Source organism: Muntiacus reevesi, chromosome 5 (assembly GCF_963930625.1).
Source record: "Muntiacus reevesi chromosome 5, mMunRee1.1, whole genome shotgun sequence".
Classification (NCBI taxonomy): domain Eukaryota; kingdom Metazoa; phylum Chordata; class Mammalia; order Artiodactyla; family Cervidae; genus Muntiacus; species Muntiacus reevesi.
This window is the reverse complement of record NC_089253.1, coordinates 21195457-21483814: the sequence shown is the minus strand read 5'-3', so window position 1 is coordinate 21483814 and position 288358 is coordinate 21195457. Positions and strand designations below refer to the sequence as shown.

At 37.9% G+C, this 288358-nt stretch overlaps 3 protein-coding genes and 1 pseudogene across 6 annotated transcripts; 2 read left to right on the top strand and 2 right to left on the bottom strand.

Annotated features, from left to right (window-relative positions):
- Positions 1-56572: 56572 nt before the first annotated feature.
- On the bottom strand, positions 56573-58154 carry FANCF (FA complementation group F). Its single transcript, XM_065937223.1, has one exon. The coding sequence runs from the start codon at positions 58024-58026 to the stop codon at positions 56947-56949; it is 1080 nt and encodes a 359-aa protein (XP_065793295.1). The 5' UTR covers positions 58027-58154; the 3' UTR covers positions 56573-56946.
- A 105-nt stretch (positions 58155-58259) lies between these two features.
- GAS2 (growth arrest specific 2) lies at positions 58260-227800 on the top strand. 4 transcript variants are annotated; one of them, XM_065937228.1, is made up of 9 exons: positions 58260-58381; positions 95835-95999; positions 106861-106982; positions 130623-130764; positions 143130-143193; positions 156831-156972; positions 164001-164108; positions 181948-182001; positions 225493-227800. In XM_065937228.1, the coding sequence occupies exons 2-9, from the start codon at positions 95855-95857 to the stop codon at positions 225709-225711; spliced, it is 996 nt and encodes a 331-aa protein (XP_065793300.1). In that variant the 5' UTR covers positions 58260-58381; positions 95835-95854; the 3' UTR covers positions 225712-227800. The 4 variants fall into 4 exon arrangements, with proteins under 4 accessions (XP_065793300.1, XP_065793297.1, XP_065793299.1 ...); XM_065937225.1 differs by lacking the exon at positions 181948-182001 and having other exon boundaries at positions 225493-227799; XM_065937227.1 differs by lacking the exons at positions 181948-182001; positions 225493-227800 and adding an exon at positions 179468-179591.
- On the top strand, positions 154600-155384 carry LOC136169539 (protein lifeguard 4 pseudogene; annotated as a pseudogene).
- Positions 227801-232034: 4234 nt separating the features above from the next.
- SVIP (small VCP interacting protein) lies at positions 232035-238189 on the bottom strand. The gene is made up of 4 exons (XM_065936420.1): positions 238047-238189; positions 236059-236109; positions 235278-235391; positions 232035-232159 (listed from the first exon to the last, which is right to left on the bottom strand). The coding sequence occupies exons 1-4, from the start codon at positions 238098-238100 to the stop codon at positions 232145-232147; spliced, it is 234 nt and encodes a 77-aa protein (XP_065792492.1). The 5' UTR covers positions 238101-238189; the 3' UTR covers positions 232035-232144.
- Positions 238190-288358: the final 50169 nt, after the last annotated feature.

The window sequence follows — 288358 nt, the reverse complement described above, 5'->3', positions numbered from 1 at the left end:
CAACTATTAAATAATGATTGATACTTTTGTCCCATGCCAGGGTATTCACATTTGCTATTGCCTTTGTCTGGTAAACTTTTCTCTCAATAACTACACAGCCACTTCCTTTATCTCCTTTAGTTTTCACTAAAATACTACTTCTTCAGAGGTCTCCCCTGTGATAGGCATTTTATCTAAATCATCACCACACAGCACTTGTCATCACTCTGCGTGTGGTTATTATTATAGGATATAGGCCCTCCTCCAGAAAGGTTCTGGCAGTGGACTGTCGATCCTTTGAAGCTGTATACAACATCGCAAAAATGGCACAAATATTTATCTTTCTTTGGGAAATTTCATAGCTTTCAAACACTTTTTAACAGCATCAGTGATGTATTTAGACAATATTTAGTCAGTATTCTGTGACTAAACATCTATAAAATGATTTGACAATTTATTACACAAAATGAGCAGTTATTAATGTTCATTTCACGACTATTACAAGTTGGGTTACTTTCAATAAGTTTCTTAGCCTCTCTTAGTTTGGTACAGGAACGGCTATACTAGTAACTAGCATCTACCTCTCAGAATTGAACAAATTGTGTGTCCATTTCCATGATCCAGAGCTTTTGCTATTAACTGCACTCATGCCAGTGTGTAACCACAGCATGTAAAGTAAAGAAGGAGTTTTAATGATTTATGAGTGTTATTATTCAACTTCTTTCACAACCTCTTTGATGCCAGGAGTGCCATGAATTGCATAACACTTTTTGGTTTTGGAGACACCATTAAACACTACTTGCTTTATGTCACTGAACACCGACAACTTTATGAAGCAGATGGAACCTCATTTTGTAAAAGGGAAAACTGAAACTCAGAGAAGCTATGTCAGAATATGAAAAAGCACCTGTTGCAAATACAAGCCCAAACTAGATGGTTCCTTCTCCTCTGTAGCAAGCAGTTTCCTCAGTAAGTTCCACTACCCCAACATAGCAACCATTTTTATACCTCTGTGCTCTTTTGTAATATGCATATTTTTCTTATAGTTGGCACAAGCTGCTTCAGATGGTAAAGAATTCATTTACCTGCAATGCAGGAGATCTAGATTTGATCCCTGGGTCAGGAAGATCCCTTGGAGAAGGGAATGGCTACCCACTCCAGTATTCTTGTCTGGAGAATCAAATGGAGAGAGGAACCTGATGGACTACAGTTCATGACTAGCACTTTCACTTTTCACTTTCCGATCTTAATATCGTCTCTAATTTCTTTGTAATAATGGGTAATACCAAAAAAAAAGCATGTTTGTGCATTTAATATTTTAGTGTCTTTGAAAAAATTCATTGGAAAAATGATCAAACACAAGACGTCAGCTAAATTACATGAAACGCTTGATGGCTGCATCTGTCTAGTGAGATAGACATTAAAGGTAGTAATAAATATCGATGAATTATTTTTTTAATGTGTTTTATCAGTATACTGTGTGCCTAATGATGAGTATACACATATTGCCACAATTTTATAGCATTAAATATTTCTACTTTTTTAAAATATTTTTACTTTTAATTGTTAAGTTAATGGATGTAAAGAACATTGCTCTGTTTTTAAATGTTCACTTCTTTAATTATTTATTAGATTGTTTGTACATTTTAGTTTAATATTTCCACCTTTGTAACTTACGTATCTGTGCTTTTTATCCATATACCCATTATAATCTTGATCTTTCTTTATTGATTTGCATTTTTCCAATAAAATATTTTTCTGATTTGAATCTGTGTAAACAATGCTTTAAACTATTGTTTCTATTTTTCAAATTGCAAAATCTAAAAGATTTATAGATTAAATTGTTTCTACAGGAGTTAGAAGTAACTGAAATTATTTTTAGGGGACAATATTTGTCCACTAGATCAAAGTTGTACCTTTTTATAGGGCATTTAACACTAAACGAACATCACTAAATTCTCTTGTACCATATTTTTCAAGCTTACTTGTTTATTAAATTCATAAATAAAATTAAATTCAGTGGTACCTAACCATTTTGTGTAAATATTGCTTAAAACAAAATAAAATTATTTATAAGTCTATGGATATTTTTAAAGAACTATTCACTTTTTGGATTGAATAAACAGTACCAAATCATACATTTAACAGTTGGATATCATTTTTCTAGAAGGAGAACACTATTCTATAAGTTATTATTCACAAAGTTTTATTAAAAGATCTGTGGTTTTTCATTTTGCTTCAACCTAAACCCATCTCCCATGAATCTCTTTATAGATACTATATGACAGCTTCAAAGGTGTCATGGCAGCAATTAACTACCTCATAACTTATAGTAATACCAACCCTTTCCTAAAACCTTGGATTTGAATGTTAATTAAGCAATTAGAGGCACAGGGGACAATTGCCAGATGATGCCTCCTGGTAGAGTTTAGTCAGCAGACAAAAATGATTAATTCTATTAAGACTGTGTTCAAATTAAAAAAAAGAAAAAAAAAAAAAAAACTCTCAAGAAAGCTAAAATAAAGACCAAAACAGTAATCACAAAAGCAACCTGAAAAACAAGAGATTGTTATGCTGCAAAGGGGCTTTTTCATTTTTATGGGAGTGTTGGCAAATGCCATTAATAAAACATAAACAAGAACTCTTTATGCAAGCTTTTCCTTTGTGAATCATTTTCGAACTGCTGAATTGAGCAAATCCTTCAAAATGGAACACCATATTAAAACCAAATCCATGAGGCACAGATGGAAAGGCAAGCTTTTAGCATATGTTTGGATTTTATGGATGAATGGTTCATTCTGATGTGCTCTACCTTTTAATGAATTTCCCCTTCTTCATACAATCCAGACCAAGTCACCAAACTCAAAATTTTATTTTTCTGCAATTGATCACTTACTCCTTTATCGACTCATCTCTCAAAACCCACCCTCCAAGCCTTACCTGAGGAAAGGCTCTGGCACAATGACATCACCATACAAGGTTCCAGATGGTTCATTTACCAAATTTACAGATAAAATCTTTGGTTGGAAGAGAGAAGGCAGTAAGAGAGCTACCTATATAAAACTTTAGTACAAACTCATACTAACACGCAAATTTATGATTTCAGAGATGTAGTGTCTTCAACACCCTGGATAATTTTGATACCATCTCCCAGTGATTGAGAATTTTTAAATAGAACTCATTGTGGTTCTTCCATTAATCTCAATGAATTTTAACCTCTTTGGGGGGGAGTTTGATGGAGTTCAAGTAACAGCTGGTTAAGCCAAATGCTTCCACAATGCTAGATTATTTTGGGGATGGTCTAAATCTCCATTGTAACATGACTTCTATTGAACTTCTTGTACTCCACCTCATCAGAAAAGTTAACATCTTTCTGAACCAAAAGATTGTTGTTGTTGTTGTTTAATTTTTATTAGAGTTTAGTTGATTTACAATGTTGTGTTAATTTCAGTTGTTCAGCAAAGTGAATCAGTTATTCGTATACATATATCCACTCTTTTTAGATTCTTTTCTGAAACAAGCCACCACAGAGTATCGAGTATTGTCCCCTGGGAAATACAATAGGTCCTTATTAGTCATCTATTATATAATATATATGTATACTATATATATATATTAGTATTAGTATGCATATATCAATTCCAATCTCCCAATTTATCTCTTCCCTCATTTCCCCCTTGGTAATCATTAGGTTTTTTTTCTTTTCCTCAACATCTGTGACTCTATTTTCTCTTTTGTAGGTAAGTTTATTTGTACCCTATTATTTTTTCTGATTCCACATATAAGCGTTTGGACACAGATCAAGCTTTCCATTTCCAAAAATGAGAACCATGACACTCAATATAAGCAAACCAACATGCCAGCAGTTGGGGAGGGTACTTAATAATTGCCTATTATAGTTATAAAGTCAGCCCCACTAGACTAGAACAGGACATAACAGAAATAAATAGGGTAAAATAAACACATCACAGTGCATCTCATGTAGTCAGAGGTAAGCACCGTATCGAGATTTTTTTCATTTATTTAAGTAAACCCAAGATCCTGCCAAACTGGAGTCCCAAGTGGTGCATTTTTCTGTATCACACATACAGATGTACAACTGTTCAGTTCAACAAACATTTATAAAATGTCATATCCCAGACACTCTGCTAAACAGTGGGCCCATAGAGATAAGACATGGCTTTGCTTGTGGAATGGGTTAATCAATGGTAGGGCACATTAAAGCCCAGGTTATTAACTTTTGATGCTTCTAAAGTGAGGATAAGGAGAGAGATAAACAGCAACATAAATAATATTAACAGATCACATTCATAGACTACTTACTTGGATCTAGACTTTGTCCTAAGAACTTTGCATGTTCCTCCAAAAAATCCTCTGAGGTTGAAATCCTCCCACTTTAAAGAAAAGTGAGGTGTGAATAGGTAAAATAACATGCTTAATGTCACACAGCTAACAAGGGGAAGAGCAGAGATTGGAACCCAGCAGCTTAGCTCAAGTTTACTCTTAAATCATCACGTTATTCCACTTCTCACCACAAGGGACAGAAGAGAATGGACAAGCAGTTTTCCACTTTTCTTTCCTCTCCCAATTCCCCAAAGGTCAGGCAGAAATCTCTCCACTTACCTCTAGAGGAACAGTGAACTTGTGAATTCAGTTGCTTGATCACGGACACTCTCCACCCTCACAGGGTCTTAGTATCAGCTTCATTTTATGAATAATGAGTGAGGAAGAGTTGGAAGCAAGTCCTGAAAGTTTCCCTTATTCCCTGATTTCCCCCCAGGGAAGACGCTAACAATCCCATTTTTCACAGCTACTTTTTGTTGCACTTGGCTCATATATCATCTGATTTCTGCATCCTTTGCTTGTCACCGTGTTTTTAAATTTGGCAATCTATCTGGAAACTCTCAAAGAAAAAAATAGAAACAATCAGCCACTGTCCATTTTGTGTTTTCTCTCCCTTCCCTGGAAGCTTGCCTTCAAAACTCTAATGTTTGGAAAAAGTATTTGGAGAATATAAAGAACAATGAAAATTCTGAATACATGAACCAAGATAATGAAGTGTGATTTGGGGAGAATTGAGTGTTATGGCCTAGGAGCGTTCCACTGGGATGGGGCCTGGGCTTCCAAATCTATGGACCAATCATTCCTTCTTCTTTACTCTTTTTCCTATGCAGTTTTCCCTGAATATTTGGCTTATAAATCAAACAACTGCAACATTTGTTATTTTAGACCTCTAGTGTGAGTTGTTAAAAATACCTCCCCCCAAGGACTACTGCAACACTCTAAGCCTCTCTGATTAGTCTTGGGCATATGAGTAGACCAATGACAATTTCTTGTGTTCAACAACTGGATGGAAATTAGAAAGTCAATACTCAGCCCCTACCCACTCAGGCTAAAAAAAAACTCTTTGACTTGGCAAACCTAGATTTCTCAGTCTCTACTGACACTGCAGTGTCTGCTGGCCCTTCACTACTCCCTTTCCAGGAGCAATCCCTTAATTTCTGAGTCAGTACTGAAGAGATTCAGAGGAAGGTGGGGAGAATGACTAACAGTGATCAAAACTGAGCATCTATACTGTGTCAAATAGTGCGTTAGGCATTGTTCATAAGGTAAATATCATTAGCTCTCTTTTTACAGATGAGAAAAATTAAGCAGGAAACAGTTAAACAGTGTCAAAAGAGACTGGACTGAGAATTAAGCCATCACTAGAATGCTCATACATCCTAGTTTACCCAGGCTATATTACTGACTTGATGCTATTCTAAAAGAATCTCCTACATACACGTTACTCTCAAAGGTTAGTTATGTGGTCATGATAACCATCATCCTTGTTTGAAATGAATTTCTGTGGCCCTAGCAATTCTCTTGGGTTCTCATGCCCTTGTACCTTTTATTTACCTCCCACTTTGAATTTTAAGTGCTTCCAGGCAAACAGGAAATTTATGTAGAAAAATTATGTAGAACTTAGATGCTCCTATGGACATTACATTGTGTTTTCTCCTAATACTGGTTTGAGTCAATTTTTTTTTTCATTTATTTTTATTAGTTGGAGGCTAATTACTTTACAATATTGTAGTGGTTTTTGCCATACATTGACATGAATCAGCCATGGATTGACATGCGCTCCCCTTCCTGATCCCCTCTCCCGCCTCCCTCTCCATCCCATCCCTCTGGGTCTTCCCAGTGCACCAGCCCTGAGCACTTGTCTCCTGCATCCCACCTGGGCTGGTGATCTGTTTCACCCTTGATAGTATACTTGTTTCAATGCTGTTCTCTCAGAACATCCCACCCTTGCCTTCTCCCACAGAGTCCCAAAGTCTGTTCTGTACATCTGTGTCTCTTTTTCTGTTTTGCATATAGGGTTATTGTTACTATCTTTTTAAATTCCATATATATGTATTAGTATACTGTATTGGTGTTTATCTTTCTGGCTTACTTCACTCTGTATAATGGGCTCCAGTTTCATCCATCTCATTAGAACTGATTCAAATGTATTCTTTTTAATGGCTGAGTAATATTCCATTGTGTATATGTACGACAGCTTCCTTATCCATTCATCTGTTGATGGGCATCTAGGTTGCTTCCATGTCCTGGCTATTATAAACAGTGCTGCGATGAACATTGGGGTGCACGTGTCTCTTTCAGATCTGGTTTCCTCAGTGTGTATGCCCAGGAGTGGGATTGCTGGGTCATATGGCAGTTCTATTTCCAGTTTTTTAAGGCATCTCCACACTGTTCTCCATAGCAGCTGTACTAGTTTGCATTCCCAGCAACAGTGTAAGAGGGTTCCCTTTTCTCCACACCCTCTCCAGTGTTTATTGCTTGTAGACTTTTGGATAGCAGCCATCCTGACTGGCATGTAATGGTACCTCACTGTGGTTTTGATTTGCATTTCTCTGATAATGAGTGATGTTGAGCATCTTTTCATGTGTTTGTTAGCCATCTGTATGTCTTCTTTGGAGAAATGTCTGTTTAGTTCTTTGGCCCATTTTTTGATTGGGTCATTTATTTTTCTGGAATTGAGCTGCAGGAGTTGCTTGTATATTTTTGAGATTAATCCTTTGTCTGTTTCCTCATTTGCTATTATTTTGTCCCATTCTGAGGGCTGTCTTTTCACCTTGCTTATAGTTTCCTTTGTTGTGCGAAAGCTTTTAAGTTTCATTAGGTCCCATTTGTTTATTTTTGCTTTTATTTCCAATATTCTGGGAGGTGGGTCATAGAGGATCCTGCTGTGATTTATGTCAGAGACTGTTTTGCCTATGTTCTCCTCTAGGAGTTTTATAGTTTCTGGTCTTACATTTAGATCTTTAATCCATTTTGAGTTTATTTTTGTGTATGGTGTTAGAAGGTGTTCTAGTTTCATTCTTTTACAAGTGGTTGACCAGTTTTCCCAGCACCACTTGTTAAAGAGGTTGTCTTTTTTCCATTGTATATTCTTGCCTCCTTTGTCGAAGATAAGGTGTCCGTAGGTACGTGGATTTATCTCTGGGCTTTCAATTCTGTTCCATTGATCTATATTTCTGTCTTTGTGCCAGTACCATACTGTCTTGATGACTGTGGCTTTGTAGTAGAGCCTGAAATCAGGCAAGTTGATTTCTCCAGTTCCATTCTTCTTTCTCAAGATTGCTTTGAGCCAATTTTTAAAACTAAGTTTTAATAAGGTTGTCCTTCCACAGCTTCTGAGAGTCAGCCTACATAGTGTGCAAACATTCTATAGAACCCAGTACCTGCCTTTCAGTAGTTAGAATTCTAGTAGTTCTAATTAGAACCCTGACCAAACCCTGTGTGTGGGAGGAGATAGTGGTGAGTAAAATTAGCTTCCTTTTGCTCTCGGAGAACATTGCTCATATGCAGAAGACAAGACCTTTGGTGCTTTTGGTTTCAGTCTCACTTGGTTCCTTTGCTTGGATTTAGAAAACAGGGAGAGGTGTAAAGGTGAAAATATAATAGCTCCACTGGAGGAAACCAACTTTTCTATGTGTCATCCGAATGATGCAGGATGTGGCGGCTGCCACAGCGCTCAGGCAATCATCTCTGTGTATGTGCTCAGTCGTGTCAGACTCTTTGTGACCTCAATGAACTGTAGCCCACCAGGCTCCTCTCTCCATGAGGAATTCCCAGGCAAGAGCAGTGGGGTGCCATTTCCTCCTCCAGGGGATCTTCTTGACCCAGGGATCGCACTCGAGTCTCCTGCATTGCAGGCAGATTCTTTACCACTGAGCCATCAAGAAAGCCAAATGAGATCATGGGTTACATTTTAAATAATCCTAATATTTAGAGAGGTGGCAGACCCATTCCATGCTCTGCTAGCCTAAACCTCCCTGGGAAATTCTTCTTTTAAAAAGAAGGTTGTTCACACCTCATGACATTTGAGGAATTCTTTCATTCTTTCATTCATTCAGTAACTCCTTATTGAAGGAACCATGGCAGTGGTGAGAATCCAGACTGCTCTGGCCTGTGGAACAGAGTCTGCTGGGAAACACAGACATTTATCATGTGGTTAGATATAAAATCACTGACTGTAAGGAGAGCAAGGAAGGACAGTATAGAGTGATTTTAATAGAGTATCCCTGGGATGCTATGGACACCATGAGACTCTTCTCTGAGGAGGTGGCAGTTGGGCTGAGCTCTGAAGGGTGAGTTAACAGTTGCCTGGGTGAAAGAAGGGGAAACATTCCAGAAGGGTCAAAGAGCATGCACTAAGCTCTACAATCAGGGAAGAGGAGCCCATTAAGAGACTGGAAAAAATCTGAGCCAAGGAAGTTGCATGTTTTGTCTAATGGAGCAGACTGCAGTGGTAGAATAGGAGTTGGTGGGGGGGAGTTGGGTAGGGTGAGAGCTTTCCAGGTAGCCTGTCCTGGAAGGGGGACTAAATTGTTACAGTTCCACCAGGTGAAAGCTGTAGAGAAATGGTTTAATTTAAAATAAAGGAGAAATTTCCTGAGTCAATACTGCAAAGACAGCAAACTTCTGCCTCCTAACCTGTTTAAGTCTAAGCTAGACCACAACTTGGTTAGAACTTCTTAAAGATGATAAAAGGGTGTCAGGCTTGTTGAATATTTAAGTCCATCTCAGTAAGGTTTAGTGAATCACTTTCTTTCCATTAAAAATGTGCAAACAAACAACAGCAAAAAGCAAGATAGTTCACTGAGGCAAACATCTGGTGCAAGAATGCCATTAAAAATTCCCCAAGGACAAGGTAAAGTCTTGGAGATTCCTTTCTGATCAATTAAAAGACTTTCAGAAATCTCAGTTCTGGCTAGAGTTGTACAGTCCAGGGAATACAACATTTACATTTTAAGAAAGCTGTTTTCTTCTTGGCTTCCTCCCTCCCGAAGGATATGAAAATATGGAAAACCACTGATTCACTCTTCACGATTGCATGCGACAAGAGTCAGTAGCCTGCTTACACCTGAAGTGTGATAAGAAAACAAGAGAACAACCAGATAGCATAAATTTTTCCCCATAAAGTTGCAAGCTTTCATTCAACTGTTGAATAAAAAAATACAGACGGACAAAAAGTTGTTGTAGTGCAGCTCTGTTTTGATAAGTCCATTCCTTCCTTATAATTATTTTTTATTTTATATTTTTGAATTATCTGGAATTTCTAGAATTTTATTTGATTGTGCATTGTATTGTGTATATAGTTACTTTTGCTAGACTGTTTACTCAGCCATTTTTTTATAGAAGAATTCTTTCTCTTGCAAAAACAACAAGGAAGATAAAGAAGTTATCTTCTTTATTATAAGGCACAAGAATGGGTTTTTATAATCATAAGCTAAAGTTGATATGAAGTATCTTAATCAGTGTTTATTGAGAATTGTAAAGTGCCTTCCCTTTTTGTGCATATATGCTTTAATCCCATGCAAAAACCTTGTGTGCCTTTTATAGAATCCCAGAAGAATTCCTTCAAGTCAGATGTTAGGTTTTATAGAAACATAGTGTTTTCTAATTGCCTCCTAGCCACAAATATCTGAAGTACACAAATATATACACACACATACACACACAGACTAGCCTGAAGACATAGGACATACTTAGTTTATACTGTTCTTCTTCACTGTTGACCTGATCACCTCAAAATGAGTAGCGGATTTTTTCCTCTAACATCATAGAAGACATAAGTTCAAATTATTTTTGGAAACAAGGAAAAGTGGTATAGTCCTTTAACATGCCAATTTTTTTCACATAGATATATCTATATACATAAAGTGTCTCTTTTACTGAGAAGATTCCTTTTAAGGTCTCAAATATCTTGAAAATCTCTGGCTCTTCCCAGCAAACACGCCATAGAATTAAAAGTCCTTGAGATGGTCTTCCGGTGACTTGCATTTTTCCTCCAAGTTGACATCTGCCTCCATCCCTCCTTGAAAGGCAAACTTTATTTTAATTAAACAGATCTTTTAAAAACCTGTCTACTATATTTCTAGCCCTGACGTAGGTACTGAAGATACAATGATAAATGCAATTTTGTTGTTTTCAGGTAGCTTACAGTAAGAAGAACCTGGTAAGAACACAATAACTAAATGATTCCCAATGACAAATAATAGTAGCTAGAACAACGTGTGTGCCAGAGGTTCTCAATCCTTTTTGAGTCACGGACCACTTTGAGAACATGATGGTGTATATTGTTGCTATAAACAAATATTTGCCTGAATGCTTAGCAGTTTAACATGACAAACATTAATTATCTCACATAATTTCAGGTCAAGAATCTGAAAGTGGCTTAGCTGGATGGTTCTAGATTTGAAACTCAGATTAGGTTGCAGATAAGCTATCCATTGGGGGCTGCTGTCAACTGAAAGCTTGATTGGGGCTGGAGGATATGTTTCCAACGTAGCTTACAAGACTATTGCAAGACAGCCTCAGGGAGTTCACTATAGGCTGCAGCAGAAAAACTCAGTTCCCAGCCACATTAGCCTCCTCATAAGATTGATCATGACAAGGTGGTTGGTTGTCCTCAGAATAATGGATCCTTAAAAAAGACAGAGGAGAAAGCCTTGATGCTATTTATGACCCAGCAGCCACAAGTGATACACCATTACTTACCCAGTATTCTGCTGGTCACACAGATCAATCTTGATAAAATGTAGAAGATTACACAAGAACATGAACACCAGGAAGCAGGGGCCTTTGGGTGCCATGTTTAGAGTTGACTACCCCAGTCCCCATGAAATGAACCATAATCACAGGCAGAAGGAACCTTGCACTGATAAAAGGCCAAATCCATAACCAGGTCTGAAGAAGCCAGAAAGTTTTTACAAAAAAAGTTTAATCACAGCTTTGCAGAAAGAGTGATAATTTTATCAGTGAGTAGGGTAGACAGGCAAGCAGACACTCTAGGTAGATTAAACAGAAAAAGCACACACACCTGAAAAAATGTCACCTTTATTTGCAAAACCACAAGAGGCTCAATGGGGCTAAAACATAAGAAGAATGAGAGGTGTTGTCTGTGTCAGGTCATGGACGACTTTAAACCCTTTCTGAAGAGGCTGGGTTTTATAGATCACTTTGGAGAACCTGTGGAGCCATAGAAAAATGAACTGATCTACACAGCCCAATTTATATTTTAGGAAGATTTTTTCAGCCAAATTGTGTAGATGAAAAGCAGAGCGATCAGTTGGGAAGCTATGACTCTCATATAGAGACCAGACACCATGATGACATGAGGAGAAGTACAGACAGTGGAAATGGAAAGACAGATAGTTTCCAAGGGCTTGTCAGGAGGTAAAAATGTATCGGAATTGTCAGTCATTAATTTGGGAAATGAGAGAAAATAAGACATGAACAAAGCCATGGAGTTTTGGACAGCTGAGGAAGTGAGAGATAGAAGAGGCTATAATAGGGGAGAACAAAGCATCAATATGAATTGAGATGTCTGATAAATGTTTTCCAATGCATGTTCACTGGGAAACTCTTCATGTGAACCCATCAAAAAGTGAGTTTCCGTGGAAATACCAGTTTAGAAAATACTGTGCCACTGGAGATTTATAATGCACATAGATATGTTACAGATCAAAATTCTTTTACCGTTTTTTTTTCTCAGTAAAGAGATACATATATTTTCAAGATAATTTTCCCAAAAACATTTGATGATGGACTCTTCCTTTTGCTCAACCTCTCTTAACATACTATAAGTCTAGCATTCTGATTAGTGATGAACTCATCATGTGAATTTATAGTTCACCTAATTCAACAGTAAATGTCCACTGAAAAATTGCCAAAAATGACATTGCAAGAAGGTAGCTAGCCCCTTTTTTAGCTTCACATTAATCAATAGTCAAGTCTTCAGAAACTAATCCTTATTTGAACTTACAGAAAGAATCAAACTGGTGTTTATTCTTTTAGCTATTTCAATAATTGCAGTTCCCACTTTTGAAACCAATACTTGAAGGTTTTTTAAGGCATACAAAAACAAAGTGTATACCTTGGAGGAAAATATATATCTAGTTGAAAAATGTACCCAGCATTGTGTCTCGTACAACAGTTATCCTTTGCTATATAACAAATGTTAGTCCCCAGAGCACTGTCTCACTGAGGTTTTGAAATGGAAAAGACATCATGGCCCTGATGACAAGTGTTGTTTCAGCCCAGTGTTTTTCAGGTGAGCGTTGCTTGAGATCCTGACAACAGGCTGGCTCGCAGGTCTTCCCTGGGTTCTGAATCTCCATCTGTAAACTGAGGAAAATTTTTAATGACGCCAACTGCAAATCTAGAAATTCACAATGGTTCCGGAAGCTAAGCAGAAGGTGCTTCTTCCCTCATGAGTGAATGCTGTTGTGTCTGACTCTTTGCGACCCTGTGGACTACAGCCCGCCAGGCTCCCCTGGAATTTTCCAAGCAAGAATACTGAAGTGGATTGCCATTTCCTCTTCCAGGGGATCTTTCTGACCCAGGGATCCAACTCACGTCTCCTGTATTGGCAGTCAGATTCTTTACCAATGCGCCAAGTGACCCAAGGAAAATTGTTTGCTTCTGATCCGTAGTGGTTTTAAGCTTCAAACTTCAGGTGATAATGCTAAAGAGCCCATCAGGTAACCTGGAGAAGCAAGAAAGAGTACAGTGGCTGAGAGGTATGGCTCAGGAGGAAGGCTTGAACTGGGTGAATTCTCATTCTGTTCTTTACTGCTGTGGAACTGAGCAAGCTTCATAAACTTGTCTCGCTTGTTTTCTAACCTATAAAATGGAGGGAATAATGTCTAGTTCTAGGGTTTGGGGAAAATGAAAGGAATAACTCATGGAAGACTTCAATTAATATGAGCTATTGTTATCAGCAAAATGGAAGCGTCCACATATAATCTGGATCACTTTAATACAAAAAATTACATAGATATCACAGTGTTAATAAAATAATGACAACAGCTTACTTAAATAGGGTTTCAGTGTGTGTGACTGCTTCCACATCTCAAAGTCCATTTGATGAGAAAGCACACTTCTCAATAGAGCCATGTTAGCGAAGCTGGGTCCAGCCACTGATGAGAAAAGAAAATGCATAGTGAGCCAGGCGAACTTAGGACCGACAGCCATTAGTGAGAAATAACAGATGGTGTCTCATTTTTTGCTATAGGCAAAGAGCCAAATGACATGACTAAATAGAAAGACAGCCCCATAGGATTGCATTTGGGCTCCTACTGAGCACGAAGCCTGAAAGCCAGGGACATTTTTAATAACCTTTCTTTGACAAGCTTAAAGTCATTTAATGTCTAAACCTGTCATACAGATCCAGCCAAGAGAACAGGTCTCCTGAGAAAACCCCATAGCACACGGTCTCACCTCCCTGTGAAAAATAAAAATCTCATGCACACATTAAAAAAAAAAACACATTATACAACAAGGTCACCAAATTAGAACTTTCCATTTAAATTTTAAAAAGTCACTGCCCATCTCAATGGCAGCCTTCCAGACCTGCTCACCATTCTGTATTGCATAAAAAGTTGAGTTACTGTCCAGTCATTATTTAAACAAAACAGTAGAGCACTTATGCGTACTTTAGCTGAAATTTTAGTTCAGTTTAATTAGAAGGAAGTGCATTATAAATTACTATATGCTGAGCACAAAAAAGAAAAGAAACTCACAATGTTTTAGATATTGGGTTTTACTTTTTCATCAATACAAATGAAACAGCAAGTAATCACTTCTTTTTAAATAGCTTTTGAAATTAATGAAAAAAAATCAGTAATTAACATGATTAAAAATCTTTATTATTCTGTCTATGCTTGTAATATTGATCAGAAGTACACCAGTGATTCTGTAAAAAAGAAAAAAGAAAAGCATTCATTGAAGCAAATTTATCTAATAAATTGTATTTGTTTTCCAACGAGTCAGCTAGTAAGAACATTAGCATGGACATGAATTTGATTTTCCCTGGAGTCTGTGGCCCCATCTTGCCTCAGCTGTTTCATTTTCTTCTCATCACCAAATCATTTTATTACAATAACTCTCTCTGCCTTACTTTTTGATAGTATTTATTTAAATGCGAGCACATCAGAGATACCTCCACGTTCAGCAGTGGGTTTAAGATGTACATTTAAATCACACCTTAGATACGTTTGTCAGGAAGAGAGAGGCTGACAGAAAAAAATAATTTTAAAACTATCATTTTGCCATTACTTAACTATACTATGTGAAAACTAATATGAAAGGAAAATAAAAATGGAGTTGGTGTTGCTAGGAAAGCTCTCTGGAATGGGAAGCTGAGAGGCCACTGAGGAAGTAGGACTTATACATTTCTCAGTCTGGATGGAATCTGAACTTCAATGATTCTTGTCTTAACATAGGCTCCAAAATATCTTCCAAATATTCTAGAAACTCGAGATACTTATCAGATCCTTATTTAGAACAACTCCTGACAGTCATCCCTTAAGGACAAATGTTTCCTCCCTTGTGTCAGAGTACAGCCTCATGATTTCTGCCTTTCTAAGCCCTTGACACTGTTTCTCACCAAGAACACTCTTTCAGTATTACCTGAATCTGTGTCTCCCGAGTTACAATTCCTACGATCCCAATAGAGCTTTGGGTTCTTTGCAAGCCTGACGCTGATTGCTGTTCAACATTAATCTACAAAGCTTGCAAAGGGAATGAAATATCACCATAGTAAAAATAGTCACAGCAATGTCTTCAAATTCTACAGATTAATGGGATTAAACTTAAATAAAATAGTTACACTCATTGCTATTTTCAGAGAGACCCAGAAATACACATATTTTTCCTTTTAAATCTCTGATGTCAAAAACCTTTCAAACTTGAAATAGATGGCTATTTGTCAGTTTAACAACACTGTGAATTCCACGGTAGAGGCATTTTTCCTTATTTCCCACTGCCTTTCCATCAGTCATGTATGGATGTGAGAGTTGGACCATAAAGAAAGCTGAGCACTGAAGAAATGATGCTTTTGAACTGTGGTGTTGGAGAAGACTCTTGAGAGTCCCTTGGACAAAAAAGTGATCAAACCAATCAATTGTAAAGGAAATCAGTCCTGAATATTCATTGGAAGGACTGATGCTAAAACTCCAACACTTCAGTCATCTGATGTGAAGAGCTGACTCATTGAAAAGACCCTGATGCTGGGAAAGATTGAAGGCAGAAGGAAAAGGAGACGACAGAGGATGAGGTGGTTGGATGACATCACCGACTCAATGGACATGGGTTTGGATGGACTCCGGCAGTTGGTGATGGACAGGGAGGCCTGGTGTGCTGAGGTTCATGGGGTTGCAAAGAGTCAGACATGACTGAGCAACTGAGCTGACTGTTTTTTCATGGCACTCAAGAATGGTACATGTTCAATGACTATTTGTTGAATATGTAATACATATTTAGCAGCTAAAGTTGGGTAATAGTATATAAGCACAGTGAAACAACTAAAGCAAGATGGAAAATACTTTATCTGGCCATACCAGAATAAGTTCTCAGTTAAAAAATGTGGGTCCCAATGATGGAAAGGGAAAAAATAAGCTCATTTTCTTATCAGTAAAATTACTAAAAAGCCTGGCCTTTGCTCTTTTTCCTCTTCTTCCCTTTTAGATGATACATAGACCTAGAGTGTCTGTCCCACACTGCTGCATAATTCAGGACAGCCACAATTATCCTGATACCCTGTCTCATGAATGTCCTTCCTCCTTAATTTAATAAACCATGTACTTATCCAGCTGATACCACTCCTTTCCACTGTAAGTTCTCATGGTAGTTTTGTTTTACATTGCATCTTTCGGTAGAAACCACCTCCTCAATCTTCAGAAAATGAGTAATGATTGAATGCAAGTACTGCTTTTGTAGTCAGAAATATAAATAGTATTTTTAAAAATTCACCCTGTGAAGCTTGAAAAAGCAATTGTTTAGGAATTTGCAACCAAATTTTATATATATATATATATATATATATATATATATATATATATATATATATATATATATACCAGGCTAATTTTTCTGTACATAAAAATAAATATTGCAACATTCACTTAAAACATGCTGTTCCAGTTAGGTACAATGACACATCCCATTTCAAGGGTTTGGAGACATATATGTGTGTGTACTAAGTTGTGTCTGACCCTTTGTGAACCCCTGGACTGTAGCCCACCAGGCTTCTCTGTTCATGGGATTTTCCAGGCAAGAATACTAGAGCGGGTTGCCATTTCCTACTCCAGGGGATCTTCTCCACTCAGGGATCGAACCCATGTCTCTTGTGCCCACTGCTTTGGCAGGAGGATTCCTTACCATTGAGCTACCTGGGAAGCCCCTGGGAGAGAGAGATAAATAACCTCTCAATGCTGAAAACCTGGAAAGTCATCTCCAAATTAAGCTTCTGTGTCAGTTGCTCAGCACTGAGTAAGGATTACTCTGTTTTAAAAAGATAATAAACAATAAGCATAAGAAAATAAATGCTTCTTCCTTGTCTCTTTCTGATGCTCAAAATCCTAGCTATTCTCTAGGCTACTTTCAATCCTTTATGTCAAAATGTGCTTCCTCTGATGGACCCCATGGGCTTCCTGGTGGCTCAGCAGCAAAGAATCCGCCTGCCAATGCAGGAGATGTGGGTTTGATCCCTGGTCAGGAAGATCTCCTGGAGAAGGACATGGCAAAGGAAATGGAGAAGGAAAAGGAAATGTGCTTGGTTTAACACAATGCTGGCTCCCAGAACTTAACAGGTGGTTTTACTGAGAGTCAAACAAGAGCTAGATTCTGTTGTTTTGACTAGACTATGGAGGCATTCTAGGACTTAAATATGTACAGCAAGCTCCTCCAGTAATTGCTTAAATATATCAGGCCTCTAGATCAATTTTTCATACTTGCCATTTCTGTACTGGATATAATACACTGCTATGACTGGTAAAACACAATTGGCTTGTACATGAAATCATCAAGTGTACACTTTAAATAGCTTCCAATTTGATTTGTCAAGTATACCACAATAAAGCTATAAAATTGATTTTAAATAAAATAATGCCAGTTTTAGAAAGAAAAAAAAAGTGATTTTATTCATGAAAGATTATATTTTCTGACTTTTGCCTAATGTTCCTCTAGAGAAAAGTCCAAATCCATTTTATAAGCTTAAATTAAAGCTGAAATGATATCTGCATATGATAATGTAAAAAATTAATGATAATAAAACCTCATGCATATGTGTGTTGTTTTATAATAACAAAACAACTTATGCCTATTCTTTAGTATAACACTTCAAACTCATTTTATTTAATTAAATAAATATTTGAGGCCTCACTGTGGTCTGTATTCATGCTGGGGGTTCCAGCAGGAAGCAGGGAGAGAAATATCTGCCCTCACAGAGTATATGACTCAGTTGGAGAAAGACAGGGAATGTGGATTAACTAACAAATATTCATAAAAGAGCAAATAAAATGCTGTAATTTTGGAATTACACAATGCTAACGGAGAAAATTTTAAAGTCTTCAATTTAAAAAAACAAGAATATATTCATTTCTGATGAAAGAGTTCTTATGGAGAATGGCTATTTGCTATTACTATTTAGGTTAACTAAGCTCAGCTTTAAGTTCTTCTGATATTATAGGCACCTCCCCTTATGTCCTTCAAGATCTTAGGTTATAAAGTGGAGAATCCAAACATATTAATGACAAAATAAAATGTGTATGAAAGACTTAGCAAAGTTCCTGGAGTAGAGTAAATGTTGATCTTATTGGATGTCTATGTGCCAAGCCTTCTCCTAGATGCATTAATAATGGCATTTTATTTCTTATAGCTACCCGATTAGGTGGATATTATCATTATCATTCCCACTATAAAAAGTAGAACGCTAAGGTCCAAAGAATTCAAGTAACTGGTCAAAAATCACCAAGAAAATAGTAGTAGTGCAACCCAGATCTGAGCCTTGGTTAGCCTGAATTCAGAGTATATGCGTACTTTTCCTATTACACACTCTCCTAAACATCTAATACAACCCAGATATTCCTAGATATTCTCTTTTTCCTCTCTGGATGTTTTAAGGGGCTGTGGATCTGATCATCATACTTACCACGTTTTCCTCCACAATGTATCTCCCTTCATGATATCCTCTGCCTTAGATGTACTCTCTCTAACTCTGTTACATTTCTTTCAATGTCCCAGTACACCTCAGTCTCTCTTTTTATTGCTTGCAATTCTCCCTTTTTTGATAGTAACTATGTTATCCCTTTCCTGCCACTAATGTTAGGACACAAAATTTGGTGATCAGAATACAATAGGATCTTAAAAGAATAGCATAGAAGTTAATAGGAACAATTTTTGGATTCAGATCAATATAAGTTCAAATCTCAGCTCCAGTGCCTTGCACACCTTCCTTAAATTTTCTTGCTTCAACCTCTTAACCTACAAAATGAAGATGGCATTGTAAGATTTAAATTAGGCAAGACCTCTGTCTGTTTGGTGTATGGCTTGCATATTGTTAAGAGCTCCATAAAGGATACTGCTGGTAAATATTAGGACTTCTTTGTAATTCAAATGGTAAATAATCTGCCTGCCATGCAGGAGACCAGAGTTTGATCCCTGGGTTGGGGAGTTCCTTTGGAGAAGGGAATGGCAATCCACTCCAGTATTCTTGCCTGGAGAATTCCATGGACAGAGAAGCCTGGCGGGCTACAGTCCATGGGATTGCAACTGAGCGACTAACATACACATACTGGTAAATATTGTTCACATATTTTTAATGAAATAACATAATAACTTTCTTAATAATAAAAATATTGAAGAAAAATGATATAGCATGTGGATAAAATAATGATAAGATTTGCTAAATATTTAAGGCAGACATATGCAACCAATTACAGATCTTTTACACTGTGTTTTTATAATTCTGAACTTGGCTTAGATCCACAAACTCTTCTCACATTGGTAGTCAGCAATAGTTCACACAGCACTTTTCAAGGTTGTGGGGAAGAGATTGGAAAACAGGATAGCTAGCCTCCTACGGCCTCCAACTGTCCTCACTTCCTCATATTCACATCCTTCCATATTTCTCTTTCATAAAGAAGCAAGGTGGTTATATGTGGTTAGTAGAATATTATAGATGTGGTGAGCGACTTGCAAGGTTAGGTCATAAAAATGACAGCTCCCACCTAGGTCTCTTGGAATTCTTGCTCTGTTGCCATGCAATGAAGGCAATCAAGCATGTGAACATGACTGCAAAGATCAAAACTGAGGCTTCCTGCAAACTGCTAGCATTGACTTGCCAGACAATAAGTCCATCTTGAAATAATCCACCTGAAGTGAATCCTCCAACTGTTAAACCTTCAAGTTCTGTAGCCCTAGCTGACATCTGACTATAATCTCATAACAGACCCTTAGCAGAACTGACTGAGGTGCTCCTGAACCTTCCAGGTAAATACATGATTATCATTGCTTTAAGATACTCTAAGTAGAGTGATGTGCTATTGATAACCAATATAGAAGAGGGGAATTGATCTGAGCCGGAGTCTTTGTGTTCCTTAACACTTTCTGCTGGAAGAACCTCCATTTCCTGAAAGATCTTTGACCACTTAGTCAACAGTACTAAAGTATCTTAAAATATTTCCAATTAGTGTGATCATCAGGTTTCTGCAGAATCTTGCTGCTAATACTTCTAAGTTACTTTGATCCTCAGTTCCGTTTTTCTTAGTTTTTATACTGATAGGTGGGTTAAGCTTTCAGCATCATATTCTATCTATAACCTTTTCACTATCCAGCCTTTCTTGAGCCATATATGCATGAAACATGTATCTCGTCAGCCATGATTTTAATCAGAGTGTCTTTTATGAGGACATTAAGTAAGTGAAGGTGAGGAATATATTACTCCAGGACTTTCACATGTTTGATTTTATGGTTATTTTTCCATTCCTTAAGGTTATGATTTCCCCAGCATGGGTCAGACAGAGCTCTATTCTTACTTATTGGTCTCAATTATTTCTTGTTTATTAGTTTTAGGTCATATCAATATTTCTCTTAGAATGACTGTACAGCAATTTCCCACATACTCTTTGAACGGCTAGGATGTTCGAAGGCTGAAAGTTCCTGGAAAGACTAATTAAGATGCACTAAGATTTCTTTAAATCACTACATTTTATTTGATTGATCATAAGTTATCAGTATGGTACAGATAAAAGCCACAGGAGACAAATTATCAGAGTCCTGTGTGTCTCTGTACAAGTTGATTAACCTCTCCCCGCTTTCTCATCAAAACAATACCTGCCCTTGTAGGTTTGTGATGAGGACAAGATTTAAATTCAGTCTAGGATACTCCATAAATGAATGGCAGTGGTTATTAAAGGGAATCTTCCCATGACTCAAAGCGGTGCACATTTCCCCTCAATTGCCCCTCCACATGCAAACTTCTTAGTTTTTATTCTTTTTAGAGTGATTATGGTCTTTTAGAAAATATGAAGGCGGTTGTTTCAGTTAAGCAGCTGGAAATCCCAGGTAAGGCACTAAGTCTCTTTAGTCATGTCTTTTGCGACCATACAGACTATAGCCCAGCAGGTTCCTCTCTCCGAGGGATTCTCCAGGCAAGAACACTGGAGTGGTTGTCAAGCCCTTCTCCAGGGGATCTTCCCAGCCCAGGGATCAAACCGACATCTCTTATGTCTCCTACATTGGCAGGCAGGTTCTTCACCACTAGCGCCACCTGGGAGGCCCAAGGAAACTGCAGTGGTCCTATTTTAAGGTCTCTATACATCAATTAAGAGGCTTATTTGTAAGTTATCAGTCTCCTCAAAGAGTCCATCAAGCTACGTACTATATCCTTCAGCTACACTGAACATTTATTAAAATCTGTATAGCTTTCTGGTTAAAAGCACGTGCATGTTATGCAGTTTGACTTTGTAGGGTCAAATTCCAGGTTAGCCACTTACAAGCTTCATGGTAAGTTTCTTTACTTTTCTGAAACTCATTGTGTGTGAAATGAAGATAATAATAGTACCTTCTTCAAGGGTTTTAAGAGGACTAAATGTGATGATACATATTAATTATTCAGCATATTTCCCAGCACAAAGGAAAACTCAATAAATCTTAACTATTGAAGTCGAAGAGTTTTAATACTGTGAGACCAATGAACTCTTACATCAGCTTACCAATTTATTTGGCTCGCTTTTCTACAAGTAAAAAAAGCCTAAGCTATCCTTTTTCTTTTCTCATTAGATGAATACCTTCCCAATAGATCTCCATATAGCATAGGGTACTGAAATGTTTTATGGTGCAATTTAAGAAACAATGTTGAGTCCACTTAGAGCCCATATTGACGTATACCTCAAACCAAAGAAATATCTATCAATGCATCAAACTATTCTTTTGGAAGAAGCTAAAACTAGATAGCTAATTGGATATGGCTCAAGTTTCTTCCCTAACTGAAAATCAGTTCTTGTCCTATGTCTTCAAATGATAATATGTCTTCACTTTTAATGATATTGTGCACAGGATGTTTGTTCCAGATGGTCTCTGAAGTTGATTTGTTACAATTTATAGACTAGCAAGCATATTTCAAAGCATTTCTATCCATAGCTCCTGTGTTAAACAAGTGAGAACTGGGTCAAGTTTCTGGGTGTTTTCCTGAGCCAACCACCAACCCTAAGCCAGATTCCACCAGAGAAACCCTGGTGTCCTCAATCAGCGCTCACCAAGCTTCCAAGGGCGAATATGTATCTCGTGTGGAATGCAGTTTATAATGTGAGCAACCCTCTACTATGCAAAACTGTGACTAAACTGGTATCTGCAAACCCATGGCACTTAACAACTGGCTATAGCTCTCATGAACAAACACATGGTTATACAATTAGCATTGTTTATCTCCGGTTTCATAAACAGAATTCTGTTAAACAAATGAAAGAGTGGAGATCAGTTCAGTTCAGTTCAGTTGCTCAGTCGTGTCTGACTCTTTGCGACCCCATGAATCGCAGCACGCCAGGCCTCCCTGTCCATCACCAGCTCCCAAAGTTTACTCAAACTCATGCCCATCAAGTCGGTGATGCCATCCAACCATCTCACCCTGTGTCATCCCCTTCTCTTCCTGCCCCCAATCCCTCCCAGCATCAGGGTCTTTTCCAATGAGTCAACTCTTCGCATGAGGTGGCCTAAGTGTTGGAGTTTCAGCTTCAGCATCAGTCCTTCCAATGAACACCCCCAGGACTGATCTCCTTTAGGATGGACTGGTTGGATCTCCTTGCAGTCCAAGGGACTCTCAAGAGTCTTCTCCAACATCACAGTTCAAAAGCATCAATTTTTCAGTGCTCAGCTTTCTTCACAGTCCAACTCTCACATCCATACATGACCACTGGAAAAATCATAGCCTTGACCAGATGGACCTTTGTTGGCAAAGCAATGTTTCTGCTTTTTAATAGTTATCTAGGTTGGTCATAACTTTCCTTCCAAGGAGTAAGTGTCTTTTAATTTCATGGCTGCAGTCACCATCCGCAGTGATTTTGGAGACCAAAAAAATAAAGTCTGACACTGTTTCCACTGTCTCCCCATCTATTTCCCATGAAGTGATGGGACCAGATGCCCTGATCCTAGTTTTCTGAATGTTAAGCTTTAAGCCAACTTTTTCACTCTCCTCTTTCACTTTCATCAAGATGTTTTTCAGTTCCTCTTCACTCTCTGCCATAACGGTGGTGTCATCTGCATATCTGAGGTTATTGATATTTCTCCCGGCAATCTTGATTCCAGCTTGTGCTTCTTCCAGCCCAGCGTTTCTCATGATGTACTCTGCATATAGGTTAAATAAGCAAGGTGACAATATACAGCCTTGACATACTTCTTTTCCCATTTGGAACCACTCTGTTGTTCCATGTCCAGTTCTAACTGTTGCTTCTTGAGCTGCATACAGGTTTCTCAAGAAGCAGGTCAGGTGGTCTGGTATTCCCATCTCTTTCAGAATTTTCCACAGTTTATTGTGATCCACATAGTCGAAGGCTTTGGCATAGTCAATGAAGCAGAAATAGATGTTTTTCTGGAACTCTCTTGCTTTTTCAATGATCCAGCGGATATTGACAATTTGATCTCTGGTTCCTCTGCCTTTTCTAAAACCAGCATGAACATCTGAGTGTTCTCGGTTCACATATTGCTGAAGCCTGGCTTGGAGAATTTTGAGCATTACTTTACTAGCATGTGAGATGAGTGCAATTGTGCGGTAATTTGAGCATTCTTTGGGATTGTCTTTCTTAGGGATTGGAATGAAAACTGACCTTTTCCAGTCCTGTGGCCACTGCTGAGTTTTCCAGATTTGCTGGTATATTGAGTTCAGCACTTTCACAGCATCATCTTTCAGGATTTGAAATAGCTCAACTGGAATTCCATCACATCCACTAGCTTTGTTCATAGTGATGCTTCCTAAGGCCCACTTGACTTCACATTCCAGGATGTCTGGCTCTAGGTGAGTGATCACACCATTGTGATTATCTGGCTCGTGAAGATCTTTTTTGTACAGTTCTTCTGTGTATTATTGCCACCTCTTCTTAATATCTTCTGCTTCTGTAGGTTCATACAATTTCTGTCCTTTATTGTGCCCATCTTTGCCTGAAATGTTCCCTTGGTATCTCTAATTTTCTTGAAGAGATCTCTAGTCTTTCCCATTCTGTTGTTTTCCTCTATTTCTTTGCATTGATCACTGAGTAAGGTTTTCTTATCTCTCCTGGCTATTCTTTGGAACTCTGCATTCAAATGGGAATATCTTTCCTTTCCTCCTTTGCTTTTCGCTTCTCTTCTTTTCACAGCTATTTGTAAGGCCTCCTCAGACAACCATTTTGCCTTTTTGCTTTTTTGGGATGGTCTTGATCCCTGTCTCCTGTATAATGCCACGAACCTCCGTCCATAGTTCATCAGGCTCTCTGTCTCTCAGATCTAGTCCCTTAAATCTATTTCTCACTTCCACTGTATCGTCATAAGGGATGTGATTTAGGTCATACCTGAATGGTCTTACATGTGTGTGTATATATATATTCTAAGAGCATATATTATTATGCTGCTAAGTGCATAAATTTTATTTTATAAACCTAGGTTCAAAATTCAAATGCCTACAGAAGTTTGGTAGGTAACACAAGTGAGTGACTTGGGACAGGTATAAGATAAAACAAATTTGTAGGGAGAAGTAGTTGACTGTTCACTCATTAGTACCAATCGATAAATCTTAAACTGCTAAGGTTAGCTCAAGTTTCATATATTTAGTCCTTCATCCAAAGAGCTTATAATGCATCATAATGATTTTGATGATTCACTTTTACAAAGGAGAGTAGTTTAGGAGCAACTTTTTCTGGAGACAAGGAATTATAAAGCCAACCATCATAATAGTTGAGATAAGAGATAGTTTATTCTGTTTGTTACTGTGCTAGTGGTATCTCATTTGATCCTGACAGCACCTTTTGAAGTGGGTATTACAGTTTTTCTTATTTTATAAATTAGGAAACTCAGGGTTAAAGAACTTGTCCAAAATCTGGTTATCAGGCACCAGGATTTGAAGCCAGGTTAACTCAACTACAAATTCTAAACTCTTTAAAAATAGATACAAGATCTGCACTCTCAAGACCTAACAAATATATCTCACTTTCCTACTCTGAGCCTGCACAGGTAATATGCAGTTTTTAGACACAGTACTCAGATGAACACTTTTGATTCTCATAAGTCCCACAATATGATGGGAAAAATAGTCTATTTTATAAATGAATTTTAAAGATATTTATGAATTATTTAAAATGTTTTAATAATGAAAATGTCTGAATAATTTCTTCAAAATTGACTACAGGTCTTTAAAATAAGTAAGTTTTGTAAAAGTTGTCAATACTTTAGACTACAAAATGAACATATTTTAATTATCAGATTTCCTCCTACTGTCTGTTTTTTCCAAGAAATTAGCTCTTCCACATGGCATTTGCCTTTTTTCTGGTATAATTTTAAAATTCCTTTCATGGACCTCTAAAAATCCTTTTCTTCTATATCTAAAATGGGAGCCAATGTCCTGATTGATCACGTTCAGAACTATAAAATCACCACTATCAAGTATTCAATGATCTCCTCACTCTTATTAAGGCAATCGTCCATCAAAAACACAATTCACCCATTGAAAACATCTCAATTTGGAAAGTGTAACTATTATACTAGAAATTTAATAAAAGGATGAGTAATAATAAGATAAAATCTGGAGATGGATATGCAAAGAAAGGAATGGACACCCAAACTCAACAATGAAGAATCAATGCTGGGTAAGACGGAATGTTCATTTTTGGGGCCAGAAACACTGTGCAGGAAAAATAATTCCTGTTATGGGAAAAGCAAAACCCAGGGAGAGAATTTTCCAAGTACTTAAGCCAAGGTTTGTAAGGTTACTATAATTTTTTATATAAGTATATGTTCTGTAAAATAGGTCTAGTGTGACTTGATATGAAGACCCAATTTATTAGCAATATCCAATAAACAACAGATGTGACACAAACCCTCTCAGAGCATCCAATCATGAGGCACATTTTACTTGGTAACATTGGCATTCACCAGAATTGTCAAATTATTAGTTTTGAAATTTTATCAACTGGTTTCAGTAGATGTAATAGAGCCAGGGGATATAAGTTGGTATTGGAACACCCTTATGGAATTTTCAATTGAAGCTCAACTTGAAGATAATCTGGGAAGCTTCATATTAATTCATGTGTATAGGGATGTATATGTAAAACTTCCACAGAGAAAGTGAGGGCACCTGGCTAAGAATCCATTTACTCATTCTTTCAGGGAATATTTATTGAGTGAACATTTATTGAATGACTACTGTATACCAGTCTTTGTTCTAGGGCCCAGAGAGATAAACAAGGAAGCAGTGACTCAAGGCATCTGTGCTTATAGTGATAATACTCTACTGGAAGGCGGTATACAATTAAACAATAAATGAATAAGATAATTCTGACAGTGGGGGAATGCATGAAAAAATAAAACACAGTGATGCAATAGAATGTAAGTGAACTCAACATATAGGTAGCTTGTTTCCAGAAGAGTCAATTGAAGTGAAGGCTTTGGAGAGATCTGTCAAAAGAGTCTGAGATGCAAGATGCACATATTGTGCTTACTTCCTTTTGATCCACCTCTTGTTTCATTTGGCCTTTTACCAGTTTTCTTCCAGTGATCTTGTATGACTATCTATGATAGTTCTGAATATTAAAACTTCACATGTATAGATCTGCTCATCCTTTATAATTCTCCTTCTTAATATATGCATCCCTATAGCAAAGCTCCACATCAAACAAGCCACCTTGAAGAATAAAGGTCTCCTAGAATCTTCCAGGCAGTATAAGTCTTAGAGTGTGTCTCTTACTGTGTGGGTTGATAAGGTCTTAATTATATCCTTTTGGGAGTATATTTGGGATATTTTTGCCTTAGCATGATACTAAACTTATGATGAATATGAAGTTGTAGAAAATATTGTGCAGTTTCACTAAAAGGTTGAGGAATGACAGATTAACTTGTATAAATTAGAAGAGCACTTCAATTTTTCAAATAGTGGAACATTGATACCATTTTATCCAAGGGGATTATAAATCCATTGGTTTACTTCCTTAAATTTTCTGCATAGGGAACAAAGAATTCTTAATCAAAGGCAAAGTAAAAGACTTGGGAAAAAATCAGGGCATGAATAATTTTATTAATGAATTCAAATGAGATATTTACATCTACCCTATATATTTCAGAGTTGTGGACTAGGGTTGTTAGCCAAACAGACTAATACTGTGTCTTCTAATGTGAAAAAACATTCACGGCTCAGATTTGCATCTTAAAATATTATCCAGGTTTATCCAGCATTGTCAGTAATTAACATAGTTGAAATTCCTGCCCAAATAGTTATTAGAGAAATCATTAAGCCATGAAAAATTAAAAGATGTTCCCAAATGCCCAGACTCATCCTAGAACATGCAGTGAATAGAAGACATTTTCATTAGTCATTCAAATGCTTTTCTATAATGACTAAGGAAGCAGTCTACTTAGAAATTGAAACATGTTTCCTGTTCCTGGTTTCTATAATTTTGTCATTGACATTTTCTCTTACTTAAACTTACCAAGCTATGTATTTTTGTCAGGTATCTGAACTTTAACTTAACAATTTGACATTTTAACCTCCTTTATAGAAAATGAAAGAAGAAAATAGTTGTATAAATATCACTTTTTTAATCATTAAAACAGTTTTGGTTTTGTAGCAAGGTTCTCTGAGACTGGACCATATCCTATTCTCATGACTGACTCACTTGACATCTTTCCCAGTCTTCTTTTATGGTGCTTTCCTGTGCGCAGAGTCTGGAAAGGTGAAAATGGGATTTCTCAAACTCCTTTGAAGATACCTTAGGGTTCCAGACCTGATATTGATTCTAAGGGGGTGAACTGTAAGGAATCAAGGTCTCAGGCATTTATTTTACTGGTTCAAATCAGCAGGTAAAGCATGGATCGGAAGTCAACCTTTCCTGTACTTCCTTCCTGACTTCTGTATCACTGCTAAGCAATGCTTTTCTGGAGGGAGTGATGTGGTAGAAGCAATAGCTTCCTGATTGGATTGTAAATGAGGTAATATGGTAGGAGAGCCAGTAGTTTGTGTAATGATTTCTTGATTCTCCAGCTTCCTGATCATGGAAGAGATAGTAGTTCCCATAATAAGCAATTTTTGCAACAATTTATTCTAGGAGTCTTTTCAGGGGAGCCAAAGCTAGAACTTGCTCCTCTAGCCCTTCTAGTGATTTTATAAGAACCTAAGTTTGAGTAAACTCTGGGAGCTGGTGATGGACAGGGAGGCCTGGCATGCTGCGATGCATGGGGTCACAAAGAGTCATACATGACTGAGAGACTGAACTGAAATGAATATATTGTTTTAAATCTGTTTCTGCTCACAGACCCAGAGAGGTGAAAGTTTTTAATTTGGGCCAAGAGGAGAGATGAAGGCTTCTATTTATATCTGCTAACTTAAACTCACTATTCCTGAATTTTTAAAGAATTAAAACAAAGATTAATTTCTAAAACTAGTATATGTTTATGACTTTAAAGTTAGAAAAAAACAATTTTCTTTTTACTTAACTTCTTTTTCTTTTTTTTTAATTGCAAGAGGGATCACTTTATAAACTGTATGGTTAAGATCCTACTCAATATCTTTGAGTCAGACCCTGATTTTGGTGGACTTAATCAATTAATTGAAAGTACTTTAGACTGAGATGTCAAAAATTCTACTTGAACAGGCTGTCATAATCCTGAGAGGGAGTTCTCAGTTATCCTCCAATGCCAGGAAAAACTCCTGCATTTTCCAAATGAGAATATATATATGCATGTATTTACATATATAGGCCTCCCAGGTTGTTCAGTGGTAAAGAATCTGTCCGTGCAGAAGACACAGGATATGCGGGTTCAATCCCTGGGTTGGGAAGGTCCTCTAGAGGAAGAAATGGCATCCCACTCCAGGATTCTTACCTAAAAAATCCCACGGACAGAGGAGCCTGGCAGGCTACAGCTCATGGGGTTACAAAAAGTTAGACACAACTTTGTGAGCGAGCACACACGTACATGTACGAATATATATTATTAATAGAATGTGTGGATTACAGATACTGATGGAACCCTACTGACTAGCTAGTGGCAAAGTGAAGTTCAGTTCAGTTCAGCCACTCAGTCATGTCCGACTCTGTTACCCCATGAACCGCAGCACGCCAGGCCTCCCTATCCATCACCAACTGCCTGAGTCTACCCAAACACATGTCCATTGAGTCAGTGATGCCATCCAACCATCTCATCCTCTGTCATCCCCTTTTCCTCCCACCTTCAATCTTTCCCAGCATCAGGGTCTTTTCAAATGAATCAGCTCTTCACATCAGGTGGCCAAAAGTATTGGAGTTTCAGCTTCAACATCAGTTCTTCCAATGAACACCCAGGACTGATCTCCTTTTGGATGGACTGGTTGGATCTCCTTGTAGTCCAAGGGACTCTAGAATCTTCTCCAACACCACAGTTCAAAAGCATCAATTCTTTGGCAAGTCCAGCTCTCACATCCATACATGACTACTGGAAAAACCATAGCCTTGACTAGACAGACTTTGTTGACAAAGTAATGCCTCTGCTTTTTAATATGCTGTGTAGGTTGGTCATAACTCTCCTTCCAAGGAGTAAGTGTTTTTTAATTTCATGGCAAAGTTAATGTGACCAAATGCATGATCTGCTGCTGAATAAGTAAACTTAGTCTTATTTTTTCAGAGCAGATACATGTCATTCTTTGATTCTCATTTCTTCTCTGCATGCTGTATATAGTACTGCATTTCTTTTCACTCAGAGATCAGCTAGAGGTAAATTTTCAACTAGGCTAAAACAAAAGTTGAAGACTCTGTTTAGATCACAAACCTGATTTTCCATTTGAGCTTTATCGAAATGCTGCATTAAGTAATATCAAGTACTTCACATGTCAGTAAAAAAGCAACACCTATTCTGCTATCTTTTGAATGTAGAGCTTAGTAACTTCTTGGGTAATGGACAAGAAAATAGTAATTCTTGAGTTCTCAGTGATCATATTATCAATAATTTCACCTTGAATTCTAGATTGAGGAATGGGGAGGAGAGGTTTTGTGGGTTTTTTTTTCATGACTCTTTTGGTAATCCAATAATTTTATGGACATCTGGTAACTCAACCCTTCAAACTATAAAACGGAGAGAAATATTCTAGCAGTGCCCAAGGTAAATATTCACACTTAGCAAGATAATATTTGCATAAATCCTTGACCTACTTGTGTAAGATTGTTTTAGAGCTGTCAGGAATTGTGCTTAAACCACAAGGGAGTTTAGTAAAAGCAAGTACAGAAATGACTAGGATTCCATTTTTTTTTTCTTAAAATAATCGAGTTCTCGTTATTTTTAATGCTATTCTCTCTTTAAAATAGATATCAAGTTTCCATTTTAAGCAGCTGTATCATGGTAAGAGCAAGACCTACTACTGTGTAAGTATGGTTCATACCTGATCAGTCAAGTACCTTTATCAACTGTAAATAAGTGATGAAATGCTAGTCCTTTAGAACATAAATAATTCTGACCTGAGGTTCAAGGTAAGGTATCCTATTCACTGGCTGTTTTAAAATATTTTATAAAAGGATAGATAGATGACTAATAGATTGTGTATGTGTGTGTGTGTGTGTTAGTCACTCAGCTGGGTCTGACCCTCTGCAACTCCATGGACTATAGTCCATCAGGCTCCTCTGTCCATGGGATTTTCCAGGAAAGAATACTGAAGAGGATTGCCATTTCCTTCTCCAGAGGATCTTCCCAACTCAGGGATTGAACCCAAGTCACCTGTATTGCAGGCAGATTCTTTACCGACTGAGCCACAGGGAAGCCCTAATAGGCTGATAAGAGATAGATAATAGATAGGAGTTTCCCTGGTAGTTCAGTCAGTAAAGAATCTGCCTGCAATGAGGGAGACCCGGGTTTCATCCCGAGGTCGGGAAGATCCCCTGGAGAAAGAAATGGCAGCCCACTCCAGTATTATTGCCTGGAGAATTCCATGGACAGAGGAGCCTGTCAGCCTACAGTCCAGGGGATCACAAAGAGTGACACGACTAAGTGACTTTCACACAAGCGATAGGTAGATAGATAGATAGACAGACAGACAGATATACATAGAGGCCAAGTGAGGCTAAAACCCAAGCCTCATCTTGCCCAGTTAGAGTCCTTCTACCCTCTGCAGTGGTTGAAAGCAAACACAGGAGATCCCTAATGTGAGGAAGATCTGAGTAAGAAAGTGAGATGAACGAAAATCAGGTTTAAACTTCTCTTCATGGTAGATTTCTCCACTTCCTGTGTGACTGATTCCATACTTCACAGTGACAATCTGGCTGAGAATCTCGAAAATTTTCATTAGTTAACTCATTTGATCCCAACTCAGTTCTTAAAGGGGTGGATCAATTTTAGCACTTCTCTCAGGTACAAAGCTTGCCTACAGTCAAATTTCAAGGAACGTTTGTGAAATGAATGACATAGCTATCAGTCTGATTTCCATCTAGGTTGATGACATCAAGAGTTCTGGCCAAGTGCTTCTCAAACAAATGTGAATATGATTACCTGAGGATTTTGTTAAAATTCAGATTCTTATTGAGGAGGTCTTGGTGGGGCGCAGGGTTCTGCAGTTCTAATAACCTCCCAAGTGGTTTAGATGCTGCTGTTCCTTGGACTATACTTTTAGAATCAAGGGTCTAAGTCACTCCTAAGGGGTTTATTTATGTGAGGTGATGCTGCATGGTGAATAAAACCATGAATTGGACTCAGAAAGACATGAGCTCAAATTCTTCTTCTGTATTTACTAATGGAGTAAATACAGGAAAATTATTAATCTCTCTGTGCCTATATATAAATTATATATTAATTATATTAATCTCTCTGTGAATATATAAAAATTCAGTAGCAGTATCAACATTTTATAGGGTATCATTTATAAATAACATTACATACACAAGAATTTAGCAGAATGCCTGATACACGGCAAGTATGTTCAGGAAACTCTTGGTAGGCTGACTGAAGTTAAACCTCAAGCCTAATCTTGCCAAATCTGCTTCTTCCAACCCCCCATAGAAATTGCTAGCAAATGCAGGAAGCCCAGGGTTGTGAGGTAGGTCTCAGTGAGAAGGCATGATGAGTGAGAAACAAAGGCAGAGACACCGGATAGGGATGTGTGTGCGTATCTGTGTGTGTGCGCGCGTGTGTGTGTGCACGTGCTCAGTCATGTCTGACTCTTTGTAATCTCATGCCTGTCCATAGGATTTTCCAGAGAAGAATACTGGAGTGGGTTACCATTTCCTTCTCCATCAGATATCAGTAATTACTGAAAAAAAAGCAGAGTTTTAGAGAGAGAGAGAGAGGAAAGAAGGGGTAAAGAAGACCACATAGAAAGCCAATCTGTTTAATGGGGAAATGAGAGCAAAATGTTAAAACTGCATTCAAAATGCTTCTGTTTGTCATGTCTTAGGTCAGGTTGCCCACAAGAGAGATCTTCAGTCATGGATTCATGGGTAAGGGGCTTAGTAAGGAGATGTCTTCAGGAAGACATGTGAGAGGGTGGGAACTGATTGGGGAAAAAGAGAAAGCCATACAGAGCGGGGCTGGCTCTCAGGCAGTCTCACCAAAGGAAACTTCAGGGAATTCCTGCAGTGTAAATTTGTCGCAGAGATATACTGATTTGAGGAGAGAGAGCTGGAGTCTTATTCATTGGTCTCAGGCTTCCCCAGAGAAGTGGGAGAGACATAAATTTAAATCCCCACACACTTCTAATTCTCCACAAGCGCTGGCAAAGCAGGCCCCAGTGCCTGAAAGCAATCTTCCAATAAAGAGCCACAGGTCTGAGAGGCTCGAAGCCAAACCAGACAGAAGGAAGGGAGGGGACACAAAAATGATAGATGCCAGACTCTGAAATATTAAATTACAAGGGAAACTTTATTGTTTAGACCTTCCCAGGACAACTGCTAACAATGAAAGTATTCATCTCTGTGAGTCTTCCAGTGCTTATGGCTTCTTACTGTGAGAAGTTAGACAGAAATGCCAATGGTTCCTGAAATTTAGGATGATTTTTAGCAAGAGTTTTTGCATTGTTTTATTTTTTGTTTCATTTTTTTAAAAAAAATACTCTTTAATAGAGAAGCAGTGAATGTAAGGAAGATAAGGCAAATGTCAGTAAGCACCCAAATATATAGAAATCAGGATGAATTACATATATATCTCACATATAGAAATTGGGATGAATGGTAACAATAGCCAAGTTGCTTAAAGCCTAGTATTTTATATTAGAATGATGAATGTCCGAAACAACATGCCTTCAAAAATTGTTTGCCTCTTTTGTTTGCAGCCCCACTTTCTGAAATTCATGAATGATCATGGAAAACATAGAATTCAATTAGTGATCTAATGAATAATGTCTAAAATTGCTATGTGAATTTAAATTTCATAGCTTGGCTGGCAGAATCTTAGAGGCTGAACATAGAAAAAGTAGTGATGGTTTAGTCACTAAGTCAAGTCCGACTCTTGCAACCCCAAGGACTGTAGCAGGCTCCTCTGTCCATAGGATTCTCCAGGCAAGAATACTAGAGGAGGTTGTCATCTCCTTCTTCAGGGGATCTTCCTGACCCAGGGATGGAACCTGGGTTTCCTGCATTGCAGGCAGATTCTTTACTGACTGAGCCACCAAGAAAGCCCCTAGAAAGAAGTGTCTTAGGGTAAAAATAAACTGAAATGTTCTGTTAATTCAAGCACTCAACTCTAGCCCCATATTTCACATTGCACATAAACTGAATCTGAAGTGAGAAACTAAAAATAGTTGAATATGATTTTTGTACTTGTTACCAAAAATACTAAGATTGGAAGCAAAGGGGAGATTGGCTTTTCCCAAAGACAGGAAATATAGAATATTTTCCCCTGAAATTTTGAGACTTCAGTTAGGTAAGACACTCTGTAGAAAGTGAAAAGTAAGTTAAAGTGTTCGTCTTTCAGTCGTGTCTGACTCTTTGAGACCCCATGGACTGTAGCCCACCAGGGTCCTCTATCCCTGGGATTCTCCAGGCAAGAATACTGAAGTGGGTAGTCATTCTCTTCTACAGGGGATCTTCCTGACCCAGAGAACAAACCTGGGTCTCCCACACTGCAGGCAGATTCTTTACTCTTTGAGCCAGGGAAGTATAGCAATCTTTAACCCTCAAATAGCTGAAGATTAAGAAACCAAGAAACGAAGTATGTCTGTATATGTGTGTGTGTGTGCATGTGTATAACATATATACTTGAGGTATATATATATGTAAGATCATATTTCTCAAATGAAAGAAGTAGAAAATGTGACAGAATAGCTAAGAAAATCTTGATTAAAATAATACAAGCATCTTCCAAGATATCAGCTCACACTATAAAGACATATCAATTAAAACAGAGCACTTTTAGTAAAAACAAATATATCTGTCAAACAGAATAGAGAATCTAAAAGCATTTGCATGAAGATTTTAAGATATAAAAAGTTAGTACTATAAATCCATGAAGAAAATATAGTCTACTTATTGAATAGTGGCTGGATAATGGGAGCTCCATCTATACCTAAGGAAAAAATAAATTACAGATGGAATAAAGGTCAAACTTTAAATGTTAGTAAGTTAAATATAAACAAAAATATACATAAGAAATATAAAAACCAAAAACTATAAAATTTTAAAAGATGATAGAGAAAGATATTTTTGATAATGTTAATGTAGAGGAAGCTTTCATAAATAAGCCAGAGACTGTAAAGAAAAAGCAGAATTGGCTTTTAAATATTTAAAACATTATTTGATTAAAAATGCTACAAAAACAGCTAAAATATAAGTCAATCTGGAGAGAAAGTGTTCAGAACATTTTTAACACATAAAATACTAGCATTTCAAATATAAAAGAAGGTTAAAACTCTGTGAAATAAAAATAGGGTATAAAGGATAAGATATTTCACTAAAGAAGAAATACCTTTGGGTAATTACCATATATGAGGTGCTCAATGTCACTGATAATCAGGGAAATACACTTTAAAGTGAGAGATTATCATGTAATATAAGAATACATTCATATAAAATTTGATGAGTTAGTTTTTATGTGTTTTATTTAATTTTTGAATGGATAATATATTCATATGGGTCAAAATACTATATAATAAACCTTCTCACCTAGTTTCCTGCCAAAAGTTTATCTTTTACAGACAATCGATTTGACAAATCCTCTATGAATTTTTACAGGAATATTTTATACATTTACAAGTAAATATATAATGCTCTGCACTTTAATTTTTACCCAAACACAGACAGCTTTCTCGTTGTTTTGTATGGCTTCATAGTATTCCATTGTTTAGACATGGGATAGCTGATGGCTGAGTATAATGGCACAATAAAAGCAGTATACATAAGTTGCATCACACAGATGTGACTATATTTGCAGCATAATTTCCTAGGAATACAGTTGTTGGATCAAATGATATCTGTACCTTTGTAAATGAGTATAGCCTTTTGAGAAGGAAATTTGAAGATAGCTTTAAAGTTTAAAATAGTTATGCCTTGGGACCCAGACGCTATCCTGCAGATTGAACATTATAAAATAATGTCTGCAAAGGAATGTATACCTCAGTACTTTGATAACAATAAACTGGAAATCTAAATGTTCTTACTACAGGAATGGTTTTATATATTTATAAAATATATATAATGATCTATTCACATTACAGAATACTATGTAGTGATTAGAAGTAATGAATTAGGTCCATATGAACAAAGATGAAAATATCTACAAAATATATACAAGATATATAAATATATATATGTAATTAAGTGAAAAAAGCAAGTGACTGGACAATATGTATCACATGATTTATATATTTAAAGAAAATACACACCAAATTTTTAAAAAGTGCTAACTGAAAAATGAAGAGAAACTGGGTATAGGTGACAGAGCAATGTGAAGCTGAATTTTATTATTTTTGCTGTTTTTATGGATTTAAATTGTTTTTGAAGTAAAAATGAAAATATTAAGAACACTACTGAGATGTGAGAGGCAGGAACCTGGGTGAGCTCACTTGAAAAGTCAGCCTCTGAAATTCCATGCATAGCTACAGTCTGAGACCCTAAGGCAGAGACTGCTTATTGCACTCTGCTGATGAAAAGGTACATCAACAGATATGACAGTCAGCCAAGGCCAGCAAGAGCAGGAACGCAGCCTACCTTGACTGGGCCATATGGTATCCCCATCGTGAAAGTGCCTTTTCAGCTAAAAGTAATAAATTTCATTTTAAACTAAAAAACAAAGCATAGCCACAACCTTTGTAAATTTTAAATGATAGAATACAATAACGTGGGCAAAATATACAAAAATACATTTTATAGAAAAAGGAAAATGTGGAACTAATATAAATAAATCATGTTTTATAAGTTATTTGCAATTGACTGCTTTTTATGGATCTACCATATGAGCCTATCCTTACACCTTATAAATGTGAAAAATAACTAAATCGGCAGGAGGGATTTCTTTGCCTCAATAAAAGAACCATATGCCAGGTAAAAAGAAAAATAATCACATTCACCAATATTGTTTCTGAACCATTGTCCCTGCTCGGTCACAGAACTCTAGCCCTACCAAACCATCCGCTTTACGTAAAGATATGAGTGATCTTTACTTATGATGTGACTCGGTGGAACTAAGTTGAGACTTTCGGGCACTGAATCATCACAGAAATACCAGTGAAAATTTATGCAGACTTCCTAGGCAGCGCTAGTGGTAAAGAACCCGCCTGCCAAAGCAGGAGATGTAGGACACTCAGTTTCCATCCCTGGGTCGGGAAGGTGCCCTGGAGGAGGGCATGGCAACCCACTCCAGTATTCTTGTCTGGAGAATCCCATGGACAAAGGAGCCTGGCGGGTTACAGTCCATGGCGTCCTAAACAGTCAGACACGACTGAAGCGACTTAACACACATGCAGTGTTAAATACTGGTGCACATGCTCCGGAGGAGCCAATTAGCAAACTGGGAGCCCCCAGGTAGTTTCAAAATCCTTAGCTCAGCTTTTCAAGCAGCAGTTATTACCAATTAAGGAGAATTATCATCAATCCAGGTTAAAGTCGAAAAATTCATTTTCCATTTTTCAGTTTTTCCATCATAATACTTCTTGTAGATCAAGATATTTGGTTTTGCTGTTTATTTTGAGAGCTTAATAGTTTCGTTACTCTTGATAGTTTATGAGAGTAATGAGAAAATCACATTCATATAATAAAGAATGTTTTCATTGCATACCTCACATGGTTTTTTGTTCTTACACTTACCGAAAGGGAAAGTCGCTCAGTCGTGTCCGACTCATGGAGTTCTCCAGGACAGACTACTGACCAGGGAAAGGTAGCCTTTCCCTTCTCCAGGCGATCTTCCCAACCCAGGAATCCAACCTGGGTCTCCTGCATTGTGGGCAGATTCTTTACCATCTGAGTCACAAGGGAAGCCCAAGAAGAGTAGAGTGGGTAGCCTTTCCCTTCTCCAGCCGATCTTCCTGACCCAGGAATCCAACTGGGGTCTCCTGCATTGCAGGCAGATTCTTTACCAACTGAACTATCAGGGAAGTCCTCCTACTTACTGAACTATGAGTTAAATGGAATGTAAAGAATCTAATGATTCACCCAGTATTGTATAGTATTCTACGTTAAAGAAAAAAAAAAAAAACTGATCTTAATTTTAAGTTAGTTTTTTTTATACTCTCAAAATCAGAGAGATCAGTCTTTTTCTCATATTGAAACTAGACATTAGTAAGTACTTACCATGTAAGATTTTTTTTTTCAAGGCTTTTGTCGGGGAAGCACCATTTGCAAACGTTTCAGTACAAAAGGAAAAGTTTAGTATGACACTCCATCTTCTTCTAGCTTTTATCATTTTTAAAGCCGGCTTTTAAGTTATTTTCTTTTTCTTTTTTTGGTTTGCTTTTCTTTTATTTCCAGTACTTACAGATAGGAACAAACAAGTAGATTAAGATTTTCTTGCATTCCATTTATTATTTATGTGATTATAAATATTTTAATAAATAGAATTTTAAGAAAAGAAATCAAATAAGTAAAAGCTTACCTGACATAAAACTAAACACTTAGCAAAGGTATAGCTTAGGGTCCTGGTTAAACTTCCATTGTCAAAACAAATTATTTATTAATTGCTATTAACCTGCTTAAAGTCTCATAGTCATGAGTGGATGAAATTGCTTTCTATAACTTTTCATGACAAGAAAGTCTAAATTTCATAATTTTGTATTCCACTGTTGGAATTTAGTGTAACTTAAGTGTTAACTTAGTTTTATAAGTAAATGCCTCCGCTATACAATAAACACACTTATGCATTTGCTAATTTCTTGTTCAAGGCCTTACACAGTAGGAGTTATGGTAAGGTATTGACGGACTGAATGAAGAATTAAATGCATGAATAACAAAATGAATAAGGAAGACTGGGTTCGTTTGTCAATAGATGTTATGTATTGATAGAGTCATTTAATTTAAAAGATGATTAAGTGCAAAATATTATGCACTGATTTATAAAATTTGTTGCGTGTACTTGTTGGACATGTTTACAATGGACTCAGACTCTGTTTTCATTGTTACCAACACAGTTGATCAACAGTTTAAAGATTCTTAACTGTTTGGAGAAATATATACTATAATAAATTTAGTTATAAATATATTTTAGGAAGTGCTAACTGTATTTTCTTGGTTTAAAGTCATGTGCGTGCTATGTCTAATGTGGTAGTGAACTTTTCAATAACTGGCTTCATGTCGTTCAGGAAGCAGAGTAGTTGTAGAACCTGTCTCCAACTTAAACAGTCCTCACAAACTGTTCTCTAGCCAGCTCTTTATTCTAGAAACTTGTAGCCAGAATTATGTGTAAACAGCACTCGCCCTCAGCATTGAATCATAGTGATGAATGATTTGCATGGCTTCACCAAAAAGCTGTTTCGGCTGTTAAAATATGAAGAGATTTGACAAGTGGCATAGAACACTGGAAATTTGGAGCCAAAAATTTTTCTTAAATTCTACACTCTGTATTACTCACATGTACTCAGTAGAACTATGTCATCTCTCACATAATCACTGGTTTTCCCTAGAAAAATAGATGCATGTACCAGAAAAATGACTCAAAAGCAAAATATGTGTAGAATAGAAAAATAAGTTTTTTTAGTTACATCTTTAAAAATTAGAAAGTAGTTCAAATAATCTATTATGTTGTGTATATTTTAATATGCACTCAGGTTTCATTTTAAATTTTACTATTTGTATTGCTAAATGGGTTGGTAAGCTTTTCCAGACTGATAGGCACATTAGAAGCACAATTAAATCAATGCTGTAGAAATTCACTGCCATTAATTTAAGTAAAAATATTATCAAAAGTAAAGTTTAAAAGATAATATATCAAGTTACAAAAATGTGCTTCATATATAATCTAGGATATGTCACGTAAGGATCTTATCACATAAGATAAACAAAACTGTTAATTAATAAATATATATGTTTATTAATGAACTGAAGAATCTGTCATTACTTCTCTTGAAAATGGCCTAGAGAAATGTGACTTGATTCAATTATTATTTAGTTAATATATTTATTATAATACATATAGTCTGCATAATAAAATATATAATATATATTCAAAAATTTAACAAAATTACATAAAATATTACATTATACTTATTGTTGGAATTTCTTCATGACTTCAGTAAAGTGCAGTTTTATTACAGAAACCAAAATTTTATTATAGAAACCAAAAAGCAAAAAATCTCATGTTTCAAAGTTCTCAAGTTCTTTACCACAATTGTTTCGTGTGAACACAAATATATCAGAGCAATCAGAACGCAGAAATGATTGCCCATTTAAAAAGGAATTGTGTTTAAGAAGATATTACTTATCAATTACAAAAGGCAAGTATGTTGAATTACATGAAGAAAAAAATGACCCGATTAGGAAATTTGTTATCAAAATCTACCCTTGTATCCCTAATAATACTGGTGCTTTGAGATTCTCTAAGCAAAAATGGTTGTATAGTCTTATTTGGGGGAAATTTCACATTTTCTTTTTGCGTATATTTTCCTTCCACGTAAGTTTGCCCATATAGTGTGTTTGTGTGTTATTTCACATTTGTCTTCCCCATTTGTCTATAAAATTCACGATGATGGCGTTCATGCTTATTACATTCGACCTAACTGATAAAGATTCTCTCTTTGACTAAATTTAATCAGGCTCCTCTGAACTCTCTTCTCAACTTGGACCTGACCTTTAGGCCTTTTTGTTTATTTTTGCATAGTTCAATTTTAGCAAGGATCTTGCTAAGTCACTTTGACCAGATTACCATAATCTTGATAGCTAATCACCCAACAATAACTGGTTTGGCTCCTCATCTTCCTACCATTCCTCAGGTGATACATGATCGCCCTGGCCTGCATTCAGAAGCCTACTCACTGGTTAGCCAGAAGCCCCCTGACCCCTGATGTTTACTCCTAGTGATTTTTCATCTACCAACCCCATCCCCAATCCTGCTTCTTGACTATAAAGTTCTCCCTTTTCCTTGTGGTATTCAGAGCTGGGCCAACCTCTGTCTTCTACTATAAAAAGTCCATTGCAGTGTTCTCTATACCCATCATGTGCTCAGTCATTCAGTTGTGTCTGCCTCTTTGTGGTCCCATGGACTGTAGCCTGCCAGGCTCCTCTGCTCAAAGAATTTCCAGGCAAGAGTACTGGAGTGAGGTGCCATTTCCTACTTCAGGGGATCTTCCCCACCCAGGGACTGAACTACATCTCTTGCATCTCCTGTAATGGCAGTCAGATTCTTTACCACTGTGCCACCTGGGAAACCCTTATATATACCATATATTGTATATAATCTCTATGTAATATTTTGCATTCTATTATTCACATCTGCATGCGCCTTTTATATATTTTTCTGTTATTGTTATGCCCCAAACAACAGTAGTTAATATACATATTTGTGCTGCTTAAAATATAAATTCTAGGAGCAAATTTCTTAATGATAAAGCAAAATATAATTTCAACATTTCATCAAAATCTATTCAGTGGATATGTCAATCAAATTAGTAAATCCTTCAAAGGTAAGAGTCAATCATTTCCCTGAAAAATCAGTAGTGTATATTAAGCAAAACAATTTAAAAATATTCTCTTGTAACTTTGAAAAGTTTCCCACTTTCATGAAAAACACTATAGATATAGAAAATATATATCTTTTCATAGTGATAAGCTACTTATTTATTCATTGTGAAATCTTATAAGAATTTGTATCTTTGATTTTTTTCTTTTTTGTGTAACTCTAAGAAATTGGAAGTTAATGGAGTAATTAAATAGTCCTTGTAAGAACCTCAGAAGATATAAATTCTTATTTTCCATATTTTATAATTCTAGCATAATAACTCATATAATACCCACATGGTCAGGAGCAAATCTTTCTGTCCACCACATAAAATTTTATCAGGATGTCCCAGATTGAATTAATCTCTCTTCATCTATACTCTGATGTAGGTCCTTTACAATTCTACCTTAAAATTACTTATGCTAGCTCCCTTATTTGATTGCGTATTGCTGAAAGCAGAGAAACCATTGCTAGGTATATGAAACAGGAGAGAAATATCTGAATAATGGGCCCAGATCCCTGATATTTTATACTGAAGTTATTTCTTAAACATTGATACATACTGTATAATTCACAAAAAAATATAGTATACATGTGTTATATTTATCTTTTGTGATTATAATGGTTTTGATCATAGTTGTCTTCGTTAATTTAGAATTTAGAGACTTATTTTCTTTTTAGCTTAAACTGAAAATACATGGCAGCACTAGCACATGTGACAAAAATTAGTACTCCTTTTGCAAACAACTGAGACTATAATCAAATCCTAGCTATTTTAGCTGTTCTTGATTATTATCCATACCATCCATTTGGATTGTTCTTGGATACTGTATGATCCAATACTGTACCATACACATATGATTTTAGAATAATATTAGATGATAAGGTATATATGATTTAGAACTGTGCTCTCCAAGACAGTAACTACTTAATCACATAGGACTATTTAAATTTAACTTAATTATAATTAAGTTTAACAAAATGAAAAATTAAATTCCTCAAGTACACTAGTATATATCAAGTGCTCCCTTAGCACATGTGACTACAACACTGTAGTGACCACAACATTGAGTGGCACAGATTATTTGTGTTATCTTTGTCGTTATAAGACATTTCATCATCACAGAGGTTCTATTGCTCAGCTCTGGGCTAAAGACTTGAGATAAAATCAAGTCTAAGAACTCAAAGATATTTTTCCTAAAGTTATGATGTTGAATATAAATAATTCAAGTTCTTCCTTTTAATCTCCTTGATATTTCAATGACAGAGGCAGCCATTAGGTAATAAATAATATTTCCAGCACCTTTCTGACAGATGTGACATGGATGTGATTATTTTTCTTTTTCTTCAGGGCACAACATGCTGTGAGATCACTGTGGTACTGTGCCACTAATTCCCAAGATTCCATCACTCTTTTAAATGCAGACAGCTTACTGTAACTGAAAATCTAATTTTTCAACTTGCTTGATGTGAAGTGATTATTTTTCACCATTACTTGCTGCCAAAGAGCAAGGAACCTGGATTACACAAGGCTTACAGATATTGAGTGGTTTTATCATGAGAAAAAAGATGTATATTTGCATATTCAGTGCTCTTTTCCCTATAATTTAATATGAACCTGTCCCACCAAAGCCTGAAAAATCCTTCTGGTTTTAAGAATTCTCTTTACAGATGTCCCCTCATTATGGTTATTTCAAGCTTTCTTTCTTCTTAAGGTCCTACTTCCTTCCCATCATCCTCACTTAGTGTGGGTGACTATGTAGCAATAATATTTTTCTTTACTGAGATCAAAGCCATTTCTCCACCTGTGTGTTCTCATGTAAGTTCTCTAAAACATTTTGCTTCAACAGTCTTGTCTTCTGTTCTGTCTTGTCTCCCGTCATTCTCATGCTTGTGTTCTCCCCTCTCTGATGTTCTACTCTTAGATGAAAAGGAGCTTGTTTTCTGCTCCCAAATATCCTTTCCATCCACTGCCTTGAATTCTCTCCTCTCTTATTCTTTCCCTAATGTCTTAAATTTCTAATTCCTTCCTGGTTCCTCTTCATATCAGATAGGTTTATGTGGTCACAAACAACAGAGATTGTCCCTTATCAGCCAAGGAAAAGATATCATATCGAAAACATATGAGTCTCTGGAAGACTTATGGAAATAGTTGAAAGAAAAACAAGAAAGGGCTAGAAACTAGGGAAGCTCTAAATATCCGAAGGATGAGCTCAAGTCCATCAGCACACTATGATTAAAGTGAATTGACTCCAATCTTTTTTTTTTTCAGATGTTGGCCTAGACGACAGCAGAGTACCTTAACCAGAGCCCTGCTGAGCTTTGTACAAAGTGAAAGTGTAGTTTTCCTAAAGCAAAAATGGGGTGCTGTTACTTGAAGAGACACTGCATTCTAGAAGGCACAAACTACAAATCTCCATTACGCTCTCCTTCCATATATGCACAAAACAATGCTAAATATGCATATTAACAAAAATACATACCCTAACACACTATCGCTTGCCTCCTACAACTTTGGTTCCATGATAACATTTATCACTCATTGAGTGCTTTTCATGTGTAAACAGTAGTAAACATTTCACATACACTATACTATTTATCCTTACAAGGATTCTTTTGGTAGGTACTATTATAAACCTCAATTTTTTCAGATGAAGAAATCATATCTGTTCCTCAGTAGGGTTCCGAATACAGGGTTCTTAGCAAACAGTTTGTAATATTTCTGTTCTTAGTTAAGTCAGTCAGTGATCTGTGATCTGCTTCCTACCTTTTTGTTGCACTGGCAAGTTCTCTTTAGTCTTCTGAAAACTGTCTTCTCTGAATCCCTGAGGAATTACTGCTTCTCAGTTTACCAAAACCCTTCTTTTAGTCACATCCAAGGCAACTTTCATTCCTTTCAACCTTCTATTTTCAGATGACACCTTGGACCATCCTCTTCTTAAAATATTCTTTCCAGTTTTCAAGACATCATGTCCCTTTGTCCCCTCATTTTTCTGCATGTTAGCTCCTAAGATCTTTCTTCTTTCTTTTAACTTAACTCTAGCAGACTTTCTCAGCATATAAAATGTAAGTGCTGAAGACCAGAAGCCAAGGCTAAAGACAGAACTTTTATGCCAACTTTCTTAGAGAGCTAATCCAGTCTTACGCCCATCATTTCTCAGTGCTAATTATGTCAAATGCTATATACCTATTTCTAACTCTTTAAATTCTAATTTCATATTTTCAGCTGTCTACAGAACCTTAACCTCTCAACTTGTATATAAAATATATCTTAACTGACTACCTTTTGGAACATATCTATTTTTATATTAGCATCATTAGACCACTAAATCATCACAACTGGTTAAATTATTTCATGAATTTTATCTAAATCATTGAAATTGCCTTTTAAATAATGCAATGCTGATTGTTTAATTAACATCAGTCCTAGATTTTCCCTAGTCACTTTGATTTTCAGGACTGAATATGTCTAAACAGTATAGTTCCCTCAGCTTGCTTCCCCAGAAAATCTTTACCATCTAGTGGAGCTTATAAGGGAATTTAAGAATTGTAAGTCCAACATCTGGTATGCCTTTTTGGGTTTTGAACATCCACTCTTATACCCATAAGAACGCATCATTTTTAATCCCCTCAAAGGAAGGTGACACCATACTGTAATCATAGATATATACACTTGACTAAGTTATTTACCTTTGTATTCCTCAGTTTTTATCCATAAAATGAGGAAGATAATGGCACCTACTTCATATAGTCCTGTGAAAAAATAATTAAGTGGATAATCAAATAAATGAGTAAGTAATCTCAAATAGTGATAAGTACTATTATTAAAGTAAAAAAGACATATAGCAGAATAAGTCTAGTATGCAGAGGGTAAGTTGTGGAAGGAGATTTACTTCATAAAATCAATAGATTTAAAAAAAAATCAATAGATTCAACCAACAATCAACTAACTCACATTCTTTCATCTGGCACACAAAAATTGTACGATATAATTTGTCAAGTCTCTTGCCCCAATCATAACTTTTGTTCATGGCATTGCCCAGAGTATTAGCCTAGAAAGTGAAAAGAAAATGTTAGTCACTCAGTTGTGTCTGACTCTTTGCTAACCCATGACTGGGGTCTGCCAGGCTCCTCTGTCCATGGAATTCACCAGGCAAGAAAACTGGAGTGGGTAGCCATTCCCTTCTCCAGGGGATCTTCCCAATCCAGTGATCGAACCCAGGTTCCCTTCAATGCAGGCAGACTATTTGCTGTCTGAGCTACCAGAGAAGTCCATTAGCATAGCAGACCTCACATAAATCAAGTAACCTTTTTCATGACTTGTCCTTAGTAAATCTTTGTTGGCAGCCACTGTGTTGGAGAAGACTCCTGAGAGCCCCTTGGACTGCAAGGAGATCCAACCAGTCCATCCTAAAGGAAATCAGTCCTGGGTGTTCGTTAGAAGGACTGATGTTGAAGCTGAAACTCCAATATTTTGGTCACCTGATGCGAAGAGCTAACTCATTTGAAAAGACCCTGATGCTGGGAAAGATTGAGGGCAGGAGGAGAAGGGGACAACAGGGAATGAGATGGTTGGATGGCATCACCGACTCAATGGACATGAGTTTGGGTGGACTCCGGGAGTTGGTGATGGACAGGGAGGCCTGGCGTGCTGTGGTTCATGGGGTCGCAAAGAGTCGGACACGACTGAGCGACTGAACTGAACTGGTTATTCTGTCCTTTTGCAAGTGTTCACTAAATGATCTGTTCAGTGATTAGCTATATAGACTTAAAACATACAACCTGAAAGTGAGAAGTGTGTTTTATCTGGTGGGAATTTCTAGGACTTCTGTAAAGTATCCCCCTACAATGCAGGAGATCTGGGTTTGATTTCTGGGTCAGGAAGATCCCCTGGAGAAGGAAATGGCAATCCATTCCAGTATTCTTGCTTGGAAAATCCCATGGACAGAGGAGCCTGGTGGGCTACAGTCCATGGGATCGCAAGAACTGGACACGACTTAGTGATTAAACCACCAACGTTTAGAACTTTGACCCCAGGAGGCAGCATCTCTCACCCTGAGATATCAGATATGCCAACTGAGCTAACAGGGAAACCCTTTATATATTATATATTATTATTTATATATATATTACTATATTGTATTTTATATATTATTTATGTATATATATCCCTGGAGAAGGAAATGGCAGCTCACTCCAATATTCTTGCCTGGAGAATCCAGGAGAAGCCTGGACAGGCTAGAGTCCTTGGGGTCACAGAGAGTTGAACATGACTGAGTGACTAAGCACATTTATATATATTATTAAATTACATATATATATTTTATAATATATATAAAGTCATGATTTCCTCCTTCATTCCTGAAAAATAATTTAGCCAAATATAGAGTTTGGGGCTGACATATCTTTTCTTTCAGTATTTGAAAATGTACCATTTCTTAGTCAGAAAAGAAATCATTTAACAAGGTTTTTTATTTATTTCCCCTTTTGTCTCCGCATATACACTTTAGTTCTTCCATCATAAAAAAGCATTGTTTTTTAAAATTTCTTTAACTGTTAAATGAAATTAAAAATATCCTTTAATTGCCATGTTGTAACAGTAAGTGTAATATTCCTTTCACAGAACTAGATTAGAAATGGGTAAAATACCTTTAACAAATTGCAGAAACTGACGTTCTTCAAATCTGCTGCCTTAGCTAACGTCTATAATGACAAACAGTGAAAACATTTGAATCTACTGGGACCAATTTACTGGTGCAGTGCACAGGTCCAGTGCTTCTAGCTATAATTAGAAAACGGCGCCTGCTCTCCATTAGTTATGGTTACTATAGTAATTCCATATGCCTGCTGACTAGTGAACTAGATCGTGTATCTTCTGTAAATTGCTCTTGTTAGTCACTTGTAATTTATTTTATGTTTCCAACAACAATTTCAAACCAGTGGTGTCAGGAACACATGTTTTTGCAATTATTGGAAAAACAAACCAGAGAACGTGTACCTTCAACCTTATCCCTCTCTTGGCTATTAATGTTTACATAAACTACTGAATATTTTTGGAGATCATCAAAGACTGTCAGTATGATTTTTTTTTAATGCAGGAAAAGAAAACATACTCTCTTTCTGCCAAGAATGTTTCTTACAAAATTTTGAGATCTATCTCTAGAAAAGACCATCAAAGAATGTATAATCTGCATTGTTTTTCATATCTTCATTTGAGTAGTCAATTTATTAGTGATAGATTATTTGAAATCTGATCTTAACATCTATTGTGGATTCAAATTCAGTTAACATTTTTAAAGCTACCTAATGTGTCTGAGATTAACAAAGAACATTTATTCATTCTTGTCCATGACTACTTCTGTATTCAGTGAAAGCTAACAATATGCTGTATTCTTATTCCACTATGGCACATTGTCAATGCTCATAAATACATGTATAGCTTCAAACAGAATATCTTACCAAATAAGTATTGATAATGTGTCAGATGCTTGGTATAATAATGATTATTTCAACAGCTGCCCTCAGAGTTTTGAACAGTTAAGGAGGATAAAATATCCATTATTGATCTATGCATATATCTATACCCTCACATTGTTTTCCAGATGTATTTTTTAAGAAATAAAAAATTTGGTTTATAACATAAAAACATATATTAAAATGGTTTATATCACTTTAGTGCATTAAATCATAGATATAAGTAGATTATTGAATAAATAAGTACATTTTGCAACACAAATATCAAATTGAAAGGATATATATATAAGAGGTGAGAAGCATTTTCATAGTGATAAAGAAATTTAACTTTAGAAAAAATTTATTTTGAATATTGACATACAAAACTCAAATATCAAGTATATGCCTAACATTGAGATTATCATACACTTCATTAAAAACATGATAATATTGTTTGTATTATATGTATAAACATAAAATATAAACTGATTATTCACATTTTATATCCCTATGGTTATACTTCTGAATTACTACATCTAAAAAATGTCTACGATTTAATCCTGGTCCTTCATGACATAAAAGAATAAAAGCACAATGAGACTTTAAAACACTGAAAGCTCTTTTGAACTCAAACCTTTACCCCAATATTGAGAGTAATGAAGCTTCAAGAGACAGTTGTATGCACATTAATTATTGTAATTATTCAAGCTACTTTCCCTTAGAGCTACCGTATTTCTAAGCCAAAAGGGTATTCTAGGTCCACTATGACAATTAGCATCTGATAAATGATGCTACTGCCACACTGCTAACACAGGGATTGATCATTTCCAATTAATTCCTGAGAGAAATCAATGGTTTCTTCCTAGAGCATATGCATTAACTAATTTATGTTAATCTGAATACCTTATATCCACAATTTGCTAGGGAAGATGGGACATTCTATTTATAAACTGGTTACTATTTTAGAGCTTTGATATACTATTTCAGAACTCAAAAATATATAAAAAAGGCATAACTGGGCAGTTTAACCACAGCAACTAAATCTTGACATTGATGAACGTTGGTCCAACTCAAATGAAGCAAAGAAGCTTTTGGAGATTTTTCAGTTTGACTGGTTCTAGTTTAGAAATATTACCATATATTGGGGACCCGATTCTTGGGTTGTTTGGGTTTATACTTCTCGTAGCCAGCGCTAAAATGGTTTATGCTTCTTAAAGATATGACCTAAAGGATGATGCTATAATCAAACGTTTGCTCCATTCCTGTGTATTCCTAAATAGGTATCAAATACATGTAGGTAGGTCAGCTGGTAAAGAATCCACCTGCAATGCAGGAGACCCCGGTTCAATTACTGGGTTGGGAAGATCCCTTGGAGAAAGTATAGGCTACCCTCTCCAGTATTCTTGGTCTTCACTTGTGGCTCATTTGGTAAAGAATCCGCCTGCAATGCTGGAGACCTGGGTTCGATCCCTGGGTTGGGAAGATCCCCTGGAGAAGGGAAAGGCTACCCACTCCAGTACTCTGGCCTGGAGAATTCCATGGACTACATAGTCTGTGGGGTCAAAAAGAGTCGGACATGACTGAGCAACTTTCACTTCCACATAATATATGCCAATATCGCGTGAAGGCCTTGAACATTCAAGAACAACAGCTTTGTCCTTACTAAACTTACACTCTAGTAGAAAAGACAGACACACATGAACAACACAACAATAGGAAAATGGGTGGCCTGAAGGAAAATAACAGGGTGAAACATGTCTAGATAGACGCATCATGGTGAGAGAATGAAATTAAGCTGCTAAATGAAGACTAGGTGAGAACATTCTTGGCTGAAGTAACAATATAAGAAAAATTTCTAAGACAGGAAAAATCTCAATTTCTCCACTCCAAGAACGGAAAGATTTCCCATAAGGCTGGAGTGTGTAGAAATTGGCTTAATATAGAATAGCTTATTACTGTAAACAGAAGGTGATATACGTGTGTAGAGATGCTAGTATAGATAGACGTAGTAATAAAAGTCTGTGTAAGTTTCCTCCCATTGACTTTAAATTTCTCAGCGAACATGACTGAGAATTGACCACTTAAGCTTTTCGGTGGAGAATGAACTGTAAAATATGCTAAAAAACAAATAGAGAAGCCAGCTCATTGTGGTGATCTGGCAGAGATGTGATAGATGGGTGAGCATATGTTATCAGCCAAACCAGGGCATTTTAGAGAATGAAAAAGCATACTGTACTTGTTATCAATTATCCCAGGACAACAGGCATAACCCCCATCTGTCCTGGGAAAATAAGAATCTCTGGTTACCCTGTCCTATCCTAGAGAAACGAGTAGAAATTTAGATAAGGTGAAATATGTTAATGATTGTCTATGAGGGCTAAGTGAGTGAAAGGATTCAAGAATAATTCCCAGGTTTCTGGCTATTTACTGAGCAATGCATAGGGACAAGCAGCCTTCTGTGGGGATATGAAGAATTCTGTCTTGCATATATTTGGCTTGAGAGGCTTGTGAGACATTGAAGTGAGGACATTCATCCTGAAGTTCTGATGAGAGCTCTGGGTTGCAGATGTAAGTTAGGTGGTTGAAAGAATATGGGTAGTATTTAAAGCCTTGGAAAAGGGATGAGATCACCCAGGATGAGAGCATGTACAAGAGAGGAAGCAGACTATTAAACTCTGAGCAATCCTGTGGAAGATTGAGTCAGGGAGAAGGAGCCAAAAAAAAAATCAGAATGAGAAAAATATAGCTAGAAATGTAAGAGGAAACCAGGATAGAGGAATGTCACACTAGTTTTGAGAACAGAATTTGAAGCCTAGTTTCCAAATAGAAAGTGGTCAAAACATCTAATGCTACTAAGTCAAATTACTTGAAATCAGAAAAATGTCCTTTGAATTTGGGATGATAATGATGATGAGTGACCTTGACTTCTTTAAGAGGAGCATTGAGGGCAAAATTCAGGGTGGCAGGGGTTAAAGGTTAAAGTGAAAATAAGGCCTTCTGCTTTGGGCAAAACTATGACTGTATGTTCAGTAGGACTCAACTGCTGTAAACATTTAGATTCTCAATAATATATGATTCGAATGCTTTGTTGAAACTTTAAGAAATAAAGGAAATTTCCAGACTATCTTTCTCCATCAAATACATATATCTCTAAAAACAGAGGTGTGAATAGTGTGCAAATCAGATTCATAAATTATACTTTGAGCAAGCCATGAGGTAGGGAAATTGAAGTCAAATTTCCTTGCTTTAAGCCAGAAGCCTTGCCAAAGTGCCCCTAGGTTACATGTGTTGACTACTGACAGAAACTATTGAAAATGCCCTCATGGGGAAAGAATACCCTATTTAGACACCTTGGTTTCCACAGATTAAATCAAGCAAATGTGAACTCACAATATATGTAAAGAAACAAATTACCATGAGTAAGAATCATAGAAACAACAAACAGGATGAGATCCCCAGGGACTTCAGGTTTTGAAATTATTACTACAGAATATAAAATAACAATGTAAAAAAAATGGAATCACACACACAAAAAAGAAAAAATGTAACATGAGATTATACAAAATGATCAGACAGATTTGAGGAGGTAAAAAGTCAAAGGAAACTTACAGGAAACAAATTTTTGTTGAAATTTAAAACATAATGGATTACTTGAACTTCAGATAGATAAGAGTGGATTAATAAGAGTATACCAATATATTTACTGAGGATATAGGCAAAGTTGATGTGACAACTACACCTCAAATCAGTGATTTGGATAAGAGAAGGATAAAAAGAAATATATTTCTCTCTCTAATAACAAGACAAATGGGACAAGTGGGCACTGTTGAGACATCCTGAACACTGGCCTTATGTTGCTCAGCAGTTGTTCCCATCTTTCTCAGCCTTGTGATTCAAGGTAGCTCCCCAGTACATGACCCTCTAGCCAGTTTGAAGTGACAGAGCATTAAAGGCAAATAATTTCATATTTCTGGAGTGTGAACCCTCAGTTGTCCATATCAATTCTGCTTATACACAAATGGTCAAAATGTAGTGTTATGGCCACACGTAACTAACTGCAAGACAGACTGGGGAATTCACTCTCTAGCTGGGTGGCCACTTCTAGTGGAAACTTGGAGCTGAGCCATGCCACGCTCAGCTGCTCAGCCGTGTCCAACTCTTTGTGACTCTTTGTAACCCACCAGCCTCCTCTGTTCATGGGATTTTCCAGGCAAGAATACTGGAGTGGGTTGCCATTTTTCTCCTCCAGGTGACCTTCCTGACCCAGGGATCGAACCCACATTTCCTGTGTCTCCGGCATCGCAGGTGGATTCTTTACCGCTGAGCCATCAGGGGCTGAGATATGATTACTAAAATGAAGATAGGGAAATGTATCTTAGGAGGTAACAGCAGTTTCCACATAAGCAGAGAGTGGTAAGGAGATAAAATCTATGAAAGAGAGATTGTAGGAATAAGGGTAGTGTAAGAAGATCTAATATAGGCCTAATCAGAATCACAAGAGACATTAGAAAAAGGGCAGGAAAGGAAACACTAGGGGTAAAAGAAACAAGATTTTACAGCAGAAGGTGTCACTGCAAAGTAAAAGCTCGGTGTAAGGAATCCGCCTGCCAATGCAGGAGACAGGGGTTTGATCCCTGGTCAGGGAAGACCCCACATGCTGCTCATGAGCCACAACTATTGAGCCTGTGCTCTAAAACCCAGAAACCACAACTCCTGAGGCCACGGGCTGCAACTACTGAAGCCCGAGCAGCCTAGAGCCCAGGCCTGCTTCACGGCAAGAGAGGCCGCTGCCATAAGCAGCCTGAGAACCGCCCCTGGAGAGGAGCCCTCTCTCGCCACAACCAGAGAAAAGCCTGTGCAGCCACGAAGACCCAGCGCAGCCAAAAGCAAATAAATAAACGAAGACCTACTGTAGAGCACATGGCGCTCTGCTCAATGTTATGCGGCAGCCTGGATGGGAGGGGAGTTTGGGGAGAGTGGATACAGGTATGTGTGGCTAAGTCCCTTCTCTGCTCACATGAAACTGTCACAACATTGTTAATTGTCTATACCCCCATACAAAATTAAAAGTTTAAAATTTAAGAAAATAAAAAACAAAATGTTATTTAAAATTTTTATAAATAAAAGTTTGTTTATTATAACAATTCTGTCTTTGCATGTCATAAACTCACTCAAAATATAATAAAATAAAATATAATAACTGATAAAATTTCTTGAACCAAGATCATATCAGGGGATTTTTTTTAATTGGACTATAGTTGATTTAGTATAGTATAGCTGGAGAAGGAAATGGCAACCCACTCCAGTATTCTGGCCTGGGAAATTCCATGGATGGGGAGCCTGGCAGGCTACAGTCCATGGGGTCGCAAATAGTCAGACACGACTTACCAACTAAACCACCACCACCATGGGTAGTTTGGGAACTTCCCAGGTGGCTCTGTGGTAAAGAATCTGCCTGCCCTGCCAATGCAGGAGACGCGGGAGATGTAGGTTCGATCCCTGGGTCAGGAAGATCCCTTAGAGTAGGAAATGGCGACCCACTCCAGTATTCTTGCCTGGAAAATTCCATGGGCAAAGGATCCTGGTGGGTTACAGTCTGTGGGGTCACAAAGAATCAGTCATGACTGAGCATACACACACATAGTTGATTAATAATATAGTTATTAGTTTCTGGTATGCAGCAAAGTGATTAAGATATACACATATTTTTCATATTCTTTTCTGTTATGACTTATTACAGGGTATTGAATATACTTCCTTGTGCTATATGATAGGATCTTGTTGTTTATCCATTCTAGTACAAACATCCCAATCCAACCCTCCCTTGCCATTCCCCCAGACAACCACAAGCTAGAATTTTTCCATTTTATAGACAAGGAGACTCTGACTCTGAAAGTGAATAAACCAGGTAAAAGTTATAACAGTAGATAATAACCTGAATTTAAATAATATTTGATAAATATATTTTCTCCTATGTGCCAGTCCTGTATTGATTTTCACATCACCAATCTACCTCCCCAAAAATGATTTGTGGAGTGAATCTAAATTAGAGGAGATTCAGATCCTTGTTGACGTTACCACTTAAGAGTCATTATTTGTTGTTGCTGTTCATTCGCTAAGCTGTGTCTGACTCTTTGCAACCCCATGGGTTGCAGCATGCCAGGCTCCTCTATCATCCTCTATCTCCCAAAGTTTGCTCAAATTCATGACAAATTGAACTGTACTCTCAACTCTTTGATTAATAAAATTTGAAGTTCACAGCACATTACCCTAACAATTAAGAGGTTCTGCTAAGATTATTTAATTGTAGAACATTGTATACTATATGACAGCATACAAATGCAAAGCCTTATTTACTCAAATATTACACATTTTACACTTAAAGTCAAATAATACACATTTTCCATTAGAATCAGAACCTAAGTAAGTAGCCAGCTCTTAGACAATAGCATTTAGATTTAAAACATTTTAATATACTTAATAAATATACAGCCAGCCTGAGGGAAGTTCTAACAGAGCGTTGATATTTGTCCTCCATAATATTAACAAAAGACAACATACATATGCAGTCATTTTATCTGCTGTCTCATAAGCATCCTGAATTCATTTAATCAATTTCCCACTCCTTCCTTTCACTTTCTTCCTAGATATAGATTTCACAGTGATAATAAAATTCCTATATCAGTATCATCTTTTTAAGTCCTTAACTTTAAGTTCAACTTTGTTTGTTCAACATTCAGAAAACTAAGACCATGGCATCCAGTCCCATCACTTCAAGGCAAATAGATGGGGAAATAATGGAAACAGTGACAGACTATTTTTTCACACTCCCAAATCACTGCAGATGGTGACTGCAGCCAGGAAATTAAAAGACGCTTGCTCCTTGGAAGAAAAGCTAGCTATGACCAACCTAGACAGCATACTAAAAAGCAGAGACATTACTTTCCTGACAAAGGTTCATCTAGTCAAAGCTATGGTTTTTCCAGTAGTCATGTATGGATGTGAGAGTTGAGCACCAAAGAATTGATGTTTTTGAATTATGGTGTTGGAGAAAACTCTCGAGAGTCCCTTGGACTGCAAGAAGATCCAACCAATCAATCCTAAAGGAGATCAGTCCTGAATATTCATTGGAAGCACTGATGCTGAAGCTGAAATTTCAATACTTTGGTCACCTGATGCAAAGACCTGACTCCTTGGGAAAGACCCTGATGCTGGGAAAGATTGAAGGCAGGAGGAGAAGGGGACGACAGAGGATGAGATGGCTGAATGACATCACTGATGCTATGGACGTAAGTTTGAGCAAGCTCCTGGAGTTGGTGATCGACAGGGAAGCCTGGCATGCTGCAGTCCATGGGGTCCCAAAGAGTTGGACACGACTGAGTGATTGAACTGAACTTTGTTTAAAATAAGATAAAGAATAGAAATTAAAGGGAATTCCCTGGATGTGCAGTAATGACTTGGGGCTTTCACTGCCCTGCCGAAGTTTGATCCCTGGCCTGGGAACTAATATCCCTCAAACCATGCCAGGCACTGTTCTGGGCTCTGGGTTGGGGGGGAATAACAGATTAGCTTCTACTCCCATGTTGCTTATTTTCTGTGTGCTCTTGGGCATTGCAGTTAATTTTCTTTAGCCTATATTTAGATTTATAACACTACAATCTTGATGTGAAGACTAAATATGGTTACATATGTAATGAACATAGCATGGAGCCTAAAATATGGTAAGCATAAAAATAGATTGAAAATTTTTCTTTACTGAAGTCTATAACAATTTTTATCTTAAATAAGAGTGCAATGTAGCAGCAGAAATAGGGAAGTTTACAAACTCTCACTCTTTAAAACTAAATTTTATGGTTATGGGTCAATATTACAAGTTGTGTGAATAGAACTCTTCACTGAGTTATGTTTCCTGAAAAAAGACCTTCAGGTAATGAACAGAAGGAATTGTCTTTATTCTTGTATTCATGGCAAATTAAATCTAATATATGGCCTACATGGATTAGAGCTAGAAAAGGGAATCAAATCACAGGAAATACAAACTTGTTAGTGTTAACACAGGATCATCTATCTGGGAAAGTGTACTTGCTAGTGGGACAGTACTTTATTCCAGATTTCACTACAGAATAAAAAATTTGACATTATACAAATTTTTTTGCTCAAATCAACTTTCTAATTTTTACATTTCCTGAAGAATCTTGCAACCAACTAACCTGGATATGGAAGAAAACATATTGAACAGGAAGTAGTATTTCCCCTAAGAAAAATGAATCCATTATTCTTAAGTTTGGTGATTGGGAATCACTCTGCCAGGTGTGGAGCATCTGGGTAAACTCACAAAAGTAGGTTCCTACACATACTAAACAAATATTCCAAACTGCCCCCATAGGGCAATCACCAAGGCAAAAGTGGGAGAACTTTATTATTATACTCAACACTTGATTTAACACAAGTCAACTCTAACACCAAGGTTGTGATGTATTAACCTTAATGGCAGAAGCAGCACTAATTTAGAAGTTTGTTTTGAGTCTTTTGCCATCAAATGCTAAATTAATATCCAGAGGCATAGATTTGTATTTACTATGCTTTAAAAACTTTTTTCCTTGTCTTTAAGGCAATGCTTTAAATTATTGGTCTTTCAATTTGCAGAAATGAAAAACAAAATTTCTGAATAACGCATGTTCCAACTGCCAATACAGGAAATGTAGGTTTGATCCCTGGGTCAGGAAGATCCCCTCTGGTAGGAATTGGTAACCTCCTCCAGTATTCTTCCCTGGAAAATTCCATGGGCAGAGAAGCCTGCAAGTCTACAGTCCATGGGGTCCCAAAGAGTCAGAGGCAACTAAGCACGTAGGCACACAAGGCTGGTTAACTTATTAGAGTGTCCAGGTTAACAAGGCCAAAATCCAGGGTATAAAGCCCAACTAGGCCAGTTGGCTTTCCAAACCATTTCTGACAACACATGTAGTTAAAGAAATCTCTTCACTTCTGAAGACTTAAAAAAAAACAACTATAAAAGTAAGGCATTAAAAAGGTAAAAATGGTGTCTTGTTGGTCACTGGAAAACTACTTTTTCTATGACAAGTACATATATTTTCGGGATTATTAGAAATGCACCTTCCAAAACACAACTATGTTAATTCTACGGCTTTAGGTAGGATACTTTCAATGTTACCTCCTCTATCCAGAAAACCCATGGCACTACACGGCAGTTACTTTACATATTGTAATTAAGTTACAATTACTTTATTATATATTAGGGCCTAAAACAACATTCTGGACACGTGAAAGTACAGGAGATGTGGTGAGAACACAGGCATTTTAATTTTGTAAACCATACATTCGAGTAATCAATAACACAATGCTGCCCACAGAGAACTGGAGCCTGGGCTGAAAACTCTTCTCTTCCCCAGGGCGATATCATACACGGCTCCCAAGAGCTAACAACAGGTCTGTCCAGATGCTAAGACCAGGGACTTCGAAATCTCCATCTTGAGCCTTATAGGATTTCAGGGCAGTTAGAACTTCATCTTTCAGAGGCGGAGGGGCCTGACAGAGGCTTTGAAACCTGCTCAACAACTCCTCCCAGGGCACATCCTGGGGCTCAGTTCCAATCCAAAGGCCTTTCGGAAGGTCATAGTGCAGTTGGCGACCCCAGTTTGTGAGCAGACCTAGATAGACAGGGGACAGCTCTGGATGGCGCCCTGCCACGGAAGTTAAAACCTCGGCTGGGAGGTTGCGGCAAAAGGCAACCACGACATCTGATTTCCCCAGAAGCCAACGAATCAGCTCTTGACCCCCGTCTCCCGGTGTTCTGGGGCTGCCTACTCCCAATTCCTCTTCTTGAAGCCGGAGGGACGCCGGCGGCAGCAACAGCGCGGCCGCCATCACCTTCAGGAAGTTGTTCTGAGGCAGGCGCTCCCACAGGCGGCTTAGAAGCCTGCCAGAACTCTCCGCTTCGGATTCCCCCACCTCCTGCAGACGCCTCAGCAGCAGCTCCGCCTGCGTCTTCATCAGTGAGTCCTTCTGAAGGACCGGGTTCTCTCTGTAGGCGTGGAAGTGCAGCATGTGGGCAGCGGTCCGGCAGCGGGCGAAGCGGGCCAGGCTGCCCTGGAGCGCCTCCTCCTCGGCGTCCGGAACGCCGGGGCCGGGAAAGAGCTGCTGCAGCAGGCAGTGAAAGGCGGCATCCCCGAGGGCCGGGTTCGCCAGCAGTCGCAGAGACAGCAGCTGGTCACACTGCCCCAAGGCCTGGAAGTTCGCCAAGCCCGGGGCTAGAACGGGCCCAGATTCACCCTCCTGCTTCCACTGGTTTTGCAGTCGCCGCTCCAGAGCTTTGCGAATATGGGTATGGCGGCCAAAGCGCCTGTGGATGTGGCGCAGGTAGCCAGCCCACTGTAAAGCCCTGCGAACGGTTGCGGGGTCCCAAGTGCGGACGTGGGTTGTGCGGGAGACAGCCAGAACCTCAGAGAAACGCTCCAGGTGCTCCAGAAGCGAGTCCATGGGGCGCCGCAAGGCCTTACTTCCGCCTTCACCCTGGCGACGGAGACTCTTTGAGTGCTGATTGGTGCGTCGGCCAAATGATACGCCTCTCTGCAATGCTATTGGGTAAAGTGCCTGTCAATCTCACAGAGGCCTTAATCCGGGTACCTGGACTCCGGGAAATTTAAGTCTGAGCGAAGGCCTGTATTTCATCATGGATGTTGAGGGGGCTTTTAAGCAAGGACGATTTAATGAAGGGCTAGGACTGGAGAATTACCGGATCCACGTGGGAGATGCTGCTGCTGCTATTTACGGAGGTCTCCGTGCTTCCTTTCGCTTTAGAAACAATCTCTAGTAGAAATTTCCTGAGTTTTGCGTGAGTAAATCTCTGTTAAAGTTTATCATAATTGGGGAAAGCCAGAGACGTGCTGTTACATATAAGAAAATGTTATTAAATGAAAATTTTAGTTCATTTCAGTTTAGTAAAAAGGTACTGACCCAAGTAATTAATGCCAGACACTACACTAAAGCCTGGGCCTCGATCTTATCCTTTCATTATTAGAACTTGAATTCTAGGTTAAGTGAAACTTCAGGATTAACACTTTCTTAAAATGTTAAAGGAATTTAAATTTTTATTTCAAAGTTTCAATGTTGTTTTTCGTTTTTGTAATTTCCAAGGCAGAATAGCACTCTTATTTCACCCAGCTAATTGAACTAAGTGGCATTGAACTAACAGACTGTGGGAGTTAAGCATTTGTAAACAAGCATCAGAAAAAGAGGCTTTCACAAAAAGCCTACCTCATATGATCCTGGTGAGGATTAAATAAAATGATAAATGTGAAATGCCATCTTTAGTATTTTGGCTGTCTTTTAGTGTCCATTCTATCATTAGCCTTAGTCTTTTTGCATAATAAAGATGCAGTTTTGAGGACTGATTGCAGCTCACAGTGGACGGGTAGGCCGCTTTGAGCTACTTGTGTTAATCCAACCCACTCTTAATTTAGTAATTAATTCAGGAAACCCAGTCTTAAATGGACCAATGTGAAGCATTTCCTAAGGACAGAAATTTGTTCAGAAATGGCCAGGTGAATCAATTCCAATCAGTGAGGCCTATATGATTACTTTTCTTACTCTTCAGAGTTGGTGGATCATGAACATTGACCAATATGAAGAGAGAGTTGTATTGGATAATGCAGCTGTATGCAAGCTGGGTATCAAGCATGCTTAAGAAATTGTTTCTTCCTCTTGATGCTGTTGAATATTTAATGAAGCCCAAAGCTACCAGATCCATCTCTTTCCCTGAACCAATAGAATTTCAGAATCATAAGGAATACATTGGAGTAAGACAACTCTCAGATTAACCTGTTTAAGATTATAGCACTATATATTCCCATTTCTTTTGCCAGTTTTATTTTCTGTTGCTTTCAACTAAATATACCGAAGTAATACCAGCTCTTCAGAACACCGGTGTATGGGGCATATAAACACTCTCTGAACAGTACTATTATTGTTAATGTTATATAAGCCTCCGAAGTGAATATCTTCTCATGTCTTCTCCAAATTCTGTTCCTCCCTATTATAAAAGAGCAACCACCAACACTGTGGTCAAAGGTGGAGAAAATTTTAGCAAAGAAACACACAGCTTGATGTTGCCATATTTACTGTTGGTCCTGAGATGTCTGATGCATTCTTTTCCTATGGACTAAGACTTGAAAAATCAAGTTGTGCCATACTCTAGGTTAGGTTTCATATTTTTAGTTATTTTAAGATATGCATTACATCAGAAATTATACAACACTATGGAACTATGGAACTGGGAGACCAATGAAAACATAGTATTCCAATGCCCCTTTGTATTACTCTGAACAATATTATATTCACATACTGACACTTATTTCAGTCCTCTGCTTGTGGAAATAATATTTTTTTATAGGAACAGGCAGACCTGGACTCTACATCTTCAGGCAGGGCAGACTTAGAGGGTTTTTTTCTCATTCTAGAATCAGTTTCATGGAAGGAAAGTGCTTTGGCATTTTGCAATCACTCTGAGGGCAAATACTATGGGCAATGGTTACACCTGATCCTAACTCAGTTACTTGATTCAAGACTGAGTTTTGAGTAGGTCTCTCTATAGCCTCTAGTAGCAACAATAAATAACAAGCTGATACAACTTTTGAAGACAGATTTCTTACAGAAACTTTACAAACATACTTGCCTCTTTTTGTGACAATGCAAACTCTTTCTCAGAGGTGATTATATGTCTCAATGGGAGTTATTTATATAAAATCAAAAATTTCTTTGTTTTACTTGCTTCCCTTACAAAGAGGGAAAGTCATCAAATGAATTTTAGTGGACCGAGGACATTAGATGTATACAGGGTAATTTGACAACGAAGTCCAGGAACCAGTGGCTTTATCTTGCATCCTATACCTAGTCTCTGGTCAGAATGTAGAACATTGTACAAATCTCAAAAATATTACATTTATATATCTTATACAGAAAAAAAAAATGTTGATCTTTTTACTCTTTGGAACTGTTTTCAGAAAGGTAACTGACTATAACTAAGCAAATGTTTTTCTGGATCTTAAACTTTTCAATCAGTGTACGGTGGGAAAGTTTACAATTGTATGTCAGAAACATTGATTTCCTTTGGCCTTGGGGAGTCTGAGTGGAGTCTGGGAGATCATGAGAGATCTGATAATCCATTCTTCAGTTCTTTGGACATGGTCTGCCACTTGGGCATCTACTCAATGACTAGAGAGAGTACACATTGCAAGAAGTTAACGGAGGAGTTTTAAATGTCCAGAGAGACAGGGCAAACACTTGTGAGTTCATAGGAAGATGTTGGAGGAAGGATTAGAGGGTGAGATCTGTGGGCATGGATCTAGATGGTGGCCCTAAATCTCTGTTTTCACAAATTGGAGACACTTGCAGTGGATGTGACTTTAAGTGGCCTCAAAGCTAGCAGCATAGGGCCTGCCCTGACAATGCATGTTTATTCCAAAATTTAGAACTTGATTAAAACTTTGGGACACCTGACTTGAACTTTTTTTTGGACTTGAAATTCATTTCCATCATTATAGTAATGTTTAACATTATATTCACATTATATTGCCTTTATAAGGAAAGGAAAAAAGATCTTTTCTTTAAATACAACCACATCCCATATAAATTTTAAAAGGCTATAAAAATGGTTTTGCCTATTTTATCAACAACATTTCTAGCCAGGTGTCTTAAGAATAAGAAGAGAACTTTGTTAAGGTCTTGCTCAGGAATTGTGACTGACCCTTTCAAGCATCAAAACTAAGACTAAAAAAATATGAAAGAAAGCATGATTAATTTTCCTATGTGAAAATTTTTGTTTTAAATATTGTTAGGAAGTTTCATATAAATGTAATATGTAGAATCATCTTTATTTAAAATATCATATAAAGAGAATGCAAAAAGAATTTTTTTTCACCAAGCCTTTTGTATGTAGATCTTTCTCAACTTATGATGGGATTGTCCTATTAAACCAGTCATAAGCTTAAAAATATCTTAAGGCCATCCCCAAGAAAAAGAAATGCAAAAAGGCAAAATGGTTGTTTGAGGAGGCCATACAAATAACTGAGAAAAAAGAGAAGCGAAAGGCAAAGGAGAAAAGGAAAGATATACCCATCTGAATGCAGATTTCCAAAGAATAGCAAGGAGAGATAAGAAAGCCTTCGTCAGTGATCAATGCAAAGAAATAGAGGAAAACAACAGAATGCGAAAGACTAGAGATCTCTTCAAGAAAATTAGAGATACTAAGGGAACATTTCAGGCAAAGATGGGCACAATAAAGGACAGAAATGGCATGCACCTAACAGAAGCAGAAGATATTAAGAAGAGGTGGCAAGAATACACAGAAGAGCTATACAAAAAAGATCTTAATGACCCAGATAACCATGATGGTGTGATCACTCACCTAGAGCCAGACATCCTGGAGTGTGAAGTCAAGTGGGCCTTAGGAAGCGTCACTACAAACAAAGCTAGTGGAGGTGATGGAATTCCAGCTGAGCTATTTCCAATCCTAAAAGATGATGCTGTGAAAGTGCTGCACTCAATATGCCAGCAAATTTGGAAAAATGCATTTAATACTCCTAACCTGCCAAACAGTATACCTTAGCCTCACCTACCTTAAATGTGCTCAGAACACTTACAGTAGCCTACAGTTGAACAAAGTCATGTAACACAAAGCCTGTTTTATAATAAAATGTCAGGTATCTCATGGCATTTATTGAGCACTATATTAAAAAAGAAATGTTTTTATGGATACAGAGTGATTGTCAGAGTATTGATGGTTGACCCTCATGATCGCATGGGAGCTGTCACTCACCACAACTGCCCAGCGTCAGGAGAAGGAATCAGACCACATAGCTGTAGCCCATAAAAAGATCAAAACTCAAAGTTTGAGTCTACTGAATGCATGTCACTTTTGCACCATTGTAAAGTTGAAAACTCATAAGTGAAACCCTTGTGAATTGAGGACTGTTTGTATGCATACGAAATTCTCTTTGGTTGACTGATATGTGCCATAACACACAAAGATAGGATAGCATTGCTCCAACCGAAGTATTTTAACACAGTTAGCTAAGGAAACGGGGCAAAATAAAGACCACTGCAATTCAGATTAGCTTGCCTTAAATTTTCTACAAATAGGCCAAGAAGAAAATTAGTTGATTAGATATTCTCCTTTTGCTTTTCCCATATTTCCCTAGCCATTTTCTCTTTTCTTTTCCCTGTTGTGTGCAGAGAACTGGCCTGATGCTTACTGACACTGTCAGTCTTGTCCCCCTGGCCCTCTGGGTTCCTGCTGATTTGACCAATGAGAGGCACTGGCCATCAGAAAGAGGTGAGGGATGTAGCTTTTTTCTTTCTTTGCTCTCTGCTAGGGGCTCAGGATTCTGGTTCTTTCATTTACAAATTCCTTGAGGCCTCCCTGAGCTTCTGATACCATCTAGTATTCCCTGCAGCCTCAGGGACTTCCTGCTGTTGCTAATCCCTGGATGCTCTAACAGACCTTGTTGATTTCCTTAACCCTGACCTTGCTTCTACTCTGTTAAATTACCTTCAGAATCCCTGCTGACTCTGCTGGTTTCCTGCCAAGGTCTTGACTGACACGGTCATCTGCATTTTCAACCATTCTCGTAATTAATATAAGTCTGTGAGTCATAATATTATCAATCAGTGTGTGTTTAGAGAATGATGACTAGTCTAGTGCAGTGATTCCCAAATAGCTGTCATTGCCAGACACTCCTGCCAATCTGTGACAAAGTCATCATTATTATAGTGATATATGAAAAATAGATGACAGAACAAGGTGAAATGTTTTCATAAGTATGGTAAATTTAAGTGAAGGGAAAAAAGTATTTCTTAATAAAGGTGATGTTTAAAGGCAATTTTGTGCTTTCTTTACTTGAAAAAAATGTAAAGTTTGCAGTTATTTTCTTAGACATCTACTTTAGAAAATTTCTATGTGTTTATAGGTATACATTTGTAGATATGTGCATATATCTATGGGCTTCCCTGGTGGCTCAATAGTAAAGAAATTGCCTACAGTGCAGAAGCTGCAGGAGATGCGGGTTTGATCCTTGGGTCATGAAGATCTGGAGGGTTGTATGGCAGCTCACTCTGGTATTCTTGCCTGGAGAATCCCAGGGACAGAGGAGCCTGGCGGTCTACAGTCCATTGGGTTTCAAAGAGTCAGATACGATCGAGGTAATTTAGCATGCACACATATATCTATTGCTAAATAAAAGATAGATAGGTGATAAGCCCGTGAAATCTATAATTCTAATCTATAATTATAATCTAAAGTCTCTTGTCTCATGTGTGGAAAATGAAGGGTTTGCAGATGGACCCAGATTGTGAAGACCTTGGAATACTACAATAAGGAATAGGGTCTGTGTTCAATTGGCATTCCGATGCTGTTGACAAGTTTTAGAGCACAAGAATGACATAATCATATCTGTTATAAAGCAACATGGAGAATTGCTTGTAGCCAGCTGAGACAAATGGCTATAAATGGAGGTCCACTAGAGAAATATTGTAGTAGTTCAGGTGTACCCAATGACAGTTTCACTAAGGAAGTAGCAGAGGAAACATTTAAAAAGGGGTGGGGAGTGAGTGGTGCTCAGACTTGAAAAACTCCCTCTGAAGAAGAATCATTAGATCTTAAGGGAGGGAAGAATCAAAATTACTCTGCACATTCAAGTGATTGAGTGAAATCCCTTTACCTTTGGAATGGAATGTGAATTGGTATTGATTTCAACTAAAGTCTATAAGTGAAGAAGAAGGGGAAAAAAGAGCCAATCATGGCTCAGTGGAAACTCTTGTGATTTTGTTTTTTAATCTCAGATTACTGTCTTTCCTCACACCTTCAGGAACCCCTGGGTTAGCAAATTAGGTAATAGAGTATTTTATTAGTGATTAGTGAATACTATGGTAACTCCAGAAGAAATCTTGGTTGCATAAGAGTAATGAGAAATATCGATTGAATTATTCAAAAGGCAGAATTTAAACAAGAATTTCTCCCCTTCCTTAAATAATCTCTCATCCCATTCCTAGAATCTTAGCATTTAGCTTAATATTTCTTGGATTGCTAATATTCAGAAAGAAAGTAAATAATTAATCCCACTGGAAGAAACTCATCTGACTTATCATTATTATATTTTTTCCACTACTTGAACACCTATTGGAAAATATCGGTATCTAAGGGCCAATGGTGAAATTCATATTAACGTATATTGATTCTATATAGTTTTAACACTATATAGCAATACACAGATTGTGCACCCCCCTCTGTTTGTGTGTTTATGTGTGTATTTGCATAGAGGTAAATAAGATGTAATTCCTAAGAAGATATTTGAACTAAATTTATTTTTAAGATTTTATTTTTCTTTTACAACTGGTAATTTTTTTTGCTAATGTCTAAACCAGAAAGATAAAATATGAATCAGATTCTCTCTTTACCTTTGAGTTAGAATTTTGATTTCGTGGAGGAGAACTGTAATAATGTCTAGGTGCCTTTATTTTTATCCCACAGTTATCAGTGTATTGCTATATAAGTACCTGCCAGGAAGGCATTTTTTTTTCCCCTGGTTCAATAACTTTTTGTGTCTGTTGTTCCCATTTTCAAGTCTCCAAAACTTTTATGTGAATTCTTTCAGCACATTTTTTTCATTATTTCCCAACCTTCTTTTTTTTCTGGATGGCTGAAGTTTCCAGACATATAACCAGAAATGTCCTAAGAGAATTAATATATAAAAAAGGAAAGCTAAGAAAAATAGGCATTTTAATACATGCAAATGCACAACTCATACCTTCTTTAAAAAGGTGGTAAATGAATTGATTTTAATAATTAATATTCTCTCACTGGGTAGCAAATATAGTGGAAAAGTAATCAAGAAACTTTTTAATAACTTCCAGACTTAATCTAAGTTCTTAGATTGAGCTAGTCTGCTAATATCATTAATGTCATGGAGTATTTTCCCCACAGATTTCTAGCAGTTCAAAACAAAACTGGCTGAAATAAGACAAATAAGTGATTAAAACAAAATTCACAATGTTACAGAGACATTTTATGGGTATGTAAAAATTCTTTCTGGTAATGCTTTTATCATTTAGTTACCAGATTTTAAGCATAAAGAAAGACTTTAAAGGGAATATTCCACCAGATTTGATGAAGCACTCCACTTAAGGGGCAAGAAGAATGTCTAAAGCAAATGTGCCATAGTTAATATTTCTTTTCCCTTTTTTCTTTTGAGTGGATTAATGAATGATGTTTTCTCACAGTTTGCCTATCCCTATTTAAACAGATCCATTGGGTAAAACTCCCTATTTTTGGTTATCTTAGAATATTGTGTATCTTCATTTCCCCCCTACTTTTAGTAACTCTTGTATTCATATGTTTTATTGATGCTGGGTGTAGAGGAGGGAATGTATACAACCGAACATCATCTCTGTTACCAGGATGTTGGTAAAAGCCGGATCCTTTTGAAGATGTTTCAGTATTCCATGGCTAATTCAGCATGTTAGAACATGCCAGAAGTTCAGAACAAGGCAAAATTTACAGAGGATTCTAAGAAAGCGGAAGGTAGTAATAATAATAAAGAGGAGATTAAAAAAATTATATATATACATACACACATAAATATATATATGTAGTAGATTAAACTTGACTGTGTAATAGGAAATATTGATAAAATTTTCAGAGATACACTTTGCTAAATAATAATTAAAATATAAAGTTAGGGATGGCAAGCAACAATATAAGCAAATAAAGAATGCCAAACCTTATAGTAAAAAAAATATGTTAGTAAATATTATAATTTTTAAAGCATAACATTCTTAGGAGTAAAACAGTTTGATGTTCTTATCCTCCAGGCAACCAGAGTATCAGTTCTGCAATTCTGTGTAACAAGAAATGATTAAAGTGAACATTATGTTCTTCTCCAGCTCTCTGATGTGATGATTTTACTTAGTTTGTTTACAGATTTTAATGAAAAGGGAGGGGGAGCTTAATTTAACAGGATGACTGAAAACCTTTAACAGTGTACTTTAAGATCCATTTACCTTTATTGCCCGTAATGGCTGCCAAATTTCCCCTTTTTCTTCTCTACTTTTTAGAGTCCAAAGGACACTAAATCTAGCACTAAACTTCTAGCTGTCCAAGTATTTTCAGCTTTAAATCTATGCATTCCTGCCTTTTATAATCTCATTAGGTATATGGTTGAGGAATATAAACTATGAATACTAATCTGATACCCAGATGATAAAACATTGGAAGAACTACCAGCACAGCATTAAAAGAAATAGGCAATTGAACTGCCAAGAGAAAATTCTATTTTGAGAAAAGCAGAGTATTTGGAAACAGAGTCATAAGACATTTGACTATGCTAAATTGTTTTTCTATGGCATCTCTTTTAGACAATAATCCCCAAATCAAAAAGCCTACTTTATGCTCTACCCACGGTAGTGGCTTAGTTAAGTAGTATTTGTACACTGCCAAGTTTGCTTTCTAATGTTAAAATTTCCTTCCTTCTTATTGTCTTCTTTCTTTCTGACTTCTTTTTTTTTCCATTTCTGCTCTCTCATTTGTTTCCATAGACGGTTAGAATAAGACTCACCAGCTTTGTTTAATACAAAGCACTCAGTGAAAGGAAGCTAATATTTTGTGTAGTATAGGAGCTCAAAAGGTTTTCCTGAGTGGTGTGCTGTGGTAAAGAATCTGCCTGACAGTGCAGGAGACGCAAGAGACGGGTTAGATCCCTGAGTTGGGAAGATCCCATTGAGTAGGAAACTGGCAGCCCACTCCAGTATTCTCGCCTGGAAAATTCCATGGACAGAGGCTCCTGGTGGGTCGCTCCATGGGGTTCGCAAAGAGTCAGACATGACTGACAGCATAGCACAGCACATGCGCTCAAAAATAGTCAGAAACATATGCAGGCTTTATTTTACAATGTTTCCTTTAAAAATACACCTTGCCTCTAATTTTACTAAACTAGCCTGTTTCTGTGCGTGTGTGCTAGGTCGTGTCAGTCGTGTCCGACTCTGTGTGACCCTGTGGACTGTGGCCTGCCAGGCTTCTCTGCCCATGGGGATGCTCCAGGCAAGAATACTGGAGTGGGTTGCCATGCCCTCCTCCAGGGGATCTTCCCCACCCGGGGATTGAACCCATGGCTCTTATGTCTCCTGCATTGGCAGGTGGGTTCTTTACCACTAGCGCCACCTGGGAAACCCCAGCCTTATTTCTAGTCCAGCACAGTCTTGTTCTTTCCTTTCTCAACTACTGTGGCTAATGTTTCTTGCACCTGGAATCATTGTCTTCTCTTCTGCTTCACATGAAACACTTCCTTTTATGCTCCAAAACCCAAACCAAATCCTCCCTCTTTTATGAGCCTTTCCAGGTAGTTCCAGCTGAAAGTAATCTGTTTCACTTCAAGATTCTTTTAACATTTGTGGTTGGATTGTTAATTTGTCATTTACCATTTACTGTCTTTCAGCAGAAGTTAGGTTTGTTTTATGATCCAAATGCTTAATGACATGAACCAACTGGATCCATCTCCATGCTGGTCGTATTGCTACCACCCAGATTGAATTCAGTAGTCATTCACTGTGCAGGTCCCTCTTCTACAAAAAGGGCAAGAATGCATAGGCCAATTACATTTTCAAGTGGATTTGTGCATCTGTGCTCCAGCTTAAATTATATGTATAAGTGTCTTTACTGGTATTTTTAATGTCCACAGTACTTTTTGTAGTACCTTACAGGACAGAGGAATGCAAGGTGATGGGGTGGGGAAAATACGTACTTTCTATGATGGTTAGACGTCTTTTCATTAGACTTTGAGCTCCTTATAAAGTAGGGGTTCCTTTGGTTCCTAACATAACCACTGATACATGGTTAGTGTTCAGTAAGTGTTAAGTTCATCAAAGTTGGAATCAGGGATTAACACCTGGGATTAATACTTTTTTGCTTTTACATTTACCTCAGGCAAATTACTTAAACTTTTGAGTCCATTCATTCACAAACAGGAGATCATAATATTTGTCATGAAGTTGTTATGACTCAATACAATCATGTTTGCAGGGCACTAGAACAGCTACTAAATACAATTGACTAGAGAGTTCTCTTTCTCATTGAAATACTATGTCTTTGTGACCCCATGGACTGTAGCCCACCAGGCTCCTCTCTCCATGGGATTCTCCAGGTAAGAATGCTGGAATGGGTTGCCATTCCCTTCTCCAGGGGAATCTTCCCAACCCAGAGATCGAACCCAGGTCTCCTGAATTGCAAGCAGATTCTTTACCATCTGAGCCACCAGGAAAGCCCCGTATATATTCACATATATATGAATTGGTAGACAGGAATGAAAAGGATATTCCACCCATTAGGACTGGCAGGACCAAAAAAAAAAAAAAAAAAAAATGTGGCAAGCAAAATCCTTTTGGGAAATAGTTTATTCATTTTTTCAACTAATATTTTTTTGAACCTGTGCTATGTGCCAAATTATGCCCTAGGGTTAAAATAATGAATAAAATAGAATCTGTTAATGATGTGACCAACAAGGGATGATGTGACCAAAATTTACAAACAGCTCAAGAGACTTAGTATAATCAAAACAAACAACACAGTCAAAATAGAATCTTGCATCAGCAAGACCTAGTCTAAGAGAGAAGAAGATTTCAAATAACCAATATGGCAACCCACTCCAGTATTCTTGCCTGGAGAATTCCATGGACAGAGGAGCCTTGGCAGGCTACAGTCCACGGGGTCTCAAAGTGTCTGACAAGATGGAGTGACTGTCACTCACTGAGTTAGGATTAAGATACTAGGTGTGGCAGTTTTAAACATGGCCTGAAAATATTTGATGGTCTTCCATCCAAATATTTAAAGGGTAAACTCCAGTTGGCCAATTTGACTAATAATGCATGGCAGAAGGGATGCCATATGACTCCTGAGGCTAGATCCTGAAAGGCCTTGCATCTTCCACCTGGTTCTCTTTGACTGCCTGCTCTCAGGACATTCCTCTAACAACACTCCCTCTTGGAATCTGACCATCATGCTGTATAGAAGGCCAGTTTGCAAGGAGAATCCTTCATTCATCCAGGCACCAGATAGGAAAGTGCCAAAGCCTACAGATTGTTCCAATCCTTAACTGTTTGAGTTTTCCTACTGTTGCATTGTTAGTCGCTCAGTCATGTCTGACTCTTTGTGACCCCGTGGACTGTAACCTGGCTCTGTCCATGGAATTCTCCAGCCTACAGTACTGGAGTGGGTGGCCATTTCCTTCTTCAGCTGTTGCCAGGAGAAAGCCAATTCTGACTCCATGTTGGAAACTGTTTGTTTGACATGCTTTTCTTTTTAACTAATGGCTTGCCTGGAGGACCCTGCTCCTCTGCTTGACTGTAAACTAAAGTGCTTTTGTCCAGCTCCTAGAGAGATAGTTTGTCTCTGCCCACCTGTGAATAGAGGAGCTGAACACACCCCTTCCAAAGGCTGGTCATTCCTTTGGAGATGTTTTGCAAAGCTGAAGACCCTTTCACTTTTCTTTCCCCCTGCCTCTCCCTCTCTGTTCTGCCTTTTGACGTTAGTTCCTCATTGCTTCTTTCTCTCTGATCTCTGTGGGACAGAGATGAGCCATCCAGGCAGAGCTCTGTCTAATATTTTCCATAGAATTCATTAGCAAAGTTACATGGTGGTTATTCTACATCACTAAATGTGGGGTGGTTATAGAACAGTTGCAACTGGAGCCTTAGATGATACCCAGGTGAAGGTGCTTAAGTCAAAACCTGGTTGAACACTATATGAGGTCTGTGGTGACCCAAGGAGGAAAGAGCAGATAAAACCAAGGAGGGTCTTGGAATGCAGGAACAGAAAAATCAGACCCTTATCATCCTTCTCTCTCCCATGTAGTAACTATTAATGGAATAGTATAACCTGTCTCCCCTCCTACCTCTGACCTAGGGAGAAGGTATTTACCCTACTCTTCCTCCACCCAGCATACGTGCCTCATCCAGTCAGCAAATGACCTGCAAGACGCTTATCGCGATCCTTGTACCCTGGGTATAAAAGTGGACTAAAGACCTCTGTTCAAAGTCAGTTCTCCCTTGTGCTGGCCCGCTGTTCTAACAGCCTCTCCTATTCTAATAAACTTTATTTCCCTCTCATTCTGTGTCATGTCTGGAAATTCTTTTCCAACCCGTGCCTGGACCATGACAAGGTCGTTATTACTTAATGGTCCAATAATATTTTAAACCCCTCTACTTGAAATTATTTAAGTGTTTTTTCTTTCTAAGTAAGCGTAAAATAACCTGTAAGAATGTGTAGGTTAAAATGATAAGAAGTAATTCATATAATTTTTATTTATTTTTTTTTTTTATTTTTTATATTTTTTTTATAATTCATATAATTTTTACTTATTTTTTTTTCCTGCTAAAGCAGATTCTTTCTCAATGTGAAGTGCATTCGTCAGTCTCTATATTATGAAACCAAAGAACAGACCATAAAGAGTTATCGTCAATGGAGAGTTTTATAACTCTTTCTAGTGGTTAGAAAATGGAAATTTTCATCAGAGGAAAAAAATGTAGTTGTATGATGTTTACCCCTGAATTAATAACCAAATCTGTTAGAAAATTAATTGAATTAAAACTTGAGTACTGCTATTAAGAGTTTAAACTTAGTATAATATTCAAGGCCATCTAAAATCTGGGACTTCCTTGGTGGTCCAGTGGTTAAGACTATACCTTTCAATGCAGAGGGTGTGGCTTTGATCCCTGGTTGGGGAGCTAAGATGGCACATGCCTTGTTCCCACCCCCTCATCCCCACCACCAAAAAAAACACTTAAAACAGAAACAATATTGTAACCAAGTCAATACAAAACCTTTAAAAATGGTCCACATTAAAAAAAAAAATCTCTATCAGAGCCTCATCCTCATTACTACCCTCTGTCATCTGAACCCCCAGCCTCCCCAGACTGCCTCCTATTCCCTGAAGACTGTATACGTTCACACCTCCATGCCTGGATTCAGTTCCTCTGCCTTATCCTCTAGGGTACCCTCATCACAACTACACCTCCCCTGGTTCCAGAGACAATGCTGATCTTGCTTCTGTTTGCTCTTCTCTGGAATCTGCCTTAACCTAATTCTTCATTTGTCTGTTTCCTTCACCCGAGGAAAATTCTTCAAGGGAAATTGTTTGCCTGATTCATCTTTGTCGTCCCATAGTACCCAACTTAGGTACTTAATAAAGATTTTCCTAATAGTTAAAAAAGTATATAGGAAACCTTCTGAGGTAAGTTTATGATATGGCAAGAAGCATCCCAAAAACATTACTAGAGTCTCCACCCATTCTTTAATTCCAGAATTGAAAGCAAGAATAAATACAAAAATTACTGTATTTTGTTGAAATCATAAACTCCCCAAATTGTGGAAATTGGCATTTGTTTTAGAAAAAAATGAGTGTCTCTATTTATGGAGACATCTGTATAATTCTCATATTTAATTTGGTTCTACTTATAAACTCCGCTTCATTGAAAAAAATAATGTATGTTCTGGCAGGTCTCATAAATGCCTTCTCTGCTGGCTCAGCAAAGAAACCAAACCATAAGATGTAAATCATATACTTTGTTGGTACAGAGCCTAGCTGTATTGCCTTACCTTCCATGTCTCTTTAAGACGAACTACTGAAATTAGCAAAATTAGTGCAATACTTAAGACTGAGTATGTGAGATTTTATAAAATATTTAATAATTCTGAAGAAGAGTATTATGTAAACATCATGTCTCTAGTACACCTTTGTACTTTCTCTGCTCCTTGGATCATACTTTCTTCTCGTTTCATAGAAATATTTTTATTTACTAGACAGTAAAAATATCTTTACGAGGTGTTGATCTAGGGTGGCCTCGGCCTGCAGTGGCTTGGAGCGGGCTTGGGTTCCCAGCGGAGATTGGGCTGGGTCGTGGTGGTGAAAGCACTGGATGGTAGCCAGTAGACCAGTGGTCAGTGACAAGGGCGCTGGCCTTTCAGCTTTGCAAGAAAGAATTCCCACAAAGAGGGAAAGTAGTGAAGCAAGTGAAGTATTTATTAAGGGGAAAAAGGTACAACACGTGGATTGACATGGGTGGACTCAGGGAGAGAGAGAAGGTCATTGAGCTGCATCCTCCTAGTGTTTTGAATTGCTTTTCTGGGGCATTTTCTTCTGGATTTCCTTTGGCCAGTCATTTTGATTTTCCTGTTTCACAGTCCATCTTTGGCACACCTCAGGATCCTCCCACATGTGTGTGTGCATCTCTTTAGCCAAGATGGATTTTACCCAAAAGACATGTGGGCAGAGAACACCCTTTGACATCACTCCCCTTTGGCCTCCGAGGAGCCTTGCTGTGTGTGTGTAGTCTAGGCAGTCTCCTGACTTTGACAACAAGAAATCTGTGGTCTAGGCAGGGCCCAGCCTTCTCCTTTAATTGTCCTGCCCGTCTCGTCATGGAGTTTCGATCCACAGGGAATGAGTCTCCAGTTGCTTTACTCTGACGTGGGTGGGGATGGTGGGGGTAGGTGGGTGGTGCTGTGGAGCTGCTCATCTACCTTCTGTCTCAGTGTCCTGTTATCTGAATAAAACTGTGGATCAAATTTGTTCATGAACAAGAAACAAAAAATGTTTGAAAACAAATTAGAATTTTTTTTCTTTTTTCTTTTTCCATTTATTTTTATTAGTTGGAGGCTAATTATAATACTGTAGTGATTTTTGCCATACATTGACATGAATCAGCCATGGATTTACATGTATTCCCCATCCCTATCCCCCCTCCCAGAAATTTTTTATTTCAATCGCCATCTATACTTTCTACAAACTGTAAAACCATAGTATACACTAGTTGCTGATGTCTCTTCTGATTCTGGGTTTAGATTTTTGGGGTCTTAAACTTGGCTGTCAGAGAAGGCGATGGCACCCCACTCCAGGACTCTTGCTTGGAAAATCCCATGGACGGAGGAGCCTGGTAGGCTGCAGTCCATGAGGTAGCTAAGAGTGGGACACGACTGAGTGACTTCACTTTCATTTTTCGCTTTCACGCATTGGAGAAGAAAATGGCAACCACTCCAGTGTTCTTGCCTGGAGAATCCCAGGGACGGGGGAGCCTGGTGGGCTGCCGTCTATGGGGTCGCACAGAGTCGGACACGACTGAAGTGACTTGGCAGCAGCAAACTTGGCTGTATTTTCTGAAACTTCAAGTTTTCCATCATCTTGTGAGTTGCAGCAACACATGTCATTAATGAAGAGAGTTGCGTAACCACCTTGCTATTGTTCTTAATTCAGTACATGACAGACACTAACACCAATCAAGATCTGCCTTAGGCATAGAACATTGAAAATATTCTCTGATGGTGCAAATAGGATTGATGTGGGAAAAAAAGGAAGAAAAAATAAAACAGAACTGTGTAAAGGAGAAATTGAGAGTAAAAAGGGTATTCATATAATTGGAGGAAAAAAAGAAATGTGTAATCCAGGTAAACTATAAAGAATTACTGGAATTAACAAAAAAAAACTTAAAAAGCATCTAGAAGTAAATTTTATACTTTGACAAATCCACAAAAGAAGGTAAAGCAGTATGAACAAATGAAAACCATCTCCATGCTTTATTCATAAACCATAAGATGTTATGAGCTAGAGAATATTGCTGTTGGTGGAAATAGTCCAAGGTAGTTTAAATTACAATGGATGTCATGCAAAATTATTGCTCATTACTCTCCCACTAATGATGTCTGTCACTATTGTATATGTGTGTATGTGTGTGTGTGTGTTATAGCACTTCCAAGCTTTAATGCCCGACATCTCATTTTTATTTTTAGCCTATTAAGGTTTTAATAATCTTTACTCATGTCTTTTTTTTTTTTTTTTTAGTTTTAACATTTACAATGTATTTTGAAATAAATTGCAGAAATTCATGAGCACAGGGGCTTATGATTGTTGTATTTCTATAGTGAGGAAATAGAGTAGGAGATAGTGAGAAGGAAGGAACATTTTAAGAGAAAGGACAAGGAAGTAGAAGAAATCTAGAAATTATTTAAGAGGAGAGGAATTCTACGAGTGTAGATGTGAAGAAAGGGAAGTAGTGAAGATAAAAACAGTTCTCCATCCCTTTTTTCTTGTTTTTATAAAATGTGAGGATTCTTTTCATAGCAGGACACATCAAAACACCTTGACCCTTGGATAGATGAAAGTCAGAATCCTCTGTTGCAGCTCCAAGCGAGAGAAGGCTGCCAGGCCGAGCCACAGAAGCAGTTTTATCCTGGCACAGGGTACCAGCAAGCTGGAGCTGTAGGGGGCAGCCTCTGTATGGCAAACTGCTGGGCTGAGTTAGTTTTTGCTCCCTGTGAACTGGCTCATTTGAAATCTTTTGTGGACCCCCAGGGTATTGGCGAGGGAATCTCCCAGGTTCTGATTCCTGGCCTCATGAAGATTAGGGCAAGTCCACTGTGGTTCAGAGTATGCGAGCCCAATAAGGGAAGTGGTCAGGGTGCAGATGTAGTTGGCTGCTCGGAGGGGAACTGAGTGGACTCTCAACCCAGAGCCTGGAAACTAGGTCAAGACAGCCTAAAAACAGGCAATTGCCAATATAGTATATATTCTTGGGCCAGAAAGGGAAATGAACATATCCATGTGTGTATGTGTACTCAGTCGCTCAGTCATGTCCGACTCTTTGCGACCCCATGGACTGTAGCCCGCCAGGCTCCTCTGTCACACACACACACACACACACATGCACACACAAAGAGAGCAGACAAACTCTAAATATAAAGAAGGGAAAGAAGAACAGAGAAAGCTGTAGGGAAGGAAAAAGCAGGTTATCTCCTGAACCACAGATTCTTTATGAGCTTATTTTCTTTCTTAACCTTTAGGTCATGACTGCTGTTTCTTCACACTCTTTCTTCCCCAAGGCATTGGTTGTCAAATGCAGCAGCCAATTATGTGAGCATTATACCTTGGTCCATAATCATCCATTATTCCTAAAACATTGTATGAAGATTTAAAATCACAATTTAGGAAAGAGCTAGGTCTCCCCAAGAGTTCTAAAACAATTGGTAACTAAACAATTAGAAATGAGAATATTTCTACTTTTGTTCAGCAATTCCCCAGTATTGTAGGTGAGAGCCTTTATATAATCTGATGTATTTGTGAGGAGGAGGAATAGAAACTGAATACTAGTATGTACACATAACATTTACCTTTAAAAGACTGTTGTTTTTGATTCACACTGTTACTGGTCTCCACTGACCACACAAGAGCTTCCTTTGAATATCAAATAGCAATACCAAATTTATGCAAAACTAGAAACCTAATTTCCACCCCACTCAAAACAAGATAAGGCAAAACAAAACAAGGCGACTTCTTCCAAAGTCTTTTCCATTTCAGTAAACTGCAGCATTCCTTACAGAAAAAAATTTTGGGGTCCTCGTTGTCTGTTGAGCACACTGCCTCGTCATCCATCACTGATAAAATTTAAATCATAATTTAAAATAAAATTCATAGTGGAATAAGTCATGCGTGTATTATAGACTAGGATTTGATACTCACATAATTCATCTTTTTCATTACAGAATGTTTAAACTGGGATAAAAGAGTATGAAACAAACAGAAAAGAATAACCATTCAAAAACTATCCAGGATTTGATTCCTTACTGTAAGTCCACTGCTAAACTACTCATCCAAGTCACCATTACCTCTCACCTGGATTATTACAATAGGTATTAAACCATCTTCCCTAAACTTAATCAATGTCTTCCTGCAGTCTGTTCTCCACCCAGGAGTCAGAGTGACAGCTCTAAACTGTAAATCTGATCACGTCACTCCTCGGCTCAAACTCGGAGACAAAGGCAAGTGCTTTAGAAGGCCCTGTGGGTTCTGGATCACTGCCCTCCCCCAATCTCTCTGACTTTTTCTTCTTCTCACCCCTTACTCATCTCTGCCATAGGAGCCTTTTTGATTTTCTGGAACGTTTGATTTGCAGCATTCCCCTGGCTCGGTGACTGTGCACTAGCCGTTCCTCTGTCTGCAGTGGTCCTTAGGGATTCTGCATAGTGCACTTACTTCCTTTGGGTTTCTGCTCGGCTGTCACTGTATCAGTGAGGCCTTCCATGACCACCTATAACATCTGCCGTCTCTCAGCAGTTTCCATCACCTTTACCCCCTACTTTATTTTTCTGCAGAGCCCATCTAGTGTCACTTGATATGTCGTATATTAATTTTATTGGATTATTTGTTTAATTTCTGTCTCACTTTGGTAAAATATAAGTTCTATGCAGTTAGGGACTTTGCCTCAGAAAAAAACAAGGCATGCCTTATTAATTTGTTGCTAGCAGAATAAATGGTACTTTAAAGGGAAAGATGTTTCAGAAAAAAGATTCTTCTTGATTTTTTATTCAACATATGTAAAGAGATACAAGATATAATATTGATTTTCTATTCAGTGTATGTAAAGAGATAAAAGTCCTAGTTAATATATGTAAATAAACAGTGGCTACATTTGGTATGTTGGAGAAGGAAATGGCAACCTATTCCAAGATACTTGCCTAGAAAATTCCATGGACAGAGGAGTTTGGGGGGTTACAGTTCATGGAGTTTTAAAGAGTTGGACACTGCTGAGCACATCCGCATGCAAGCACATTTGTTATATTGCAAGATTAGTTGAACATTTACATTTATTTTGTATTCATTAGCATCTTCTGATGCTTGAACATATACTGAAAGTATATGTCAGAACTCAGTCATTATACTTCATTTCAATTAGAATACAGTGAAATACTGGCTTCCCTCATAGCTCAGTCAGTAAAGAATCTGCCTGCAATGCAAGAGACCTGAGTTCAATTCCTGAGTCAGGAAGATCCCCTGGAGAAGGAAATGGCAACCCACTCCAGTATTCTGGCCTAGAGAATCCAGGGGCAGAGGAGCCGGCAAGCTATAATCGATGGGGTCACAAGAGTTGGACACGACTTAGCGACTAAACCACCACAGTAAAATACTGCTTTCACTTTTTTCTTTTTATTTTCAAGCTAATACATGATTATTTTTATCCTAGCATCTTAATTTGCATGGAACAGGATGAAGTTTAGATTGCTGAGAATCAAGGATTAGAATATTTAAATCAGCACCAATGCTTCTTTCCATCTATTTCCCCCGCGATGGTTAATTTTGTGTGTCATTCTGACTGGGTCACAGGGTGCCCAGATATTTTGTCAGACATTCTGGTGGCTCTTGGAATGAGATTAACATTTCAACTGGTAGCCTGAGTAAAGCAGATTGACCTCCCTAACGTGGATGGGCTTTATCCAGTCAGTTGAAGGCATGAATAGAATCAAAAAGCCTGAATCTCCTCAGAGTACTTGAGAATTTCTCTTACCTGACTGGACTTTGAACTGGAACATTACCCTTTTCCTGCCTTCAGATTCAAATTGAGACCTTGCTCCTTCTGGCTCTTGAAGAAACTGCTGGTCTTCAGAAGGAAACGACATCATTAGCTTTCCTGGGATTCCAGGTTTGCCAGCTCACCCTGCAGATCTTGGGATGTCAGCATCCATAATTGGATGAACCAGTTCTGTTTAATAAGTCTCTTTCAGTCTCGGGGCTATTTAGTCTGTTTAGGGTGCGGGAGCCAAATAAATAGCTGCCTGCCCAGACTCCCATCTGTCCTCTCCTACAGCTGAATCCAAAAGAAGAGAGATGATTTTATGCAGAGTTTGAAAGCTTCTCGTGAATTTTCCTGCTCAGAAGCTGTTTCTCAGTGTCTCCTGCTGTGTTCTTTGTGTGAGTTCTTTCTCATACTGCTATAAGGGATTTTACTTAATTCTATGTGATGTGGAACCTTTAGCGGAGTTAAGATACCTGACAGAAACAATGTGTGTTAGTTGCTCAGTCGTGTCTGACTCTTTGCAATCCCTTGATCGCAGGAGATTATGGGAGAGCCCATCAGGTTCCTCTGTCCATGGAATTCTCCAGGCAAGAATACTGGAGTGGGTAGCAATTTCCTTCACCAGGGATCTTCCTGACCCTGGGATCGAACCCGGGTCTCCTGCAGTGCAGGCAAATTCTTTACCAACTGAGCCACAGGGGAGGCCCAACAGAAACAGTATTCTCTTTTAAAAAATGATTCGGCTTTTTTTTTTTTCCAGAGTATTTTATTATTACTTTCAAACATTTGAACATAAATTCATTTAATGTGTAGACTCTTCTCTCTCCTTAAGAAGAAAGAAAAAAGAAAGCAAGGATGGAAGGAAGAAAGAAAGAAATGAAAAGAGGAAGGGAGGAAGGAGGGAAATGAACCCAGACCTTCAAACCAGTCAAACTCAGACATGAATCTGACTCCTACCTGTGTGGTTTAATGGCTCATTTTTCCTATTAACCTATAATATGATCCTGCAACTTCATCTATATAGAAAAACTACACAGAGGAGATGGAAGAATGAATGAACAAAATGTGGATATCTAAAGGGTGTATAATGGAATGTCATATTCAGAGAAAAGATACATAAAATTCTCTGATCTTCTCTATTTTTAATGATGAGAACTTCCTTATCCCAGAGGATACTTTATAATGAGTCAATAAGACGATTTAGTTCCTTGGTTAATAGTAAAATACCTAACCTTTTTTTCTGAGCTTCTCAGGTGACTCAGTGGTAAAGAATCCACCTGCCAATGCAGGAGATTCAGGAGACACAGGTTCAATTCCTGGGTCAGGAAGATCCCCTGAAGGAGAAAATGGCAACCTACTCCAATACTCTTGCCTGAAGAATTCCACAGACAGAGAAACCTGGACCTGACAGGCTACAGTCTATAGGGTCACAAAGAGTAGGACATGACTGAGGACACAACCTTAATTTCACACTTTCAATATGTCAGACAGCAAACTAAATATTTTTGGCTTCCCTGGTGGCTCAGTCAGTAAAGAATCCAGCTGCAATGCAAGAGACCCAGGTTCGAGGTCTCCTGGAGGAGGAAATGACAACCTACCCCAATATTCTTGCCTGGGAAATCCCATGAACCGAGGAGCTGCAGTCCATGGGGTCACAAGAGTCAGACATGACTTAGCGACTAAACCACCACCACCAAACTATTTTACATGTATTATTATTATTATTTCATATAATGTTCAACCAATGCCTATGACAGGGGTTATTTGTTAACTCTACTTCACAGATGTAGAACTTTATAGAAAGGTTATGTAATATTCCTATAGTTTTCAGCAAGTAAGTGAAGAAGTTAGAACCTGACCTGGTTTTCAGTTCAGTTCAGTTCAGTTCAGTTGCTCAGTCGTGTCCAACTCTTTGCGACCCTATGAACTGCAGCACGCCAGGCCTCCCTGTCCATCACCAACTCTCAGAATTTACCCAAACCCATGTCCATTGAGTCGGTGATGCTATCCAACCATCTCATCCTCTGTCATCCCCTTCTCCTGCTCTCAATCTTTCCCAGCATCAGGGTCTTTTCCAATGAGTCAGCACTTCGCATCAGGTGGCCAAAGTATTGGAGTTTCAGCTTCATCGTCAGTCCTTCCAATGAACACCCAGGACTGATCTCCTTTAGGATGGACTGGTTGGATCTCCTTGCAGTCCAAGGGACTCTCAAGAGTCTTCTCCAACACCACAGTTCAAAAGCATCAATTCTTCTGTGCTTTGACTATCTCCAAATCTGGACTCAGTTATTGTTCTAACTGCAGTGACTATTATTAGCACAATTAGTACGTGTGGTCCTCAGCAGCTTCAGTGGGAATAACGGTCACTGAACTCTTTGCAGGAGGCTCTCGAGTCCATGTGGTATGGTGGCAACAGTGGGAGGGCACCAGTTCCTGATGCCAGGAGAAGAGCCTCTCCTGCACAGGTCTTTCGCTTCAATTTAGGTGTACTGCCTTTCTTGGCTTGTTGCTCGCTCTACTGCTTGGTACTAGGAAAGCCCTTTGATAAGTTTATGACTCATTTCTCTAAATGTTTCATATAAATCAGCAGTAGCAAAGATTCCATGTTTGTGTAAGTTACAGTTTCAGTAATGGAAGTTTCAGCAAATTTTCTCATCTTTCAACAAAATACAGATGGTCCTCAGCTTTGGATGGTTCAACTTAAGATTTTTTGATTTTAAGATGGTGCCAAAGCAAAATGCATTCAGTAGAAAGCAGGCTTTAAATTTTGAATTTTTATCTTTTCCCAGGCTGGTGATACTCTGTTACTCTCTCATGATGCCGGGCAGCCACAGCTCTTCGTCAGTCATGTGACCGTCTGTGTAAACAAATGATACACTCACAACCATCCTGTACCCATGCAACCATTCTCTTTTTCACTTTTCGCACAGTCGTCAATAAATTTCATGAGATATTCAATACTGTATTATAAAATAGGCTTTGTGTTAGATGATTTTGTCCAACTGTAAACTAACGTAAGTGTTCTGAGCATGTATAATATAGGTTAGGCTAAGCTATGACATTTGGTAGGTTAGGTATATTAAATGTGTTTTTAACTTACAATATTTTCAACTTAAATGACACAAGTAACCCCATTATAAGTGGAGGAAAACCTGTCATCCTAAATTTATGATTATCAGGGTTAAAGACAAATGGATAACTGTACCAATGTCTACTTGCAGTAGAGTCCCAAGAAATGTGACAGTAAAATTTCACTTATAATGTAAATGTGTCTATCCGCCATGATGCAAAATTAATAGCTGTTGCCATCTTTACAGAGGGATTTCCATTTAGTTCCCATTTGATGGGCACATTTCCCCCTTCCTGTATCTGTCTCACCAACCTGCTTGAACCTCATCAAACCTAGGGAGTTCCTGCTCTCTAGGGACTTACAATTTAGTACAGGAGATAGATGCATAAGAAAACAATCACGATACTACATTCTCAATGAAGTATAAAAGAAATAGAAAATATCCCAGAGCACTGGACCCAGAGGCACAGCAATGTTCTGCCAGGGAGATCAAGAGAACCACAAAAAGGGTGATGATTAAGCTGATCCTCATGGAAGAAGAAATCTGATTTCTTCAAAGGGAGAAAGTAAAAGGTAAAGATCATTCGAGTCAGCATGAGCAAAGGCATGGAGGTGTGAGGTGTACAGTGCTGGGGATATTGTGACGGACATTACATCATGTCGTCTACTGCTGAGAATATATGTATGCACATCTGTTTTGTTCTTTATAATGAAACCATCTGTTCATTGATGTCCTACCTCAATTTTGATTGATTTTTCTCCTCAGCTTAGTTTTTAAGTCATTTTTTTTTTTTTCAAATTGTGGGTTGTGAAATACATTTAGTAGTTCCACAACAGCATTTCTTTTCAACTGAATGGCATAGAAAAGATTAAAACCAAACAGAAAAATATCAGAGTGCAGTAATTGGGGAAGATAAGTACTGTTTTGTGAAACATGTTTTGGTTGTGTTGTGAGTGTGGTTTCATATGTCTGTTCCATAATGTATTTCTTATTGTAGATCATGGTAAAAAAAAGTTTGAAAGCCCCTGAAGTAGTAATAATTTCTATTACTTTTCACTCACTCATAGTATTGGTTATGATTAAACCTTGAGTCCAGATCAACCTTGGTTTTTAATGAAGTGACAAGTGACACAGACTGACCTCATTTATAAGCCTGGCACAGAGGCATGCATCTGTTTTACTGAAATCTATTTGCATTTAACCAGATGAAATGATTCGAACTTGGAAATGAAAGCATCATTTATAATGTTATTTTAAAATTATTTTTTTCTATTCCAGTTCCAAACTACTAAATACAAAAACAATATATAAAAATCTAACCAATTAGGTAGTAAGCCTCCTAACAGATTGGCTTTTTCTGTAATGGTCATCTGTCCATTCAACAATTATTTATTGAGCACCTACTCTAAGGCTTAATGGTATTTAAGATACTGGAGATGAGAGCAGTGTAAATATATAAAATTTATAAAAATATTTCATTTAGACATTAAATTCAAACTTATTTCAATTAGGATAGTATGATATTTTAATAAAAGATTTAGAAACAAACCACACAAATATTTGGAAAAATAAAAAACACAACTCTGAGCTATACAAGAAAAATCACATAACTATATATATTGCATAGGATATTTTTAAACTATACAAGACAAATGATATATTTCATGAAATGATTTCAATCTATCCCCTGTGTAAAAATTAGAAGACATGTGCTCATATATAACACACATTTTGCAAAAATATGGGTTTTGCCCAGTAGGGAACGGATATCTGTGCTACTGTTGTGTTATACTTATAAAGTTTAAAGTTCTCCATTGAGGGTAAGTTGCATATCACACTGAGAGTAAATCTTAAACTTTTCCTGAGAAATTTCTCCAATTTATCCTTTGTAGTTTTATGTATGAACAATGATGAAAAGTAATAGCATTGACTTTTTATCCCTAACAGTATTTGTAATTTGCTTTTTTTTTTTTTTGTAATTTTCATACTAGGACTTATACAATCCACTTTGTTTGTCTTATGACATTTGAAAAATTTTATTTCAATGTAAAGCAATTGAAAGCCTATATCATAGGCCAAGACACTAGCTAGGTTGGAAAATATATTTTACATCCCTAATAAATTATTTCAGTAAAACATAAATAAATGTTTTCACTTATTACATTGCTTTAAGTTAGTGAATTCATCCACTTATTACATTTCTTCAGTACTATTGCATGTCTTTATGGTGCTTTCTGTATCATTTTTCTTACATCTCAAGCTACCACTTGTCATCTTTAAGTGCCCTTTTGAAGCTATTCAGGGATGTAAGAATGTCTTGGTCACCTTTGGAAATTTATTTTACTTTAATCCAGTGTCTCTTCCCACATTATTTAACTTATTTCAAAATTCTCAGTAATCTCCATCATGTATTGAAGGTTTGTCCCACTTTTTAGAATAAGTGAGTGTAATTATTTCCATGAGTGGGGAGTCGGGGTTGAGGAGTGAGGGGAAGTTAGCCTATAAATAAGGAAAAAAAAATTGTATTGCTCACTTTAAACATATATGTATATATACACTCATATGTATATATACTTACTTTTTTTTTCATTTATTTTTATTAGTTGGAGGCTAATTACTTCACAACATTGTAGTGGTTTTTGTCATACATTGACATGAATCAGCCATGGAGTTACATGTAATCCCCATCCCGATCCCCCCTCCCACCTCCCTCTCTACCCGATCCCTCTGGGTCTTCCCAGTGCACCAGGCCCGAGCACCTGTCTCATGCATCCAACCTGGGCTGGTGATCTGTTTCACTATAGATAATATACATGTTTCGATGCTGTTCTCTCGAAACATCTTATCCTTACATTTAGAGAAAAGGCATGGTTCCTGTTCAAGACAACATTGAAATTTCAGATATCTGATACACATAGTAACCCAGGAATTCTCAATATTAGAGTCTTCAAAGCTATGATAACTTTAAAAGGAAAACAAAAGTTTGTTTTCTTTCAATTTGGTTTGACTTTTTTTTTATTATTAACTAGATTGTCTTTATTGTCTAGACAATAATTTACACTCACTGAACACTTTTTTTTAATTTGTGGAGAATTGCCTTACAATTTTTTGTTGGTTTCTGCTATAAGCTAGTCAGCCATAGTTATATATATATATATATATGTAATTATGTGTGTGTGTGTATGTATGTATAGATATGTATATGTATAGCTATATATATATATAATGTGTGTGTATATATATATATGTATATGTGTGTGTGTATATATATATATATCTTCCCTCCTGAGCCTCCCTTCCCTCCCCTCATCCCACCTCTCTAGGTCATCACAGAGTACCAGGTGTCCCCTGTGTTATTTAGCAGCTTCCTACTAACAATCTATTTTAAACATGATAATGTATATATGTCAGTGCTACTTTCTCAGTTCATCCCACCCTGCCCTCCCCTCACTGTGTCCAAAGTCCATTCTCTACTAGGTTCATCAGTAACATTTTTCTGGATTCCATAGATGGATGTTCATATATGATACTTGTTTTTCTGACTTACTTCACTCTGTATAAGAGGCTCTAGGTTCATCCACCTTCATTACAACTGACTCAGATTTGTTCCTTTTTATGCCTGAGTAGTATTCCATTGTATAAATGTACCACAACTTCTTTATCCACTCATCTGTCTGTGGACATCTAGGATGCTTCCATGTGCTAGCTGTTATAAATATTGCTGTGATGAAGACTGGGGTACACGTGTCTTTTAGAATTATGGTTTTCTCAGTGTGTATGCCCAGTAACGGGATTGCAGGTTCATATGGTAGATGTATTCCTAGTTTTTTAAAGAAAACTCCATACTGTTTTCCATAATGGTTGTATCAGTTTACATCCCCACTTATGCCATTTTGCTTCAAGAATGTATTTAGACACTTTTCACTCAGGTGAGACATTTGCTTCCTTGACCTTGACATGAGGGAAGTTATCATCGAATCACTAGGATTTCCTAAGATAAATGTGTTTAGGTTGAGAACAAGGCAAGAGAATTCTTGGACAAAAAGGTTTTCTGACAAATTTTTATAAGTGACTGGTTGGAATATATAAGTAGAAATTTGATTTTCAAAAACACAAAGATCAAGTGGAAAAAATCAAATGAAAATGGAACTTTGCTGCCTCTTCAGAAATCTTTTGTGTTACTTCACTTTTGTCACCAGAAGAATATTCAATATTCAGTGTCAACTCTTAGATACTAGGAGAGGAAATACATATTTCTCCTAGTATTTTTCTTTTGGCTTTTGCTCAAATGACAGAGGGTCTGATATAATGCAGAATTTAAAATGTAAAATACCTGGAAAAAAGAGGCATAGAAGGGGGTAATTTGAATGATGATCCTCTCCCAGTGCTCCTGACTGTCCCAAGTTGGATTTAACAAATTCCCTTAATCAACAAAATTATTGTCTTTGCACTTTACTTTTTAAAATATCAATATTGAATGATGTGACAGGAAAATTGATATACATAGTAGAAGAGAATCTGAGCTTTTGAAAATTTAGGTGTTAAACTTTTTAAACTCTTATATGCCTTGGAGATACTGAATTTATTGGCTTGTGATATTTTGATCATGAAAAATTGTCAAGGATGTTTGATTTTACTTAAATTTTATAGGTTTAGAAACAGTTCCTTGTTGGGGCTCTAGGAACACCCATATCTATCTGGTTAAATTTTGAAAAAATGTTATTTTGACAGTGATTACTCAAATTCATCAGTAATCCATTCTGTATGTTTTGTTGTTCTTGTTGAGGCATATGTAAGCAGTAAGGTAGGCCTTTTTATGATGCTGTTTCTCCTTAAAATGAGGAATGGCTTCCCTGCCCCGCTTTTATGGGGAAGCCCAAGGAGAAATCTGGAGCTAACTGCAATACCCAATTGAACTCAAATAAAAAGCCTGGAGTTCAGTTTCACCAAACTTTTCCATCTGTTTTCTCCCCTTCTTCATGATTTGCCCTGCTACTACAACCAAAGAACTGATGAAGTTTCTAGATGTTTTAGAGCAAATAACCATTTCCAGATGAAAGCAACAATATGTGCAAAATGCATTTTTCCAATTATATCTAAAATTATCCACATCACTTGGCTATTGTCCATGCACAGGTAGTTTCTATTTTGTGTATGTGAGGTGTGGGGGAGGTTGGGGTGGGGTGGTGGTGCATTGTGCTCTGTTGTGTTGGACTCTTTGCAGAGCCATGGACTGTGGAATCCATGGGGTTCTCCAGGCAAGAACACTGTAGTGGGTTGCCATGCCCTCCTCCAGGAGATCTTCCCAATCCAGGCATGGAACCCAGGTTTCCTGCATTGCAGGTGGATTCTTTACCCTCTGGGCCACCAGGGAAACCCAAGAACACTGGAGTGAATAACCTATCCCTTCTCCAGGAGATCTTCTCCACCCAGGAATCAAACAGGAGTCTCCTGCATTTGCAGGCGGATTCCTTACCAGCTGAGCTTCACCTTTTTAAGCATGGTATCCAAGACAAGATTAGAATACTTGTGCCATATCATCCTTGGATGGAGATGCTTGTGAAACTGATGAACATATGAACAACAACAACAAAAAGTGTGATCCTTTTCAGCAACATTACACGGAAAGGAGTAACTGGAGGGAATTAGAACCCTGAGTTCAAGAGGTCACATGCCTACTAGAGATGAAGGAGACGGACACTTGGACATCTGTCTGCTTCATAGGAAGACTTTTCATCTCAGAATAGTGCCCTAATAAACCATAGTTGGAGAAAATTGTCTGTGACATTCAACGTAATCCTGAGCCCAGGCTGAGAAAAGGAAGGGTGGAATTGTATTTCCTTGTGCGAAGCGAAAACAGCCGCCGTGAATAACAGCCTCTTATACAATCTGATATTTAAAGGGAATTGTAAGAAATCAAACTGTTCAATTTGGAACAAAGAGTGGCCGAAGTTACTGGAAAGCTCATGCCTCCGAGTCTGCAAAAATCACTGGCCAGGAAAGCAAAACTTTTCCAACACCCAATTTTAATATTGTGCTAAAGCCATTGACTGTGAAAAACCCCGAGTTAAATATGATCTCCACCCCCACCCTCCACCCCCGCCTCTCCCGCCCCCTTCTCTCTTAGGTTAGTGTTTGGGGGACCTGGAGGGGGCTGGAGCTTGGCCCCAACCTCGGAATTGCTGCCAAGGGCTTGTAATACAATCTCTCCCCGTTTGAAGGGTAAATCAGTGTCAACTGCGTTTGCTGTCCACCAGAAAAAGTAAGCATTTGACTTCCGCTCGGTCTGCGTGGACTGATGAAATGTAGGAAATCTGTTTCTGGCAGCGGGGCGGGGGTAAAAATCGTTTTCCCAAACAGCACCGAGAGGAGCCATCAGAGAAGTATGAAGAGGGGCCGTGCGGCTGGAGCTGCCGCCGCCGCCGCCGCCGCCGGGCTGCCTGGGTGCGGAGAGCCGCTGCTGCAGCACGCGCGCAGGGAGGGGGCCGGCCCCGAGACGCCGCGCCAGCCCAGCCCGCAGCCCCGGCGCCGCTGAGCGCCGCCAGCAGCCCAGCTCCGGACGCGGGGTGAGCAGGCGGGCGGGCCCCGCTCGCAGACGCCGCCGCCGCCGCCCCCTTGCAGCCGCGGTGCGCGCACTCTGCAGCCGAGCTCGGGGGACGGCGGGGGCGGTGGGGGCGTCCTGGCAAATAACCTCGGGGACGCGAATGGGAAGGGTGGCGAGCTGCGGACTGCGGGACGGGCTCTGGCGCTGGGTGGGTGATCACTGCGGTGGGGGACCCTCGGATTCCCCGGAAGCAACCATGTGGTCCTCAGCTCTATTGTGGAGGAGTCCCAGCGACCGCCGCCTAGAGAAACCCACGCTGGGGGCGGCTCAGCCAACCAGCGACAGAAGTAGGGACTTCTAATTAGCACGATCGTAAATGCACTCAGGCAGTCTCGCAGAAGGGTCTCTGTTTGCCTGCTCAGCGTTGAATCTCATGGAGGAGAGGAGGGCGGACGGGGGATGGTCTTAGTGGATTGATCCTGAGTGTTTTACTTGAGTCCAGGAGGATGGGATGGGAGGAAAGAGTGTGACACGCGCGATTTGGGTGATGCTGTGGCCCATTGATGAGTTTGACAGAGTTGAGCTTTTATTACGTGGGTAAACAAACGCTAGGTTAGTCTATGAATCAAGCCCCTTTGGGGAGATTTTTGCATCCAAAGAGCAAGGTTTTGGAATCTGGAGTTGTGTGGGGGAGCCAAGGAGCCAGCTTGGCTTTGGAAGCATTAACTATCCTATCAAGATTAAATTCTATAAGACGAATAAACTGCCATTAGCCTATACGGGGACTTGCCTGGGGGCTCAGATGGTAAGTCATCCGTCTGCAATGCGGGAGACCTGGGTTCGATCCCTGGGTTGGGAAGATCCCCTGCAGGAGGGTATGGCAACCCACTCCAGTATTCTTGCTTGGAGAATCCTCATAGACAGAGGAGCCTGGAGGGCTACAGTCCATGGGGTCGCCAAGAGTCAGTCGCGACTGAGCGACTAAACACACACAGACACACACACACACACACACACACACACACACACACACAGACACACAGACACACACACACACACACACACACACAACCTAGTCCAGACATTTCTACTGTCTTGAATATAGAGGAAACAAAAGCAGAGGTTAGCAGATTCTGTTTTCTACCTTATGGTATAATGCGGTTAGGAAGGGGGAGTGGTTGTCCATTTTTCTCCCATTAAACTTTTTGGAAATCAAAGCCTTTCCTCCCAACCACTCTTTTCATCTTCACCCTCTCAGCCCCTGCATCTTCAACCTCTTCCAGTCAAGCGTTTGCAAAGTTTTACCATCTCTCTTGTCATCTCCCTCTCCCCAAGATCCCACTCCAGCAAAGCCAGATCAACTCTGGGAGATCTTTGCCCAGGAAATAAGATCTGCATGTGCCAGAAACACCCATTAGGCCTCCTAGTGTTAAAGGCTCAGACAGGTCGGAGGTGCCAGCCAGGCAGAGGAAGTCCACCTTCCTTCCCCACCTATCCCCTGAGATTCACAGAGGCCAGGCTGAGAACCATCCCATCTGCTCACTGCCTTTCTCTCCCAGCCTCTTAGCAGTGTGGACACTGATTAACTCCAGCTGGAATCTGGTTTGCCCAGCCTGTCTTTGAAATTGATCAATGAGTTCCTTCTCAAGGAATGCTCCCCCCTAACTGTGGAGGAGGAGGAGGTGGTGACTGTGGTGGTCTTCTCCAACATGGGCATCCTGGTTCTCACTGCCTAAGACAAGGTAAGGGACAGAGATCTGAGGCATGGGACTGGCAGCCTTGGCAATGCGCACTGCAGCCTTTGCATAGACTCCCTGAGTGGACTCTGAAACCTTGCATTTCAGCTTCTGTGCTGCTAAACTTGGGGTCTCGTTCTTCATTTTAGCACTAACCACCATACTTTTGTGATGTGGACTGTGCTTTCCTGGGAAATCAATTCACAAGACACAATTTCATCTGGTGCAAAAGGTTGTGTGATTGCCACTGAGTTTCCTAGTACCTTGGTAGGAAATCTTAGTTAAACTTGCAGTTATGGCAAAATGTCAGGTCTTATATTTAAGTATGTTATGCATAATTTTAGAAAGTTGCTTCAAGCCCATAAGCCTGCTGTGTATTTATAGACTTTTGGAGCCTTTGGAAGGCCAAAGTTACCTTGGTTGAAACTAAACAATGAGACTCTAACAAATTTGTTTGCAGGGGGAGTTAAAACTGGAGCCATGGTAAGGTTATTTTGGTATCTTTGTGGTTTTGATATGGTGGTACAGAGATCCTGCTGTTACCTTTAATTTCTGCTAGACAGCCATCAAGATTTTCCACTCAGTGTTTTCTGACTAGAGAAAAGAACTGGAGAAAGGTAGAAAATATCTCTTGGCAAAAAGAGTAAGATGCCTGTGTAATGTTTCTGTCCTAAAGCTTTTCAGTCAAGTCAGTTGAGTTTTTACTTACGTTCTCCCCTTACATGAGAGTACATATATATTCAACAGAATGTAGAACTCTGCTAACTCTCAACTACGTTATAGTTATGGAAGACAAATCTTTTTTATTGCAAACAACACACAGACACACACACACAACAACATCTTTTTATGAATTAAAGTTCAACTTAGATGGATTTGGATGTAAGTCCTTAAATATCCTAATTGATTAATGACTTTCAGATGGCTTTCTATTCAAATAAAGTCTGAAATTTATCTGGTAGGAGTCCAAAAACTGGAGCTAAACTGTTTGAAAGAATGGTTTAGTAGAATTAAAAAAAAAAAACAGCAAAACTTTAAATATCTTTTATGCCAAGAAAATATAAGAAATTAATTCCCACTCAGTCTTAATTTTTTGGTCATGATTTGAGAAAGAATTATTATTGCAGGTGTACCATCATTTGGTTCAAGGCAAATCATCATGGGGCTGAACAGTAAGAAAGACACTCCTGAAAGAGAGTTAGCATTCTTTGAGTGTTAGCATATCCTAGCAGGAGGGCTTGGATAGGATACATTTAATGACTGTGACTAAATAGACTTGTTCCTTTGGCCAAAAGGTCTTAAGCCTACAGTCCCTTTTTAATTACCAGGAATTTGGCTGGTAAATCTAAGATCCATTTGAGTTTAAAGATTTCATTACATAATTAGAAAAAGTAGTAACAAGTGTCATTTTGCCTTAATGCTTGACAAGTTTTTCAATGCTTTTCAATTTCAGACAAGTTGCTCACTCCCCTTAGCCAGAAGTGAAGTTCCATTTACAAGATCTAAAATTACATTTCTGATTAAATTTTGGACTTTTCTCTATAAAATTTTGCATTCCTGACGTTGGTTGAGAATATATAGCTTTGTAGAGCTATTATTGGTCAGCCAAAATGAATCCCATAGATGTAAAGGACTCAGAATGATGAAAGAGCCATCTAGAGCCATCCTTGGTTGTTAATTCTTTGAGTTTAACTTGAAAGATAGCATTTTCTACGTTGGGAATTTTGAAGGGTGTTTGGTTTAAGGTGTTTTTATTTTATTTTATTTTTTCATTTTAAAAGAGTGTTATTGGCCTATCAACTTTGTTTTCATCATGCTTTACTCCTATAACACACAAAACTGACTAGATAGAAGTGAGGTCAATTCTCTAAATTAGAACAAAGGTGGCCTTTAGTGATAGGACCCCTGACTGTGGGTTCATTAGCACTCTGTTTTAAATGGCCACAGTTAGGCATCTCTGTGTGTGTGTGTTGGGGGGGGGTGACATCATGTCACATTTAATCTAAGAGATATGGCACTCCTCTATCTTAATGGCTTATAAGTCTTTGATGCTAAAATGAAGTGTAATATGTTACACTTCAAATTTGCTGTCAAAAATACATTTAAATTACCCATCTTGGAGCTCAACATTTCATTCATCATCTTGGGGTCTTCATACCTCTCAATATGAAGAAAAGTTGGGATTTTCAGTTATTTATGGTTTTATTTCACCAATACTTTATCTTCTTCTTTTTTTTTTTTTGCTGTACCATTCCTCTTGCAAAATCTTAGTTCTCTGACTAGGGATTGAAGCCTCACCCTCAGTACTGAAAGTGCAGAGTGGTAACCACTGGGACTGCCAGGAATTCTTCATCAATACTTTATCAGTTTTCATTTCTCCCCCCTTTGCTTTGTCTCTTCTTAGTGATTTAGAGTTCTGCAAAGTATCCCTATTTTGTTACAAAATTTCTTTCTTTTTAAAATAAGTCAATGGAAGCTTTATTTCGGCATCCTTCCTATGGTGATGATTTCAATTTAGCAAGTATCTGTTGAATATAAAATATACGCCAAATACTGACACAAATATTTCATTTTCACAAGTATATGTAGGGTGTTAGCCTCCATTATACATACTGGAAAACTCAAGTACAAAGAGAAAAAGTCACAGGGCTAGAAGAGAATTGAACAAATACTAAACAGCGAGGTGGTACAGCTAGTATTTGACCTCAGGACTTCTGATTCCAGCTCTAATATTCTATTAGTAAGGCTTCTTAACAGAGTTAAATATCAGACAGTAGGGGTATACTTATCACTTTGTTCTTATTTTTCTTTCTTTCCAATTTATTTTCCATGCAATATTATGATTTTTTTTTTATATAACATCAACAAAGACTAGAGAGATCAGAAACCATTTTGATTATAATCAAAGAACACCTCTAGGTGGCAAAAAAGTCTAGGTGACTTTTCTTCAGAGTCAAAACTGATGTCTTCAACTGGGATTCTGAAACAACAGACTAAACTGAGTCTTTAAACATGTGATATTTTACTTATGGAGTCATTAATTTTTTCTTCTTCCCCCTGGGCTAGTTCAAGTCTCATCATATTCATAATGATTATTCCAGAATCACTTCTATGGAAAGAAAGGAAAAAAAACACACACACACACACACATTCTTTGAAGAATTTTGTATTAAATTTCTGCATGTTTTTCCCTTTAAGTTTTATTTTTCTGAATTCCAAATCCTGAGGGTTGATTTATCCATTTTTCAATAGACCCATAAAGTTTGGAGAAGACATAGAAGAAGCTTTTGAATCCTTACTCCTTTTTTTCAAAGCATAGATTTTGCTTTGTATTACCAAAGTTACTTATCAAGTTTTAAAATATTTAGATTATAGAAATTTTAATAGTAACATCTTCCAGTATTTAGATATGTTCTGGAAAAAACTTTTTTCTTTCCTATCTTTGGAAGCTACCCCTTTGCATCTCTAGTGGTTTTCACATACTTTTGAATGTATTCAAAAGATCAGAGATGACCTTTTCCTTGTAATCTGTTCTTTGTGAGCTAATTCTACTCATTCAGATGGATTAAACATTTGTTGGAAATTATAAAACATTTATAATCCTGTAGTGATCTTTTTATCTGGATAATTTAAATTTATTTGACCTTTGCTTACCCCAATTTAATCCTTTCATTTGGAAACTGCTTCACCATGGGTAATTCTTTCACAGTCCAAATTTTGGTCCTGCTAGTTGGGTCCATGCCCATCTTTCCTATTCATATCTCAGCCTTATTTAAATCCAAGACCACCATGTAGTGACTCTCAGCTAAACCATAGAGTCAAGCCAAGTTTGATGGTGTTTGAAAATGTGAAAAAAGGATCAGAAGAATTTGGATGAAAATCCTAAGTTTTTTTCAAAAGGGACTTAAAAAAGAAGAGTTCCTTAAACAAGAGTCCCCATCTATGAGTGACTTTAGATGTCTACATATTTGGCATATGTTTAATCATTTAACTTCTATCAAATGCCAATTACCCACTAAACCTTCTTTCTCCACCTTTATCATCTGGGAAAATATAATTCTTTTTTTAAAAAATTTTTTATATAATTTTGATTATACACAAAGCAGCATTAACAAGCATTGCTGAATTATTGTTTTGACTTAATAATCATCTGTAAATATTAGAAGATAGTTTGAATTACATTTCTGGCAAAATACAGGGCAGACTACATGAGAAATAAATGTGCCACTGTCAAGGAAAATAAAAACTTCACTGTTTAGAAGTATTGAGGGGACAGATTTGTCCCTCTGGCTCATTGAAACTGTTACACGCCGTTAGGCTTACTGTAAACTATCCCTTGATGAATTCTCTGCTGGACAATGAGCTTAAGAATTTGAGGTGTCTTCTTGCTTTTACAAAGCAGAATAGGACTCTGATGCTTCAATGGAAGTTGCAGAGCCCATGATAGGATGTAGGTAAAGTTACTGAACTCCCACTTCTCACTTTCAGGAAAGTAGTGGGAGAGATTGTGTCTTGAGAAGAAAGGCATTTTAGAGGTAACCCTTTTAAGATTTCAATTAGTTATTTAAATGTATGAATCATGTGCTTAAATGTATTATTAAAATGTTTATTTCTGAGGCTAGCTTAGCTTGTAGGAATCCTAAACATGTACTGGGAGGTGTTTTGTTTTCCTGGGATTGGACCTATTTTTTAAAGAACAAGAGCAAAAATATTTTAGGTTTCTGGTTTAATCACAGGTTTTGGAGAAAACTTCTAGGACTTTATATGAATAATGTCATGATAAACTGCAAAAGAAAATAGACAATTGCAATATCCTGGCACCTATAATGACAAATGACAATTTAATAGAATAGGGCAAGATGTGTTAAAATATTGCACATTTTCACTAGTTACCACTTTAGAGATTTATAGAAGATATTTTCAAAGAAAATTTACAGTAATTCTTTTTTTTGCAAAAAAAAAAGATTATTCAGAGCATAATTTGTTTGGAAATGAAATTGTGCTTTTAAATTACATGTTGATGACACTTTTTAGGTATTTACTCGTGCTCCCAGCAGCCTCTTCTAGGGCTACAGCAAAACGTTTGGAAGACCATCACATTTTACATTTTTGTGAATACCAATGTCTTATTTTTTTTTTAAGCTGTCTTTAAAAGACAAAAATTAACCTAGGCTGAGAAGTGTTTGAGATTAATTGGAAAAGAATGCTATGTAAAGTTTCAAATTTTAAAACCAACATGGATATATACAACTTATACCAGTAAACTTAAAGTACCACTAGTAATAAATACAGTTGAAAACCCCATTATAGCATATAAAATTTACTTCTTGCCAGTTGCAAACATTTTCATTTTATTCAGTCATAATACATTTGGTTATTTTATAGGCACTATTTGCATGTAGAATGGAGTTCAACACATAGTTAAACTTATGAGTTTATTACTTTACTACCCCATTATTATATCTATAGTCTTAGCTTGTATAAATAATGCAAAAAATGAATGTAGTGTTACATTCAAGGCCAAGTATATATTCATACATTTTTTTCCCCTGCAACCCACTTTGAGGACTGTGTTACTCATAGGTGAGTGAATTTATTTCTTGTTGTGTAGATATATGTAATTACTTTTACACTAAAGATGATTACAAATAAACCTGGTATGCAACACTTATGAAGTGGGAAGGTACAAAGTAAGACAAAAGAAAACCTGTGATGGTGTTTATTAGAATTAAGGTGCAATTCCTGAATTATAATATGGGTACTTGATGACACTATTATCAAATGTGTCATTCAGAAAACAGTAATGGTCTTAGAGTATGAAGACCCAAGTTCAAACCTGACTCTTCCATGATCCAACCATATGATTTTGGTTGTCACCATTCTTCTTTGGGTTTTGTTTCCATTAACTATATATGCATACTTATGGCAGATTCATGTTTTTGCAGCAGAAACTAACACACCATTGTAAAGCAATTATTCTTCAATTAAAAATTTTTAAAAAAATCGCAAGCTCCCCTGTGTCCAACCCAACTCTTTTAAAGTGTAAATACATGATTGCTTGGCCATCTGTGAAGAACCGAGTACTATGCTTAATCTCATAGGTAATAGTTTGAAGAGCAGTGATCATATGTTGATAAGAAATTTTCTAAATACTGTCATTGCTAGTATTCAGTCCTAAAATTCTGTGGAAATTTATGGCTTCAAAAATTAACCCAAACAATGGAGGTTTACAATTTGGATACCAAAATTTTAATGGAATTTCTTGCTTTCAAAACTGACTTTTTTCCAGACATAAGGTTTTACACAAGCATAGAGCTTACTGTTTGATTTTTCTATTTGACCTTTGATTGCTGGTGTTTCTGATCAAGTAGTTGGTCAAAACCGACAAGGGCTAGTACTGATAGAGCAAACAGTGTTTCTTGGGGGGTTAACAAGTAATAACCTGACTTGTCATCCAAGCGTCTGCAGATCCTGTTCCTTACTGTGCCATTTTTAGCAAGATTTTAACAAGAGAAGTCTGTATAAAAAGCAATTGCTCTTTTGTTTCCAAAACAGGTATTACAAGTGGATAAATAATGTGCACTGCTCTGAGCCCAAAGGTACGCAGTGGACCTGGCCTTTCTGATATGCATCAGTATAGCCAGTGGCTGGCTAGCAGACATGAAGCTAATTTGCTGCCGATGAAAGAAGATCTGGCCTTGTGGTTAACCAACCTGTTAGGTAAGGTTATGAGACCTCGTTTTGTCAGCAAAGATAACACGTTTATTCCCCTACTCCTGTAATATCCTTCTCCTAAGCATGTGACAGCACCTTAGAAAGAAAAACTCATCAGTTTCATATTGCCTCTGGGATACCTGAAGCATATGGAAAATTTAAATGAATTTCCCAATGTCTCTTACATTAACTGTGCCTAGTTATTCCAATATAATGCACTGAAATGTGGAACTGTGTGATCAAATTGCTTATTTTATCTACACGCTTGCTGATCTGATTTATTTTTACTTTTCTTTCATGCAACTAGGCAGTTTGGCCTATTCTTTTGACACTGCACATGAGCCACAGTCTGTGAAATCTGGTTTCTAAAACTTGACTTCTTTGCTCTCGTTTTATAATACATCTGTTGTTTAGTCGATAAGTCATGTCCAACTCTCTAAAACTGCTGAAAACCCAGACTCTGGAACAATGACTTCTCTCCTTTGTCCAAATGAGCTGACTGGAGTCATCCAACCTTGAACTAGAATTTTTCTTTTCATTGCACTTTTATTTTTAAATACTTTTCCAAAAGGACTGTCTTTGAGAAAAATACTGCCTCATGCTAAGGCTGCATCTTTTTTTCTGTTTTGTTTGTACTGTGCTGGCATAGTCATAGAATACAGTTTCAACCATGTGCAAAGTAGAATCATACCGTTAAAGGGTCATCATATAAAACATACTATTTCACTAGTAATTTTTCACAGAGGACAAAATTGATGTAAGCCCTGAGAGAAGTATCCTTATAGAGTTCATAAGATATGAGGTTTGAATATTGAATATACATAGGATTTGCATGGTGCTTTATCATTTACAGAAAGGATTTCACCAACATGACCTTATTATTGAAAGGATTCCTTCAAGGTAAGTGTTGTTATTCTCACTTTCTAGCCCCTGAAATGAAAGAGTTTAAGAGAAGAGCACGCTGTGGATCTGAAATTTTAACAAGGTTTGGTGAGGTTTGAGCTCACTTTAGCAAGATTTTTGTTTTTGCTCACCATGGCTCTGGATTTTTATGCTGCTTTTCATTTTTTAAGCCTTTATTCTAGACTTGGATATTTCCTTTTTCCTCACGCTTTTGACAGTTTTATGTCATCTAACCAGAGCTACCACATATAGAAATGCAGGTGGTATCTTTTGTGAGGACGCCTAATTAAGGGGTGAGAGGAGAAATGTAGAAGGCGTCCTTAACATCCATCATGCCCCAGAAATACCCTTCACTGTGCTATGGAACTGTATCCACCAGAATGAAGGGCCATCTTTCATTTATTCAAGGGAAAAGCATTTATCTCCATTATACAGAGGAACTCAATTTAACTTAAACAGATGGGTTTCCTTCCTCTTTTGTGTGTTCACTGATTATTGTTATATTAGCATTTTATTGACTTCAAGCTGTTTTCAGATATGGGCTCTCACAAGCATGGCAGTATATAAAGTAAGGCACAGACTTGGAATAAACTGCCTGTGTTTGAACCCCAGATCTGCCAATTACTAGCAGTACAACCTTGGGCAAGTTATTTAATCACTGTGCTTCAGTTTCCTCATTTATGAAGTGGTAATGAGAGTAGGTTGCAGTGAGATTAAATAATTATATGTGCACTACTGAGAATAGTGCCTGACATAAACTCTATGTGTGGTGGTGTTATGCCATTTATTCAGTCTGGTGATACAATTAATTTGATCTGGTGAGTAAGTTCATTCATTTATTCAACAAATATTTGAGTATGTAGCAGCATAATGTATAATTTGAATAAAATGGACTCTGGAATCAGAATGCTTGAATTCAAATCTCATTTCCATCACTTACTAGCTTTGTGATACCAGACAAGTATCTGAATGCACTGTGCTTGGGTTTTGTCATCTGTTAAGTAAGTGTAATAGTAGTACCAACCTCAGGAGGACTGTTGTAGAGTCAGCTGAGATCATCGGTTTTAGAGCAAGGTCTGGCGTATAGTAATCAGCTAACTATGGCAAATACTAGCTATTGTGTTCATTCTATTGCAGCACAGTCTTCTGAGTACTGGAGGGTGGAGTGGTGATTAGGAATAGGCAGAGTGCCTGTTCTTATAGAGCTTGGAGTAGATTGAATATGAAATTAATATTAAATAAGTGACAATGAATAATTAACTGGATTTGCTATAAACTGTGTAAGATATAGGTTGTAATAAGAATGTAAAAGCAAGGAGGTGGGAGTGAGGCAAATAAACAAATAAGGGCTTGGGGAAATCCTTTTTAAGGGGCTTCCCTGTTGGCTCAGACAGTAAAGAATCTGCCCGCAATGCCAGAGACCTGAGTTCAATCCCTGGGTTGGGAAGATCGCCTGGAGAAGGGAATGGATACCCACTCCAGTATTCTTGCCTGGAGAATCCCCATGGACAGAGGAGCCTGGAAGACTACAGTCCAGGGAGTTGTAAAGAGTCAGACACGACTGAGTGGCTTTTACTTCACATATTGGAAACTGAGATCTAAAGAATAATTAATAGCTAAGCAGACAAATCATGGGAAAGAGCCTGGTCAGAGAGAATGGGATGTGTGGGATAGGAAGGAGTTTGGTGCATTGGAAGGACAGAATGAAAGCTTGTGTCAATGGCATGGATTCAAGGAGAGGGGCAGGGAGATATATGAGATTTGTTGGAGCTAGAGCATATACTGCTTTGAAGACCAAGTTGAGGAGCTTATAATTTATTGCGTGATCAGTGAGGAGTCCCTGAAATGTTCTAGGCAGAGAGAAATCATGATTAATTATAGCCTGATTACACAGGTATGCTTCAAAGTCCCATGATTTTTCATCAGAAGCATTTTATTTGGTGAATGTGATCATTTACAAAGTAGCTTGATCAGTGTGAGAAGCCCAAGACAGCCTCAAAGAATAGAGAGTCAGTGTATGTGTAATGGAAATATCCTTGGACTAAAAGTCAGGAGACCTGGCTTCTAACTGGGAGTCAGGAGACCTGGCTTCTGGTTCTGGCTCTGGCACTTGGTAGGAAACTTGCCCAAAGTCACTCAGCTATCTTTTCTGGGCTCGGTGTCCCCAACCATAAAATGAAGGGATTGGAGTAGACGATCTCTAATGTCCATTCCAGTTCCAAAAGTCTAAGTTTCCAAGAAATCCATCTCTTAAGACCCAGTTTAAAATCACCAATAGGCATAAACAAGGAGAAACAAATTTACATAAATGAATAATCATTCTTTTAAAGCATAAGAAGGCTAATATTTTCAATACTAGTTGTTGGTAACACAAAAGCAACCAATAGCTTGTGAAATTTTCTCAGAAAAAAAAAATCTTAAAAGAATCTCAAAGTACTACCTTCTGTTAACTTGAATTTATAAAAGTAGAAAATAATAGATTTTAAGTAAATATCCTCATGGTAACTTGGAAAGTAGACCAAGAGCTTGAGATTATTTAAAACGAAAAAGCATTCAGAGGTAATAAAATACATTATGTTCTAGAATGGTGATAATAAGGAAGGGAGAAAAATATATGGCTATGATACAAGATATTTTTATTACACATAATAGATACAATTAACATTCATATATTTTAGAATTATTTTTAGGATTATTTTTCCTAGTCATTTTGTCACCTCAGAAATATTTGCAAATTTTATTATACAACCTTCTTTCAATTTTTAATTTTTATCTTCTTAAAGGTTAGGGATTGTTGGTTGAAGCCTAGAGACAGAAGGTTGAAAGTAGTTTCAGAATTCATCTGATATCCCAATAAAGCACTGAATTTTTTGGTGAGGTAGAAATTCACATACTAAATTAAAGATTTTAACAAGATTTTATGATAGCAGTTTGGACCTTACTTGTGGAAAGATTTCTTATTTCTTTTTAGTAATACTTGACTAAACTGTAACTTTTTTTCTTCCTTGTATTTCAATAAATATTGATGATATTCTGAATTCAAATTTTTTGTTCCTACATATCAAGTGTCCATTAAAAGATGGAGTTTCTTAAAGAACACTCATTTTGCATTCAGGTTTTTGGGTGGATAAAAATTATTTGATAGAGAAGAAAGTTGTTTCACTGACTCATAGGCCAAATTTAAAATTTATGCCATAAAGTAACAATAGCAAATTTGCAATAGCTAATTTTTAGACTAAAATTAGACTAAAATTAGGTGGTGCAGTGGTAAAAGAATCTGCCTGTCAATGCAGGAGACACAGGTTTGATCCCTGGGTTGGAAAGATCCCCTGGAGCAGGAAATGGCAACCCACTCTAGTATTCTTGCCTGGAAAATTCCATGAACAGAGGAACCTAATGGGCTACAGTCCATGGGGTAACAAAAAGTCAGACACAACTAAGCATGCACATATAATGGCAGACTAAAAATTTTATATTATGATATAAACCTGTCTTATGATACTGAAGATGAATAAATTATCATAATAGTTAAGATTTGTTTATGGGGTAGCATACCAGTCTCATTCATGAGAAAATTACCAGGTGATATTTACTGACTATTCCTAAATCTTTGTAATCCAAGTATGGCTTCTAATACCTTGCATTGTGGAGTTTTATGACCAATATTTATAAAAGACAGCAAAAGAAACCTGAAGCAAAAGAATCATCTGGCCATTATCCCTTGCTATATATTAAATATACACATTTGATTTTTATTTTAGGCTTTCTGTTTTTGTTATTTTTGTTCATGATTTGTTAATTAACTATGTCCTTCAGACATATTTGAACATTAAATGATTATACAAAAAAACCTTGGGGAAAGACTTGTCACTTTGAGTAAGCAGTATGTTATTAAATTAATAGCCCCAGATTATAGTAGCTACTTATCATTTAAATAAATGAGACACGTTCTATGTATTTCATAATTTTGGGGCTTAGGCTTCCCTGGTGACTCAGTGGTAAAGAATCTGCCTGCAATGGAGGAGACACAGGAGGCACGGGTTTGATCCCTGGGTGGGGAAGGAAGATACCCTTGAGGAGGGCATGGCAACCCACTCCAGTATTCTTGCCAGAAAATCCCATGGGCAGAGGAGCCTGGCGGGCTGTGAGTAGGACACAGCTGAAGCTACTGAGCATGCATGCACGCATCATTGTTGATGGTCTACTGAAGACACACTAACATAAATGTTCTCAAATTATTCATTTAATTTGTATTTCTTTGATCATTTGAAAATGATGGTCTACCTTTATCCTCAATTATTTGTTTAATAACACCACATGAATCACATGTGAGTATACTTTTGAGAAAAGATTATAGGTGTTAAACATCACAGAAATTGATATTGTTCTTAAGGATTTTAAATTGTTAGAATATAGGCATATATGTTTGGATATACGCACGATTTTGAGTAAATCAAAAGATATATTACAAGTCAAGTTAAGCTAAATTGATTTTACTTATAATTAGAAATGCATTATGACAGTTGATGTTATAGTGATTTCCCTTTTCTTAGACTTTCCTACATGCACATAAAAGAAAATTCAGTTGTTATATGCATACTGTGATCAATATATTGGGTTGGCCAACAAGTTTGTTTGTGTTTTTCTGTACCATCTAATGAATGATGGTACAAAAACCTGAATGAACTTTTTGGCCAACCTATTTTAATAGTTTTATTTTTTTCCAGTTATTTCTAAAAATCCCATTTTTAGCATTAAAAAGCTAAGCACCTATTTAGTGGAGTTGCTGCTGTCTAACAAGGTAGGAAGAGCTCCCTTTTCTTTTTTCATAAAGCCATTTTACTAAGTATTTATCCTGCAGAGAGCTCATATTCTTGATGTAGTCAATAAAAATTCCTTAGGAAAGGTGGTGTCTTATGCTAGTGCAGAAGTATAAAGAATCAAGTTTATGTTAACAAGTTGGCACCTTTCAGAGCAGTCACTCCCTAATTCTTTTCACCCAACTTTTCCAATGGAAGTGACTCTGTCTTTTCTTGATACAAATGAGGGGTAGACTTTGAATCTATGTGGAGCGGGTGCGGATCTAGGGTTTCTGGGTATAATCAATCATTTCCTATCTTAGAACCTTTACATTTCAGTCTCAAAATACTAATTTGCGTTAAGATAGCAGACGAGTTGCTTTGAGTTCTCTTAATTGGAGAAGTAGACCATGATTGAGAGGTGCCGTGGAGATTGGAGTAGAATTTGATCATATCTGGGTCATCCTTAAGATAAAATATACCGGTTTTCTTATGCAGTGAATCAGGCTACATATCAGAGCATGCATGTGTTTATGTTAAGTTGCTGCGGTCATGTCTGACTCTTTGTGACCCTGTGAACTGTAGCCTATCAGGCTTTTCTGTCCATAGGATTCTCTAGTCCAGAGTACTGGAGGGTTGCTATTTCCTACTCCCAGGGGATCTATCCAACCCGAGATGGAACCTGGGTCTCTCATGTCCCCCTGCAGTGGCAGGTGGGTTCTTTACCACTAGCGTCGCATAAAAAGCCCGTCCATATCAGAGCATGCCTAAATGGTATTCTCCGTCATTCACCAGTCTGAAAGGTGGATTGCTGTTCATTTCTCCGCACCTCTATCTTCAGCCCCACTCTGTTTTTTTCTGAGGGAGTTTCTAGAGAGAAAGATTCTGTGAAGTTTTCTACAAAGAAAAAGACAGCTGCATTAGAGAGAATGCACTATTATAGGAAGTAATCATTTGTATCTTTAGCAAATATTTAACTAACCAAGCACGGTGGTTAAGAACATAGACTCTATAACTAGACTACTTGGGTTAAAGAGCCAGATTCACTGTGTGAGCTTAAGCAAGTTATTTAATCTAAATACATCAATTGCATCATCTGTAAAATAGACACTGTATAAACACTCTACAGTTTTGTGAGATTAAAAACATGAATGCATGTAAAGTGTTTGACATATAGTGAGAACTCAAATGTTAAATATCATTATTAGATGCTGTCATATTTTAGGGAACTGCTAACTTACCAGGAGGAAAACATTCTTTCCTAGCAAAATAAAAGGTAAAAGTGATAATCTTTATGGAAATGATGGCTAGCACACATTTCTGGGAGAAATACACTTGTATGTGCAAGTATGTGTGCTATTTTAGTTACCTGACAAAATATTTCAGGTAGATGATTATTTCATATCACTGTGCCCTCATATTTTAAGAGGAAGTGACTGATCACAATATTTAACCAACCTCTCTGATCTCTGCCTGCTGGCACGCTGTCGGTCATGACTGAACTGATGGTGTGAAGATCAAAATCCAGAATTGTGAACCCAGAAAGTAAAGACATTTCTTCTAGACTTGGCTATTTTGGGTTAAACTTCAAGTCAATAATATAGAGGACCCAGTGTGGGCTGGTACTCCACCATGATTTAATTGTATCTATTCATTACCCCTTCTTTCACTAATTATACAAAAAAAAAAAAAAAAAAAAAAACCACAAAAACCAAAGCAACATGGAAAGATAGGGTTGGGGGAGAAATAAGTCTATGATACTAGAATCCTACTGTTTCTAGTATGCATTGTGTAATGTCTCAAGCCAGCTACACAATTTATATTAAAGATCTGGTTCTGCCTAACAGATTTAACTTTGTATAATTTTCACTTGAGAAATTGTTATTAGTAATTCATAGTCTATTCTGTTGGATTTGTTGTGATTAAATTTAGCCAACTTTATATTCTGTTTTTAAAATATTTTTGGTAATATTAATGTAAAAAGTATGATAATATATCATCCCATATAAGGATTATAATTGATTTCTTAAAATTATACACTATATTTAAAATATATATTTTATGATTCTTAATTGTTGGATGGAAAATATGTTATATGTGAAGGTTAAAAAAAATCCTCTGCTTGCATTTTTCCTTCATTTGAGTCATACATTTCAACTATAAAGTATGTAATAGTGTCTGCTTTAGCCAAAAAAAAAAGTCCCACCTTTTGGAGCTATAAAATATACAGAATTGAAAGCTGGCACCTAATATATTTTTCATTAGGTACAGATGTTCAATGTAAAATTCCTCGAATATTCTTAAAAAGCAGGATAACAAAAATTTTTTCAGGTATAATTCAGAAAAATTAAACATCATACCTTTTGGTAAATTGCTAATGACTTTTTAATGAATGTCATTTTTCTTTTTATGACTTAGAAGTTCTTTTAAATTTACTGTACCCTTGTCACTTAACATTATAATAGAATCTTTAAGTTTAGGTAAAGTTTACCTTCTTTACCTTGACATACTAAAAAAAATATTTCTAGTATTTATTTTTTATGCTTGCTTGTAAAATAACTTTCTTATTATTGTTAGAAAATGCAATCCAATATGGTGAATATATAATAAAAATTCTGTATTGCTGGTTTTTTGTATCTTGAGACTGCTACTTTAATTCCTTAATTGAGTTGAACTGCATACAATTTTGAAATAGTAATAGTTCTGTATAGACTATCTCTGTGGTGAGTATTTAGAGCTACTGATGTTTTGCCACCTGCAGAAATCATTATCCTAACTGAGGGCTAAAATGTGAACTATCCAGTAGGGAAAAAAGAGCATAAAAAAAGTAATTCTTTTTCCTCTTTCACCTGCCCTTCCCCCCCAAACTATAAAAAAAAATCATTTAAAACAGATGTTTCTTAAAGACCAAATAAATTAGATATTGTGAGTTTAACTTTAAGCCCGTAGTTTATCTCTTGTTCCAGTTGGTTTATATTTATCTTAAGTGTTCGCAGAATTGAGCTACATACATTTTTCTCAAGATAAAATGTAATCCTATGACTCTCAGTGTAAACCTTTAAAATACCTCCTTTTTATTTTTTTGCTTTAACTTAGCTAATTTTCACAAAAATAATACCCAACACTTTCTCAGAGTTTTGCAAGAGCTTGTTTCTTCACTTGTTAATTCACATGCCCACTGAACAAATTTACTAGGTGCATTCTATGTAAGTACCATTCTGCTTACCTCTTTAGGAACACACATACAAAAAGATAACATACCTCAAAAGGTTTTTAATGTGCTGCTGATGACAGTAACTTTATGCAAAACATTTCAGTCATAAAGGAAGTTTGATGAGTGTCAGACTGAGTGATGCTCATGAGTATGAACATATAGAAAGGTGATCAATTGTATGCTCGGAGAATCTCTCTGGATTTCTGATTAAAAGTAGAATTTGGCTAGGCAGATAAAAGATAAGGGGGTGTTGCAGGCAGGGGCCATGCCTGGAACAAAGGCATCAGAGTGGATATGGCAAGGTCTGCTAATGGACCTGGGAAGCAGGGTGCAGACCAGGAGCAGGGTGTAAGGAAGTTCAAATAGAAAGGTGGACTAGCAACATATGAGAAGACTTGGTATACTGGATTAAAGTGTATATGTTTTATCTTTTAGGTAGAAGAGAAGATTAGGGACTATGCCACAAAGATGAAGGTTGACTCAGTGAGGGTTGTGTTTAGCAGTATTAACTTTGGTGGTGATTATATGTTCTGGAGGCAGAAGTTGAGGATATGAAGACTAGTCATTGCTCTTGTTGATAGAGTTTAGGTATCACATTATGAATTTTTTAAATTAATATTATGGTTCTAGAAACAGAAGGAAACATGTATTCTGCGAATTACAAAACTGGGAAAAGGAAAGCACTTTGGGAAGGGAGTTTTGAGGAACATTTAAGAAAGAAATTAATGGTTTTATAGAGATGAGGGGATGAAGCAATCAGGAGAGATAAAGAATACAGTTTCTTTGGGGGGGGTGACAAAAATGTACTAACATTGACTGTGATGGTAATTGTACAGTTCTATGAATATATTAAAATTCATTGAATTATGTACTTTAAATGTGTGAGTTGTAAGATATGTGAATCATGTCCCAGTAAAGCTGTTACAAAGTGAAAGAAAAACAGAAGAAAGAAAATATACTTTGGGAGCATTTAAGAAAGAAGGGAAATAACTTTTACCCAGTGAAATGACAGGGATGGATAACTGTGAGTCATGTTCATAAGAGTGGTAATTGAAGCTATGGATGTTTGTGAAGAGGCAAAAAGCAGAGATATGAACCTAATAATTCCATACTTCAAGCACTGGGTCAGTCAGGAAGGGAAGGAATGGTTAGAGGAATAGTGTTTTCTTATAGAGAGTTTACTACTTGCATTAACTTTACCTGTATTATTGTGTTGGCTTAACAAATGGACAAAGTGAGAGTTGTGAGTTAAGTTTTCTTTGGGGCAAAATGAGAACTGGGGCTGAGAAGACAGCACCCCAGATAGCTCTGAGAGACTGCGCCAAAGAAGCAGGGAGGAAAGGTCAGTACATATGTGATTTTGGTGAAAGGGAAATACATGCAATCGAGTACATATTTTTCCAGAAGGTTTCTGCTAGTCTCATGAAACTTTTTGATAGTTATGAGAAGCAGTGGCCACTGTGAAGGATTTTAGTGTTTTTCTAGATATGAGGGGGTTTCTCTGGTGGCTCAGAGGGTAAACAATCTGCCTGTAATGCGGGAGACATGGGTTCGTTCCCTGGGTTGGGAAGATCCCCCGGAGAAGGCAATGGCAACCCACTCCAGTATTCTCGCCTGGAGAATCCCATGGACGGAGGAGCCTGGTAGGCTACAGTTCACGGGGTCGCAAAGAGTCGGACACAATTGAGCAACTTCACTTTCCTTTCCTAGATATGAGGAGATAAAAGAATTGGGCTCATAAAGAGATCAAATTGAGACCAAAGGAAAACATAAAATCCCGAAGAAGCCATTTTTTTTTTTTTTTTTTTTCAGTGATCTCCTATCCCAGATATGTAACTCAGCTGGAAATGGAATTTTGGTGATTAAAACTGCATCAAATATGTTGGCATGAATGTCACATTTGGGTTGGGGAATGGTTGCGCTTTTATAAGACTTCTTTTTGTTATTGCAGGGAAGGAGATTACGGCAGAGACTTTTATGGAGAAGTTGGATAATGGGGCCTTGCTCTGTCAACTTGCAGAAACTGTGCAGGAGAAATTTAAAGAGAGCATGGATGCTGCCAGGCCCACCAAGGTAAAAGATCCCAAGGCAGAATCACTCACTGTCAGATGGCGGATTGCATTTGTAATAGCTTGCAAATTGAGCTTAATTGGAGGACTTTGTTGTGAATGGATGCATTAATTCCTCTGTTAACAACAAAACATGGAGGGTGGTTTCTAATTAGGTAACCTGTTATTTGCACTCTAATTACAGATGATCCTTTTGGTTAAGTTTAATTGAATAGAAGGTTATGGAAATTGATGGCATTAATAGGAAACAAACACTGTATATAAACTGGTTGAATCTGATGTATTGATTTAAAATATAGCAGAGGAATAATATGTTATCAGGCAATGAACAAAATCTGGGTAAGAAAGACATATTGAACAGGTCTTTGTTTCCAAATAGAATTATTATGGCTATACATTGGAACAAAATCTCTGGAATATTTAATTTTTTGCTCTTTTTAAGTAAGCAGTGGATTGAACTAAGTAACTGTGGACAAATTATTTTCTTTCTGGCTGTTCAGATTTCTTTTCTGCACATTGTTCTGATACTTTCCCTAGCTATTATAAACACATAATAAAAATGTGGTGTTAGATTTTTTGAAGGGAACAATGGAGATGAAACTATTCTTAATTTTACACAGAGAAGGAAAAGAGGTAAGAAAAAATGAGGTTAAAATAATATTAAGACAGCTTAAAAGAAAAAGAAAAAAACTTTCTGCAACTCTGGCAAAAGAAAAAGAAGAGCTGATTATGTAAAGTTTCTTTATGATTACTGAACTAAAAATCTAACCAAAAGATCAAGCTCCCTGAATTAATATATTTCTTTTTATCGCACTGTAGTTAGTTTGGGGATAAATTTTTCTTTAGTTTTTTATATCACTCTGTAAAGTATTACATAATATACAAATCCCCTCCAGGTTTTTTTTTTTTTCATCTTAAAAATAGCTCTGTGAAAGTGTTACTTAGTTCAGTGGCTCCCAAACCTTGCTGGGCCAAGGAATCACCTGAAGATCTTTAAAAACTGTGGGGCCTGGCTTCTTTACCTGAACATTCTGATTTAATCCATATGGAGAGGGATCTGAGGGGTGGGGTATCTAAACAACTCTGCAAGTGATTCTGATGTGCAGCAAAGTTTGGGAACCACTGAGTTCATTTTTCTACATTTAGATGCAGATTAGATGATTTGTGAAAGATCACCCAGCTAGTAAATGATGGAGCAAGGACTTGGCATAGAGGTCCTCTTTCCAAGTCAAGTGCTCTTTCATTTTGGTTCTCCTTGCATAGCTTAGACATGAAGAAATTGCTTATGAAAATACAAATTTAATGTTAGAACTGTTAGGACACCTATTTTTCTCTGTGGCTTCCATTGTAATGTAACTGGCCTCTACTTCTCTTCACTAATGAGAAAACATGATGCCTAGTAGGACAGTGTGCATAGAAAATTCACTCTAAAGTAATTAACAGAGGAAAAAAAGTGGTGTGCCCAGACTTGTTTGAAAGCATAAACTTAGTATTGTCTAGATCCTGCAACCTCTATTTGTATTATGTATTGTTGAGAAAAGAAAGCTCATTGTCTCCTTATTAAGATCTTGAACTCTTCCAATTAGCAAGGAGTAAACGAGGTACAGTTTTCTGGTTTTATTTTGTAAACTTCTGCTTTTTAAAACAGAGACAAAGATCCCTGAATAGGATTATAAGACTGTCAAGTGTAAGATAGCCCCCCAAAGCATTACTCTATTGCACAAAGGCTTTGATATTGAACAGATTTTGCTTGGGTTCTAGTTTTATTATTTATTGAGTGGGTATGTCTGAGCCTTGGCTTCATTATCTGTAAAATAGGATTAAAAAGCCTGTATCTGTGCCTCCCAGAGAGTATGAAACAGAAAATCTCATGATAAATGTTACCTCTCTTCCCCATTTGAGAGAGTTAAAAGATCCTGGTGAGAATTTCAGATTAACTAGAGGAAATCAGAAGAAAAAGTGTTTTGTGAAAGTTTAGTGCTAGCATGTAGCTGTTATATCCAAATATATGTATATTTGCCCCAAATCTCCATAAAAATATGTAATATTAAGGATAGCTAGAGGTCAAGAGTTTGCTAGCTATTTCCTTTGAAACATTTATTTCAAATTATATTATTTTTATAATAAAGCTATAAAACATAAAAAGAAACAAAGAAAATTTTCCTTTCAAAGTAAGTACAACTGCAACAAACTTTTATTAAACAACTTGAGGGACTTTCTTTACCCTAAGTCATTTGTTTAAGTGAATAAAAAACTCAAGTGTATTTTGATTATAATAAACATATTTTAGCATAAAAGCTCAACTGTCATAATTAAACAACTGTAGGTTTTTAAAAACCATTATGACCTAACTTTCAGTGCTTAGAAAGTCAAATTTACTCTGAGTTAGAAGTTAACACAATTGCTTTTGACTGAATTGCCTTCTGTGCCCTTGGCAAAATTCATATATTTCACAACTTACTTCCAAAGCAGCTTAAATCAAAATAGCATGTGCTTTATTTTATGAAAAATGCAAAGACAGCTAGTTTTTCTTTTTTTGAGTTTTATGAGAAATTTTCCAAAAGATGAAAAGCCAAATGGCTAATATCTTCATAGCTATTATTGTTCATAAATATAATTTTGTCACAATTCATGGTTTTTCAATCCATCTTTGTCTATAAACAGAAATAGTTGTTATATGAGATTCTACAATATTTTGTTATTATTAAATCTAAATTTAAACCAGAATAGACTTACTAAAACCCAGGTAGTTGAGTTTAAATGGACTATTTCCCTTAGGAAAAAAAGGAGACTTTCAAATTGAAGGTTACAATATAAAGGTCACAATATTAAGTTTGCTTACGTGTGTAAGTAATTATTTTCCACCTTGGCATTCTGAAATTTAAGAACAACTGTGGAAAAGATAGATGAGCTGACCAATTACTTTGCTGAATTAGTGAAACTATTATGTTTAGGAAAATGTTAAAACAGAATTACTTTAAAAAAATCAGCAACAAATTTGATCCCATCTAAAGTCACTGTAGGAAGTCCTTTGTAATTTTTTACAGCAGCTTAAATCTCATGTTCTTATTCTCATAGTAATATTTTTACTTTTCCTGATTGATAGTTAATTTGGGAATTTTACAGCTGTGTAAACACATTAGAGTGAGTAAGTTATGTCTGGTATGTGTGAAGCATGTCTGTGTTAAGAGTGATTTAAACACTATTAATATTTGCAAGTAAATTGAATAAATAGGTTAGACAGTTTACATATTTAATATTTTAGTTATAAATGCATGACTCATAGCTTATTCTGACTTAATAAAATACCCTGAATGAAGATAAATTATATCCTATGATTCTTTCCAAGCATCAGTGGATCAATTTAAAAAATAGCCACTCTGTGTTTTTAGCTATAAGTAGTTAATCTTAGCCTTTGGGTTTTCTCATTTTGCATGGGAGAAACGCAGAGATTTCACAAAATTAGGCCATAGCTGGGTAGAAGCATTTGAGTTCAGTGGGCTGCAAGTGAATATATAATTTGGTTTTGATTAGTTTAAATACACCATAATCTGATCAATTCACTATAAAAATAAATTTTAACAATCCAAGATCTGAGGAACTTTAACAGCAAAAATCTGAATAGAACTTTCCAACTTAGATATAAAAACTAAAACAAGTGATAAGTCCAAGGTTAGGTTTTATGCCTTTTGACCCTTAGTTGCCTGACTCAACCTGGCATCTCCAATTAAAACAAAATAATCATTACATCGATATATGAAATTTCATGTCCTGATCTAAAGAGTTCCATTGCAGGAACCCCTTCTTACTGTATATTTACTGCTTTTCTTCCCAGTCATAACTTGCTGATTTGAGTACATGATTCTCTGAACCACTGGGGCATTGACATGGTTCAAAAATACTCAAAAGATTCAACCTCTCTTTTTCTCCCAACATTCCTTTCTGTTTGTCTCATTTATCTTAAGAGACTCTACCCCAGACATCAGAGTTTCCCTAGGTTCAGAGCTTCCTTTGACTTCAAAGAGCCCTGGGTGGTTAGATCAGGTTTGAAGTACATGAAGGGAAAAAGGGGGAAAAAAAAGAAGTTCTGTTACTTGGTAAATGCTGCATTATGCTCCATGGAAGGAACTGAGCATTCAGCGTCTAAATGTGGACTCCAGCCCTTGTTTACGGCAAAGGGGAAAGAACATCCTAGTCAGATAGAATACCCAGAGTACATTTGCCCGTCAAGAATACCTGGTTCTCTGATCTGTGAGATTGCAGTACCTCAGGATGTTGTATCATCCAGGAATTAAATACGACATAAATATTAGAGTTTTTCCCCTCAAAAATCAATAGCACATTTTGTTGAGAGAATATCTCTCAAGATTGAATTCAGAGAAATTGAGAAATTTGTGTGTATGGCTGACATCTCTGACAGAACAGGAAAGTTTGGTAGAAGTGATAAAAGGTTTTTGAAAAGAAAATCTCAGCTGTGATTATTCTACAGGAACCCGTATCTAGCTATGCAACTAAAATAACTGAATATTTCTTAAGAAATCTGTGATTTTGAAATGCCAATATATTGCCAGTATTAAACCAACAGAGTAAATCATGACAAGAAGGAGGAAATAGAGGTAGAATGATATAGAAATAAATGATTTTTTGATGGGCTATTTTGCTGTCTGGGTTTGAGAAGGAAAAAATAGGAAAGTCAGTAATAAAGTCAAATTCCTTGGAACTAAAGGAAATAAATATAAATATCTTCAAATTTTGAATAAAGTAAATTATTTCCTATTATAAAGTGAAATTTTCTTGTCCTTATTTCTTTGAGTCCCTAAACACTGGACAAAATTTTCATCTTTAGCTTAGGGATAATGAAATGTCTTGCTTAAAGTTTTTATCTTTGTGAGTTTTTTCAGTTCTATACCTTCTTACAGCGCATGCATGCTGCGTTGCTCAGTCATGTTCGACTCTCTGCGACGCTATGGACTGTAGCCTGCCAAGCTTCTCTATTTATAGGGTTTTACAGGCAAAAAGGAATATACCTTAATGGGGCTTACATGCTATAGCATAAATGTTGGTGTATAATATGGAATGATATGAAAACGTTCCTGACTATTCTTTCATCCTTTGTCAACTAGGCATAGGGGACTTGATGTGGATTTATATGTGCAGACTGAGGTAAAAAGTAGTGTGAAAAGGTGGGTAGGATAGGAAGTGAATAATGCTTATGGAATTTACCTGGATCTTCAGGCCTGATTGAACTAATTCCATAGGTGACACTTTTACTCCATGGTAGAGTATTGCTGGCGACAACTGAAAATATGGCCAAGGTGATTATCTGGCACTAAGTTCGTTATAAACCATTCAAGTTTCATTGGCATTCGTATCCTAAAATTGAGATTCAACCTCCATCAGACAACCATAGCTAGCTAGGAACTCTTGCATGATGTGGCGAGCACAGACGTCCTTTACAAACAAGGCAATTTTCCTACATTGTCTACACTACTGGACTCAGAAACTTTTTTTCGTTGGCAAAACTCCCTTCCTGGATACTCATGGAATTTATCTTACACCTGATAGAATGAATATATTTTATTCTAGTTTTCCTCCTATTCCTGCTCTTCAGTATCAAATCAGTAAAATATCATGATAGTGGAAGAGTTTGATATCTTGTGGGATATTGAAATCCTCATGGTCCCTATAGGTTATGTCACAGAGCTGAAGCTGATGTGCAAGATAGTAAGTGCTCTGTTATTTCTGTCAAGTATATGTAAACTGATTCTGGAGTTTTCTATTTGTCAGGTTAAGAAAATTACATTTTCCATATCGATAGATGCATGCCAAGGACCAGAATATTTATTCTTATATTTCAGTGAAAAGACCATATTTGGCACAAATACATCTGGATAGTAGTATGAATTCCTGAATTTTTTCAGAATTGTGATATCTTAATTGGTCCTTCTATCAAAAATGGATTTATTCCCTGTCTCAGGGAATAAAAATTCTGAAAACTGCTAAGAATACCCATGCCAAATACACATTCAGGAAAAAACAAAATAAAATTAACTACTGATGTGTTCAAAGGCACAATAGTCATAGTGTAACATGGACTTAGGTCAGGTACCTGTCTATCTCCTGATCCCCACAAGGCATATCTGTTTCCCTCTGCTGCTTGCTGCTAAGTCACTTCAGTCGTGTCCGACTCTTTGCGACCCCATGGACTGCAGCCTACCAGGCTCCTCTGTCCATGCGATTTTCCAGGCAAGAGTACTGGAGTCGGGTGCCATTGCCTTCTCCTCTGTTTCCCTAAAGCATAGTAAACAGTTGATTATTAGAAGGAAGCTTTACAGCAAAGGCTTGAGATCAACATTCCTTTCTTTCACTGGGCTCTGGGTCTACAAATTGGCTTTTGTCTGTTAGAGCACCCACACCGTGTTATAATATTTAGCTATTGTTTTGTTCTTTCTTTATTCCTTTATTCTACTCTAAGATTGTCAAAAACATGGTTTGTGTTTTATTCATATGTGAATCCATCGTAATAACTGGCATATAGGTGCTCAGTTGACATGGTTTGGATGAATAAATAAGTGAATGAGTGAATCAATGGACCAATGCAAACATTTACTTGTAGATCCAGATATTATTATGAGATGCTTTTTAATCCTTAAGACTTCAGTTCTTATCAAGTTGGGAATTCCTTCCTCTGCTAGTTTTGCTTAGCTCAAAAGTCTTTGTATTAATAAATACAAAATCATATGGAACAAAATTGACTTTCTAAGGAATGGACAAAGCAGGAGATTAGAGAATTTTAGGGTGGTGCAGTGGAAGAACAAGGGTCTGAGGACATTAAAAGTACTGACAAGAGATGGCCTGAAGCAATAGACCATGGAGGACTAAGCTAGTTAGCGTGGGAATATTGGAGGAGGTTGGTTATTTAGTTAATTGTAGGTGTTATTATATATTCACTTGTCACATTTTATTATTTGAGTTCAGAGCACTAGCTACAACTAAAAATGATGATACAATGAACATATTAATATCCAAATGTTTTATTCACTTTGAGAATTTTATTTCAATGCCCGTTTATAATGTTTGCCATGTTCCTGAAAAATAAAATAAAGATGAGATGAGTGATAACCAGTGGTTTTATGAGTTTGCTCACCATTGAGTATTAGGAGGAAGAATAATTGTAGGGCCTTTCATGTAATAGGTTCTCAAGAGATATTTTTGACCTGAAATGAAGTATTGTTACAGCAATTAAGGATTGTGTTTTTTAATCACGGAAGAAGCCATAAAGATGAAATTGTCATGTTTGTTTTTTATTTTTCTTTGCATCTTTTAGTCGATAACTGCCCCGCTAGTCCAATAAAACAGTTGGTGAGTGAAATGACAATATAAGAACTATTGTTTTTTCTCAGCCCTTAATTAGCTGTCTATCAAAACACTATTTAACAACCAAGGTAAAAGTAAAGTTTCTGTAAAACTGTAAGAGGGAATCAGAGAATTTCAGTGCTCAGGAATAATAAGCAATAAATATTGCTATTGGCTTTCCAAAATTGTGTTATTTTATTCATCAATAGATAACTCAAAAAGAAAGATAAAATGGTCATAAAGGATAGCAAGTTCACATATTACCAGCCTTTAATAATATAGAATATTTTAAACTATAAATAGTTCATAATAATTGAGTCCTACTTATATATATCATTTTAAAATTTGATAGATAATTGGTGAATTTATATTAGGAACAGGAGATGATATTATTCATTTGGATATTTATGTATGTATGTGTTGTTGGTGAGAAAGAATATGGCTAAAGGTAGACCCAAGGAATTTACTCTCAAGGAATATAGTCTACTCAAGGAATTTACTCTCTGTTAGGGAGAATATAAAGGGCTTCCCAGGTGGCACTAGTGATAAAGAACCCGCCTGCCAGTGGAGGAAACATAAAGAGACGGGTTTGATCCCTGGGTCTGGAAGATCCCCTGGAGGAGGGTATGACAACCCACCCCTTGCCTGGGAAATCCCATGGACAGAGGAACCCGCAGGCTGCAGTCCATGGTACTGCAAAGAGTCAGACACTACTGAAGCGACCTAGAATGCATGCAGGGAGAATATATGTATGTGGTAGTAGGCAGATTTTCAGATCAAGTAAAATATAATTTATTATTGTTACGTTTACCTTCTTTCTTACTTACCTAGACCAGTAGGTGCTGACCTTTTTGTATGAGCAGAAACAAGTCATTTTTTCCCCAAGTTCTAATGTTCTTTTTACATTGGAGTTTACGTCTGATGAGCTTTTTGTGCTAAGAGATGTTAGAGAGGGTGTTTTTAGCCCCATTGTAAAACTCAACAGAATTCCCACAATCCAAAATGAGGGGGAGAAGAAGAAAGGCCAGGTAAATTTGCCAAGTTTCAGAGGTTACACGTTTATGTGGATCTGCTGATAAAAACCTCTCCTTCAAATCTTTTTGGAAAACTGTTTCAAAAGTTCCAAGTGTAAGATAGTATTTAGTAGTATGAATGAGGGTTGCATTAAAGATATGTGAAGCATAAGACAAAAAATAAAGCATGTTGAATTGAAATTCCGGAAAATGTGAAAAAAATTTAAATCCTGGATTAGAAGAAGGAAGCTCACACACACATACACACACACACACAAACACACACACACAAGCATAGACATACACATTTTTTCATCTGCATCAGAGCACCAACAGAATGTTGCCCCCTGAGCGTAAAAGCAAACCTGATCAAATTTTTCGACGATGATATCATCTCTTCCACTTACATGCTCACATCCTGCATTTTAACCGCATTCAGGCACATGGGCAAGACAAAATTGTAAAAAATAGTGTAATTGGGGAACTATTTTCATGACATTTGATAGCACTCATTGTGGTCACTGCTGTTTCAAAGCACTGTGGATATAGAATATTGTGTCAAGAAAAGTCACTCTCACCATATGGAAAGTAGAAAATTAATTAATTTGAAATGAGCTGTTACTAAATGCTTTGGAGAAATTCAGGTCATTTAAAAAAATCAATAATGATTATGCATGCCATTTATTAATGGAGAACATTCCCAGATTTTATAATAAGAACATTTTTAAGGGGCTGAAAATTAGGGGAAAAGGGTTTCTTTTTAATTTAAACATGTCTGGAGTTTGCTAGGTGATTTAAAATATAAGTACTCACCATATTGACGCGTGTGTGGTCCAAGAGAGGTGGTACTGGTACATTACAGGCTAATGGCATAATGTTTTCTAGATGAGGTAACTGAGTTTACAGTATATAGAGCTTTTCAAATGTATCTTAAGCTTTTAGGGGCTGACTACATGAATACCTTCTATTGTTTCCCTTAGTAGTTTGAAAATGCATTACATATCATGCATGAAGCTGTCTAGTATGTATTCAATGTTTATATTACTTTGCTAGTCATGTCTAATTTCACACCAGCATAGGCTGCTTGTCCAATGAATAGCTTGCTAGCACCAGTGCTCCATATAAGAAATAAGTAGCAATCTGTGTATCCTTTTATATATGTATAATTATATACATGTAAACTATATTATAAATTATACAAGAGGAACAATACTGCCTTTTGTTCCATGTTGTCATATTTGCCTTATTGTTTAAAGACTGAAAAGTAAATGTCTGACCTTTTCCCCTCAGATTAAATGAATTCCCTGTGATAGGATAACGAAGCAAGCATTTGTTAAGTTCTTACTCTGGGCCAAATAAGCTTTTTACATGAATTAAATCATCAGATAGTTTAAAACTTAAGTTACATCATTTCAACTCGTAGCTCAAAATTCTCCAATGGCACGTTAGCATATTTGGAGTAAAAGCTGAAATATGTCTAACAGTCCGTAAGGCACTACCTGCTCTCTTCCCCAGCTACCTGTCTGATGTAATTCCCTATGACTTTCCCCTCACCCAGCTTTGCTGGAGCCGAGCGAGCTTCCTTGCTGTTCTTTGAACCCAACAAGCAGGTTCCATCCACCACAGGGCCTTTGCACTTACTTTTCTGTCTTCTTAGGGTTGTCCTTCCTCACATGTGTGTATGACTCGCTCCTCACTCCCTTCACATATCTGTTCAGATGTCATCTCTTGGCTGACACCTAACCATTCTATATGAAGTACCATTTAAACAAATATACTATCAAGGGTGAAACAGACCACCAGCCCAGGTTGGATGCATGAGACAAGTGCTCAGGGCTGGTGCAGTGGGAAGACCCAGAGGGATGGGATGGGGAGGGAGGCGGGAGGGGGGATCGGGATGGGGAACACATGTAAATCCATGGCTGATTCATGTCAATGTATGGCAAAAACCACTACAATATTGTAAAGTAATTAGCCTCCAACTAATAAAAATAAATGAAAAAAAAAGAAACATGGATGAAATGTCAAAACAAAGAGATCATAAATAAAAGTAGCCTAGATATTTAAAAAAAAGTACCATTTAAGGTTGCGCTTCTAGATTTTTCAACAAATAGTTATTGAATGGTAACTGTGTTCAAGATGTTCATAACTAAAAGGGAAAACAGTAAGGCATTACTCTCACCTCTCAAAGGGTTACACTCTAGTTATGAAAATAAAATATGAATGTATAGAAATGCAGATGTCAATGGTAATTGCTCAACAAATGGCATGTAGCAATGGTTCTCAAACTTTGTATCACCATAACATATATTGCATTGATGAAAATTTATCAATTACTCAATAAACATTTATTGAACACCTAAAACATGCAGGACAAGGTAACTTGTGGAGTGGCAGGGAAGGGAGAATAACTCTAAGCTAATAATTAAGCCAGCAGTAAATTATAGCTTTGTTACATCTAAGTATGGGAAAGCCCAAGTATATAAGCAAGTAAGAAGACCTAACTTGGTCTTGTAGAAATATTTTTTTATTATTCTGTAATAGGAATGGGCATTAGTCAGGCAGAGAGGGAATAGTGAATGTTTCAAGTATAGAAAATAGCACATATGAAAGCCCTTGAATATCAAAGAATGACTTTGAGGAACTAAAGGTAAATGAATGTGTGGATACTAGAACTTAATAGCAGAGCATCAAGAGATGAGACCAGAGCTAAGTTTTGTTGGATGTTGGCCTCTATTTTAAGAACAAAACTATATCATTTCACTGTTTTAAGCAGGCACATGGTCAAATATTTAAAAACAAAACATTAGCAGTGTGAAGAATGGATTAGAAGAGGTGAAAGTGGGACTGGGGACCCACTTAGAAAGCTATTGACCGTTTAGCCTAGGATGGTAGCAGAAATACTGGAAAGAAGTAGATGGTTTTGAGCTATACTCTTGGTGGGCTTGGCAGGGTTTAGTGATGAATTAGATAGAATAGATAAGGGAGACTGGTTCAGGTTTTCATAAATAAAGAAATGGATGACAGTGTTTTATTTTACAGTTGAAAAGGCTGGGGAAGAGTTGAGTTGAGGGAAGATCGTGGGTTCCTATGTACCGTGCTGTATGCCCCCATGGGTACCCAGGAAGTGCTGTGGGCTCTCTGCCATACCACTCCTTTCATTTCTGCTCAAGAAAAATTTAAGCAAATGAGTAAGAGGGGGACTCTAGCATTAACCTTGAATATGCCTTAATTGTCATAGTCCTTGAAAGATATTCAGTTATAAACCATTAGATCAGTAGTTTTTTTAAATCACAAACATCTATAGACTTAACTCTTAAATTGAAACACCATCTATTGATACAGATAGGAAATTCTATAGGACTTCAGGTAACAAGTCAATTTGTCAGAGTATTCAGGAAGTTTCCGTGGAAGCAGTGAAATTTGAATCTCCCAGACCTGGTGTTAATAGATGGACAGAGAGAAAAGGCAAATATAAAGCATCTGTGTGGTTAATGAACCAAATATTGAAGTTGGAAAGACATAAGCATATTCCAGGAGCAGTGAACAACTTGATTGATGTGAAGAGTTCATGAAGAGAATTTGGCACATGGACTGATTAGGCTGATGAGCCTCAAAGATACAAGGCTTAAGCATTTGAATCATTTGCAGACAGTGAACTGGAGATGGAAAGCATTAAATTTAGAAAAGTTGATATGATGATGATGTTCAGATTTTGTTAGAAGGTTTGGGGTTAAAGATAGGAAGAATATTTTGTGAAGTTTCTGCCTTTGTTCATACATAAAATATTAAAGTATTTAGAGTAAGGGTGTCAATACTATATTGTAGGATATTTGAATACATATTTATTAGAAAACAGCTGTGAGCTGGATTGATTACTTATTGGCCACAGTAAGAACGGATGAGGGATGAATCAAAGCAAAACTATGCTTTTTGAGGTTTGAAAAATTACAATGATGTGGGGACAAAACTAACGGAAGAAAGTTCTGTTTGGGAGAGAAATATAATAATTTGATAGTTATCCTGGATGGCAAGATATATAAGTGGAAATGAGGAATATTTTTGAGACCATGTCTATATGTTTTAGTGATCATTAAAACCCCCAGCAGGTCACTGAAGCCACAGGCTGAATTTTGTATCATTTTTAAAAAAGATTCCCTTTGTTTCAGTTTTCTAACAAGCATATACTTATACCTTACTACATGTCAGGCATTTCAAGAACTTTTCATATAAACTCACACATCCATCACAGCAACCCTATGATGTAGACACTATTATTAATGCCATTTCACATAAAGTGGAGTTGGTCTTCATACCTGAAGTTACATAAGTAGTAAATCAGGATTCAAGATTCAAATCCAGGCAGCCTAGCTCTGAAGTTTGTGCTTGTAACCATTCCATTCTGTTGCCTTTTGCTGGGCAAATGCTTTGGCTACACTCAGACTCGTGTTTATCCAGCAAATTTTCCATAAGCACTGTTTGATAGATGCTGAGGATAGGTGGTGACCAAAACCGTACACTGTTCCCTTCCTCCTGGACTCAACCATCTGGTGGGAGACAGTTGCTTATCAGTTAATCTCACATGGGGACATGGCAGCAAGAGCGCTTGAACACTGTGGATTTTAAGCAGTTATAAAGCGGAATTGAGGGGTGGTGTTTTGGAGTAAGTGATCCATCATCTGGGGTTGGGAGGTAATTAGACAGAGATGTAGAAAGGGCAGAGAACAGTTCTGTGTAAGGGCTGTGTGGTCGGAGGGAGAATGGGGAGGATGGGAAGGTAGCAACAGAAGCTAGTGTGGCTATGGAAGAGTGAAGGACCACGGAAGCCACTATGGAAGTGGGGGCCTAAGGAAGGCTATAGAAGCCACTGTGGAAGCCACTTTCCCATAGTGTGGCTGTGGGAGAGTGAAGGACCGTGGTCCTAAGGTCAGTTGGTAGAAGCCAGGCTAATATAAATCATGCAAGCCATAGTATAAGGAGCTCTCTGTTTTTATAAGTGGGCTTCCTTGGTGGGTCAGAAGGTAAAGAATCTGCCTGCAATGCAGGGGACCTGGGTTCAATCCCTGGATTGGGAAGATCCCCTGGAGAAGAAATTGGCAACCCATTCCAGTATTCTTGCCTGGAGAATTCCATGGAGAGAGGAACCTTGTGGCTACAGTCCATGGGATCACAAAAAGTTTTCTTCATGAATGTAAAATCTCAAACTTTTCCTATCTATTAGTGGGCTTATTTTATTAATTACAGATGTGGTGCTGTAACTGTTTTTCACCTTTCGTCATGGTATTTTGTGTAAATAGAGAGTAGACATGTATTTGGAAAAAATAATGTTAATTAGAGATAAACTATTGTCTAAGATTGGTATTAGGCATTTTCCAAAATATATTGTTTAATTCTTATAAGAAGTTACAAATGATGAACCTGAGGGTCCAAAGGTTAAATAGATTAAAAGCATTCTTGATCACCATCTTATTGCTGGTGATTTGCAGTCTTAAAACTTTCCTCTTTGAATTACTAAAAGTTTAAATCCCTATGTTTCAAATTTACTGAGCATCTATGGAGATACCATTATGGGCATTTACAATGCCCCAACTCTGCAGTCTCATAAATTATTTTTAAAAAGTCTTCTCAAAAAGTGTTTAGAAATCAGCACTAAAATAAGGAATTTCCTGGAATCCATCCATAAGGCAATCTGTGGACTTTTGAAAATGTTTTTCTTTATTGGATATCATATGGGTGTGTACTAAAAAGGAGTTTTCACCAAAATATTAGAACCCTGTGAACTTGAAATCTGCTGCCAATAATCATAAATTATCATACCTTAGAATGTACAAAATGTTGTTGGAAAGGAAAAATTTTGAGATACATTTTAAAAGAATTTTCCTGTCTATTTACTTAAGGTAATTTCTTGATCGTAGAAAGGACCCAGAAAACTGACATACACTCTCAAAAACGTTTTTTGAAGTATCATCAATTTGTTTGAGTTTCTATAAATAATACTTAACAATTACGGTTAATTTTGTTGAGACTCTGAGGGACTGTCACTCCTGCCAGTCTAACACTCCTTTCTTTAAGAAATCTTTCACATTCACAGACTGTTTCTCTTTCTTCGATTCAGACCTCACTCTTTCAGTCTGAATACTATAGCTGTGATTTAGAGGTATTCCAAGATGGAAGTGGCAAAAGAAAAATCACTGTTTTTTGTGGAAAAAAGAAAGGGAAAGTGTTAGTTGCTCAGTTGTGTCTGACTTTTTGTGACCCCATGGACTGTAGCCCACTAGGCTCCTCTATCCATAGAATTCTCCAGATAAAAATACTGGAGTGGGTATCCATTTCCTTCCCTGGGGGATCTTCCTGACCCAGAGATAGAACCCAAGTCTCCTGCATTACAGGCAGATTTGTTATGGTCTGAGCCATCAGGGAAGCCCGAACTTCTGTAGAATTGTCTAAAAAAGCCTTTTTTTTTATTCCTTCCTTCCATCTTTGACAACAAAAGACCTAGTTAATTTTCCAAAGTATGCATATAATTGATTTAGTACTTCTTAGTTTAAAATGTCATTTATTTGTTTATTTTTAAATTATTCCCCACTATGAACATGGAGACTTTAAACATATATTTGCCTATAGATCTGATTGTTTAAATCCAGAGTATTTTCACATTAAACTATCCAGATTTCCAAATTATTCTGAAATAATTGGAAGACCTAACAAGAAATTGTGACTGTATTTCTTTGTGGCAGCAATGAGTTAGAACGAAATAAATATGGCTGCCCCTCCTAGACATAGCATGAGCTCTTTAGTTTTTTTTTTAATTTTTTTAAAATTTTTTTATTTTTCAGTGGGTTTTGTCATACATTGATATGAATCAGCCATAGAGTTACACGTATTCCCCATCCCGATCCCCCCTCCCACCTCCCTCTCCACCCGATTCCTCTGGGTCCTCCCAGCCCACCAGGCCCGAGCACTTCACTCATGCATCTCACCTGGGCTAGTGATCTGTTTCACTATAGATAATATACATGCTGTTCTTTCGAAACATCCCACCCTCACCTTCTCCCACAGAGTTCAAAAGTCTGTTCTGTACTTCTGCGTCTCTTTTTCTGTTTTGCATACAGGGTTATCATTACCATCTTTCTAAATTCCATATATATGTGTTAGTATGCTGTAATGTTCTTTATCTTTCTGGCTTACTTCACTCTGTATACTGGGCTCCAGTTTCATTCATCTCATTAGAACTGATTCAAATGAATTCTTTTTAACGGCTGAGTAATATTCCATGGTGTATATGTACGACAGCTTCCTTATCCATTCGTCTGCTGATGGGCATCTAGGTTGCTTCCATGTCCTAGCTATTATAAACAGTGCTGCGATGAACATTGGGGTGCACGTGTCTCTTTCAGATCTGGATTCCTCAGTGTGTATGCCCAGAAGTGGTATTGCTGGGTCATATGGCAGTTCTATTTCCAGTTTTTTAAGAAATCTCCACACTGTTTTCCATAGTGGCTGTACTAGTTTGCATTCCCACCAACAGTGTAAGAGGGTTCCCTTTTCTCCACACCCTCTCAGCATTTATTGCTTGTAGACTTTTGGATAGCAGCCATCCTGACTGGCGTGTAATGGTACCTCATTGTGGTTTTGATTTGCATTTCTCTGATAATGAGTGATGTTGAGCATCTTTTCATGTGTTTGTTAGCCATCTGTATGTCTTCTTTGGAGAAATGTCTGTTTAGTTCTTTGGCCCATTTTTTGATTGGGTCATTTATTTTTCTGGAAATGAGCTTCAGGAGTTGCTTGTATATTTTTGAGATTAATCCTTTGTCTGTTTCCTCATTTGCTATTATTTACCCCCAATCTGAGGGCTGTCTTTTCACCTTACTTATAGTTTCCTTTGTTGTGCAAAAGCTTTTAAGTTTCATTAGGTCCCATTTGTTTATTTTTGCTTTTATTTCCAATATTCTGGGAGGTGGGTCATAGAAGATCTTGCTGAGATTTATGTCGGAGAGTGTTTTGCCTATGTTCTCCTCTAGGACTTTTATAGTTTCTGGTCTTACATTTAGATCTTTAATCCATTTTGAGTTTATTTTTGTGTATGGTGTTAGAAAGTGTTCTAGTTTCATTCTTTTACAAGTGGTTGACCAGTTTTCCCAGCACCACTTGTTAAAGAGATTTTCTTTTTTCCATTGTATATCCTTGCCTCCTTTGTCAAAGATAAGGTGTCCATAGGTTCGTGGATTTATCTCTGGGCTTTCTGTTCTGTTCCATTGATCTATATTTCTGTCTTTGTGCCAGTACCATACTTTCTTGATGACTGTGGCTTTGTAGTAGAGTCTGAAGTCATGCAGGTTGATTCCTCCAGTTCCATTCTTCTTTCTCAAGATTACTTTGGCTATTCGAGGTGTTTTGTATTTCCATACAAATTGTGAAATTATTTGTTCTAGTTCTGTGAAAAATACCGTTGGTAGCTTGATAGGGATTGCATTGAATCTATAGATTGCTTTGGGTAGAATAGCCATTTTGACAATATTGATTCTTCCAGTCCATGAACACGGTATGTTTCTCCATCTGTTTGTGTCCTCTTTGATTTCTTTCATCAGTGTTTTATAGTTTTCTATGTACAGGTCTTTCGTTTCTTTAGGTAGATATACTCCTAGAGCTCTTTAGTTTTCCACAGTCTCCACCACTTCTTATAGTCCCTTAAAGCTAGCCACTTCATTCTGTTATTTAATCTGCCTGACTTCTTCTGGGCCTTTGAGTTTATAACTTGCGGTTGAGATTACAATATTAGCAATTTTTGTTAGACATAAAATACCCTTGTGATCCTGGGCTAATTGACTTTTCTGGTCTCATTTTCTCCACATGCATTCTATACTCATCATAACATCCATGTCTCTGTCAGATTTATGGAATGCATTGCTCTTCATTTTTTAGGTTTGGTGAGAACTTAAATCCTTCAATTTTGTAAAATGTTGCTCCTTTGTGAGGCTTTTTTATAATGATGTCTGATCAACCTCTCCCCAAAGTTAAAGACACATCCTAAAATTTTCCAAAGAACCAAATTTAAACTTCTGTTTAAATGCTTAAGCTTCTGTTGTATTTCTTACCATATATAATACCATGATTTTAAGTCTGTTCTCAAAGAACCTGAGAGTCTCCAGAAATGAACCTTGGCCTTGTCTGCCTCCAGTACCTAATGTTAGAACTGGAGTGGAGTTGTGATTTAATAATGATTGGTTGAATTGAATCAGATTAAATTTCTATTTAAAATTTTTAGAGAACCTCACCAATTAACTGAATTTTCAAGTGTAGGACTAGACTTCAGGAATTTTTAAGCTAATCTCTGTCTAGTCATACGTAAACCATTAGTTGGGAGAACAGAAGCTTTTTATAGTAACATAGCATTTAGATAATGATTCCCATGTGGATGTATATGTAAAATTAGGCACGATGCAAATAAAAATGGAAAGAATGCATTTCTTGTTGAATTTCCTATATTTTCTCCACTGTAAAGCATCTGGTGCTTCTTAAATAACTGTCAATTACATAATAAATTTTTCATAGAATTTAATTTTTGGAATAGATTTAGGTTTATAGCAAAATTGAGCAAAAAGTATAGAACGGTACATTTGTTATAATCAATGAATCCACACTGATGTGTCATTGTCACCCAAAGTCCATTGTAACATTTAGGGTTCACTCTTGGTATTGTACATTCTATGGGATCTGGCAAATGTATAATGACATATATATGCCATTATAGTGTCATTCATAATAGCTTCACTGCCCTAAAAACCCAGTGTGATGAATCTCATGATGAATCACCTGATTCCACCTCCCTCCTCTTAAACCCCTAATTATTTTACCATCTGTATAGTGAAAGTCTCTCAATCTTGTCTGACTCTTTGCAACCCCATGGACTATACAATCCATGGATGGAATTCTCTAGGCCAGAATACTGGAGTGGGTAACCTATCCCTTCTCCAGCGGGTCTTCCTAACCCAGGAATCAAACTGGGATCTCCTGCATTGCAGAAAGATTCTTTACCAACTGAGCTATCAGGGAAACCCGATGATAACAAAGATAAAAACTGTAGTTTTACCTTTTTCGGAATGTCATATATTTGGAATTATACAATATGAAATCTTTTTAGATTGGCTTCTTTTACTTAGTAATATACATTTAAGGTTCCACTGTGTCTTTTCATAAAACACTGAATATTATTCCATTTTCTGGATATGTAGCAGTTTATTTCTGCACCTACTGAGGACATCTTGATTGCTTTCAAGTTTTGGCAATTATGAATAAAGCTGCTGTAAATATGTGTGTGCAGGTTATAATGTGGACGTAAGTTTTCAATTAATTAACGTCTTAACATTTTATTGTCCATCTCATCTTTTAAACGTGAACTTTGAGCACTAGACCTTCATTTCCAGTATCATTTTATTTTATACCAGAAATAATCTCAAATAATTTAAAATACTTAACATCTTTTTCTAGCTTTTAATTTAAATAATTTTTTTATGATTTTACAAGGTGTACCAGGGATACTTTCCAGGGTGTATCAGCTGGCTCAGGTGGTAACAAATCCACTTACAATGCAGGGGATCTGGGCTCAATATCTGGTCTGGGAGGATCCCCTGGAGAAAGGAATGGCAACCCACTCCAGCATTCTTGCCTGGAGAATCCCATAGACAGAGGAGCCTGGTGGGCTACAGTCCATGGGATCTCAAAGAGCTGGTAACGATTGAGTGACTAACAGTTTCACTTTCACTAGAATTTTACTGAGAAATCTTATTGAATTATATTTTTTTAATTAATGTAAATATTCTTATATTGTTACAGCTTGAAATTTACACTGGATTTTGCTGTGGGGCCCATTCTCTAGAATGGAATGTATCTTGGAGAGAGAAAGGATAGGAAAGATTGATTTTGAATTCAATGCCATTAAGTTCAGTTGCTATTGTCCTAAATCATAGCTCACTCTGTCTGAGGCATGAAATCTATTGCTGAGTCCCCAGTAGAGGTTGATGGTACCAGAAATAATTTTTCCCAATTTTAATTTCAGTAATTTTGTCTTGAAGAATATATTTTCATCCTTTCTAAAGCCGCCTGGTAGTTATTTTCATATACCTTGGTACTGTGAATGTTCAATGAAATAATTTTATTGAGAGCTTTTTTTTTTAAATAAAATATATGGCAAAACCAAAAGGAGCAAGGGGATACAGTGGAAACTTTGATTCCATCACGGAAAGAGTGACTTTATTGCCTGCATATTTGAAAGTACATTCTATATACCCTTTGGAAAAGGAAAGATATTAGTTCTTGGCAATTTCCATTTCGTTTTTTATATATCTCTTCTGTTTTATATCTAAAATGTCTACTTGATGTAATCAAGGGGACTATTTTGTCTCAAACTTTTGTGAAAAATGGATTACTTAAACTACTAGTAAAGTTAAAAAAATAAACTACTAGTATTAAATTTTCAGTTCACGGCCTATGGAGAACTAAAGGTACCATTCTCTCCATTTTTTCTAGGTTTAATAGGTGAAAGAAAATACATAATTCTTTATTTTAATGTTACCTGGCTAAAACCTTGGGAAATAAATCAAATGCTGAACTATATTAAATTCCAGGCAATAGTGAGCTTTCATGGAATGGTTAGAAGTGTATGGTATAAGAGGCTGAATGATTTGATTTCAACTATGTATGAGCTCAGTTTTTCCATCTTGGAAAATGGAGATACTATTATATACCTAATGCATGGCCATTACTTTTTGAGAATTAAAAAGGATGATCTGTATGAAAGGATATGTTTTGTGTGCCTAGAGCATGGAGGCACTCACAGTGTTAATTTGTCCCTTCCCCACCTACCGTGTGTTTCAGAAAACAAAAGTCAGGACTGCTTATGTGTGAAGCACTGTATCTGGCACCGTGGCAGTAAAATGATGGAAAATATCCTGGTTCTGTAGGTGCAGATTATAAGTATTGTAAATGTAATTAATCACTGTTGCCCTTCTGAAGCTGTAACACCCACAGCATGGTAACTAGGGCAGGCACATGCTGTTCTCTAGGATGTCAGGAAACTCTTTCCAAATGATGGACATAGTTGTATACCTCAGTAACTGTATCCGGGGGACTACTGGATTTGAGGAGACTTGAAGGAAATGAGGACAATATTAGTTAGAGGGAAAGTAGTCAAGTGGTCAAATATTGGACTTTCTACACCTCCAAATAATGGTCAAATATTGGACTTTCTAACCTCCAAATAATGGCTTTATTTCCCCTATTATGAATTCCCGAATATGATAGCCACAAGCCACATGTGGCTATTTAAGTATAAGTTGATTAACAAGGAATAAAATTTAGAAATCAGTCTCAGTCACAATCACCACAGCTCAAGTGCTCAATGACCACATGCCACTAGTAATTACTCGTGATTATTACAACGGGTAGCACAGATATAGAACATTTCTACCAATATTATCACAGAAAGTTCTACTGGAAAACTGTTTAAAAGATGAAATTCAAATTTAGGGGAATGATACAAATAAATTGTTTGCCAATCTTTTCCTGAGTTCTTATAGCTATTGTAGAGAAAAATCAGATATTTGTTAAGAAAATATGAGAGAAGGAAGTCATAGGCAGTTCAGTATATTTTTCCTTGCATTGGTGGCAGTGATAATAACCATTATTGAACACTTATTCCTTCACTTGAATTATATTGTTTAATTTGCACTCATGCACACACATAGTCAATGAGATGCACTTTTTTCCCCTATACATATTGAATAAAGAGGAGACTGAGGAACAGAAACGTTAAGTAATCTGTCAAAAACTATTGCAGCAGGAAAGTGACACAGCTGGGTTTGAACTCAGGTAATTAATTGGACTCCCAATCCCTAGCAGGTGATTCACTTAAGAGGTAATGGATTGAATTAAAAGACTTTAGAATTGAATTTAATCAGAAAATATTGATAAAATGTAAAAGTCACTCAAAATCTTACTACATATTTTGGAATTATGTAAGATGTAAATGATCCTCTATGCATCAGTCACCTTCCTCAAAGGTAATAAGTGTTAATTTGATGGATACCCTGCTTGAATTTTCTGTAAATTAATGTTATATAAATAAATATAATGTTCATATTTATAATCCAACATATTTATATGCAACTTAACTGCATATATGGCCATCTATACTGTGTACATGTGTGTATACACACACATCATGAAATTGTGGTGTACACATGTGCGTGTATATTATCTGCCTAAGAGTATGTACTGAATGTCTTATGGTTCAACACATATACATTTATCTTATTTTTAAAAAAAATTATTGCACAGAGTTCCATTGTATTTGTATATTATGCACTATTCAAACATCGCTTTCTTGGCACACTCTTATGTCTATTTTTTCTATTCAGTCAACATTGCAACAAATATACTTGTTCATATATTTTAAAGCACTATTATATTTGTAAGATATAATACAAATATAAAATACTACTATATTTGCAAGATATAGTTTTAGAAGTAAATTGCTAGATTTAAGGATATATGTATTTTAGTTTTAATAAATATTGACTGATGTTCATGAATATTTTATAAAGGTGATATTATACTATGCTATTTTTTATTGTTTTTACAATTCATATAGGAAAACATTTCTTTGAAAACCACTACTTAACCACATTGGTTAAAGGGTATTATTATATGTGGGCTTCCCAGGTAGCTTAGTGGTAAAGAATCTGCCTGCCAATGTAGGAGATGCAAGAGAGGTGGGTTCAATCTTTGGGTCAAGAAGTCATTTTCTGAAGTAGGCTCCAGGATTCTTGCCTGGAAAATCCCATGGACAGAGGAGCCTGGAGGGCTACAGTCCATGGAGTTGTAAAGAGTCAGACACAACTGAGCAATTGAGCATGCATGCACATTGTTATATGTATCTATATAAATATATGTATATTCATGAAAAAATTTTATTATGTCTAAGCCTAAAACAAACTTAACAACAAAGAGACGGATCTTGGATATTAGACAGACACACTCTATGAGTGACTTAGTAACTGAATATATTAGTTATGTAACTATAAAATCATTGGACAGGAAAAACCTAGTAATAGTTTGATATTTGCAGGCTTCACCAATACACAAAGACCACATTTCATTTTTTATAACCATCTTTGTAAATGACCTCAACAGTCAGCAACATTTTGTTTATATTTTCTTGTTCACAGAGAATAGAAGGAATAATCCTATATATGAATTTAAATCATAAATTGCTTCCCCCTTGATCTTTTTTGCTTTCAGAGGCAAAGCTCTGTCTAGCCCAAATCATCAAATACTTGGCTCAGGCTTTCACATCACATAGAATCAAACTCTGACTTCCTGGAATGCCACGAAAACTGGTTATATTCTATTAAAGGAACAAAAATTACCTCATGCAATTCTTTATAACGTTTGGTATGGCAAGGGAGCTTTCTAGGGTTAAAAATTTCAAGATTAATAATAGAAAATTCTGTCCAGGTTCACACGCTCCCTTATCTTAAACATTTTCTTATCCTGGAAGAGAAATGATGCAGAATATGTAAATATGTTTCAAGTTCAGATAGCAGAAATCCAACCAGAATTATTTTTGTATTACATAATAGAGCAATGATCTGTGATTTAAAAGGAAATAGTCTGAAAGAATGAAGGTAGCATGTTATTGTTGAAAGATGAAAATTTTTAATATTTCCTTTTCTTGGTATTGGTGATAGAGTCTTCTGGATGTTAGATAATTCTGCTGCTCTGTTTTGACTTTATAATTCTTGTGTAATTCTTATTGTGTGTCTATGTATGCACATAAGAATGGAGTTGTGTATGTTACATTTTATCTATGTTCATATTCATATTTGTGTTTCATTCTCCTTTCACAAATGAGAAATACATTTATAGATACTTTACGAGAAATACTGACAGAATACACAGATGAAAAAGAAGCCCCTCCTCTCCACCATAAAAAACAGTAGAAGAGAAAGAAAGTGGCAGTCTGAGCCGGGGAAAGGATTTATGTGTATTTACTTCTAGATATTAAAAAGGCAAGTTTATGTTTACAGGCATAGGTTTTCATACTCTCTTGATTACCAACTAAGTTTCATTTGTGTTTCATATCCTTTCCTATAGCTATTCACAAATCTATTTACTGCTGTGAGGTCATACCAAAGCATTTTATTGAAAACATGAATGTGTCATTGTGATGACTGCCAGATATTCCACCAGAGTGAGATTTCTTTGTTTTTCAGAATCTACCCTTGAAGAAGATTCCATGCAAAGCCAGTGCACCTTCAGGCTCCTTTTTTGCCAGAGACAACACAGCAAATTTCTTATCCTGGTGCCGAGATTTAGGAGTAGATGAAACATGTCTATTTGAATCGGAAGGTTTGGGTATGTATATTTCCTTTAGAATTCTACTTGATATGATATTAAAATTACTGTTTGTCAGTATAACTCTCAAAATTAACTTCTTTGGGTGATTCATTTCACAGTTTGTTAACTTTAAAAAAAATGTAGTTTGTTGTAAACTTGTAGGGTTTTTGTTGACTTCAGTTTTTGAAGGTAGAAAAATTCACCCTCTTACTCTTGGTCACCTTGTGCATAAAATAATAGGAACATAAGTGGCAGAATTCTTTCCTGGCTAAAAATAAGAATATACATTGCAAAAAGGGGGATTCTTGGAAAATGTAGGGTTAAATTTTACCACCAGGCTCTTACCTGGACTAGAAGAATAGCTGCATGTGTTCCAGCCATCCATCATGAGCACTTTTGTCTTTTCACCTCTAAAAAGTTATGAAAACACTATCGCTCATAAGCACTTTGTTGAAACATTTTTTAGTTAAGCTTATTTTTAGTTAGTGAGATTTGTTTTTTTGCTAGTTAAAAATTAGGCAAACAAGAAAGAGATTAGGGCAAATTGAAAATGATGGAATAAAGACAGGTGGGGTCTCAAAGAGTCATACTTTGGTGCTTAGGCTTACCCAGATCATTCTGGGGTTTTTGTTTTGTTTTACGATTCAATTTTGGCAAATGCGCTTCCAGACCACAGAGCCTGGTTTTGTATTTTCCTAGGAGAAAACATACATTGGACCATTTAGTGTTTTGACATTACTTGGTACCCTTAAATGTTCAAATATTTTATATAAGATCTACCCCAGTGGTACTCTATAATGGAAAATACTGAAATTAAAGACCAGTTTTACTAAGGTGGAACTAAGTGAAGAAAGGAGACATTTAGGGGGTGGGGGAAATGTTTTGGTTCTTTTGCCTGAGGCTTTAAAACTCAATTTACAAAACCCTGTAATACCAAAGTAAGCTGAGCATCCTTCAGAGAGAACACGTATACAAGTTACCTTACTAACATTGAGAATATTCTTTGCCGTGAAGCCTCACAAAACAGAATCCCCTCCCCTGCTGAACCTAGGAAACTGATGGTATGGCAGCTAAAGTCTTGCTCATTTTTTGTGCTTAAGGAAATCTGTATTTGTACTGAGAGGAGTTAATGTGATACGGAAAAGACTGTCATCAAATTTCTAAGAAGTCTCTCAGAGGAGAAGAGAATAACATGAGCTTAGACTAGGAGAACATTTTATACTTGAAAGAAAAAATAAACCAGAATAATTGCACAGTAGCGTACTGTATACACCAGTGTGCTAGGTGAATGCCCGTTGTATGAATGGACTTTGAATGTTCTTACCATTTCCTCACATCAAAGTAAAAAAAGTAAAAGTAAAAAAAAAAAAACTTGGTGGAAGATATATATGGATATAATTCTTTTTCAGGGCTTTGGTAATTTTACAAATAGATTTTAACTTTCAGGTTTATAGGTTTATGTGAGTGGAGGATTATAGGAAGGGAGTGAGGCAAAATTATTTGTGGAAAAAACCCATGAAAGAGCTATTAAATGTCTGTGGGTATACACACATATACATACACACATATACACATAAATTTTTAAAAAATCAATTTGTATTGTGTATTTAAAATACACTTAGTATTTTAAAAAATACTAAGTGTACTATTAGTCACAAGAAGTACACTTTTCGGGTGTGGACAAATAACATCATGATTTAAAATCCTGGAGTCCTCCTACATTGCCATGTGGGGAAACTGATTTATTGTTTGTTACTTTGTTCATTGCACAGGTTTCCATTCAAGAAAGAATTTTTCAGTGACTTCCATAGGCCAAGTGGACTATGAATATAAATATGATCTTGTCTCAATTTTCTTACTATCCATAAGTTTTTTTTGTTACTGAACTAGTAAAACATTCAGCTGGACTCCAAGAAGCTTGGATGACTTTTTAAAACCCCATTCAGATAATAAATAATACATCTTATCTTGAAACAATAAAGCATAATTCAGTTTATATGATAATGGTCCTCATACATAAATACACACTCTATAGCATATAAAATTATGTCAAGAAGAGTTTTTAAATGGTTGAGTTCTTCACCCTATTTGACTTTATAAAAAAGAAAACCCATGATAATTTGCATGCAATAACTGTTAGATATTTTGTTAAAAGATTTTTGATTCTGCTTATCTTCTATAGTATAGCTTTGCTTATACCTTGCAATTAAAATGTATTTATATAGCGAAGAAAGTTTAATAAGACCAACTTTTCAAGGCTATAAAATTTTTTAAATAATTTTGAATCCTCTGTGTACCAAACTAGAAGAGGTAATTTGGCTTTCTAGTTTGTTACTTAATGAAAAGGTAAATTTGAAGTTTCTGCTGCTTAGAATAGGACATGAGGTGATGTATAATAGGTCCTGTGGAGATGGAAGAAAGGAGCCAGTGTGATAGCGTTGATTTTAGGATTATTCAGAGAAAGGAAACAGCTGCGTCCATCGATGTTCATGATAATCATGAGGAAGGACAATGAGAAATTCCATTTCCCCAAGCAGAACCCATTCTCCTTGGATTTTTCTTATTATTCACTGTGGGTGAGGAAGCGATTGAGCCTCGGCTGATGGCCTTGGACGCTGCACTTGCAGAACTGACTTTCTTGCAACAGTAACACTATGTACTCTGCTTGATGTCTTTTCACACTTCACTTTTGAAAGGGAATTTAGGACAAGGGTTTCTTCTTTTTTCCTACCTCAAGATTTCATTTCAGTAGCACACAAGATGAAGAGCAGCCTTTGTGTCCTAGCGTTTTGAACAGCAAATAAAATGAAAAGATGCCCTGATGAAGGGGAAAAAATCTGTTTGAATGAATGATAAAGTAGATCACTGTACTGAGTGTGTACCAAGAGGCTTCTGTCTTTAGCTGTTCAAAGGTCTTTGCCTGCATAAAGCATTCTTATCTTTGTGGCAACTGATACATTACCCTCTGTGGCAGTGCTTTTTTTTTGTACGATTATTTGTGAGAGGATCTTAATCCATGACTCACTCTGTCTGTTCTCTTTCCACGACAGCTAATAACAAGAAATCACAGCGGGTGGGGAAAGATGCCAGGGATGAACTGTGGAGTATAGACAGCATCTGATTCCATATGTTTCTCTCATGCTTGTTGCTTTGATTCTTGAGAGATGACTATGCCACATGATGCAATCACATATAGAGCATAGCCTGTCGTTTATCTTCTAAGAGGTTCTTGAGAGAGAACCCTCCTCTGTCAAATGTCAGTTCTTAGATGATGAGTTAACTAATATCCCAGAATAGTATTTCAGAAATGAGTCAATAGAAAAGTGGATACATGTAATAAAAAACTTTTTCATAAAATACTTATAAAAGTATTTCAAAAAATACTTATAAAATACTTATAAAAGAGAGATAAAAATGTTTGATACCTTAGTGATAAGTCAAATGCAAATAAAAACTATGTGAAAAATTAGCGATGATTAAGAATTGTATATTTAATGTTGGAGTAAAGTCAACACTAAATATTCAATTCTTAATCCTCACTAATTTTTCATAGATTGAATTTGCATTTGACTTATTACTAAGGTATCAAACATAGAGGAAAGTGGGATCTTCTACTGCTGAAAAATAATTGGAAATTTTTTGCCTTTTTTTGTCTTCTTGGGCAATTTGACATTATGTATTAAAGACTTCAGAAGTGCTCATGTTCTTTTTATCAAGTTTTTCTACTTCTAAAAGTTTATTTGAAGGAAGTAGAGGTAGGTAATACAATGTCTATTGAAACAGTTTTTTATAAGTTAAAAAAATGAATGAAGATAATTTGGTGGTAGCTTAAACAAACTGTAGTCATTCATAGATACCAAGAAAAATAATATTCATAATATTTTGAGACTAATAATATGGGAAAATTAGGATATAATATAAACATGAGGTCTTAGCATTTAGATCTGGTAAATAACAATAAAATGCTATATTCAGAATTTGAAAGTAAGACAAAGAATAATTTAATTGTAAGTAATATTTTCTTCTTCAATTCTCTGTTAACACATGTTAGGCAGTAAACAGGTATGGCATGTAATCTGAAAAAGACAATTTTACTCATATTAAGATGATTGCAATCTTAATTGAAATCAAATTGCATAGAGAATTATTTATTGACATCAGTGAATTTTCTACATCAGTGTATTATAAGGACTGTTTTACATTAGGGCCAGAAATATATGACTTATTCTCAATTAAAAAAATTGTTATGGGTTCTAAAATTGATGCTCTTGTATGATTTTTTTCTAAGATATTTTAAGTAGAAACTATTTCTTTAAATTAATGATATTCTTGCATGGAGGATTTGTTATTTGTAATTTACTTTAGCCCACTGATTAGAAATTGCTAAGTTAGCTTAATTTTTCCCCCAGAGCTGTTTATTTTTCTTTACTTAAGTACATTTCTGGTTGAGCTAGAAAGTTGAGAAAAATAAAAGGATGGGGGAGGGAATATTAGAAAAATGTGCAAATTCTGTTTGCTGTAATTGTGTCAATATCACTATGTTATTGGATAATTATAGGATTTGGAGGCCAATGACTATGCTTCATCTTTCTCTGAGAAAGAATCTACTCAGCAAGAAAAGGGTTTGCTCTCTGCTGTGCTAGCATGCAAATGTGTGTGATTTGTTTTTTCATTTTTTCCTTCTGTATTGGTGTTTGCTGTGTGGCGCTGTCTTTTTTTGATGCATGACTGAATAGTTTTATACAATTCTTTGTTCTATTGAACATTGATCAGGCACTGACCTACCTCCAGTATTGGGTTTGATCCCCCTACACAAAAGTAAAAAGGATTGTGCGTGAATTTTTAAACATTAACGTTTTCCATTTTGTACCTACTGCATCAGAAAAAGAATTTATGCCTGCCTGCCAGTGTTTGATAAATCATCCCATCTGGTTGTTGTTGCTGTTGTCTCTATTGAGGACTGGAAGAATATTTCTGTAGAAAGAAACCTACTTTTATTAATATTAATGTAGGATAATGATTTCAGGATACCAGATCCACTCTGGGTTATTTATATTCACATTGTTTCTTCCCTGGAACAATTTATTTTAGACTTTGGGTTTTGTAACACCTATCCTTATAAAGTACTTTACCAGCATCTCAATTCTGAGTGTGAGCTCAGAAACTTTTTCCAAATTTAGCCATTTGCCCCTATGTCAGCGCAAATGTAGTATGCTATCTGAATGAGAAAACTAAATATCTCCCAGGAGTAACAGGTATATCAAGGATTTGATGGAGTCAGGTTGAATCAGGAAAGTGGACAGCCTTCTAGCTTTTCCAGAATCAAATTTTCACTGTGCAATATTCAATAATAATAGCTACATGTTCAGTAATGGTAATCAAGCAGTGCATATGTGCTACCATCTCTTAATCTCCTAACAACCACTAATTTTATAAATGGAAATGCTAGGTTAAGACCAAGAGAATTAAATAACTTGCCCAGTATTACACTGCTTCTCAGTGACACAGGTAGGATTTAAATTCAGCTCCATTTTCCTCTGAAGATCACCTCCCTCCTGTATTACAGAAAGTGATGTTTTGTATGAGTTAATTTTAGAAGTTCATATGATGATTTCAAGTAAAAGGAAAAATAAAGTATAATTGAAAGCAAAATTAGAAGAGACTCTTACTTGCTGCTCTGAGTGATAGTGACTTAACCCATTAATTTCACATCAGGTCTGGGTGTTGAGACAGAAAGGGCACTCCTTGCTCTGGGACATTTTTTTGACTTGGTGGCAAAGGCAGTAACTACATTTTATTCTATACATCTTCCATTACTGATGAGATTATGAATGCATTCTCCTTTTTATATGAATTATATGGTTGTTGTATCCTGTTTTCACTGTGAACAGTGATTCTGAGAAATCTGGATAAATACACAGCAGTCATGAGTGTGTGGGGTTTATGCTTTGCTGCCTTTTCTTGTTTTTAGCCTCTCTCAGATCAGTTTTTAAAGCACCTATGTTGCTAACTGCTTCCTACATTTAAATGCAAAGATCTCTGTGTGTGAGTTACAGGGAGTGACATGACTTAAGAGAGCCAGCCCTTCACTTTCTAGGCAGGCATCTTTTGTTTCTTATTGACCCTGACAGATGATAAATGCCATATACCCATTAAGGGCTAATCCAGTGCACAGATTATTTTTTCCTCCATTCATCATCATCATCACTATCATCACTGTTATCCTAAACATTTCTAGAGCATGTTCCTTGTATCAAATCACATTTGAGTATTTTTAACCAGAAGAGATGTAGAGTTATAACTGACATATATGGTAATAATCATAACATTGATTAGTGTAATGATTCTCAAACTTTAATGTGCATATTCGTCACTTGGAGAGCCTGTTTATATTTAAATTTTGCTCAATAAGTCAGGAATGGAACCCAATAATTCGCATTTTTATCAAGCTCCCAGCTGATGCCAATGCTACTGGTCTGCAGATCATCACTTAAGTACAAAGGTGTAAAATTTGTGGAGTGCTTGCCATATACCAAACCCCCTTACCCATAAAATTACCTCATTAAGAAAGAGTAAGTGGAAGGCAAGTTTTAGAGATGAGATTATGTAGCCTGGATTAGAACCCAATTCTTCTGATGCCTAGTTTACTGTTGTCTTCTTCTATGTCACTCTAAGTATGAGAACCTGTCCTCTGGAACAGTGGGAAGCTATTATTTTATGATATTTCCACAATTTAACATTCACTCAAAAATATAATCTTTTCAAATTTCTTCTTAAACATAAATCTAAAATATAGATTTCCTTCAAAACCAGCATGAATATTATTGCTTCTAATATATATTAAGCCAAATAGATAATGATATTTTCATGTTTTCATTTTTTGTCCATCTGTTAAAACTAAATATCCATATAGCTAAACTATACATTCATGGTTTAATGCATTTTATCCTTGCAGATTGTGTGACATTGAAACTCTACCCCTTGCTTTAGTGGAAGGTCTCATTTTCTATTCCTGGAGCTAGCAGCATTCCATTTGACATTTGATGCCCATGAGATTTTTATAGAATCTAGGTTATAAGATTGAGTCTCTTGCCACGTATTTTTGAATAGGGATTTATGTTACTTTTCCCAGGGGGGTTCTGCCTTATACATTTTTTCAGAATGCTTTTGATTATTTTAAAAGAAACCTCCAGTGATAAAACCTTTTGCATAAAAGTCACCAGTGATTAAGACAGCTTTTATTTGTTTTAAAGAGAATTTGTTCAGAGGAGAGAAGGCAATAGCGATCCTCTCTTTTCCTCATGAATGCATGGCTGTGTGCTAAGTTGCTTCAGTCATGACCAGCTTTTTGTGACCTCATGGACTGTGGCCTGCGAGGCTCTATCCATGGGATTCTCCAGTCCAGAATACTAGAGTGTGTTCCCACTGGAGTGGGTTTCCAGAGGAATTTTCCCAACCCAGGGATTGAACTCATGTCTCTTGCGGCTCCTGCGTTGCAGGCAGATTCTTTACTGCTGAGTCACCAGGGAAGAACCCTTCTACTCAGAGTTCCAAGCAAAAGACCATATTATTGATGTGGCAATAGAATGAAAAAAATGTTTCTTACCATAAGCCTCAGTATAACTAGAAATTTCCTTATATCTTTGAAAAGACAAATCAATAAAATATCAAAAATGAGTAGTATATGTGACAACATAAATTCTTTAGTTCAAATGCAATATACTACAAGTTTTCTTTCTAATCATCCAGATAAAGACATGCATCCATATATATATAAAATATATATAATCATTTTAAGTAACTTATTGAAAATGGGCTTATCTAAATTATTTTATTCCCAGAAATGGAGGAAAATTGATGGTAAGATGTTTAGTGTTTCATAAAATGACATGCTACTTAATATAACTGTTACTTAAGTTTTATACCTAGCAAAAATCCATAATAATAATAATAGGATATATGCTTTATGTCTGTCTATATATGCCAGCCAAGTTGACCTACTTAACCTTAGATTTGATTAAACTTAGAATTAGCTATTTATGATACAACATGACAAAATATTCAAAATATACTCATTATAATAACTTTTAAATTATACAGCTTAAATTATCAGAAGTAGGTTGGTTTTTTTTTTAATTCTGAGGTTTCTTCTACTGCTTAGTAAGGTGGCTTTCACATGATAGGTGCACAGAAAAAAATGCTTATAGAAAAAATGTTATTAGTTATTAACATTAGTTATTAGTTATTAGTTAATAACTAATACCATTAGTTATTATTAACATTAATATTAACTAAACCAAATAATGATACTCTTTAAGCTAATAATATACAACAAAAAGTAATAATAATGCAGAAAGAAAACTAACTTTGGGAAGTCTTTCCTATCTGCCAAGCACTGGCTAAGAATAACAATAAATAATATTTTGTTTAACTCACACAAAAATATTGCAAGATACACACCATTATTTTTCCTCAGAAAACTGACATTTTGTGATCTCCCCAAATTAGGAACTAGTAAATTTTAGAGCTCACACATCAGAACCAGATTTTTGTGGCTCGAATCCCATGGCCACTCTACTCTTTCCTTCTGTTAATTTTAGTTTAGAGTGCAAAAAGCAAACACAATCACTTCTTTGGTATAATGTAGAACAGAAGACCTGGGTTCGATCCCTGGGTTGGCAAGATCCCCTGGAGAAGTGAATGGCAACCCACTCCAGTACTCTTGCCTGGAGAATCCCATGGACAGAGGAGCCTGGCAGGCTACACTCCATAGGGTCGCAAAGAGTCTGACATTACTGAAGTACCTTAGCCCAGCACATTGCACAGATAATACTTAGACTCTTGAATTCAATTTTATAGAATAAGGTAAGAGTGTTTGCTTTTACAATCGAATAAACATTAACATAATGTAAATTCTTGAATTTTCTAAAGATGCTAGGTAAGATTTTAGCCTTTATTCAGCTTAACTGTTACAACCACTATCATAACCACATAATATGGTCATGATCCATGATGTTTGTCATCCCTGGTATTTTGGGACTTAGTGTTTACTGAGTAACTAACTAGTCTGTTCTTATTATTGTGCTAGGTTATCCCCTCTGCAAATTTAACTCATTCATTGCTTACTATTTATCAAACATGATATTAATATTTGTGGCCATTATGAACCAGGCATGATAAGACAATATTATGGGTATGTTTTGAAGTAACTGCTTTATTAAAGATAACATTTCCAAGAAAACTGGGAAGTAAAACATAATCTTTCTATTATCATTTTCCTAAGAAATGGTGCTAAGTGAGCATTTGTTCTAAGTTTTATAAGCTGGTTATATTAAGGATATAAAAAGGAGAATCATGCAGTTACTTTTCAGTTTTCCAAATTGATTTTCTAATGAATCCATGGTAGAACTGATATTTGAGTGTTGACATGCAAAAGCTGTTTTAAATCGATAGCTGGATATGCAATAGCAATGCATTCTACATACCACACTGTCATATTACCCACATGATTTTTTTTCTTCAGAATTAATTTTATTTTCCATAGAATATGTCTGTTTATTTCCAATGCTTATAGAGTCCTCCAAATAAGCACAGTAATTTGGTTAAAGAATCATGATAGTTGGGTCAGGTGTTGCTTTATGTGATTGGTATTGACTGCTCATGGGCACAGTTTGGTCCATTCACTAAAAATTTTCATATTTTGTCACTGTTTCCATCACAAAATGCACAAGATTATATCCAAGTCTGCTGAAGCTTTAACTATTTGCTTCACACAGTTCTTACTGAAGATGAGAGTGTTAGCAGGGCCTTAAACATCTTCCTCTCCTCAACTTTCATGTCCCCCCTTTTCCTATTTGTTATTTTGTACCACTGACAGGGTGGTGGTGGGGGTGGTGGTTTAGTTACTAAGTCATGTATGACTCTTGCGACCCCATGGACTGTAGCCTGCCAGGCTCCTCCGTCCATGGGATTCTCCAGGCAAGAATACTGGAGTGGGCCTCCATTCTCTTCTCCAGGGCATATTCCCAACCCAGGTATCAATCCCAGGTCTACTGCATTGTAAGCAGAGTCTTTACCAACTGAGCTACATAGAAAGCCCATTGACAGGATAAAAAGTCCAAATCAGAAGAAATTGATGAACTAGATAGGAAGATTGAGTTTCATTTATTTGCTTTTGTTTTGTGATGTTTGTTATTGTTCTCTGTTTGAAATTGATTTCCATGTGGTATTATAGTCTCTATGTTTCATTGCACTGAAGTTGATTTAATATATCAAAAGTTGTATCATTCAACCAGAGTCATCTAATGGTGCACTTGAAATTAGAGTTATGAAATATCTTTTTTAAAAGCCCCTTTAGTTAGAAGTAATATTAGACTTTCCCAACCTGGGTTTTATGACAATTCACCATGCTAGCTGAAGCTCAAATTTATATTATCAAGAATGGAATTATTCTGTAATTCAGATTTCCCATAATCAATTCTTTTTAATTAGTGTTGCCAGTGATATTAGAACTTATTTTAAAAACTTTAAAGATTATATTTTATAGCAAGATAATGATTTTTTATTTGTTTAAAGCCAAGTAAAATCATACACTTTCACAATTTAAGTAAATGTATTTTTCTATTCAGCATCCAGCCTCAACAAATTCCATTCTGGTGTCAGAGGCAAATATTGCCCTGCCATAGCCTGTGGAGAGAAGAAATTAGACATTTAAGTCGGGGGGGGGGGGGAATAGAAATAATGCTGGGAAGTTAAATTATTATAAAATTCTGTATTTAAAAATTGAAGCAGGGCTGCCCTGGTAGCTCAGTGGTGAAGAATCCACCTGCCAATGCAGGAGACATGGGTTTGATCTCTGATCTGGGAAGATCCCACGTGCTGTGAAGCAACTAAGCCTGTGTGCCCAAACTATTCAGCCTGTGCTCTAGATCTCAGGAGCCGCAACTACTGGGTCCAAAGGCCACAACTGCTGAAGTCTGTGCACTTGCGTAAAGTCCATGCTTTGCAACAAGAGAAGCCACTGCAGTGAGAAGCCCATGCACTGCAACTGAAGTGTAGCCGCCACTTGCAGCAACTAGAGAAAAGCCCGCCCCACAATGAAGATCCAGCACTGCCAAAAATCAATCAATCAATTAATTAAAAGAAGAATCGAAGTAATATTGCTATTTATACTAAAGTTTATCAATAAGCTACTGTTTTCTTTTCTCAGTATATTGGGACCCAATGGACTGTAGCCCACCAGGCTCTTCTGCCCGGGGAATTCTCTAGGCAAGAATACTGAACTGGGTACCCATTCCCTTCTCCAGGGGATCTTCCTGACCCAGAGATTGAACCCAGTTCTCCTGCATTGCAGGCAAACTCTTTACCATCCAAGCCACCAGGGAAGGCTCCCCCCAACCCACAAAAATAGATGAAGCGATATTGCTATTTTTCTTAAAGTTTATCAATAAGCTAGTATTTTCTTTTATCAGGATATTGTGTCTACGTAAAGAGCATTCTTTTACAAGCATTCAGTACAATCTTTTCCCCCTAATATCTGTTGTCTTTATTAGGTACTGTATATAATAATATTTAAAAAATTTTCTAGTCTTAGTTTAAAAAGAAAAAAAAAACGTATGAGCAGCACATACTCCTCTGGTAGCCTCAACAGATGCAAGTATGACTTGTCAACATTACTGAATGTGTCCAAAGAAACTGGTAAAGCAAATTTATTAAGTAATCAGATTATATTAGAAAATAAATATTATTGCAAAGAGCCATCTTCTGATTTGCTCATTTTATGGCCAAAACTGACTTACGGTATATATACTTGTACACATTTACAAAATTCAGTCAGTTAAAAGTGTTTCCTTCTAAAATATAATCAAATTAGGAGAAGACATCAAGATTCAGAGAGCTCACCTTACATTATTGTTTGGAGGATAACAAAGGGCCGTGATATGTAATTTTTAATCCTATTCATTGCATTATTTCTGCTAAAATCACTGGTGAAGATAGAGTTAGGAGTTTTAAACAATCTTTGCTTCATAGTCTTATGTTTTCTGTTTTTAAGTATTCATCAACTATTTATATCATAATTATAACTATATATGTTTTTAATATTCACATACAAATACTGACTAACTGAAGAAAATATTTTCAGAGTGAGATTCCTGAGGCTCATGATTTTTGGTAGGGAAGCTGGGCAAAGAGTTTGAAAACTGCTTTAGGACTTCAGTAGATCTAAGTGTACTATGGGATAGGATGGTTTCTGTAAATGTCGGAATGAAGACTAGCTCACTTACTGGGACCCTGAGGGATGAGGGGGGTCAAGCATGTTCCCCATTGAGCTGCTGTCCAATCCCTTCTATTGTAAAAGTGTCCACCTTCGTCTTGTTTTTCAGTCCTCCACAAGCAACCCAGAGAAGTGTGTCTCTGCTTGCTAGAGCTTGGCCGGATTGCAGCCAGGTAGGTCACACTGCTACTGCTGTGTAAGATGTGGACCATCTCAGGACCCAAGCAACTCAGAAGCTTGCTGGTTTTTCATTGCTGACATTTAACCTAGGTGTTGAGGAGCAACTTCTTCAGAGATGATCAGTATGAATGAACATCTCGAGAACAACTATTCAAACTAAAAATGGACCTCCAATATTCTTCACATCGTGACATTATTGTCCAGCTCACTATGTCTAAACATTTTCTAAATATCTTTTAAATGAATATATTTTCCCTGCAACTCTTTCTTGGGAGATTGGAGAGGATATTGTACATGAAGTCGTATGTGACAATTACACTTCCCTTCGTGGAAAGTTGGTTCCTATTATTCTCTCTCTATCTCCCAACTCCTTCACCACTCTCTTCCTGTTTGGTTTTTAATAATTGTCAAACTCCTCTTTTGTTTCTTTTTCCTCACTTTCCCCATTTAGCAGCTGATCTTTCAGTTCTTTTTAGTTTCTATTCCTGAGTGGATGAATAGGTTTACAATTACTCTCCATATTTTGATTGGAAAAAGGCATAGAATATAATCCTTCATATGTAGAGACATCTTTGGAATATTTTTCTTCTAGAAAAGAAAAACCAAAAGAACTTGTAGAAGTCATAACCATAGCTAAATAATTAGGGGAAGGGACTTTATTAGCCCAGCTGTCTTGATTTGGTTTCCTTTCATCAAACAAGGCTTCTGACAGTTTTACAGAGCCCAAAGAATTACAAAGGAAGATATAAATATTTGAATAAATCTTGATGCAATATAAAACTTCAGAATTAATTAGGTGATATTTTCTCATCCAGTCCAGGGTATACTTGTAGTGTTGAGATAAGATGAATTAATAAGATAAAGTAAGAGCTTGCTCTGGGTGTTAGTTCTCAAAAGGAAAACTACAAGGAAAGTCACAGAAAATAAAATGCAAGGTGTGTACATCAGGAAATTACAGCAATGGGCAGAAAACTTGGTACCAGTGAAAGCACCCCCCTTTTTTTGATCCAACAGATCAACTGTGATCAGAAGTAATCCCACGTTTTTTAAAACATCATAGTCAACATAATCTTAAAAAATTGTTCATCAGATATGGATTTTACTTTGCCATAGTAATTGGATGAGAGAAAAATGTTTTTTATTTAAAAGCAATTCTAATTAAATAGGAATGAGGCTCCACTCAACAAGAAGTGAAAAAATCACTTTGAGATCCTTAGGGATGCCCCTGTTCCCTGCTGCAGGTTCCCCAGCTTTGCTGTGGGACAGCCTCTGGAGCGGGTCCTCTAGCCCTCTGTCCGCTCACGCCTCTGCTGCTCAGGCTTAGTTCATAGTGTCTGAGTCCTTAGGACCCCACTCTCCTTCCGTCACTATCTTGGGTCCTGTGAGGGAGCAAGACAAAGGTTTCTATTGCTTCTAAGACTCTGCTAAGCCACTCCTCCACCATGCTTAATCTTGCCAGCCTTCAGGACAAACAGCTTTGAGTCAGAATGCTCAACCTTGAGTCTTTGGGCTCAGCAGATATCCCTGAGAAAGGTGATCTTACAAAATAGAAGTAGAGTCACAGATGCAGAAAAACTTCTGGTTACCAGGGAATGAGGTGGGAGGGATGAATTGGGAGATTGGGACTGACATATAAACTCTTCTACATATAAAATAGTTAACTGGTAAGAACCTACTGTAGCACAGGGAACTCTACTCAATACTCTGTAATGGCCTTTGTGGGAAAAATTCTAAAAAGAATGGAGTTTTATATATATAAAGCTGATTCACTTTTCTGCACGCCTGAAACTAAAGCAACATTGTAAATCAAATATACTGCAATAACAAGTTCAAAAAATATAAGAGGGAGGAATACACACAAAGTAGAATCTCAGCAAATGAGCTGCTACCCCTGAAATGCTAGAGTAAAAGGTTGTCTAGAGTTCCTATGTATTAGATTAGGCAGAAAACTTTTCTGTGTACTTGTTTATTTTAATTATATCATTAGAATATTCTGAAATGGCATATTCCATTTTGTTACTTTGATAACCTAAATATGTAGGTCAAATAGGCATGACTCTGAAAGTTGCTATAGAGGTAAACAAATAGTTGAGAAAAGAAGAGAGGCTAAAGGCAAAGGAGAAAAGGAAAGATATACCCATTTGAATGCAGAGTTCCAAATATAGCAAGGGAGATAAGAAAGCCTTCCTCAGTGATCAATGCAAAGAAATAGAGGAAAATAATAGAATGGTAAAGACTAGAGATCTCTTCAAGAAAATTAGAGATACCAAGGGAAAATTTCAGGCAAAGATAGGCACGATAAAGGGGAGAAATGGTATGGACCTAATAGAAGCAGAAGATATTAAGAAGAGGTGGCAAGAATGCACAGAAGAACTATACAAAAAAGATATTCATGACCCAGATAATCATGATGGTGTGGTCACTCACTTAGAGCCAGGCATCCTGGAGTGTGAAGTCAAGTGATTCTTAGGAAGCATCACTACAAACAAAGCTAGTGGAGGTAATGGAATTCCTGTTGAGCTATTTCAAATCCTAAAAGATGATGCTGTGAAAGTGCTGCACTCAATATACCAGCAAATTTGGAAAACTCAGAAGTGGCCACAGGACGGGAAAGGGTCAGTTTTCATTCCAATACCAAAGAAGGGCAATCCCAAAGAATGTTCAAAGTACCACACAATTGTACTCATCTCATGCTAGCAAAGTAATGCTCAAAATTCTCCAAGCCAGGCTTCAACAGTACGTGACCTGTGAACTTCCAGATGTTCAAGCTGATTGAGAAAACGCAGAGGAACCAGAGATCAAATTGCCAACATCCGCTGGAGCATTGAAAAAGCAAGAGAATTCCAGAAAAACATTTACTTCTGCTTTATTGACTGCACCAAAGCCTTTGACTGTGCAGATCACAGCAAACTGTGGAAAATTCTTCAAGAGATGGGACTACCAGACCACCTTACCTGCCTCCTGAGAAATCTGTATGCAGGTCAAGAAGCAACAGTTAGAGCTGGATATGGAACAGCAGACTGGTTCCAAATTAGGAAAGGAGTATATTGTCATATACGTCAAGGCTGTATATTGTCACCCTGCTTATTTAACTTATATGCAGAATGCATCATGAAAAATGCCAGACTGGATGAAGCACAAGCTGGAATCAAGATTGCCAGGAAAATAATAATAATATCAATAACCTCAGATATGCAAGTGACACCACCCTATGGCAGAAAACGAAGACGAGCTAAAGAGCCTCTTGATGAAAGTGAAAGAGGAGAGTGAAAAAGCTGGCTTGAAACTCAACATTCAAAAAACTAAGATCATGGCATCCCGTCCCATCACTCCATAGCAAATAGATGGGGAAACAATGGAAACCGTGACAGATTTTATTTTTGAGGGGCTCCAAAATCACTGCAGATGGTGACTGCAGCCATGAAATTGAAAGATGCTTGCTCCTTGGAAAAAGATCTATGACCCACCTAGACAGCATATTAGAAAGCAGAGACATTACTTTGCCAACAAAGGTCTGTCTAGTCAGAGCTATGGTTTTTCCAGTGGTCATGTATGGATGCAGAGAAGGCAATGGCAACCCCCTCCAGTACTCTTCCCTGGAACTCCCATGGACGGAGGAGCCTGGTAGGCTATAGTCCATGGGGTCGCGAAGAGTTGGACACAACTGAGCGACTTCACTTTCACTTTTCACTTTCATGCATTGGAGATGACCCACTCCAGCATTCTTGCCTGGAGAATCCCACGGATGGAGGAGCCTGGTGGGCTGCCGTCTATGGGGTCGCACAGAGTGGGACATGGCTGAAGTGACTTAGCAGCAGCAGCATGAATGGATGAGTTGGACTATAAGGAAAGATGAGCGCCAAAAAATTGATGCTTTTGAACTGTGGTGTTGGAGAAGACTCTTGAAAGTCCCTTGGACTGCAAGGAGATCCAACCAGTCTACCCTAAAGGAAATCGGTCCTGAATATTCATTTGAAGGCTTGATGCTGAAGCTGAAACTCTTAATACTTTGGCCACCTGATGCGAAGAACTGACTCCTTGGATAAAACTCTGATGCTGGGAAAGATTGAAGGCAGGAGGATAAGGGGATGACAGACAGTGAGATGGTTGGATGGCATCACTTGCCTTGATGGACATGAGTTTGAGCAAGGTCCAGTAGTTGGTGATGGATAGGGAAGCCTGATGTGCTGGAGTCCATGGGGTTGCAAAGAGTTAGACACGACTGAGCAACTGAACTGATAGAGGTAAAAAGCAGGAGGACCACTTTCTACAGAACTAGCTGGGAGTTGTCATTTTCCTGTTGTTTAGCGTACATCATTTATTTATTTTCTGGATTCATTTTTTGAATTTATGCTATTAACTGAATACTCTGTTAGAAATCCTGCTGAACTAAACATTTTTAGTATGATCAAGTCATCAGAGGAAAAGTTTGTCCCCAATGACAAAATCCTGTTAGAAATCACCTTTTCTCTAGTTCTGAGTCTGGCGTGAAAAATCCCTTGCCATAGTGTATAAACCAACATCTTGGTTAAGGAAAGGGAATCATAATGGCCTGGTCAATTTGAAGATGAAGCATTATATGAAGTGTTTTGTGTCTGTTTTTCCTCAAATATTTTTAAATTGAGATTTTGGATTGCTCCCTTTATTTTTTAAAGACATATTATTGATATATGATTAACATACAGAAAGCTATACCTATTTAAAGTAAACAACTGGATGAGTTTCGGTAAAGAGCCTGCCCTCAATGCCAGAGGCATGAGTTCAATACCTGGGTCCTGAAGATCCCCTGGAGAAGGAAATGGTAACCCACTCCAGTTTTCTTGCTTGGAAAATCCCATGGACTGAGGAGCTTGGCAGCTGTAGGCAGTTGAAAGGATCACAAAGAGTCGGACACAACTAAGTGACTACACTTTCATACATCTATAAAACTATCATCACAATCTAAAGTTTTCCTCTGCCTTTATTATTATTATTTTCATTATCATTATTATTGACAAGAATGGGTGGCTACATTTCTAATCACACTTATGACCATGTGTACTAGTAAAAGCAGAGATTATTCGCGTTATAAAAATTTTACTAATTTCACAAAGCAGCGATCGAAGGATTAAGACAACACATTACAGTGTTCAATTTGTAAATTTTGCTTTTTATCTTCCTTACCTACTTGAGTGCTGTGAAATATTGTGCACTTACCATGAAAAAGAGAAAATATGCTGAGAGATTATTCAGGGTGTTACTTTTGTACGCTGCATAAAGTTAAATAGCTGAATACCCAAATGGATAGAATGAACATTTAAGTATAAATGTTTGTGTAAGTTTCTCTTTGGACACATTTGAAGATTTTATTAAAATTTTAGTGGAAGTTCAACTGTGCTCTAAAAACAGTAAGCCAGTACACCCAAACAACACTACCTTAGTCCTATGTTGAAGCATAATAGTTGAAGGGAACAAAGGGGAAATTCATCATTCTCATCTTATTTTACTCCGAGATTTTTGTTTTGACATAGTAAACCTTTATCTAGATTATTGTATGTGCTTTCTTTCCCTTTTACTTTTCCTTGGTGTTGAAATAGGATAGCATTATTGAATTAAGATGGCATTAACCAAAACTAGAAGTGTTGTTTGGAGAGCTCTCAAAAATCACAACATTAATTTGTACACACAACAGATGCAGTTTGACCATGACAAAATCCCAACACAATGTTGCAAATTTTGTACTTTTTCTACTGATAGATAATGCTTTTTTATATTTGATCCTAAATATTTATTTCTTAAGATTACATAAATGTCATTTTAAAAGCATCACTTCAGAAATGATTAACTAAAAGTTTCTAATTCTCTGCTCTATTCCTTGCCTGGGAACCCTCTGTAAAGCTCTCTTGAGAGCTGTGGGCTTCTCTGAGTTCTGAAATGGGAGAATGAGACCACTTATTTTTGCTCTCATGGGTAAAACTTCCCTTTATTTTCAACTACAAAGAGGTATCATCACTGTGAAATCCCTCTGTTAATATTTCAGAAACCATGTCAGTTTCTCTGTGTAAAATATTCATGTTTGCCTTTTGCAAAGTAAAACACTCAGCAAAAACAGGTCAGTAAAACCTCAAAAATCTGTTTAATGAGAGTGTTTTGATATTCATTATTTAAAAAAAGTTACTATGAATTCAGCCTTTTTTTAAGAGTGAAAAATTAAGATTAGCTTTATGATAAAAGTAAAAAAGAACTTTCGTTATTTTTGTTTGGGGCTATGATGAATAGTCAACATCAGAGGGAAGCTTTTTATTTTTATTTTTGAGTGCTTCATTTTGAACAAAATTTATGATCGTTCAAAAGAAATATACTTTGTGAATATTTCCCATTTTAATTCGTGACATAATGAAATGTTACTTAAAAGAAAATATTCTTATACCAGGCTTATTAGTTAACTCATCCTATTTAAAGAACTTGACTCTTACTGCTAAGAATAAAATTTGTTTTCATTTGAGTGAAACTTCCATCCAGACTTTAAAGCAGAATAAAAATGGGGCAAAAACTATCTTGCAAGAATCTATAAGTGATCTGTTATATGCCTTAAGAAAGTGGAATGTCTAAACTCTATCCCTCCAGGTCTAATAATACAGGTCCTGCTGCTGCGGCTACTGCTAAGTCGCTTCAGTCGTGTCCCGACTCTGTGCGACCCCATAGACAGCAGCCCACTAGGCTCTGCCGTCCCTGGGATTCTCCAGGCAAGAACACTGAAGTGGGTTGCCATTTCATCTCCAATGCATGAAAGTGAAAAGTGAAAGTGAAGTCTCTCAGTCGTGTCCGACTCTTTGTGACCCCATGGACTGCAGCCCACCAGGCTCCTATGCCCATGGGATTTTCCAGGCAAGAGTCCTGGAGTGGGGTGCCATTGCCTTCTCTGAATAGAGGCTCTAGATGTCTTTTCTTTGAAAATTATCATCTAGTAAATAATTTGAGTAAATTTTCTAGTTCGGGGCTTAGTTTGGAGGCTCAATTATTTCATCTAGACCAATCTCAAAAGTTATATCCTATGTCAGAAAAATGTAAAGTCTATTTCTAAGATCTCATCATAAAGTTATTAACCATAAGACCCTTTCCCTAGCACTTTTTGAATGAGACCAAAAATGATGATAACGACACTGCTCTTTCAGTATTCTCCCTACTTTCATAGCACTGGGGTATACAGATAAAAAGATTTGGTTTTAGCAGATGCAACCTTCTTGCTGTCTTTTGTTGACCCTTATTCAGTTTGAAAACAACAGTTGCTCCTTCTCCTGCAAAGTTTTGAAATCTTGTAGTTGGGCGAGGATAGACAACAGTGAAAGTGGAAGATGCTCAATCTTGTCTGACTCTTTGCAACCCCAAGGACTATACAGTCCATGGAATTCTCTAGGCTAGAATACTGGAGTGGGTAGCCTTTCCCTTCTCCATGGGATCTTCCCAAACCAGGGATCGAACCCAGGTCTCCCGCATTGCAGACAGATTCTTTACCAGCTGAGCCACAGGGGAAGCCCTATACAGCAGTAGCTGACCCTTATTCAGTTTGAAAGCAACATTTGCTCCTTCTCCTACAAAGCTTTGAAATCTTGTAGTTGAATGAAAATAGGCAGCAGTATATATTTTTGAAAACCGTTTAGACAAAATCAAAATGTAGCGTGGGATAGGGTTAATCATGGAAACCAGAATGAAGCAGCTTTTTGGAGAGCAAAAAAATAGACCTTTCAGTGACTAAGTTGGCTTCAGGTGCAGGGCCTCTGCCCAAGGGGAATTTCATGATTTACAGCCTGTTGACATCTCCAGACAGACAGGAAGCCAATGAGTCGTACTTAAGTGTGTATTTCAGGATTGGCTGACTGTACCTTATACAGCTTGAAGTATTCAAAAGCCAGTATAAGCAGAGATTTGGGACTTAGTGTTGATTTTCTATGTTCAGTGGCATAGCTAATTTTCAGCATTCCCAGATAAAGAAAAATCTCCAGGTCACAGTTTTCCATATGTGGTGTTGTTTTCTACTTCATTCAAACTTTGTTTTGTTTCGGACATGGAGTGGAACATGTTGGTACTTTAATAAACATTTTTCACATTATTTCATTTTATTAAAACATTAAAAGGAAAAAAAAATGTTCAACCCAACCAACCTGTTTCTAAAAGGTGGCATGAATCTACCTAAAATTACAAATGAAATCATATTTTCCAATTGACCTAATTTATATTTTCCAATATGATTGACTTTTAATTGGCTGTGAATTCTAGTGTGTTAAATTCCTCTAGCATCACTGCCCAGTTTACGTTATTCTCTTAAGAATATTAAATATAACAAAATGTTATACCTTGTTGGAACTAAGAATTTAAATAAGTCTAGAGGGATTAAAAAGGATTGCCTGTTGAAGTTCATCCAGCGAGTTAGTAGCAAGAATTAATTTATAACTTCTGCCATGCTTCAGCACTGAGATATTTCTGCTATCCCACAATTCTGAGAAAATTAATTTAAAGGAAGCCTATGTGAGTTTTTGGTAAAGGATACAAACAATATTGTAAACTTGAAAAATATTCACAACCTAAAAGCTGAGAGTTATGCTTTATGAGGTGGGAATTTTAGGATTTCATGCTTGGGAGCCAACATCTCAAGTGACCCTGAGAGAACTGCTACAAGGAGGCAGGGGAGGAGCCAGGTTAAGGAGAAGTTTTACCCCAAAGGGCAAGTAGTCTGAACATCATGGGCTTCCCGGTGGCCCATGGTAAAGATCCAGTCTGCCAAAGCAGGAGACGGAGACCCGGGTTTGATCCCTGGTTCAGGAGGAGGGCATGGCAACCTACTCCAGGATTCTTGTCTAGAGAATCATGGAGAGAGGAGTCTGACAAGTTACTGCCCATAGGGTCGCAAAGAATCCGGTATGACTGAAGCGACTTAGCACACATGCACACAGTCTGAACATCAAAAGATTATTTTTAATTAAAGGAAGCCAAATCTCAGGTTAAGGAATTTAGTGTTTTTCTATATACGAGAAGATGCAAAAGTCTGGGCTCACTGAAATCATTCCTTATCACTTGCATCTCAGCTATCTGGGGCCAGTATCCTGTTTTTCACATCCTGAGCTTCCTTGGGGTTGCAGTCTAGTGGCTGTTGGCTCACAGGTAATCCTTTCCTTCCTGAGTGCTCTTAGGGCTCAGGAGCTCATATTAAAGGACTGGAATTGCTGACGATTGTGACATCCATGTTTACTGGTATAGTAGGAGTATCCCATTTCTCATAATTAATAACACTACACCTTAATTATGAGGCTGTTTCATTATATCATTGAATGGCATAATATATTTTTAAAAATTAAAACTTCAGCAAAAGCACCTCAATGTTGCAGTTTCCTGGTTGTGCAAGCTTTGATACATCAGTTATCAATAGTCATTTCAGAGGTGGTGCCCTGTGTCAGACACTGTACTGGGTGTGTAATGGATACTGTTTCATTTCTTTTAACTGTATTGAAACACAGGAATTAGAATTTTCATTTTTTCGTGAAATAAAACTGAGACTCAGAAATGATGTGTATCAAGATGCCCCAATGGTCCAGACACATGGAAGACGTTCAGTTTACAGTTATTCTTTTAATTTTCTTCTTCCTCCCTCCTTCCCTGCCTCCCCCCTCTCTCCCCCTCTTCTGTTACATCAAACTTCTAGGACAGGCCACTTTCATCTCTGTTTTCCTGATAGAAAACAGACTCTTAGAGGTTAGGTGATTTGCTAAATTTAAAGAGTAGATTAATTGCACAGTCAGCTCAAGTCTGCCTCCGAAGAATGATACCCAGATCGCCAAGTGAATATTGTTGGTACTTGTCAATAGTATGAGACGCTGTGTTGAGCAAAGTGTAATTAGTGAGCTCTAGAAAATTAAAAATGTACTTTAGTTTTGAATAAGGTTTAAAGTCTTCTAGAAGAATACTTTTTAGGGATAAGGCGCCTATTTACATTTAATGTTGATATGTTTTATTAAAGTGATACACATTTAAAGATCCAAAACAATGAACTCTGATTCATTTCTGGAACCTGAACACATTGTTATAGGAAAATCCAGGGTTTTTTTTTTCCATTCAAACAGTAGCTATTTAGTATCTATTGTGTGCCAGGATTTGCACTATCTGCTGAGGCGGCTGTGAATCAGACAGTGATCTCTACTGTTATAGAGTCTGCAGTCAATTGCATGTTTCTACAAACGTCCTATTAACTGGCTAATCTGCTTAAAAGGTCTGAAATGTGATAAATAGTGCCTAAAGTCTTTTAGCTAACGATTTATGTAACTAAAAATTACTCTGTTCACTAGAAGCAGTTATCAAAACAGCAATTATTATTTGAGTTGTGCCAGTTAAAACTGTTTTGTACCAAATTCTGGTATGTTTTCCAGCTCTCAAAGAGCACTTGACGTGTGTGTGATGTCAGTTAAATGAACAAACCATTAGAACAGGAGAGTGATAATCTAAACTTTTACATTTAACAATGTTTATAATATACTATTCACTCACTCTAAGGTACTGGACATATTGCCAACATATTTATTCTCTCTATATAGGTTATTTACTTTGTAGGCAATCCATAGTCTATTTTTTTTAATTGCCAAGTGACTTTTTCCTCTTCTTTTTAACATGTGATCACCTGATTGAAATATCAGAGAAAACCTATTTGTCCTGCTCCTAGCTAGTTCTGTATTTTCTCTGGGTCTGTTTTATTTATGCTATAAAGCTGAAAGGATATAACTACATGAACGCAAAGATCCTCTTGAATTATCTTTGGTCTCCTCCATCTAGGCATTATAATATACAATTGATATGCATTTAGGAAATCAAATCAATTTCAGATTTACTCTAAAGAAAATATGATTAGGAGAGAGACGAATGCTATTAACAACTATATCTCTGTCGTTAAACTGCTGTGACATTTATAATTTACAGCATATAATTTTAACATTGTTATTTTAAATTATTTCTGTTTCTCTGTATTCATTTTCTTTCTCACTAACACTATAAATGCTTTCATTATGTTGTTCCTGATAGCATAATCGATGATGCTGTGTAACCCATTCTGCATTATTCTGAGTACATAAAGTTATACAATTAACAGTGAATTTCTTCTCTATAAATTCATTTAAGAACTTTTATTTGGAAAGTTTGCTGTTTTCAACTTGACTCTGACTTTATTTCCGTCTTTAAAAAATTTATATTCAAAATAGGAGTTCAGTTATAGCACTAATATCATTAAAGCTAGTAAATCTGAAATTTGAAGACAAAATTAACATGGTAATTCATGTTATTGACTCATCAATGTGTACATGGAGACTTTTAATTTATTTTTGTAGGTTCTTATGAGTCTGTTCATATATATTTTCATATATAGCTATAACTAACTTTTAACTACAATGATATCCGCATTTTTTTTTTATACCAAATGGACCTTTGTACATGAAAGCCTGGCCTTAATTTTGGTCTTTTCTCTTGGATCTTTGGGTCTGATTTTAGCCATGACTTTAAACAGACATAGCATCCCTTAGCCCACACCTGCTTTTTGTATTTATGCTGTTGGAAGCTCTGACTGTGGCCTTCATTGTTACCCTCTGTGATGCATATGTTGTCCTGCAGGATTTTGTACTGACCCATGCAGTATTTCCTGATTCAGCTGTGTATACGCTGCAGTCTGCGGGAGATTGCAACAAATTTGGAGCAGGCCTAATTTCTGACTTGTGGATTTTGTGCTTGTCAGGAACCTTGAAGATGTTTTTTATGGCGAAACAGTGGAGTTAGTCTTGGCTTCTGTGTGTGTGTGCTCAGTCATGTCCAACTCTTTGCAACCCTGGGGACTGTAGCCCACCAGGCTCCTCTGTCCATGGGATTTCCCAGGCAAGAATGCTGGAGTGGGTTGCCATTTCCTCCTCCAGGGGACCTTCCTAACCCGGGGACTGAAGCCCGTGCTCCTGCATCTCCTGCATTGGCAGGCAGATTCTTTATCATTGTGCCACCTGGGAAGCCCCTTGGCTATTACAGGAGTCCTTCTTTTCTGCAGGTTCATCATCCATGACACACACACTGATGTATAGGCTGTCACCTGAAGAGTATGTATTAGCTGCTATCAGCCTCTACTTGGATATCCTCAACCTCTTTTACGCCTTTGCAGGTTTTGGAAGCAATTAATAGAAAGTGATTGAAAGTGGTATATAGAAACTGATTCATTAAGTACTAAATGTTGAGATATAATTAACTATTAAATACTTTTAAGATTTTATTTATATGCTGTGTACTATATTATAAAGTATACATCTCCTTTTACTATTAACAGATTTTAATCTCATTTAGAAAAGAAAAAACATAAAAGATAAATTCCAGAGAATTATTCAGTATTACAATAAAATTATGTTAAAATGTTAATAACATTTCTTTATAAAATGATGTATTGAAAATTAAAAATCTGCTCAACAGATATTTTGACATAAAATTTAACATTTTTGGTTTTCTAGAGTGTAGGTTTCCTCTAAAAATTATAGCAGAATGCCAGTGACTGATGAAACTTTAGCAAATTCTTGATGGCATTAATTTGCTAGGGTGCCTTAACAAAGTACCACAGATTGCATGGCTTAAACAGAAATTTCTTTTCTTACAATTCTGAGGTCAAGGTATCAGCAGGGTTGGTTTCTTCCAAGGTGTCTTTTTTGGCTGGTAGATGGTCATGTCCCTGCATGTTCACATGGACATCTCTCTGTATTTGTCTGTGTCCAAATTTCCTCTTCTTATAAAGATACCAGACATATTGGGATAGGCCCCACCCGAATGACCTCATTTTATGTCAATTACCTCCTTGGAAAGACTCTGTTTCCAAATTCAGTCACATTCTGAAATTAGGGACTAGAAGTTAGGACTTTACACTGGGCTTAATGTTTGTGTTCCCCCAAATAGTTTGTTGAAACCTAATGCCTGCTATGATGATGTGGGGAAGCAGGGCTTTGGGGATGAGGAGGCAGTTCTCATGAGTGGGATCAGTGCTCTTATAAAAGAGACCTCACAGAAACCCCTTACCCTTTCTGCCACACGAGGTGACAGCGAAAAGACAGAGTCTATGAACCAGGAGGGCTTCCAAGATGGTGCGGTGGTAAAGAATCTGCCTGCCCACTCGGGAACCGCAAGAGATATGGGTTCGATCCCTGGGTTGGGAAGATCTCCTGGAGGAGGAAACGGCTCCCCACTCCAGTATTCTTGCCTGGAAGATTCCATGGACAGAAGAGCCAGGCAGGCTACAGTCCAGGGGGTCACAAAAGAGACACAACTAAGCAACTGAGGACCCTGAGCACATATAGCTGTAAACATGTAAACATATGTGTGTGTGTATATATGCATATGTATGTGTATATATATAATTTTTATATGTATATATGTATGTGTATGTATGTATGTATGTATGTATATATATAAAATTTTTTTTTCTGCTTAAAAGGGTGCTAATTTAAGTACCTACTCGAATGCCAGAAAAGAAATTAGTGTTATTTTGAAAAGTTAGCACTTTGGTCCTATGGTGTTCATAATTTAATGCAGTGTATGTCAAGTGTATCATTACTATAAGTTATGCATGTTTACTTGTCTGGTATCTTTTAAAAAGGTATGGTGTGGAGCCTCCTGGTTTGATAAAATTGGAAAAAGAGATAGAACAAGAAGAAACACTCTCCGCCCCTTCTCCTTCACCTTCTCCTTCTTCAAAGTCTTCTGGAAAAAAGAGTACAGGAAACTTATTGGATGATGCAGTAAGTAATATTCATCAGATTTCTTACCAGTACTTGCTCCTTTTTGAACTTCAAAACTCATTCTATTCAGTCTCCTGTCTCACCTCTACCTCTTCCAATGTTACTGAAATTTCTTTTAGAGTCTATGAGAAAGTTCATAGTCCTGCAATTCATTTCAAGATTCAAAACTGAGCCACTTGTCTTATTTAAAGTACAGCATCACTTAATTCTGCTGAGTAGTACCTTAAATTTTAGGATAATAAGTGCAGCTCCTGAAGATTGTCTTTGAAAACACTTAAGCCTTGATACTATTGGTTCCTGCTCCCTTGTTCATTGATAAGAAATCTGAAGACATGGGATCTTAAGGACTGTTAAAGAAGGAAAGGCAAAATGCAATGGAGAAGATAATTGTCCTTTACTGACTCTGCACTAGGGTGGGGGGTGGTCTGCCATTGTTCTTCAGGTGATTTGGTTAGGCAGGTTTCTTTTTTTTTTTTTTTAATATTATTTTATTAGTTGGAGGCCAATCACTTCACAACATTTCAGTGGGTTTTGTCATACATTGACATGAATCAGCCATATAGTTACACGTATTCCCCATCCCGATCCCCCCTTCTTACTGAAGAACCTAAGACTTGAAGTTGAATTACCTGCTGAGAGGAAGAGAGAAGCTTAGATTGCAACCCAATTTTTTCTAACTCTCTGAGGTCACCCTCCCTCTACTTAACAGAGTCCTTGAGTCACCGTCTTTGGCAGATTAGGACATATTTTCGTTACATCCTCATACAGAAAACAGATTCTGGGTGAAACAGTAAACAGGATGAAGTAAAATTCTCTGGCTACTTCTGTTGATTCTTAATTCGTTCTTGGTTGTTAGTGGTGTGTCTGATTACATGGATGCATTTACTACTCAGCACATATGTTTTGAGTGTAAATGTCAAAACTGCCTCTGGGTTTTATGAAAAATGGAAACTTTGGGGATGTTAGACTGAAGTATGTCTCACATACACGGATAAGATCCCTTGGTACAATATGTACAGTATGTCTCACATACATGGGGAGAGTTCTTAGAAGCTAGCACCAACCATAATGAGGAATAGGCAGAACTGAAAAGGACAGCTGGCTCTTAGCTGAGAGTTTCTTTCCCTAGGGCCTGAACTGAAAAGATCTGGGGAAATGACTGATTGGTGCTGTTGGCTATAGAAAGATCCCCCCCACCTTTTATTCTCTTTCATGTGACACTATAGCCTATATTGCAGATTTAGATGAACAGAAATATAACAATTTGTCTGACAGATTAAGAATTCTCACTTCTGCTAAGGACAGCACATATACACTTAGCCCATCAAGCTATCTTATCCGACACCAGTTTAATTTAGTTTTCCTATGTTCAGTCCACTCAGAAATGAAAGGACAGTCAGGGCATTTCAATATAATGCACCTAAAAGGATGTTAAAATCACAGGAATGTTTTTAAAGATCCGTCACATGCCTTGCATCCTACTCTTGCATTTTTATTTTGTAGGGTAGTTGAGTAGCTTTGCTTTAATAGTATGTAATGGCACATTATATATTGATAAGAACAATTTTTCTTTTTTCTCAATTATACTTTTTTGATTAGACTTCATTTAGAGTAAGATCTCCCTTTTAGTCTCTTATAAAAGTGTTTTTCTGGGGCTACTCTGTTTGATCTTAGTCCTTTTCCTCTAAGCTGTTACCTTCATTCACTTTCTCTAATGCATTATAGTCAGAGGTCTGGCCAGCATCACACTTAACCTCCTTATGAATGAATTAGTGAATCAAATGAATATTTTAGTCCTCAAATTATGAGACCACTTTCCGGTGTATCTGACACTGTTGACCACTCTGTTCTCTTAATTCTCCACAAGCATTATTGCTACCAGAAAGATCAACCTAAAGGGAATTCAGAATTGATTAAAGTTTTTTAGGAGCTCTATAGGGTAAAGCCCAAACTCATGTACGTGTCACATAAGGCCTCCATGCTGTGGCCAATTTTGTCTTTCCCAGCCTTTTTTACACTCTGGGTTCATTCTTGCATAGTAATGTATCTATTGTAAACGTGTCCTCTAAGCCCAAATGCCCAAGGATTATTTTATACCCTGTGTTTTTCCTCATTTGCTTTCCTCACCCTTCTCAGTTTTGATTGCTACTTTTAGACACCCTTTCATCTTCTAAAATGCAGGTTGTGCGGTCTTCTATAGAAAGTTTTCTTGGCATCTCTCATTCCCAATAAAGCTGACAAATGTGTCCTTGGTTCCTCAAGTGTTTTTATACATTTAGTGAAGTGTTTATCATATTGGGCATAAATACCAATTCTTCTCTAGGTACTGCCTTTGTTCTCAAAAGAGGTCCATATTTTATTCAGCTATATCTAGTGCCATGCTAATTGGATACATTGTTAATGTGAGTAATTAAAGCTTAAAAAAGATTCTCCCTTTTTCTGTTTGGAATGGCCGTGTGCTCTGGAGAAAATGTGCATTTCTCAGCTCTGCTGTAATTTAGCAGAAGGAGATGTTGCCCCGTGGGGCTGTTTACCTGAGCCTGGGCAAGGCAGCTAGAATGGTTCCCTTTCTTCACCAGCTAGTCTCCCGTGTGGCCACCCCTCATCCTTGAGAAGGGGAGAAGGACAGGGGAAGAAGGTGGTGAAACAGCTATGAAAAGGATTTTGGAGAAGTTTTACCAATAACCCAGTTCAGAGCACGTTCATGAGTTAGGGACTGTCTTCAAAATGGCAAGACTCATTCTGTGGCTGCTCTCGCGATGCCAAGTTCTGTTCTCGCAGCTGGAAACAGGGAAGGGCTTTGAGAAGCTTTAAACTCCCTTTGAAGTTTTTCAGGGCTTGGGAACATAATCGTCTGTATAGTTAGGGGGTTTTCATCCAATGTAGGAAATGTGCTAAGTGGATTCTTATGTATTGTTGCCAGCTAATGCTGTGTGTGCAGTCTTCAAACCAGCATTTCTCAAAGAATGTTTAATCAAACGCTCACACCACCAGATGGCCCATGGCATGAATAATTCCATGGATAGGTTAGTTTAAGAAATACAGCTTACTATAGTCCCTACCTAGAGTTTGGCAATGCATTCTGGCATATGAAAGGCACTAATGAGTGCTATAATAAGATCTTGTTTAACCTGGAATTTTCCATGCTTCTTTGGCCACAGAAGACTCTTAACGTCTCCTTCGTTCTACACTGGGGAAACTGCACTGAAATATTTGCATTCCGTTTAAGTGAGAGTTTTTCACCAAAGTGTTTTATTTCAGGGACAGTAGAACAGACAGAAAAACCATTTGGGCCTCTCTAATGGTTTAAATCAGAGCTTCATATGTCAAATATGAAAAAGAAATAGTTTGTATGGCAACTGCTTCCCTGCATATGAGGCATAGATAGCCATTGGGGAGTTGCGGTTCACATACTCCAGCATGTGCTTTAGAGTGGGGGTATAAAATATTGCTTGCAAAGTTCCTGTGTTTATTTAATAATATTGAATATGTATACTCTAGAGAAATTTTTTATATCAAAAAAGAGGGGAAAAAAAGAGTAAAGAAGAATAGTGAAGAAGAAAAAGAAAAAAATGTAGAAAAGAGTAAAGAAAGAAGGAGAAAAAAAAGAGACACAGACCTGTGTTAAAATGTCATATTCCAGTGAATAGTTCCAACAATAACTGCCAGTTGAGAAACTTTCAATGCGTCTTCACATTTCCTTGTTTGCTACTTAGGAGATTTGTGGAAAATTGGGGGAAAAAAATAGGTTACCCTTAATGTGGGTAATACATCCCACCTTCTTTAATCAAGCAAGACATCCTAAGAGGAACAGGACACAGTGGAGTCATTCAGATTAATTTATTCCCCAGATGTCCTGATAAAGTGACTCAGCTGTGATAAAATGATGGGGTCAGGTTTAGTTCCCTTGTGTTGAGCCTGTTCCCACACAATGAGTTGAATACAGTTCTAAGAAACCAGTCTTACTTTCTTCCTCTTCTCCATCAACTTCCTCAGTCTGGGGATGAGAGATAGTATAATTCTGAGTAATCAGGCTCCTCTTGAAATCCCATTTCGGCAGAATACTGGCTGGGTTCCTGGCCAAAAAGAGAACACCTGCCAGACTGACTTATCCCAGGGTAATGTAAGAAGCACAGGTGTCATCAGTCACTGTTTACTTAACAATATATTTCCATTACCCATAGTCTGGCCTTGTCTCTTCCATTTCTGCCTCCAGCTTTCACACAACTACACAAAAGCCCTTGATTTAAAAAAAAAGCAAGTGTATTTTCAAAGCTTAGGAAGACATTAGAGAAGGACAGACCACTTGAGAAAATGTTTCTTGTATTTTCTTTCATTTGATACCAACAGTTTCTGTATTTTGTCTAAAAACACTTCAGGATGGAAATACTTTCCATACATACTTGTGACTGTCATTTCTTAGCAGAGGAACCACTTGAATAGCAATTTAATGTCTCCTCAATTATGAAGCTGCAGAAAAGCTATGCCAAGCATGATCTCTTAAAGCTTGGTCCATGTGCTTTTATGATGCTGATTGCTGGATATTTTTTTGGGCAGGTGGCCAAAGTCTTTCTCCTTTCCTCCATCCCTTCTCCTCTCCCTTCTTTCCTTCTTTTTTTCTTTTTTCATGGAATTATTGTGGTGCTAAGAAAAACTGTACTACTTCTAGCAATTGTATTCAATAAACACAGTTTATTTACATATATATTTATAGTTTTAAAACATGTTTATAAATACATATAGAAAGAGATACACATATCGGAATACTTAAAACATTTGAACCAGTACACATTCATTGGTCCTGTAACCACCTCCATTCCAAACTATGGTTCTGCATTATAGAAGGGAATATCATACTTTTTGTTCTATTATTGCCATCTTGTTCAAGAATATCTCTTTAAAAAAAACCCCTAGGGATAGAATTCTATTAATACTGGGGGAGTGGGTAGATGTATCTATAGCCCAACTATCATATGGTAGGAAAAACTCAGAACTCAAAGACATGGGCCTAATCACTAACATAATTAGGCATTTCACTTTTTCAATGACGGCCACCTCTAAAATTCTTTGAATCCAGTTGATCTGTCACACTAATTTGCTCTTGTGTCCTATCTACGTCCCTATGCTTATTTATTCAATGTGTATTTATTGAACACATATTATATGCCATTAAGACATTGTGTTTTATTTCAAGGATTTAAAACTATAATGAAATACCATCTCAATCCTCAAGTAACTCACAATCTAGCAAAGAGACATTATGGTGAACCAGCCACTGAGATGCAATGTGCTGTAACACAAATAAGTAACAAGAATTGTAGCTTTATATGTTGACAGAATTAGGAATTCTAGCGGGAGCTGATGAACATATATATCCTGAAACTGGTTCTTATTTTCCCAGCAGTAGTATTGGTTCTCCTTGGCATATATTGGCAGTATTGGCATGCGGGATTTTAGCTCACTGACCAGGGATCACACCCTCATTCCTTGCCTTGGGAGGGCAGAGTTTTTAGCCACTGGGCTACCAGTGAAGACCCCATAATTGTATAGCTCTTAAGATAAATTTTGCTTCAGGATTCCCCCACTTTTTCTAGCTTTCCCCTCTAATGTCTTATGCTTTCATGCTTTCTGGAGCCTCACTTATTCTAGGAAAACCAAGTGGTGTAAGTCCTTTATTCCAACATGCAAGTGAGTTCCTGTGTTACCCTTCCCAGTTTTTCTTAGTGGAGTGCTGATTGAAGTCAGACATTTGAGTCTTATTTTGGATTGTCTGGTTGTGAAAGTGAAAGTCACTCAGTCGTGTCCGACTTCTTGTGACCCCATGGGCGATACAGTCCATGGAATTCTCCAGGCCAGAATACTGGAGTGAGCAGCCTTTCCCTTCTCCAGGGGATCTTCCCAACCCAGGGATCGAACCCAGGTCTCCCACACTGCAGGTGGATTCTTTACCAGCTGAGCCGCCAGGGAAGCCCAAGAATACTGGAGTGGGTAGCCTATCCCTTTTCCAGAAGATCTTCCTGACCCATGAATCAAATTGGGGTCTCCTGCATTGCAGGCAGATTCTTTACCAACTGAGCCATCAGGGAAGCCTCTGTTGTCTGGTTGGTTGGTTACTTTAAGAGAGGACAGGTATGAGACACAGCCCGGCAGGTTCCCAACAAAGGAAAACATAAATAAACCTTATTTCTAAGATCATGGACCATATATTGTCTTTAGTTGTCACAACTGTTTATAAGCATTTTGCATTTATCATTTAGTATATGTATTTTTTAAAGAGTAGGGAGAACCCCATGGACAGAGAAGCCTGATGGGCTACAATCTATAGGGTCACAAAGACTCAGACATGACTGAAATGACTTAGCATGCATGCACATGGAGATAAAAGAGAGAAAATTTGATAGACATGGATTCTATAAAATACATATAAACTGTCAGATACTGCTCTGAGAATGGGACTTGGAAGATGGGAATTACTGAGGAGTGAACTGCCAGATTAGTCTGGATGAATTAAAGATGACAAAAAGAGTTCAAAATAAGGTGAAGCAGTAGTCTCATTTTAAAATAATAATAAAATTTAAACTCTCATTTGTTTTGAAAATGGGTAAAATTAATATTAAAATTATGATAGGGAAGTATATGCACTATGTTAATACAGATGCTGTGCTAGCCATCAGTAGACTTTCTTGGCAACACAGTGTACACAATCCTCTTAATTCACTAAACGTGAGAACCCAGCACATCATCCCTACACTGCCAGTTGATTTGCTCCCAACTATCCTCCAGCATTATCATTGGCATCAGCCACTTAGGCCTTAGTGCAGTTACCGGCCAGCACAAAGTGGCTTCAGGGCCTGACCTTTACATAGTTAAGATTTAATATGGTATTTCTGTGCTCACATCATGTCCATAGTCTGATAGAGAACACATTTAAACGCGTTAATGGTTTAGGGGCCTTTGAACCCGTGAAACAAATTCATCTAAGTGGAATCTGATTAAGGAGAATGAACTTGCCAGCTCTTCTATTTCAGGTGAAGCGGATTTCTGAAGATCCTCCTTGCAAATGCCCAAGCAAGTTCTGCGTGGAGAGGCTCTCTCAAGGAAGATACCGTGTGGGAGAGAAGATCCTTTTTATTAGGGTAAATTTTCACTTTTCACTTGACAGCTTGTTCTCCTGAGCATATACAGAACTTGAGTTGCGGGTTACAGGGAAAATATGACCAGTAACTAAGCAGGAACTTCCCAGGTGGTGCTTACTATTGGGTTTGAAGACATGAGGTATGGAAATTTTATTATCATACATAATTACTGCTGAGGGCTAAATATATACAACTTTATCTTTTTACATGTACACCAAACAGATCATAGAATCAAACTGAATGAGGAAAAGAAGAGAAAACAAATCCCTTTTTGGTCTAGGCATTTAGTTTCAAAGGAACTAAATCTGCTTCACTGGGTAATAAGAAACACTATTCTGCCCTGGTTTTCCATATCTTAAGTTTGGGAAATGATCAACCCATAGGTCCTGATAACTTTCACATTATTTGATTATGACTTTTGAAAAAGTTTGGGTTATGAACCAGGGTGAGGAAAGTCAAAACTCATTACAATAGAGTGATTAAATGATGACTGCCATTATTTTACTGGTTTTCTGGGTTAGAATAAATAAATAGGGGGTCTGTGCCAATGAATGATTTGGTGGCCCCTGACCATTTTTCAGTCATCCTAATTAAAAATCTGACTAGATGTCATGAACAATTTTTGATTGTAATTATTAACTTAATAAAGTAACATTTCAGGCTATGATCTGCTTTGTTAATCATCAAGAAAATTTAATCTCTCAAAATGTTTGTTGCTTTCACTAAGACCAAGAGAGAACAATCCCTAAAAAACACTTACATAGAAAACACTATTCCTTAGAAAGTCATAATTATGCGGTTCTTTTAATAATTCTGTATCTAACACATTTACTGCTGATTTACTGTTCTCAGCATGAGCTAGAGTTAACAATTTCATGTCTAACCAAATTCCAAAGTTTGAAGACAACACCCAATGACTTGACTTATGTATGGATTATGATTATTATGCATTTTTGTTATTGTGAACACATTTTCTCATTACGCATTTTAGTCAATACGATAACAACCAATAAGAATGAAAAATTAAGAATGTGTACGGATTACTGAGAAAGAGCCCAGAAGACGTTTCTGCAGATATCTTTGCTAAGCGTATGCTTTATCTGTGGGTTTGTAGAAACCAATGTATGATTGGACACTTTGCATACACGGCTATCTAATGTTTACTTATGTAAATACATCTATATGCTTATGTAGATATGTTGATTTATATGCATAAGTCTCTAAAGGTGAGGGAGAAATCTCTACCCAATATAAAGAATCCTTTAGTACAAGGGGATATCTCCAAGGTTTTTTTTAGCTGTCACTTTTAGGCAAATATGCTAATAGTCCCCTGCTACAGTGGGAATTCTCTTGTTTCTAGTTTATCAAAAAGAATTTCTCAAAGCCCCAGATTTTGCATTATACCTTCCAATGAGCAGCACTGTTTTTGAACTACCCAATAGACCAACAAAGCTAAATGCAGTCAATTTCTGTCTATGGTACAGATAAAAATTTGCTCTCTTCCAAGGTTTAAATATATCAATTATTTTTCACTGTCTTTGGAGTGATGATGAAACCTCCTTGTTTACTTCTGTAGTAACAGAAATTTAGGTATTTCTATTTAGCTATGCTGTGTATCTTTGAAATGTAAATAGATGGCTTTCAGCCTAATGTCATAGTCTTGTGGAGGAGAGAGGTAAGAATTTTCCTTTGTTCTTTTGTTCATTCAGTTAGTTGGTAACTAACCAGGCTTCAAGTACTGAAAAATCACTTGGCAATATAAAACTGTATAAGCTTGTAGGAAGGTTTTCAGAAATATGTCTTAGACGCCATGAAAATGTCTATACTATTTGATTTGTCAACCCCAATGCAACTCCATGTAAATACTTTAACAATACTATTCCATGTAAACAATCTAACAATAATTTTAAAAACTGGTCCTCAGATATGCAGCAGTATCATCTGAGAAATGGTTAGAAATGCAAATTCTTGAGACTGTCTTTGGACCTATTGAATCAGAAGCTCTGAGGGCGGGGCCCAGACACCTGTGCTTTAACAAGCCTTCTAGATGATTCTGATGCATCCTAAAGTTTGAAACCACTAAACTAAAAGAAATAACTAACTGTATGAATGAAAAGATCTGGTTTTTAACAATACAATAAGAAATCACTTGCATATCTGCTCATGGAAGAATATAACCATTGAGGTACTAGGAATGATTATTTTAAAGACTTCTCTGTAGCATGAGAAAAAACTGCAGATCCAGTGTTAAGTGGGAAAACAGACTTTGAAATTGTATTTACATATAAAAATATCTGTGTATAAATCAAATGTGATTAAGACTCAAAGGGAATAGGAATAATTGAAAATTTTTTTTAATTTTCAGAAGGCATTATAAGTGAATAATTTTTTTCTGTTCTACATTTATTTCTGATGATATTAAAAAATAAGGATTCTTTAAAAGAAGAGAAGTCAGCAACCTGATACAGTTGCAAATGTGAGAATAAATAAATGGACTTCTAAAATGTATCAGATTAATTAGCTCACTGCTCATTTTTCTGCTCTTTTGCCTAAGCTTTTTATCTTCTGGACAAGAGTAGAGAAGTTTGTTGGCACCATGGTGTTGTTTAGACCAGGGAGGGCTTTGCATTTTGTTGTGAACTTGTAGTATATTTTTCCTTGGATGAAGCTCTCATCTTTCCTTATTGTTCTTCACTATTTTATTTTTCCATTGTGAAAACTCACACAAATTGTTTTCAGTTAGAACTAGGAAATGTATAAACATGATATAAATGTCCCTTCTCTTTTCAGACCCCATCAGTGAGCCATATGCTCAGTTTTCTCTCTGCTAAAGTTTTAATGACTAAAACCTTTATAGTCATTAAGGTTTTTATCATTTGATATCCCTTTCCTTCAAGGCTCAGTTTTTAGTTACATGCAAATAATCTAATGAAATAACCTGACCTGTGCTAATGCGTAAATTGGATGTAAATAACTCCAGTGAATAGAACTTCCATGGGTTGAGATCTTCACACTTAACACAGTTTCTCTCCTGTTCTGATAGTAGAGCATAAGAGCAAGCCAGTGGGCTCACATGTGGTGAAGTAGCTGACGTTTTTTGTGCTTTGGGCACTAATATGATGACTAATTTTTTGCTTAATTACAATTTACCACTACCCTAACTTTAGCAAAACACAAAATGTGTTTCAAGGATTTTTAGTTTGGAAGATGTTAAAAAATATCATTCATAAAGAAGAAGGGTCATGACCATGGGTTTAAACAGATTTTTTTAATAACTCTTATTACTGTTAATTGACTCTATTAGCCTCTATCTTAGCACCAGTGATATCTCACTTTTAACTTCTCATTGCAATGTTGCCATTCTCATTGCACAGCTGAGAAACACAGAGGTTGAGTAACTTCCCAGATTATAAGCGAATAAGTGATGAAGCTCAGTTCAGTTCAATCACTCAGTCGTGTCTGACTCTTTGCGACCCCATAAGTGACGAAAATAGGGAAAACCACTAGATTATTCAGGTATGACCTAAATCAAATCCCTTATGATTATCCAGTGGAAGTGACAAATAGATTCAAGGGATTAGATCTGATAGACAGGGTGCCTGAAGAACTATGGACTGAGGTTCCTGACATTGTATAGGAGACAGTGATCAAGACCATCCCCAAGAAAATGAAATGCAAAAGGGCAAAATGGTTGTCTGAGGAGGCCTACAAATAGCTGTGAAAAGAAGAGAAACAAAAGGCAAAGGAAGAAAGGTAAGATAATTCATTTGAATGCAGAGTTCCAAAGAATAGCAAGGAGAGATAAGAAAGCCTTGCTCAGTGATCAATGCAAAGGAAAACAACAAAATGGGAAAGACAGGGATCTCTTTAAGAAAATTAGAGGTACCAAGGGAACATTTCATGCAAAGACGGGCACAATAAAGGACAGAAATGATATGAACCTAACAGAAGCAGAAGATATTAAGAAGAGGTGGCAAGAATACACAGAAGAACTATACAAAAAAATCTTCATGACCCAGATAAACACAATGGTGTGATCACTCACCTAGAACCAGACATCCCGGAATGCGAAGTCAAGTGGACCTTAGGAAACATCACTGTGAACAAAGCTAGTGGAGGTGATGGAATTCCAGTTGAGCTATTTCAAATCCTAAAAGATGATGCTGTGAAAGAGTTGTGCTCAATATGCTGGCAAATTTGGAAAACTCAGCAGTGGACACAGAACTGGAACAGGTCAGTCTTCATTCCAATCACAAAGAGAGGCAATGCCAAAGAATGTTCAAACTACCACACAATTGCACTCATCTCACATGCTAGCAAAGTAATGCTCAAAATTTTCCAAGCCAGGCTTCAACAGTATGTGAATTGTGAACTTTCAGATATTCAAGCTGGTTTTAGAAAAGGCAGAGGAACCAGAGATCAAATTGCCAACATCTGTTGGATCTTCAAAAAAGCAAGAGAGTTCCAGAAAAATATCTATTTCTGCTTTACTGACTATGCCAAAGCCTTTGACTATGTGGATCACCAACAAACTGTGGACAATTCTGAAATAGATGGGAATACCAGACCACCTGACCTGCCTCCTGAGAAATCTGTATGCAGATCAAGAAGCAACAGTTAGAACTGGCTGGTTAGAACTGGAACAAAAGACTGGTTCCAAATTGGGAAAGGAGTATATCAAGGCTGTATATTGTCACCCTGCTTATTTAACTCATATGCAGAGTACATCATGAGAAACGCTGGGCTGGATGAAGCACAAGCTGGAATCAAGATTGTCGGGAGAAATATCAATAACCTCAGATATGCAGACAACACCACCCTTATGGGCAGAAAGTGAAGAACTAAAGAGCCTCTTGATGAAAGTGAAAGAGGAGAGTGATAAAGTTGGCTTAAAACTCAACATTCAGAAAACAGATCATGGCATCTGGTCCCATCACTTCATGGCAAATAGATGGGGAAACAATGGAAACAGTGAGAGACTTTATTTTCTTGGGCTTCAAAATCACTGCAGATAGTGACTGCAGCTGTGAAAGTAAAGGACACTTGCTCCTTGGAAGAAAAGTTTTGACCAGCCTAGACAATATGTTAAAAAGCAGAGTCATTACTTTATCAACAAAAGTCTGTCTAGTCAAAGTTATGGTTTTTCCAGTGGTCATGTATGGATGTGAGAGGTGGACTAAAACCAAGCTGAGTGCCGAAGAGGTGTTTCTTTTGAACTGTGGTATTGGAGACGATTCTTTTTTTTTTTTTTTTCCATTTATTTTTATTAGTTGGAGGCTAATTACTTTACAATATTGTAGTGGTTTTTGACATACATTGACATGAATCAGCCATGGATTTACATGTGTTCCCATCCCGATCCCCCCTCCCACCTCCCTCCCCATCCCATCCCTCTGGGTCTTCCCAGTGCACCAGCCCTGAGCACTGGTCTCATGCATCCAACCTGGGCTGGTGATCTGTTTCACCCTTGATAGTATACTTGTTTCCATGCTGTTCTCTCAGGACATCCCACCCTCGCCTTCTCCCACAGAGTCCCAAAGTCTGCTCTGTACTTCTGAGTCTCTTTTTCTGTTTTGCATATAGGGTTATTGTTACCATCTTTCTAAATTCCATATATATGCATTAGTATACTGTATTGGTGTTTATCTTTCTGGCTTACTTCACTCTGTATAATGGGCTCCAGCTTCATCCATCTCATTAGAACTGATTCAAATGAATTCTTTTTAATGGCTGAGTAATATCCAGCAATCCCACTCCTGGGCATACACACCAAGGAAACCAGATCTGAAAGAGACACGTGCACCCCAATGTTCATCGCAGCACTGTTTATAGTAGCCAGGACATGGAAGCAACCTAGATGCCCATTAGCAGACGAATGGATAAGGAAGCTGTGGTACATATACACCATGGAGAAGTCTCTTGAGAGTCCGTTGGACTGCAAGGAGATCCAACCAGTCAATCCTAAGGGAAATTAGTCCTTAATGTTCCTTGGAAGGACTGATGCTGAAGATGAAATGCCAGTGCTTTAGCCACCTGATGTGAAGAACTGACTGATTTGAAAAGGCCCTGATGCTGGGAAAGATTGAAGGCGGGAGGCGAAGTAGACAACAGAGGATGAGGTGGTTGGATGGCATCACCAACTCAATGGACATGAGTTTGAATAAACTCTGGGAGTTGGTGATGGACAGGGAGGCCTGGTGTGGTGCAGTCCATGGGGTCACAAAGAGTTGGACACGACTGAGCAGCTAAACTGAAGTGATGAAAGTAGGATTCAAGGATCCAACTCGTGAATATATACTCTTTCTCACTAAATAATACTGATTTATTTATCTGAGATTTCCTGGAGGGCTGAATATATTGATGTGATATATTAATCATGCAAATGAGATATATTATGTAGCATTTTCTAAATGTATCTGACCATGGATATGGTCCCTATGCCACCTTTTTTTCCCCCAGAGTGTTATCCTAGGCTAGGAGGTCATGAAAACATACTTTGGGAAAGACATTATCAATCAAATCAATTAAAAAATAATTTGTAACATAAAATTGTATGAAAGTTTTCTACAGTGTGCCAGAGTTAAAATCCATTTATATCAAAGTGCAGCTTCCCAGGTAGCTTAGTGGTAAAGAATCTGTCTGCCAATGCAGAAGTAGGAGACTTGAGTTTTATCCCTGGGTTGGGAAGATCCCCTGGAGTAGGAAATGGCAGCTCACTCCAGTGTTCTGGCCTGGAAATGTCTCATGGACAGAGGAACCTGGCGAGCTATACAGCCCATGGAGTTGCAAAAAGTTGGACAAGACTGAGTACACATGTATAGACATATCAAAGTATTTCTAAGAAATGTTGAATTTATACTGTTTTATATGTAAGTTCCATTTGGAAATTAGGAGTCAAGGAAATGCCTGGAAAACTTTAAAGGAAAGGCAGCTAAAATTTAATAAACATCATCTGCACCAGGCAATATAACAGGTGCTTTTTGTACATTGTCTCACTGACTTCTCTACCACTGAGCTGGAAAATGTTTTTATCCTTTTGTTATACATGAAAAGACAAAGAATTAATTAAGGTTAAGGTCTTAAGTAAATAGTATGATGCACAAAATCTAGGTCCTGACTCCCAAATCTATAACACACTCCATTCTAAGCTGCCTGCCTATGGCAGGTCCATTAGATGCAGATTTTTATTCATAAGTTTAGTGTTGTAAAAAGGACTTGCACCTTTTTCCAATAAGTTTAAGGCTCAACTATATAGTAGTGTTTTCCTTATATCATTTTTATTTTACAAATATTCAGATACAAAGAGTATTACAATTGCATAATCAATAGTACTATGCAATATAAGGCAAAGGATATAATTTGTTTGGCCAACTGTATTGTGGTAGTAATAAAAATTATAACAATAATTATTAGGTGTTTAACTGTATGTCAGACACTATTCAAAATGGTTTATATGGCCTATATAAGACAATAAGATATCTTACTTTCCACCATTATATCTTTTTTTTAAATTGAAGAATAATTGCTTTACAGAATTTTTGATGGGAGGGAGGTTCAAGAGGGAAGGGACCAATGGCTTCCTATGTTTTCATATCTATGGCTGAATCATGTGGATATTTGGAAGAAAACATCATTATATCTTATATCTTTTTAGGGGAAGTCAAAAGATAATTTTTTTTACATTCTTAATATAGTTTTCTTGTCTTTTTACTAATTATTGATATTTTAAAGTGGATTAATATTATTTTAAGACACTTTAATAGCAGATGTTTATAACAGGGTAAACCGTATCAGTTTTCATTCTAACACTCTGAAGAGTCTGAATGTTTTTTTCTTCATATTTTAAGAAATCTGACTACTTAGGAAGCCTAAAGAAAAGGCAATGAATAATTTAATTGGAACTCAGCAAAGGGATTTGAAATGTTATGCAGTCACCTTCATTATACTAGTTTTGAATTAAGTCATCACAGATCAATGGAAAGGCCACACACATTATTATTGATTCTTTGTAATTTCTTCTTTACTATAAAAAATCTTCAGGGTTATACCTCTGTGTAGAAATCAACTCACTATAGCAAGCCAAGCAAAAGAGGTACCAGAGCTCTGTTGCTATAGCAACGCAACCTGACACTGTCTTCTGGGACTTGCTCTCAGGGAAGGTCCAATGATAGGGAGTAATGTGACTTTCTTTTCTGCTCTTATGACATATATTGATTTACTGTGAATAAGAAGTAACATGGTTCAAATTGCATAACTTTCCTGGTAATGAAAAATGGGCTCTTGTGTAAAAATGAAAAGGAGTTTTAAACAAGTAGCAAGGAATGAAACTTTCATTTATCTTAGTGGAAACATTGCACAAACAGCCCTTCCTCAGTAGTTGAACGTTGAAAATTCATTTTCTTGAATAGCAAGGATATAAATATTTCATATAATTTAGCAACTTATGGGAGCAGCGATTATACTTTCAAAACTATCTAATGGGCTATATTACTTTTAGGGAGAAAATGGTCATGTTTGCCTCTGATACACATATAAAATCTCAAAGCATTTATAATGTTCTAATCCATGATGAGAGAAACATGGCTGTTATTAGGGCATGAATATTTACAAACTGAGTACCTTTCTTTGCCCAACTGCCTCGAAAATGAACACTAATTCAGGAAAAGCAAGCAAGAACACTTAAAATGTGTTCAAACACTTTAAGATTTCTTCTTAATAATATCTTTGGTCCATTAAAGATACTCTCATTTCTTTGTAATTTATTCATGTTCAATCAGGCTGGGCCAATAGGATATAATTTACACTTTGGTAACACATCTCTCAAAGGACTTTGCAAATGTTAATGTCTTCTTAACCTCTTCTTTCAGAGAAAAGTATATATCTTGGATGAATACAAAATAAACAAATAGTGATTGACCACAGCTATAAAAAAATCAGCTGAATGGATGTTAACCTTTCTGAGATTTATTCCTTGAGAATGAAAACTTTTAAACATAGAAAAATGTGAGCTAGGCTGTTCATGATTGCACCCACCACTACATTTGACACTAAATTGGAAAGCAAGAAAAAAAAATACAACTAGATATCTCTTAAAAGAATTGAAAGAGTAATATATCTGGGCCATTCTCTATATTCCTATTTAAGTTAGAGAAGTATATGAAGTGTGAAGAACAATAATAAATAAGAGCTCAAAACCAAAAACTCTTTTCCTTGAGAATTTGCCAATATTTGCCACTCAGCAGAGAGTAGATTTTTTTTTAAATATTATGTCTACCTTTTAACTGAACTGATAAGCATTTTTACTTATCTCCAACTGGATCAGCAAAGTTTACCATGCCTTTAAGTCAATATATGCGCGACTCTATTTCACCTTGAATCATTTTCTTTTGCCATTCCACTACATCTAGAATAAATGGATAAAATTTTTTACTAGCCACAAATAAAATTATTTAAGCTTACAAAAACATTGGAAAAGTAAACAGCTTCAGTTGAGGAAATACAGGACCTATGATTTTTATTCCCACTTTCTGCATTGCTGTACCTTCCAGCCATTGAGATAAATTAATTGTACCAAATTTATCATGGATTCTTTTTTTTTTCCATTTATTTTTATTAGTTGGAGGCTAATTACAATATTGTAGTGATTTTTGACATACATTGACATGAATCAGCCATGGATTTACATGTATTCCCCATCCCGATCCCCCCTCCCACCTCCCTCTCCACCCCATCCCTCTGGGTCTTCCCAGTGCACCAGGCCCGAGCACTTGTCTCATGCATCCAACCTGGGCTGGTGATCTGTTTCACCCTAGATAATATACATGTTTTGATGCTGTTCTCTGGAAACATCCCACCCTCGCCTTCTCCCACAAAGTCCAAAAGTCTGTTCTGTACATCTGTGTCTCTTTTTCTGTTTTGCATATAGGGTGATCATTACCATCTTTCTAAATTCCATATATATGTGTTAGTATACTGTAATGGTCTCAGCCATTAAAAAGAATTCATTTAAATCAGTTCTAATGAGATGGATGAAACTGGAGCCCATTATACAGAGTGAAGTAAACCAGAAAGATATCATGAATTCTTTTATATACATAGACAATAAGGAAACCAAATATTAGGAAGTTAATTACTCCCCAAATGTCACACAGCTATAGGAGTTAAAATCTTTCTTTGAATTCAACATATCTGATTTCAGAGCCTGTGTTTTAAACTATATGCTGTTCATTCTATTTCAGACTATCTAGTCTTTGGCATGTCAAGTTGTGAGTATTGCTGCTCAGCTTTCAACATCCTCTGAGAATTGATCTGTACTTAATGTGTAGTTCCTAACTTGCTTGTTCCTTTGCTGCTATCATTTGGTAAAGCATGGAATTTAATAGTCAATGCCTGTTAGAAGAGATTACCCAAGAAACAATCTTAGAAAGCAATAATACCCTCCACACACACAAAAAAAAATTCAGAAAAACCAGGATGGTTTTCACATTGTTCAACATAGTTATTGATTTTTTTTTCCAATATATTGACCAGACTTGAAAGATCTTTCCCAAAAAATGATTTATTTGGTGAACGAACAAAGGGATATTCTCAATTTACTACAATTATATATTTCCATTTCCAGTTTGCTTTTATGTTATCAATATTAAATTCCATTAATTCTGTAATATATGAAAGGATTTTCTGACCATGAGATGTGGGTCAGAGAGATGAAATTGCCTTTTGTACCTTTTAGTATTTTTTAATAAAGGGTCTAAATTAGACTGTGACAAAGTACAATCTGAAAACTTTTGGCATAGCAGTTAATCCTTTTGAAATCATTTTCCCGAGACATAAGTTTTGATTAATTTTTTATAGTACTTTTTCCTAATTGTGTTACTTGATGGAGGGTGGAGTGTTTCTTTCGTATGGTTTATGAAGTATACTTGTGCTGTGTGCTATGCTGAGTCACTTCAGCCGTGTCTGACTCTTTGTGACTCTGTGGACCATAGCCCACCTGGCTCCTCTGTCCATGGGATTCTCCAGGCAGGACTACTGCAGCGGGTCACCGTGCCTTCCTCCAGGGGATCTTCCCACCCCAGGGATCAAACCCCTGTCTCCTAAGTCTCCTGCATTGGCATGTGGGTTCTTTACCACTAGCGCCACTTGGAAAGCCAAATTGTACTTACTTATACATTATGGCATATTTTCACTGGGGCTTCTCTGCTGGCTCAAATGGTAAGGAATCTGCCTGCAATGCAAGAGACCCAAGTTTAGTCCCTGGCTTGCAAAGATCCCCTGGAGGAAGGCATGGAAACCTCTTCCAGTATTCTTGCCTGGAGAACCCCATAGATGGAGAGGAGCGGGACAGGCTACAGTCCGTGGGGTCCAGAGTCAGACACACAACTGAAGCAACTTGGCACACATATTTTTCATTACTACTTTCTGAAAAAACTCAGTGTGATTGTTAATTTATACATTTTCTTGATGATGAAATTGCAGATAATAGATATTTAACAATTTTCCGAAGGTAATCCAGCTAATAAGTGACTGATCCAGGATTAAATTGTATTTCTTTATATACTAAATTCCATATATTTAAACATCACTGCATTTTGGACTGTTTTGTTGACTATGATGGCTACTCCATTTCTTCTAAGGGATTCTTGCCCATAGTAGTAGATATAATGGTCATCTGAGTTAAATTGACCCATCCCAGTCTGTTTTAGTTCACTGATTCCTAAAATGTCAATGTTCACTCTTGCCATCTCCTGTTTGACTACTTCCAATTTTGCTTGATTCATGGATCTAACATTCCTGGTTTCTATGCAATATTGCTCTTTACAGCATTGGACTTTATTTCCATCACCAATCACATTCACAACTGGGTGTTCTTTTTGCTTTGACTCCATCTCTTCATTCTTTCTGGAGCTATTTCTCCACTCTTATGTAGTAGCATATTGGGCGCTTCCTGACCTGGGGAGTTCATCTTTCAGTGTCATACCTTTTTGCCTTTTCATACTGTTCATGGGGTTCTCAAGGCAAGAATAATGAAGTGGTTTGCTATTCCCTTCTCCAGTGGACCACGTTTTGTCAGAATGCTCCACCAATAGACAAATCTCAAAAATGACAAATCTCAAAATCTCAAACATGACAGAATGATCTCTGTTCATTTTCAAGGCAAACCATTCAATATCACAGTAATCCAAGTCTGTGCCCCAACCTGCAATGCTGAAGAAGCTGAAGTTGAATGGTTCTATGAAGATCTACAAGACCTTCTAGAACTAACACCCAAAAAAGATGTCCTCTTCATTATAGGGGACTGGAATGCAAAAATAGGAAGTCAAGAGATACATGGAGTAACAGGCAAATTTGGCCTTGGAATACAAAATGAAGCAGGTCAAAGGCTAATAGAGTTTTGCCAAGAGAACACGCTGGTCGCAGCAAATACCTTTTTCCAACAACACAGTAGGAGACTCTACACATGGACATCACCAGATGGTCAATACCAGAATCAGACTGATTATATTCTTTGCAGCTAAAGATGGAGAAGCTCTATACAGGCAGCAAAAATAAGACTAGGATTTGACTGTGGCTCAGATCATGAACGCCTTATTGCCAAATTCAGACTTCAATTGAAGAAAGTAGGGAAAATCACTAGACCAGGTATTCCCTGAATCAAATCCTTTATGATTATACAGTAGAAGTGACAAGTAGATTCAAGGGATTAGATCTGATAGACAGAGTCCCTGAAGAACCATGGACAGAGGATTGTGACATTGTACAGGAGGCAGTGATCAAGACCATCCCCAAATAAAAAGAAATGCAAAAAGGCAAAATGGTTGTCTGAGGAGGCCTTAAAAATAGCTGAGAAAAGAAGAGAAGCAAAAGGCAAAGGAAAAGAGGAAAGATATACCCAAATGATTCACAGTTCCAAAGAAAAGCAAGGAGAGATAAGAAAGCCTTCCTCAGTGATCAGTGCAAAGAAATAGAGGAAAACAATAGAATGGGAAGACTAGAGATCTCATCAAGAAAATTAGAGATACCAAGGGAACATTTCATCCAAGGATGAGCACAATAAAGGACAGAAATGTTTTGGACCTAGAAGAAGCAGAAGATATTAAGAAGAGGTGGCAAGAATACACAGAAGAACTGTACAAAAAAGATCTTCATGACCCAGATAACCATGATGGTGTGATCACTCACCTAGAACCAGACATCCTGGAATGCGAAGTCAAGTGGGCCTTAGGAAGCATCACTATGAACAAAGCTAGTGGAGGTGATGGAATTCCAGTTGAGCTATTTCAAATTCTAAAAGATGATGCTATGAAAGAGCTGTACTCAATATGCCTGCACATTTGGAAAACTCAGCAGTGGCCAAAGGGCTGGAAAAGGTCAGCTTTCATTCCAGTCCCAAAGAAAGGCAATGCTAAAGAATATTCAAACTACCACACAATTGCACTCATCTCACACACTACCAAAGTAAAGCTCAAAATTCTCTAAGCCAGGCTTCAACAGTATGTGAACCAAGAACTTCCAGATATTCAAGCTGGTTTTAGAAAAGGCAGAGGAACCAGAGATCAAATTGCCTCCATCCACTGGATCATCGAAAAAACAAGAGAGTTCCAGGAAAACATCTACTTCTACTTTATTGACTATACCAAAGCCTTTTGACTGTGTGAATCACCAACAAACTGTGGACAGTTCTTAAAGAAATTGGAATACCAGACCACCTGACCTGCCTCCTGAGAAATCTGCATGCGGGTCAAGAAGCAACAGTTAGAACCAGATATGGAACAGCAGACTGGTTCCAAATTGGGAAAGGAGTAGTTCAAGGCTGTATATTGTCACCCTGCTTATTTAACTTATATGCAGAGTACATCATGAGAAATGCTGGGTTGGATGAAGCACAAGCTGGAATCAAGATTGCTGGGAGAAATATCAATGACCTCAGATATGCAGATAACACCACCCTTATGGCAGCAAGTCAAGAAGAACTAAAGAGCCTCTTGATGAAAGTGAAAGAGGAGAGTGAAAAAATGGCTTAAAACTCAACATTCAGAAAACAGATCATGGCATCTGGTCCCATCACTTCATGGCAAATAGATGGGGAAACAATGGAAATGGTGAGAGACTTTATTTTGCGGGGGTGAGGGGGGCCTCCAAAATCACTGCAGATGGTGATTGCAGCCATGAAACTAAAAGATACTTGCTCCTTGGAAGAAAAGTTATGACCAACCTAGATGGTATATTAAAAAGCAGAGACATTACTTTACCAACAAAGGTCTGTCTAGTCAAAGCTATGGTTTTTCCAGTAGTCATATATGGATGTGAGAGTTGGACTATAAAGATAGCAGAGTGCTGAAGAATTGATATTTTTGAGCGTGGTGTTGGAGAAGACTCTTGTGAGACCCTTGGATTGAAGGAGATCCAACCAGTCCATCCTACAGGAAATCAGTCCTGAATATTCCTTGGAAGGACTGATGCTGAAGCTGAAAATCCAATACTTTGGCCACCTGATGTGAAGAACCAATTCATTGGAAAAGACTCTGATGCTGGGAAAGATTGAAGGCGGGAGGAGAATGGGACAACAGAGTGTGAGATGGTTGGATGGTATCACTGAGTCAATGGACATGAGTTTGACTAAGCTCTGGGAGTGGGTGACGGACAGGGATAACTGGCGTACTGCAGTCCTTTGGGTCGCAAAGAGTCGAACACGAGTGAGTGACTGAATTGAACTTAACTGAAAATATCACGCAGTAAAATTCCCCTTTGAAGTATTTTTTAAATTTTTGGAATAAATGAAACCCTTTGTGTTTTCTTCTGCCTTTGATTTAAGGATCATTTCCCTTGCATTATATAATAATGAGAAATTATAAGGTTTATAAGATTTTTCTTTCTTTTTGTAGTCTTCCCAACAAGAACATTTCTTGGTTGGTTTACATGTTCTATGCTGATATAAATATGAATAATTTTTAAAATGAGTTTTGCAAAGTGAAAGTATATGAAACAATTTTACAGAAAGGGTGTCATATTCTTAAATTATTGATGAGTCTTCTAGCAGCCAAAGAACAAACCTGTGAAATATCTGTCATTATAAATTGTGTATCATCCTTCCTTGCATCCTTGGCAAGGGCCAACTTGCATAAACAGGATGCAGCCAGATTCATTAAGAAACATACTTTATAACTGTAGCTATCTTGAGTTTGCACTGAACATAGCATGGTAGCAATTTTACCATTACAACATTGACTGTAATAAATTAGGACTCATTTATTTTGTGGTATCTTTTTCATAAGTCAGTGAGTTAAGTTTCTGCAGACTCAGTCATGATAGACTTTGCCTTGTCTTTCCCTTCTAATAGTTGACATTTTGCATTTCAGTTCCTCAGTAAATCATGGAATCTTGCTTGGTTCTGGACCCAGAAGGTACCTTCATCATCTAACTGTCGTCAAGACTTTTACTGAAGAAATGTTACTGATTCATTTCAAATTTTTATTCACTAGAACGGTGTGTTCCACTTATAGTAGTAGTAACGTTTTCATTTGAAGCTTGGTTGTATGTTGTTTAGGATATATTCTCTCATTTCCTGCCATCTTGTTAGAGGCATACTAAGACCTTGAGGAGATTCCCTGTGTAGATTTGAGAAGGAACAAGATATAAGAATTGGGGTTTAATATTAACATTAGGATATGTACTCAATTTGTTTTACTCTAATGAGAGTCCTAATATTGCCAAAAAAAATAAATAAATAAATCACAGTGAGTTATTTCGAGATATTTACCCCATTTCTCTAAAAGAACACCAGCAAGAAATCACTACATTATATGACTTTTCTCCGAGCTGTAGCTTTCTCTTACTTTCATTTCCTTCTACATACCAACTTCTCTTGCCAACCTCTAATCCTCCTGCACTGTACTCACACCTTATCCTTCCAACACTCTTGGCTGTTATGGAGAAATGCCTTCTCTCTCGCCCAGAGGTTTTATAATCTAGCTTGTATTACAGATATCACATTTTAGGGGGCTTTAAACTCCATGGAAAAATTATAATTATTTGAAATATCACCATGTAAAGGACTTTCTCATGTTTTCTCTTTTTTAACTAGCTCTACAGTTTTTTTTCATTTTCACAGAAACTGACACCTTAGTTAACAGTCTCTAACTTTCACTCTAAACATGGTCATTTGTTCATATTTTTCTTGAAACCCAGCCTCATAGAACATGTGGGGCAGAGAACATTGGATAGTACCTCCGAGGCCTCCTTTGAAGGCAGGTAAAAGGCGGACCTGGGATTTCAAATTCTTTTCTAACTTTGGCATTAGGCATAAAGTCCCCAAGGACTCCATTCCAAACTGCAACACCCAGATAAATAGTAACGCAGTAATTTGTCGTCATCCATCAATATGTTAGCCATGATAATGTTACCCATCTGGTACTCTTCTTTTGATAATCATGGTCTTTTGAAGTCCTCGATTAATAGAGAAATTATGGAAACATACAGCACACAGAGCCTTAAGGAGTGTTGTTGGCCTGCCCACCTGTGGCTAACCTAGGTTTCCGCAGCACAGAGGCAGTTTGGACCACAATGTATATGTCACAAAATCCCGCCCCCATGACGATGTTTACAAAGTATCTTTCTACCTTCTTCTAATTTCCCTATCAACCTACAACCAACATGACAGGGAGCCAAAAGTATTCTCAGAAGCCAAGAGAGGAATGAACTCTTATCCAATCTTGGGTAGCTCATCTGCTGTATTTATTCAACATCTTATAACAAAAAGAAATCCCACAATGAGCACTGGAGGAATTCCAAAGAAGCCTGAATTTTTAATTGACATACTGGCAGCAAGGATTGAGTGGGATCTTTCTTCATGTACAACATCCATAGATCTGATGGATAACACACATACATGTGTGCACGCATCTGCGCGTGCACACACACACATATATATATGGTAGAGATGAAATATTCTAAGGATAAAATGGAAGATAACCTTGAATAGCAAGTTACAGCCATAAAAACATCTAATTATGGGAGGGGAAATGAATGTTTCCCAAGGATGACTTGTCTTTGAAACCCTGATGCATAGGCAGAGAATCTGGGACATGTCCTTCAATTATAACTGAAGGACTTTCAACCAATCACCTTTCAGATAAACTGGGCATCTCCTGGTGAATATGTGACCATTGTGAGATTTCTAATCTGCATAAATGCACCACCTATGTACATTTTAAATTTCAAGAGAAGAAGTATTAATATATTCACGTGTCACACAGTTTTCTGAGTGGAAATATAATGGTGAAACCTTGAATAAATGCAAGAGGTCTTGTAATTAGGGAAGTCAGAACAAGATGGCAGGATATTCAAGGTTTAAGGAAGTCTCATAGAGAAAATAAAGACTGCATTTACATAACAATTTTCTCTACAGTTTCATGAAACCTTCTCTAGAGCCTGGTGTATTTCAGTTGTGGAATCGAGACACAGACCTGATGTCTGTTTTGGGGAAAAATTATTTCCTTACATGTATCTCTTGTTGTTATAGTAAGAATTCAGCAAGGAACAGGAGACCGAAGGACTCCAAAAAATGGATAGTTCTAAACATTTATATTTTAAAACGTCTACCAGTTCTCAGACGGTGTATGCCTTAGTTATCACTTAATGTGGATTATTAGGCCTTAAAACTTCCCTTGACTCTAGGATATGAAGAAATGTAAGAATAGTCATTATAACTTGAAAGTAAAGATTTTCTTTAATCTTGTCAAAAAAGATCACAGTTTGCATTTTCAGGTAACATTCATGTGCCTTTCTGCTGTTGAGACAGAGAGCATTTTATGAACATCATATCTTCTTGTTTCAGTAGGGTCTTCATGGTTGTGACTATGTCTCCATAGCCAAAGCAAAGCAGACGTTGAAGGTAATCACTTAGATAGTTTAAGTAATGATTTAGTAATTTAAAAACTTAGGGGAAAACTTCTCCATATTGTTTTCACTGTGGACTCTTGGCCTCCCATCAAGCGAGGGAAGTTGAGCATCCAAAAGTGAATTTTGTACCTGTTGTTTTTGTCTTTTCCAGTGAGAGTTTTAAAATGCTGCTTCTCCTTTGGTGTTCCCATAACAGTTTATAAAAATGGCAACCTAGGGCTTATGGTGGGTGGGTGGCAGGCAGTAACCTAGTAATTTTTGTCTTTTCTTAGTGCAATTTCCTTGCTCCAGTGTGTTCCTTACTGAGCTTGTTATCAAAATTATTTGAAAGTATAAACCTGGGTTTAGTTTCTGTATGCAATGTCATTTTAGCCTTTGCCTGAAAATATTTAAAATAACGTACTTGTGGAATTAAAAATGAAACGTCGTGTGATTTCAGAATATTTCCATTCTATTCTCATTGTACAAATTGCCTTTTGTGATTTAACACATGAACCCCATGGGTCTTTGCCAAATTTTGGCTCCTGATGCCATAACCAACCTCCAGATGTATCAGCAGGGTTTTAACAAATACATGTGATTTATTAGTTTATTACAAGAAAAGTGACAGAGATAGAAATGCAGTAAGTCTCGAATTTGAAGCCCTGAGGCTGTCAGTGTAGATATAAATATTGTCTCATTTTTAGTTTTTAAGTATTAATAATTATGATCCACAAATAATAGCTTACTTGAGTAAGACTTGTCAATTTCACATAAATAACTATTACAAAAGTCCCATTTTGTCAATTTTTCTTTGAACAGGATGGATATATCTTGAAACTACATTATGGAACTAGATTAGATCTCAAAAATATATTGTTAAATGCGTTTATTGATTTGTAATTTATTTCTGCACTCATTCATCAAATACATGAATATGTAGTATATGCAAAGAACTTTTAGAAATCTCAAGGATATTGTTTGTCTGTAAGCTGTGTTTCTTTGTAAAGATCATGCTTAACTATTTAAGTAATTGGTCGCACATTAGTGATAATTCTATCAATGACATATAACTTAATTGGTTATCCACATTAATAATTGGCAAGAAGGAGAAGGAAATGAATTTCCTTAGAGTCACTTCTAAAATCTCTTCAATGAATCTGAAAATATTCTAGAATATCAGGGTGCATGATCATGTTGGGTGGTAGAAAAACAGCAGCCATAACTTTCCCTGGACCTGTTGAAAGTCATTGTGTAATGACTTGTGAAGCAAGTTAGTACTAAATATGAAACCTAAATTTGCTGCTCTGATCTGGCTGTGATAGCCTTGACTATCCTCTATCAGCATAATCAACTGAACCACTCTTGCTTGCTGGATGTGAAGTTTCCCTTTTCATTCTTTATATGTCTTGAATAAGAAGATGCCTGACAAGTTTTCTCTGTGTTCTTTTCATGACTTAAATTGCCACACCTCTCTCTGCTTCTCTCTTAAAAAACAAAACAGTACCAAAATTTTTCATAACTGTTTTTCAAAAAGGCATGAGTACATCAGGAATGTAGTTATCTGATACCCATCATCACGGTGCTTCCTATTTTAGGGTGCATCTCTATGGAAAATATTTCAAGTTGGTATGATTTCAGTAGGTGGTGTAGATTTTATAGGAGGTTTGTAAAGGAGCTCGCAGGTTAGTTCTTTGGGAGGCAGTTTACATCTCTTTTTGGGAGTGTTAGAGCAGTACAGAATTCTCCTCTTTCCTTTTCTTTACCTTCACATTTTCCCCTGGGAAGAGGAGTAGGGGAAGAAAGCAGACTTTGTCAAGTTTTGAGGGGTGGGTCCTCATCTTGATCTCTCATTTTTCTTTCAATCTAAATATGAACATAGGATGACAACACTGATATTGTCTTAATCAAAGTGAAATGCACTATAATCAAGATCAAGACTTGCTCCCTGGAGTCATTGCTCAGAGACCCTCTAGTACCCAAAACGTATGGAGCTGAGCTTTACATGTGGTGGGTACAACCCCTCTTGGGAGTTATCTGTCCTTTCACCCTTGAACACAGGAGGTTCTGAGAGAACAGGAAGAGCTTGCTAAGCTGTGACAAGCACAGTTTAGAAAGCTTGGACCCCAGGGCTGAAATCCCAGGAGGCTAACAGATGCCAAGCCCCTAGTTCTTCCTCCTCCTGGGTGCTGCAGTCGCTGCTTGAGGTCCCATTTTGCTCTCACACTATTCCCTGCAGAATCTCAGCCCTGTGGCCCTTCTGACTCTTGCTAGGGAGGCTTGCCAAGCTATTTTCATTTCTGAGTCTCATCTGATTATTTTCCCAGTTTTCAGTTCTCTCTGCCTCATTCTGACGCCTTTCCACAGGTGGGACTTATGCTCTAGTCATCTTTGTTCTTTATAATTAATGCCATACCTTGATCTCAGTCTCAGATATCTATGCCACCTTCAAATCTTGCTGAGTCTGTATAGGCCTGGAGTTGGGCACCCGCTTTGGGACTTGTTTGGTGTAAATTATTGTTCTCTCTGAAGCAAAATCACCTTTCCTGCCTCCTATTATTGGCACTTCTTTCATTGATTTTCTTTACTCCCAAGGTACCACGTTTTTGACCCTCTACCCACAGCAGATTACAAAAAATGTGGCAAGCATCATTTTAGGTTATGGCACTTAAATTTTAGCAATATCTGGATAACGAGAGCTAGTGAGGGAGGTACTGATGTGCTTGACATGCCTCCACCCAGTGTGTGCTGCTCAGACATTTCCAGTTAGAAACATGAATGCTCCATTTTTATTTTAATGCAACTTCATATTGTTATCTCCAATCCTATTTACTCTATTGCAAGTATGTCTCCAGAAAAACAGGTGTTTTCTCATATACCTAGGCATTGGAGCTATTTATTACAAGTGGCTTGCCTTCATCCTCTTTGATTTCCTTAAAGTGAAGGGCTTTCAAAACAAATCTTATGTCTTTAATTAAGATACATTTAGTGTGTCTTTTTTTTATTTAAAAAGTTTTTTTTTATATTGATCTTTAAAAAAATTTTTTTTTCATTGAATTTGTTGCAATATCATTTCCGTTTTATGTTTTGGTTTTGGGTATGTGGGTTCTTTGCTCCTTGACCAGGGATCAAGCCCACAGTCCCTGGATTGGAAGGTGCAGTTTTAACTACTGGACTGCCAGGGAAGTCTCTATCGTGTGTCATTTTAAACAAAGCACTTTTGCCACATTTTAAAAGAACAATTCCTGTTTTTTTTTTTTTTGATAGGGCACAATTATAGATTTATCTAAGAGACAAATAATTGCTTGGGAGAGTTGGGAGAATACTTAAAACTTAATCTATTGATTTGAAGAATTTATATCACGTTGGGGAAGACATCACAGTTAAGTTAGAGCTCTACCTTTCATGAATCTTTCATGTGATACATTTTAGGGGGTTAGATATGGGGGTGGTGTTCCCAATAGTACGTTATTTGCCACAGGGTTTTTCTATTTAATCTGGACTTCAGAAATCCAGAAAAGCTATCAGGAGAAAGAAAAGTCTGAGATGAGACTCAAATAATAAGCAAAGGCTAGCCAAAAAAAGGAAGGGAAAGTGTTTCAATCAGAATCAGAATGGAAACAGTATGCACAGAGGCTCAGGAGCACCAGAGAAAAGAGATAGGGAGAAAATAGAAAGCGATGACGAGGGGCAGGGGGCGGCTAGAGAGAATGAGACATTACCAAAATTCTTAGAAATGCGACCTTCAGTGCAGAGGACAGTGGAGGAGGGAGAGATGAGAGCTGACATGTGAGCAGGCACCCAGAGCCATCTCAGACCACCTGTATTATGAAAGCTTTGGCTTTCTTCTGAAGGAAATGTAGAGATTCTGGGGAATTTTTAAAAGGGAAGAGATAGGAGTAGATTATATTTTAAATCACTCAGGCTATAGTGTGGAGAATGAATTGAAATGATGTAAAATTAGTGGAATATATCCAACCACACTGGCTTGGGGAGTGTATGGGCCATGAGAGTGTCAGCTCAACATGGAGACCTGTCTGATAAAACTTCCAGATATAATACATATTATGACCTACCAGACAAAGCTCTCTGTCTTGGTATATAGTTATTTAACACTGAGACACTATTAAGTTCATCTTTGTACCTTAAACAGAATGTTGGAAAATTGACATGTTGACATTGGCTTATTCTGACATGTCTGCCTAACATAGAGGAATTGGCTGCATTTCAGTAGGTCAGAATTCCCACTTGTTAATAAAGTTTTTTTGGCGAGAAGTTTATGTAGAATAAAATTCTCAGCTACATCTAGAAACTAAAAGAGAATCATGGGAAATTGGTGTTTTCTTGACTGTTGTGGTTTTTTTTTTTTTTCCTTTAAAACCTCTGGGTAGTATCAATTGACAAGAATAAAATAAATTAATAAAAAGGCACAGGCTGGTGTTCTTATCTACAGGTTTTTTTAGGAATTTGTTACCCTAAACTCTTACTCTCCAGATGTTGCTCAGATTCTCAGTTCCAGGCCTGCCTGGTGATTTAGTGCATGTTTCATTTAGCATAGCAGTGCTATAAAAAATACAGTGCCCTGCCCCCAGTGAGCCCAGCAGTGAGACCAAGGTATTTTCTATGAAAACTGTTCCTTAGGCCAAGAATCCTCCCTAGAGAATTCTTTGGCCATTTACACATTTCTTTATATGTGTTCATTACATGCATCCCCAGAAAGCAGTGATTCCAGATGCACAGCTGAGTTCACATGGATCCACGTTAACACTATTTACCCTCCTCCTATTAAGTCCCCAAGAATGGTCAGCAACAGCAATGAACCTCCTATTATGTCCCAGGTACAAATGTCACAGTTAAGGCAGTAAACAACAGCTCTCTTTTCACGTTCGGAGAGTGAGGAAATGGACAAGAAACTTATAAGCCAAGGGTAAGATCGTAAAAAGCCAGATGTAAATATTTTAGGCTTTGGGGGCCATACGTTTTCTGTCACAGCTTCTCAACTCTGTTGCGTTAGCACAAAAGCAACCTTAGCCAATATGTAATGAGTGAACAAGATGGCGTTCCAATAAAACTTTATTTATAAAAGTAGAATGAGGTTCATATTTGTTTTATGGGGTATATTTTGGTGACTCTTGCCCTAGGTCAATAAATAAATTGAACTATTCTCATGGACTAGTTAGAAATGAGACAGAACACTATAATGTGGAAAAGAGGTACTATGTGTTGCTCTTTCGGTGATTGTAGTTGGGAAGGCCTCTTTGTGATTGGGTTAAATCAATGTCCAAGTGATTAAAGAGAAAATTGTCAGTATTGTCTACTTATCTTTTTCTTAAAAGCATAGGCAAAGCTATTAAAGTTAAATTGCAGATTACATATTTATAGCAGGTAGGGACCATATAGACCAGGCTGGCATGTACACAGACTCAATAATTATTACACTGTTGTTGAAGAGAGTTTCAGGTATCTTCCTGTAATGCCCCAGCCTTCGTTAATTTATACTTCCTCTGCATTTCCGTGACATTTATTTACTGACAATACTCACATAGTATTGAGAAGAAGTGACATTGGTTGGTATGTCTTTGTATGTGGGGCCCTGAAGTGTATGGACCCTATTATATGCTAGTTTATATGCCTAGCCTGCTGTCCTTACATTGTTGGCACACCATAACTATTATTTATGAGATTAAATTAAATTATGAGCCATTATTTCATGAGAATCAGAAGTTAGAAAAAATTGCAGCTAGAATTTGACAAGAAATAGCTCAGATTGGTAATTTGTTTTCACAGTATATTAATGGTGGTGAAATATTAACTGAAGAAAAAGGAGGAATATACTTTGAATCTCAAGCATCTCCTCTCTGTAGGGTCAGTTGTTATATGTGTAGTAGTTGTTAAATCCTGAGCCATAAAGCAAATCAAAGAGTGTAAGTTTATCAATAATGCAGTGTGACATTAGACTCACTTGGTTAAAGCATGAGGGGTAATCTGTCAGACAAGAGGCATTGCTTCCTGTGTGTGAGGAGCTGAATAGGAGTCTATGATCTCAGACCTCAAAGATCCAGTTGGAAAGGGACCCAAGAGTTAATAGCATAGATAAAATAAGACAAAATAAAAACTCCCATAAGACAGAGCATGATTTCAGCTACGTGTTCAGTAATTCACTGGACAAAAATTTTCTAAGCACCTACAATGAGCTTGGCACTGTCCTAGGTACTAATGAACTTGGAGACAGGTAGACCCAGGTACACTGGACTTATCTGGAAAGCATTCTAAAAGAAGGTGGAAATTCTCCAGTGATTTGATAAATGAATGCAATTTGAATGTGGAAAGGCATTCTTTTTTTTTTTTTTTTTGGAGAATTATAGGGTAAGAATGGTTGAAGAATAGGAAGAACTCTAGAGATGTTTGAATAGTGAGTGGGGCTATCTAACTGGAGATCATGTAGAGAGTTTAAGGAGAGAATAACGTGAGAAAGGTTGGGGACAGCTATGGAGGGCCTTGAATGTAAAAGCCAAAAAATGTACATTTTAAGCTAATAGCAACAGATAGCAACTGGAGATGTGAATCAATAGCATGAAAAAGTCAAAGTTTAAGGCAGTTAATCTGGGAGAGACATATGTAGAGTTAAGAGATTGGAGCAGAATGAATGAAAATAAGTAGGAGGCAATGAAAGGCAATGAATCTAAGTAGGAAGCTATTCTAGTAGTTCCCAGAATGTGACCATTAATAAAAATGGTGGCAGAGAGAATAGAAAGAAAAAGGATGGACAGTATAAATAGTAGTTTAAGAGTGGACTTGATTGGATATTGATAGAACAGAGGGAAGAGTCAAAGAAGAAACTAGAATTTTGAAAATGATGATTTTCTTAATATACATCACTTCCCCCCCCATAAAAAAATTAAGAGAAGAAACATATATAGCTTAAAAGATTTTCTGAGGTCAAGTGATTCTTCCATCAACTGGCTGTAAAACCTTAATCAACTTATTTAAAATCTCTGTGAGTCATCTGTAATGTAAGTTATGATAATACCCATTTTAAAGAATTGACCAGTTTTTCATTCATTCACCAGATACTCCACAAATTTTTTTTTTAGCTCCTGAGACTTGAGTAGTAAGACAAGGTCACTGCCTTTAAGGAGTATACTTTCTAGAAGAGACAGATATATTTTACATTATTGACCAGAGACATATCAATACATTTTTAAACCAGGTAACACTTGTGGTAAAGAATCTTCCTAATTCGCCTGCTAATGCAGGAGACGCAAGGGAGGCAGATTTGATCCCTGGGTCGGGAAGATTCCCCTGGAGTAGGAAATGGCAACCCACTCCAGTATTCTTGCCTGGAAAATTCCATGGAGAGAGGAACCTGGCAGGTTATAGCTAATAGGGTGGCAAAGAGTCAAACAGAACTGAGCACACACACACAACAACACAACACAATTAACATCACCATGTTAAGTTGCTAGAGCTTAGAATTGATCAGGGGTTCATTATACAACTTATGATTGTTACCATTCACATTTTGCTCCACTAGGTTTTATTATATTGTATTATGTTGTACTTGATTATATTGTAAACATAAGATTTTCAAGAATGACACTTTGCAAAATTTTAAGTGAAGAGTAATTTTTCTGTGAATTTTATGCAGGTGTTTTCTCTGATTATCTGAGCAACATATATACTAGTTTCTCAGAAGATGATAGTTCTTCAGAATATAGTTTGATTCAGACAGTGTGAATATTAGACCAACAAAAAGACATGAAAAATCTTAGTGATTGATTCTGATGTGAAAAGTGAAAATGAAACTCTTGGTGCTGGAGAATGCTCCAGCTTTTGCTTTTACAAAAGAGTGAATTGAAAACCGCATTTCATGAAAATTAGAGGACTTTATAGGTGTGCCAGGTAAAACTATCAAATGTAATAACCTGTGAAGTTTTAGTGAAATAGCAGAATTAATTTTGGACCAGCCAAAATAAAAATTGCCAGCCACAGGTATTAGTTTCTGCAAAAATCCCCTGGTCAGCAATCAGTTGCATGCTTAGTCATGTCCATCTATTTGTGGCCCCTTGGGCTGTAGCCCACCAGGGTCTTCTGCCCATGGAGTTTTCCAGGCTAGTATACTGGAGTGAGTTGCCACTTATTACTCCAAGGGATCTTCCCAACCCAGGGGTTGAATCTGGGTCTCCTACATTGTAGGTAGATTCTTTTGCCACTAGCACCACCTGGGAAGCCCAAGTGAGCACATATAACAAGGTAATGTGGGGTTTAGTGAATGTAGAAGGAAAACACGTGCTGTAACATAAAGCAGTAGGATTCAGGAGAGGTTATTCTAGGAAAAGCTCTAAGGGATGACCTCTCCTAGGAGATGATACTGGGAGTGAGACTTAAACGAGGAGGAGCCAGACTTGAGAACTAACAGGGAAAGCTGTTTAGAGGTGAAAGGAAAAGCAAATACAAAGCTTGGCTTATTTGAGAAGCAGGATAGCAATTTTCTTTTTTTACCTTATATTTGAACAGTTCTGGGAAATGGGAAGGAACACTCTGGATGTGCCTACCTACTGTGGTCCTGGTTGGTTGTTGGTCTATGGGTGGATATCACAGCAAATTCAAATGAGAAAACCGATCCTTTAGTGTCCTCAGCTGATTATTTAATCCTTTTAATAAGCTTTCTCTCTTCTCAGTACCATGAAAGATGGTAAATGTATGTCAGCCCACACTGGCTCAGTGAAATGCATTAATATTTTCTGAAGTAGGAAACCAAAAATTCTGAGAAGCCAGATTGTGTCAAAGAAGAGAGTTTCATTTATTTATTTATCTTTGTAAATGAGAAGGACTGGAAGCGGAGGGGAACAAGCATAGTTCTGTTGAGAGGGATGACTTGCATATTTTAGTTGGGTCTGTTCATTCTTATATAAACCAGGGCAAAACAATGATCCCATTAAGTGTTATCTTTTCTTACTTCAGTGCTTATCCTTTTTTGGGGAAAAAAACAAAACAAAAAACTAGAATCAGGGAATACTTTGATGCTATGGTGTGGGTTTAAATTCTATCTCCTCGCCCACAAGAAAATTGTGAAAAGCAGGACATAGAATTTTCTTCTTAATGAAGTCTAGTCATTTTTCTCATTTTGGGGCCCATCCTTGTAGCTTAGAAGGTGATGGAGAGACAATGAGGAATAGAATGAGAAGTTTTAGACCTTGACTCCCTTTTCACTGATATCGCCATTGTTCTGTTCTAACTAAACCAACGTCTCTTTTTTCAACACACTCTGCTGTTTCCTGCTCAAAGGCCTTTGGAAATATGGTTCCACTTTCTGAAATGCCTCCTCTCTCTGTCCATCGCTTAACATCTCAGTTTTTAGTTGTTATTGATGTCTCATCCCCCAACAAACCTTCCTTCCTCCCCACGCTGGGTCCTGATATATTAAGTTTTTCTATTAAGCACCCTGGAATTTTCTATTAAGCACCCTTCTTTCACCATTAAGCATCTTAGGTGTGATGTGTGTTGGAGTTGCTCTCTGGTCCCTCAGTACAACATACTCTCCTATGCTTGTTCTTGCATATCAAAGTTGCCTAATCGATAGTTATCAAATGTATTGCACTAAAATAAAAACAGATATCGTTAAGGCATAATGCAGAATTTTTGAAAGTTGAGGGACTCTGAAAACGAAGCTGTGGAAAAGTAATTTTGTAAATTGGTTATAACAGAAACAAGCAAAACATCAATGACTTGAAGAGTTTATTTCTCCATCATAAAAATCCAGCCTTAGTTTGATGACTCTGCTCTTCTTAGTTCTCAGGGACCCAGTTTCTCCAGCTGAACCCTGCTGTGATTACTGGTGGGTCTCAGGTGTACGGTCCTAGGTAGCTCTGTTTCTAGCAGAATCATGGAGGGAGGGATGAAGAAGGGACATTTACAGAAAGCCCCTGACTCACTGGACTCTTCTGCTTACATTTCATTGGCTGTAACTTAGATATGAGGTCATATCTACCCACCCGAGAAACTAAGAAATTCATCTTTATTCCAGGCAGCGGTGTGTCCAACTTAGATTTCTACTGCCTTAGAGGAAAGTAGGAGAAGGGTGGCAACCCACTCTAGTATTCTTGCCTGGAGAATTCCATGGACAGAGGAGCCTGGAGGGCTACAGTCCATGGGTTATGCAAAGAGTCAGACATGACTGAGTGACTAACACACAGAGAAAAATAAGCATCTAGGGATCCACCATGTCTTTCCCAGGAAATTGGGGTACAGAACACAGAGATAAGGCATATCTGAATGACCACTTAGCAGATCATCAAGCATTAACTGTGGCCTTTAAGTTGAGGTTTTTATTCTGTAATTTGTCATGAAAATTAAAGGCACAAGAGTTACTTCTTATGATACTAAAACGATCTATCTTTTTGAGTAGTGGTTTTTGTTTTGGTTATGCTGTTTCAGTGGGATCCATATAGGAGACTCTTACAACAAGGATACTTGCAGTAAAGAATAGCATGCTTTTCTCATGAAATGTATTGACTTGCAAGCACTTTAATTCTAATTTAGAGCCATATTAAATTCAATCAGTTAATATAAGTCTTTAACTTTCAGTACATATGGTAAATGAGAGAAAGTATGGTTTAGAAAGAAAGGAAAAATTACTTACAGCACTTTATGTTTATTTAACGCTTGGCTGTTTACCAAGCACTTTGAATTAAGGGCATTTGACCTTATCACAAACAATCCCCAAGGCTAGCTAGATGCAGAGATTAACAGACTAGAGTCAGACAACTAATAAGTGATGGAGTCAACATGAAACCATGTTCATGTCATATCAAGTTTAAGTTCTTCCTCTTGTCCCCCAGAGCATGCAAAACCTGGGAGTGATCATGTGGAAGTATGGGTAAGAACACATGCATCTCCTAAATGCCTTGTTGGTAAAGCCTGCAATAGAAGAGGACCATTTATTATAATATTTATGTGGATAGACTGTATTCTTTAATCTTAGATCTTTGAGAAGTTTCATATGGAATCTTCCATGGTCAAGGCTTTGAATTACTTAATTACTGCAGCAAGCAGTGCAGAGTGGCAGGGTATCCTGTCTTCTGACAAATAAGGGCCAGCACACACACACTAAAGACAGGCTGTGGTCTATACGCTCATGTCACTAAGCAACCAAGAGCCGATTTCTTTGTATTCTGATTCACTCTCTGAGCTAGGGAGGTCTCCCACAAGGCCCTTCAAAGCTGGACCTTATGGAGAGCCAGGTGAAATGAAATTCAAGGGTACTGTGCCTGTTCTCGCAGGATGTCTATTTCCTGACACATGTCCCCGCCTCTGCTGTGGTAGCAGGTCATGTCTGAGTGCAGCTGCCACTGGCCTGATTCAGAATTTTTCAGTCACAGAGGTTTAATTAAAATTTCTAGCAAGGCTCATCTATCATTTCTCTTTTGTAATTTTTTTTTCTCTAAGAGACTAAAGCTCTTGCAGATTTATAGAGCCTTTGTTTCTATAGAAAGAGATTTGTAAGCCTTCAGCATCTCGGAGATTTTTATTGGGAACCTTAATGGAAAGCAAATCACAAATGCTGGTCTGTGCTTTCAGCTAAAAATGTGTGAATAAACTCCTTGAAGTTTATAATTTAATTCAGTGTGATATAAAGTCTGAAAATATAAAATCAGCAGGAATTATTTTCAATAATATGTAATGAAGTAGTTCTCACCTTGAGTTATCATGATTCCTCATGTCTTGTACTTTCAGAAATGTGAATTCATAGGCTAAATTCAGTATCTCAAAAAGTAGATGGAACTTGTACTTTCACCAAGGTCAAGGGTACATGAGGTCACCAAAACATAGACTTTAGGTCAAATTATTATAATAATTTAATTATTATATAAATAATATTATTTGCATAAAATATATAAATAGAATTATTATACAAATAATAATAATTTAACCTAAATTAACTGTAATTTCAGTTTAGTTCAGCTGAGTCGCTCAGTCATGTCCAACTCTGTGACCCCATGGACTGCAGCATACCAGGCCTCCCTGTCCATCACCAACTCCTGGGGCTTGCTCAAACTCATGTCCGTTGAGTCAGTGATGCCATCCAACCATCTCATCCTCTGCCGTCCCCTTCTCCTCCTGCATTCAGCCTTTTCCAACATCAGGGTCTTTTCTAGTGAGTCGATTCTTTGGATCAGGTGGCCAAAGTATTGGAGCTTCAGCTTCAACATCAGTCCTTCCAATGAACATTCAGGATTGATTTCCCTTAGGATTGACTGGTTTGATCTCCTTGCAGTCCAAGGGACTCTCAAGAGTCTTCTCCAACACCACAGTTCAAAAGCATCAATTCTTCAGTGTTCAGCTTTCTTTAAGGTCCAACTCTCACATCCAAACATGACCACTGGAAAAACCATAGCTTTGACTAGACAGACCTTTGTAGGCAAAGTAATGTCTCTGCTTTTTAATATGCTGTCTAGGTCGGTCATAACTTTCCTTCTAAGGAGTAAGCGTCTTTTAATTTCATGGCTGCAGTCACCATCTGCAGTGATTTTGAAAACCGCCCCCCCAAAATAAAGTCTCTCACTGCTTCCATAGTTTCCCCATCTATTTGCCATGAAGTGATGGGACCAGATGCCATGATCTTAGTTTATTGAATGTTGAGTTTTAAGCCAACTTTTTCAGTCTCCTCTTTCACTTTCATCAAGAGGCTCAGCAATTCCTCTTAACTTTCTGCCATAAGCATGGTGTCCTCTGCATATCTGAGGTTATTATTGATATTTCTCCTGGCAATCTTGATACCAACCTGTGCTTCTTCCAGGCCAGCATTTCTCATGATGTACTCTGCATATAAGTTAAATAAGCAGGGTGACAATATACAGCCGTGACACACTCCTTTCCCAATTTAGAACCAGTCTGTTATTCCATGTCCTGTTCAAACTGTTGCTTCTTGACCTGCATACAGATTTCTCAGGAGGCAGGTCAGGTGGTCTGGTATTCGCATCTCTTTCAGAATTTTCTACAGTTTGTTGTGATCCACACAGTCAAAGGCTTTGGCATAGTCAATAAATCAGAAGTAGATGTTTTTCTGGGACTCTCTTGCATTTTCAACGATCCAACCGATGTTGGCAGTTTGATCTCTGGTTCCTCTGCCTTTTCTAAATCCAGCTTGAACATCTGGAAGTTCTTGGTTCACGTACTGTTGAAGCCTGGCTTGGAGAATTTTGAGTACTTTTTTGCTAGCGTGTGAGATGAGTACAATTGTGTGGCAGTTTGAATATTCTTTGGCATTGCCTTTCTTTGTAATTTAGGTTTCTTTATAGTAGTCAATGGATATTCTAAATAGGACTTTTGTTTGTTTCTGCTTAGTTAAAATGGGGACTACGTTATTTCTTAATGAATAAGTTTTTCAGGTAAATTATTTTAGCATGATTTGGAAAATGTATGCAGATTTTAGAATAAAATATAAGATGGAGTCTGGTCCTGTTTTGTCACTTAGAGTAAGTCATGCAACTATTGTGAGAATGAATTTTCTCATGTGTACACAGGGGATTAATGGTATTTATGACAGATTCATTGTGAGAGGTAGAGAGGTCTGTTGGCCTAGTAGCGGGCACTAGTAGTCACTTAATAAAGAATAGTTATCATCATCACCACCATCATCAAAGTTATCTTATTCCACCAAAACATGGGGGTTTAAAAGAAAAATTAGGTAAAACAGTTCCTTAGTTGAAAATCAATTGGGTAGCACTGTTTGAAGACCCAATAGAGATGAGACTCAGGTGATCTGGGCAAAACCATCTTGAGCAAGTCATGGTATTGTTAAACCCATCTTGTCAGCATCTGTGACATACCTACCTTCTGGACTGTTGCATCTTAAGACCCTGGCATAGCAGAACTTGCTTAAACTGTGAGTGGCTTCCCTGATGGCTCAGAGGGTAAAGAACCCATCTGCAATGCAGGAGACGCAGGTTCGATCCCTGGTTGGGGAAGATCCCCTGGAGAAGGAAATGGCGACCCACTCCCAGATTCTTGCCTTAAGAATCCTATGGACGGAGGAGCCTGGCGGGCTACAGTCCATGGGGCTGCAAAGAGTTGGACACGACTGAGCGACTAACACACACACAAACTGTAAGTGGCAGCTGATCACTCGTTGGATCCAATCCGCCCTTCTCACAACCAAGGTTTGCTGGGCTCTTCACCATCCTGGCCATTCTCTGGTGCACTAGAAGCTGGCTCCATCCTTCCTCCACCAGGCCTGGGGACCAAGCCCAGTCCTGCACACACGTTCTCACAGTGGGTCTAGGGCCCCTGTCTCTCTTCCATCTTCACTCTCCTTTAAGGGCGTGCAACCTTCATTACTGAGACATCTCTCTTGACACTCTTTCTCAATTAGTTGTTGCCTCTGAAATCATGGGTTAGAGTCATTTGCAGACCATATTTCATCTCCTGACTTGGCCACAGAAGGCTCTAGTAAACCTGAGATAGGCAAAAGTCTGGGATTAAATTGCCAGAACATTCTTACATGCAAAAGCCTGGGGTTAAATTGCCAGAACATGCTTACTCTTGGAGAACAAAAAGGTAGGGGGATATTTAAAACTCCAAAATTCTTCTCTTAAGCTGTAAATGCTTCATCTTCAGGATTCTGAATGCCAAAGACAGCTTGTTTGGCCTGCGTGAGTTGTGGCTGTTTTGTCATCTGAGTCCAACCTACTCTGTGTATCGCAGACTCACACTTCACAGTATCTTTGCTGCTGACAGAAAAACACAGAAGCCAAATGACGCACACACTCAGAAAATACATCCTTGCAGGCTGCGTGGATAGAGACGGTCAGTGGCACAGGTATCTAGCGCCCTCCCACCCTTCTTCCACCGTCTGGGTGGGAGGGTCTCGGCCCCCTCACACACTCACTCAGTCTCTGATTCACTCTGCCATAGTGTCCTCATTGGAAGCTGCTTTCCCTTACTCTGACACATTCCTGCTATATCAGAGCTATTCATAGGGACCTGCCAGAAGGCACTGAATCACCGCCTGCTTAATATTGAAGAACAATATTACATACAGGACAGAATAATATGCGTGCTGATTAAAGGACTTCGCTGATGCCTTGGGAATCGGGGAATGCCCCTGTCCCCTCCACAGCTGCGCCTTGATACTTTGGGTGGATTACCAGGTTCTCTGGGGACTCTGCTAAGGGTGTCTCCACCTTTACCTTCCTTACTCTAGGGCAGCCCTTGCAGTTTTTGCTCTGAGCTCTCTGCCATTCAAAGTACTGGATGTTATGCCACCTTCATTGGAAGTACTGTTAGCTTCCTGAGTGCCACTATTTAGGATGAGGAGTCTGCGGGAATATAAATGACAAAACAAGGAAACAATTAACATGGATGGTTTTACTTTTATGTGGGAATTGGCATTATAATTCTGGAAGATGTCACCATGTTAACATGTCCAGAAATTGCTGTCATGCTGATATTGACTATGAGTTAGTTATATGTAGTTCAGAATAGATTCTGAACATAATGAGTGCAATACATAGGAGTTAGTCTTCTTGAATAAATCCTGCACAATGACATAGTTCTTCATAGTTTGCCCAAGGCAAACCAAAGCAAACAAATGAACAAAAAAAACCCCATTCTCTCATCTTCCCAAAGGCAAGCCTTCTTTGTTGTGCCACCTCAGAATAGCTTGAAATGTTCATTAAATCTCATAGTTATGTTAAAACAGTCACAAAGCTTCTAAGACCTTCATTTCTGGATTCAGTTCTACATTTACATCAGTGGCGTTTAAAAAAAAAAAAAAACAGGGAAAGGAGAACTTTATCTGAGCTGTCAACATCAATCTTTACTTTTTAAACAACTGGTTAGATAGAAATGTTGGTAGAGATAACCAAATGATCTTGAGGTGGGTTTTTGAAGAGCAACTAAAAGACCAGCCAGGGATTTCTTCACTCAGTAAGTCACTCTAAGTCCATTCGTCCGCTTACTCATTCTGCAAAAGGTTATTGCTTATTCATTATTTGCGAGGATCTGTGTTCAATAATAGTAATTTGGAGTTAGTATTAATAATTAATCATATCTCAAGATGTCCCTTGGACTTGTTGCTGAGGTCCTAGAATATAGTCAGTGATGTAGGACAGAAATGATTCTAACTGTACCTACCGCTCTGCCTATGAGTGTGCTCAGCTCTGTCCAATTCTTTGCGACCCCTGGCTTTCCTGGTGGCTCAGACGGTAAAGAATCCACCTGCAATGCGGGAGACCTGGCTTCCATCCCTGGGTTGGGAGGATCTTCTGGAGGAGGACATGGCAACCCACTCCAGTATTCTCACCTGGAGAATCCCCATGGACAGAGGAGCCTGGGGGGCTACAGTCCATGGGGTTGCAAAGAGTCAGACACGGCTGAGCGACCAAGCACAGCACAGAACTGTAGCCAGTGAGGCTCCTCTGTCCATGGAATTTTCTAGGCAAGAATACTGGAGTGAGCTGACATGTCCTACTCCAAGGGATCTTCCCGACCCAGGGATTGGACCCGTATATCTTTTTGTATGTTTACATTAATTAATTAATTTTAATTGGAAGCTAATTACTTTATAGTATTGTGGTGGTTTCTGCCATACATTGACATGAATCAGCCACGGGTGTACATGTGTCCCTCATCCCGAACCCCCCTCTCCCACTTCCCTCCCCATCACATCCCTCTGGGTTGTCTCACTGCACTGGCTTTGAGTGCCCTGTTTCATGCATCAAACTTGGACTGGTCATCTATTTCACATATGGTGAAATATACATGTTTCAATGTTCTTCTCCCAAATCATCCCACCCTTGCCTTCTCCCACAGAGTCCAAAAGTCTCTTCTTTACATCTGTGTCTCTTTTGCCATCTTGCATATAGGGTCATTGTTACATCTTTCTAAAGCCCATATATATGCGTTAGTATACTGTATTAGTGTTTTTCTTTCTGGCTTACTTCACTCTGTATAATGGGCTCCAGTTTCATCCACTTCATTAGCACTGACTCAAATGCATTCTTTTTTTATAGCTGAGTAATATTCCATGGTGTATATGTACCACAGCTTCCTTATCCATTCATCTGCTGATGGACATCTAGGTTGCTTCCATGTCCCAGCTATTGTAAGCAGTGCTGCAGTGAATATTGGGGTGCACGTGTCTCTTTCGGTTCTGGTTTCCTCGGTGTGTATGCCCAGAAGTGGGATTGCTGGGTCATATGGCAGTTCTGTTTCCAGTTTTTTAAGGAATCTCCACACTGTTCTCCATAGCGGCTGTACTAGTTTGCACTCTCACCAGCAGTGTAAGAGGGTTCCCTTTTCTCCACACCCTCTCCAGCATCTATTTGAACCCATGAATCTTGTGTCTCCCGTACTGGCAGGCAGATACTCTACCACTGCACCAGACTTCTATGAATGTCACCCTTGCATGGAAATGCTGTTTATGGAAATAGACAAAAACAGGTTACTGCCTCTGTCACAAAATCACAAAAGGAATAGACCACAAATTGGATGGGATGTTAACGGCTTTGGTGGGTGGCAAATTTGTGTCTCCTTCAGTGGCGAACATCACCTTCGTAACCTTCTCCATAGCTATTTGGTATTTTCAGTTCTGTCTTTGAGGACTTATCAAAAAGTGAGAAAAGGCTTCTCAAACTGCTGAAAATTTGACTGTCATAGTCACTACCCTATGGATTCTCAACACTTGCTGCATATTAGAATAACCTGGAGACCTTTAAGAAAACTCCCCTTCATGTGATATATTTGATTTAATTAGTCTGGGTTGGGGCCTGGTAGCCTTTTTTAACCAGCATCCTAGTATTTGCCTTCATTTTCCCATAAGAATTATTTTTCCCTAACACCATGAAATGGGCACAAACTGTTTTTGCAATTGATGCAATACATTTGTAGCACTTATCTATGTTTGGTGAGGAAGAATATAAATTAAGATAAAATCCCTAACCTCAAAAAGCTCACAGACTTTGGGCTCTCTGAAATGTATAATATGAATCTCACTTCTGGAGCTCATTATGCTGTCTGACCCTGGCCAGGCTGTTTGATCTTTTTCATCCTTGGAAATTAAACTACAAAAGGAAAAAGCTAATACATTCCACATAACATGATTAAAAGTATTAAGTGAGAAAATGCTCAACAAAGAGTGACAAATATTATTGGATTACGTTCAACATCATTATTATAAATGGCAGATGTATAATTTCTATAATTACATATAATATATGCAATTTATGCTCATATATATAATTATACATATGCATACTCACATGTACAGTAAATATTTGTTACATAGAGAAACAACTATTCAAGAATACAAAAGATTTATTCAGAAAACAGGGGGCGTCCCTGTGGCTCAGATGTAAGGAATCTGCCTGCAATGCAGGAGACCCAGGTTTGATCCCTGGGTTAGAAAGACCCCCAGAGAAGGAAATGGCCAGTCTTCTTGCCTGGAGAGAACTCCGTGGACAGAGGAGACTGGCAGGCTACACTGTTCAGAAAACAAAGGCAGCTTAATAATTTTAAGTCCAGTAAAAGAAATGCAAGGCATTGGTGAGAACTGTTGGGGGAAATCATGTTTACTTCTTTTGTTCCAAGAGAATTTAAACAATGCAGCGCGAAATATTTCTTCAGGGGTGAAGCTACGCGGTTATGTGCTGCTGCCACCTAGCGTCCAGATCTAACAACTGCAGCCTTGCTGCGCCTTCCTTCCATTACCTGGTATTCAAGGTTGGAAACCGGCTTGGTACCTCTTTAATCATTTTGAAACAAATGTTAAATAGCATTGAAGTGTATCTGTAGGAATTTGTTTCCCTTCCCTTTTCAAGTATGTGATGGGGAATACCTGCCGGCCCAAGCAGAACGGGCTACTGGCTCCTTGCTGGTCAGTGGCTTGTCTGTCTTCAAGGTGTCAGGGCGTATCTACAACATGAGATGGTGTCCACTTCCTCCTCAGTTTGGCGTTTAGCAAAGCATTGCTGATCCACAAGACGGAGGAGTGTTGTTATCGCTTGTCCTCGGTTACCACTCCTACTGTTTCTATGTGGTTGTTCAGTAACTCAGTTGTGTCCGACTCTTCGTGACCCCATGGACTGCAGCATGCCAGGCTCCTCTGTCCTCCCGCGTCTCCCAGAGTTTGCTCAGATTCACATCCAGTTATTTCTATAGGAAAGTGTTATTTGGTGAGTTTTGCATGTTGTGTGATCTGATGAGAAATTTTTTTTACTTAAACAGGAGTGGTTTCAATATGATTGGCTTCATATGATAGAGAGAAAGGTTTCTCAAATTTGACGCAATTGACATAGTGGACCAGACAATCCCTAATTGTGGGGGGCTGTCCGGTGCATTGTAGGAGGGGGTTTAGAAGCACCTGTGGCCTCTGCCTCCTAGCTGCCAGTGCAACTCCCCCTCCTAATGGAGAAAACCAAAAATGTCTCCAGAAATAACCAAATGTCCCTGGGTTAAGAAACACAAACGCGAAAACATATTATGGAAATTACATACAAATAGGTGGTTTTTATGCTTCTTAGTTTTTAAAATATTTTTTAAACTGGAGTACAACTGCTTTACAATGCTATGCTAGTTTCTGTTATACAATAAAGTGACTCGTACACACACACACACACACACACACACACACACACACACACACACACACACACACACACACACACACACACACACACATTCTCCCCTCCTTCATGGACTTCTTTTCCACCCGCCTCCATCCCACCCATCAAGGTCATCACAGGGCACCGAGCTGAGCTTCCTGTGCTTTAAAGTCGGTTCCCACTAGCTGTCTATTTTATGATAATGTATATATGTCAATCCTAACCTCCCAATTGGTCGCTCCCCCCGCCCCCCCACCGCCCCACACACATGTCAATTCTCTATGTCTGTGTCTCCATTCACGTCTTAGAGATAGGTTCATTTGTACCATTTTTCTAGATTTTATATGTATGCATTAATATACAGTATTTGCCCTTTCTGACTTCACTCTGACAAACTCCAGGTCCATCCATATCTCTACAAAAAGACCCAGTTTCATTAAGTCTAGTGTTTGCACTAGTTGGAGACAGATTATATGATGCCTGGTGAATTGTTAGCAAATTCAGTCCATCTATTCATTGATTTTTTTCATTCAGTCATATATTCAAGAGAGGCAGTATCATATATTAATAAGTGGTCTGAATCCCGGTTCTGCTACTTTCTAAATTTTGTGATTAAATAACTTAACATCTCTAGGTTTAATTTTCTTCTACTCTAAACTGAAGAGAGTAGCTATATCTACTTCAAGAAATTAGTATGAAAATAAATGAGATGTCACATTTAAATTCCTTAGCACAGTGCCTGCTAATTAGTAAGCACTCAATAATTATTGGTTATTGTTTAATAGATGTTTTTAGTTAGTGCTCTGTGCTGGGAATCTTGTCAATCACTAGAGAGGTAATGCTAGTTAACCTGTTTTTTCCAAAATAGATTAAAGTTGTGATGGAAAAAGAAGTTAAATAAATAGCCATTTCCTTCTCCAGGGGATCTTCTCGACCCAGGGATCGAACCCAGGTCTCCTGCGTTGCAGTCAGACACTTTGCCATCTGAGCTACCAGAAAAGCCAGTTAAATAAAGGTTTACATAATCATTTTGACTACTATTGTGATAGATGAAGAGGAACATGAACCTACTAGGTGAAATGACACTAACATGACAGATGTTTTTAGAAAATTGACTGCTCGTCAGTAATCAATCAGCTGCAGTAAAGAAAAAACCTTACTTCCTGAGGCCATATGATCACCCCCTAGGCTAGAAAAGTATCCCACTTTATACTGGGTTGGCCAAAAAGCTCATTTGGGTTTTTTTGCATGCTGTCATGGAAAAACCTGAATGAACTTTTTGGCCAACCCATTACACCCAGTTGCATACTGAGTTGTAAACTAAGAGACAGTTTGGAGTGAAGGTTGATTATAACACATTAATTATGACAAAGTGTTTTTCTAACTCGGCATGATATAAAAGCATGGACCACAGAACCTGTCCCGGAAGTTACTCTAAAGGAGTAAAATATTCGGCGAGGCAGTCTGCCTCCTGTGTCTCACTTTTTTCCTCTGTCAGTGAGGAATGTATAGCATCTCTGTTTTGCCTGGCTTGCATCATATCAGAGAGGAGGACGATTCCCATCTGTGAATCTGTGGTGTATTCTGGAAGAGGACAACATCAGTCCTGGCGGGGAGGGATGTAGGGAGGCGACAAGGATAGAATGAGGTCTTTGGGACACCCTGAGAACTATTCTAGCAGGCGCACCCCGCCAGCCCAGGCAGCTGTCTTCAACTTGGACCACTGCAATAGCTCCCAAACCGGCCTGCTTCCTAGTCTGTCCTCCTTTCTGTGTAGGCATCACAGGGCAGCTAGAGTGAGCTTGTAAAAAATGCAAACATATTATCACCCCCACTCAGAGTTTGTAAGAATCCTCCCTTTCTCTTCATCTCAGTCCAAGACTCAGTCATTTCAGCTCTTTCCTAAATACTGTAGAAATCTCTTACCCGATCTCTTTTACTCCAAGCCTTGACTTTTCTGTGGATCTGCTGGAGGTCTTCAGGTGAGAGAAATCTTGTCATGCCAGTAGCTTGCTTTAAACCCACCAATGGTCCACTTTGTCCCATGTGCATATAATTCAAGGTCCTCTTACACTTGGTCACTCTTTACCTCACTAGCTGCATCTCCTAACAGTCTCCCCTTCATCCCTGTCACATTTTAGCCATGGTAACAGTGAACTGGCTTTCCTCGTGGCTCAGTGGTAAAGAACCCATCTGCCAATGCTGGGTGGGCTTCCCCTGGTGGCTCAGCTGGTAAAGAATCTGCCTGCAGTATGGGAGACCTGGGTTCAATCCCTGAGTTGGGAAGATCCCCTGGAGAAGGAAAAGGCTACCCACTCCAGTATTCTCGCCTGGAGAATTCCATGGACTGTATCATCCATGGGACCCCAAAGAGTCAGGCACACGAGTGCTAGAGATGTGATTTGATCCCTGGGTCGGTAAGATCCCTTGGAGGAGGAAGTGGCAGCCTGCTCCAGTATTCTTGCCAGGGAAATTCTTGTCCGATGAACAGGAACCCTGGGGGCTACAGTCCATGATGTTGCAGAGTCAGACACAACTTACCGACTAACCACAGTGAAGTACTGAGTGTCATGTTCAGACTATGCTGCTTTATGTCTCTGTCCCTTTGCACACGCTTTTCCCTGAGCCTGCGATGCTCTTCTGTCCCTTCTTTATCCAGCAAAATTCTACTTTTCTTAAGATTCAGATCATTTCCTGCCACAAATATTTGCAAGAACTCTTGCCCCTCAAGACTAGGCTGAAGGTATGTATCTTCAATATGCTTTCATAACATCCTCTGCAAACCTTTATCAGAACAAGCCTGACAAAGGGATGTGGGAGATGATTAAAATTGAGTTAAATTAAAAAGATCAAATGGACTCAACATGAAAAGAAAAGAAAGATAGGTCAGGCAAGATTAAATTCCCTTCCTGAACACCTCTTAGGATATGGGAGAGACAGGGAAAGGGAAGTAGGTTTGAGAGTTAAGAATTAATAGATGGTGAATGTGCTGAGTCTGGTTAATGGAGTTTTATGAAATTGCACAAAGAGCTTGTAAAGGTATAGTGGGCAGGGAGAGGTCTCTAAATGGAGAACTAGGCAAAGAGGGTAGAGGAGGGCATTAGGTGAAGAGGTCACACTTCAAAGACCACTGCCAAAGAAAGTCCATCTCAACTTGTAGGTCTCAGGACTGAGTCTTAAGGCCCTCTGACAGTCATGCTTTTAATAACCAATTAATGGGCAAAACATGATGCATCCATTTCTGAAGCCCCCTGACATGCCTTTAACATTAGTTACAAAATTCTTGCTTTTGATCTTGCTATAGAAGAAGCTGGTTGGATGCTAGGGAGGCATAGATCACAAAATGACAGAAAAGAACTCTGAGTGGCCTTAAAAGATATTAGAACAAAGCAAAGAGGGCATTTAAGACCGAAGATAGAGCAGAATCAGAGTGAGTTATATCATTGCTGGCTTTGCCTCCCTTAGACCTAAACTGCAGATAAGGGAATGATTTCAAGCTGTCCACAGTGGTGACATTTTTGTTAACAAGTTAAGGACATAGTCTGTATCTGAGGCCCTTATGTTAACACAGACATTACTGGGGAAGGAAATGACACCCCACTGCAGTATTCTTGCCTGGAAAGTCCCATGGACAGAGAAGCTTGATGGGCTACAATCTGCGGGGTCGCAAAAGGGTCAGACAAGACTTAGCAACTGAACAACATTACAGGAGGCATGGGTGAATTTGAAACAAAGCCTTGGGAAGGATAGACTAGTTACTGAGAAACAGGTATAATTGCTCCTTCAGCATCATTATTTAACTTGGAATAAAAGGACACAGGGAAGGCTTTAATCAGAAAAACCATGGTTTCTCATTGACATGCAGAGAGAGGTAAAACTATGCAGGTAAGTTCTTGACATATAGGAAGATACTTGTATTGGGTTGACCAAAAAAGTTTACTTGGGTTTTCTCCATAAGATGATACAGAAAAACCCAAATGAATATTTTGGTCAACCCAATACAACAGGAATGTGTCATCACATGGCAGTGGGTTGTTGAGGAGAGAGAAGCAAGTAGCCAAGGAACCCACATGGCTGAAGAATTGTTCTGTGGGTTTTGTGATAAGAAAATTCACATTATTTAAGAGCGATGGACTAAACTAGACGGAAAGTACTCCATTGTGTCAGCCAGGCTCTAGTTAGACAAACGATGTCTCCTTAACAATAGTTGAAGAAAAAAAAGACATGGTAATGGATGTATATATATGCATATCAGATGGGATAAATGTGTTAAAATCATTGCTGTACATTTTATCGCTGTAACACACCTGTACACACATCTCTCACACACATACATGCACATATGAAAGACTTTTAAAAGTCATGAGAAAATTACAGAACTGGGAGAAGAGATATAAAATTATGGAAATGTGCCAAGAAAGATGGACTGGTGAAAAATTTCATGTAAACTGAGAGAGAAAAAGAGATACCTGAATTCTTGAAGGCAGATGAATTTGAGGGCAAAGAAAATATGCAAGCTTTGGAAGTTCTTGTCTGAAAACAATGAATTTGAGCAGTGGCAGATGATCCTTTCCTAGGATATTAGTTATGTGCGACTTTTATCAAGAGAGTTTGCATCATTCTCCCTATGGGGACCTTGGAGTGGCCCTAGGGAACAGTAGGCTCATTTATAAGTTAACACGTGACCAGTCCCTGAAGCAAGGATGGATAGACCCAGTCAGTATGAATTGTTTAATTGTTCTGCACTTGGTCTTTAGGAAGACTGAATAATTTGGAAGTGAGCTCTAAACTTCACCTCCTTCTATTGGAAAATGAAGGCTGAAAATAGAATATTCAGTGAAGAGAGATTTTCGAGTTCAGAATAACACAGTCTATTTAAAACACGTAGCAAGGAGTGTAACTGTGGAAGAGAAAGACGAAGGGTTTTTAAAATGCCATATTCACAAGGAGCTCAGCTTGGTGCTTTGTGATGACCTACAGGGGTGGAATGGGGGGTGCATGGGAGGCTTAGGAGGGAGGAGATATATGTATTCCTATGGCTGATTCGTGATGTTGTACAGCAGAAACTAACATAACATTGTAAAGCAATTGCATTCCAATAGAAAAGAAAAGAAAAGAAAAGGTAGAAAGGAGCCCTCCAGGCTCCTCTGTCCCTGGATTCTCCAGGCAAGAATACTGGAGTGGGGTGCCATTCCTTCTCCAGGGGATCCTCCCAATCCAGGGATCGAACCCGGGTCTCTTACAGCTCCTGTATTGCCAGGCGGGTTCTTTACCCCTGAGTCACCGGGAAGTCCCTATATATTGGTGAGATCGGTGCATATTTTTCTTCTCTGCTCTTGAATAGTTTAAATAGCATGAAAAACTGAAAGGAAGAGCAATGCCTCTGTGTCTCTGTGCCTCCGAGAAGGTTTGGGAGATAGTGAGGGTCACAGGCAAGGAAAAGTGAACTGAACGTTGCTCGGTCGTGTCTGACTCTTATGCCACTCCATGGACTGTCCATGGAATTCTCCAGGCCAGAAGACTGGAGTGGGTAGCCTTTCCCTTCTCCAGGGGATCTTCCCAACCCAGGGATCAAACCCAGGTCTCCCACATTGCAAGCAGATTCTTTACCAGCTGAGCCACCAGGGAAGCCCAAGAATACTGGAGTGGGTAGCCTATTCCTTCTCCAGGGGATCTTCCTGACCCAGGAATTGAACCAGGGTATCCTGCATTGTAGGCAGATTCTTTACCAACTGAGCTATCAGGGAAGCCAGTAGGCAAGGCAGTGACTGGCATCTTACCAGAGTGGAGGGAGAAGCAGGAAGGATCAGGGATCATGATCTTGGAGAGAAATCTTCTGGAAGAGAAATGCTAAGGCTTATAAATGTAGACTTATAATAGCTCTAGAGTCAGCAGGAACAGGAGAGTTTACAACAAACTATAGGGAAACAATGCAAATGCCAGAGCTTTTCCTTCCTGAGTTCACATCACCATCTTATCTGAGAATTTTATGATGATGTTGTTTAATGTTGGGAGAAATCCAAATATGAATAATATGAAAATAATTTTTAAAGGACCATTGGAGAATCAAATGAAATGGTGGTGCAAAGGATTTTGTAAGTGAAAAAGTCCTAATGAAATGTTAGTAAACATTTGCAATTAGGTAGCCAGGTTGGACCTCAACTCTGAATTGTCTTCCATTACCTAGTACTCCTGAAGTATGTCAAAAGGGAAAATAAATCACAATTAAATGTGTAGTGGTTTCAGGTAAAACTGCATCTGCTTATAGTGAAGTATATGAGCCTGTCAGCGAGTTTGCAAAAGTATAAAGGTTTCATGACATTAAAATAATGTGTGGATATTTTTCCTATGTTGGTGTTCTGGAAATTCTATGTTTCCCTTTTTGTTTTTGTTTCCTAAGTAGCAGAACTGAGGATTTTAAATGAAATTTTAATTTTTGTGAACACAGACACACACACATATATATGGTCAATAAAATGGTGCTGAAAGAGTTATGACAGAAAACAGCAAAACTGCCCCATCCCTCTTCAGCCTTTCCACTCTTTTCTTCCCCTGAGTTCTCTCTAGATGCAACTAGCTTTACCTCTGGAAGCTATTTCTTCTTTCGTTTGTCTCCAAATTTCTAAACTAGGTAATTAAGCTGTTCTTCCTTAGTTTTTAAATGTTAGACATTTTCTGTGGTCTACCCATAAACACCAAGGTAGCAAGAGTGAGAAGACGGTGATTTAGCAACTTTCTGTTCCCCTTAACCCCACTTCACACATCTTCCTTTCCTCTTATTTGCTGGGATGATACCACACCGATGGTCAAATCAGTACTCTATTAGGTATTTGCTTTGTAACTGTCACATAAATACTGTAGTGGGTCGCAATTACTTTGCTTTTTCATAACCATTTTTATTTTGCTTGAGGTTGATAGTGTCTTATTTTTTGGCCTAAGTATAATTAAAAACCCCTATCTGATCCCTTGAGAGAACTGGGAAGCCCATCACCATGATGTCACAGGCAGACACTCCAGTTCACCTACTGGTTTCTTTCTGGTCCCTCCATGTGTATCCTCCAACTGCAGGTCAGCCTCACAGCATCATCTGAGACATTTTAAAAACTTGTTTTGATGTTGGGTTTCCTGTTTCCTACATCACACATCTTCTGAGGATTACTTTCTTGTTTTCTTAGTGCACATCCTGAGAAAAATGCAATCATTCATTCATCCAGTGTATATTTAATCAACATATACCCTGAAACCTGCAGTGTTCTGGGAGTTGAGGCTATATCAGAACAAAGCAGAGGACCCCTGGCTTCCTTGAGGACCTCATATTCCTGTGAGTGTGTGTGTGTGTGTGTGTGTGTGTGTGTGTGTGTGTGTGTGTGTGTGTAGGGTCACCAGATCAATTACAGGATGCTCAGTTTCATTTGAATTTCAGATAAACAACAATACCTTTTAGTATGAATATGTGCTAAACATTGCAGGGGATGTACTTAGATTGAGTGGTTGCTCATTTGAAATTCAGACTTAACTGGGTGTCCTGTATTTTTATGTTGATAAATCTAGCAATCCTAGTTGAGATGGGTCCAATAGACAGAATAAATATGTAAGTTCTAGAGCTTGCTATAAAGTGACAAATGTCCTGCTGGGGCAGGAAAGGAAAACTAGGTCAAAGTAAGGCAAGCTGGGAGTGCTGAGGGTAGAGACTGCAGGAGTTTTTATTTTTATTTGGACTTTTTTGATTTTTTAGTATCTTGGCCCAATTTATTTATTTACTTTTTACTTTGGCCTTGTGTCATGTGGGATCTTTGTCCCCTGACCAGGGATCCAACCTGCATCCCCCTGGAGTGAAAGCACAGTCTTTAGCACCAAAAACATTTTTTTTCCCATTTATTTTTATTAGTTGGAGGCTAATTACCTTACAATATTGTAGTGGTTTTTGTCATACATTGACATGAATCAGCCATGGATTTACATGTATTCCCCATCCCGATCCCCCCTCCCACCTCCCTCTCTACTTGATTCCTCTGGGTATATGCAAAACAGAAAAAGAGACACAGATGTACAGAACAGAATTTTGGACTCTGTGGGAGAAGGCGAGGGTGGGATGTTTCGAGAGAACAGCATCGAAACATGTATATTATCTCGGGTGAAACAGATCACCAGCCCAGGCTGGATGCATGAGACAAGTGCTCGGGCCTGGTGCACTGGGAAGACCCAAAAACATTTTGTATTGAGGTGTAGCCAACAATATTGTGATGGTTCAGTTGAATAGCAAAGGGACTCAGCCGTATGTATACATGTACCCATTCTCCCCCAAACTCCCCTCCCATCCAGACTACCACATAAAATTGAGCAGAGTTCCCCGTGCTATGCAGTAGGACCTCGTTGGTTATCCATTTTAAATACAGTCGTGTGTTCATGTCCATCCCAGACTCCCCAGTTATCCCTTCCCCTTAAGAGTAATTGGCTTCCCTGGTGGCTCAGATGGTAAGGGATCTGCCTGCGATCCAGGAGACCCGAGTTCAATCCCCGAAGATCCCCTGGAGAAGGAGATGGCAACCTGCTCCAGGATTCTTGCCTGAGAAATCCCATGGACAGAGGAACCTGGGGAGGTAGTCTGTGGGGTCGCAAAGAGCTGGACACGACTGAGCAACTCACACTTTCACTTTAATTGCTTTTCACTGAGAGTGACACAGGGCAGGCTCATCGAGCAGATGAGAGATTAGCAAGGTCATAGAGGGGCAGAGCTAGCCCTCCAGTTGTCTAGTTCCTCTGCCAGGAGGAACACTAAGTCAAGAGTGTGCCTGGAGAGGCCTGGAGTGTCCGAGAAATAGCAAGGATGCCGGAGTGGCTGCCTCATAGCGTGTGAAGGGTCCACTGGTATCACATGCAGTCGGAGCGGTAACAGGAGTCTGGGTCACGCAGGAACTTGGAGGCCTTTGGAAGGACTCTGTAGTGGGTTCCCGGTAAAATGAGGAGCCACACAGGGTTTTGAGTGGAGGTGTGGCCTGAGGTGACTTCTGTTTGAATAAGATCCCTCTAGTTTCTCTGCTGAGAATGTACCGACAGGCGGAACAGGAGCAGGAAGAGCAGTTGGAAGGTTATTGCAGCGATCCAGGTGAGATGAGGGAAACTTGGGATGAGGGAGGCGGCAGCGGCGATGCTGAGAACAGATTGGATTCAGATTCGGGATGGATTTTTCCTCCCACATTTTATTGTGAAAAAAAATTGAAGCAATACAGAAAAGTCTTACCCATCGAACTGCCATCTGGTTCTACAATGAAATCTTTGCTGGATTGCCTTTATCGTCTATCTGTCCATCTCTCCATCCTGTGCCTGAGTCATCCCCTAGTCATTTCTGATTCAGTTCCTACAAAGATGAACCTTCAGTCTCCTGCTGTGATGGTGTGGTCATTGGTACCAGGGGAATAGTCACAGCATAGCACATCTGGCATGGGATGCAGTAAATCTGGGATCAGTTGAGTTCAGTCGCTCAGTCATGTCTGACTCTTTGCGACCCCTTGAACGGCAGCACACCAGGCCTCCCTGTCCATCACCAACTCCCGGAGTTTACTCAAACTCATGCCCATTGAGTCGGTGATGCCATCCAACCATCTCATCCTCAGTCATCCCCTTCTCCTCCCACCTTCAATCTTTCCCAGCATCAGGGTCTTTTCAGATGAGTTAGTTCTTCACATCAGGTGGCTAAAGTATTGGAGTTTCAGCTTCAGCATCAGTTCTTCCAATGAATATTCAGGACTGATTTCCTTTAGGATGGATTGGTTGGATCTCCTTGCTGTCCAAGGGACTCTCAAGAGTCTTCTCCAACACCACAGTTCAAAAGTGTCAGTTCTTAACTGATCCTTATACTGATTTTCAGTCAATTATCCCCTTTCTTTTAGCTACATTTCTTTCCTTACCTGCTGGAAGTGCCTGATGATTTTAAAACCTGAGTTTAAAGGCATAATCTGACTTGCTTTTTTATGTCAGCTATCACTTCAGGTTTTTAGTTTCAGCTCTCTCCACCTTTAGTCAGTTATGACTCACTTACCTTTTTTCTATCTTCTAAAACTGTCTTTGACCCTTCTTGTCTTCTGTTACATCCTTTCGATGTTCTTTGCCTTGGTGGCTTCAAAACATTTTTATATCTGCCTTTCATTTCAATGGGGCTTTTAGAGAAAGGAGACTTGTGTTTTCAAGTATTTTGTCAACATAAAAGATCTGAATGTATTTAGTAATACTTTGTTTTCTGTTTTAATGGATCTACCAAAATACTGAAGATACATTAAAACCAGTGACAAAGTAGTAACTTTTCCAGCGTCTAGATTCCAGACACTGTTGTTACTTTTCAGGACCTGGAGGTCATCAGGTTGGAAACCAGTGGTGTACATCGTTGTCAGCAAATGTTAACCTTTGGCTCTCCCAGCACTGATTCTAGTCTGTTGGCTTTTGGTAAAGGTGTTTAGAAGAGAGAATGCGAGTTCAGACTGAGTCAACATGACCCCATTTGATTAATGGAAGGGCTGGGTTTTCATTGCCTCTTGGAGCCCACGTCCCCTTCCTGGATAGTTGTTGCATCCTTTGGGTGGATGAAGTCTAGTTTCAGTTGGAGACATCCCAGCTACAAATCCTCCCTCTAGACAACTGTGCATTTCCAGCGCCAGCATTTTCCAGCTCATTGCTTTCACTGTGCTGAGTGTCCTATTAAATATTTATCATAACTTTGCCTTCCATGTCTGAAATGGTGCCACAGACTGGTAATTAGATTGCAGCTAAGGATTCTCAGTTTCATTCGGTGCAGAAGTGGGCAAATGGAGACCTTACATAATGAGGAGATGGGAACTGACAGGCAGTTGGCTGTAGGTGCGCCTACACATATTTCCTGACATATGCAGAGGGGACTTTTTGCCAGTTGATCATTGCATTCATCGGCTAGTTGCTCTTCTCCCGTTTGCTTCTAGAAAGAAGTTACTGAGAGTCATTTGTCCATATTGAGTCTGAGGATTAAGCTTTTTACCCCTCCAGAAGGAAACTACAGAAGTAGGCCAAAGGTTTTTTTTCTGGCCAGCCTTAAGAGCCGGAGGGTTTTGGATTCAAGGCCCTGTTCACGCTGGATGATTGGCTCTTACCATTTAGGACACTGCAGCAGTTCACCCTTCAAGTAAGGGCTTGGGGATTATATTCCCCCTGGTATATGTTATTACTGAAGACAAAACAATCACAAAACTGGGGATCAGAAGACTAGGTCTGTGTTCTTGTACCCACCTAACCTCTCTGAAAGTGAAAACGTTAGTCTCAGTTGTGTCCGACTCTTTGTGACCCCGTAGTCTGTCCAGGGGATTCTCCAGGCAAGAACACTGGAGTGGGTTGCCATTCCCATCTCCAGGGGATCTTCCTGACTCGGGGATCAAACCTGGGTCTCTTGCATTGCAGGGAGATTTTTTACCATCTGAGCTACCAGGGGAGAAACTTTCTGCATTTGTGCAATGGAAACAGTAATATTAACCTCTCAAACCACTGGGCAGGTGTGATAACAAAACAAAATGATTTAAGTGAAAGTATTTTGCAAGCTGTCAGAGGTCTCTGCTCTGCAGTTTACTTTCAGAGTTCAGGCCCAGGACAAAGCCCTAAGTAGATAGTGTGCCTGAGTTTCAGTACTTTTCTATGGGTTAAACAATCAGGTTCAATTTGAAATAAATTCTTCCAAGCATGTATTAAGTTCCTTATTCTGTTCTGGGTCTTGATATGATCATGAATGGAGACATTATAAATTGGCAGCAGCTATTCCTAAAGAAAAGAGGTATTGTCCAAGGGAAGAGTCTAGATAAGAACCCAGACAACCGTGACTCCTGGTGAAGCACCTTTCGGGGGTATAGTTTAGTGGTAATGAGTATTGCCTTTGAGGTCAGAGAAACCCAAGTTCAAATCTAAACTTTGTCACTTTCTAGCTAAGTGACTTTGAGCAATTCACTTGACTTTTCTGAGCTATCATTTTCTCATTTGTAAATATCAATAATAATCCAAGATGCTTAGAGCAGCTCCAAGAACTAACTGAAATAAAATCCATAAGTTTATCATCACCATCATCATCATCATCATCACTATAACAGTATTATTCTTTTGATAATAATTATAATAATAGCAGGTTGCCATTGAGTATCACGCGTCAGGCAATGTGGCTGCATGCTTACATACATTAATATATTTATCCAAATCACTCTAAAGTATAATCATTTCACTGATGAGAAACTGAAGCAGAGAGAGATTAAGTAATGTCTTAGGGTTGTACGGCTAGTTAGTGGTACCATACCTAGGCAGTCTGGTAAAGACGAAACAGAGTTTCTGCTCTAGTGACTGTTGTTCAGATCTCAAGTGTTTTCTAAGAAAATGGCATAATAAACCAAGGGACGACTAGGTAGGTAAAAATGAGACAATAAATATGAAAAATGCTTTGTAATCAATAAAGAGATAATTCCAGAAGCTCATTGATTGGGTAGTATTTAACCATTTCTAATTTCAAATAGCCAGAGAAGTTGAGATGAACCCCCAACCTTTGACAAAAAGGAGGCTTCACATGTCACCTGTGGTTAAGAAAGCCTCTGTTGCCCTATTCATAGGTAACGTCATCACTTATCTTGAAGATGGAGGTTTCGACATTTCAACATGACACACCAGGGATTGCACACCTGCCGTTTCACTCCTCCAGGTGTCGGTACCTCAGGCAGAGAACTGAATTCCCAGTTGCCCAATTTTCAGCATATGCCATTTCAGGAGAATATTAGATGAAGACAGAGTCTGTTGTCCTATAAATTAATTTAACACTCTTTCTCTGGAGAGCAAATGACTGCATTCTAAAAACAATATTTTCACTCAAGTTATGATGGCTTGTAAAAACATACCATGAACAGGGTTGACAAGGACGTTTAGGAAGCACATAATGTCCCAGGAAGCCAAACTGATCTAAATTCAGGAGGGTTGTCTCCTCTCCTCAGTTGGCATCAGAGATGGTTGCCTCTTAAAAGGATGGCTCAGATGGAGAGCAGTTCACAGATTGGGCAAAAATACGAGCCTGTCTGGTCAGTTGATTAGGGAAGGGCTTAATGAGAGTGACTCCAAACACGTAGGCATTGAAAGAGAAAGAGGAGGGGGTGAAAATTGTATCAAGCAGTTTGTTACTGTAGTGAAAAATATTTTAAAAACTATGCATTCCCAGTGTTATGAGAACTTGTGAAGGGAGACAATGAAGAGAGTCATATACTTCCGGATTCATTCAGGACACTTCCTTCTTCTCTCCATCTTTCCCTTTGTGCTTTCTCTCCTGTTCATTGCTCTATTGACTCTCAACACAATATCCCCTTTTCAAATATGACCCCTGTTAGCCAACCAGGACCTACTGTAGAGCACACGGAGCTCTCCTTAATGTTACGTGGCAGCCTGGATGGGAGGGACGTTTGGGGGAGAATGGATGCATGGATATGTGTGGCTAAGTCACTTTACTGTCCACCCCAAACCATCACAGCATGCTTAATCACCTATTTATTGTTGTTCAGCTGCTCAGTTGTGTCCAGCTCTTTGCGACCCCATGGACCGCAGCACGCCACGCTTCCCTGTCCTTCACTGTCTCCCGAGTTTCCTCAGTTCATGCCCACTGGGTCAGTGATGCCACCAACCATCTCTATGTGTGCATGCTAAAGTCACTTCTGTCGTGTCCACCTCTTTGCAACCCAGTGGACATTAGCCCTCCAGGCTCCTCTGTCCATGGGGTTCTCCCGGCAAGAATACTGGAGAGGGTTGCCATGCCCTCCTCCAGGGGATCTTCCCCACCCAGGGATCAAACCCAGGTCTCTTACATCTCCTGCATTGGCAGGCAGGTTCTTTATCACTAACACTACCTCGGAAGCCCAACCATCTCTATATCCCAGTATAAAATAAAAAGTTTAAATAATAATAGCAACTAATAATTTGGGAAAAATAAAAGGGTTAAAGAATATGTAAAAAAAAAATATGATCCCTGTTAAAGCTTCATACTCTTACCCCAAATCTGTCTCAAAGGAATTCTCTAAGCAATATTTGATGTGGATTATCATTCACAACCTGTTTTTTTTTTTTTTTTTTACTCTTTCTGTTAAAGACAAAGCATTTTGTCTTATCTTTTTTCTAATCTTTCCATGAATAACTCTTGTCTTTTACATATTACATATGATAATAGTTGCCATATATACAAAGCTGACAGCTTCCCTGGTGGCTCAGACTGTAAAGAATCTGCCTGCAATGCAGGAGACCCCCATTTAATCCCTGGGTCAGGAAGATCCCTGGAGAAGGAAATGGCAACCCACTCCAGTATTCTTGCTTGGAGAATTCCACAAACAGAGGAGCCTGGCTGGCTACAGTCCATGGGGCCGCAAAGAGTTGGACACGACTGAGCGACTGATCAGAAAGCTAAATAGGATGTGATCCTTTAGGGTGGTCAGAAAGAAGGTCAAGAAATAAGACAATAAAGTATTCTAGGTACTTTGCTTGAGATCTGTGCAAGAAAATCTCAAGATCCAAAGAAGCTAATCTAAAGGTCAAACAATGCAAAAATATTCCATAAAGGCAGCAACACCTGGGTGGAGCATTAGCAAGTGTTAACATTGTTCATTCATCCACTTAACAAGCATTTTTTGAGTGTCCTTTGTGTACTTTCCACTGTCCTAGGTCCTCAGCGTATAAAATTTAGCAAGGAATAAACTTGTCTGGCACTCAACAAATATTTGTTGAATGGTCAACTGAAGAGACCTACTTTGATTCTCCTGGTGAATCCGGAACAATCCTCTACATGTAGAAACGCATGAACCTTTCAGGGTATTCTGAGGAGTTCAGAATAATTGCTGGGTGAATAATTTGGAGGGTGGTTATGGGCACAGAAAAATAGCGCCCTAGTATAGCTGCAGGGTTGTGCAGTGTACAACCTGCACAACAGTATGTGATCGTGCAGGCATGGTGAGAAAGAAGGTGGGAAGAAGAGTAACAGCAGGACTCTAAAGTGCTTGGTGACTCAGGCCGGCTGTTCTCCTGGGGGCAGGAGAGGGACAGAGGTAAGGGAGGCAGGTATCAGACTCATTCACAAATTGTCTCTTCAAATTACGTGTAGTTCTACCCATCCTAGATATGCAAGATTCTGTTGCGGCCCTACACACACAAACACACTCGCCCAGGCCTGCTCGTACACTCACACTTGCTTTCCCAGAATTGTTCCCACAGCCTTTTGCGATGATGAGAATGAGTCGTATTCCTCAGGGGGACTGGAACTGAACATAGCGAGAAACGCTGGAGACAGTACAGAATCACCCACAGGTCCTTGGCAGGGCAGGAGCGTGGCCGGATTTTCCTCCTGGACTGGAGGGTGAATGGGTGAAGTGTGAGCGATGGTGAGGGTGTCGCGCTGGAACGCTTTCACATCCTCCAGGTCTAAGGACACTGGTAATTCAGACACAGACACTCTTGCTTCCCTGGGTCTTCAAGGTCATGGACACAAGGCTCAGATCAGAATGAAAGAGAGATGTTGGTATTTCCCCCATGAGGTGGTGACACCTGAAGCATTTCACAGGAATGGTGATTTAGGACAGAAGTGAACACACAATCAGATCTCTGCTGGTGAATTTATGAAATAAAGCTATCACATAGGACATAAAGCATTTAACTTTGAACTCTGCTTACCTAAAAGACATTTTCTGTTAGTTCTTTTTGTTGATGGTGTTTTGCTTGTTTTTGGTTTGTGTGATATAACAGCTGTATGTAGCCCAGTCACCCTAAACACAAATACATTACCAATAAATCCACAATATTTTCTGACTGTTTTATGGGGCCATTTTTTTTCATTTAGTAAAACATATGATTTTCTGTGGTCCATACATAAATATCAACTGTGCCTTGTCAACAAAAAGTGAGTTGATGTAATTGTTTTTAATAACTAATTAATGTCCCCAAGAAGAAGAAATATACATCCTTTTTCTTGCTTTATGTTCTTAATAACTACACATGACTCCAGTCTGTTGCTCCAATAATTAGAAAGGAAAATAATTTTCCTGAAGTCCTGTTATCACACATCATAAGAACCAGACCACTAGACCCCATGCCGTGAACTCAAGATTTGTAGGAAGCTTTTGATTAATCATTTCTACAATGTTTGAATTTTCCATTATGTTGTAAGTTGATATAGGAGAATTAACTTACTTCCTTTCAACCCATTTTTTTTTTCTCTTTAAGTATCTGGATGAGCTACAGAAATTGTTGTTTATGGGATAATTTGTTACCTTACTGTTAGGAAAGTAAGATTGAAAGATGGTACTAGAAAGTGGGCTGTAGGTTAACATATCAGAGTCTAACAGGATGTGCACTGAATCCAGTAAGTCAAAAGACTTATCTGAGAGTGTTATAAACCACTGCTGGGTCAATATATTAAGTGATTCTCCCACCTTTAAAGATTGGATTCATTTTTAGAATATTAATTTTTGGAAGAATAGATTGGGAGTAATGGAGATGTGATTTCTAGCCTGGCTCTCAGGAATCACCTGTGTGACCCTCACTCTGCCAATTGGTACATCTGTGAACTGAGACCATTGCCAGTGACCTCAATGTCTTTTATCCTCCTTATTTCAGGAAGGTATAATTGTAGATTACCTGGCACAGAGTAGGTGCTGTAATACTGTGACTCTTTGTCATCTAAGAAAAAGTTTCCCTTTCGCTGGCACATGGCCAGAGGCCTCCTAAGAAAATGATACATAATTAAACATTGTAGGAGGACAAAGGCACAAAGCAAGATGTCCTTGATAAGAACAGGCGATCTTTTTCTCATTAGTGGAAAAAATTATTTAAAATACAAAAACATAACTTTGAGGCCTACTGATTATTTTCCCTGGGCAAGGTATGTATGTCACTCATAGACATCAAAAACTAAAATGTTTTACAATTACCCAGCTCTGCTTATAAAACTTTATTAAGGCCTTTGGGAAAATGTGGAGACAAGATTTTTGTTGTTTTGTTCTTTTACCCTTCAGCATTGAGAGATGTTGCTAAGTTGGTAATGAATCATCTTACCTTTGTTAGAATCAAGGGCACAGTGAGGAATGAGGCTGATGGTAGAAAACAGCAACGTTAGAATAGGCCTAGTATGCAAAAAAGACTGCTTTGCAACATGCAGTAGTTGCATGTTGGAGGATACTTGTAGCAGCTCTATTTTTCTTTACTCAAGAGAAATGCAGTAACAGACAACTAGGCTGAATATTCAATCCACACGTACATTGGCACTGTTAATCAAAAGGATTTATCTTTTGGAATGGAGAATGCAAAACTGTTCAACATTATGAAGCATCAGAAATAAAGGAGCTGTAATATGTACATTGAACAGAGAATCAAAGCCCAGTTCTTCTTATGCAAATAAATACATATCTATAAATATATTTTATCCTATTACCTGTACTTGACACATATTTATTTCTTAGGGCCACTACAGGCTAATTTTCTGAAATTAAATGCAATATTTATTTAGAGTTTATTAGAACAAAACTATAAATCATATTAAGTGAGCACTTAATCCACTTAAGCAACTTATAACTATTTCTGGCACTGATAGTTCCTTGCTTGTGCTAAATTAGTGATTTGGAAGTCACTAAGCAGATTGAAAATGCAAATCTAGACACTTTACAGAGTAAGTGGATTGTGGATATGGTATAACAGATAAAAGTGTTCTTGTTCCAGTGTTGCCACTGATTTGTGATCTTGCATGAGTATCAGTTCTTCTAAGAGCATCAGTTTTACTAACTGTAAAGTGGCAGTAATACTGATAATGATATCTTATGTTAGACATGGTAAGTAGTATGGAAGGACACATGAAAAGTAGTACTATATGATTACCGTATTGACACTGCTCTGAGCTCACATCTGTGAGAGTCCAAACATGGGAAATATATCATACATCATCACTGTTTTCAGGGAGCTCATGTATTGTTGAAAGGGACATACAGGTGAATGAGCAATTACAATTTGGTAGAATGAACAAAGCAATGAGATCATGTGTAAACTAAACAGGACACATCATAAGGAAGGATTCCCTTATCAATGAAGGAGACGATCATGGAATATTTTTCAGATGGAGGCAATGTTTGAATTGGGGGGTTGTTTGTGGCCCCAGTAGGCAGGGAACTGAATGTTTTTGGTATCTGACTGGGAACAGAGACTGTTCACATTACCACCCCTATGAGCAAAGACTTGCAGGGTCTTCTAGATGAAGGAAGAGGACAAGAAAGGACATTCCACAGAAAGGAATTTCACATTTCAGGGCAAATGGGCAAAATCGTGAAAGAAAGAGTAGGTAATCTGGGAATACAGAACTACAAGTTTTGTGGGTCCCAAAGCTTTGGCAAGGGATGAGGCCTGGCAGGAGTGGTTGTGGAAAGTAGTATATACAAATAAAGGGATTCTGCTGACAGGAGACGGGGAGGTAGTGAAAGTATTTGGGTCAGAGATAACCAAACTTGAATTTTTGGAATTCCCTCTGTGGTAGTTGACTAAACAGAATGGACACAGCTAGGCTGGAGGCAGTAAGAGCTCTATACTTGACCGGAGAAGAGATGAGGCGCTGAATTAGGCAGAAACGATGGTGGCAAAGATCCTGAGAAACATTTAGGGAGAAATGAATGCTTTCAGTATCTGACTGGGTAGAGAGAATGCTCATGTCACCAATCCTATGAGAAAAGACTTGTGTGGTCTTCTAGTGGAAGGAAAAGGACAAGCTGCCTTTGCATCTGGAAGTTCCAGGAAAAAGCAAGGGCTCAAGTTATAGTTTGGAAAACAAAAAATACCTGTTAGTGGGACTTCCCTGCTGGTCCAGTGGTTAAGACCCCATGCCTCCAATGCTGGGAGTGTGGGTTCAATTCCTGACTGGGGACCTAAGATCCCACATGCTTCATGGCCAATAAATAAATAAATAGTCCCTACTGCTGGTTCTGAGGCTCTTAAAAAAAGTAGAAGGCAGTGAAAACCATGAGGTTGCACATAGAGAATTAGACTGAGAAAAGCAGTAGAGAAAAGACAGAAAGCTTCAGAATCTTTTGGAAGAGCAGAACTTAAAAATAGGCAGAAGGAAGCAGAGGATGATCCCTCAAGCAGGTAGCAGGAGATTCAGGAGAGTCTTATCATAGAGAGTAAAAGAGTAGAGAATTTCAAGGAAGGAGTGTCAATACTGGCAGATACCTTACTTGAATGGTCAATAAAAACAGGATTAAAGACCATCCATTGGATTTGATAATTCTAGAGGCCGTCAGGTTTTCTTTCTCATGCAGTCAGTTAAACAGAAGCAAGTCTACTGTTGGTTGGGCAGTAAATAGGAAATTAGAAGTTAAGACACTGAGTGTAAACTTAACTGTCAGGAAGCTCAGATGTAAGGAGAAGGTATGAGAGGAAAGTAGACTGGGATGGAAAAGAAGAGCTTTCTTTGTACACGAGTGGAAAGGGCTTGGTTACATTTATTTCCTGAAGTGTAAGGACCATCATAAAACAAAGTGGAGACAAGAGGGAGAAGATGTTTGATGTAGCCGGGTTCTTCATGAATGGTAATGTGAATTCGGACAGAGAGGACTTGACCTTGGACCAAAGGACTTTTTTCTGTGACTTCGGAAAGGCAGGGGAAAGGATGAATGTAGACTGGAGTGAATTAGTCCTTGGAGATACTAAGAGAGAGGAAGCCATGTCTGACAAAGATGGAGTCACGGTAGGCTAATGAGGATGAAATATGTAGTGTGTTTAAGAATAATAGAGAGGAATAAAAAATGAAACTGACCAAAACAAAAAAGATCAATTATTTGTAATTGGTCTGATATCACTAATCTCCGAGGTGAAAAGAATTCTTCCAGCAGAGCTCAGCAGCTTAACCCTGATTTAGGAAGATTATACACTTAATCCAAGGTTGGAGTTTTATATAGTTTTATACTATAAGGAAAAGGAAGACTTGAGAGTAATTTGGTTTCTAGCAGGTTAATTTGTTTTTAGGTTAAACAATAATAAATTTGTTTCTGGACATCAGGTGGGCATTCATTTCTTTTTTCTTTTTTTCCTTTTCTTGAGACTGACCATGTTCTTTTTTTTTTTTTTATGCATTCACAAAAATCTTTATTTTCTTTTCATTTTTTAAAAAATGTGAAGTATAGTTAATTTAAAATGCTGTGTTAGTTTTAGGTGTACAGCTAAGTGATTGTCATCCATATATATCCTTTTCAAATTTTTTTCTATTATAGGGTATTCAGTTCAGTTCATAATTAGCCTCCAACTAATAAAAATAAATGGAAAAAAATTAAATAAAATAATCTTGTTGGGAAGAAAAAAAATAAAAATGTGAAGTATATTTAATTTAAAATGCTATGTTAGTTTTAGGTGTACAACTAAGTGATTGTTATCCATATATATCCTTTCAAATATTTTCCATTAGAGGGTATTCAGCTCAGTTCAGTGGCTCAGTCGTGTCTGACTCTGTGACCCCATGGACTGCAGCACACCAGGTCTCCCTGTCCATCACCAACTCCGAGTTTACTCAAATTCATGTCCAATGAGTCAGTGATGCCATCCAACCATTTCATCCTCTGTTGCCCCCTTCTCCTGCTGTCAATCTTTTTTTTTTTTTTTAAATATTATTTTATTAGTTGGAGGCCAATCACTTCACAACATTTCAGTGGGTTTTGTCATACATTGACATGAATCAGCCATAGAGTTACACGTATTCCCCATCCCGATCCCCCATCCCACCTCCCTCTCCACCCGACTCCTCAGGGTCCTCCCAGTGCACCAGGCCCGAGCACTTGTCTCATGTATCCCACCTGGGCTGGTGGTCTGTTTCACCATAGATAATATACATGCTGTTCTTTCAAAACATCCCACCCTCACGTTCTCCTCCAGAGTTCAAAAGTCTGTTCTGTACTTCTGTGTCTCTTTTTCTGTTTTGCATATAGGGTTATCGCTACCATCTATCTAAATTCCGTATATATGTGTTAGTATACTGTAATGTTCTTTATCTTTCTGGCTTACTTCACTCTGTATAATGGGCTCCAGTTTCATCCATCTCATTAGAACTGATTCAAATGAATTCTTTTTAACGGCTGAGTAATATTCCATGGTGTATATGTACCACAGCTTCCTTATCCATTCATCTGCTGATGGGCATCTAGGTTGCTTCCATGTCCTGGCTATTATAAACAGTGCTGCGATGAACATTGGGGTGCATGTGTCTCTTTCAGATCTGGATTCCTCAGTGTGTATGCCCAGAAGTGGTATTGCTGGGTCATATGGCAGTTCTATTTCCAGTTTTTTAAGAAATCTCCACACTGTTCTCCATGACCATGTTCTAAGAAAAGGCACAGGATTCAAATCTCTATAATCAGGCTATAAACACCTATAGCTCTGTTATCTTCATCCCATGATTAAAACTTGCCCAGTTTGACCACTGACTTTCTTTAGCAAAATGTAGGTTGCTGATTAGCCATAGGAAGAGTATGGAAGACGAGGTGGGCAGAAATTTAATTCTTGTGTTATTCATATTCAGAATGACTCTGTCTCATGTTGGATCCACTTTCTATGATCCTATGGCTTCATGAAAGAACTGGCAAGCAGTTTGTCCCAAAGATCATATACTCCAGGCTGAAAAGCATTTCTGTCACTATTTTCCAGAATTCACTGATAGTTTAAAACTTCTTCTGACTGATTGTTTCTTTCTGGTGAAACAGACTGCTGAGAGTCAAGTGAATTTGGGCATTCTGCCAGGGGCACTCATGCCAATGATGTTTAGAGGTAATTTGCAAGGGTAGGAGGTGCCAGGACTTCAACAATAAGCAAAAGCAGCTCTGTTGGAACAACCAGAGAAAGGGTCAAAGTGCTATTTTGAAACTGGCCTTTTCAGTTTTTCTCTCAGTAACTCCAAGTTTTAAAAACAGGAAGTAGAGACATACCCAGGAACTTGTGAAATGAAAATAGGCCAGTAAAATTACAAATGCCCTGATGGATTTTATAAGGAGGAACCCTTGTGGGAAGAGCACTAGACTAGGAGTCAGGAAATCATATTCAAAGATCTGGGTCTCACTGTCTTCATCGTACATGACAGGAACATGGTACCACTGGCGGGACCTGGGAGGCACCATAAGTCAAGTGAAAGTCACTCAGACGTGTCCAACTCTTTGGGACCCCATGGACTATAGCCTGCCAGGCTCCTTTGTCCATGGAATTATCCAGACAAGAATACCGGAGTGGGTAGCCTTTCCCTTCTCCAGGGGATCTTCCCAACCCAGGATCAAACCCAGGTCTCCCGCATTGCAGTTGGATTCTTTATTGTCTGAGCCACCAGGGAAGCCTGACCTGGAAAACTGCTTCCCAACCCCCCCCCCCCCAAACCTATATCCCCTTCCCAAGATTATACTGCTACTGTTCATAATATTTTGGGCAGGAGACAAGTCAGCAGGGTCTTTGGTGAACATGTGGTACTTCCCATTATTCTTACCAAGAACAAACCTTTGGCTCACTGTGCCAAACCTCCATAACTCAGACATGTTTTTACTAGACAGAAATAGCCACATATGTTTCACCTTTTCAGTCTGTAGTCTTGTTAACCTGGAGCTCTAAATGGTTCATGCACCTGAAAGTAAGATTTTTGTTTGTTTATGTTTTGAAGAGGAATTCTATGGTAATTAGGAAGAATGAGAAAAAGACAAACATAACTATTTGGCCACTTCATAATATCTTTCCTCAAAAGCCTCCGACAGTGGGTGACTGGGGAAGATTTCAGTTTTTCTGAATGCATGTTCAATTCCATTTTCCATTGAGTATCTGTGGGATCATTAACATTATATTCCAAAAATACATATAACAAGGATTGACTATACAGCATAGAGAACTATGTTCAATATATTAAACTATAATGGAATAGAATTGGAAAATATATATATATATGTATAATCAAATAACTATGAAATGTATGCATATATATTTATCTGTGTATATATATGTATATTTGTGCATACGTGTGTGCTCAGTCACTCAGTTGTGTGATTCTTTGCGACCCTATGGACTGTAGCCCACCAGGCTCCTCCGTGGGATTTCCCAGGCAAGAATACTGGAGTGGGTTGCCATTTCCTCCTCCAGGGATCTTCCTGACCCAGGGATCCAACCCATGTCTCCTACATCTCCTGCACTGGCAGATGAATTCTTTACCACGGAGCCACCCAGGAACCCATATATATCTGTAAATATACACACATACATTTACATATATAAATATATACATATATGTATAGATCTTGGAGAAGGCAATGGCAACCCACTCCAGAATTCTTGCCTGGAGAATCCCATGGTCAGCCCAGCCTGGCGAGCTACAGTCCATGAGATTGCAGAGAGTCAGACACGACTGAGCGACTCACACACACACATGTATATATCTGTATTCTTTATTCCAATTCTATATTCTATATATTTCACAGCAGGCATTTCCATGGTCTTTTAGGTCCTGGTTCAGAGGGGAAAACCAAGTGGGGGGAAAGGAGCTATCTGAGGCAGCAAGCTGGAAATGGGACAATGAGGAGGCTCTGATGCAGCCTCGGGTGTCAGCAAGGAGCTTCTATAATCACAGAACCAACAGGGGATTGTACCTACTGATTCCCACAGCAGGGCAAAGCTGCAACCCAGGGATGCGAACCGTGCATGATCCACTTGCATGGAAAAGACAAAGCTTCTCTCATAAACTCTATGCTGATTCAGACACGGCACAAGAAGTGGAAGAACAATGGGGGCTTGAAAAACAAAACAGAAAACAGTAACAACGCTAGGGCTGGAAGCTGATTTGAGATACTGCAGGAATTCTCAGAATTTCACTCATTCACTCTCTTTTCATTCCTCAGATGCTGCACAACAAGCATGTTATGGTCCGCGTGGGAGGAGGATGGGAAACTTTTGCAGGGTATTTGTTGAAACATGACCCCTGCCGGATGCTGCAGATATCCCGTGTGGATGGCAAGACATCCCCCGTCCAGAGCAAATCTCCAACCCTTAAGGACATGAATCCAGACAATTACCTGGTGGTCTCTGCCAGCTATAAGGCTAAGAAGGAAATTAAGTGAAACTAGGTGGTCACTACGAGGGGACTCTCCTAATGGCCTGTATCCACATCTCCAGTAGTCAGTTTAGTTCACATGCTCTACAAATTACTTTGGAAAAAGACAGAAAAATGTCATCATGCTGAAACACGCTCAAAGAGTAGCACTATTTATTTTGAATGCTTCTGTAGAAAATAACCCCTAAAAAGAAATTTTCAACTTAGATTTAAATTAGACAAATTGTAGGCAAATTATTATTTCTCAATATATGAACACAGTATTTAGAACACAATCGTAGCAGTACAATTCTAGCTAAAGATAAAAATTATTAGAAGAAAATAGGATTTACAGTAAAATCGACAGAAAGTGCCTGCCCGAAGTCTACAGAATAAAAGCACCCCATTTTTTTTTAATTACAATTGCAGGATTTTAAAGCTGATTTTTAAAAAGTGACAATTAGTGTGATGACGTGCTACTAAAAATATCCAACGGCACTCTAAAGTACAGAGTATTCATGACAGTAATCCTTTACTGGAAAGGCCACTTTAGAAAAGTTTACATTCACTTGGAAGATTGCCTTAAAGTTTATCTCTTAGCTCTGACCAAATATCAGGGGTACTTTTGGAAGTTTCCACAACACCCCTTAGAGAATGGCTTATGAGTTGTTTCACACAATCCTAGCCACGTGGCTGTGTTGAAACTGACTGTGTAATTCACACACGTAAGCTGACATACATTTATATTTTGACAGAATAACCTGTACAGTCAAACGTCCATTGACTTCATGTTATTTCAAAGCATTTTCTTATTAAAATGTATCTTTAGTTAACCCTCCTTTGCTGTGCTGTCTAGTAATTTTACTGCAGCTAATGATGTTACAGACTTATGTATACCCTTGTATATCTAGGACAGGGCTGTTTTGTACCATAAACAGCAAGATATTGTCCTCACTGATTCAAGAATTAAAAAGATAAATGTTGAAAAATTTCCCCTGTCTCTATTATCAATGCTTCATTCTGAAATAAAGATCATCTGCAAATAGCAACTTCCCCTGGGAATTACAGGAAACGTTTAATTATGGTTACTTAGTACTTCTTTACTTTGGGCAGCTGAGTGGTGGTCGTTCTTTGTTCTCTTAGCAGAAAGTGTAGATTTTATAAAGTCCTTTCAGTGCTGCCCTGTATAGGCAGAGCTAATTTGTCATTTCTTCATTTTTCAACAACAACAAAATCCACCTTTATTGCTTCAGAAAGCCAGGGAAGAAGTAGCTCTGTCACGAGTGATTTAATCAAAGCAGACACAACCTTTTAAAAACAGACTGTAAAGAATATGCTTGCAATGCAGGAGACCTGGGTTTGATCCCTGGATCGGGAAGACCTCCTGGAGAAGGGAACAGCTACCCACTCCAGTGTTCTTGCATGGAGAAGCCCATAGACACAGGAGCCTGGTGGGCTACAGTCCATGGGGTCGCAGAGAGTTGGCCACAACTGAGCATACAGACATGGTTAGATTGGGTCCACCTGAATAATCCAATATAATCTCCCCATTTTAATGTCTTTAACTGAGTCACATCTACAAAATACCTTTTGCTGTGTTATGTAACATAGTCCCAGATTCCAGGAATTAGGATAGGTCCCATCTTCTGGGGAAGGTGGATTCTTCTGTCTACACATCTACAATGGTCTTTTTAAGTGGAACCAAGAACATAGTCCCAACTGACTTTTGGGTCTAGTTGCTAGCTGAATGGCACTGAAAAAGAATCTGGAGAAATGAGACTATATTCAGAAGGAAATGACTAAGTGTACATGGCTCTTACTCATTGCCTTCTTAGTGAAAATCACTAGATCCTTTTATCAAAATTGTCTTGGCTATCATAAATCTTGCATTTTCCACATGAATTTTAGATCAATTCATTAATTTCTCTGAAAGAGCTTGCTGGGGTGTTTCATTTATTGATCAGTTTGAGAACACCATCTTGACAGAACTCTCATTCAATCCATGAACATGCAATGCTCTCACCATTCATGTATTTAAAAAAAAAATTCTCAGCAGTGTTTGTAGTTTTCTAATTCAGATCTTTTCGTTTTCTTTTTCCTAAGTATTTTTATCCTATGTGATGATATTGTATGATTTGCAATGTTTTAAGATTCAGATTGTTCATTGTTCTTGTATGCTAAATTGCTTCAGTCATGTCTGACTCTTTATGACCCTATGGACTGTAGCCCGCCAGGCTCCTCTGTCCATGGGATTCTCTAGGCAAGAATACTGGAGTGGGTTGCCAGCCCCTCCTCCAGGGGAATCTTCCCTACTCAGGGATCAAACCTGGTCTCATTATGTTTCCTGTATTGCAGCGAGTTCTTTACCACTAGCGCCACCTGGAAAGCCTCAAGATTATTCATTACTTGTATTATAAAGACAGAATTGACTTTTTCTATATAATGATTTGGACTTTTCTGGTAGCTCAGCTGGTAAAGAATCTGCCTGCAATGCAGGAGACCCTGGTTTGATTTCTGGGTCGGGAAGATCCCCTGGAGAAGGGATAGGCTACGCACTCCAGTATTCTTGGGCTTACCTGGTGGTTCAGGCAGTCAAGAATCTGCCTGCAATGCCGGAGACCTGGTTTCGATCCCTGGGTTTGGAAGATCCTCTGAAGGAGGGCCTGGCAACCCACTTCAGTATTCCTGCCTGGAGAATCCCCATGGACAGAGGAGCCTGGCGGGATACAGTCCATGGGGTTGCGAAATAAAACACAAGTGAAGTGACTCAGCACAGCACAGACTGGCCTGCACTTTGCTCCCCTGCTAAACACATTTGTTTCAAAGTCTGCTGTAAGTGCAAATTGATTGTGTCAGTGGCTTTGAGAAAATCAGAGAAAACTGTACCACAACTCAATCAACTTAAAGCAAATACACTTATCATGGGAATTTGAGATGCTTGCTTGGAGATGTCCAAGGAATAACCTTAAATATCAACTCAGATAGGCATGCATGTCTACCTACCTCTTACTGATCTGTTTATGCAGATATTATTTAAATCTAAAACCAACAAGAGTTACCTTTTCTTCTAAGGGTACAGCACAATTCTTATCAGCGAAAATAACTTGAATTGTTGGAGCAGAAAAGGAAAATTCATAGCTTATGGCCAATTCTTTTGAAGTACCAAAGATGATAGCTAGAACATTTACTTTTTAAGAAAATACTATATTTTATTATTAAAAATGCTGCTGCTAAGTTTATACATATGTATCCAGTCATATATATCTTCCATCTTTACTTAATGCAAAATAAAAAACAAAATCACAAAATAATAATCCAAGAAACCATTAAACTCTGCATGCCAGAGTGAAGTTCAAGAATAAAAATCTAGAAAAGATTTTTTAAAAACTTTTTTTCTCATTTTTCTCTCTTCTATAAATAGTAAGTATATTTTATTCTCATAGAACTCTATGAAGATTCTATAACTACTTTCCATGTAGAAATAAGATATCATTTAAGGTGTATTAAATTGCTTTTGGTCATAATCCTCTATAAAAGCTAAAGTTATTCATATAACAGGAACTCTTTTCCCTCCTTATCCAAATGCCACAAGACTTTGCATATTGCTAGCAGAATACTATTGGAAATACTAAACAAATACAGGAATTCACACTACAAACATACTGGGCCCATATTGTTGCCAAGCATCACTTTCTCTGTAATTTAAAGTCTGTTTGTCCTAGCTTAGGTGGGATAATAGATCCATAGCTTGCAGAGATGGCCTGACAGTAGCATTAAAAAATGATGAACACAAATCTTACCCATGACACCTCTTAGCTGCAGGTGTGTGGCTTCACTCTGTACAAAGTCGGGATTATACTTCATATATGTATATACACAGACTCACTATGAAGTTTATTATAGTATTTCTCTAAAAAACAGGAGACAAATAATAGCATTTCTTTTTTAGAGTATAGGAAAAGAAACATGCCAACCTATAAATGATTTAGGATAGAATAAAAATAAAAAAATTTGTTCAACAGAAACGGCCAAAGCCAGTTTTTGTATAGGAAAACATATATTTGTACCCTGTAAGCCAATATGGCATTCATAACAAAACCATCTGTGGGAAAAGTGTTAATTGCATTCCAAATACAATCAGTGGAACAAAAATATCACATACAGATGTTTTAAAAAAAAACATGCAGCATGTCAACACAGGGGCTGTGCGCTAATACACAACTTTTTGTCATCAGCCATAGTAATAGTTTGATGATTAGAATCAACAAGCAGTGGTTTAAGCACTTAGTATCTTAATGTGATAGTTATCAATACATATAAGCATTTTACTGTTTAGTTTTATTTATTTGGTTGGGGCATTTGGGTGACATATTGAGCATTATAATGCTTTCCTACTTAAATTATCAATTATGGGAAACTGGCTCTAAGCTAAGGTTTCATTAGAAACCTTATAACTTCATAACTTTAAGATTCCTTGAGAATGTGTGTATTTTTTTTTTAAAGTAGTCACTTACTGGTTTCCTATCAGGCATCCAGTCTCCCCTTTTGCTTCCCCTTCCTAACGCTATTCCTAACATCTGAGTATCACTCCTTAAGCCATGCAACCCATGATTGGGGATAGTTGATTAAACCCAAGGAGGCAGGCCATGGTTGACTGGAAGGGCATGTCCACTGTTACTAGAAGGCAGTTCACCAGCACAGCATTCTTGGTTCAATAGTAAATAAGCATGGTATTTGGATACAAACTGCTATTAGAAATAGGGCATTATCCCCAAGATGTACACCTTTTGTCTACACTAACCCAAACTATAAGCTGTAACGCTGATACAACTGTCTTTTCTATATTAAAACAGAAGGAAGGATGCACGCATTCTAGGAATGGTATACTCTGGTTCCATACCCATTCATCTATTAATGTTCTTTTCTCCTTTCTGCCTTGAAAAAAATTAATCATGTTCATAAAGTCAAGAATTTTATTTCTAAAATACAATCCAATGACTTCCCTATCCTTTCTGGAAAAATGTACCACCAATTCTCTAAAGGATGAAGAAAATTGAACCTGTCTATAACTACATATCTTGCCTGGATAATCACAGAATATTTCATTCCATAATTGAAGAAAGTGATTTTTCCAATTGAGGAGTCAAGAAATCTATGTTATAGTTTGAAGTCTTAAAATTAAAATACATCATATAACACAAGATTTGTGGGAGGGATAAGCGAGATAATAGTTCAGTTTCCTTTATGTAGATTAGTTGAGTTGGTCTCTTTAATTTACAATCCTTATTTCATTTAATACCTGAAAATTCTAATTTAGGGCTCAGACTGTGGCCCTGTCATCCAGAAGAGCAACCAAATTAAAAGATACAGTATTTCTTCTGTTTTAGCTTATTATATATCAAGAAACTCAAAAGAACAAAATTGCTATAGTAAATGTTACCAATGAACAAACATCTAAAAAGTTTATGGCAATGCATCACACAGAATTACCCTGCAATATTTTTATGTTTAAAGTAGACCTTTTTAAATACAATACTTACATATTTCTCTCATACATTCATACTGGCCTTGGCAATTTCACATCTGTAAAAATCTTATAAGCATTCTTTAATAAATAAAAAAGAATAAAAACACCTATAAAATTTGGACAAACATATTCGCACTAAGTATAACCCATCCATTCTTAGTTTAACTCATTCAATTCCTACAAAGAGCTTTATAGAGTTCAATCCAATACTGTATATTGTACATCGCTGCCCTCTGATGGCATCACTAACATATAATGTTAAATTCAGCAAGCAAAAAAAAAAAACTTTATTATAATGTAAAAGAGAGTATGTTAATTTTATAAGCTACAGAAATAGAAATTAGGAGATATTTTATGTTCTCTAGAAATAAATATTAATTTCTCAGTAAGTTATAAAAATGTACAGTGTTCCTTCATATAAGCCCTTCAAATGATATTTCATGATTTTCCCTGATGATCAGTTTAAAAGGCACTAAAGTCTACAAGTTTAAGCAAAAGTCTTCACATATAATGAAAAAATGAAATATAAGGTTAAGCGGCAAATTATAAAGCGCTAGATCATTTCATAAAGGAGGGAAAATACAAGTGCAACTTTAAACATCTGAGACATATGCAGAATTTTTCCATGCAATATACAAATATATATTCACTATTTAGGCCCATGTTTTAATTACTAAAAAGTGGCAAATCACCCACCATCTGAGGAAGAGAAAGGTAGGGAAAATAAGAATTTAATGAAAGGTCTGGCCATTTTCTAACTCTAACAATCAAAAGCATTTTCAATATTCAATTTTGAAAAAGCACTGCACTTGAGAGCACTAAAATTACAAATTCTGAATCTTCATTTATTCAAAGAGAAGAAATTAAATTGAGGATGTCCACTTGATTGCAGATATTAGTTACTGGCAGTAGACTCTTCCATTCATGCTATGCTTTATGAAACTGTCCACTAGAAAAGATAAAAATATAGAGGAAAGTAAATTTTGTTTTAAAAGTTATGTTACAATATTCTAGTGAACAAACAGGTAAAAGAGGAATCTGGGCTATACAAATATATAGTGATCTTTGTGAGGACCAGTGACTAATAAAATTTTACATTATAGTCAAAAGTCTGAAAGAAAATACATGATGGGGTACACAGAGAGAGAAAGAAAATATCTGGACAGGTTAACGAGGGGTAGTTAGACCCCAAATACCTGATAATCAGTAAAACAAAACATCACAAGACAAAATAAAAACAATGAAACTACAAAGTAAAAATAAAGGAATTGGAATTCTTGTTTGAGGCAGGGGAGTGAAGAAGTGGTAGAAATTATTAAACAATGATCTGGCAAAGTCTTTGCCTGGAGAAGGAAATGGCAACCTGTACTCCAGTATTCTTGCCTCGAGAATCCTAGGGGCAGAGGAGTCCGTGGGGTTGCCAAGTCGGACACAATGAGCGTCTCACACACACACACAAAGTCTTTGTCTCAACCTGAGAAACTATTCCACGTGGTATTCTGCTTAATCAAGCTTATTAAATTTTGCAATAGTAAGTTCTGAAAAAGCCATTGGGATAATAACATTTACCAGTCTCTAGAGTAGTGTTTTCCAAGTATATTAAGACATATTATTGAGTATAATACGCTTTTTAAAAATTTTTATTTAAATAAAGTTTAAAAATTAAGAATGAATTCAAGTAAACTTACTTTCCTTTATTTTAGGACCTCTTACAGATTTAAATATTGTGCTTTTTTAAATCTCCAAGGAAGGTATTCAATATATAACACAGTATTCAGTGTTTTGGGGCTTCCCTTGTGGCTCAGTTGGTAAAGAATCTGCCTGCAATGCAGGAGACCTGGGTTCGATCCCTGGGTTGGGAAGATCCCCTGTGAGAAGGGAAAGGCTGTAAAGTCCATGGACTATACAGTCCAAAGAGTCTGTAAAGAGTTGCAAAGAGTCGGACACGATTGAGCAACTTTCACTTCACTGAGTATTTTTAAACAATTTTTTACCATGGCACTCTATTTTCAACAAAACAGCCCTTAGGATTAGTATTACAAACACTAGCACAGTGGTTCTCAATCTGGTTTGACATCAGACTCCTTGGTGAGCTTAGAAGTCCTGACGGCCAAGCCCCACTCTCAGAGATCCTGACTGGTACAAGGTCCGATCCAAGGTCCGGCGTTTTGTGAAAGTTCCCCATGGGCCAACAGCATCCGCCAGCACTCCTCTGCTGGCATATCCTGACCTGATGCTAGTCTGTGTCCTGATGCCATCACCACACTGACTTCGTAAAATAAGGCTGCCTTTCCGGAATACAGTAAGCGCTGCCAATGCCAACTGTCCTTGTGAGAGGCAGTTAGTCAGCAGATGAACACGTGGAGCGTGTGAAGACAGAGAGGGTCCTGTTTTCCTCATACTATGGAGTCAGGTTAGGAAGAATCTAGCTATACCACAGGACACTTAAGGCCAGAGAGCGGCCCCTAAATGACCCCAGGCCAAAGGGTTTGAGGATTAAAGTTACTGTCTATCTTGTATTTTCTTTTCTGTTATCCCTGAAAGTGAAAGTTGCTCAGTGCTGTCCAACTCTTTGAGACCCTACGGTCTATACCATCCACGGAATTCTCCAGGCCAGAATAGTGGAGTGGGTAGCCTTTCCCTTCTCCAGGGGATCTTCCCAACCCAGGGTTTGAACCCAGGTCTCCCGCATTGCAGGCAGATTAACAGCTGAGCCACAAGGGAAGCCCTGAGCCACCCAAAATTTTGAACGTCACTGTATGCTCTCGACGAGCAATGCAGGTAGTCAAAGAAAAAAAGGTACTGAATTTAACACTGATAACGTCTCTCATTTTGTGCACTTCCGAAGGGACCAGAAGAAATCTTGAAGACCTAACTTATTTTTAATCTATAGGCTTCATCGCATGGAAACTTCAGCTTTTATTACAGAAGCCCTTTTCTCTCTTAAGAGTTCAAAAGCTGATGTAAAATTTGTTAGGTTGAAAGTGAATGTCACTCCGTCGTGTCCGACTCTTTGAGACTCCAAGGACGATACAGTCCATGGAATTCTCCAGGCGAGAACACTGGAGTGGGTAGCCTTTCCCTTCTTCAGGGGATCTTCCCAACCTAGGGATTGAACCCAGGTCTTCCACATTGCAGGTGGATTCTTTACCAGCTGAGCCACAAGGGAAGCCCAAGAATACAGGAGTGGGTAGCTTATCCCTTCTGCAGGGGATCCTCCCGACCCAGGCATCGAACCAGGGTCTCCTGCATCACAGGTGGATTCTTTACCAACCAAGCTATCAGGGAAGCCCTTGTTAGGTTACAACATGTAAAATAAGTACCTTCTGACTATACAAAAAATATCCTTTTTTGTAATATTATATGTGACTTCAAGTCAGTCAGAAACTTGCATTTCATTTACTGAAGAAAACTAAGAGAGTTTGAAGCAGGTTATAGTACAATCCAATTTTTATAAAATTGACATATAAAATGAGATTAGAAACGATGTCAAAATGAAACTGAATTTGGGTGATTTTTACTTTCATCTTTGTACCCTTCCATATTGCTTAAGTTTTCTACACAGTTAAGATTGTCACTAATTATGTAAGTATAGGGGGCTTTCCAGGTGGCACCAGTGGTAAAGAACCCACCCGCCAATGCAGGAGACGCAAGTTCAGTCCCTGGGTCGGGAAGATCCCCTGGAGGAGGAAATGGCAACCCACTCCAGTGTTCTTGCCTGGAATATTCCATTGACAGAGGAGCCTGGTGGGCTACAGTCTGTGGGGTTGCAAAGAGTTGGACATGACTGAGCATACATATACATACACACACGTAAGTATGAAGTATTAAGATAGGGTTAAGATAAAGAAGAAAAATCTGTTTTCATTTTGGGAAAAAGAAAAATCTATTCCAATGAATGTTGAAATGTTCAAATAAACTGACATTTTTTCCAATCTATATTGTTCATGCTTTAAAATTCACATTTCTCTGATAATCTTTTCCTGGAGGAAAGTATTGAATGGACTGCTACTTGGGTTTTCAAAACTTCCAGGTAAATCAAATCGTCAATCCATTTTAATACTTACCCTAAGTCCACCTTCCGGTGGGGGTCCAGATGTAGCCATTTCTTTTTCTAGTTTTTCCTTTTTCTTTCTCTTTTCTTCCACAGACTGAACATTCAGAATACCCCGAGATGCAGCCTTCAGGAAAATTGTTGATAAACAACAAAATTGTAGAAAAACAACAAAAATTAGTTTTCGGTGTCCAGAAGCTGTCTTTTGCTTTTTGCCTTTCAGGTTTTTCTTTCGATGTGGGGGCAGGGTGGGGGGTTGGTCTCTTTTTTTGGCAACAAAGAATTAGACTATTTCTAAAACAGTTTTACATACAAACATACTACAATTTCTTCATTGGGTATTTTGCAACCATACACATTTCACCCCTGAAATTACTTCACAACGGTCAGTGCTGTACGAGGCACGGTCCCTTCATCTCAAGGAACAATGTTATTAATGGGGCATCTCACATAACTGAAGACACATGTATGGTAATCGTCATACGTTAAATAACAAATCCCTGGAGAAGGCCTCGGCAACCCACTCTAGGATTCTTGCGGAGACGATCCCATGGACAGAGGAGACTGGCTGGCTACAGTCCATGGGGTCACAAAGATGTGAACATGACTGACCACACACACAAATGACATAAATGCATTACATGAATTTACTGAAACACAGAAATCATTCTGAAAAATGTTTAAATTTATAAGATATCAGGTATCATTTTCATTAGTGAATACTACTAGTAATAGACATTTACAGAGAACAAAGCAGGTTAATCATCTAAGGTTGGATTTTATTTCACTCTCACCTCCTTCTGTCTCCTCTCTGCAGCCTCTGCAAGCTTTGCTCTTTTTTCTTCCTAAAAAAAATGTGTAAGAAATATGGTTTTAAACAAAACCAAACATGATCCTTGGTATTTTATACTTCATCTTACCAGTAATATAATAGTAAGCACAAGGTGAGACATATATCTACACCTATATATACACATTTTATATCTCATACATACATACACAGATTGGCCTGTGAAATAATCTATTTGCCTTTTTTTTTTTTAAAGTTAGTCAGGGCAATAATAAAACAAATGACATTGAGCAATACAAGCAGGGAAATACATGGTTGATACTGCCAATTAAAAAGGAGTTTGAGGCAGCCTGGTATTTTCAGAAAAAGTTCATGAATGAAGAGAATGAATCGCATTGTGTAGGACAAGAAGGACTGAAGGATATTTGAGATGTACTGTTCTATGTTGGGACCCCGTGAATATTATTTTTCTACCTGAATTAATTGCAAGTTATAAGTTATTTAAATATGTAAGAGAGTAAACAGCATTCTCTTGGGAGCTGTGTTAATAATTTCATTTTCCACAAAACACTCATTCATTCACTTAATCATTCTTTGGATACTTAATGAGCAACGATCATACCTAGGAACTATTCCCCGTGCTGAGAATACAGCAGTGAAATAATATAGAGAAATATTTCCACCCACATGGAATTTACATTCCAATAAGAACAGTCATATATAATCAAATAAATATACATTTATTAGACTGAAGGAAGTGCTTCTGGGAAATACAAAGAAAAGTATGGTCAAAATGGAAGGATGCGTTGATGGTAGAGTGGAGGATCTATTTTATTTAGAGTGGTGAAGAAAAGCCTTAAAGAAAAGTGACATTCAAGTATTCTGCCATGTGGTTATCTCTGGGGGTGGCGGGGAGGGCTTAACAACTGCTGGCACATTAGTTTTTTATCAACAGCCAGATAAAGAAAATTAAGAACATTTAAAAGCAACAGTAGCAAGAAAGACAAGGTGAATTTTCTCCTATCAACTTCCAGGTCATTTTTAGCACTTAAGATCAAATAGCTGAAGAGTTAATGTACTTCCCTAAACAACTCATTTCCTTCAACGAATTTTTAGCCAAATATTAATAAAGGAGAGGAACTTAGGTTTTCTGTTAGCAATTTCCTGTAAGGATTATTAAGGTAAAAAGGCTGTTAAAAATAGAAAGCTACAAAAAGTATAAATGTACTATACCACAAACCACCTAGATACATCTGCAATTATCCAGATAAATAACAAATACTTTCTAGTACAAGTATGTCCCCAATAAAGATGGTGACAAATCGACATATTTTAAAGATGCATTTCTCGTTAAACTGAAAATTCAAATTTCAGGGCGCCTTGTATTTTTATCTAAACGTGGCAACCTTACAAATTATATACTCTGTACTACATAAAATGCTTTTTAAAATAGAACTTGGATAAATACTAAGGAGAAATTCATAAATACAGTATCTAATAAAAAACAGAAATATACGAGACTATTGAGCACCTTCTTTAAACAGCTGATACAGACACATAAAAATGCACATCTCCTACAAGATGAAACTCCTCAGTTCACGGAGAAAGAGGGAGGTCTTTTCACATATTAAGTTCATCTACCGCATCTCCAGGAGTGGTCCCCACAGCGAACCGTCCCCGTTCGCCTGCGTCCTACGAACTCCGATTTCGCCGGCGGCGAAAGGTAAAGAGACACTGGAGCCGCCTTCAGAGGGAGAGAGACGGACGCGGAGGCAGCCCCCAAATCCCGCAGGCAGGACGTCGACGTCCCTCGGGTTGCAGCCACCCGTCTCTGCCAGCTGGGTCCCCACCGGCTGCTCTCCGGCCCGCGCCACCGTGTCTAACGGCCCGTCCCGGGGCCGCAGCTCGGGCCTCCCGGCGCGCCCCTCCGGGAACAGGTGCGCGCGGCGCCGGCGGGCTGACGCGGGGAAGCGGGCAGGCAGCCTTACTCACCAGGTCCGGCGAAGGAGGCGCGGCCTCGGTGGGACAGGGAAAACACAGCCCCATAGGGATCGCGGCCGGGGTCTGCTCCGCGGTCCGCCCAAACCAGGCCGTGAGAACTGCGCGATCAAACGCTGATCCCAGGTCTGCGGCGCTCGCTCCGCCCCCGCCGGGCGGCTCGGTGACTGGGCGGCTCAGCCCCGCCGCTCGCTTTGCCCCGCCCCTCTGCCGCAACGCCCCGCCCCCCCGGCTCCGCCCCCCGCTCCGCGGCTCCGCCCACTCACTCTCCCCGCCCCACGACTCCGCCCACATCAATACCCCGCCCCGCGGCTCCACCCACGTCCCACCATTCCTCCTGGGCTCGGCTCCGCCCCACTGTTGCCGGGCTCCACTCCGGCCCCGCCTCGACCCCGCCCCGACCCCGCCCTTGCAGGTAGCCCCGCCCCTCTGAGGCCACTCCCCACCCATACCTCCAGAGGCTCCGCTAGGACCAAGCCTTGGACTCAGGAAACACCTGCTGAGAGCAGCACGCGGAAGAGGGATGGATGGAAAAGTGGCTATAGCCTACAAACCTCTCTGTGGCTCCCAGTTGGCTGACCCTGTATACATGAGTGACGTGACTCGGGATAGTCTATGTTATCTCTTTTGTGAAAAGGGGCTCTGACTTCCAAGAAATCAAAGCCAAGATTTCAAGTTGATGTCAGCACGCATTTCTCGTAGTGCCTCTCACTACTACTCCAGTTGAGAGGGCAGAACATGAAATTTATCACCATGTTTTAGAATTGAGTCGCATGAATGCAGCATTAGTTGAGATGTCTATTGTTTTCTGGTGCGTTGGATGTATTTTTCCATTCAAGAGTAGCAGTAACGTTTGAAATATTCAGAAATATTTAGAGAGGATGCTTCTCAAATTTAATAGGTATAAGAATCACCTGAGCATCAACTTAAACGAATTAAGGTATGAGTTAACAAATATCACAGCCAAATGGACATGGAAACTTGATGGCAGCATACGGGGTTCCTGATCTTAATCTTCTGTTAACAGCTTTATGAAGTCACCAAGTGGTTCTTTAAAATTGTTTAATTTTTTTACCCAGTTAATTGCTGTGGTCTAAAAGTTATCAGAAAACTGCACTTGTCAAAAAATCTTTTCTATGAATCCTTTTGAATATGAAGTGCTTATTGCAATAGCATCAGAGTAAAACAGTGACCGTCTATAAATGACAAAGGAGTTTAAAAAACATGATTGAAGATCTGATTACAATGCAGTTTACAAAGAAACTTGGTTACTACTGTGAGTTACAAAATTCAGTATAATTAGTAGAATTATGGCTGTTAATATTTTACTTAGACATATTAGATTTTTAGGAGGCCCATAATTTCCAGAACATCTATATTAATAACATTTACCCCTACAACATAAACTAAGTTTTATCACAACTCATTTGATAATGCCTACATATAATTTCATGTACAAAGTAACCCTAACTTGTTTAATATTTCTTTCCATCAGATTTTTCAGATGTTCTGTCTGAAGCATCCCAAAGTTAGCTAGAGGTCAAAAGAACTTTGATTAGAATCTGAAATTTGGAAAGTTTGTCAAAAATATCAAAAATGTTTCAAAACATTTAATCAAATATTATAGGTTCACATGTTACTGTGGAACAATACTTATTCACTTAACCAAAGTGACAATAAAAGATTTCAAGAAGCAAATGTTGCAAGTTGTAACAGAATACTGGTTAAAGATAGAGAAACTTTATAATTAGTTATCAAAAGAAGATCAATATTTTCCAAAAACTTTGTCTCCTTAATAGAGAGAAAGTCAAATTCAGATTTTATACTATTTTACCTTGCATATTAAAATTCATTTACTCAGTTAAATTTATTCTACTCTTTATCAGCCTTGACCAACACATAGAATGCCTTTCTAAGGCATTGTCTAAAGATTATCTTTTATATCCATATTAATTTGTCCTTATTTCTTTCCCTTTTAGCAATAAACAGCTTTAGGACAAAACCCTTTCTTTTCCCTTAACAAAATGCTTTTCCATTCTTTATATCTTCTTTGTCCTTGGATATAAAGATGTTTTCCTTATTAATTTTTAGTAGTTTTAATTAGATACTTTAATTGTGATTCTTAACCTTAAAAATCTTAGTTTCTAATGAAAACTGAGTAAGCAATTATGGACATGTACATTAGCAATTTGTAGATAGGTAAACTTGTGAATATTAGTTGTAATTTCTAAAACAGGTGTTCCATAAGGAAAATATCTCACTGTGGCACCAAATATATTAATAATCCTTAATATCTTTAGTTTCTCTGTAAAAGGAAGCTTTTGTTCAGTAATGTTCTTATTTGGAAATGATCTGGATAGTCAATGAATTCCCATCATTGAATTTAACTTAGCAGTTTCAAGTTACAAATAAATCTGGAGAAACTATTTTAGATAGATATACTCAAAACATAATTATTCCTAAAGAGTTCACTTAGATTATTTTATTTACTTTTAATTTATTTAAAACTTTCATATCAAGTTATTTTTCTTGCTGACAAATTTTGTAGCAGGAATAATAAGGTCTTATTTGATTTCGAGTAAACCTAGGTACAACAAAAATATCATACTTAATGTTGATGACCCTAAAGAGATGTCTGTATTAATTAAACTGACAAACTGAAACTTTTCATTCATTAAAATTGAATCTATTTCATTTAATTTATTAACTCTAGATCATGAGATTCAGAAGTTCATGTGGATTAGTTTCTTTGTATTTCTGAGTATTTATATGTGCTTAATTTCCTTTAAGCCAGTTAAATAGAGCTCCTTTACAAATTAATATTGGCAATACCACACCTTTACAATACAAACACACAGACAAAAACAAACACCTCATAGATTCCACTCTAAGATTTCAGCCATGAATAGTTACAATAATATAAAACCCATCAGTTTTAAGAGTTTGGATTAAAATTGTATTTCTGGTTGATGGAAAAAATTGAGGTCACCTGTTTAGATGACTAATCCTTTTACTAATATTTATAGAAAAGACACTTAAGTGTCTTACAAACCTTAAGATTTGTATTTGTCCTTGACAAGTCAAGTTCCAAATTATCTTTTCCTGTTTTGTTTTTTCTTTTAGTAAGAGTTACCTTCCTGAAATCTGCATTTTAAAAAGATGACTATGATTAGAGTAACTGACCAAATAGACTATATGAAACTCAGAAGTATAGGAGAAATTCAGCTTCCTCCTAGAAGGAGGAACAAATGTATTGTCATACATTTTAATCCTGCATGTTATTTTTGCCACAATACCTTGATTTTTTCTTAAAACAATCAATTGTTTTTTTAAAAAAATAAAAAAAATTTAAACAATTTTGTATTCATTCATGTGTATCATTTCCAGAGCTATTCATTTTGCGAAGGTCCAAGAATCTGACAATTTTTCTTCTACTTAAAGAATTTACCCTGCAAGTCTGCTAGTGATATTTTGGAGACTTTCTTTCTCTGAAGAAAAAAAAAACAAAAAACCCTGCATTTTGCTTTCAATTTTGAAGCCTATTTTTGCTTCAAATAAGACGTAAGATTGATAGGATTTAAAAATGTTTTAAATCAGTTTTTTTAAAGATGTCATTTTGGTTACATGATTTATTATGACCTTTGTGGTTTTCTTATGCTTATTTCTCAGCATTTAATGTACCCTATGTCCCTGTTATTTTCTTTTTTCAATGTTTCTCAGCAATTTGATTATGAGATAATTTGGTAAGTTTTGGAATTCATTTTGCTTGGTGTCCATTTACACTTTTTGAATCTGTGGGGTTAGTTTTCATCAAATTTGGAGACATTTTGGGCTTTTTTTTTTTTTTTTTTTTTTTTTTGCTTCCATCCTTCCCCACTCATATATCTCTATTTATTCATGTCTTAGACCTCATGATATTGTCTCATAGATCAGTGAGCAGTTAATCATTTCCCCAGTCTTCTTCTTTTTGCTTTAGTTTGAATTGTTTCTATTGCTTTATCTGCTGTATCTTCAATTTCAATGTCTTTCATGCTTAGTCACTCAGTAGCATCCGACTCTTTGCAACCCTAGGACTGTAGCCCGCCAGGCTCCTCTGTCCACTGGATTCTTCAGGCAAGAATACAGGAGTGACCTTCAATGTCTTTTATTTCCATCTAATATACTGTTAATATCATTTAGTGAATTTTTAAAATTTCAGATATTTTCAGTGTTAAAAGTTCCATCTAATTCTTTTTACTCTTCCATTCTTCTCCTTGCTGGGTTGACATTTTTCTTTAAACTGCTATACATAGTCAACTTATTTATAATAGATGATTAAGCTGATTCTTCTAATTGCATCCTCTCTTCATTTTGGTGTCTCTATTAACTTGATTCTCCTCTTTTTAATGTTTTATAATTTTTTGCTCCTTGGCATGCCTAGTAATTTTGCCTGGACACTAGATATCGCACATGGATGGTACAAAAAGAGTAAACAGATCTGACCTTGCCAAATTCACACTATACACACGCAGCTTAGCATTTAACACAGACTAAATCCAAGGACAATACAGATCTGCCAATTACTTGCAGCAGTTTCTTACTTCCTGGATTTCTGCCCTGCAGGTTCCAGTTACTCCAGACTGCCTGAATCCTTATCTGTTTCTCAATCAGGAAAACTCCTGTGTTCTGCTTATGATCCTCTGCCCTGCATAAAGGACTGCTCTGGACTGCTCCTCAGGCAGTAAATGGAGTTCATTTGGTTCTCTTCTCTTAGGGATCACAACCTGCTTTTGACTTTTGTCTATTTTCTGAAACCATTGTTTTTAGAATTTTGTCTTACTTTTTAGTTGTTTACTATGGAAACATAATTCTGGTACTTCCTTTATGCCCAGAAGCAGAATTTCCTGTATTTCACTTTAAATTTTGTTTAAGAAACCACACATCAGTCATCCAATATAATATTCTTGTTCCTTCCATAGTTAGTTATTCTTTTATCAGAAAATAATTGTGATAATTCCTTTTTCATGTTAGAAATTACTTATATAAGTAAGCATTTTACTGACGGGTATGGTTATGATTTATTTCTTGCATAAAAGTAAAAATTCAGTATTCAAATTTTACTAATACCTTAAATGAAAATTTCAATTACATTATAGCTTATTTGGAATATCAACATATGATACAGACATTATTTATATTAACTCTTTCCTAGGTACAACCTATGAAGTATAAAATAAGTAAGATATAGGGTTGTAATGTACAGTGCATGGAAAACAGCAAATATTTTATAGTACCTTTAAATGAAGTATAATCTTCAAAAATATTGAATCACTACATTGTGCACCTGAATCTAATATTGTTAGTCAACTACACTTCAGTATGTCATACTTCAAAAAAAACAAACCAAAACAAAACTCTCTACTAGGACTTGTTTAAGGATTTTAAACACCTTGTTTAAACACAAGTCATTATAAATATACAGCAGAGGAAATGTATTTTCTCCTATTATTAAAGCATAATTCTGCAATAAATGCTGGAGAGGGTGTGAAGAAAAGGGAACCCTCTTACACTGTTGGTGGGAATGCAAACTAGTACAGCCACTATGGAAAACAGTGTGGAGATTTCTTTAAAAACTGGAAATAGAACTGCCATATGACCCAGCAATACCACTTCTGGGCATACACACCAAGGAAACCAGATCTGAAAGAGACACATGCACCCCAATGTTCATCGCAGCACTGTTTATAATAGCCAGGACATGGAAGCAACCTAGATGCCCATCAGCAGATGAATGGATAAGGAAGCTGTGGTACATATACACCATGGAATATTACTCAGCTGTTAAAAAGAATTCATTTGAATCAGTTCTAATGAGATGGACGAAACTGGAGCCCATTATACAGAGTGAAGTAAGCCAGAAAGATAAAGACCATTACAGCATACTAACACATATATATGGAATTTAGAAAGATGGTAATGATAACCCTATATGCAAAACAGAAAAAGAGACACAGAAGTACAGAACAGACTTTTGAACTCTGTGGGAGAAGGTGAGGGTGGGATGTTTCAAAAGAACAGCATGTATATTATCTATGGTGAAACAGATCACCAGCCCAGGTGAGATGCATGAGACGAGTGCTCGGGCCTGGTGCACTGGGAGGACCCAGAGGAGTCGGGTGGAGAGGGAGGTGGGAGGGGGGATCGGGATGGGGAATACGTGTAACTCAATGGCTGATTCGTGTCAATGTATGACAAAACCCACTGAAATGTTGTGAAGTAATTGGCCTCCAACTAATAAAATTAAAAAGAAATAAAAAAAATAAATAAATAAAGCATAATTCTAAATCTCTAAATAAGTTATAAATCCAGTTGCAAAAACATAAGCATGAATACATCACTTACAAAGGCATATACATATTATTATTTGTTGAAAAGAAGCAATCTCAAATTACCAGAGAAAGTGGTAGTAAGATATCATATTTAATAAAAAGTAGCTTAGGTGTTAAATGATTGTACTGTGTTTATTTTGCTGAACTGAAGAGCACTGTCTTTACTTTTTCGAATGACATCAAATCACAAAATGGCTCTTGATGTTAGAAATCTGTGGTCTGGCATGATTTCTTCTACACAGACTTCAACTTTATGTCCACTAGAAGAGATTAAAATACACAAAGAAAAATAAATTCAGTCAAAAGGTACAAAGCAAAGATTTATACAAACTATAAATTCTCTGGGAAAAGTCTCAGAAGTCTTTCTTACAGAAAAATAATTGCATAAAGAATTAGAAATAATATTCTAAATTAAAACAGTCAGATAGAAGCCAGATATGAGTTATGATAATAGCAAACTATTATCAAATAAATCACAGGCTATGTGTGCTGTGCTAGGTCGTGTGAGTCATGCCCAACTCTTTACGACCCCATGGACTTAGCCCACCACGTTCCTCTGTCCATGGGATTCTCCAGGCAAAAACACTGGAGTGGGGTGCCATGCCCTCCTCCAGAGGATCTTCCTGACCCAGGGATCGAACCTGCATCTCTTACATCTCCTGCATTGGCAGGCAGGTTCTTTATCACTAGTGACACCTGGGAAGCCCCAAATAAATCATATCTGGGGATATATATGATATAAACATTTTTTCCTATGAGTCAAGCAACAAATGCTATAAGTAGAAAAAAACTGTAGAAACCAAAAATAACAATTTAGAGAGAGGGTAGAGGAATTTCTGAATGTAATGGATGTGACAGAGCTATTAAACAAGGATTTTTCTTTCCAAGTTTTATGGTCTGTGATCGACTGAAAACGTATATTAATTTACCTGTTGAGTGTTTTAAGCCTTGAAATGTCCCAAAATGAAGTGAATAAGAGTGACAAAAAAAAAAATGACAAAAAAGTGAAAATGGAAAGCTTATGTATATCATTATCAGCAGGAATTTAATCTTAATACTTCAGGATAATTTTAATATGTATGAATATGATAATTAATGATATAATTAGAAAAGTTTTGTTACAGAGATAAACAGACAAAAATATTTTTCAAACGTTTCCCAATTGGGTGCTCTAGTGTCATCATGCATCTTCTGTTCTACTGGGCATAATCCATGTTTAAGTAAAGTGCTTTTCTGTATGGACTCAGGCCTTGATTTTCATCTCAAATCATTTAAGTTGTACAAATACTGTTGATATACTTTTTTCTGAGACCAAAGATTAATTTAAGTAAAAAGAAAAAGAGAAGATGGTATTAGTAGGGGTGCTGCTTGTAACACAACAATTTGCAAAAGATAAAGGAGAAGAAAAAATGAAAGAAGACATGTTCAGTTGGTAAAGAATCCACCTGCAATGCAGGAGACCTGGGTTTGATCCCTGGGTTAAGATTCCCTGGAGAAGGGAAAGGCTACCCACTCCAGTATTCTGGCCTGGAGAATTCCATGGACAGTCCATGGTGTTGCAAAGAGCTGGACATGACTGAGTGAGTTTCACTTTTCAAAGCAGTATTATTCTGTGCAGTCTGGTTTTGGTGCTAGTTTTACATTCATTACAAGACATTACATTCATTACAATTTTGCAACAAGATCAGTAGAGAAATTGAAAATAAACCATTTATGTTCATTTATAAAAATTTGACACTGCTACAGCATTTTGATTGTATATTACAAAGTGATCAGTCCACAGTGGTTTGGAAATTAAACTAAACAAAATTTTAGTGTATACTTTGGAACATTGAGCCCCCTCATGTTCTTTTTGTGGAAAAAAGAAACTTTCATAATGGCCTACTGCCGCCAAAAGAAAATAACTGAATGTTCTGATCATAATTTCAGAAATTTTGTATTGAGGACAATGAATACTAAGTGTCAGATTGAACTCAGGCTTTTCATGGATCACGCATTTTATTTTTTATATTTGTGTTTGTGAGAGATATCAGTTGTCTCTGGAAGCTCAAATGGCTGGTAGGATAATTATAAAGAACATTCTGCAGACATTTCTATAAGACACATCTGGCAGCTCAAGAAAGAAAAGGGAGTTTTTTAACGGAAAGCCATAATGGTTTGGGATTGAGGACAAGTCACAAAAAGAGGAAACCAATGGCGTGAGACATCTGCCCTGGAAAAGGGATGGAAAGGTTAACCAAACTAATTGTGTGAAAATGAATCAAGAGTTAAAGGGCTCAGAAGTCAAGTCCTGTAGCAAGGTGGTCTCAGGAATCATTGCTCCCTTCTCTCCGACATCATTAAACTTTGCTATGGAATAACTGCAGATGTGAAGAGATGACTCCTTGGAAAAGGCCCTGATGCTCGGAAAGACTGATGGCAAAGAAGATGAGGGAGGCAGAGGATGAGATGGTTAGATAGCCATCACTGACTCAATGGACATGAATGAGCAAACTCCGGAGACAGTGGACAGGGAAGCCTGGCATACTGCAGTCCTTGCGGTCTCAAAGAGACACACTGGGCTACTGAATAACAAGAAAGGTATGCTGCGCAAGCATATTTTAATGCATATCAGAGAGATCATGACCATGGGGGTGGGATTACAAACACAGATGTAGCAGCAGGAGAGGAGCTATGTAGATATTTAAGACAGTGGGATAACTCTATAAAGTTGCATATCCTGGGATCCTCTGTGGCAATACATAAACTCCCATGACTATGCAAATACAAAGGAAAGCAAAGCTAAGGAAGGGGCTGAATTTATATTCATAATATGCATTTACTCGAGAAACTGGGAAGAGAATGAGTTACAGGAGGACCAGCCTGAAAGGGAAAGGAAGGTATTTTCTTTCACACTATTTGTGCTCAGTTGGTCTGATTCTGTGACCTGGTGGATTGTAGCCAAGCCAAGCTCCTCTGTCTATGGATTTCCCAGGCAAGAATACTGGAGTGGGTTGCCATATTCTTCTCCAGGGGATCTTCCCGACCCAGGGATGGAACCTGCATCTCCTTCATTGGCAGGCAGATTGTTTACCACTGAGCCACCCGAGAAGTCCTATTTCCCACTAATAGAACCTCAATTCTCTAGAGCAGCAAGGAAGCAACTTCAATTTTTTTTAACCACTTTAGACTTTCTTGCAGCTAAGGGTGGCCAGTTTTTATCAGAGAAAACTAAGTGGGAGTTTCCAGTCTGACATGTACAGAGGTTGGAAATCGTCACTCACACTCTCACAACCAGAAAAATGCTGAATACACTGAAAATCAACAAATTTTCTTAGATCCATCTGAGAACTGAGGTCCCAGGGTGAACTGCTCTGCTGACAAATGAAAAGACAAACAATGCTTCTGGAACCATACTGGGAGGAACACTTAAACTTTAACGGACAAGTTGCTGAGGCTCAGAATGGATTAGCTTGAAAGTTAAAAAACTCAGGTTGGTGGGGAGTCTTAGGGAAGCCCTCTTAGGGAAGACTTCATATTTCATTGAGTGAATACCAGAACTTTAGTTGGGTATTTTCCATACCTTATGTAGAAGGGTCTGGATTAGGGCATTTCCCCAGGTCAACTAGAGTTTGATAAAAGGTAAATTGGTTAGATCCTGATAAACCAGTTCCCTTGAGTATGCCCTGTTAGGAGAACAGAGAGCCCTAAGTATTTCAAAATGGTAGTTTCCCCCTCCCACTCTGGAAGCAAAGAGATTTTTTTCCCTGATCTTCTATTATGTGATCATATCACTAGATGCAGAATGAGCATTTGACAAAATTCAACACCCCTTTATGATTAAAAAAAAAAAAAAACTCAGCAAAGTAGGAATAGAGAGGGATTGTCTCAAACTTAAGAAAGAACATCTATAAAACACTTATAGCTAATCTCATATTTAATGAGTAACTAGATGCTTTCCAGCTATGATCAGGAACGCTGATGAAAAAAAAATGATCAAAGATGACCTAAATAAATCTGATAAATAATACTCATTTATAAAAAGACTCAATATTATTAAGATGTCAGTTCTTTCCAAAGTGATCTACAGATCTAGCATAATACAATCAACATTACAGCAAGTTACTTTGTGCATTTTGATAAACTGATTCTAAGTTTTATATGAATAAACAAAAAGACCAAGGATTACTGGCACGACACGGAAGGAGAAGAACAAAGTTAGAAGTCTGACACTTACGTTACTGATATACTAATCTAACTCCAGGATTTACTATAAAGTTACAGTAATCAAGACAGTGTGCAATTGGCAAAAGAAGAGATAAATACTCTATTTAACGGAACAGAAGAGATAGCCCAGAAATAGACCCACACAGATACAAATAGTCAACAGAACTTTGAAAAAGGAGCAAAGGTAATACAATATAGATAGGATAGCTTGATCAGGAAATGGTGCCGTAAAAATCAGAACAGCCACATGCAAAAAAAAAAAAAAAGTCCAGACACTTAGCTTATACCTTTCTTTGAAAGGAACTCAGAATGTATCATAGACCTAATGTAAAGTATAAAATTATAAAAATTCTAGAAAATAACACAGGAGAAACTCTATAAGACCTTGGATTTCACAATGAGTTTTTAGATACACTAAAAGCATGATCCATGAAAGAAATAACTGATAAGTTTCATTAAAATTAAAAACTTTGGCTCTGGGAAAATACTATTAGAAAAAAATGAAAAGATGAAGGCACAAAGGACAGATTGGGAGAAAATATTTGCAAAATACATATGAAAAGCTGGCATCCAAAACACACAAATGGCTCAAAACTCAACTATAAAAAGAAACAATTAAAAAGTGGGCAAAAGATCTAAATAGACACCTTATCAAAGAAGTTATACAGTTGGCAGATAAACATATAAAGTGATTGTCATATGCTTAGTCACTGAGTCTTTTCGACCCCATGGACTGTATGTAGCCCACCAGGATTTCTCAGTCCATGGGGATTCTCCAGGCAAGGATACTGGAGTGGTTTGCCATGCCCTCCTCCAAGGGATCTTCCCAACTCAGGGGTTGAATCCAGGTCTCCTACGTTGCAGGTGGATTCTGAGCCATCAAGGAATTGCAAATTAAAATAATGAAATATCACTACACAACTATCTCCATGGCTAAAATCTGCACACACTGATAACATCAAGTGTTGGCAATGGTAAGGAGCAACAGGGAACTGTCATTCATCGCTAGTGGGAATGCAAAATAATACAGTTACTTTGGAAGACAGCTTTGCCAGGCATTTGTTTTTGTTTTTTTTTCTCAAAGCTAAACACAGTTTTACCATATGATCCAGCAATTGTGCTTCTAGGTATTTCCCCAAATGAATTGAAAGCTTATGTGTGTAAAAAAAAAAAAATTGCCCATGAATATTTAGAGCAACTTTATTGATGATTGCTAAAACTGCAAGTGACCATGATGTTTTTCAATAGGTGAATGGATCCATACAATGGGTAAAAAGAAATGACTTATCAAGTCATGAAAAGATATGAAGGAAGCTTAAGTGTCTATTACTATATAAAAGAAACCGGTATGAAAGATTACATACTCTATGATTCCAACCATATGACATTCTGGAAAAAGGCAAAACTATAGAGATAGCAAAAGATCAGTGATTGCCAGGGGCTTGAGACGGGTGAGAGAAAAGGGAAAGGATGAATGTATAGTGCACAGGAGATTTTTAGGGCAGTGAAAATCTCCTGTATGATAGTGTAATAGTGAATAAAAGATGCGCATGTGTGTGTATGTGTATTTGTATGTGTGGAGTGTCTATCAGCTTTTTTGAAGTATAGTGGACATGCAATAAACCACACATATTTATTTGAAGTATATACTTTAAAACATTTTGACATGCATACACCCACAAAACTATCACCTCAACCAAGATTATATATATACAAATATAGAGGTTACTCTTCTGATCAACAAGAACTGATTCAACTGGTGTATACTTTTTCCTTTTGTCCTGTATCCTCTTCTTTTGGAAGGTGGTTGCAATCTCTACCTATTGTAGAAGTTTTTTTGAGACAATGAGAGTAAAAGTCATGTGAAAATGTGAACAATCAAAAAGACAGAAGGGGCCTGAAACTTCTTTGGTGGTTTTAAAAATCACCATATCAATCCTAGACTGACTAGATCAGGAGTTCTCCTTTGGAGGAAAAAGTACTATTTGTTTAAACCATGGCAGTTGAGGTTCTTTTAGAAGGAACTGAAATTATAAATTTCTAGCTAACAATGGTATTCGTTAGTGAGATTTATTTTCTTTGAAAAAGAAAACCAACAGAAAAAAATCTTAATGATCAGAAATACAACCTATCTCATATATTTCTACTATGAAATCTGATCCCAGAGAATGCCTGAATAAGGTCAGGGCTCACTACTAAGGCAAAAGAGGAACGGATGAGAAAATTTGGGGATTTTCACCCTAAAAAATCTGCATAAGACTGGAGGTAATAGTTTTCTTCAAATAACTAGAGGACTTTTCAGTGGAAGGAAAGTCATTGGATTTATGACTGGTTATTAGGCATACAATTGATACTACATGTAAAAAGCTCATGGAGGCAATATAACATGTCACATGGAAGAACTTTCATTTTTTAAAAGATTTTTTAAAATGTGGACCATTTTAAAAGTCTTTCTTGAACTTGGTACAATATTGCTTCTACTGTTTATTTTCTGGCTTTTTGGCCATGAGGCGTGTGGGATCTCAGCTCCCTGACCAGGGATTGAACCTGCAGCCCCTGTGTTGGAAGGCTATGTCTTATCCACTGGGCCATCAGGTAAGTCCCTGGAAGAACTTTCAAATGTATGTCAAAGGCATGCAAAAAGATAGAATAAGCTGTGATTGGTGTAGAGTTTTCTGATGTTACAAGTGCTCAAGCCTAGGCTGAAAAACTATTTTGTGACTTATTCTGCAAATAATATAATCGAGAAAATTTAAGTGGATAACTTTGTGCAGTTAATAATAAATGTAAAGGAATTCAGAACATCAAGTTTTCAAGGATCATACTCTTTCCATTAGACCACATTATCTTCAAGAGACTACTACAAAGAAGACTTAGATAACAGATGAGAATTTGATTAGAGGAGTTTTAAGGTAACTTCCCAGACTGTAATTACCGATTTCTCAAAGGAAAGGGGAAAAACAGAATTTAGAGTGTTACATAAATGAACAATATGATGATGTGTTTGGCATTTAAGGATCTGTTAATTTCAATGGAGCACTTACTAGGAGTCCTGGTTCTGGAACAGGCGCAGGCCTTGCAAACCGTTTATTAAATTTCCTCTTCTGTTTCCATAGGTTTCTCATATGCTCAATACGTTTAGCTGTGGTCTTTAGGAAAAAATTAAAAGGAAAGAAAACTTTTACAGTATTAACAACACAGCATGCCGACAGTTTTGGTTTGTATCCACACAAAAAAGGATAAACACAATCAGTGGATATGGCTTACACAGCTACATAGAAATAGGGGGAAATTTTTTACAAATGTGTGGTTTATAGACGAAGAAAACACTTCGGAACTTCAGTAGAGTTTTCAAATGAAACTCTCTACTTTGATTTCCACTTCACTCACCCGGCACTATTAGACAGAAGGAAAGATATATCCATTTGAATGCAGAGTTCCAAAGGAATAGCAAGGAGAGAGAAGAAAGCCTTCCTCAATGATCAATGCAAAGAAATAGAGGAAAACAATAGAATGGGAAAGACTAGAGATCTCTTCAAGAAAATTAGAGATACCAAGGGAATATTTCATGCAAAGATGGGCACAATAAAGGACAGAAATGGTAGGAACCTAACAGAAGCAGAAGATATTAAGAAGAGGTGGCAAGTATACACAGAAGAACTATACATAAAACATCTTTATGACCCAGATAACCACAATGGTGTCATCACTCACCTAGAGCCAGACATGCTGGAATGTGATGTCAAGGTGGGCCTTAGGAAGCATCACTATGGACAAAGCTAGAGGAGGTGATGGAATTCCAATTGAGTTATTTCAAATCCTGAAAGATGATGCTGCGAAAGTGCTGCACTCAATATGCCAGCAAATTTGGAAAACTCAGCAGTGTTCACAGGACTGGAAAACATCAGTTTTCATTCCAATCCCCCAAAAAAGGAAAAGCCAAAGAATGTTTAGACTACCACACAATTGCACTCATCTCACATGCTAGCAAAGTAATGCTCAAAATTCTCCAAGCCAGGCTTCAACAGTACATGAACTGTGAACTTCCAGATGTTCCAGCTGGATTTAGAAAAGGCAGAGGAACCAGAGATCAAATTGCCAACATCCACTGGATCATCGAAAAAGCAAGAGAGTTCCAGAAAAACATCTTCTGCTTTATTGACTACACCAAAGTCTTTGACTGTGTGGATCACAACAAACTGTATAAAATTCTGAAAGAGATGGAAATACCAGACTACCTGACCTGCCTCCATACAGAAGAAATCCGTATGCAGGTCAAGAAGCAGAAGTTAAAACTGGACATTGAGTATGTCGAGGCTGCATATTGTCACCCGGCTTATTTAACTTATATGCAGAGTACAGCATGAGAAACGCTGGGCTGGATGAAGCACAAGCTGGAATCAAGATTGCTGGGAGAAATATTTATAACCTCAGATATGCAGATGATACCACCCTTATGGCAGAAATCGAAAAACTAAAGAGCCTCTTGATGAAAGTGAAAGATTAGAGTGAAAAAGTTGGCTTAAAACTCAACATTCAGAAAACTAAGATCATGGCATCTGGTCCAATCACTTCATGGCAAATAGATGGGGAAACAATGGAAACAATGTGATACTTTATTTGGGGGGGCTCCAAAGTAATTGCAAATGGTGACTGCAGCCATGAAATTAAAGGATGCTTGCTTCTTGGAAGGAAAGCTATGATCAACCTAGACAGTGTATTAAAAAGCAGAGATATTACTTTGCCAACAAAATTCTGTCTAGTCAAAGCTATGGTTTTTCCAGTAGTCCCGTATGGATGTGAGAGTTGGACTATAAAGAAAGCTGAGCACTGAAGAATTGATGCTTTTGTACTGTGGTGTGGGGGAAGATTCTTGAGAGTCCTTTGGACTGCAAGGAGATGAAACCAGTCAATCCTAAAGGAAATCAGTCCTGGGCGTTCATTGGAAGGACTGATGCTGAAGCTGAAACTCCAATACTTTGGCCACCTGATGCAAAGAACTGACTAGAAAAGACCACAATGCTGGAAAAGACTGAAGGCGGAGGAGAAGTGGCTGACAGAGGATGAGATGGTTGGATGGCATCACTGACTTGACGGACATGAGTTTGTGTAAGCTCCGGGCATTGGTGATGAACAGGGAGGCCTGGCGTGCTGCAGTCCATGGGGTTGCAAAGAGTTGGACACGACTGAAAGACTGAACTGAACTAAACTGAGACAGATCTAAGACTCGTGGATATATGTGTTTACTTTTATTTTAAAGGTAATGTTCATTTTAAAATCCCAAATGGCTTTTCTTTATAGAAGTAAGAATACAAAATACATGCACATTCTTTATTTCTCTTAAATGATGAATGTCACATAGAGTTTTATGTCCCCATTGCACAGCTGGCATCTATAAGTATCAGAGACCTAGGAGATGAAACTAGAATACTTGGAGTAACAGAGTATTAGGGTGGAAAAGACAGGAATAATAGGGAATTATTATTCCCTATTTAGTGGAATTATTATTCCACTGCCAATGTGAAATTGGTACAGTTGCTTTGAAAGCAATATGGCATTATTTTTCATAACAATGGTAGGGTCCAATCCTTTTATTTTTGCCCAAATGATCAAGTAAAACCCTTGATTATGGGCAAAAAAAAAAAAAAAAAAATGCATGTACTCTAAAGTTCACAGTAGCACTGGTCATCATAGGAAAATTTGGAAACAACGCAATATCCATTCACAGGAGAAAGGATTAATTAACTGTGACATGTGCCACAATGAAATATTAATAGCAGTGAAAACAAAGGAATTATAACTATATACCACACTATGGACAAATCTTAGAAAACAATGTTAATAAGAAAAGATAAATCATACAATGAACTTTGTGTGATCCTATGCTTATGAAGTTCAAAGCCAAGAAGACAATATACTTTTAGGAGCATTAAAGGAAAAGATTAGATTGATAAAAATAAAATTCGAAGTAGTGGTTACCTCTGGAGAGATGTAGGGCTCAGGTTGAGCACAGAAGCAGCCTCTAGATACCCATATGCTTTCTTAAATTGGAAGTCTATTTTATAATTTCATATGCTATATATATGTGTGTGTATATATATATGTATATCCTGTCCACATACAAAATGTTACATTAAGAAAAGGAGAAAAATAAACCATTTAGGTTATCCTAGTTAAGACTCATTCTGATACTAGTCACAAGATCCCAGAGTCTCAACAAAGATAACACAGAAGGGTCTAGCTAGTAAAATTTCTGTCCTATTAGGGATCAGCATACAGAAACGAATGCAATAAAGTCACACTTTTGAAATAACCAGGATATTTATTTAAACATTACCTGCCTTTCAGTGACTTCTGCACGATGCCGCCAGCTCGAGTTTTCCTACGTAACATGTAAGATTAAAAATTTTTTTAAAAAGGCATGAACAAACAAAAATTCAGTTCTTATAATAGGAAGCCTGGCCACTATTTTCTGTTTATGTAATAGATGCCTACTATCTCAACTCCAAGAGGCAGGATCAGAACAAGAACAGCAAAGTGAACACTGGGGTGGAAGATGAGATTGTATACGAGAAAAAGAAAAAAAAAAAAAAGAAATCTATGAACCACACTACTGGGATTACTGAGATTTATTCTGGAAGGAGAGGGTGTACAAGAAAAACCAAACAAGCAAGTTTCAGTTGGTACTGAACACGGCCACGCTGGGTCAGTGGGTCATTCAACCAACGGGAGACAGCACGTGCTTGGCCCGGGCAGGCAGGGGGCGGGGCTTTTCCACCTCCTGCAGGTCCTGCAGCCCGGGATCCAGCCGGCCTCCTCCCACTACCACCCCAGCTCCCCCAGGATTTCCCAACCCCAAACCACCAAGGGCAAGCAGCGCGGGGGGCCGAGGCAGCCTCCGAGGAGGGGGCGGGCAGGCGCAGGGCCCGGGGCTGCAGACGCGGAGCCGCGGGCCTGGGAGGACTCACGGGGTTGACTTGGACAGGGTCGTCCCCCCTACAGCGCAGGCACATGCTGCAGACCCTTGCCGCGCCGCAGCGCCCACCGCCGGCCCCCGTCAGGTCCTCAGAGGGGCGCCCCCTGTGGCCCGCGCGAGCCCCGCCCTGTTCCATCACAATCCTCTTTATCCTGCCCGCGGGGGCCCGCCCTTTCCCTTAGCGGTCTTCCAATCGCCGTGCAAGGAAGCTGAAGTCTGTAGCCCACCCGAGATGGGCTAGCCTTCTGGTTCCCTTGCTCTGACATCCGCGTAACACCCACCGGATTGCCATCTTTTCTAGATCTCATCGCTCTCCTCTTGCCTCCAGGGAGTTCCCCTCCCTTCTTAACACATCTAGCTCACATTTGTCCTCTATTAAAATCTCGGAACCCACCATCTCCAGGTCACTGTTAGAAGACGCAGAGCAAGTCTTGCTTCGCACCCTGAAAATGGCTAACACTTCTGTAGAGGTTATGCTCAGTGCTATTAGATGAACTTATGCGTATATAACTCATTAACTCTTTATAGCAACCCAACAGGGGGGATCTATGCTGATTATCCTCTTGGAAACAAGTCACTAGTATGTTAAATAACTTGCCCACGTAATTAGCAGCTTCGGTCGTGTCCAACTCTGTGTGACCCTATGGACTGTAGCCCGCCAGGCTCCTCTGTCCAAGGGATTCTCCAGGCAAGAATACTGGGGTGGGTTGCCATGCCCTCCTCAATATATAACTTGAACTTGGCCAAGGTTATATAATTGGAGAGGGAGCTGGAATTTATATCTACGATCAGCCCCCAGAGCCTATGTTCTAAATACTGTGCTAGGCCATCAACTACTTTTAAAACATTAAGACTGCACCATAAAATCAATTCTGGGCATGCAGAGATTACTTAGAAACTGGGGAGGACTGCTGATGGGGTCAGCCCGCCATTGCCAGGTGAAGAGTCACCGTTTGGGTGACATGAGACCAAGAGGACAGGTCTGAGTCCCATCCTTCTGCCCTCCACCTGCTTTGCAGTCTCCGTCCAGTACCCACTATTGGTTGAACCTGCAAGGATCCAGCTGAATAAATTTCCAGATCTTTTCTTTCTTTTTCTAAAATTTATTTTGTAATTGGGGGAAATTTCTTTACAATGTCATGTTGGTTTCTGCTGTGCAACAATGCAATCCAGCTGTCATTATACATACAGCCTCTCCATCTTGAGCCTCCCTCTCCCCTCCCCACCCCACCCCTCCGCTCTCTTATTTCTAAAAAGAAAAATAAATATGCGAAGTCCCAACCTTGGCTTTAAAAAGTAGAATATGAAAGAGTGCGTTTAGAACTGAAAGACAACGGATCGGTAAGGGGTACAGCAATCATCATGCACTAAAGCACTTTGCAGCCCTTCACCTCCCCACCATTCATATTGATCATCTGTATCACGCTACAGACAGCCAGTGCTCTGCACCTCAATCAAATCTTAAGATGAGATATTGTTGTTCAGTCACTCAATCGTGTCCAACTTTTTGCCACCCCTTGGACTGCAGCATGCCAGGCTTCCCTGTCCTTCACCATCTTCTGGAGCTTTCTCAAACTCATGTCCATTAAGTCAGTGATATGACCAAGAGCAAAGGGGAAAAGAGTATTTATTAACTTTCTGAATCTGGACAGTATATTTGCATAAAAATTGGTTTGCCAAAAATTTATGGAATTTAACTGTAAAATACATTATGAACACACCTGAATACTAAATGTCAGCCGTCTTCCTACATGCTCATGTTTGATTGGTACAGAGCTGCAATTCTCAAAGTAAACTCCAGAAAATACCACCATCCCAAAATGTTTGTAATTTTACATGAAAAAACAAAACGAGTAAACGAACCACAGTTCCTTTCTACCTAAAAATGAGTGCTGAGTTCAAGTACGTTTTGGACATAATGGTAAATGTAAGAGGCAAATGGTTAAAAAAGATAAATAAGTATCTTTATTGTTGGACTACTTTAAAACTTCTAATATGCTAGTCATTATGAATTACAGGTTCTTTACCACTAGTGCCCCCTGGGAAGCCCCAATATATTAAAGGGATCCCTTTGTACCATCTACATATATATATTGTGCCATCTATATGCATACAAAATCTTCCTCACTTATATGTGGAGGATTCTACATTAAATACAGCAATTATTGCTGAATGGCTAAATGTTATTTTTTTATTACTTTAAGCATGACATACTTTAGTGTGTTAAGGCTGTATGTTGTCACCTTGCTTATTTAACTTATATGCAGAGTACATCATGCAAAATGCCAGACTGGATGAAGCACAAGCTGGAATCAAGATTGCCAGGAGAAACATCAACAACTTCAGATATGCAGGTGACACCACCCTATGGCAGAAGGCGAAGAAGAACTAAATAATCTCGATGAAAGTGAAAGAGGAAACTGAAAAAACTGGCTTAAAACCAGTCATAAAATGAATATCATGGCATCTGGTCCCATCAATTCATGGCAAATAGGTGGGGAAACAATGGAAACAGTGAGAGACTTTATTTTGGGGGGGCTCCAAAATCACTGCAGATGGTAAATACAACCATGAAATTAAAAGATGCTTGCTCCTTGGTAGAAAAGCTATGACCAACCTAGACAGCATAATAAAAAGCAGAGACATTACTTTACTGACGAAGGTCTGTCTTGTCAAAGCTATGGTTTTTCCAGTAGTCACGTATGGATGTGAGAGTTGAACTTTTATAAAGAAAGCTGAGCACTGAAGAATTGATGCTTTTGAACTATGGTATTGGAGATTCTTGAGAGTCCCTTGGACTGCAAGGAGATCAAACCAGTCCATCCTAAAGGAAATCAGTCCTGAATATTCATTGGAAGTACTGATGCTGAAGCTAAAACTCCAATACTTTGGCCACCTGATGCGAAGAACTGACTCCTTGGAAAAGACCCTGATGCTGGGAAAGATTGAAGGCAGGAGAAGGGGATGACAGAGGATGGTTGGATGGCATCAGTGACTTGATGGACATGAGTTTGAGCAAACTCAGGGTGTTGGTGATGGACAGGGAAGCCTGGCGTGCTGTAGTCCATGGCATCACAAACAGTTGGACATGACCGAGTGACTAAACTGAACTGAAGCATGACCTTACAATGTCATAAATTACATCATTAACTCTTAATATCTATATTTAAGATTTTCCCTACATGCAATTATTTGTCTCATTTTCTAAGCAAAATCTGCTGATCTTTGTTTTATATCTTAAATGGCTGTTTCATAATTCAAGTGAGATTAACTTGTGAGAGTATTTCTGCACTGCAGTTGGTATTTTTAATTACCTTTCTCTGTATATTTGATAACTATATACTGATAAATCAGTTAAAGTAATATGGCACTAATCAATGTTACATATATATCATGCAAAACAGGATAATATTTATAAAATAGAAGGCCTACATAATTTTCCTTTGGTTAAATATTAAGTATTTTCTTTCATGTTTTGCAAATGAAATCATTTCAGATTTCATTTGCTATCAGCTTTCTTTGCTATCATCCCAAGTATTTCCAAGCTTGTTAGTTAGAAACTGAATTTATGGAAGCATTTAAATATTTCACTCACATTTTTAAAAAGTTTATCATGTTTGATGTTTCCATAATTAGATTTTACTTAGTAAGTTTATACAAATACAGTACAAATTCTTAAGAATATTAACCCATAAGCTTTTCCACATAAATGAAACAATTTTTGCAGAAATACAAATGGATTGTCCACATTGGACTATCTTGTACTTTTATTCAAAGATTTTCTGTTTTGTTAGTTTTCTGGGATTCCAAGAGACCATGGAATCTATTTGGGGGCATTAAGAAACTTTATTATTTACTTTGATTTCAGTATAACTATTTTTCAATTTCAGACTATTTTCCAAAGTACATAGGAGGATTTTGACTAATTCATATATATTAAAATTTCCCTATGTCTTTATTTTTTAAAATAACTTTAAGGAAACAAAACTTTTTTTGGTCCTAAGATTCTTTAAACCCTGGAAATTTTTCTTACAATTAAAGTCTGTTAACCATTCTGGGATAAAATGCTATTTGTCTGTTTAGTAAATCAGATGTTGACAGATTCATTGCTCTTTCTTTTTGACCCTACTTCCATTCTGCAAATATTTATATCCACTGAATGACTCTTCTGTTCCAGTGTCTATGCTTCATGCTGGAGTTTTAGTACTGAAAAGCCAGATTCCTGTATGAATGTGTCCCATGTAAAACAATACTAGTGTAGGGATGACTTCGTGGTGTACCATCTGCGTAGTCACATGCTGGGACTCAATGCTTAGAAAGAGTGATGCTCTGTTCTTGCTGTCTTAAGATCCTTAATTTTTAAGCAACTGGCTCTGCATTTTCATTTGGCGCTTGCTCTTTTTTAGTCATTTAGTCGTGTTTGACTCTTTTGTGACCCCAAGGACTATAGGCCCCTGTGTTCATAGGATTTCTCAGGCTAGAGTACTGGAGTGGGTTGCCATTTCCTTCTCCAGGGGATCTTCCCGATCCAGGGATCAAAACTGCTTCTCCTTTATTGCAGGTGGATTCTTTACAATTGAGCCACCAAGGAAGCCCTAGGACCTGCAAATTGTGTAGGTTATCTTGAGCCTACTCTACAAAGTGGGAGAAATATCTATTAATCATCTATCTATCATCAAAGATCTGGGACATAGTAGCATTTAATATCATTTTTTTTATTATTTTATGAGTGAAGTTTGTAGTAGATTTTTCCTTCTTTGTACCCTTGTAGTGAAATTGTGAAATTAGAGACTGTAAATATGTCTATATTAAGTGACATCATTTTAAATTCAACCTATCACTTCATCCTGTTCAGAGTCCTTTTGTTCCCTACAGTACAGCTCCTCCGAGTCATCTGCTCACTTGGTCACTGTGTTATACCATCATCCACATTTTAATAAAAACCTTGCATGGCACAGGGCCGAGAAGGATGTGCTACATCTCAGCACAGAAAGCTGCACTGAAATTTTATCGGTAAGTATTCACCAATACCTTTTAATAGAATTTATTCAGTTATATATTCACTCAAATACTAGCTAGTTCTGATTATATTCATGTCTTCGGCATGAATATCATGATTTTTTTTTTTTTACATATATTACTGGAATCTGAATGTGCTTTATGCTATGAGTAAGTATTCACCAATACCTTTTAGTAGAATTTTTTCAGTTATATATTCACTCAAATGCTAGTTAGTTCTGATTATATTCATGTCTTCAGCATCAATATCATGAATTTTTTTTTAACATATATTATTGGAATCTGAATGTGCTTTATGCTACGATTCCATATTGAAGTTTGTTCAGTAAACTACTCCCTAATTTAGAAATTGACTTAGATCAAATTCTAGAGTTAATATTGCATAAATAGATCAATAAAAGGAGTTAAACTAGGGAGGAAAGAAAAACCCAGCACTTTTGTTGGACTGTTTTTTATTTATTTCATAGTTTATTGTATTAATTTTCTATGGGTGCTGTAAAAACTGGCACAGACTTGGTAGCTTAGAGCAGCAGAAGTTCATTCTAGAGGTCAGAAGTCTGAAATCAGGGCGTCAGGAGGGCTTTACTCTCTCAAGGGGCTCAAGGGCAGACTCTGTTCCTTGGCTTTTCTGGCTTCCGGTGCCTGCCTGCACTCACTGGCTTGAAGGCACATCATCCCAGTCTTTGTGCTCATCCTCACGCATCCTTATTTTCTATGTTTGTCTAATCTTTGCCTCTTAGAGGATGCTTGTGATGGTATCTGGAGCCCACCTAGATAACCCAGGATGATCTCATCTCAAAATTCTTTATTTAATCACATCTACAAAGACCTCTTTTCCAAATAAAGCATTGTTCATTAGGTTCCAACTCCCCCAGGAGGCTCAGAAGGTAAAGAATCTGCCTGTAACACAGGAGACTCAGGTTCAATCCCTGGGTGGGCAAGATCCCCTGGAGAAGGGAATGGCAACCCACTCCAGTATTCTTGTGTGGGAAATCCCAAGGACAGAGGTGCCTAGAGGGCTACAGTTCATGGGATTGCAAAGACTCAGACACAACCGAGCCACTAACACTTTCACTTCACTTTCCAAAGATTCTAAAGTTCCTTGGGAGGTTCCAAGGATTAGTACATGGGCATATCTTTGAGAGCAATTTTTAGCCTACCACAGATAAAATTTTACCTTTTGATTTCAAATTGCATATAGAACGGGCATCATATATCTTCATCCATAGGGCTACTATATATGTTAACCTGGATCTGGATAAGGGTTTATTTTACTCCTCCTTCGTCTCACAAGGACTTTCCTGTCCTTTCCACCCTCTAGAGCTGGGGCTCCTCACCTCCATGGTGCAGAGCCAGGGTCCCACCTATTGAGTCCCCAGGTCACTGAGCCATTGCAAGGAAAGCAATTAATCAGTTACTGCAGTTAGCATGCTGGAAGGAACAAGTGACACTTTTTGTCCTTATTAGTTATGAGAAATTGTCTTTGGCAATTTCTTTCTGGCATTCTTAATCACATATCCGTTTTGGTATGACATAGATCATATGTCACTGTTTCTGGTCTCTGAATTCCTTCTGGACCAAAAGATAAGTCAGATCTCTCGGACTGAGCCTGGGTGAAGGGATGAGTTGGCAGAGTTAGTGAGCTGCTAGGGGGTGATGGTGCTGAGTGAATCTTGGGCCTGGCAGAGACGGCTACCAGAAAAACAACAACAGCAAGGCAGAACAAGCACCTACAGGAAAGGGGTAAGGGGCTTGGATTAGAGAAATTTCACAAGGCATCAGAAATCAGAGGTTGGCAGGCACCTTCTCCTTATTTACTTTTATATTAATGTGTAGTTTAGGGCTTCCCTGGTAACTCAGAGGTTAACAGCGTCTGCCTGCAATACAGGCTGGGTTCCATCCCTGGGTTGGGAAGATCCCCTGGAGAAGGAAATGGCAACCCACTCCAGTGTTCTTGCCTGGAGAATCCCATGGACAGAGGAGCCTGGTGGGCTACAGTCCATGGGGTCGCAAAGAGTCGGACACGACTGAACGACTTCACTAATGTGTGAACAGAGGAGAGAGAAGAGAGAAATCAGAATCTACAAGATACTCACTATAGACAGGGAGGAACCTTATAAGGAGTCACCTTTACATTAGCTTGGGTGATAAGAAAACTATGGGTGGAATCTGGTGATTTTAAAAGGTGAGGTTAAATGAAGGGCTTCCTTTTTGGCTCAGTTGATAAAGAATCTGCCTTCGATTCAAATTGGGAGACCCCAATTTGATCCCTGAGTTGGGAAGATCCCCTGGAGAAGGGATAGGCTACCCTTGCCTGTATTCTGGCCTGGAGAAATCCGTGGACATGCAGTCCATGGGGTCGCAAAGGGTTGGACACGACTGAGCGACTTTCACTTTTTCACTAAATGAAGAGAGATGGGATTGCACATTGAGGTTGGAAAGGGGGAAGTAAATCAACTGGAAGACCCCAAACCAGTGGTGACTGCTCCTTTTGTCACAATTTATCTCTCTCCTCCTTTCTCCACTTAACCCTCCAGGTTCTAGAGCTTTCAGGAGGGGATATGCCATGTACCCTGCTTGCGAGAAAGTCATACTTTCTTGTAAATTAAGCACTTGATCTGCAGTTCAGTCTTCTTACCCTTGCTGTTCTGCACCTCTCAGGCCTGCCCCAATGTAAGGTCAAAATGGATGAGTTATCTTATGTCAGAATGCTTATGAAGTCTATTTCAGAGCTCCTCACTAACTTTATTTTGAAAAACAAAGCTTTTTAGGAAAATGCATTAGCGAGAAATTGGCGTTAATGAATTCCAGCTTTAGATACTTACTGAGGCCACCTAGCCAAATCAGTAAAAACACCGAGATTTAGTGATTATCTCTTGAAGTCTTGAAGTACAACTTCAAATTTTGAAGTTCTGAAAGTCTTGTTAACAAAGCTTTTTTAAAAAATCACTTTAAAAACTTAACAGAATAAACGGCTATATTTTGGAGATTTTTAACATACATATGAAGAACAAACGAAAAGAAAAAAAATGACTATTGTAATGTTATATGAAAGAGTATATAGGCCTTAGATAAATTTGCAGTAACTTGTAATAGCATCAAACCAGGTTTTTAAAATTACTCTATTTTGAGGCACTGAGATGAAAGTGAAAAATGAAAGTTATTGAAAATTGCTCAAAAAAAGGCTCTTGTGACAGTTAAGACAGTGATGCTGAAAATGCATGTGAAGAAGTTGAATAAAACTGTTCAATGAAATGTGGGTATGGAAATTAGCAGTATTTCTAACTAATATATTTTTTTTATGTAGTGTGGTTTTAAACATGGATGTATAAGAAAACTAAAACTAATGTTAAGCAAGAGGAGCCTGGCAGGCTATAGTCCATGGGGTCACAAGAATCAGACGCGACTGAGCAACTATACACCACCACTACTACAAGTAGACATTCGGCTATTACAGCTGAATTTTAAAATGGTTAAATTGATTTTTAAAAAAAGCTGACAGGTATAGTTGCCCTCCTAAATGGTCTCTTTCTTTCCTTTAGTTTTTTGGCCATGCCACGTGGCATGTGGATCCCGGAGTGGGATTTGAGCTTCTGCCCTCTACATTGGATGTCTGGAGTCTTAACCACTGGACCTCAGCGGTGTCTGTCTTTCTTTCTTAATAGAAATGTTTAACCTTTTATCAATTGTGTATTACAATGCAAAATGTTTGGCAAGAACTACAAACCTAATTTCTTACCAGAAATAACCCAGTCCATGTACATGTGCATACACACACACACACACACTTCAAAGGACCACGCTGTTAAATGATAAACTGAGGCATATAGACATTTTTATGAGTTTATTAAAGCAATAATTGATTTTAATGAGGCAATGCCAAATCAGAAGTATTTAAGGAGCCCTGGTTGATAGTAGCTAGGGGGCTAGGCTTACACAGAGGAAGTACAGAAGCAAACAAAAAGTATTTGATTGTCGACAGTTTAAAGCCTAGCTGGCTGTTTGAGAGTGGTTGTCCTTAGCTTCTTGATTTTGTAACCCTGAGGTATTTACAAGCCTAGATTTTGGATTGCTTACATGGGCTTCAGTGGCATTGGAGCCTCATCCAGCTATGGCCTTCTTGTTTTATTAACAATGCAAAACATTTTCTCCTGTCTAAAAAATCTGCCTTTGATTACATACAGTCAGCCTAGAGAAACATGTAGGGACCTGCTCTTCTTGGTTTCCCATTTGTTTTCTGGTTTATGGCAGTCTAGGTTATAGGACCCTTTCTTTTGGCTTCATCCTTAAAAGCAGATCTTTGCACAGAAGAGTGTTCTGGATCTTTAGAGCATCAACAACACACACAAAATGACTTGCCATGCCCATGTGGTCAACTTTCACGTGTGTGCAAACCCAGTCGCTCAGCCCTGTCTGACTCGTCGTAACTCCTGGACTGTAGTGTTAGCCCCTCTGTTATGTCTGACTCTTTGCAACCCCATGGACTATAGCCTGCCGGCTCCTCCGTCCATGGGGTTTCTCAGGCAAGGATACTGGAGTGGGTTGCCGTTTCCTCCTCCAGGGGATCTCCCTGACCCAGGGATTGAAACTGTATCTCCTGCATTGGCCGGCGGATTCTTTACCACTGAGCCACCTGGGAAGCCTGATCAACTTTCACAGCACACCTTAAATGATTATCTCCCCATCAGGGGTATTCTCCACAGGCTGAGAAGAAAACCTCTGTTGCTGTCTCCCAGGTATCGCCCTAAATGAGACCCTGAAGGAAACTCAACTGTCAGCTCTTTTGTTGTGTGTTTAACTTTCAGTTGACTTATTTATTGGGAAAAAAGCACAAGTAATTTAATTTTAGAACAAAATTAGCAGTTAAGTTTTACAGATGGAGAGAGCTCTGCTTTAAGTACTTGAAAGTCTTAACATCTTAAATCCTAAGGAAGTTGGGATGAGAAAGATAACAATGCTAAAACTGTCATCCTGTGTTAAGAACAAATAATTGTATTCATATTCGTCAGGATTACAAATCTTTTTCTTCATGTATTCTCTAGTTCTGACTATTGACAACTATGAATTGACCCTTGCCATCTGCTTCACAAAGGTTAAATCATGGGTTGCTATAGCTGCTGACCCTCAGCACCCGCTGAGGAGTTCAGGGTGGGGAGCAAAAACGAGGCATTCTGTGCTCAGGAGAAAACTGGCAGGACCGGTCTTTGGATAGTCAAATGTTTCCAGGAGTCGGTTTTATGAGCCCAATTCTTGTGTCTCCTGATATCTAGAAAAACACTAAAATCCTTCTTAAAAAAAAAAAAAAGTGCTTGATTCCATCCACCCCACCCCCCTTTACCAAAGTCACATCCATACCGAGCTTTTCCCTTGCCTCTTTGGAGCAGTTGCTCAAAGCTACCTGAGGTGTTATCTCCTGGGCTGCCCTCCCCAGCACCCAATAAAACTCTCACATTGTGTATATTTTTAAGTTGACACTATTATACAGTTTTCTACCTCAAATTGATGTTTTGAGAACACAAATAAAAATACACAGAGTAGAACTGGAGATTGAGGGTTTATCCAAATAGAACACAGATCTATTTGTTAGGTAAGAAAAATCGTTATTTTAAGAGGTCTGATTCCATCTTGTCTTAAATTCTTATTTAATTAGCCTGCCAAAACTGCATTGTGTATTTAACATTACAGAAATGAATACATATTGTTCTTCTCAATTTTTATGCAATCACAGGAATGTTAAGAGTTGAATCAGTGTTTCACAGAAGGCATTTTCCAGATAACCAGGAACTGTGGGGAATTATTCCACTTTATCCTGAGAGATAGGATGACCTCGCGTTTTTTACAAAAGGCAAAAAATTTTAAATGGAATGTTTTTCATAAAGCATCAACTTTCAAACAGCTATTATATGATAAATATAATCTGTAATCTTTGTATTCATACTTTAACTCAATCAGCTTACTTTGTCATAACATTAAGTTACAGTGCTCATTGAATACTAAAACCCTTGGAAAGCTCCCCACCCCTGTCTATGTGCTAGAAAATGACACAATGAAACAGATTTTTTTTACTTTACTGAATTGATGCCATGTTTAAAGAGCTCTCTGCCTGGTAGCCTAAGTGGTAAAGAATTTGCCTGCAATGCAGGAGACCGGGGTTTGATTCCTGGGTTGGAAAGATCCCCTGGAGAAGGAAATGGCAACCCGCTCCAGTTTTCTTGCCTAGAGAATCCCATGGACAGAGGAGCCTGGTGGGCTACAGTCCATAGGGTCTCAGAGTTGGACATGACTGAGCAATTAACACTTACTAACTTATGCTGATCACATCTATTGACTTGTTCAACAATATGGCAGATTTGGATACCATGATTTTGACATTTACATAGCACCAAGTTTCTAAATCTTTCATTTGCAAATCATTTATTTCATATGGTGCTCATGTCATATGAACTTCATGAGCCTTGGGAGGAAAGAAAAGTGCATATAATTCCCGTTACTTTAAAATTAAATTTTTTAGAAAGGTGATGGTCTGAGAACTTAAGAGAACTAACCAAGGTGATTTAACATTTATTAATTCAGTGTGTAGTTTTTGAGTACTGTGCTAGTATTCCTGTAGTTGCAAAAATAGAAGTACTGATGAAAGTAAAAAAGCTGAAAGGTTTTATTATTTTGGTTTACATGACTGAAATATACAGGAGGAAATTTGATTAATCAAATCATAATGATCCATTTCCAATAGCTTTGTTTCCCTCTGTGGGTTGCCCTTACTCTGTTTTGCTGTGAATAACGGGGATCTCGTTTTCTAACTGCATGCTACTATGATTTGTCCCACTACCTAAGTGAGAGTCTTCACTTCCAGCCTTTGAGGAGGATTCTAACTAGTTTACATACAGGACCACTTAAAAGAACATTTAAAATACACCATTAAACAACTCACAGGTTATGGTTAAAACACATTCGGTATGATTAGTATTAATCAGTTAATGGAGCATCTGTTCTTTAACTCAGAGGTTTTAGCATTCTTGTTTTTAGGTTGCATCTAATCAACACTTTAGAACAATGACAAATTATTATTCCTTTCCTCTTGACTTTTGTGTTTAGATATAATGAGTGAAATGTGAGTGTCATGGTTGGTTTTGGAGCTGACCACAGAGAAAGAAGCGCAGGATGACAAAGAGGAAGAGTGGCACTCAGTCTGTGGATCATTAACAAAGGAAACACAGGGAGCTCTACTAAGAGCTATAAAGTTCTGACAACGAAACACACTTATGGAGATTAGAAAACTCTTTACAAGATATTAAAAATTGTATTTATATAATACAATCCACATTTACTCAAATCCCATTAAGTACCAATGAAGAAACCACCTCACTCTTCTCCAGTCCATAGATGGGGCTAAAATTTATTTCTTAGAGTTGTAAGGTTTAAGAAACAGTATAAAGTATGCTCAAGTATTATTTTACTTTTCTTTAAGAGTATCTGGGGATAATTTCTTATGTGGCGGAAGTTTGCACAGAGAGAACAGAGGAAATAGAGAATGGCTTACCAAAGGAACATAAAGCTTCTTTCTGCATCAGAATCAATCATTAGAATACATCATGATTTTCTTTATAATATTAAAATAGTATGCTGAATGACTCAGAATAATTTTGAGCATCAGAAGGTCTAGCTACTTTGCAAATATTATTATTTTTTTCTAGAGTGGCTAGAAGTCACACCTGTGTAGTTTAAGCATCAAATTTCTGAGCGCACTCTTCAAAATGTGTTCATGTTTGGAAAAAGAAAGTCCAGCAGGTGGCGCCACAATCATACATGTTACACGATGACAATTTTGTAGTGATGGAGAAAGCAAAAGTTATTATATAGCCAGAAGATGGCGCTAGGTGACTAATCTTTAAAAATTAAGATCTGCATTTGAAATCGGCAACTTCTGTTTTAGTGAACTCCAGGATTTTAATCAGGGTGTGGTTAACAATACTGTTTGAAATTCTTTAATTTTAAGCTTCAAATTTATTGTTTTTATAATAAAGGAATCTTCACCAGCTCATGAAAGGAAGAAATACTTTTCTACTCTACTTTTATAACTCACAGTTATATCAAAGAAAAAAGATTCTATGTAATTTTTTTAAATTTGACTGTTTCTCTAATTTCATGTTTCAAAATTATATTTTTTTAAAAATATAAGGACTTATCACCCACTTCTAAATTTCTTGCTCTGTTTCTTCCATTCTTCCACTAAGACTCCCTCAGCAAAATGAAGCACTGAATTAGAAGATCTAGATTAGCAAATATATTTTATGACATGCCCAAATTAGGGGGAAAAATGTTTTGAAACATTTCATTTGTTGTTTTTTGAGAACCCTTTTCTGAAATATTGTTTAACATTTTTGTACATTCTGTTGTCAATGTTCAAGTCTCTAATCATTTTAAAATGATAGAAAATAAAATTAAACTGCTTCATAACTTTTAAACTTACATATATATATGTATATATACATACAAAATTTTTATTCTAAAAATTAGCATTGGTTCTTTTTGGAATTCTCACCATCTGCCTACTAAATATCTCTCACATGCATCCGTTACTTCCCAGTTACCCCATCTCCTTCATCCTCTGGCCTCAGCTATTGTACTGTTCGAATGGAGAAGGAAATTCTAGTGAGTGAGAATGTCATATTTGACATGTGGGAGACTCTCAATAAACATTAGTTGATTGACGCAATGAATGCCCAAAGGAAAATATCAGAGGACTCTGGAAAGTGTAATTGATTTTATGGGTTCAGAAAATCTTACACTGGCAAGATGGTGACCCTTAAGAGAACCCTTAGGGTGCAGATGAGAGCTGTCTTCAGACATCTACAAGGCTGTCAGGTGAAAGAAGGGTGAAGCTTATTCTTTGTGGACCCAAAGGGGTGATCTAAGACCAAAAGTTTACAGAAAAAATGAAATCCAAGATTTATAAAACTCAGTATCTGAAAATAGGACACATTTTTACAATAGGTGGAGACATGCCTATAGTTAACACATACTTGATCTTAAGCTAGTAGTCAATTTGGTGAAGGGCAGAAAAGTGAAGTCAAGGACCAGCAGGGCAATTAAATGGCCTTTGAAGTCTCTTTGAGTTTTGCGATGGTATGAAGGTATAATTTGTTCAAAAGATTATTTCTGTTTTTGCCATGCTGATTGCATCCTGAGACCAGTGTTGGATGGAGTATGAGTTCCTCCTTAGAGTTTTGGGGAATAAGTTTCACTGTGTTTAGGACTTGAAAGAATATATAACTTCCTAACTTGTACCACTAATTTCAGCTTAAATTTACACTGTCAACCTCTTCTTGGGATACACCTGAAACAAAATGTAACTAGAATTGCTTCAGATGTATTAGTTTCCCTGATAACTGAAATTATCTATTTCAAATTACATTTTTTTGTTTAACATTTACTGGATCACTGATAACATTTAATGATAAATTTTTGAGAATACATTTGGTTTTGGAAACAATAAAACTTTTAAAGTTTGTTTTTGAGAGGTGATCTAAATTCTGCATTTCATGTATCTTCTCAAATCCATCCATAAATATAAGTGGTTAATGAGTTCTTTGTTTCATGAACCTAATTTCAGTCAGCTGTAGAAAAGTGATCAAGATGTTTACCCTTAATATACAAGCTCCTAACTTTTATGCCTCAGCCCAGATTTTATGTTAAACTGCAAACAAAAATATTAATTTACCCTCAGGCCTCATGATACTATATACATGAAGCAGTTCTTAACTGTTTTTGGTAGACTGAAAACAAAACCTGCATTTGATGAGTTTTCCTCACAGCAATTTAGTTCCAAGTTTACTGAAGTATAATAGTAATATTTTCATGAACCAAAATAAGGAAATAATCTATAAGTTGATTAATAGGATATAGGATAAATACACTACATATGTAAAATAGGCCGCAATACAGGGTTTTAAAAGAATAAATGTAGTGTAATATACACTGAGGTGGAAATATATCCATGATATATTGCTAAGAAAAATTATTGATTAGCAAATAGTATGGACATTTGTCTTCAAGTGGTCCTTGAATTCCCTTTTCTGTCCCTCATCAAATTGACTACTAGCTTATGATAAAATATGTTATGTTGAAATTATAGACATTTCTCCACGTATTGTAAAAATTTGTCATATTTTCAGATACTTGACTTTTTAAATCTTGGATTTCATTCTTTTGAACAAATCTGTGCTCACTATTTATGAATAAATAGTGCTCCCATTTAAAAAAAAATGATGTGAATGCATCAAAAGATATCAGAAAGTCTTTATCCCATCTGGTAGCAGCAGTTTTCTCTGTGCGTATTGGAACAGCTGCAAACACGAAAATTGGAATCTCCCTTTTGATACACTTTACTGTGGGTCAAATTTTTCCCACATGCATTTATCTTTAAAAAGAAAATCTAAGAAAGACACAGAATAATACAATCTATTGTTAACTTTCTTCTGTAAGAATAAAGAGGAGGAAATGAATCATAGCCAGAGTCTAAGATGATATTCATTTCCAGTGTATACTGTCAAAATTCAGAGCTCTGTTGTGAGAAGAATAGTAATAAAATCACACATAGGGATCAGAATAAATAAACATAGACTTCCAAATCATCCTTGATCTTGCTCTTACCAGCTCCAGCAGAAACTCTAGCCTTCTACAAAGTCTTTTTTTTTACCTAGAATTTTCTTAGGCCCAAGGGATTGTTCACAGCTCCATCTCACTGTATTTTCATACTGCCTTGGTGGATGCCACCATTTCCCCAAGGACTGTTGTTACTTTACTGGGCTAGTGGATATGGCAGAAATATTACAACTCTTTGCTCTTACCTATATGCCATGATTTCTCTCAGCAAGCTTGAGTAGACTGATGAACAAAGGGCATTTCTGGGAATAGTAAAGAGACCATCTTATTTTAAATAAAGAATTTGTGTTGGAGAGAAATGGCATGAAATTTAAAAGGAATATTTTTGTTATGCAAGATATAATAATTGTTGTTGTTCAGTCACTAAGATGTGCCCGACTCTTTGTGACCCCATGGACTGCAGCATGCCAGGCTTCCCCACCCTTCACTATCTGCTGGAGTTTGCTCAAACTCATGTCCATTGAGTCAGTGATGCCATCCAACCGTCTCATCCTCTCTTGTTCCCTTCTCCTGTTGCCTTCAATCTTTTCTAGCATCAAGGTCTTTTCCGATGAGTCATCTCTTCGCATCAGGTGGCCAAAGTATTGGAGCTTTGGCATCAGTTCTTCCACTGAATATTCAGGGCTGATTTCCTTTAGGATTGATTGGTTTGATCTCCTTGCTGTCCAAGGGACTCTCAAGAGTCTTCTCCAATATCACAATTTGAAAGCATCAATTCTTTAGCACTCAGCCTTCTTTATAGTCCACCTCTCACATCCGTTCATGACCACTGGAAAAACCATAGCTTTGATTATACTTATAGTCACAATATACCAAAATACAGGTGAATCAGTAAAGTTGAATTTAGAAAACAGAAATTACTCCAAGTATTTTAAGCAGAAAAGAATTTAATACAAGATAACAGGTGCTTACACAATTTTGAGAGGGTGGAAAGAACAGGTGCTGGACCAGGCTTTCTGGGCTGGCTCCCAGAATAACGCAGAGCTGAACCGCAAGATGAGCTACAGTCTCAGAGGTGGCCGCTACTCCTCGCTGTGACAACGGCCTCTTACTCTGGAGGAAGAGCGGGGTGAAGCTGTGACTCAGATAACAGAAATCCAGACTAGGAAGTCACTCTGTGTTTTAATGTCCACAGACCTGTAACACAGACACTGGAGTGAAGCTATGGGAAAGTTTTGCATTTCTAATTGTCAGCAGCAAGATGCAAGAGTGATTGGGAAATGGCCGTTTCTTCTTTCGGCCTTCCAAATCTCTCTCAAACACTGGTGGTGGTGGTTTAGTCGCTAAGTCTTGTCCGACTTTTGCGACCCAATAGACTGTAGCCTGCCAGGCTCCTCTGTCCGTGGGATTCTCCAGGCAAAAATATTGGGGTGAGTTGCCATTTCCTTCTCCAGGGTATCTTCCCAACCCAGGAATCAAACCCAGGTCTGCCTAGCAGGCAGATTCTTCACTGACTGAGCTACAAGGAAAGCCTGTTTACCCTAATTATTCCTTTTAATTGTACCAGTAAAGATGCAGTTTCAGCCTTCCCTGAGTATCTTCAGAGGACTGGTTTCAAGACCACCACTCCACCCACACCAAAAGCCAGTGATATTCTAGGCCCTCCTGGAAGACGGTGCAGTTTACATCCTGCCCTTGGATTACTGGTGGTGAGTGGTTTGCATCCAGAACCCTAGGTACAAAAGTGTTTTGAGGATTTAGATGATAACTTTCCTAACCCTCCAAAATGAAGGTGCACCTGAAACTAACATAGAATTCATTGTAAGTCAACTGTAATCCAGCAAAAGTCAGAAAAAAATACTATAAACAAACAAAATAAGTGAAGAAGAGTGGAATGGCAATTGAGAACAAAGTATCCACCACACATGGGGAAGCTCCAAAAAACTACTAATGCTCTGATCATCCAGATAAAGTAGCTATTGACATTCTGTCACACTTTTATTTTCTTTCTATGTCTTAGCTTCTCTCTCACTCTCTCATCTACCAATCTATCTATAGCTCATCTACTCAATTCGAAATAGTTATTATTTTTCTAGCTTGTTCAGCAGACCTTTTTACCCTTCTTCAGGTAAAAGCAATATCTGTTTTCCTTTAAGGAAACTCTGTCTCAACTCATATCCTTGTTGCCTGAGCTGAAAAACTTTATCCCCTTCAACCCCAGCACCCAAAAGTGCTACTTATAGGTTAAACGTGAACCCTACTCATGGTTGACTTCAGTTTTTATCTGTGGTACCTGGATCATTCACTTCAGTTTGGTTCAGTCGCTCAGTCATGTCCGACTCTTTGCGACCCCATGAATCGCAGCATGCCAGGCCTCCCTGTCCATCACAAACTCCCGGAGTTTACTCAAACTCATGCCCATCGAGTTGGTGATGCCATCCAACCATCTCATCCTCTGTCGTCCCCTTCTCTTCCCGCATTCAATCTTTCCCAGCATCAGGGTCTTTTCCAATGAGTCAACTCTTCGCATCAGGTGGCCAAAGTATTGAAGTTTCAGGTTCAGCATCAGTCCTTCCAATGAACACACAGGATTTATCTCTTTCAGGATGGACTGGTTGGATCTCCTTGCAGTCCAAGGGACTCTCAAGAGTCTTCTCCAACACTACATTTCAAAAGCATCAATTTTTCAGCACTCAGCTTTCTTCACAGTCCAACTGTCACATACATACATGACCACTGGAAAAATCATAGCCTTGACCAGACGGACCTTTGTTGACAAAGTAATGTCTCTGCTTTTTAATACGCTATCTAGGTTGGTCATAACTTTTCTTCCAAGGATTAAGTGTCTTTTAATTTCATGGCTGCAGTCACCATCTGCAGTGATTTTGGAACCCCCAAAAATAAAGTCTGACACTGTTTCCACTGTCTCTTGATCTATTTCCCATGAGGTGATGGGACCAGATGCCTTGATCTTAGTTTTCTGAATGTTGAGCTTTAAGCCAACTTTTTCACTCTCCTCTTTCACTATCATCAAGAGCCTTTTAAGTTCCTCTTCACTTTCTGCCATAAGGGTGGTGTCATCTGCTAGGAAATACTTTGTAACCTGTGATTTTCATGGATCAGTATGGCCTGAGACACACACAGAGAAAGATTTATTATTAAGAATTGGCTCACATGATGAAGGAAGCTGCGAAGTTCTATGATCTGTGGTCTGCAAGCTGTCGACCCAAGAAAGTCAATGGTATAAATCAGGGTAAATCTGAAGGCCTAAGAACCAGGGGTGAAGTGAAAGTTGCTCAGTCGTGTCCTACTCTTTGCAACTCCATGGACTAAACAGTCCATGGAATTCTCCAGGCCAGAATACTGGAGTGGGTAGCCTTTCCCTTCTGCAGGGGATCTTCCCAACCTAGGGATCAAACCCAGATCTCCCACATTGCAGGCTGATTCTTTACCAGCTGAAGGGAAGCCCAAGAACCAGGGGGAATGATGTTTTAAATCCTAGTGTAGAGGGCCAGATAAATGCCCCAGCAAGCAGGGAAACAAGAAAGGTGAATTCCAAGTTTCTCTACCTTCTGGTCTATTCAGCCCTCAACAGATTGGATGATACCCATCTGCTGTGGGAGGCCAATCTACTTTCCTAGATGGACTGATTCAACTGTTATTCTCCTGGAAGGACTGATTCAAATGTTAATCTCATCTGAAAACACCCTTACAGATACATCCGGACATATTTTGAAGATATTTCTATTAGTTAATTGGATTGAGAAAAATTTAGAAATTCAAGGTAATGCTGTGAGTTGTGTTGGGAATATTGTCAACTTTAAGATTCATCAGTGAAAATAGTAGATGCTGCTTTAATTCCCTTGGTTTACTTTTGTCCACTGTTTAGAGCAGTGTTTCTCAAAAGGTAGTCCTCAGGTTATGAAGACAACTTTTTATCAGTCTTCTGCCCCATCCCTTTCTGTGCCTTTCATGATATAAGAGGCAACTCATCTCTGTGATTCTTCCCTCTATCCTTCTGCCTCATGTTTGACATTTTTAGATGGGCCTGAAGTCTAAGTGGCTTTTAGGGAAAGAGTATATTAGGAAATATCAAATATAAGGGCTTTAAAGTCAGACAAGCTTGCATTTGAAGACCGGCTCCATCTCTTTAACTGTTGCAAGCGGTGGTTTAGTCGCGTTGCATGGTCATGGGAAAATCACTTGGAGCCTCAGATTAGTTATTTCCAATATAGGAGTTTTAAAACCACTAGAGGTGGCGCTAGTGGTTAAAGGCCTGGCTGCCAATGCAGGAGACAGAAGAGAAGCAGGTTCGAGCCCCTGAAAAAGGGCTTGGCAACCCAGTCCGGTATTCTTGCCTGGAGAATCCCAGGGACAGAGGAGCCTGGCGGGCTGTGGTCCAGAGGGTTGTAAAGAGTCAGACACGGCTGAAGCAAGTGAGCACACACACAGAGGTAAAGCATAAAAGTAACAAGTTTAGCAGACCAGAGAATACTGTTCAAGAAACAAAGGATCAGTACTATTATCATCTATTTTATTCAATCTGATGAATAAAACAATAATGACAGTGTCCCCTGTACATTTTTACATTATTACAATTGCCATCCTCCTCTATTTTAAAAATCAATCACTACTAACAATGTTGTACTCTTCTTTTAACATTAAGATGGATGAAATCAACCTATTTCAGATGAAATAAGCCTGATGACTCAGGTTCAAAATTGTTTTCTCCAGCAGGTGAAACCAAGGAAGTGAAACTTCACAAAGTTTCTCTGGTGGGGGGATTATTGCAACCCACCCAGTCCATTCATGCCAGCAATTGCAAAGTATGTTATAGGGCCACAGGTATTGACTGAGGACTTTGTGCTCTGTGATAAATTCTACTTTAGATGCCTCTCCTAAGGCCTTTTATTTTAGCAAATATCCCAGAAAGTCAGCAGTGTTTCCTATAGTCAGAATGGTTTCAGCTGAATTCTTCTTTCTTCTTCGACATTTATCACCCTGGCTCCTCGGGGTTGCATGGCTCATACCAAGCAAGGTTTCCACCGGCCTTGGACTCATTCCTCTCCACTGCAGGGCTCACCCAATCTTGCGCTGTGCTCCAGAGTCCAGCAGGAAAAAAAGCACTGGTCTGATTCATCTCCTTCCTGTGGATGGCCCAGCTCTGCCGCAGCTGTCCTCTCTCTTGCCTTCTATTGTAGCACAACTCTGATGAAAGAAAGCAAGAGCAGAGATGTTGGTCTTAGTAAGAGGATTTCTTGTGGGACTTTATCCAAAAGGATCTTCTTACAAGCAGGAGATTCCTCTCTGTTGTTTCAAGATGAAAGCCCCACCCCCATGCTCCCCCACCTTTTTTTATTTCTGGCCAAGCTGCAACAACCAGGGGCGTCCTAGTTCCCTGACCAGGGACTGAACCCATCTCCATCGAAGTCCTCTGCGCTGGAAGCACGGGACCTTCATAATCGGACTGCCAAGGAAGGCCCCGGGAGATCCCAGCTTGGGACTGCATACTACAATTTACACAGACGCTAATACTGAATAGTCCATCTTGGAATAAAACTCAAATTCTGTTTCCAAACTTCTGACCCTCTTCTGGTTATTTTTTTTTTGAGAAAACTATATGAGGAACAAGGATAGCACATCCCCTGCCATGCCTTTCTCTACTCCTGTTGAATTGCGAGGCTGGCAGACATTTTTGATAGAACACCTAAAGGCATCTCTTCCTCTCTTGCTAACAGGATTCCAAATGGGTTTGAGTGAAAAGATGCCCAGCAGCATGATCTTCATTGGGAGTTGGAGGGCAATGAGGGAAGTTTGAGACGGGTATCCTGAGAATAATCTCCCTTCTGGAAAGCCATGCAAGTAGAAACAGCCCATTTTGCTGTTGTGTGTGTGGTTTTCTTTTTTTCTGATCAGAATGCTGCTGTGCCCCAGCTGTGGCAGCAAACTCGCAGTCAGGTTGAGAGTAATTGCCAGTGCAGCAATGGCTGCAGGGATGTAGGGAGGCATCTTAGGTATCACTGCTGAATGGCCACTTCCATGCTGGCCCTTCCTACCTCCAGTCTTCCGATCCGAGGAGACGGTAAGTGCCTGGGTCGTTTAGCTCACTTATATTACTTAGTTTAAAAAATACAAGAGAAATTTATTTCTCACAATTCTCGAGTCTGGAAGTCTGAGATCAGGGTGCCAGTATCATCAGATGAGGGCCCTCTTCTGGGCTGCTGATTTCTCAGTGTCTTTACTTAGTGGAAGGGGCTGGAAAGTCCTGCTGGGGTCTCTTATAGGAATACTAATACATTCAGGAGGGCTCCACCCTCAAGATCTAAGCACCTATCAAAGGCCCTACCTCCTAATACCATCACATTGGTCATTGGGTTTTTTTTTTTTTTTTAACTTTAAAATTTTGTATTGAAGTATAGTTCATTAACAATGTTGTATTAGTTTCAGGTGTATAGCAGAGTGATTATCGAAGCCTTTGTTTTTTCAGGAGCAGGACTTCTCACGGATAAATTTAGTGTTTGATACTGTTTTTGATTGGGGGGATGGGCTGTAACATTATTTTAGTGGATTTATGCTGAAATGTAGGAGGCTAGAGCTAGATTAAGGAGAAGTGGGCATCTGAATCACCCAGAGGAGAAAAAATTCTCTGCATGAGTGCAAGTTAATTTCCAGGAGGCTTAGGAATTCAAAGACAAGGAAAAACCATAACATTCAAGTACACCTGAGGCTAGAATGAAAGATAAAACATGAAAGATCATAAGTTCCTGATGGGAGAGCAGAAGCAAGAGTATGGGTCAAGTGAGAGAATTAAGTGTATTTCCATGAAAAGGATAGGGTGCCCAAGGCTGGTGGTTATTGGATGCCTTCCTACCCCCTAAGGAGTGTGTGATCCTGGCTTAAAAGCACAACTTCAGAGAGATAAATGAGTCCTTTTTCTAATATCCCAGCATCTTTTCAATTCCCCGTTCCCTAAGCTCTGAACCACAGAAGGTATCTTGTGTTAAGAAGTGGATTTATAGGCCTCTGAATACAAAGTTCTGCTATGTGATTTTCTATAGAATAGTTCCTATTCTAAAATCACCAGTGAAAGCAACATTCTATTCAGAAAGTGGTAAAAATATGATTAGGAAATTTTCATATACAGCACTTCCTACAGTCAAGTTAAAGAAGCCTTTTCTGAGAGAGAGACTTTTAGTGCTTGGCACTGGACCAGTTATCATCTTTTAGGAATAACGGTGTTAAATTGTACAGAAACCCATAAAATCCATGTAAAAATGTAGCAAAGGGCACACTTCTTCTTTCAAACTAGCTTTTCCCTTAAAAAGTCATCTTCATCTATTAGAATCAGAAGAATCTTTCTCTAAATACAACATGAAATATCTGTTTACGATGTTTCTCTTCCAATATGCAGATATTGGTAAGGGGTTGACCAACCTCTCTAAAGGAAAGTATAAATATCTACTTGGAAACAGATTGTAGATATTTCATAGCCATTGTCAGAGTTTTCTGAAACATTTGACTCTATGCAGTAGTGACTGTATCAGTCAGGATTATTAAGTGCAAGCCACAGTAATAATAACAGTAATTTGAGCATAAAATTTGTTGAAAGAACTCTGAGTGTCTTAAAAGGGTTAGAAACTCTTATCCAAGAACATTGCTCCAAATGACACTGAAGAACTTGTCCGGTATAGACATCATTGTACTTTCTTGGTCCTGGGAACCACAGTATACTATGCAGAAACCATCGATATTGGTTCACGGCACTATCTTTGGGTACATGGTGTAGCTTATCACTGATAGCACCCTCTGTAGAATGGATCTTATGCAGTCACTGGTTTTTGCGTTACTAACATATGATCCAAAGACCAGCATGGGTGCATGTAATTGAGGAGACTGGGTTACATCCCTGAACCTCAACTGCAAAGAAAGACAGGAAAATGAGAATTTGGAATTCCTTGATAGCTCATGGCAAATAGATGGGGAAACAACGGAAACAGTGGCTGACTTTATTTTTTTGGGCTCCAAATTCACTGCAGATGGCGATTGCAGCCATAAAATTAAAAGACGCTTACTCCTTGGAAGAAAAGTTGTGACCAACCTAGACAGCATATTAAAAAGCAGAGATATTACCTTGTCAACAAAGGTCCATCTAGTAAAGGCTATGGTTTTTCCAGTGGTCATGTATGGATATGAGAGTTGGACTGTAAAGAAAGCTGAGCACTGAAGAATTGATGCTTTTGAACTGTGGTGTTGGAGAAGCCTCTTGAGAGTCCCTTGGACTGCAAGGAGATCAAACCAGTCCATCCTAAAGGAGATCAGTCCTGGGTGTTCATTGGAAGGACTGATGCTGAAGCTGAAACTCCAGTACTTTGGCCACCTGATGCGAAGAGCTGACTCATTTGAAAAGACCCTGATGCTGGGAACAATTGAGGGCAGGAGGAGAAGGGGATGACAGAGGATGAGATGGTTGGATGGCAACACTGATTCATTCTTTTTTTTTTTTTTTTAATTTTTTATTTTTCAGTGGGTTTTGTCATACATTGATATGAATCAGCCATAGAGTTACACGTATTCCCCGTCCCGGTCCCCCCTCCCACCTCCCTCTCCACCCGATTCCTCTGGGTAATATACATGCTGTTCTTTCGAAACATCCCACCCTCACCTTCTCCCACAGAGGTCAAAAGTCTGTTCTGTATTTCTGTGTCTCTTCTTCTGAACTGCATATAGGGCCATCATTACCATCTTTCTAAATTCCGTATATATGTGTTAGTATACTGTAATGTTCTTTATCTTTCTGGCTTACTTCACTCTGTATAATGGGCTCCAGTTTCATCCATCTCATTAGAACTGATTCAAATGAATTCTTTTTAATGGCTGAGTAATATTCCATGGTGTATATGTACCACAGCTTCCTTATCCATTCGTCTGCTGATGGGCATCTAGGTTGCTTCCATGTCCTGGCTATTATAAACAGTGCTGCGATGAACATTGGGGTGCACGTGTCTCTTTCAGATCTGGATTCCTCAGTGTGTATGCCCAGAAGTGGTATTGCTGGGTCATATGGCAGTTCTATTTCCAGTTTTTTAAGAAATCTCCACACTGTTTTCCATAGTGGCTGTACTAGTTTGCATTCCCACCAACAGTGTAAGAGGGTTCCCTTTTCTCCACACCCTCTCCAGTATTTATTGCTTGGCAACACTGATTCAATGGACATGGGTTTGGGTAGACTCCAGCAGTTGGTGATGGACAGGTAGGCCCGGTGTGCTGTGGTTCATAGGGTCGCAAAGAGTCAGACACGACTGAGCGATTGAACTGAACTGAACTGAACTGATAGCTCAGTTGGAAAAGAATCTGCCTGCAGTGCAGGAGACCCTGGTTCAATTCCTGGGTCAGGAAGATCCGCAGAGAAGGGATAGGCTACCCACTCCAGTATTCTTGGGCTTCCCTTGTGGCTCAGCTGGTAAAGAATCTTCCTGCAATGTGGGAGACCTAGGTTCAATCCCTGGGTTGGGAAGATCCCCTGGAGAAGGGAAAGGCTACCCATTCCAGTGCTCTGGCCTGGAGAATTCCATGGACTATAGTTCATGGGGTCACAAAGAGTTGGACACGACTGAGTGACTTTCACTTAGTAGGAAATTATATTTGCCTCATTAGGTAGGAATTTCTCTCTCTCTCTCTCTCTCTCTTTCTTTTTTGACTGCCTGAGTCTTTGTTGTTGCATGCAAGCTTTCTCTAGTTGCAATGAGTGAGGGCTACTCTCTAGTTGTGGCGCAGGCTTCTCATTGTAGTGGCTCTCTTGTTGCAGAACATGGGCTCTTGGGCACTCAGGCTTCAGCAGTTGTGGCTCATGGACTTACCTGCCCCAAGGCATGTGGAGTCTTCCTGGACCAGGGGTCAAACCCATGTCCTCTGCATCGGCAGGCAGATTCTCAACCACTGGATCATCAGGGAAGTCCAGGTAGGAATTTCTTAAATGAATGTTTAAGGAAGCATTTGGTCATGTCTGTAGAAAATGTTTTACTGTTATGCTTTGGCTGGACTGTGAGGTTACTTCTGACATCCAGTGGATAGAGGCCAGAGATGCTGCTCAACATCCCCACAGTGCATAGGACAGATCATGACAACAGAGAATTATCAGTACTGTCTTTGTTGAGAAATATTGCCCTTAATAAAAAAGGATTGTAAATACATGTGGCCAAATGAATAACAAATAATCACGCAGTTGATGGTTTGCAACCTTGGGGATTTGGTTCAAAGTCTGGGTAAAATTTACAACTGACCTCTGTACAGAGGGGAGAAGGAAAGGTCAAAGAGAGAAGCAGAACACTCCTGATTGGCAGGTGGCAGGTTTAATAATCCAGGGAATTTACATAGAAGACTGGGCTTGGATGGCCACAAGATGAGTAGATCTCAGCATCCACCCATCTAGAAACTTGAAAGTTTATGTGCATGCATGCTCTGTCCTGTCTGACTCTTTGCAACTCCATGGATTGTAGCCCACCAGGCTCTTCTCTCCATGGAATTTTCCAGGCAAGAATACTGGAGCAAGTTCCCCTTTCCTGCTTCAGGGGATCTTCCCAACCCAGGGATCGAACCCATATCTCTTGTGTCTACTGCATTGGCATACAGATTCCTTACATATAGAAGCCTTAGTAGGGTTCAGTCATTTATTCGGTCTAGATGGTCTCAATGTCACATCACTATCTCAAGGCTGTGTCCTTGAAATGGCTCCACTATGGGAACAGTGGGCAGAATGTGTCTTTTAAGGAAAGGAGATGGGCCAAGGAGATTCTTATTGCCCAGGTCCAGCTTCTGGGTCCACCAGCAGTCATGTTCTTTGGATGAACTCCTCCAACAGCTCAAACTAAAGATGTTTTCTTTTTTTCATATTTGGTTTGTTTTCGTAGTTTCTTCTCTTTGCTTTGATTATAGTTTGCTATATTTTGTCAATCCTAAAGGAAATCAACCCTGAATATTCATTGGAAGGACTGATGCTGAAGGTAATTGGAAAAGATCTTAATGCTAGCAGAGACTGAGGGCATGAGGAGAAGGGGTCAACGGAGGATGAGATGGTAGGATGGCATCACCAACTCGATGGACATGAGTTTGAACAAACTCCTGGAGATAGTGAAGGACAGGGAAGACTAGTGTGCTGCCGTCCATGGGGTCATAAAGAGTTGGACAAGACTTAGTGACTGAACAATACTTTGTGATAGGAGACACATATGAAGAAGATGTAATGGATTCACTATCAGATGTAGCAAACATTTCAGAGAGGTCAATAGCTTACAAAGATAGTGACAGAATCATAATTTTTTTTATTGTTATCTGGGACCACAGACAACCCATTTATGATATTATTTTTATGCTTTTGTATAATATGTAGATACAGCAAACAACAAATTGGGCACAAGTCCTATTTTCATTGATGCATTATAACCTCTAGAGTTGTTAATGTTCTCAACCTGCATCCCACTCCCCCAGATCACTCAGGATCCTTCCAACCTGCCTCTAGAAGAACTCAAACCAACTCAAACCAAATGTAACTGAGGGTGATATGTGTTGAATTAAGTGAGTAGTTTTTACTGTCTCCTTAGGACAGGGCCCAGAAAACGAAAGGATGCTAAAGCACAGTGGCATTCCTGAATGGAGGTGTGGGAATATTATCCTCTCTCCTCTCCACATTATGCTGCATCCACTCCAAACTGGGCTTCAAGGCAGTGTTATTTTCTGCTGAGCACAGCCCTGGGGGTAGAGGACGTTCTTTCCAGCTCCAGAGAAATCGGCTGTGGCTTGGGGCAAGCACTTGCATTAGTCCTTGTGGCAAGGTCTGGAGCAGGGGATTCAGATCTAGCCACACACTTCAGACATGACTGCAAAAGCAAGCAGAGGATCCCTCTGGAATTCTTGTCTTATATCATTTGTGTTGATCAGCCTTTGGCTTTGACACTAGCGGTGAAGTTCACATAGCACAGTGTTTTGTTTTAGAGGACCATCTTCAAATGGCAGAAGCAGGTTTATGATCCCCCAGCCTTCACTGGGCATATCTGAGCTCTGAAAAGTGAAACTGTTAGTCCCTCAGTACTGTCTGACTCTTTGCAATCCCCTGGACTGTAGCCTGCCAGGCTCCTCTGTCCATGGGATTCTCCAGACAAGAATACTGGAGTGAGTTGCCATTTCCTTCTCCAGGGGATCTTTCCAACCTGGGGACTGAACCCAGCTGTCCTGCACTGCAGGCAGATTCTTTACCATGGAAGCTCTAGTTCCAGAGATAAGGAAAGAAAACAAAAACTTTGGAGAAGAGTAAGCACTTGGATTTTTGATCATGTCTGGGGAAGGCTTTAGCAAGTTACAGACACTGGACTCTTTGATAAGCTGAGAATGTATGAATGCAAAGGTTGTGTTTCAGGAAATTTATTTATATACTAAATTATACAGTAAGTTATTTTTGTTCTTATATGTTAATGCATTTAATTATCAAAAAAATCTTATGAGAAAGATACTGACTTATTCTGATTTTCATTTTATAGAAGGTAATGGCTGAGGACTGGAGACATTAAATAATATAGCATTATTACACAGTACCCAAGTCCACATAATTCCAAATCTTGGTCTTCAATATGACATTTATGGTGCAAGGAAGCCCTTGTTTTTCTTTCTATGAATGAGTGTATTCCCAAGTTGTTGTCTCTCCCCTTTTTGTCATTTTATCAATGAATTTTGGAAATGATCAATGTCATGAGCTTCACAGCATCTCCAACTACAGAGGACACTCTTAAAATTTTGGGAAAGGACACAAAGAATACAGGGACAAAGTCAAATAAGATCCTTGTCTTGGTAGGAGCTAACTCTTTAACCAAGAGACACAGATTACTTGGAAGCAGACAGCTAGTGGAATCAATACCATGATCTTATGTTCTTGTTCCTTTTGAGCAACGGCTGGGACTACCCATTGGGTAAATCCAAGTAGAAGCCAAAAAAGGCTTTGATGCAGTAGAACAAGTCAGCTTCTGAAAGCAGAAGTCAAGAAGGAGATGGGTGAAGAAATGAAGAAACTAGTGGCTGTCTAGTGTGGGTGTGACTGCACACACACACACACACACACACACATACACACACACATACAAATTAATGAAAATCCACTCTCTACCAGCCATTAGTGCAAAACTGACTCCTCAGTTGCACTGAAGGAATTTTTTATTTACTAGTGGATTTAGTCTAGGTGAAGTTTCCTTTATTAAAATTTTATGCTCATTGCAATTAGTTATAACTAAATCAGTCAGGCAGAAAAATTGATAGGTAAGCTAATTTACTGCTAGAAGTTTGCAAATAATTGTACCAGATGAGTTTGCAGAACAAAAGTCCCAGTAGTCTCCCAGGAGACAATTTTGTAATGACATTATTAGGGCTGGCAGTCACTGGGAACAAGAGACTGGAGGAAATGATCAGAAATATAATAGCTCTCTAGTTTTTCAGCATAGATGCTTTTCAGAGCAAAACATACCTTTGGCAGAGCCTGACACTACATTTCTCTCCTACATATTGACTTTAACGATCTACAGTGGGTCTAGCTGTAGAGTGAATTATTGAATTCTTATCATGAGGAGCAGTCTAGCTAATTTAAATTCACTTCCAAGGAATTCTAGCACATAATCCCTAAGGCTGGGAAAAATGGGTTCCTTTGTGGACGCTGTAAACATATATATATGTATATAACTGCAGGTTATATACATTTGCACTGGACTAAGTTTTCCAGGATTTTGCTAAAAGGACTTAAGTTTCAGAAGTCATATAATTACAGTGAATTTGATTTCATCCCTGAAGGTTTTTTTTTTAAATTTTCAACTTTTGAAAATGCTCATTAATAGATGTACAACAAGTGGATTGTGAAAGAAGTGGAATAATTGACTGTGCCTGTGTTTTAGGCTGCCAGGGGCAGCTTGGTGACTTGTTTGTTTGAAGTGACTGTAATGTAGGGTATCAGCTTCCCTGAAACCATGCCCTGGGTGCCTTTTAGGGGGGGACTGCAGTGAGGATAAGAAGGACTTTCAGGATTTCCGCCTAGCACAGATCTCAGCTCTCGGGTAATAACGAACATCTCTTCTGACTCTAGTCCCTGAAGGACATAACCTTTTTTTGTTAAAATCAAGAGCACAATAAGAGACAAGAAAAGAATCGTTTGACCCTAGGGGGCATGATAGGAAATTTCAAAAGGGAGGAAATAGTTATACTGTTAGAATAGTACCCCAACTTCCCAAGGTCAATTTTCTTAACCCATTCAGGCTGACATAACAAAATAACACAGACTGGATAGCTTAGAAACAATACAAATTTATTTCTCTCAGTTATGGAGACTAGAAGTCTGAGACCAAACATCTATTAAGTCATTATTTCTTGGGGTTTCATCTGTTTATAGCTAAGTAAATGCTTAACTTTGCATCAGTCTCTTAAGAGAGCAAGATCATTCTTCAAGTGATGATGTGATTTCAAAATTCACAAAAGGATGGTCATGCACCCCAAATGTAAGAGATATTTTTTCTACAAACTGTAAGAAACATTTCATTGATAAATATGAATAAAATTGACAGTCCCTACTAAAGGTTGTATATGTTATGTTCACACACATTGAAGGCTATCTCATCCTCTCCCAGTTGATAAAATATGACTATTATAACATCCTTGCCCAGGAACATTTTGGAAATTTCATTGATATGTGCACTGTTTTGAATTAATGAGGTAGTAATAACAATAACTAGAATTTACTGAAATAACTTAGAAATATCCAAGAAACCAGTTAGATTGCTGATGAGGAAGTGAGTAAAGGCATAATCCCTAGGTTTCTGGGAATGGAGAGAAAATATCTAAAAATAATTTGATATTAGCTGTGGATTTGAGGATATACCCATGTATCATGCACTTGACCATTGTCTACAAACACAGTGAGGGACTTACTCCAGTTGGTCTATATTTGAGTAACATAATTTTAATTAATCGTATGTAAAAGTGCATAATTAAATTAATTATTCCAATTAATTGGAATAATAACAAAAGCATCATTTCCCAGCTAATAAATTAATAATAAAATGAATGATGGAATTTTTCTTTTTAAAATTTTTATTTTAAATTGGAGTACGTTTGATTTAAAACATGCTTAGACTATTTCAATCATTGTGCATGTGGCATGCTAAATTGCTTTGGTCATGTCTAATTCTGTGCAACCCCATGGGCTGTAGCCTGCCAGGCTTCTTTGTCCATGGGATTCTCCAGGCAAGAATCCTGGAGTGGGTTTCCATGCCCTCCTCCAGGGGATCTTCCTGACCCAGGGATCGAACCTGCATCTCTTACATCCCCTGCATTGGTGGACAGGTTCTTTACCATTAGTGCCACCTGGGAAACCCATTTCATTCATTTGTGTATTTCAAATTATTTCTAACCTTTGTTTACATTAAAAAAAATCAATTAACACACAAGGAATAACATATCTGTCAAGGATGTGTCTTAATTCTTTGTAGCCCAGATACTGCTAAGATTAACCAGGAATATGGGGAGAATGATTCCTTTACAGTATAACTTATGCCTTTCTTCTATCTCCAAACTTGAATATGTTCACAGGGAAGTTTTCTTTTTCTCCAGAATGAGTATGTTGAAACCTACATGCCATGGCTCATGCAGTCTTTACTCTGCCATTTTCCACCAAATCTGTACTGAAAAGGTGACTTTTTGGTTTTGACCAGTAGAAACTCAGGTACAGCCTTCTGGTATTTATTGGTATTCTGGTAACAAATGACTAATGGAAATTAAATGTTTTAAAGATGTTCACATATGTTCACATAGTTCACATCTTCAATGTTTTAATGTAAAGCAGGAGAACCAAAAAAAAAAAAAAAGAAAGAAAGAGGGAGAGAAAAATGAATTATTCAGGTGGGAGAGAACCAGTTTTATTCCTTGATGAGTAAATAAACTTGGGAACCATCAGAAACTGAGCTTCAGTATCCTCCTGTGAGAAATGAAGAATACGATACTTACTTCAGAGAGAGGGATTGTTTAGAAACACTGATATCATGTGTGCAAGATGGAAAACTCACAATGGGCTTTCAGTAGTGATGTCCTTTTCTTAAGGGGATCAAAGCTACCAATATACTTAACCTCTGGTTTCAGTTTCCTCAAAGACAGGAGCACATATTTTAGGTGATCTAAAGTGACCCCTTGCTCAGACTCACCAGGTAATATATGATCAGGCCTGAGACTGTGGGGCTACTTCTCTTCCAGACCTAAAGTTTCTTCTAAAGCTTTCCCATTTCTAGGCTTGCATAGCTAAAACAGCTTCTGGAAATATAAATTATTAAAGTGAAAGTCATGGTGATAACCTCTGTCAGCAGCTGCAGCAAAAATAGCTAGAGAAATAGAAAGAGGGAGAGAGGGAAAGAAAATGATTCTAACTGGACTTTAGAAAGGGGATCCTGAAATTTTCATGGAGTCCTCATGTTCTTTCTTCATGAATGCAGATATATTTAATTGCAGTCTTCTCTGTATTTTAATCTTTTTTATTTCAGAAAGCTTGGCAAATCTTCATATGTCATGTTCTACTTGCATAGGTAGAAGAGTCTCTTCCCAAAGCTGTGGGAATGGATAATCTTTAATCTCAGTTTAAAATATATCCAGATAAGAACTTGGATAAAAGTAGCTAAAATCAATGTTTATTCATTCATTCATTTATTTAGGCTACTAGCATTCCATTGCCTACTTTATTTGTTGTCAGATACACTATTGACTGTAAACTATCATGGGCAGATATTTCTTTAAACTGAGTCTATTTTGTATAAATTGCATTATGTAAATTTATTTTCTCTATACTAGAAATGACTCTGTTTTGCTTCCTTGTCTCCTACTGTGACATTTCTTTTTAAAAGTTTTATCTAAAAGTAAACTATTTTGATGAATCATAGTTTTCATGGTAAGAAAAACTTTGTTTGTGTAAATTTGTAAATTAGTTCACTATATGTACCCTAAATTGAAGCATTGTTTTAATCATTAAACATGCACATGTAGCAAATTAAAGAATATTTTCAAAGGAAGAAAATAGCTCCCATAATTTTGCTTTCCTAATGACAGTCTCACAAATGAAAGTTGGT

Coding starts and splice junctions, on each gene's coding strand:
- FANCF (XM_065937223.1), bottom strand. CDS start 58,026: ATGGACTCGCTTCTGGAGCACCTGGAGCGTTTCTCTGAGGTTCTGGCT.
- GAS2 (XM_065937228.1), top strand. CDS start 95,855: ATGTGCACTGCTCTGAGCCCAAAGGTACGCAGTGGACCTGGCCTTTCT. Junction 130,765..143,129: donor ATTTGAATCGGAAGGTTTGG/GTATGTATATTT, acceptor CTTGTTTTTCAG/TCCTCCACAAGCAACCCAGA. Junction 143,194..156,830: donor CTTGGCCGGATTGCAGCCAG/GTAGGTCACACT, acceptor TCTTTTAAAAAG/GTATGGTGTGGAGCCTCCTG.
- SVIP (XM_065936420.1), bottom strand. CDS start 238,100: ATGGGGCTGTGTTTTCCCTGTCCCACCGAGGCCGCGCCTCCTTCGCCG. Junction 236,110..238,046: donor CGCCTCCTTCGCCGGACCTG/GTGAGTAAGGCT, acceptor CATTTTTTTTAG/GAAGAAAAAAGAGCAAAGCT. Junction 235,392..236,058: donor CAGAGAGGAGACAGAAGGAG/GTGAGAGTGAAA, acceptor ATTTTCCTGAAG/GCTGCATCTCGGGGTATTCT.